At 40.0% G+C, this 253,440-nt stretch overlaps 7 protein-coding genes and 2 long non-coding RNA genes across 18 annotated transcripts; 3 read left to right on the top strand and 6 right to left on the bottom strand.

Moving 5' to 3' along the window:
• Positions 1–3,690: 3,690 nt before the first annotated feature.
• Positions 3,691–9,290, bottom strand: hopx (HOP homeobox). The gene is made up of 2 exons (XM_051420719.1): positions 8,902–9,290; positions 3,691–3,988 (listed from the first exon to the last, which is right to left on the bottom strand). The coding sequence occupies exons 1-2, from the start codon at positions 9,049–9,051 to the stop codon at positions 3,911–3,913; spliced, it is 228 nt and encodes a 75-aa protein (XP_051276679.1). The 5' UTR covers positions 9,052–9,290; the 3' UTR covers positions 3,691–3,910.
• Positions 9,291–23,591: 14,301 nt separating this feature from the next.
• On the bottom strand, positions 23,592–47,709 carry sec24b (SEC24 homolog B, COPII coat complex component). Of its 4 annotated transcripts, none has more exons than XM_051420704.1 (24): positions 47,411–47,709; positions 46,112–46,774; positions 45,449–45,598; positions 43,979–44,110; positions 39,319–39,402; positions 38,703–38,866; positions 37,335–37,519; positions 37,015–37,117; positions 34,739–34,865; positions 34,493–34,602; positions 33,976–34,088; positions 33,703–33,821; positions 33,156–33,211; positions 32,803–33,009; positions 31,569–31,692; positions 30,752–30,910; positions 30,466–30,639; positions 30,179–30,289; positions 29,834–30,009; positions 29,012–29,149; positions 28,635–28,739; positions 27,817–27,909; positions 27,068–27,171; positions 23,592–24,651 (listed from the first exon to the last, which is right to left on the bottom strand). In XM_051420704.1, exons 1-24 carry the CDS (start codon positions 47,502–47,504, stop codon positions 24,537–24,539), a joined length of 3,606 nt encoding a protein of 1,201 aa, XP_051276664.1. In that variant the 5' UTR covers positions 47,505–47,709; the 3' UTR covers positions 23,592–24,536. The 4 variants fall into 4 exon arrangements, with proteins under 4 accessions (XP_051276664.1, XP_051276665.1, XP_051276666.1 ...); XM_051420705.1 differs by having other exon boundaries at positions 34,739–34,862; XM_051420706.1 differs by lacking the exon at positions 47,411–47,709 and adding an exon at positions 47,232–47,381.
• Positions 47,710–48,417: 708 nt separating this feature from the next.
• Positions 48,418–52,535, bottom strand: LOC127374967 (thiosulfate sulfurtransferase/rhodanese-like domain-containing protein 2). Its single transcript, XM_051420711.1, has 9 exons — positions 52,146–52,535; positions 50,984–51,270; positions 50,726–50,834; positions 50,449–50,568; positions 50,167–50,272; positions 49,879–49,994; positions 49,392–49,550; positions 49,049–49,187; positions 48,418–48,938 (listed from the first exon to the last, which is right to left on the bottom strand). The coding sequence occupies exons 1-9, from the start codon at positions 52,281–52,283 to the stop codon at positions 48,709–48,711; spliced, it is 1,404 nt and encodes a 467-aa protein (XP_051276671.1). The 5' UTR covers positions 52,284–52,535; the 3' UTR covers positions 48,418–48,708.
• Positions 52,536–52,605: 70 nt separating this feature from the next.
• On the top strand, positions 52,606–61,190 carry LOC127374963 (nuclear cap-binding protein subunit 1). The gene is made up of 23 exons (XM_051420708.1): positions 52,606–52,780; positions 53,852–53,940; positions 54,192–54,292; positions 54,388–54,544; positions 54,627–54,734; positions 55,043–55,164; positions 55,320–55,389; positions 55,616–55,831; positions 56,132–56,229; positions 56,341–56,404; positions 56,516–56,626; positions 56,759–56,823; positions 56,930–56,992; positions 57,105–57,179; positions 57,308–57,411; positions 57,547–57,669; positions 58,060–58,162; positions 58,893–58,986; positions 59,485–59,588; positions 59,704–59,821; positions 59,928–60,068; positions 60,387–60,500; positions 60,588–61,190. The coding sequence occupies exons 1-23, from the start codon at positions 52,747–52,749 to the stop codon at positions 60,699–60,701; spliced, it is 2,388 nt and encodes a 795-aa protein (XP_051276668.1). The 5' UTR covers positions 52,606–52,746; the 3' UTR covers positions 60,702–61,190.
• A 1,104-nt stretch (positions 61,191–62,294) lies between these two features.
• Positions 62,295–80,683, bottom strand: slc49a3 (solute carrier family 49 member 3). Its single transcript, XM_051420710.1, has 10 exons — positions 80,217–80,683; positions 71,723–71,881; positions 71,347–71,560; positions 69,413–69,489; positions 68,593–68,724; positions 67,268–67,384; positions 66,748–66,900; positions 65,869–66,026; positions 65,397–65,500; positions 62,295–64,712 (listed from the first exon to the last, which is right to left on the bottom strand). The coding sequence occupies exons 1-10, from the start codon at positions 80,382–80,384 to the stop codon at positions 64,546–64,548; spliced, it is 1,449 nt and encodes a 482-aa protein (XP_051276670.1). The 5' UTR covers positions 80,385–80,683; the 3' UTR covers positions 62,295–64,545.
• A 4-nt stretch (positions 80,684–80,687) lies between these two features.
• On the top strand, positions 80,688–82,311 carry LOC127374973 (uncharacterized). Of its 2 annotated transcripts, XR_007887300.1 has the most exons (3): positions 80,688–81,242; positions 81,575–81,662; positions 81,995–82,311. It is a non-coding gene; the product is annotated as an uncharacterized LOC127374973 (long non-coding RNA). The 2 variants fall into 2 exon arrangements; XR_007887299.1 differs by having other exon boundaries at positions 80,688–81,662.
• Positions 82,312–86,433: 4,122 nt separating this feature from the next.
• LOC127374355 (polycomb group RING finger protein 3) lies at positions 86,434–147,546 on the top strand. The gene is made up of 10 exons (XM_051419560.1): positions 86,434–86,551; positions 112,162–112,271; positions 117,284–117,401; positions 121,896–121,992; positions 125,703–125,758; positions 126,397–126,504; positions 132,389–132,477; positions 136,671–136,808; positions 139,440–139,520; positions 140,479–147,546. Exons 2-10 carry the CDS (start codon positions 112,257–112,259, stop codon positions 140,524–140,526), a joined length of 750 nt encoding a protein of 249 aa, XP_051275520.1. The 5' UTR covers positions 86,434–86,551; positions 112,162–112,256; the 3' UTR covers positions 140,527–147,546.
• Positions 147,547–211,597: 64,051 nt separating this feature from the next.
• On the bottom strand, positions 211,598–212,214 carry LOC127374914 (uncharacterized). Its single transcript, XR_007887288.1, has 3 exons — positions 212,173–212,214; positions 211,964–212,044; positions 211,598–211,881 (listed from the first exon to the last, which is right to left on the bottom strand). It is a non-coding gene; the product is annotated as an uncharacterized LOC127374914 (long non-coding RNA).
• A 20,080-nt stretch (positions 212,215–232,294) lies between these two features.
• Positions 232,295–238,182, bottom strand: LOC127374746 (uncharacterized). 6 transcript variants are annotated; one of them, XR_007887258.1, is made up of 8 exons: positions 237,685–238,182; positions 237,126–237,197; positions 236,829–236,909; positions 233,776–233,920; positions 233,410–233,656; positions 233,166–233,300; positions 232,985–233,073; positions 232,295–232,894 (listed from the first exon to the last, which is right to left on the bottom strand). XR_007887258.1 is itself a non-coding variant. In XM_051420307.1 (6 exons), the coding sequence occupies exons 4-6, from the start codon at positions 233,916–233,918 to the stop codon at positions 232,992–232,994; spliced, it is 456 nt and encodes a 151-aa protein (XP_051276267.1). In that variant the 5' UTR covers positions 233,919–233,920; positions 236,829–236,959; positions 237,126–237,197; positions 237,685–238,182; the 3' UTR covers positions 232,902–232,991. The 6 variants fall into 6 exon arrangements, 2 of the variants coding, with proteins under 2 accessions (XP_051276267.1, XP_051276268.1); XR_007887257.1 differs by lacking the exon at positions 232,295–232,894 and having other exon boundaries at positions 232,902–233,073; XR_007887259.1 differs by lacking the exon at positions 232,295–232,894 and having other exon boundaries at positions 232,902–233,073; positions 233,426–233,656.
• Between the last annotated feature and the right edge of the window lie 15,258 nt (positions 238,183–253,440).

Genomic DNA, 253,440 nt, shown 5'->3' with positions numbered 1-253,440 from the left:
CAATGTATATTATATTACATTTATGTGTTCATCACTTTAATGTTGCAGCTGGTAAAGGCTGAGCAAGTTTAATACTGCTATGTATCTTAATCCATAACGATATATCAACATTTCTTTGTTTATTATAATATTTATTAATTATCTGTATCTGCAAAGTGATTAAAGTTATCAGGTAATGTAATAATTATAATAATGTAATGAGTACAGTACAGTATTTGTCTCTGAAATGTAGTATAATATTACTTTACTGTAATATTGTACAGTAAAGTGGCGGAAAATGTAAAGAACCTCAATCTTGTACCTTAGTGCTTGAGTAAATGTAGCTAGTTACACGCCAGAATATCATAATGTTATTACTATAGGAGGCAGTGACAACCTGTCACATCACCCAGGAAATAGCAGTTAACCAACTGACAGCGTGAAGCAATCCATGGAGTCCGCCATGTTTCTACAGTAGCCTAAAACGGACAAACCAAACACTGGCTTTCACCTTTTTTGCCAGTTTCAAAGCCACTATAGTTCCTCCTACACACTTCACAGCCGGTTCTCATTCCCAGGTCATCAAATACAGACGCGAGTGGTATTCAGTTATTTGCAATCTGCAACTTCACTGCTAGATGATGCTAAATATGATGCACTGGTCCTTTAAATGGTGATTTATGAGCGAGTGGAAGAGGGGCAGGGTCTGGGATATAATGTGTGTTTTCAGCTTGAGCAACTATGTTTATGTGTGTGTGTGTGTGTGTGTGTGTGTGTGTGTGTGTGTGTGTGTGTGTGTGCCCACTATAAACAAATACGCTTGTTTTTCAGCTGAACAGAGGAAAACACCCTCAGGCTCAGGAAACAGACACCACTGTGAGTGCGTGCTGTGTGTGTGTGTGTGTGTGTGTTTTTGTTTTGTATTTCTATACTTATGTGAATTCAAATGTCCTCATAAGCAAATAAAATCTTCCAAAGTGAAGGATTTTTGCAGAATTTTGACCATTAAAACTAAAATTGTAGTTGCAGGAGTAAACAAATAAAATGACAGTAAACATCGGTGCTAATGTGTTCATACTTTATGAATGTGTGTGTGTAGCAGATGCCAGTGTAAACACTCTGTCACAGCAGCCTGTAAAAAGCAGCAGTGTGTTTTATGAGCAGTTGGACTACCTGTTGGCTTAGTGTTGGTTTCTGTCGAGCTCGTTGTGCAGACAGTTCCCACAGTCGGAGTGTTCTCACTCCAGGCTCCTTGGCAGGAAACCTCATCCTCTCTCTCTTTCTCTCCCACCTTCTTCAGGCTCTTCACACACACACACACACACACACACAGGATTTCTTTTCTGTGCTGTAAAATGAGCACCTGTAGCCCTTCTCGCTCTCTCGCTCCACTTTTTCAGCCTGTGCTGTCTGTTTTCAGAACATTTTCATTCCTCTAAAGCACTAATATCTAATAGTCCTTCACATCTTTATCTGGTCATATCAGCCTAATAAGTCAAACTACCTCCAGTTTCCCACAACAATTTTCTTTCCTTGATTTCAAAGAATGAATTTGACCTCATTTAATCTAAACACGTGTCTCGTCTCGTCCGTGCTCCTGTAGGTTTAGGAACTGGCCTTTGTGTTTGCTGTTTGATGGATTTCTTGGCAGCTCAAGAAAGAAGCCCTCACTCTTTGTTTCTGAAGGACTGACGAGTAAACCTGACCTTTACTGTATATTAATGATCAGACTCTGATGTTTACATCAGGGTGTGGATCCTATAATATCAAGTTATAAGTTATATGGTTTCTCCGACAGTACTGTGGGTGGGAAGGATATTACTTTAGAGGGAGAAAAACAAGAGAAAATGTGGAATACAATTCTCTGTGGATTCTCTCTTTCAATAAAGATATATGGCAAAAAAAACATCTCTATATACGGCTCTGTGTCTCTGCACTCACGGCCTGATCCACTCTCCCCTACATGTTCAGTAGGATGGAAGCGTCGGACATCAAATAGGCAAAGATAGACTCCGAAGATGTCTACTGACCAGGTAACGTCTGAGTGAATGCCTGCTAGTGTCTTCCATTGAGGCTGCTTCTTATGTCGCTGATGTATGTCACTTCGCGCCGAAAAGCAATTCGTGATTCTCACGAGATTTGGCGGGACACCACCTTTCCGACGTGCATTGCTGGTTCTGCCCTCTCCTACTTTGCTATAGGGATGATTCGCTATACTATACTGGGGCGGCTGTGGCTCAGAGGCAGAGCTGGTCGTTCCTAAATGGGAAGGTTGTGGGTTCGATCCCCAGCCCCTGGTCGAAGTATCCTTGAGCAAGATACTGAACCCCAAATTGCTCCCGATGCCATGCATCGGTGTGTGAATGTGTATGAATGTTAGTTTCTGTTCGATGGACTTTGCCATCACTGAGTGAATGTGTGTGAAAGGGTGAATGTGAGTGTAAAAGCGCTTTGAGTGGTCGGAAGACTAGAAAGGTGCTATACAAGTACAGGACCATTTATACTACGAGTTCGTTTACAATCGAAATGACTTCAAAGCTGTTATATGAAGGTAAAAATCTTGCATAGTATGCCTTTAAAACCTTAACAAAATACTAATCACTAATCATTTTGTCCTTAGCACATGACCTACCTTACCATGAATTAGTTCATGGTCAAGCTTTACTATTTTAAAACCTCCTGTTAACAAACACACCAACCAACAGGACTAAAATTAAAATCAACCTAAAACTTCCGTATTGTCATCTAACCCCAGGGAAAGACCAAAACCAACAGTATTAATCTGTCTCTTCATACTTCCTGACCTCCCTCTCCTTTTCTGTGGCACTCAGCTCCAAGCACACTGAATCTGAGGAAAGGTCAAGGAACAGTTTGATTTTTTTAAAAGGCTCAGTAATCTCCTGAAACAGCTGGGCGCTGTAGTTTTTAGTAAGCATTATTCAAACAGGAGGCATTTGTTGGGGACTATTTTAAGCTGTGGATGAATCCAGATTTGGCAGCAGGAAGATGTGTGGGAGATTGAGTCAAAATAAACTACTGTGTGTGTGTGTGTGTGTGTGTGTTTATTGTAATGAAAGAACATGTCACCCAGTGCAGTGTGACTCACTGATGTTTTTTTAAGTTTTTGTGCAACAATGGAGCTCTGTGGCGCAGAGGAAGCAGATCTATTAGGCTTTGATGCACAATACTTGTTGGTAGATTCATTCTCTTGGAATTTCTTGAAACATCCAGAATATCTTTTTTTTTTTTAGGCGTAAAGCTCTCACTGGCTGCTGAGATCACGTCCTTCTACATAGAGCGGTCACAAGGAAAAAGGGGACAATGCAATGACATCACCTGTCATTTCTTTAGCCCATGATGCCATTCAGCTCAGTCGGCTCACATGTCCACCCCCCTCCTCCCCCCTCTACTACTGGATATGTTGCAGATTTGTCCCTGGAAGTTCCTGGACAGCGGCAGCTGATTCCAGCGGGATCTATTGTAATCCCAGCGCTTCCTTACATCTTTTATAGTCCCGTGAACAGCTCGGCGTCCAGCTCTGCTCCCTGCTGACAGACATACATGTAAACAAAGCCTGAAAACAAAAGCACACTGTCCCCGAAGCCCCCCCCATCGACCCTTTCTAAGCTTCGTCCCGCCATTGTATAACTCTGCTTCCTCAGGGAATTTGGACCTCAGACGTACAGTAGCCTCAAAAGCACACTCAAGCCATTTTAACTTATACAATATGTTTATTTCTGTAAACATGGCGGTTATATTGGCAACAACATACAAACACCTTCACATTCCGTACAGTAAGTTAAAGTAGCTTCATAGATACAAAAAGAGAGATGTACACATGGGGAAGGAAGTGTATGAGGAAGAGGTGGTAGGGTCAGTTTGTCCAGGAGAAACAAGGTCAGCACAGAGCCCCAGGCCTCCAGCAGATTCTTCAGTCCAACACTGATCCCAGTTCAGCTGGAAGACCCTCCGCCTGCCTCCACTGTGCGTTCCGTAGCTTGAACCATTTCTGCAGGGGACAGAGAGAAAAGGACGGAGGGAGGTGTTAGGAACAGGTAACAGGAGTTTTTTTGTTTGAGGCGCTGCGTTTGGCACAAACTGCTGCAGAGCCTGAAAGACGAGAGCGATGAGGTAACCGGTCCAGCTGTCATGAATATTCCTGAGAAGTAACACAGGTGGAGTTCTTGTATTGTCACGAGTGATTTAAGCAAAATACTGGGTTCTACAAATCCATTGTAATGCGTTCCTCATCCTCAGGCCGCTGGTTATGTTTACATACACAACAATTATTTACCCATCACTCAGAGCTGAGCTCAGCTGTCTATATGATTCTGAACCAGGCAACCTAATAGTCCTGCTTACATGAGCTGCATTCAAGCAAGACACACGAGACACTAAAACAACTATAGTAATTCTAATGAGCAACTTAAAGACCTGTGAAATGTTTCAACTGGTGTCCATTACAATTTGTTTTGATGTAATTTGAGCATTGTAGCCTCTAGCCTGGCTATAGATTTGTAGTCTTGTTCATAATAAAACTACAAATGTGTATTTTCGTAAGGCTGCTATCGGCTTGGATAAATTAATAATTAATTTAGCTTAGCATGTGCTCAATTTCTCAAAATATCAGCAGTGGACTTGCATGCTTCCAGCCTGTTGTAGCATCCCAACTTGACCATGTTAACATGCTGCTGAATTTAATAAGTTATATGACAGAAAATGTAATATGTTGCTTAGCCTAGCTAAGCTTAGCTTGTTATCATATTAACATGAGCATATTAATGTCTAAAGTTAGTTGGGTTTGTTTTGAGTAATGTTTTGGCATCTAAAACATCAACTTAATGCAGAATTAATGTTTTATTCAGGTTAACAATTGAAAAGGTTTTAGGACGGTCTGAGTTGGAGATTAAGGGTCATGGAAATATCTTCATACCATCTATCTTCTTAGTTTTCTTTAAAATCTTTTTTGTTGCTTATTCCTCTGACCTGAGTACAGTCATAAACCCAGAAACCCAAATGTGAAGCCTATAATTAAAAGCGAGTCATTACCTGTAAATGTGTTCCTTTCATTATCTTATAATCACATTACAGTCACATTTCTTGGTGCATGTAAATGTGGTCACTGACTCATACACACACAGCAGTGACCCTAAGGCTAAGTTGTATCAGGGAAACCACAGAAGACGAATGTTTCCATCCAGTTTAACAGGGAATGCAGGCAATGACTGGCAGGCTGTTCCTCTGAATCCATTTCCCTGCAAAAGCTGTCCGCACTCTGACCGCTCCACCAATAACTGCAACACTGAAACTCGGCCAGATGATGACTGTGCCGAGTGCCTCGACACACACCCGTGACCCGGCGCATTGCTGTTTTGCGGTTCATGTTGTCATGGGATTCACAACAATCCTGACATCATCTCGATAACGCCGAGGGGAAAGGGAGGGATTCAGGACGGCGGGCTTAAGACACAAGACCCTGGCTGGCTGCGCGAGACATGCGCCTGGCAGGAGGGACGGTTTCCACATTTTGTAATGAAAACACATGAGATTCCCATTCGGAGTCATCTGGGATTGCATTTATGCAGAGACTAAATCAATTCAAGAATTGGCTGTTCAAACTGCACTCTGTGTTTTGGGATTTAATATTTGCAGCCTATTGAAGGTTTAGTCTTTAAAAATGCTCTCTTGAAGGTTTTGAATGGAAGTCAGTTGTTTTGTACTTTGTTTTGTTTCTGGTCCTTTTACTTTGAATGTCTTCACTCAAATGCCACTTCAGAACAATAATGGTGAGATTTATAATCCCGCTGACCCACACAATGGTGCTTGTGTCATTTTTTCCCCTTTGACTAGCACTGGATTACATAACGAGGCCTTTCAAACTTGACTCTACCTTTCTGTCATTGAGTGAAAACAAATTAAATGGTCTATGAAAGGAGCTCAAACATGCCGCACGGAGGCTGAAGCACGTTGTAAATGTTGTGAAACGGGGAGTGGTAGCCGGGGCGTGTTTCTCCAGCTAAACCTTCTCCAATGAGAGCTTTGTTAGCAAATCCAAAACACTCGACAGTGTTGGTGGGCCGGCAGGAAGAAAAGAAAGCCAGAGAAAAAAGAAAAGAACAAAACCCCACATCAGCTGGAAATGAAGGCAGGTCTTTTGATGAGGGGCCAGACCTTTACCTCACCCTGGACCAGGCTTCCCCGGTCAGGTTGGCCTGGATTCTCCCACCTTTGTATACGATGAATGGAAACAGTCGCTAACGCTGGAAGAGGAATTAGGAAGCAGCGTAGTGTGGCTATGTGAGCATAGTGGGGCAGAAACCTCTGTGGATGGAGCCAAATAATGAAACCCTTCAGCTGTTCTGGTAAAGACAGACTGAAGATGGGGCTTGGCAGTAATAGCAATCAGCTAAATTAAGTGTGTGTGGTTTGTCAGGGTTATACACTCATCTGACATAACAGAGGCTTTAAATCAGTACAGCTCTACCAATACTAAATACATCACCTGATGTACCTGTTTACACGTGATGATCTGCTGCAGACTGCTGTGTGAGAAATGCAGAGGTACTGGTTTGTGGAGTGGAAAAACCAGTGACAAGCAGTGTGTGTGTGTGTGTGTGTGTGTGTGTGTGTGTGTGTGTGTGTGTGACGTACAACGAGTTATTAACTGGTTAAATGTACTGTAAGAGCTAATTATTGAAAAGGACACACACGTTCCAGGCCATGTAAGAGCTCTGTCAATCCGTCTGTCAGCCTCACAAGCGCAAAGACATTTGCCTATGAATCCGATGTTACGTCAACTCAAATGGCAGAATTTACATGTAGGGTTTCACCTCCTCGTGAATACAGCTAAGCAAATGCTCATGTTGTTTGCTTGCCAAATGCTGAAGAAGAATACAAACTAAGACTTTTTATTCCAAAATGAGACATTGATCACTTACAAACACTCGTATTTAATGACAACTGACAGACTGCTTTTGTAATGATATGTCCATCAGAGGAATGCTACTGGAGGCATAACTTGAGTGCACTTTCAACATGTTGGTTGTTATCGGTGTTCTGAAACTTCACATCTGGCTCCTGATGTGACAGTTGCACAGACTTTACAGTAGGCCAAAGACATTCCTCAGATAGAGGGATGGTGGGAGTGTTTACATGTGGGAGAGGGGGGGTGGTAGAGATTAAATACCTAAGTAACACGGCGACCTTTAATAGAATTAGCAGTTTTTCTGCTTCAGTTCATGACATTAACAATAGGTTTAACCATTGCTCTCTGGTGGCTCTTTCCTGTTGGAGTGGGCGTTGTGTGTTAGCGGTTTCTGATTTGACTAATGATGTGTTTGTTAATGAGCTCTGCAATGATCAGTCTCTTAATTGATTAGTTGATGGACAGAAAATCTTTTTTTAAGCTTCTGAATTGGGAAAATGTGCTGCTTTTCTTTGTCTTAACATTATAGTTCATTGAATAGTTGTGGGTTTTGGACTAAACAAGACATTAATGACATCAAATTGATTGTTTTGTCAAACAAAACCAAACTGCCAACTTGCCAAAACTCAGAGATAGATTTAGTTTACAAACTGAAATGCAATAAATGCTCACGTTTGAGAAGCTGTACATTAAAATTCATGCTGCACACACAGCTGTTAACCTCCTCATACATTAAAACCAACTCAGAAAAAAAGTGTTTCCCACATCCGACCAAATATGAAACCAGCATGAACACGAGCAACGGGCTCGTGTTCATGCTACAGAAGCTCAAACTTGTGCCACCCTCACAGTTTGATGAGTTTGATCTTTCCTTCAAGTCACCTCCTGAAGTCACCCTGTGCTGATGAGTCTGTGTGAGACTGAACAACGGTTGTTCCCAGAGCTGGGAAAGAAGCAGCGGGAAACCCGACTCTAACGTGACTTCATCAGGAAAAACAACCTGGATCTGCTCCAGTGGCGATCAATGGGGCGCTGCCGCCTTTGTGGTCACTGTTTACACTCAGATGAGGATCATTTCATCAGACGGTGACGCTTTGACAGAAACTGACACTGTCCACAAACCTGCTCCAGTCACTCAGTGGATCACACATTTTAAAGTCTCATTTTGCTCTTAGAAAAACAGACAAATACAAACATATTGTTTCCTCCTGTAGCACTATATGGTTATTGGTCACCTGACTGAGACACTCATAGTGACACTGACAACACTCATGACTTGTACATTTCATACTAACAAGTACATTTACTGAAGTATGTAGTTCAGAACACTTTTTAGGTACTTTACTCAAATACTTTTTGGTAATATTATACTATATTTCAGAGTGAAACATGGTTCCTCCTCTACTGGTTAGTTCACAGATAAAATGTTATGCATTGCTTTAGATTAGTATCACCTGAATCTGAACATGCATGCGAAATTACACATTAAACAATTTAACACACCAATAGGCAAATTCTTAAGGAACAGACTACTGTTACCCTCCCTGGTAAATTGGGAATTTGTGATTTGTTATTTTAAGTGGGTTATTCGATTAAGTGCAGAGATGGCAGACAGACATGAGACTGACTGCCTGTGGAAATAAATTATATTGTACAAATAAAACTAAAGGACTAAAGAATACCACAAAATCTAGAGATGAAAAAGCACAACTATAAATCAGCACTGATATGCTTAAATCACACAAAAATAAGTGTGATTTGGTAGGAAATCACAATTACAAAACAATCTTATTTTTTCCATAGGAACACAATAATGATCAGTAGATTAGGAGGTTCAGTATATTTCTGAAGATGCTGCTTGAACGGGACATTAACCAACCATAAATAAACTTTATATAACAAAAGGAAAACTTAATTACGCACATTTTCTACTAATTTCTACCAACACACAGACAGCAAGGAGGGAAAAAGGAGTGAAATATTAGGTTACTACTTACTTGTGTGTCCTCCTCCGACAGCCCGCACTCCGCAGCGATCAGCATGAGCGTTGTGCCAGCCGGATGCTTGCTGACTTTTTTGAAACTGTCCTCCAGCAGTTTGATCTGCTCCTCCGACAGATTCATGCGCTCCACCGCTTTAGAAGTCATATTTGTATGTCCTCCTGCTTTCCAGTCTGTTCAAGGATTTAAAAACAGTTCAGCTTCAGCCCTGGTTTGGAGCTCCGGAGCCGGGGCGGGGGGCGATGAGTTGTGCGCACAGCTGGACGCACCGCGGTGCGCAGAGGACGCGGAGAGATGGAGAGGCGCGGAGCGGCGGTGGCTCACTGGCAGCTCGGCGGGAGTGTGTGAGTGAGGTGGAGGCAGTGTGTGTGTGTGTGTGTGTGTGTGTGGTGGGTGTGTGGGTGGTTGTGAGGAGGTTTTACTACTGTCAACAGAGGTGCCTACGTCATGAGGCCGTTCCCACCAGCAGAGCCCTCCCCCAAACACAACTCCCCCAAACAGCTCAGCACTGTCACATTATGAGACTATTACAGCATGATCACAGCAGTAGCTACTGGTTTCACTAGAAAACTATCAGCAACAAAATCACTTTATTGGCCTGTGGTGGTATCACAAGGAAATATCATAAAGTAAAGTAAGGTCACTGAACCAGCTGCGGATACACTACAGGAATATTACAGGAATTAGAAAGTAAATGTGCCTATATAATAATAATAATAATCCAGGAGGAGTTTTATAGCATCTTATGATCAGTGCGACAGTTTCACAGTTGGCACTGCCACTGGGTGTTATAGGGTCTATTTTTATGATGCTATTTAGATAAAAATGAAATAAAAACTACTTTGTAATAGGCTACGTTTGTAAAGAGCTACTAGGCTTCTGAAGTCATAAACCAATATTCAAAGGAGCAGTTCAACAGGCTATTTGCTTTCTTGCCAAAAGTTATAAGAAGAAGAAGATTCACTTTCATGTGTGTGTGTGTGTGTGTGTGTGTGTGTGTGTGTGTGTGTGTGTGTGTGTGTGTGTGTGTGTTAAATACTGCAACCAAGAAAAGCTCACTAATCAACACTTTATATCTCATTTGTTTAATCTGTAGGCCTACACGTAGAGGGGGATAATATATATAGCCTTATTGTTTTGATGATTAATTAATGCTATGCCTGTTCGGCTTTCTGTTTTCACACATTTCATTTGATTTGAAACGGAAACCAACAACCGTCTCTTGCAGATTTAGCTAGCTACATAATTATTTTCACTCCTTGGTTGAAAATGTGGCTAACGCTAACTTTTTGCTAAGATTGAGCTGTTGCTGTTTGGGAGGGTTAGCTAACAGTCAGTAACAACACCTTTCTGTTAGTGTACAGGTTAAACAAACACAATTACTGAGCTTTAGAGATGCTGGTATACTGATTTCTTTAACATTATAGTGTTCCTGTAAAAGCATTATGAGGAAGTTTCCATAATGCTAGTAGCACTTAGCCTAATAAGTAGTATAAATGTCTCTATAAACCGAGCTAAGTTGGTTGAAAATGTCTGTTTCTGTACAGCGTAAATAAATGAGATAAGATGGGTTCATTAGGGAGTTTTAGCTGCTATGCTGATTTTGTGACTTTGGACAAAGCTAGCCGTTTCCTCCTGTTTCCAGTGTTTATTTATGCTAAGCTAAGCTAATCCCTTGCTAGTAACGTTAGCTAGCTCCATGGTTAACGTACAAACACAAGAGTGGTATCAATCTTCTCCTCTGACGCTCAGCAACAAATCAAAGAAGTGTATTTCCAAAAATATTCTAACAGTCTATCTCATTTCTATTCCTTTACCTCACTATAAAAGCATTTTAAGAAAGTAGAAATGCTAGTAAAATCTAGCATTCAATTAAATAAATGTTTTAAAGTAGCATAAAGGTCACTAAACCTACAACTAGATAAGTACACAGGAATATTATGCAACAGAAGACTACAGTGGTTTACTATTAACTCGCTGTAGTATCATACTACTGATTCCTAAGAGCAATTTAAAATATATTTAAGCTACAATCTCATAAACTTCTATGTTAAGGAATATTATAGGACAAATGTACCACAATGCAGACTACAAGTGGCCTAAAAACATGAATCACTTAAATAAATCACTGTTATCAAGTACAGACATTATGTATGTCCCAACAGGAATATTAAACTAGTTGTTAGCCCGCCAAGAAAAAAATAAAAATACTTTCAGCTCAATCTCTCTGTTTATGTTGATAAATCTTATCCGCTCACATTACTGAACATGTTGGCTGACTTTAGGAGAGCATAATGCTTTGGGAGGCACCTGTTCAAGCATGACTACTAAGATAAGATACTCCTTTTTAAATCATAAACCCCCCTCACTCTCTCATACACACACCCTTGAAACGCTTTTCTCCCCAGTGAATGTTATTCTGCAGTTTTCACTGTGCTGCACGGTAATGAGTGGATTATTTACAATGCTCACTGGACTCACTTTGATCAGACAGATAGCGACTGCTGTGGTTATCCTGCTGCAAAGGAAACATCCTGACCGAGCATGTTGAATTTCACATGGTAGAAACTGTAAATAAGGGCTTGATAATGCCCCCGTAGCCTCAATGCGCGTGCACGTGCACACACACACACACACACACACACACACACACACACACACACACACACACACACACACACACACACACACACACACACACACACAGAGCTCCTTTTGATGCTATCTTTGGATTTTGATTAGACCCATAATTATGTGGTACTCTCACTGAAAGCTTGACTTAATCGACTGCAAAGCTTGCTGGGTGATTTCCCCTTGCCTGGATTTTGGTGGCAAATAATAACTCGCCTCCTCAAATCCACACAGAAATCTGATCAACAGCAAGCCAGCTCAGAGTGTTTTATATCCTTTAATGCAGCTATATTTGCTCTATTGTTTTGCATGTAAGCGTTGAAACCTAAGCCCGGTCTTATGTGGGGTGTTTTGAGGCGTGTTTAACAGGCTTGGAACTGCTTATTTACTCTGCAGAAGGAAGTTTGATGGGGAAAAGTGATCTTGTTCAATGATATGTGGCACAAAATAACTATACAAGATGGCAAAAACTCTTCAACAGGACTGGGATGTTGTTTATTGGTAGTGAAAGGAAAAAGGAAATGACCTCCAAAATGCTGAGTTTATGGGTATAAGGAGACGGATGCAGATATCTGATAGTGCCAGATAGTTCCACCAGCATGTGAACACAGAAGTAAATAAATACTTTAGAGCAGATAAGGTGATCATCAAAATCAGATCAGCTGATGCTTTGGCCTACCACCATATGTCCGTATTGTCTCACACAACACAGACATGTGGAAGTTGTCCTTTACAGGATGAGGACGATGAATTGTCGATATTTATCCCAGTCCAATGACACCGCGTATGGTGATTCTGCAGATAACAAGCTGCCACTTTATGACAGACAGACATAACATACAGTTCTGGGGAAAACATACATAACACTGCTGCCCCAGCTGATTGGCTGCTGCCGGTCATTCAGGTTGTATTCGCTGATAAGAAGGGTGAATTCTATCTGGCTGATCCAAAGTTCACTCTGAGGGCCTGATCGTAAATGTGATCAATTGACTTTCATGTATCTGGAAAATATATAAAGTTCCTCTCACTGTTTGCACAAGTCATTAAATGTAACGACTGTTCTTTGCTATTGATTTTACTTTCAGTGTGGCTCACAAGGCGATCAGTTCCACCTGTTGCATCACACCCAACACCCAAGAAACACATGTAGATGTTCATTTTACTACAGGTTGTCTGTTTTGTGTCTGTAGATTTCACCAAACGTTAACATTAGATAATGCCTCATTATTCCCTTTAAGAAACCATTGACTCTAGTATGTCAACCTGGCTTTATCCAATGTTCAGATTTATGTTCTGGCAATGTATGCAAATGAGCACATTTTAATTAGATAATGCCTCATTTGCATTTTTAAATATAACATTTCAGAAAACTTGTGATGCCCTTTTCACCTGTAGAGCCTTAAAAACAAGAGAAAGACAGTATTACTGAGAAGATTGTATATGTTTAAGAAGCGAAGGGTCAGACCTAATATAATAAAATTATTATGTTTCAGTGAGTTTCAAGTGAATTTTATTGAATTATGTAGACTACTTCCATAATAAATAATTTAAAAAACTTTGTAAAGTTGCATACTTTTTTTCCGACAAAAGAATGACAGAAATGCGAGATGTTTTTTGTTGTTATATCACACAGGAGCAGCTTATTTTGGCAACAATCAGCGCCCTTCAGCTACTGAGGGAACTGTATCTTCAGATACACAAACACAGATATCTGACAGATTGCTGACACAGTCAACAGGTTGGTAGTTTTTCTGCTGTTGTGGGATAACAGGACTTATAAGGAGCCTGAAATAGAGAAACACCATGATAACAGTGAGTGGCTGAGAGTCCACAGCGGATATGACAGTAAAAATATCCCAGGTTGTGACCCCTTATTTCCAGCCAGTGCAGGACATACGTAGTACCATACAGTCATCTGTGAGCCGATGTTTAAGTACTGATTAGCAACCTGTACGCTAGAAAAATGTGTCTCAGATTGGTTGCTGAGGGCAGTGAATGAGTCATGAGCCCCTTCCTGAGCGTGTAATGCTGGAATTATGCTTCAATAATGACCTGTAGTGAAGACCTGCGTGTCAAGCAAGTTGACCGGTTGATCCGACTTCCTGCCTGGAAGGTTTTTTTGAGCCCACATCTGAGACTCCTGAACTCCGTTAACAACTGGACAATATTAATATCAAAGGAAGCATGATTCCATAACTGCTAGACTCTTTTCCAAACCACTGAATTTTACCTTTTGGGAAATTCTAAGCAAATCCCCTCCTGACAGTAGCTTTATATTTAACAGATAAATATGAGGGTAAGAAAGCAAATGAGTATATTTCCCAAATTGTTGAAATATTTCTTTAACCCTAACAATGTGTTACATATAGCTAACAGGACTAATTAAATCGACTAATGATTTAATAAGTTGTGATCTTTAATTAATTAATCAGTCACAATCTCCATAATAGAGTCATGGCCACAAAGGGAGCAGAAAAACTGTGTTTTAACAATGAATACAATAAAGACATCTATCTATCTATCTATCTATCTATCTATCTATCTATCTATCTATCTATCTATCTATCTATCTATCTATCTATCTATCTATCTATCTATCTATCTATCTATCTATCCTTTATAGTCTGCTACTTAACAATATATTAGTAACAAAACACTGACAATGACAGGACTAACATGAAACAGGCTAACAGACGTCATCTTGGAGAGAGGGAGAGGGTCACTGAAAACATTTAAATAACTAAATGATTCACTCATGCTGCTATTTATCAGTTCCTTTACATCTGACTTGAATTCACCCCAATGAATCACTGCTGTCAAATTCCTGTCCTTCTGAACAATATTCTAAGTAAAGGAAGGAAGTGCATTTTAAATCTGTTCTGCTGTAGCAGAAACTGCTCATCTTCCCAGACAACCTTTAAAATGCTTTATCTGTAGGACAGTCTGCCCACTACTCCATCTGACACAAGCTATCTGTTGGTGACGGTGTCCCCAGCAAGTCATCTCATTCAGTCTGAAACAGTCTGTACTGTATTTAGAACGGCCCAGTGTCAGATAAGAGACACTCTGTAGGTTGAGTCTGCTTTGTTCTTGTTATCTGCATCTTTTTCTACTTTGTGTAAAAGGCATTTACACTGTCGACACCTCTCCAGCTGTGCCACACTCAACTCGATCACTCTTTGAATTTCCTTTTCTCAGATTTCCTCCATTTTTCCTTTTCCTTAATAGATAAAAGAGTTATTTATGTTAATTCTTATTTCCAAAACAAGTACACTATGACATTTACTATGTAACTCTTTTGGTCTTGGTTTATTATTATTTCCTGATCTTATTGTTTTTCATTGATCAGTGTACAGTGCTCTTTAATCACTGTTTGATAAAACTTAAAACTTAACTGAGAATTAAACTGATTAATGAGATTCAAAAGGGAACACATTACCTTGATACACCAACTTCTACTATAAATGATACATTGGCTATATTGGGACATATATATATCGTTATTCAGTTGATTGACAATTAAGTGGCTGGATATAATCTGGGATTTCGGTTATTGTAACACTGTGATAATGTTTTTGCTACGTTAGACGTGACAACTGGCAACATCTCACACTTTGCTGTATGAAGAAACATTTTAAGCCACATATATAACAATTACCTTATTATTATGAGAGTTTTAAGAAGCAACATTAGCTCAGTATAACCAAGCTTGTATAAAAATATTATCTGGATCAAAAGCAGCCTTCTGATCCCTCAGGATGTGTGTCGGGACTCTGAGGTAATCGCACTCGTGACCCAAGGTCTGAATCATGATGATCCATGTGGCTTTCCTGCAGCGAGACATGGGATCATCTCCTCGCAGTCTGTAGGTGAGATGGTTTATTGCACCATACAGGCATGTAGTAAAGTGTTGTTTTTGTGCATAATTACAGGTATAAGTGTCAAAGTCCCGTCACAAACTCTCATCACAGGAGCTCCTGTGATTTCTCGCTGTCAGGCGACTTGAATACAGATGCTCAGTCACACACACAGCTGTCCACCTCTGAGTCAGAGGCTGATGTCATTATATCAGTAGACTGATACAGGTACATTAGCACATTGGCAGAAGTCCATACAATCTACCCGTTGATGTTCCTGCAAGAATAAAACACTTATCTAAAAGGCTGGATAAATTTGGGCTAATGGACATTTTAATTACAGATTTATCTGTAGATTATTTCGGGATTGATTTCATGATTAATATTTATAAGGACATACAACAGAATTTATAGTTTATGCAAGATAGGCCTAAACAAATATACTTAAATCAACAGGAAAACAAATACACAACATAAAACACAGTGATACAAATACTATGAAACAACAAATACTGTTGATTGTAATTTTTAAAAAATTGCGGAAAATCTCATCCGCAACCCCACATAGAAATCAGTCGGGCTGTTAAAGGCAACCGAGAAAGTCGGGGAAGGCCTAATCTTTTAAACATGCAACATTCACACATAGGCAAAATTGATTAATTATACGTATAATACGTAAAAAGCTTCAGAATATGGAACCTTTAAAGAAACCAAGCAAAAGTCCATGCTAATTACTTTGTACTTCTTAAAAACATCCTCTACCAGATCCAGATTTTCTGGATGGGGTTGAAGGTTAAAGGGTTAAAGGAGTCTTTAAGAAGAAGAAATTAATTTGTTTATAGAGTTAATTATTCAAAAGGTCACTGAAATAGGAATGTATAACATCACAAATTCCTAAATAGATTGCTGTCCCTGTGAAAAAGAGGATGTTTAACCAGCGACCCAACCACTCGGAGGGAGAGGAAAATCCAAGACAAACACTTGGTTTTGTGTTCAGAGACGGAGCCTCATCCTCCTCATGAGACAGTAAATCCATAGAGAATCCAATATGTGCAGTAGGTTACTATTAATAAATCTCAGAGTCCTGTGGGAAACAGGGAAAACATATGACTCGTAGACCTACCAGCCGTGTCCTCCGTCCTCACCGTTTAACCCTCGTAATTCACGGACTTGTTTTCATTTAAGAGAGGCCGCGAGTCAGGACTGACGCCTGGAAGACAGAGTTCATTACTGGCCGAGGTTCATGGTCGGCACATGGCCCTTACATAAGTCTCAGCTCCCAGCTGCCCACCCACTCACCCACTCCATCGTCAAACAGAAACATCTGGGAACGAGAGGCTGCTGCCTTACTGAGTGCTTACTGCTCAGAGAGCCAGACACATGCAGTTTGTGGGGTGTTGGCGGTAAATTATCTTTTTGGCTGAATGAAATCTAAGCACATAGAGCCAAACCAGTATTTCAGATTCTAATTTTTAAGCTTGCAGGGACATTTAGGATCTCTGAAGGTCAGTAGATGGGTCAACTAGCCAAAATTAAAGATCAAAACAGAAGGACCAAAACAAAAACTGCTAAAGTAGCGTTCAGTATGAAAACTGCTGGGATAAAAACCACAAGGGGCGGCATCGATGTGTTGGTAGAAGTGCTGGTGAAAACATATATTAGATTACAAAATCGTTAATGCACCAAATTTTGTCCAAAGGGACATTTTTGGCTCAGTGTCTTCCTCAAAGACACGAACATTAGGACAGAGGTTAGGAATCAGACCATCACCCCTACGATTGACGCTCAACATGCTGTACCACCTGAAGTACAGCAGTGTGCATCATAAAAACTGAGCCAGGTGTGAGGTGCAGCTTATCTGGGGCCAAAACATTGCACAGTGGTTTATTATACTGGGGCACAGGATTTTACTACCATGGAACGATATTTGACACACTGATGTGTCCAAATGAACACAACATAAAGGTCTTAGTATGCTGTAAATGATCTCGATCGTACAACCGGTCGTTAGATCACGTCTAAAGGCAAAGTGTTTACAGCCAGCCTGGGAGTCTCTTCTTGAAGGCATTCATATCCTCGTTTGGACAAGTAGGTGTTCGAAGAATGAAAAAGAGTTTCAAACTATACCTTACTTAGCCTCCTCCATATACCTGGATAAAGTGGGTGTGACTCCTGGATTCTCTTGGTATTGGCTATTCAATGACCAGGTGGAAGGTGTTTTCACATCCAAACTGGTTTTCAACACCATGTGTGTGTTTTTAGCATGGTTTTCCCACTAGGATGGGAACTGTGGTAGTATAGGAGCCATGTTGAACCCATATAGGAACATGGATGGCGACAGAGAGATTTCTATGTAGATATTTTCAGTTTGTTCCTCCCTGACACTCGGGCAGGCCTTCATAGAGGAAGTACTAAAGACATTTCAAACGGCCAAGAAAGGAAGCCAAGACTTAACAGCAGGAAACAACTTCCTGAGTCGGTTTGGGTATCCAACCAATACAGAGGAAGCACAAAGCGTTAAAGGAGCTGTACTTATGCAGCATAAAGGCAGGATCTCTTATGTAACTGGGTGGATTTATAAGTTCCAAGTCAAACACAGGGGGCCCTCAGTAGGTAATTGTCTTCTCTGGGGAAGGGGTTGAGTCTGAAACCCTACTGGTGCTGCTGGCCAAGCACAGCAGTCCAAAGCAACAAATTGAAGATTTGCCACCTTTTTATGGAGGAGTATTAAACCGAACTCCAAAAACAAAGCACTTAAACCAGTGTTTTGTCCATTTATGCAGCACTGAATTGTATTGTACACCTCTGCTTTTTACTCAAGCTCTGCTGTGGGGTTTGTACAGCGTGTAGAAAAAAATGAATACCAGAATAACAGTATTGTTTGAACCGGACACACCACTTGTTGGTGCCTTGTTCAGTTGTTTTTGTGAGTTTTCAAAGGGTCTTGTGAGACCTAGGGTTGTAGAACTATGAGGTTTTTGATGAAGAAACAATTACTTACACGTTTATTATTTAAATAATATCCAGATTAAGCTGTTAACTTTAAACTGCAACCTTTTCTCACTGTTTTAGCCCTCTCAGCTGTTTTTCACCCAGAAAAGATTTACAGAAATACCAGCTGTGTGATTTAGTATGTACAGGAAAATAGTGGTTTTGTGGATCCCATCATGCCAGCAAGTGCCTCCATTTTCGCTTTTGCTAAATGATTTCAGCACTTAAATTAACATCAAAATAAAATCTTGGAGTAATGTGACCGATCATCACTCTGTCTCACATTGAACATGGACCTTGAACATCTCACAAACTGGAATTGTACGGATTTTAAACTGGAACATGTCTATTCATTCCAGTCAGATTAATGTATCATGGAGGAAGTGGAAGTAAAGTTTATGTGAGCCCCACAAGATGAGAGGAAAACTCTGCTTTTACAGAAAATCCCACTGGTTTTAACACAGTGCCGGGGTTTGCGGTGTGTTTTCAGGTCTCTGAAGTCGTTCTGCATATGGTTCAAGTTGAGGACTCCGGCCTGTTTGATGAGGAATGCTCATCAAAATAAACTCAGCTGGGCTTCTTCTTTTCTTCCTCCTGACAGTTGAAAAGCTCCGTCAGGAGGTGGAGGGGTTAGCCTGCAGAGGGCTGGTGTGTTGCTGTGTCAAGCTGCAGGAAAGCTGAACAAACAGCAGTGTTTGTTCGTCACAAAGCGGCGCGGTCATACAGAGAGCTGAAAACATTAATGATGCTCTGACGGACAGGCGTTACATGAAACCGGGCTTTTGTTTGTGCTCAGGGAAACTTCTGGAGTTCAAGTAATGAATCTTCAGGAAAATGCTGCTTCATGAAGGCAAAACATGCAACCACATTTAAGTAAACCGCATTTCTGTGTCTTCCACTGTAAGCACGCTGAAGGAGAAGCAAGGTTGGCTGAACCACAGGGATGAAAACAAGGCACATGAGCTCCTTATCTGGCCCCAGACTCAAATATTTTCCCTCACCAACTACAAAAAGATGTTTTTTCTCTATTTTGACTGCTGCCCACGACTATCTGAAGTATATCCGGTGCAACAATACTCCATTGTTTGCTTACAGGACGAACACAGAAACTGCCTTTGAGTGAAGCCAAGAGTAGACTCCCATAGTAACTCCCAGAGCAGCATATCAGCGGCTGATAACCTCAGAGTGCACAAGACCGGAGCTGCGTATGTGTCTAACAATCTCTCTGGCTTTCGGAAAGGGTAAAAAGGAAGACATGGAGGGGGGGAGGCAGGGAGCTTATCTTCCAACGGCTGGCTCAAATCAAAAGTGAACATACTGTATGCACAAGTCAGTGATGAATGCACCTCCACCCCACTGCTGCTTCCATTTGTCTGTATGCTGGATACACATCTGTTCCATTTAAACACAGAAAGAGATTTGTTACAGAGGCTGACTGTAGTGACATTAACATACAAATCAGTGCGGTTCTGCTACTTTTTAGTCCTAGCCAGGACCTACTGCTTACTGCTGTATGAAGGCTTTTTGATTGGCAACTATTTGCACACTTCTTGCCAAAATTGAGATGATAAATAGAACCAAAAATAACGTTTTCACTGTCTTCTGGAATTTAATTCATCTAATTGTGGTGCCATATTCAGATAGTTCTTGACAAAAGTGTCCAGTGTTTGGTAGTTTCCATTGGTTGTATGACCTAATCTGGACTGCATGCCAGAATATAAAAGGTTATTTGATTTTTAGCCGAGACCAGCAGCTCTGTTGGTCGGCTGACACAAATTTCCCCACCCTTTATTGGCGGCCACAGTTTGTGACCTAGGTGGCTGAAATTTGGCATGGAGGTCAAGTGTTAGTGTGTGTGTGACAAAGTGTGTGTTTGTGTTCATGGCAATTGGATAAAAAGGGGGCATGGGGGGTGGTCTATTGCGAAACCGGGAACAACTTCCAAATGGATTCACCAACTTGCACAAGTCGAAGGACGGCTGATGAACTGTTCACGCAAACTGTGTGTGGGAGTGGTAGCACAATATCTTTATGTGCTTTTGAAATGATTTCATTTAACAAACAGTGAAGAGTCTACTAGTGGCACATAAACTAAAATCAATTCATTAGTAAATCTCTTATTCATCATTTATTTATTTGCATTCTAGTTTGCCATTAGCAAGGAAATTGGGTAGCTGGTGTGAGCAGCAGCAACTGCCACTGTGGCTGACCAGATTGAAAAACTACAAATACATTTAAAGACAAAAAATACAAAAACATCACTGCTAGCTCTGTGTGACTGGAATTAGACATAATTACCTTTCAGGGCAACAGCAGAGTCACAGTTACGACTGGGAAACTCATCTTATGTCAGATTTTGCTGTTAAAAATTCAACCGTCCCTGAAGAGCAAACAAATGAACGCCTCCTCAAGTCAGCGAAATGCAAAGGTAATGACCCATATTCATTGTGCTGTATGGTCAGCTCATTTCCAATCTCTCAAACCTTCCCACATCATGTGAAGCACTATAAACAAAAAAAAAAAAAAAACAGAATAAAGCTGTTATGGATTTTCACTACAGGGTTAGGGGTTATTAATCTACCTCTGCTCTCATTATGGCTTTTAATCTTTCACTCCTTTCAGTTGCTGGTCATTTTGACCGTTACTACAGTACAGGACTCACAGCACAGTGCTGTGCTTGAGGTAAAATGTACAGCCAGATGGGGAAACTGTGACTTCATGATCATGAATTTATCAAAGAAGGCCTGTAGTAAGAAGGAAAGTTGGAGCAGAGCTGTGGCTGAGGTGGGTTGGACTGGGAAGTGGGAGTGTGAAGGGTTGGACCAGTCAAAACTGGAGTTTAAATATAGCTGGCAGAACAGCACTCACTTGTTGTTTGTTGGGTGAAAAAAGAAAGGAGGCTCAAAGGAGAGCTGGTTCAACGTGTTGTTGACTGACTGCACTTGAAAAGCAAAGAAAACCCCTGAGTCTGATTTGTTACGGCCTGTGCACATGTATGAGAGTGTGACAGGAGCAGAGGCACACAGACCCACATCTGGAATCTGGAAGTCAGATCACTTTAGATTTGTATAAAGTGAAAACTACATAAAATACTGCTGCTTTGAAGTGCTTCAAATGACTTTTCAAACGCCCTTTTCCAGCTGGATGCGGCCATTCTTTTTCAACATGTTTACTCATATTTTACACTGTACTATGTTTTTATGTTTTTCAAAAATGTGGGACTTTGTCCATGCCCAACTTTTTGCCTTCTGCCAAGCTGGCACCAAAAGCGTGACGGGATCAAATATTTGGAGGTCCAGGGTGCAGTTTTCCATGAGAACCACAGCAGTCAGACCATGTGGGAGCCAGATATGTTTGCAAATGGAGCAGAGACCAGTTCACTCGCTGTTTGTGTGTTTACTACAGGCGATTAGCTTCAGAGTGCTTTACAGCTCCTTCTTCAGCAGCTCAGTGAAAGAAAACAATCTTAATTCTCAGACAGGGGTCCTCTGCAGGTCTGTGAAGTTCGAAAACTACTGGAGGATGAATTTGATCATTCCCTGCTGTTGAGAAGTTTAAGAAAAACATAGAACGAGTCAGAGCAAGGGAAAGACTTTCAATTATATCCAATAACAACAATATATAACAATCACTCAACTGTAAAATGGTTCAATTTCAATGCATACTTGTAGTGTTTCATACTATATAAGTTTTTCAGATACGTTCCCGTCCATCAAAGGATAACACATTGGAGGAAATCAGAAAGAATGAATTTGTTGGCATTAAAATAGTAAAAATGTAAAGATAGTGAATATCAATCAAACATATCTATATCAGATATATGACTGTAGCGTAACCTGTAACTGTGACTGATGAAATGTAGACAGACGTTCATGCTGCAGCCTTAACATGTGATTTCCATTTGACTGCTGTAAATATACAGACCAGTGCTGTTGCTATGAATGTATTCAACAGATTGGAGCAGAGCTGTAGTGACCATACTGTAACAGTCACATGAAGATTTTTCAAGTTTTTTTTACTCCGTCAGTTGGTTGGAATTAAACAGAGTAGTCACTGAGCATGACTTAAATCAAATATAAGTCTCTTGTGGGTAAAAGTTGAGAGCAAAACAGAAAAGATGTAAAAATGTTCCGCAATTTTTGTAACACCTTTTAATATCTACTTTTTGTCTATTTCTGCAGTAATGCTTTATTTTACACAATGTGGAATTCACTATATTTATGTAGAAAATAGAGTTCTGAGACAGATATCTGACTTTGGTTTTGTTGAGTTTGCAAGCAGTTGTTAATAATCATCATTAATAATGGACATTTCATTTTCCAGATTTGTTGAATTATGTGCTTACCTGTAGACCTAACATTTTTATTTTTCATTGGATATAATTAAGTGGACGTGTAACAATTGAACATTCTTTGGTCTATTTTACCAATAATTAGCTACAAATGCCTTCAAGGAAAATTCAGAAATTACAGACCTATAAAATACAGCAACATTTGTTTCATCTTTTTTAATGAATATCATGCTTATGATTTCCTACAATTTTTATTACCTCGTCCTCCATTTTTTACCTTCAATCTTGCACTTTGTAAAAAGTAGTTATATAACTATAAATGTTCTTCCAGTTGAGGTTGAAGCAGTGTAACAGAAACAACAATTTATCTTAACGTTTCAAAATAAAACCAAATTCTGTGCTCCATTTTTGCAGGTGGACGAGGCGGCCAGCTGGACCCAAATATTTACTGACCTAAAAAGGGTTAATCCTATACTGATAAAAGTTATCAGTAATATATCTCAATAGATCTGTAAAGCAGGCCTATATTTTCACTTATTTTGATGAGTTATATAGACGTGTACATCTCATCTAAAAGTCAAACTTGATACATACAAGTTCTTCCTAGTTGCTTTCTGCTGCTATATAATGTGTGTAGGAGTCATAAGATCCATCGAGATGTGAGGCGGAGGGAGTGACAGATGATGTAAACATGTCGAAACACGAGAGCAATTATGCAAGGTCCTGAAAAGTCACATGATGTCTGAGAATAGTGAGCGAGCGATATTACATCAACCCCGGAATTCAGAGATAAAGGCAGGACGACATCGAATGTTTGTTTGTGGGAAGTGTGGGAAACACACACACATACACACACGTAAAAAAGAAAAGTAGCATAATAAATTCCATTATGGCACCATCACATGAATCAAGCAGAGTTCTGTTTTTGTTTTTTATTTAATAAGCTGGTTCATAAATTATCGCACATAAAAGATTCTTTTCAATAGTTACAAAGTGGATAGCAACTTCAGTTAGCGCCTGGAAAAAATAAAACAGATGAGAAGAAGATTGTTGACAGTGGTGGTGGGTGGGTGGGGGGGTGTGAAGTTTGATCTCCACAAATGAGGAGTTCACACAGCGCAGGAAGGAAGAGCCAACATGGGGGGGGGGATTCAACATCCAACCACTGTCCGATTATATTCCTGTTACACAGACGGTTGACGTCTGTCCTCTGACTAGCAGCAAACAAAAACAGTGACATGCGTTTCTTATTTCAAAGCACATGCCGAAAAACAACAGAAGGAATGCTTGTTTCTGTTCTCCAGTGTATTCAAAATAGTCTTAAAATGAAACTGAGGGAGCGAGGAGGGGAATAAATTATAAAATTAAACAAAAAACAACACTAGCTACATGTGAGGCTTACGAAAACAAATTGAACTAAAAACGTGTTGAAGTGGCATCTTCTTGGCTCGACTTTCCCCTTCTTTTCTCACCGATGGATTTGACGAGAGGCTTAACGGGGGTTCGCCAGTGGTTGAGAGGCAGCGAGGAGACGCTGGAGGAGAGTCTCCAATCATTCATTTTGAAGTGGATCCAATCCCTGTTCTTCATTTCTTCTAATTCTTTACTCTTTTCTACAACTATCCCCTCCTCCCCCTTCTGATGGTCAAATCCCGGCTGACCGATGAGCTTTGAGGGCGGATTTGTTTAATAAGACTGTTTTGGAGGAACGGGAGGTAACCCGCCTCGCTAAAACTGGTCTGAAGGAGGGATGGGTGTCCGTCATTAGCTAACGCTAGTATTCACTCTAAGAGGCCGAAATCCCTTTTTCTTGCTCTGGTCTGAGGATTCTAGCGGCCGCAGTTTCTCTGTGTGACGGGAGCCTACTTGGACATTTGCTGCTGGATGTGCTGCAGGAATTCATAGTAGGAAGAAGCCGACTCAGACCGATCCTCCACCAGGTGCTGGAAGAAAGTCGCTTTAGCTGAAGCGTCGTCCCTGCAGGAGGAAAAATAAAAACAAGAGGGTTAGAGGGGTAGCAGCATTCGGCTTGTGATTTTGATTATTATTTTTTGATTATGTAAGGCTGTGTATGGTTTGCAAAACTCTTTTAAAAAGAAGACAGTAGGGTTTGAGAGAGTACTGAAACAAGTACCGATAATATACTTTATACGATATCTGTTTTCTAACAATAAATATAGCATCTTTTATCTTTAAAAAAGTTATTTTACTCCTATGATCAATAACATTGCTCTGAAGCTCAATTCTGAAGCTGTTCAGTAAACAGTTTTCTAATAAATACAGCAAATTCTGATCAACCCTTATACGGTTTAAGCCCCGCCCATTCCGAGGACAGATATGGATACAGATAATGTAATTAGTTGAACAGATAATGCTGTACTTGCTCATTACTGGAAGACAGACTTATCCATGGTTAACACAAGAAGACAAGAACATCAGGAACTTTGTAAAGAGAAGAACAAATCTGACCACAAATATGGAGCCAATATTTGGCTTTTTGTCCAACTAGACCTATTTTTTCCCTCATAAACACACACATAGGGAGAACACTTTAACATGTGGCAAAAATCAAACCACCATCCTACAATTAATGGTCTACCGCCTCTATCCTCACCAAACTCTGAGCTTTCGGTCAGCACCAAATAAGTATTGGGGTTTGACACACAGCCCTAATTCTACATAATAAATACATGCCGTTTGGTTTTAGAAATTCAGCTGGATCTAGAAAGACTTTAATTAAAAGCAAGGAGGTCAACTCATCAGAAATATAAAGCAAAAATGCCATTCACTGGTTCCAGCTTCTCAAATGTGACAGTTCAATTGTTTTCTTTGTGATGTATGATAATTGCGTGAGGCTCCACTTTCATTCGTGCATCGTGGTGTGCCCCCTAAAATGAGTTTAAATTCTAAGCTCTACAGCACTACCTGCAACCAATAATGTGGCATTATATGAAGTTCAAAGTCACCACTTTTACATATTATTGTATTGGAGAGAAGCTTCTGGTCCAGTTCAAATTGAACTTATGACTGTCTCCCGAAATCTCATCCAACCTGTCACGTGTATTTCTCATCTGTCAGTGTTGCAAACATCCGTTCAGATACCACTCAGTCCATTTGTACTGACATCAGCCGTCCTCCACAACAGCACTGAGATGTAAACATGTGGCTGAGTAACAATGCTGTGCCACAGAGGAGGAGAGAGAGGAAACAGAAAACAATGCGTTCCCTGTGGAAGCCTTTACCACTGCTGTCAATCTGTGACCTCACTGCTTACTATGTGTTTACACTGGAAATATTTCTCTGTCTCCACTTAAACATGAAACTGGCCACACCCTGTTTCTGTGCAGTGATGTGTAGTCGAGAGCAGACTGCTTGCTGGAAATGTATATTTTTCAGAAATCAGACCAAAAAAACATCTGTGGTGCTGCCAGCTCTTTCTACTGAACTATGGGAACTGAGTATGATGTGGCAGTCACTTACTATTGATGGGAATTGGACACTGAGGTACGGCTGCACGATTAGTTTCATACAGATGTATTTGTTGGACACAAACCATTTAAACTATAACCGCAATGTCTCTTTGATTGCAGCCAGGAACCTTTGTTGTCATTCCTGTCTCTCTCCCTCATTTCCTGTCACCACCTCCTCAAAAAAAGATGAATATGAATTTTTTGATTCATATTTTACAGAAGAAGAAAGAATACTTAAAAACATACCAACGTCTTGTTTGGTTCGACCAAAACTCCAAAAACAGAAAAGCAGCAAATCCTTGCATTAGAGATCAGATGAAGACTAACCGTTAATAGATTTTCAGAAATATTATTATTTATTGAGCACTGGCCTACAGCCTTCCTGCCCCAGAGACACTACTACAGGCAGACTATGACCTCTGACCTCAATAGGCTGTGCTTTTGACTATATATATGTATGTGCACATTGTAACCTGACAGAACTTTTTGGTTTTACATTCCTTTTGGGTTGAGTGAAGAACAAAGTGGGCATTGTGTGGCTTCAGTAGTCTAAAAAGAAACAAAAATAAACAACCACCTAGAGGTATTTCATATTTTCTCGTCCACATTTCAGCCCTCGGAAGACATTTTAGTGATTCACACAGGGATCACAGCAGCAGGATTTATAATCTGAGAGATTCTGATGCAGCTGGTAACGTTGGTGGTAGAGGAAGTGAAACGCATATTGCTGTTATGGTAATCTGAGGTCAGTGCTGAGAACTGTTGAAACATTGACTGAAATTGAAAACGTTCAAATAATAAGGACAAACAGCCCCTTTATGACCCTCTCAGACTCCAGCATCTGGATGTTAGAAGATGTGTACGGTCACACTGGACCCAGAGTGTTAGTAAAAGTCAGATGTTAATCCAGATGCAGTGCTTACTTGACGATGTGTATCATGGAGCTGAACGCTCTGTTGTCCTGCAGCCAGTCGAGGAATGCTCGCACTCTCTCAGACAGAGGAGTCTCCAGCTCAGGAATGTGACTCTGGGATTCATAAAGGGAAAGAAAGGAGAACCAAAACGTCAACAACATTGTTGTTTTTTCCACTGCTGTGTGTTTCAGATAGGAGGCGGATAATGCAGATTCACACAGGCATCTCGGTTCCACAGTGTGGTGAACAGAAATATGCCCGTGGTTTGGAATGTGGGGTTTGTAGGTGGCTCTCGGATGCATCGAACCCTTTCTAGACAAATACAATAAGCAGCATAAACATGAGCTGACAGTTGCTGTTTGTTCTGGGTGTTACCATCACGCCCACAGTGTGGTAATGACAGAGCTTTCTAGGTAGCTGCACGGTTTGTTTAAAGGCAGAAAAGCAACACCAGCAGATCTGTTTTGCTGCGTTAGTGGTTTGTTTTTTACAATACTGAAAGAAAAGCTTTTATTGTGAAATAAATCTGTGACTCATTTTCAGGGGAAACATGTACAATGCTGCATTGCATCATCCATGCAGCAACTGGGCTGTAGGGAGTGTCGAGATGTGAAACAATAGGACCATTTCCCCAATCACAGTTATTCTCATTTCCTGATGTGTTGGACATGAGTGAAAGCTCCTTTCATATAATTTTCAGATGGTGGACGTCTCATTTTGAGCTGACAGCTGCCTTTATCTGAGTTTGTATTACTAACCATGTTGGGGGGTATTGAAGCATAGTTAGGGCAGCCCAGAACATCACGGATGAACACCTCACTGCAGCATTTGCCGATCCACAGATAAAACACCTGCGCAGACAGAAACAGAGCAGCGTCAGTACAGATATTGCATCTACCTAAAACACATTGAGGCCCTTGAAAGCTTTGTCTCAATGTATTTTAATATAATACATCAACATATTTGTGACTAAATGAGCAAAAAGCATAAAAGTTAAATAGGCTCAGATAAACATCCCTAGCTATCGTTTATTAAGAGTTGGAGGATGGAATGGATGGAAAAATATTAAGATGTATCGCTCATAATAAGTTGATTGAGAAATTAGGTCTTCAGGGCCTTTAGGAAACAAAATCAATAATTTTAGTAGCTAAATTTCTTGTTTTTGGTGCATTTCATCAGTATGTTTCAGCAGTATCACCACTCAAACACATTAATTTCAAATATCATCTACTGTCCAGGGATAAACTGTTCATAACTGATATTTCAGTGTCTTTAAAATCTTTCTTGTCAAAAAAACTATTCAAAACTGATTCAGTTTCCTAGCAGTTTTTTTTAATCAGGGTGGAAAACCCCTTAAATTATATCATATGACACTAAAACGCAACAAAAACTGGGCTGTAACGCTTTAACCCTTTAACCCAAAGTATATTTAATTATATTAAATTATCTACACAAAAAGACAACCAGACAGATTTGTGGCAAAAGAAGAGAAAAAACGAGGAGAAATACATTTCCTCTCTAAAGCCACACACATTACAGTAGAGTGTGTAATGAATAAATAATACTGAAAGCTTACGTAGCCACAGTCCATGAGGAAAGCTCCATCTCTGCTCAGCCTCTCAGCAGACAGGTGGAGCAGATGAGGTTGGGGAACCACTGTGTCGTTCAGATGGAGCGCCCCCTGCAGATGTGACACAAATAGTGCAATAGATTTGTTTAAGGACATTCAAGTTTGTTACATTTATTTTGGTCCACTCACATACATACTAATACATATGTTAGTATTTGTGAAAAGTTTTCAATTTATTTAATTAAGTCTGCACTAATTATGTAAGTAGCTTAAAAAGTGACTTTACCAAACAGCTCAGCAAGTTCTCCACTCCCACACATTGAATTAGGTTCACTCTGACTAATCTGACAATATAATTCTCGTCTTGTTCAGTCTTGTCCTACCTGGTCAGACATGTTGTCCAGCCGGTACAGGTCAGGATGAACCATCCGCATCAGCTGCTGCAGTGGCTGCGTCTTGAACTCACACATGGCGAAGACACGTTCGTCCAGCCGTGTGCTGGTGCCTGTCCGCAGGGCTTTCTGGAAACATATAGAAATCTTCTTAATGTGTGTTTTGATCTTTATTTTATCTTCTATTTATTTGCACTTTGCTGTTTCCCTGTTGTTCAGTCTGATGCTGGGTCTCAGTCACTTCACACTTAGGAGCTGCTACAACACAGTTTTGTATCAGGTACTGAGCAGCAGATGGAGATAAATTAGACTGCTAGAGAGAGCAAACACTAATTGAACATCATTATATTGTAATAAAGGCAGATTAAACTAAGGCGTTGTCTAACAGACCTTTTGGGGTATTTGTCTCAGATGACGCAAAGGTCATGGGAGTGTCTGAAAGTGGACACACCCTGGATGTATGAATGAACAAGTCCTGGCTGGACGAATACAGTCATTGAACATATATGGAGTCTGTATGACTGTAAACTCAGCTTTTGTTACAGCCTGTGTGTGTAGAGGGAGGCGCAGTCATGAAATAAAAGCAGTTCATATTTTAAGATGTGCAGTATTGATGGAAGGGTGGATTATTGGGTGTTAATATGGAATGTGTGAGTCAGAGTTCCCACTCTTTTTAAGAAATCATTTTCAATTCAGGACAGCACTTGCTCAGAAACAGTCATCTAATTTACCGATAGGTCAAGTTTGTAATGGTAAGTCTGTAATTAACCAATATGACGTCAGATTATGCTGATGCCTGTCGAGCAGCCCCACCTGTTTGAGCAGAGAGAGGATGTAAACGGGGAAGAGGCGCATGGCAGCGGGGACGACGAGGCCAGACTGCTGCAGGTTTGACACGTTGCTCTTGTAGGCGCTCACCAAATCCACGACCGCGTTCACCAGGGCGTCACGAGCGTCTGACAGGCTGGATGATATCGACCGGTCTATAGCTGAAATACGAATGTGGAAAACATTAAGTGGACAATGAAATGCATCTCATGCAACAAACTATTTTATGTTTCTACGAAGTTAAATAACAACAACATTAAGCCGTTGCTTTCTATTATAAGGATATATTAAAAAAAGACTGAGAGCTCAGGGTTTATGCTACAGACTCACCCATGTTGGCTAGCAGACAAGTGACGGCCTGAACATCAGCTCCAGCATACACGTCACTCAGTTGGTTGACCACCGGCAAACACAGCGTATGGACCCGGATTCGCCTTTTTCCTGCAGTGACAGACGGATGACACTCAGGAGTGCACACAGTAACACCTCTTCACATGTTGAAATGTCGGAATCACCCAATAAAACCACAAGCTCCTACTGTTGGGAGCAGATGAGGTTTTAAGGGTCAAAAGTATCAGCGTGTGTGTGTGTGTGTGTGTGTGTGTGTGTGTGTGTACCTTTACTGGAGGTGTATAGCAGAGCAGCCTGGAAGCAGGCCAGAGAAGAGTCCGCCAGAGAGTCTTCAATAGACATCTGGACAGCGAAGGCAGAGTCTGGGTTCACATTGGCCAGGGACAGCAGGTCGGTGGAGCGCACAAAGAAGTTACCGTGGAACGTGTGGATGGATAAACCTGAGGGCGAGAAGACAATAAAATCTAAATCTAAAAAAAGCCTTTTCTTTTCCTCTCAGTTTTGTCCTTCTGTCCACTACAGTGTTTTTCCATGCCTGTTATCGCCAGTTACCTTTAGTGCATCGTATTCTCATGACTGCCTCAAAGCCGATCTTCCTGGTGAAGTAGCGCTCCAGATCTCTCTGGAACTTCTCCAGTTGAGCCGGGTTGTGGATGTAATGGAAGGAAGGGTAGTAAAAGATGCTGCCCGCTGAATACTTGGAGATACATGCTGAAGAAGAGGAGGAAGAGGAAAGGGAATATTTTAATATACAATTCAATTTCTCATTATTACAGAGATAAAAACATCCCTAGTGGTTCTAAAAACTTTTTTCTGCTGCAGCCTATTACTGTTAGCATTTAGCTTAAACAAATACTATATGATAAATCTGAATTTTGAAAAAGGTGGCTCTGAAAAGTTTCTAGTTTTCTGTCATTGAGTACAGCAGCCCTAGTATTTTGGATTAACAGCAGCAATGCATTTCAATTATGACCCATAACTACTGAACAAGGGGATCTACAATGGATAAGAGGATAATGTTGCAGGAGCCGTCTGAAAAGTTTCACCAGATGTTTAATGCTTTTTGTCCCAGAATTCTGAACCTCTATTAGAAGCCACTGTTACTGCTGTGAATATAAACTGACTGCAGCTGCTGTACTGTGTGAAGCCTAGTCACTGTTTGATACTCAAAAGATTTTCAGTAGAGTATTCCTTTACGGTCCACCTGAGGTTCATTCAGTCATTATTCAGGAAATTCTGACCCAGTAATCTGTCCAACAGTTGTTAGGATATTACACTCAGATAAACAAACGGACTGACACAACTGAGATCCACGGCCCGTTTATGGCTACAGAGACAGACACTGAGGTTGAATGTTGGGTCTTCTTACATAGCGAGGCGAGATCAGCGTACTGGGAGCTGAGCAGGAAAAGATCCACTCCAATTTGTTGGCCTGAGCAGTCCAGTGCGAGTTTCTTATAGAAGTCTGTGGCTGGGCCGAGGTGCTGAACTCCCTGGAAAGATACAGACTTATTACTTTTTCAGGGAGTTTTACTTTCTTTAAAGCCTCCTGAGCTATTAGATACACTCGTATCATATTTTTATGATTTAAGTGTTCATTAAATTATGTATGATATGGAAAGGACGCAGGTTGAGTGCATGTAATTTGTGTGCATGTTGGCTGATGAAGAGTAGGATTTATTCATTGTTGAGTTTATTTTCCTTTATTTCCATGTTTTTTTCTCAGCCCAAAATCCTCTTGAAAGCACAGAAGCCAAAGAACAGAAAATCACTTTCCCTGAAAAGAAAGCACATCTGTTCTGCGTTCCTTTAATTCGGGATTTTTGGACATTATTACTGTAACTTTTTGGCAGTTTATTCGGATCAAAAATAGAACACAGATGATGAAGATCAATAAATCACAGTCCTGGGATGACAAAAACACAGACTTTGGCTCAGCACTCTTCATAGATGCTCTAAACTGAAACATTAGATACAATTATGACGTTGTAGCAGGTGATAAAAGTAAGCTGTGGCTTAATACTGAGAATGGCAGGACAATACATATAAATCCACGAGGGGCATGTGGAAAAGTCATTTTCTTGTTATATTTCATATCTTAGGTTTCATAGCCGGAATAGAGGACTGAAGGAGGGAGAAATGACACTACCCACGCCACCCACAGCCTGTTCACCCTGCTGCCATCTGGGAAGAGGTACAGAAGCTTCCGCTGCTGTACCACCAGACTTAGACAGCTTCATCCCTTAGGCTGAGAGACTGTTACACCCTTACTCAACGATACATCATATAAATTAGTTTTTGATTGGATTTTTATGACTCTTTAATCAATTTTACTTTGTTTTTTAACAGTAGCATAAAAGGGAACTATATCTAAATTTCATTCTACAACCTTGCATTGTAAACGTTTAAGTAACCTAGAATGTAATACGTTCTATTAGAAAAATGTGGGTGGCAAAAATGTTAAAAAGACAGAAAGGAAGAAAAAACATTGCTGAACAAGAACAACTGGAGCGACCACGCAACCTCCATCAGCTGTACATTCAAAAAGAAAGCCATTATTATTGTCATCAACAGCTCACACTACCATAAACTGTCACTCATACCTTTGTGCTCGAGCGTTGGTTGGGGTCTTCCCTTGACTGCAGCGCACCAGCACCCAGTGTCGGCAGCTGGGTCTGAAAGACTGTGACACGGCCACCGGTGGGCGACATGAGCTTGAAGGCAGCTTGTAGCGCCGGGCCGAGGGCACTGTGGGTCTCTCTGCTCTGGCTGAACATGGCCGGCAGCGATGTCAGCAGGTCCTTCACCAGCTGGAGGAGAGGAGGGAAGGACGGAGAAATTAAATTGAGAAGGGGTTGAGGAAATAATGAAGGAATAATGAAGGAATGGGAAGAAAGAGTGTGACTATATAAAGCGTTGTGGTAGCTGTTCATGTCCAGAAAAGCAAATGATGTACCTCTTTGCTTTCCTTCAGGTTCACCATTAGACTGTCATGAGACGGTATGAAGACGTCTGTGGAAAAACAAAGAAAAAAAAACATCTGGATCACAGCAGAAAGATTTATGACAATTTCTATAAGACTTCAAGAATATTTTAAAATAATCAAAATCAATGAAAGACATTGATAGTGTCTTGAATTAAATTAAAGATATTAAAATAATTAAAGAAATCATTATATGTGGGATCAATCATAAAAAAATCTTTTTTGTGATTAATCCTTTCTGTAAATTAGTCAACAACAAAAAAATGAGTACAAATCTCTTTTTTCTCTGCAGTCAAAACATTTCCTGACATGATTTACTCTTACATAGCAAGCTCCAAATGAACAGGCTGTATCCCTGTAATAGGGAATGGGTTATCCAGAACATTAAATAAAGAACAAATCCATTTAGTTCTTGGCACATGTGCCAACAGGTTTATTTTTAGACAATGCTGCCATCTAGTGCTATTGGTAAAAAACAAAGCTCCTCTTAGGAGTATACAATTTCAGTGAACGGACGTACCGTCTATGTCTGATACCACCAGCATCTGCGGCTGGGACAGTCCCTCCTGCAGGTTGTAGAAGTGGATGGTGTTGTCGAAGGTGAGAAAGCCCACCCTGGTGCGTGTATCCCCGGGCAACCTGAGGCACATAACAACCCTCTGTCAGAAAATGTATCTCTCAGCTGTTCATAACCAGCTGATTTGATAAATTGATCAGTGCTTGTGTTTAAGCAAAGAATCTTAGAAAGCAGCTACATTTATATTTTATTGTACTGATTATCAACTGCACTCACTTATCCAGGTTGTCCAGTAGTAGTTCACAGAAGTACTTAAGGTAGCCCGCTTCCACAGCATTGTGAGACACATCGAGAACGAACAGGTAGGCCGCTGGCTGAGGAGGCCGCAACTGAACACACAAGAAGTCAAACAAACACTCATGACTGGTGGGGAAGTTGATACAGTCTTAAAACAGCTGACAGAATGTGAAAATGTATGGATTCTTACATGTCTATTTTATTTTTATTTTTTGGGGGGCTGGGGGCTTTTGCCCGTATTTGTCAACATGGGGTACATGGGGTGCCAGCTCCACCAGGCGAGCCACCGGGGCACTCTCTTACATGTTTATTTTTAAGTCTGTAAGTTAAGTGTTACCTCACACGTATGTACTCTCTTTTTCTTTTGTTTTGGAGGAACTTGCCTCCAGATGATGTAGAACAATGGCCAGACTGTCCTCTAGTGGACAAACACTCATACTACATGAAAACTCCACAGGAGCAGCCAAAAGGTTTAGGGACAGAACACACAACTTACCATGTAGTCTGAGGAGGCAATGAACTCCACAGTGGAATTTTGGACCTCTGGTCTCTTATGCGGCTCGCCATACGACCTGGTGACCGGGTTGTACATAAACTCATCTGGAACTGAACAAGAAGAAAAAAAAGAGAGCAGGTATGACATGTAGAACGCACAATGGTGAAATATTAAAACGATTATAGGACTGGACTGGATCAATAGTATTACTCTCTGACCCAGAATAACTCATGATCGGACTCGTACCATCATTGACACGATAACAGAGGTTGCACTTCCACCTGCGCTGGTCCAGGAAGGTGACAAATGGATTGATGTAGGTGCGACAGGAGCGACAGCGCACTATCGTGTTCGACGTGATCACGGGTAGCTGCTGCAGAGAGAGGAAGAAAGAAAAAAGGGAGTGGGGAGAGAAAATGGAGTAAATACTGAGGGAAAGTACAAATGTGTCTTGTGAGCTGAATATTTTACATTTCATGTTTCTTTTCAAGTTGTCTCAATTGTGACCTTTTCCAAACATTCCTCTATTCACGCCTCAGCCGACGGCTAAAAAGAAGCTTTGTTTCCGTTTCTGGGGGAATGTGGTCGGACGAAACGTTGGAGCTGTAGTCTTTGTTTGACCAACTTTTCTGTCTCTGTCTCTAATGTTTCTATGACTGTGGCTGTTCTCTGTACCAGGGTCACCTGAACATTTTCTACACTTTTTTCTTCAAATATTGGCTATTTTTTCTCTAGTACACCTGACTAATGCACTGTATATTGTTCTACAACATGAAAAAACCACACAACCAAAACAATAAATAAACTGGACTCTTGGGCTTTGCTAACAAAAATTATACTTGAAGGAGCGGCTTTAAATAAATATTAAACATTTGGCACAGGGGTAGGCTATAGTCATTTATTACTGAACAGGCAATATTGTAATGGTCCGGAAATCCCTGCTGTTTATTCTGGCATCATGTTGGTTAAAATTCTTATGTAAACAAATATGCATGTAAACACAATTGGCAATATCAAGGTCAGCAAAAATGGTCGACGTGTCCATATACATTAAGTTGATAACAGGGATGTAACGATACAATCAACTCGTGATTCGATATCTTACAATTGTTTTTTTTGTACAAAATGAGATTGAAGACAATTTATGAGTAAAAAAAGATATACAAAATATATTTTCAGATTTAAGAATACATTTTATTTTATGTTTGATGTAGGGTATAAACTGTGCAAAACAATGCTTATTTCCTTTTCTTTTTAAAGTTAAACTGAGGTCTTTCCACATTGATAGTTACTGACATGAGTCACTCAGAAAGCAAAGTCAAAAGTAGATAGCAGCCTCTGCTGTTTAAAAAGAATATCACGATTCATTTTTCATCTCACCAATTTGAAACTTCACATATTTGTATTGATATGTAACTGCCTTATGATATGTGTTTGCATTCTCAGTCAATATTGTAATTAGTGTGACTGGCAATAATTGCATATGGTATATATTGTACAATGATTAATGTAATTATTGTGACAGGCCTATGCCATACATTTAAAAAAACACTCGATTACAATTTCTGTTGAGGCTCCAAAACGGACATTAAGAGGCTTTACGATCTGTACAGCCTACGGCCCACCTATCCTTAGACTCCCGCCAAAAAACAATGGCAACAAAAGCCACAACTTGAAAATGAGGTTGTCTAACACAGATTAAGATGTGGTAGTAAACAAAGCACATTAGCTTTCAGAACTAAAGCAAAGCATATTCATAGCTGTTTGTGTTTTTTAATTAGCCATCAGTGGTGCCAGGATTTAGAGGAGACTGGTAGAACTGCGGAGGAGAAGGAATGTCTGTTTCATAATTCAAAATCACAAATTAACACAAGCGCAGAGTTGGGTAATGTGACATTGGCGAGTGGTGTAGTGTGAAGCACATGGTGAGTGTGAAACCTCCATCCACAGGGTTACAGTCATCTACTATGAAAGCAGTAGGAACTGAGCTCTGACAACTGTTTCAGAGTCTCAATGTGCCTTTGCCGCCAAAAAGTCCATTGGAAACTGAAGATGCACTTGGCAGTTTCAAGGTTGTTAATTTTTACAGTGTGAATATAAATCAAAGCTAAATCCAATTTATTCAGTTAGTAAACGGACTTAAAATGTAAACGACCCTCTCACATCTTTTTGCGGCCTGCTGCTGTTAGAACACAAAGAACAGCCAACTACGTCTATGTTGCTGTTTAAGTGAACAAAATTACAGCCACTTATTAACTGATACAACCATTTGCCTGGTGTCTTGGTAGTGATATCAGTGCATCATTGCTCTCTGTCAGTTCATACCTTTTAACACAACAAAGCTAACACCTCTATAAATAAAACCATCTTCCTGCACGTCATCATTACTCTCCTCTTCCCGCCTGTCCTGTTGTCTTTTACATACAGAAAAATCTTGCAAGGGACATGAGACAAAGAAAGGCTTGTGACTGGATATTCCACTGTATATTGGTTTTTGGAGGGGTGTAGGCATCAGATCATACCTGTAAATCTCTGAAGGGATGGAGGAGGAGGCCCAGAGGGAGCCTGGCCTTATTGAGTAAAGCCTGGGTCTGGGGGATGCTGGTCAGGGTACACCTGAATGTACTGATGAGCAAAGAAACACACAAGAAGAGAGAGCATATTAGATAACACACTCACAGATAAGACAATGGCAGAGAGAGAGAGAGAGAGAGAGAGAGAGAGAGAGAGAGAGAGAGAGAGAGAGAGAGAGAGAGAGATTTGGTGTGTGTATGTGAGAGAAAGATTATTTGGTGATAAAATAGTGGAATACATCCTCAAACCGCCCCAACATTTTACTTACTGTGGACTACAGTTGACCTTCTTGAGGTCAGGGCTGAGGTTGGGTTCAGGGGCTTCAAGGGGCCTGGGGGGCAGCAGGTTCCTCTCCTGCAGCAGGTTGACCGGCCTCAGGGCCTCCACCTCCAGCTCTGGCACCCCGCTGAGCCCCCCCAGGGCCGCAGACAGCTGGGACAGGTTTGGGAATGGCTGCAGAAGAGGGAGAGAGACAATAAATAGTTTTTACTCTTGTGATAAATCATGACTGGTGTGTCAGTGCAGCAAGACCACCACAGCTGCTACAACAGAAGTTGAGAAATTAGTCTAGGAGTCAAAGTGACAGTCAGACTGTAATAAAAAGATCAGTGTTGAGTTTCTATAGCAAATTTATCAGTAGTTGTTAAAAAGATAAAACTAGCATTATTTTGACCACTCTTAATAAAGATCCTTGTTCTATTTAAGTGGCTTTGCAAGTTTGACATGCTGAGAGGGACAAACTACACTCATCATATTGAGTAAAATTTAAAAAATATGTAACTTAATGCAACAGCATCTCTCCTTCACATCTTTTTAATCCTTTCTGGACAACAACGGAGTTCTATGGCAAGCAACAGCGACACAGGCAATACTTGTAAAAAGGATTAAGTCATTGCTAGTTTTCATTTCTACAGTAAATTGGTGTTTATAAGAGGCTAAAATACTACTAGCTTTATCCTTATCCTTAAACCTGCAATAATGGAGTTTTTGGCCACAGAGTGCAGCAGAAACAAGTTGTGAACACAACATTTACATCACCTTTTGAGTTGATATGGGGACCTTGTAAGCTAACAGTTGCTCATTTCATTGTGTTTGTGTCCACCTGGTAAATGGAATATTATGGAATTATTATTATCTCTTTCAGCTCTCTTTTTGGTCTCTACCACCTCCTGAGGGAAATGTCTGTCTCTTTTGCTGCTAAATGCTCTACTATGTTCACTAGCTGGTCAATAACTACGTCTGAAAGAAATCAAAATAGAACTGCAGACTAGCTGGGCACTACGACCAAAAGTTAGTGTCACTGTATTTTTTAATATTGTGGCACTTTCACAGCATATATAGTATGTTAATTTGACTGGTCCTTTATGTAGGTTTACAGTGGCTTATTCTACTGTAAGAAGTACAAAGAATAAAAACAGATTTAACATTATCATCATGTATGCTTTTCTTGGCCCAACAAAAAGATACAAAAGAAAGGAATCAAAATGTAAACCCATTTAATTGTGTAAACTGCAACGTAGTAAAAGATTTTCAAAATAAAAAGGATGCAAGGTGCATCCGGTTGCAAATAAGAAATATTCGCATTGACAATAACATAAAACTACAAAACAACTGAGCTGTGGCGCTGTGGCCTAACCTGGGAGTACTGCTGGTAACTTGACTGGCTGTACAGGTCATGAGAGGGAGAAGAGTCTGTGTGGGAGGCCGGTCCCTGCTGATAGGCTGGCTCCATGCTGGGGTAACCATAGCTACCATAGGGTGCAGCCTGATTGGTCATGTCGTTGGAAGGCGGCATTGAATCTGGGCAAGAGAGAGTTTTAAAGCATTAAATAAATCTGATGCATGTGGGGAAGACAGGTGGTTTTCAATGTTTTAACATGATTACGACATTGAAAAGATCAGTGAGGCTGCTAGGTGCATTCTGGAAATATGATATTTAGGTGGGAAGTGTGTGTGTGTGTTTGTGTGTGTGTGTGTGTTTGTGTCATCAAAAGCTTTTACATAATTTGAGAAGTGCATCTCATCATCCTTTCACTGCCTTCTCTTTAAAATCGACTTGTTAAACTTGCTCCAACATGTTTTTATTTTGAAGTAGAAAAACATTATTGGTCATAAGTCTAGATATAATTAGTTTGTTATGTTCTGCATTGTTTATTTTAGCCCCCCACTTCCCATCAACCCGTTAACTTCAGCTGACTATGCTGGGGGCTTCTATAATCATGGACTAAAATACAACATGTGATCAAAGATACCTGGATAGTTTCCCCCTTCCAGGGAATCATAGCTGTTGGGCACCGGAGAGGCACTGCCAGTAGAGGAAGAAGAAGTGTCACCACCTGGGAAAGGCAGAGAGAAGGGGTGAAACACAGAAAGAATTAAAAACTGAAATAAATAAAAAAGTAAAGACTAATTGAGAGTAGAGGGAGTAAGTAAAAATGGCAATAATATGGTAACAAAGACCCAATGGGATGGCAAAATAACAAGCACAACAAAGGACAAAAGAACAAAGTACAACAAAAAAGGCAAAACAGGAAAAAAGAAAGAAAGGAGCAAATAAAAGGTTAGAAGATAAAATGGGAAGATTAAAAAGAGGGAAGGCCTAAGAGACTGAAGGACAGCGACTGTAAATACAGTCCTTAAAAACGAACGAAGGAGGATCAAGATAGAAACACGAGAGAAGAGGAAATAGAGGGAAAGAACAAAACATTAAAGGGGATGAAGAGTAGCTTGTTTTCATATGAAGAGTGAAGAGTGTGGTCTTTGGACTCCCTCAGGCCAGAGAGAGAAAGAGAGATGAGTGAATACAGGCAAGAGAACATGATGAAAGGATGCACTTAAGTCTTGAAAAAGCTAGCATACAAATGTTTGGTGGAGAGCACAGACCTCTGAGGACAGAAAACACAGCAGGAACAGAGGGCAAATATGGAGGATAGAAACATGAAAATAGCAAAAGATAACAAAGATTATATGATGGGTACAGAATGGCTGTTATTATATTATCACACACACACACACACACACTTTCTTATTTTCTTATATTTATAACTTTCTTATAAAAATGCCACCAAATGTAGCAATTATCCAGCAAAAGGAAGACAACGTCTAGTCGAGGTAAACAATGAAGGTTCTTAAATTATTTAAAGAAAACAACTTTTGTTTATGAGCAAGAAAATGTTATTCTTTTTACCTGCGTTCCCTCAACGTGATTCATAATTTTTACCTCTAGTTACTGATTTCATTCATTTATGTGAAGGCCCAACAACCCACAGGAATATAAGGGGCAAACAATTGATGAGTCACATCTATCAGTGTATAAACAGTACTAAAACAGGTCTTTTAGATGGAGCATCATGGTGGCCAATTTGTCTAAGATACCATGTACCCACAACATCCTGGTTTGTCCTCCCACTCTCTCTCTATGGTCACACTTCCAGTCTGATTCTCTACTGTACTATCAAATGAAGGCAAAAACTAATCTTAACAAAAGTCTTGGCAGATGCATCGCATTATGGTCCACTGCAGCCACTGTTTTTCCTCTTATGTCCAATAATAAATGGGTTTTCCCAAAGGATTACAAGGGCAGAATATTTGAATGAACACATTAATCCATGTGGGCAGAAAGGAGGGATCAACAGCAGCAAACCAAGACACGAGAGGCCTCTGGCAGAGAGCTCATTGGACGGGACGGGATCCAATTATCTCCGACTAAAATCGGACCAGCAGACTACTGGATTATCTGCTGTGGAGGAGGAGGACACCAGAACAGCTTAGCCCTCTTCCTCCTTCCTCTTCCAAGATTCTTCTGACACCTCTTCTCCTCTGTTCTCTCAGCTCATCAGTTAATAAAGGGGACGCTATCCAGGGGTTGTAAGTGCAAAACAAAACAGTAGATTATTCAGAATGGTTTTCTTTTTCCTTTCTAACACCACTAAGACTTTTAGTCACAAGTCCACTGTACTGTCCCCTCAGGCTGTTGCCTAATTAAAAGGTCTGACATACTGTGGTCAACAGTGTCCCCCTTGTTATCTGTTTGTTACAACTGACACTGATCACATTACCTACAATCAGTGTTAACAGAGGGGGAAAGCTACATGTCCTCATACATACAACACACCACAGTGTGTGCTACAAGATGCAACATGTGCTTCACTGAGATGATGTGATTGCTACAGCACTGCCATGACAACAAGTACATCTTGAGATGATGCTCATCATTTTGACACTAGTGGCAAGGTGACTCAGCAGGTTTGGAAAAGAGGACACAAGAACACAAAGCAAAAAAGAAACAAAGCAAAATAAAGTGTGTGACTTGAATGAAACAGAACTATTCTAATTATATTAAGCATTTTTACTAGCAAAGATGCCATACATTTGAAGGTTCAATGATTTTCTGCTTCCTGTGTATTATTATGATCTCTTTGGGTTTGGGACAGCTGGTCAGACAAAACCTGAAAAAGTTGCCTTGGAAACTTTGACAGGTATTTTTCACTATTTTCTGATTTAATTTCTGATATATTAATAATTGTTATTTGAAATAGACATATTTATAACCAATGTTAAATATCAATTTATGTAACCTATGTTTATTTTGTTACCAATATGGGGTTCCTCTTCCTTGTTTTTTTCACTTGATTTTAGTAACTCAAATCTAGGAAGAAAGATTTCATATATTCTGAATCCTAAAGGACTGAACTGCCTAAAATGTAATTTAACGAAAACAGTATTAACTCAAGGCCCACTTACTAGCTTCACATTAACCTCTGATTGTTGCCCATTAAAAGGACCAATGTGTAGGATTTAGAGGCCTCCAGCAGTGAAGCTGCAGATTGCAACTAACTGAACACTGCTCGGGTCTGTATTTGATGATGTGGGAGTGAAAACAGGCTATGAAGTGTGCAGCAGAAACTATGGTGGCTGTACACTCTCAAAAAAACGCAAAAAGACCCGATCTAAAGCCAGTGTTTCTGGGTTAACATGGTAGTTCAACATGGTGGACTCCATGGAAGGCCACCTGCAGCCTCTGTAAAAAAAACAACAACAAACAAACAAACAAACAAAAAAAAAACGTCTCATTCTAAGGTTTAGATTACACACCAATGAAAATACCTATGGATGTTATATTCCATTTCTGCCTATAGATTCTCCTAAATGTTACACTCTGGATCTTTAAGGGCGACAATATGAACTTATCATTAATAGACTTACATTATTGCTCAGATCTTTTTTGTTGTGATTTTACCATTATAATTTAAATGTGGCCCATATCAGATTCCAGTGTGAACAGGTTACTTTCCTAAAGTGACCTGCATGATGAATGTCAGTCTAGTGACATCAAAGTCACACAAATTCTGATGCGACTCTTCACACTGCAAAAAAATATAAAAAAAATAATATATAATAATAATCAGACCTGTATCTTGTTTGGACCACAAATGAAAGTGCCTCGAATCAGAATTAAAAAGATCTGATTCAATGGGATTTGTGCTGCTCAGTCAAGAAATAATTTCAGTCACTTTGGCTTTAGACGAGTATTTCTAAAGTGATTATTTATTTTATTTAACTTATTAGATACATTTGCCATAGAGTTATATGTATCAACTTGGGCAAATGTTCTTATTAAGATCACAATTCTGATTCAGCTACCAGGCATCCAGAAATCAACAACTGGGTATTTTGTTGCAGCAGACAACCTGTGAGACAGTCTGGGGGGAATTAGACTGGGGAAAAGCTGAAAGCTAAAACAAGCTTCTGCTTTTATAAAGAGATGTGTAAATAAGTGCTAACTGTACAGACAAAAAGCATATTCTCTCATGAGGAGCAAGCAAGTTAGCAAACACATACACAGAGAGCCTGGACCTGCTGGCAGGGGAATGGCTATATTTAAAAACTTGTTAACCTCTGGCTGATGACACAGCTCCTAAAGGGATAGTCATCAGCAGAACACCTGAGTGGTACATAACACACATATGCATGAGACTGTTTGAGCTCAGTACAGTGTAGTGTTATGTGGTCCAAATATTTAAGAATTAACTTTTCCCACAAAGAACACTTAGAGCTCTCTTAATCATAGCAAAGAATGAAGTTTATCCTTAAAGATTGTATCTACTCAGGGGAAGAATCACCTGAATATGAGCTCAGAATCATCTAATAACACCTAATGCGTCATATCCACGGCCATGAGGTGCACTACTTCCCAAGCTCTAGAGCTGTAAGCCAAACAGAAGTCACTTATTGATTTTTCTTTCCATCAGCAACCACAGTAGGACTGCCTGCTGGTAATTGGAGGTGCACTACAGACGGATCTTCATATCCCAAAGGCTACTGAGTGAAAGAGAGGTAGACAGCATGCAAGGATGACTCCTTCCACTGCATGACAATGAAGACAAGCAGAACCTGGCAGACGCTTTAAGAGATAAACCGAAATGCTAACCCACTTACCTTTCACCTTCCTCAGAGACAAAATTTCATGTCAGTTTTCGGTGATGGGAGCAACAGAGCAGAGTATACACTGATTTTAAAGATGATTCGGTGCCAGTACTGATGAGTGTGAGGGAGAAAGATAGTGAGCATTGGGTGAACTTTGGAAAGCTGATGAGGAGGCAGCGGGAAGGAGAGGAAAAAATCTGATTAGCTTATTAGAAAGGGGAAGGTACGAATGATAAGCGGCAAACTGATTAAGCAGGTTGTTACTGTAGGTGGAGCAGAAGTGACAGATGGCCATCAGACACAAAGGAGGAAGATGTATAGGTAGGGGATGGAAACGCACCAATGGTAAAAATGATGGGTGAAGTTTTCTTTTAAAGGGTTACAAAACGTGGGTGTGGGAAGGTTTAGGACAGAGATGAAGGAGTTTATGGGGATGGAAGAAGGGGTATTAAAAGAGGTTATGGGGAGGAAAATGCTAAAGCAGACCTGCTTCCTCATCCTCCTCCTCATCATCATCATCATCCTCAGAGCTGGATGACAAGGGGGCTGCGGCCGGGCCAGAGGTGGTGGCAGAGGCAGAGCTAGCGCCACTATTAGCAACATATCCATACTGCACGCCTGTTGGAAGGGGGGAGTGGGAAAGGTACAAAAGAAAATGGTCACGACTGGGTGACTGACAGAAGACAGGGCAGTGGCCAGGAAGTAAACTCCACGTGGTGTGTGTGTGTGTGTGTGTGAGTGTGTGTGTGTGTGATCTTTGCTTCATCTTTAGAGAGTTAGAGACCCTCCAGCAATACTGAAAGAGGCGCTGAGAGATGGTGACATTCACAACTTGTTTTGCAACACGGTAACTCTATATCGACGTCTACATATGAAACCAGAAACATTTTAGAGGCCACTAACAACTTAAAACTTACACGTGCACACAATTTAAGTGTGGTGTGTCAAACTTAATGGAGCACCTTCAGATATGTTAATGCCCAAAGTTGTTTTCACAGGTATCAATGGAGTGTGTCACAATATCACAACATATTTGAATTAAATCACAATAACTGGCCACAACAACCACAATCATCACCGTTACAGCTAAAAACAATCAAATTACTTTATTTAAAACAGATTAACCCTTTTAAATGCTTGCAACAACACACCATGCCTTTTAATAGAAGCCTATAAGAGAGGTGTGTCCTTTGTTGGTGCTGTTTTTCTCTTGCTGTTGTGTAACATGTTTTCTCTTGCCTGAGGCTAATATAGAACTGCGACAGAGGAAAATGATTTAAGCACACATTTTACCAGCCAGAGTGTGAAAAATCTAGAAAAATGTTGTGGTTATTGGCCCTCAATGAGATGTGCTTTTTTTTTTGTAGTGAAACTATGCAAAGCTTCCAAGTCAATTGGTTTTTGCAACTCATAGTATGATTAAATGCAGGTGCAAGAGTCCTTTGGTCTTAACCTGCTAAGCTGTCAGTGGAAAAATTCACAGGTCACAGGCAAAATGAACCAGCAGTTCCAAACTGAAACCCTCAAATTTGTATAGATACTCACACCTGCACATTTGACAGTGTGTGTTTGTGAAACAGATTACGTGTGGTAAATTTCCAAAGTGCAGCTGTGAACATGTAAACCATTCACATACACTTCTTGCACTGTAAATTTAGAGCAGGATTTCAAACATTCAGACTCTAAACATAGGCTCGTTGAAGAATTTGCACCAGAATAGACAAAAACCAGACCACAGCTAAAGCACGAGCTGTCATTTCTCCTATAATGATCTTATGTTAAAACACCAAAGTAAAGCAGGGAAACAACATGTTGAAACATTTATAACCTAACTTTACATGCTGCCTTTCATCACCACAAGCAGCACTGAAGAGCAGTGACAATTCTGATTTATCTTTTTGTGTGTTTTGGTCAGAGTTTTGAATAAAATAATGCAAATGATAATCTCTGTGTTACCTTGGTGGTGGCCTGGCGAGGAATGGACAGAAGTGGAGGGCGTTCCTGAGGGCGGTCGGTCTGCGTCTGCGCCACCACTGCTGTGAGTGACCCTGCCGTAGGAGTCATAGCTCAGAGAAGCCTGGTGGCTTTGGTCATAGTGTTGGTGGACTGTGATTTGGAAAGAAAAACAACGAACAAACAGGAGAATGAAAGTCTGCGTAAGCAAAGATCTGACTACAAGAACTACAAACAGCAGTAAAAGTAGTCAAAGACTTTTGACTGCTGGCAGTCTTCTCAACTCTACAACTAACTTTCTATGAATACTGAATGGTTCGTTTGGGGTTTTTCGTGTGTACCAGTGTGTTTTTGATGATTTTTCATACCTATACTAGCTCATACAAACTCCTCTCTTGTCCTTAGGGTTGTGTAACAGTTTACACCTTTTAAACGTGCCTTTTTAAAAAGGTATTTGACAGAGAAGACTATGACACAAAAATCTGAAAGCTACAAGTGACACGAAAAACAAACACAAAGTTCAAAACCATCCAAGAGTTGGCAGCAAAGTATTCGACTGATACTTTTACAGTGGATATTGACCAATACAGCTAGTATACATGCCTCTGCAACAGCAGCTGACCAGCCTCAACATAAATCAACAATAAATCAACTGTTCACACATACCTGTGCTTCCTTGACCATTAACTGTCGGCCCAAGCTGACTAGTTGGAGCCACACTGTACCCAGGCTGCACCGCTGTTGTGGGGGCTGGCCGAGAGGTGCTGTACTGATGTAGAGGTGCACCCATCTGGGTGGGTGGGACCCCAGGTGCAGAGGTGCTCTGGGAGGAACTGAGGGTGCCGTACTGACTACTTCCAGGTGCAGACGGGTACGAAACAATTGGGTAGAGAGGAGCTCCAGGGCCGCCAGCTGGCGCAGGCACCAAATTGGGCTGCTGCTGCTGCTGCTGTTGTTGAGAGTGGTATGACTGCTGTCCATAGTAGGATCCTGGGGTAGCATACGGTGGATGCTGCTGCTGGTTGTACTGGGCATTTGATGGTGGTGGTACTGAAGAGTGGAGGGTGGGATGTGGCTGAGAAGGAGGCACAGAGCTTGAGGGAGCACTGTATTGGGAGGGTGCTACATGATGCTGAGGGAGTTGATGATGGTGCTGCTGTTGCTGATGGTTGCTCTGGTAGTAGTTAGCACTGTGGGCACTGTTCGTAATGGGTGCTTTGTGGGGAGCAGGAGTGGAGTGGGCAGGGATGGTGGGGTAGCTCTGTTGTTGAGGTGGGGCTCCATAGCAGCCTGTAGGTGGATACATGGATTGGTATGTCTGTGCTGGACCTGGAAAGAGGGTGGGGGTGGTAAAGTGCATGTTCAATGAGCTTAGTGTCAAAAATGTCTATTCTACTTCTACCGACAAGGCAGCAGGAGAAAGCTCCCAGATAAAGTTAGTGTAAAGAGGTAATCATTAGCTGCAAACAACAAGCTTCTTCAGCAGTCAGGGTTAATACCTCGTTAGCTCTCAGCTGAATATACATCCCTGACAGCACAGCAGAAGCCAACAATAAAAAGTTCATTATTTCTGTGTGAATTTCATCGGCTGCTTGTTTGTCAGAACTTCAATATAAAGCGGACATTATAAAATGTTGTTGCGCAGTCTGTTACACAGCTATTATATTGCTAACACTTAGCTATCGCTTTACGTTAGCTTAACTGCTAACGTTAAATGTTAGCCGTTATCTCCTTGTGTCCTCAGTGTCTACGTTAGCTCTTAAGTTAGCTTGTGTTAGCAGCTTACCTTTAGCTGAAACACTCGAACCCTAATTCATACTTAATACTGCTATTATAATTAACACCAGAGGACAGTGGTACACAACAATAGGAAACAATCCACGGCTGACAAACTAACTGACACAACAGATGGTTAGCGTGCTAACGCTATCGAGCCGGCTAATCGCATCCTCCGGCCTGCTGTACCATTCTGGAAGGGGGGCGCAGCTCCACCGTTCGGCGTCGAGTTCTGGCTGTAGCTGACGGAGCTGTTCAGGTTTGTAAAACCCGGCGAAGACATCGCTCGGTCCTCCCGTCCTTATGCCCACAGTCACACGGGCGGGTAAATACACATGAGCTGCACTGACCCAAAGCCTGGTTTCACAACAGAAATGCGGCAGAGAGGCTGCTGCTGGTCAGTGAAGACCCGGGCAGCCTGGCCAGGTCCGCTCGGCTGTGAGCTGAAGCTTCCAGTCGGGATGTTGAGGAGCTTAACGGACTCCTGGCTGTGGTCCTGTCACTCCCTCTAGTGGATGTTCTATGCAAGTTCATTTACTGAATGTACCAATTGTATATTTCATTGAAAACAGGCTCTGTATTTATTTATACAACTCTCTATATATGTTATATTCAATACAGATTTTATTACATACACTAGAGATACCTAAATGTCTATACACCAAGTCTCATTACAACCTATTCTCTTTGTTTTCTGCACATATGTATTCGCAAAGATATTTGTACAATGCTCAAATAACGTCTGTGGCCTTAAGATATTGTAAAGTATATGCTATATAACAGTTCTTTTCTACCTCTGTAGCCTGTTGCCTGATATCAATATGGCTATTTTATTTTTTATTCTTATTTTTACCTGTTTAAATTATTTGCCCCAGTGGTTAATTTTGCAATATGTTTAACAGTTTTATGGTTAGTATTTATTTTTACTGATGGGGGTAGTTTATTCTCTTTTATTTTACCTCACTTATATATGATTTCAACTCTTTTTATTTCTCCGTAGTGCGTCCTGAAATGTTTTAATTCTGGTTCGAGCCATGTAAGGCAACTTAGTTCAATTTAAAGTTGTCTGTGAAACCATTACCATTTGGGACTAATAAAAAATGAACAACAATCATTTCCAAAGCATTTCAAAAACGATTTGGAAACAAAGATAAAATCCCATTTTTTACACAAACAAGCACACACTCAAGTTCATATCTCGTGGGAACTGAGCTTTCATTACTGATGAGGCATTACAGTTTCACAACATTATAAAATATAATAAAACTCATGCATTCTGATATATTCTTACATTTTGTCAATAAAAGATGAATAAACCGTTTTATCCGATTCATTAATGATCCTCTCTTAAGAATACAGTAAATCTGACTTAATCCTCAACAATCATATAAAAAGATTAATGACTTTAAAATATACTGGACACCTTCCACAAATTCAGTTTTTTTCTGATTAATATCCCAGAACAGGCAGCATTAACCTCTCTGTCACTAAACATCCTGAGGGATTCTGGGACGTCCACCAGTACACTCGCACTCCTCTTTGTGATGTGGAACGGCGGGGGAAGCCTCGCTGTGAGCCTGTCCTTTGCTTTGGCAGGTTGGGCAGCAGGCGGTGTGTCCGTCCTGTCTGCAGCTGGGACAGGACAGAACCAGCTGACAGCAGAACTGGGTGGAACAGAGCTCATACTGATCCCAGGGACAGCGGCAGTACCTGCAGTCTGAACAGACACACAATTATATAATGTTTAGACAACTAAATCTTAGTGTTTATTCATGTTTTCCTTATATTATTCAACCTACTGATTACGTGCTTTGTGCACACACTAACCTGAGATGATGTCGTCGTTGGAGGAGATGGCGTAGCGCTCATCAAACACAAAAAGTTTCCCTCGATAGAAGCCCTCTGGGAATCGCTCCAGATACTTGTGGATTCCACCTTTGAGCTGGTAAACCTCTTTACACACATCCTACAGGTGGGGCAGGCAAAATAAAATAATGTTGCACTTTCATTAACAATTTGCTTTCAGTAACAGTTGGGGCGAGGACACAAGCAGACAATAACTAAACAGTTCCCCCTTGTGGGTTACTGCAGGACAAAGCCAGTTCCATAAGCTGCTTAACACTCAATAAGAGTCCATTCTTTAGTTAACGTCCGAGACATGTCAACTTGCTTTAGAGCGGAGGTAGGCGGAGCCGCGCTCACAGCGGATCCCTCCTGTGCAGTACATCAAGACCTTCTTGTCCCTGAACAGTTCAAGGTTCTGGTCCACGTAGTCCGGGAAGTAGCTGAACTTACGGATGTTTGGGGCCAGACAGCGAGTAAATTGCCCCTGAAGGAAAAAGATAATCACAATCAAATATTGCAACGTGGCTTTTGTCTTGTCTGATTATGATTAATATGTGGAAACTGACGGTATAAAAAAAAGAAAAAACACCAGTGAATCTAGCAGGAATTCAACAGCTTCCTCAAGGACATTTAAATGAACAGTTCAACAGAAAATACTATCATCTTCTACTTAATACAAAGATGATCAAAACTCCACTTCAGTACCAGTGGTACTTCTGTTGTGGTTCTAAAGGCAGCTGGTGTAACACAAATAGTGTAAAATAAACAAAGGATTTAATATAGCCTTTAGAATCTGTCCATACAGTACTTACAATTTTACTCTCATAAAAATTACGACAGTCCAGGAGGATGGTGTCGTTGCACAAATCCCCTTCAGCCAAAAGAGCCTCCACTTCTTTATGAAACTCCTCTGGCTCCAGATGAACTCCTGCGAGCAAAGAACTGATGTAACTAACATGACCAACTCAGCTGTTTACACAACAGAACTTCTTACAGGAAACATATCAAAATAAATGAATGATGAAATGAATTTACAAACAAAAATATGCAGTTATAGGCAATAGCGTTGCTGGTAGTATTGTTGTTTACACAAACTATACCTGCCAGTCGGTAGGAGATGACATCAGGATCCACGCCCATTGGGACGATTTCCTTATAGACCCCGACCCTCAGGTCTGTAAAACACTCTGCGCCGCCATCACTTAACTAACCACACACAAATACAGGGACAAAACTCTTTAATAGGCACTAGTGCAATAAATTATTTAATTATTTTTGACATTATGTCAGTTGTTTCTCAGAAAACATAGGCTTTAAACTCAGGCTGTGGCCAACCAGTGGAACACTGAGCCTGTATATATCAACCAACGTGAGATGCTGACCTTAAAATCCTCCTTGTCCATCTTGAAGAGAGGATGTGAACACATTGCCTCGATGTAAACGTCAGTGGCCATGTTGGTGCCACCCACTGTCCCATTGATGCCCTCAGTCGCCACCCTCACCTGAAGAAGATGATTGTGATATACTTTAAGGGGACAGGTAAACTGAGTCAGACATTCCTTCCTTTTTTACAATTTTAGAACCATGTTTCAAAGTCTGTCCCTAATGTGAACATTCTGCAGTCTCTCAGTTGAAGGCAGGATAAGATAATTTATTTACCTTGCCAGTTAAGTGGAGCTTCTCACACAAAGCTTTCTGCCAAGCACAGATGGCATGTGGATCCTCCACTTGACAGTAGTGATAATATAGGAGAACCTTCCCTGGACCCCTGAAAAGAAGAATTAGAGATCATTTAGAGACATCAGTGTATATTAAAAAATCTGAAATAAAAATTAATGTTTTACAAATTCCAAGCTCAAATACGTGGATGGCAAGAAAACTGAACTTGGAAGGGGAGAATCAAAGTTTGACCATTACTTCTGAAGTTGTTCCTCAGAGATGTGACCAGTCTCAGGTATCCATGCAGAAATGTCCACTGGCTCTGCCTCGCGCCCATTCGGCTGCGTTTCGGGTTCCTCTTCCAGCTGGCTTAACAAATGCTCATATGTGACCTGTGTGAGCTGCCGTATTTCAGTATCATGAGACCTGGCCACATGTTTGTGAACGGTAGAGTGTTCCTTGAAGGTCTGGCCACAGCAGCACCAAGATGAGCCTCCTTCCTCCTGACAGCCGTCCCTCTTGGACGCCACAAAGGCCCCAAAGGACTGTGGAGAAGAATAAGCATGAAGTGCTTTTAATAAGGCAAAGTCAAAATCAAATCAAATCGTTTTTCAAATAAAAAAAATGTATTGTCAAATGTGTTCAAACAATAAAAACAGATTACATAATAGTTCTTATCCTTTGTTGTTTATGACTCCTAATAGAAAGCCATGTTTACTTGCGACCCTCATCAAAAGGTTATTTGTCAGTTCAATCAATGACTGATGTTGCCTTCTTCGATTGTTTTTTACTTAAATAATTTCATTAGGAATGAAAATGTCATAAATCTAAGTAGGAATTCACAGGAAAACAAAGCAAAGATTTGTGAAACATCTGAAAAATAAACATAGTTTTGGGTAGCAGAATTTTTTTTCTTGTTTATAACTCTAGTAGTCACTTAGATACCCAGGTTGGGAACCACTGAGCTTAGATAAACTATATGCAACAGTAAAGGTCATTAATTGTAATATAGGCCCTACAGATACTGATGTTTTTGACAACATAATATTGATATTTGAGTTTTTAAAAAATCCAATGACAATATACCAGCAGATATCTTTACATAATGCAATTACATACACAAACATTTTATTTAACAGTCCCTTAAATTTTAGTTTAAAGGATTTGCCACCTACATATAAGTTAATGTCTACTATTCTTATTCTTAACATGACACTACTACATTCAGCATAATTTATAGACATACATGTTACAAAAACTAATGAATACTAACTGAATTCCAGTAAGTTTGACTTGAGCTATTACTGACTAATATATATATATATAAAATGTGCATTAACATAACATATAACATTACATGCAGTATAATATGGCCACATAACATCATACATCGAGATGCTGAGTGTTTGTTGTCACTCACCTTCCTCCTGCAGAAGCTGTAGTACCTTCTCTGTGAGGCAGACAGTTGTTTCTCCTGTTTTAGGCCGTTCATGTTAGATGTCGAAGAGTTAAGTTCCCAGTCCATGAACTCCGAGCAAGGTGTATTATCCTCTGCCATCTTTTTTTAAACAGCTTTTAAAATATATTTAACTGAGTTAGCAGGGAACCAGTCTTAAGCTAAGTTGAACAATTCTTAAAATTTAGAAGGAGCTTCTTCCGCTTTGTGGTTTGAACATGTATGAGTAATACATCGTTAGGACATTCACTGTTGACCTAATCTTGGAAAACATTAAATATATAGTCTTAAACGTAATAATGTATACATTTTACATATCCAACTATCACCAAACGTGCAGCAGAAACCCCCAGCAGTAAACATCGGGAGAAAAGGGAGGGAGCACCTTCCGGTTGACCCCCGACTGCCCCGGATGTGCCTCACTTGAATCCGACCGCTATTATTTTTCTGCACTAGTAGCGGCCAAGCTGAATGATCTAGAAGCTTGTGTAGCCGACTTATTATTTAGTTTCATATTCATTTCCTCGTCCAATTACCTTACCTTACCTTACATAGCGAGTGAAACATGTCCAGGAGACGACACAGCGACGAGAATGACGGTAAGTGCCCGTTGAGGAGTAACGTTAGTTCAGACGTTAGGCTGACGAGCGGTGGCCCAGCTAACGTTAGCGTGTTTGTGGTTACGGTAATCTTGAGCATGATGCTGATTGATAACGTTACATTGTTTAACGAGGACGGGGGTTAGTCTCGTCAATGTTCTCCAAAACGTGCAGAACACTTTTATTATGAACTGAGGTTTGTTTTCGGAATCGTGGTTTGGAAGCGAGGAGGTGGAGCAGACTGTCCAAGTAACGGAAGAATGAACCGGTACGCGGTTACCGCTAGCTGCTGGGTTAGCTACCGTTATCCGTGTAGCTGGTCGCTATGGGGGCGGTAACCGAGTGATTCTCAGAATACGGTAACGTTGATTGTGATCCACGGTGGTAAGGCTGGTTAAAAGTTTACTTATTGATTAGGACTTAAAGCGGAACTCCACCGTAAGACCGAATGTAGCCACATTGAGCTAACCACGTTAGCTACAGTTATAGTCTGATAATGACTCTGAGGTTTTATTTTAATTGTAATGGGTTGTTGAGACACATTTATAAGTTACATGTGCCGGTAAAGTCATTCACTCACAGTCTGCTGTATGAACTGTTACACTATTCACTGTCTATGCAGCTTCTCAAGGGTGAACTATATATCTAAAGAGCATCATCACCACACTGGTTATTTCATTTAAAGGGATATTCCAACATTTTAGGATTGTACTTCCAGAAATTGTCTCAAAAGAGACAGATTAAAAAAACAAAAACAATATTCAAAATCAAGATAATACGACAATCTATAAGATATCCTGACTTTGAGTTCCCAGTATGTGTCAAGCTCCAAAAACTACAGATTGAACATTGCCTTTGATGTAGGGTTAGCTCAATAGTAGTTCTCTTTCTCTTTACTCTTCATATGTAAGTATGATGGAGAGACTGATTTAAAATGACAAAGTTGGGCTACCAATATACAAATGCCATGTGTTGATTCTGTTTTAGGGTGGATTTTCCCATCAAGGCTGCCCTTGCGTTAATGTTTCTCATTCCACTCTGATTATTTTTTTCCCTCGTTTACTCTTCCAGGAGGTCAGGCACACAAAAGGAGGAGAACATCGGAGCCCATTGAAATTGAAGACCGCCTGGAGTCGCTGATATGTCGTGTGGGGGAGAAGGTAAAGAGTTCATTTCTTCTGTCTCACTCTGATCCAAATAGCATCCGTCTCTACCTCTATAGGCATTCACCAGGAGCTTTTTTTCTAAGGTGTTCAGTATAGCAACAACAAAAAAGCAAAGCATGGCATCACTGACTTAACAGCAAAGTGCTTTACATTAACTTGTTATGCTAATTCTACATGGCACCCTACCCTCAGTGCAGACTGTTTTTAGTTGAATCAGTTTCCAATAGCTTCCTTATTGATTACAGAGTACATCGTCCCTGGAGAGCAACCTGGAGGGCCTCGCAGGCGTGTTGGAGGCCGACCTTCCAAACTACAAAAACAAAATCCTGCGTATTTTATGTGCTGTGTAAGTTCATACGAGTTCTCCCTCTTTTACCGTTGACCCGATCACTGCCTTTGCGGCGACGTTTTTTTCACACTTTCACGTCTTTGTGTCGACAGCGCCCGCCTCCTGCCTGAGAAGCTGACCGTGTATACGACTTTAGTCGGCCTCCTGAATGCCAGGAACTACAATTTTGGGGGCGAGTTTGTGGAGGCCATGATCAGACAACTGAAGGAGACGTTGAAAAACAACTTGTACAATGAAGCTGTTTACTTGGTAGGCTAATTCCTTCATTAGCAGCTAAAATTCTGCTTACAACTTTCTTTCTTTTTAACACCATGTCCTCTCCTTTTTGTAGGTGCGTTTTCTGTCTGACTTGGTCAACTGCCATGTGATCGCCGCTCCTTCAATGGTGGCCATGTTCGAAAACTTTGTCAGTGTTACTCAAGAGGAAGACGTACCACAGGTAGGTGGAAGGCTGAGGCGGAGTGATCTCTTTGTTTACTATGCTAAAGTCATAAAGGGATCCATGAACTTGAGTAAAATGTGCAAAAAATAAAATTATAAAATAAATAATAAAAGCTAACGAGGCCAACTGCAATAAAACTAGAAAGTTTTGTTTTCAACACAGAAATATGTTTCACTTCCTAAATCCTCTAAATGTTGATTAGAGTTGAAAATGAGTTTAGTGTAAAATGCAGATGTGCAAGACAAACCTTAACTTCAGCTAACTTTACATTTGGGTGAAAATGAAAAACTTGTTTGTGTGCTCAGGTTCGGTCGGACTGGTTTGTGTACGTGGTGTTATCCTGCCTGCCCTGGGTCGGTAAGGAGCTTTACGAGAAGAAGGATGTTGAGATGGACCGACTTCTCAGCCAGATCGAAGGATACCTCAAGTAAGATGTCTGACTTGTTTTCCGGCTCATTTGTCTCAGCACCTGTCTTTAACTGTTTCTCTTTTTGCTAACATTCTTGTTATTTGTTCAATGTTTCAGTCGCCCCTGTCAGCTGTTTGTTTTTTAATCAGTCCGCTCTTCTCCATTATTTCCAGGGGGCGAGTAAAGACACACGTCCCCATGCTGCAGGTGTGGACAGCGGAGAAGCCCCACCCACAAGAGGAGGTGAGGGCTACATTGTTGAAGTGGTCTTCATTGTCTGTGGTCTTGCATACCTGAATAGCTTGTTGGTACCTTGCAAGATATTAAAATGTAAAGACTTTGCAAGAACCCACCCTTTTATGCATAATTAGCTTTGACCTAGCTGATTGCAAAAGACTTGTGATGGCCTTTACAGACGCTTTCAGTGTGTTTAAAAATCTGACTCCCTCTCTCCCCGTCCTTCACTTAGTACCTGGACTGCCTTTGGGCCCAGATTCAGAAGCTAAAGAAAGACCGCTGGCAGGAGCGCCACATCCTTCGCCCATACATCGCCTTTGACAGCGTGCTCTGCGAGGCCCTGCAGCACAACCTGCCCCCCTTCACCCCACCGGGCCACATGCCCGACGCCCAGTACCCCATGCCCCGGGTCGTCTTCCGCATGTTTGACTACACCGATGCCCCAGAGGTACATTACGGCTTGTCTTTGAAAAGCACTTCAATATGTTACTGATCTGCACTCTGTTTTTGTAAACATTCATGGTTTAGGTGTGAAACGTATAATCTAATGTAGAGACAATGTTGATATTGAAAACCTATTAACCCTGTGGAGTGGAGACAGCCCATAGTCAACTAGAGCTTTATTCAAAGCTCAATAGTCCACATAGGCATCTTAAAATGATGAAATAAATAATTTTTTGCGTTGCGTTTTCCCCCTGTTATTTCCTGTTGTGCGGTGTCCACAAACTTTTGTCCTCTTTATCCTCAGGGTCCCGTTATGCCCGGCAGCCATTCCGTGGAGAGATTTGTCATAGAAGAAAACCTGCACTGTATCATTCAGACTCACTGGAAAGAGAGGAAAACATGGTGGGTCACTAACACTTTTTTTTAATCTTTTTTTGTGTGTGAACCCTGACTTAAATGTTTAAACGTTTCTGATTTTTCTTCTCTCTTTTTTTTTTTTTTAAACCTTTTTAGTGCTGCCCAGTTACTTAGCTATCCAGGGAAAAACAAGATTCCACTCAACTATCACATCGTGGAGGTATACATGTTTTTGACAAGCCAAATGATGAGAAATAAGAATTAATTAATAATTTAATTTAAAGGCTGGGTAAAAATATTTATCTACCTTTCTTATTTTCTTTTTTTCCAGGTGATCTTTGGAGAGCTCTTCCAGCTGCCCTCTCCGCCTCACATCGACGTCATGTACACCACGTTGCTCATTGAACTCTGCAAACTGCAGCCGGGCTCCTTGCCGCAAGTGGTATCCTTTATTGAGTGTGTCGATGCAGAACCTGGTTTTGAGGGTTTGTGGTGTTATGCTGCCGTGTTTAAACAAAAAGAGGAGAAATGTCTCCACTTTCAAAGACACTTTGCCTTAACAGCTGCCTGTTAGCTGGCCCAAGCCACAGAGATGCTGTACATGAGACTGGACACCATGAACACCACCTGCATAGACAGGTACTTTAACTGCACATGAACTTTTACTCCATGAGTGAAAAACTTAAGTTATTCCTGTCTGTGATCTAACACTGTCATCCTGTCTCCACTTCCTTTTTATTTCCAGACTAATCAACTGGTTTTCTCACCATCTGAGCAACTTCCAGTTTCGATGGAGCTGGGACGACTGGTGAGTGAATCTGTGATGGACGGAGGGGCTTTAATAGCAGCTATTTGTTGTTTTAAGTTGCCAGAAAGAAACTGCACAGTTCAGACCGTTTGATTGTGTGTCCTCTATAAAGGTCTGACTGCCTGGCTGTGGATCTAGATAAACCCAAGCCCAAGTTTGTCAAAGAGGTTCTGGAGAAGTGCATGAGGTATTTAATACATTTCCCCTTGAGGAAGTTGAATATCACTTTGGGTTTTTCCATCGTTTCTCCCTGAAAATATGTTTTCTGTGATCCTTTTAATCTGGAAAGTCGTCTGTTTGCTCCTTTCCCTGCAGACTTTCGTACCACCAGCGGATAGTGGACATTGTCCCTCCAACCTTCTCAGCACTCATCCCAGCTGAACCCATCTTTGTCTACAAATATGCAGATGAGAGCTCTTGTAAGCAAAGCTATAATGCATGTTTATATCAGTCATCCTCCGCTGTCAGCCTCCAATGGTTCCACGGATCTTTCTGTACCCGGCACATACGTTTAGACAAGAGTTCCTAACACAGTGTCTCTCCCGCCATCACAGCTTCGTTACCGGGTTACCCAGTATCCATAACTGTCGGAAACGCCATCAAGAACCGAGCTTCCAACGAGGAGATCCTGACCATCCTCAAAGAAGTGCCCAATCCCAACCAAGAGGATGATGATGGTTAGATGTTTTTCAGTTTTTTTTTTTCTTTCTTGTAGGAACCAATCACCGCTTTGTTCCCGACAAAATACAAAAATCTAATTTAGCATTATGTATGAAAGTAGGTCAACAATCAGAGAGGAAGAGTTGACAGCCATTCGTTTGGCTGAGAGTCCTTCGATTATCATGTTTGATATGAAATTGTGTTGCAGTCATTACCTCTCACTGCTCCAACCTCTGTCAGTTCACCTTAAAAACTGCAGCTCTCTGCTTTTCAATGAGAATGACATTCAGCTGTTATCAGCAAGGTTTTTTTTTTTTTTTAGACTTACCCAAACATCATTTCAGACTGTTTATTAAAACATTTTCACTCTGCTCACTTTGTTCTCTTTTACTCCTTTTTCCTTGCAGACGAGGGCGAGAGCTTCAACCCCCTGAAGATCGACGTGTTCCTGCAGACTCTGCTCCATCTGGCTGCCAAATCCTTCAGCCACTCCTTCAGTGCCCTCGGCAAGTAAGTCCCCCCCCCATGAAATCTTTTTTCAGATGTCTCTCCCACAAAACAAAATGCAATTGGCCTAAATACACTGCTGCTGCTTCCTGGTCTGTAGTCCAGAAATGTAGAGCTGTTATTATATATAATATATAATAAAGTCCAGACAATACTGTCTGAAATAAAAAAGGAAAATGTTCATTTGCAAATGTATTCAGAGAAGAAAGAACATATAAATATAAACCTTATTATTTTGTAATATTCTAAGTTATTTTTTTGTTCACAAGGTATAATTTTTCCATCCTGTCACGATTTACACTCAACCTGTTCAATCAGACGCTTCATTCCAAACAATAAGCTGCTTTTAGGCCCCCCACACTCACAGTGATGCACCTGCATGGCTAAATGGTACATTCAAGTGAAAAAATAATTATAAAGGTAAAAAATTCAAAGATGATAAATCATAAATGTATGTTTAAATGTACAATTGTAAAGCAAGATACAGAATAGCAAATGTGCAGGTTGTTTCAGTTTCCATCAGTATACTCGCCTTTGTAGCACAATCAAGAAAATAAATTCCCCTCAATGAAAAATCTTATTCAGAGATAAGCTAAACACTAACCTCAGCTAAATAAAATCAGTATTTAATGCTAAATGAATATAAAATAATTGTCAACCAGTACAAACACAATCTAGTTCTGTATCAAATGACTCCAGACCTGCTGAACTCACCTGCATCCAATTCCTCCAGGTTCCACGAGATCCTGAAGAACCTGACAGACACCGACGAGGGGAAGCTGCACATCCTCAAGGTGGTTTATGAAGCGTGGAAGAATCACCCGCAGGTACAGACAACAACTAATAAGATTAACTGAGTTTCTGGATCTGTCGTTGTATCCTGACTGTTGTACATGAGACAGAAAATCTGTGGCTTGTTCTAGTGCTCCTAATGACATCTGCATAAATCCCCAACCAATCAGAGCCAAGGAAGATAGTTGATTTCCCAGGTCGTCAAATACCGACGCTTTGGGACCTGAGAATGAGACTCGACAATCAATCGTTCTCGGCTCTGATTGGTTGTTTTGGTTCAGGTCCGGTGGATTCTTGCAAATTCCATTAGGAGCACTAGAACGAGCCAGAGGAACCTGATTGTTTCACAGATTATCTGTCTCACGTACTACTGTCAGGATGTAGTGACACTTTCAGCAAATGGGACAAAAAATGTGAAGAAGTTAAAGCCTGAGAAAAACATTTGTCATTCATTGATGGAGAGTTGTGGATGTTTATATATAAAATATATTTTATTTTGAGTTTTAACATAACGTGTCTTCACTGCGTTACAGATGATCGCAGTGTTGGTGGACAAAATGGTCCGGACACAGGTCGTGGACTGCGCCGCTGTTGCTAACTGGCTCTTCTCTCAGGACATGGCTCATGAGTTCACCAGGTGGGGTGTGGAATACCAACACATTAAACATGGGCAGATGAGGAAGATGGCGTAAATGGATGTTTTCTCTCTGCCTGCCTCTGTCGAATAAAAAATATCTCCTTTCCTCATCTAGACTTTTCATCTGGGAGATTCTGCACTCGACCATAAGAAAGATGGACAAACACGTCCAGAAGATCCAGCAGGAGTTGGAGGAGGCCAAGGACAAACTGGAGAAACAGCAGCATAAGAGGGTAAGTTTATCCACCACATTATAAATGATTTGTTGAAAGCACCTGACGTGATCAGCAGATGGATTCAGCTGGTCGGGGGTTAATGTGTGCGTTTGTTGACCATCAGAGGGACAGCGGTGACGACGAGGACATGGACAAGGCCAGCGAGGACGAGGAGGGTCAGTTGGAGGAGCAGATCGAGAGGCTACAGGAGAAGGTGGAGTCCGCTCAGAGCGAACAGAAGAACCTCTTCCTTGTCATCTTCCAGGTACTGAAGGCCGTCAGGGCGGGGAGTCCTAAATCTCACACAAGCACGCCGGGATTTTTAGATGTTTACGGCTCAGTTACCCAAAGCGGTCGAGCTAATCTTGCAGGGACGTCCCTCAGCCGTTGTCCGAGCCCAGCTCGTCCAGTGAAGGCTGTGGTGGTTCTGAGCAGATCCTCTCTCACACTCTCTCCCGAAAAATGTGTCTTAACTTTAATATTCATGCTAATAAGATGGAGACATCACTACATATATGAGCCCTGTTTAGTGCAGCTTTAACATTTGTCTGCACTGCTTTAAATGCCCTTTTCCCTCCCGCAGCGTTTCATCATGTTGCTGACGGAGCACCTGGTTCGCTGTGAGACGGGCAGCGTGGACATCAGCACGCCCTGGTACAAGAACTGCATCGAGCGGCTGCAGCAGATCTTCCTCATGGTAAAACGCTCAAACGCACACACTGCAGTAGCACGTTTGACCCGCGAGTTCTCTCGATGACCCAATGTCTCTCCTCGTTCTCCGCAGCACCACGTGACCATCCAGCAGTACATGGGAACCCTGGAGAACCTGCTGTTCACAGCGGAGCTCGACCACCACATCCTGGCCGTGTACCAGCAGTTCTGTGCCCTCCAGCTCTGAGGCGCGCACACGCTGACACGCTGAATTAACAAATGAAATGTGTACTTGTGTTCACACAGTACCTGTGCTAAACCTACACATTAGAAACTACCAGCTCTTGCATCAAGAATCTCCTCATTACAGTTTTGTTTTTATTTACCTCTGTTTGTGTCTGGTGCCATTCGAAGTTTTGTGCAACCACAGCTGAGGGAGTCTTTCAGAGTAGGAATTCAAACAATAGTCTGTGCTGTAGTGTTCCTTTTTTTTGTCTTTTTTTTTTTGCTTGAGTTTCACTTTTGTTCATTTTTACATCCTGCTCGTATTCTTATGAATGGGTCTTTTTAAAACCGTGTGAACTGTCTGAGTCCAGACGGAGCACAGGAGTGAAAGGATCATAGGAGAGGAGATTTTAGGTTGGCTCGGATTGATTCTGAATCTAGAGAGCGCTCTACTTTTTTATATTTGTTTTATGTGGAATTGGGAAAGAATTAAAACTCTGCAGAGTCTTTATCCGCCTGCTCGTTTGTGTCACGTCTTTTCTTCTCCTCCTCCACCACCCTATTTCTCATTTACTTAAAGCAGCAACGAGGAACTGTTGATTCTGGCGGCCCCTGTGGACAAAAGTGGTAGCGTTTTATTGATTTCAAGGGCAGTCCAACCCAATGGCAGGCATTAAGAATAACTACATAGAAATAACTTCTCTTCTTGCTGATGGTCTTGTTTGTTAATGTAGGTCATACAGAGGCATCAGCGTTAAATTGAGATTGTTTCATAACCAGTTTAAAACTCCTCGTGGTACGTTTTAAGTATTGTGAGTAAGCATTTTAATATAGTAGCTGGTGGAGATGGAAATACTAAGTACTTATTACACCTATTATATTTTAGTGAATGGTAATGCATCATACGAGTAGCTATTAAAGCCCTGCACACCTACAGTCCACCCACACAGGCCACACACATATTGCCCTATTAGTGCTGTGCTTGAATTAGAGCTTTTATTCTGTCCCGAACCCAATTGAACCCAACGTGGCCCAACAGAGGACCAAATCTCCTACCGGAGGTCGGGCTCAGACTAAATTAGATTTTTTTTTGTACATATATATTTGATATTTCCTTACAAAGCTCTAGCTTGATTGACCCTCATGTTGATGTACATGCTGGGGAGAACTGTGTGTAGGTGCAGAGCCTTGAAAGTACAATATTTCCCCCTGAAGTACAAAGTAGCATGGACATTCTCAAGTACTAAGTTCTAATACACCAGAGCATACAGTTTTATCTACATGTATGTAGTTTGACTAAATAATGAATGCTTAGGAATGTGTGAATTATGTCTGTGTGTATTTAAAGAGGTGCAGTGTTTCACACAGGGTTCTTGCTGTGGGCCTTTTTCTCAGCAGATGTGTAGATTTAGATCATCTGTAGTAATTCCAGCTGGAAAAGCAAAGGTGCCACAATGTCTTCATTAAGTTTAGGTGTTTGAGCATTAAATATGATGGTTAAATGCCAGGATGTACTGCTGGAACAGAGTTACACCTGTGCTTTTCCATCTGCCTTAATAAGCAGCTGTTTAAAGACTCCCCCCCCCGACAAAAATCAGACTCAGGGAAAAGGAACTGAATACTTGAGGTAACATTTTATTGACGTTAAGGCATTAAAACAGAAAACTTTACAAAATAAAAAATCATTATCACACTCAACTGAGGAAGAACTTAAAATGGACACCTCCTGTTCCAGATGTGTGTCACATGATCAGAGCACTGGAGGTGAGGTCAGACACGTCCGCCATTGTCCGTATTTACATCATTCAAGCGCTGCCATTTTCTCCTCCTTTTACCACTTTTGAAAAATAAAACTATTATTGGTCCTGACGAGTGGAAGAAGTCACATTTGATTAGACTTGTGAAAACAAATGAACTGATTTGGTGGCTTTAATATGCAAAACACCTCAGTGTTCCCCTAATTGCACTAATTAATTACGTCATTAAATGCTGTTATTAGGGGTATTTTTCCCATATCAGTGGTACAACAGTTATTACTCACAGTTGTTGACAAACAGGAAACTGTTTAGTTTCAATTACAGGTATTTGGTCTGAAATCGACAATGTAGTTTTCAAAGACCACATATTAACACGTAAGGTTAATACAGTTTATTCAGAGTAGGTTAGTGAACAGTCTGTTTTATAGTGGTTTTAGTTCAACAGGATGAGCACGATTCCCACGTCCTGGAAAAATATTAAATAAATCCATTTTATTTTATTCACTCGGATCGTCCACATATTTAGTTTTTTCCTGTCTTGAACAGAATTCTCACAAAATCCCAGTGTAAAAAAATCTTGTGCTCGATAAATACCTGTACAGCAATGTAAACTGTATGTGCAACCGAGACTTTCTACTTCTTCAAAGGAAAAATAAAATCAACTTAATTTCAACTCATGGGCTGTGGCCAAACTAATGTTATGGTGGGAGGAAAACTGTAGTTAACAGTCAATTCCCTGGAGAGAATGCAGCGGAAAAATCTGAAAATGAATGCAGTGTCTCATTTATTAATAGAAAAAGGAGGAATACAACCGGAGTTAAATGTGCCAACACTAGGCTTACTGCTAAACTATATGAGCCCCTGTTAGCAAGTGCTGCCCTGAATTGTCAAGAAATCTCCTGGATAATGATTTCTCAAAAAGAGTGGGAATCCTGACGAGGTGTGACAAAACTGCCCTACAAATCCAAAATGCAGAAAGTACAAATGTAATCAAAATACTCAACACCAGATCTGACTTTTTTTTAACATAATAGTTTAAGGCCACAGATCATTCCACAGAGAACATATTGTATCCAAACAGTCAAAGCAAGAGAGTCAAGTCCAGTTAGTAAGCTTGTGAGGTCGACACAGCTAGCTGATAAAGCTAAATTTACCTTTTTCCCCCTTACCTGTATTCAATATCTGTCAGTTTTACTGAACATCAACACTTAGACCTGCTTAAAGGTAACTAGCCTACCTTAGCTGCCACCTTTGCTTTTGACAGTTTTTAGGTCTTACCTGTGGTCTATGTTAATGTTTTGTTCCAGAGTAATCAGTTTGAAAGCATTAAATGAAGGCATTACATCCTGTCCGACTGTTCCATAGTTCACCCAGCCAGCCTTTCTTCACCTCCTCTGCCTTTGTAGGGCAGAATACACAGAGTGTTTTCAGACAGCACCAGCAGAGTCTGATGGCAGCAACTGTTTCAGTGATCTGAAGCATCAACAGTAAACATCATGTTTGTTCTTGGTCCCTGAGAGGAAAGGATCCACAGTTCTGCACAGTGGCAAGAAATAGACAAGAATGTGACGCAGCTCAGAGGCCTGCTGTGTTTTGAGTCGTACAACAGTTGATGCTTTTGCTTTGGTGACTGCTGAGGGAAACCCTGGGGACTGCTACAAAACACTGGAACACAAGTGGATTTGGTGTCTTGAAGGAATGTGGTTACACCAACTCCTCTGTCACATGATGAAACAGCTTCTGTGTCTGGGCTCTCTTCATTTTCTCTCCCATTACTTCAATCCAAGGTAAGCGAAGGGAAAAATGAACTGTCTCAAGACCAGAGAGAATCTAACCATCATTTCAATACACATGATCAGTGAATGTTCAGAGGACTACTGCCCAGCAAACTGGGACTATTTGTACGAGTGGCAAAAAAAAACTATTTACAAAATAACCAGATTTCTCCCAACAAACTACTTTTTTGTGTAAAATTATTAATTATTTCACACACAGTTACAGCTATATATGGTCTTCATTAAAACAAACCAACATTTGAGGTCACTAAAGCAAACTGTGTGCTTGTACCCATAATTCCCTCTGTCTCTCTCTCATCACGAGCCTCTCAGCTCACTCCTCCACACTCGGAGCTTTCTCAGTGGTCGTCGTGCCGTTGCTTTGTTTGGTCCCGTAAGTCGCCTGTTGCTCGGCCTCCAGTCGTCTGTATCGTGTGTGGAAGAAGATTATGAAGCAGCACGTGAACAAAGTGGTTAGTCCCGCCATCAGCATCATGGGCACTGAGGGAGAAATAGAACATAACAGACCCTCAGAGAAACTAATAATAATGTTGTTATTAAACAACTGCTGCTACATCTTTTAGTTCTCCATTTGTTTTATACATTTGCACTGAATGGCTAAGGACGACAAAGAGCCCAAATCCAAACCAAACCAAACAGCTCTGAAGGTTTGGTGGCAACTTGACAGCACACTTGCAGCACCAGTGTTAAAATTAAAGTCAGGTCCATGATGGACAGGCCAACATTCACACAACGTCCACCGGTTGTTGCACTATGTAACTCTGAGCTGCAGGTTGTGAAGCGTAAGGCTTTATGGCAGTAATCCTACACCACCAACTCTGACAGTGAGTTTGGTTTGCCGGATCATATTCTATGCAGAAAATGTTGATGTTCTGGTTTCCCTGGGATGTCCTCTGGCTGCTCTGCTTCCACTCTGAGATTTACAGAGTTACCTAATAGACTGTAGAGGCTATTAGCTAGTCAGTAATATTAGCTGGCTGGTTGTGGTGTCTTGTCTTGTTGCAAAATCATCAAATTGCAATGAATACCAAATCCTACATAATGTTGCTTTAAAATAGTTTGTACATCAATACCCAGAAATCTCTGAGTTAACAGTGTGAGTCAGGTTCTCACTGAGGCTGCCTCTGTTAGACGCTCACAGTGGTCTAACATTGTGTGACCTACCCTTCCAGCTCAGGACTGCACTCCCGCAGGTCGACAGAGGAGAGTCTGCGATCCGTTTGGTTAAAGCCTGAAAGACTATCATGAGGAGAACGGACTGGACCTGTCTGCAAAAGATCACAAGGAACCAGTCAGACCAACATGTATTTCACATACATAGGTACAGTCTGCAGCACAAACAGCATTTACGGTTTCATTTACTTTTAGAGAAATCCACAGCTCATTTGCATTTTCCTAGTACTTATTAAACTTTCTATTACATTAAACATATTCTGAGCTGTGCTAGTTGAAATATAGGACATAATTTCAATGCAAACTGCTGTAAACAGTTTCCTTTCCGCAGAAACACCAACATGTGGGGATAACATCTGGGTTCAAATGTGTTTTTGTCAACTCCTGCCTGTTCAGTCTATGTCATAACAATGCGCCATAATGTATACTGTGTGTGCTGTATGTTGCGCTCAGAGAGTAGTACCCCATTATGAAGATGAGTCCGGCTACTGTAGCTTCTCCAACGGGATACGAGCACTCCACAGCTAGCTCCAGGGCCACGGGGTAAATGGAGAAACCGAAAAAGCCAAAAACAGAGCAGATGATGACCACGGCGACTTTCTGGTCCCGTATCAGAGCCACCTGAGAGGAGGAGAGGAGGAGAGCAGAGAGGAGAAAAGCTCTGGATATCAACAGGGCTGACCACTGTCATTTAAATCTGGTTACTACAGAACACGATCCAGTAACTGCCTAACCTTTCGGCATTGTGTACACATTAAACTGGTTTCGGGTACTATGCAACTTTTAAATTAAATTAAGTGCCAACTTGGACTTGAGTGTTGCACCCCATTTGATATTCTAAAGCTTTATAATCTGATGTTTTCTGTGATTCTTTCACCCGTTTTTATGAATTCCCTATTTATGATATGACTTAAGGTTGTGTTCCATTCAGCTCAGACAGAGTCAGGGTGCTGTTGTTGTGCATGTTGGCTCACTGGAAGGGCTCTGCTACATTAAATGGACTCTTCATTAGTAGCATTTGTAACACCTGTGATTACCCTACCATCGCATGTCAAAATGGCCGCTGTGAAAAAGGTCTATGTGTATAGTCCTGATACATGTCTGGAGGGGATCTTTCAGGTAATGGGACAGTATTAAGTTACTTTAAATTAATACAAACATTTAATTAAATAGTAAGTAGAAGTTTGCAGTTAATAAACTAATAACCTTTTGTACCTCCTGTGGTTCTCCTGCTCTGTCAGCCATCACAACCTTGATTAATCACTCAGTAGTGGAGCCAGTGTGTCCACTCTCCTTTAAACAAACTAAAAACACCATCGGGTGCTGAGCTTTATGTTCTCACCAATGAGAAGGCGATGCATGCGAGAGTGGCGAAGGTCATGTTGATCTTGATGGCTTCCATGAACTTCTTGGTCTTGTCGACGTAGAGACCCAGAGCCGCTGCGCCAATGATGCCGAACACGATGAAGAGAGCGCCACAGAGCCCAGCGAAGCTCTGCGGCAAAGACATTTTATAGATCGTTCAGTATCGGTCAGTCTGCTTCCAGCATGTAAAAGACCAGGCTTTGTTTTCTTTCCTTTTGTTCCATCAGTTACTACGTATCATTTTATACTGTCAAAACTAATATTTGCCCACTTGTGAAATAAATAATCAATCTATATATTGATCCATGGTCTTTATTCCCAATATCCCCACTGATACAGTTTACTACTGCATCATTTATCACTGTGTAACGGTACACTGTGAATCCACAAACTATCAAATAGGCTTTCTCTGTTACATTTGATACTAATTGGTCCAATTAACACCTTACTGTTCTCTGTGGAATTCAATGTGCTGTCTTATCCTGCAGTGTACTTACATTGTCGTATCCTTGCACACACAGGATCTGCTGCAGCAGTGAGGAGAAGCAGGTGAGAACAGCAATGCCCAAACCGAAGCACATCATTAGGACGAGGTAGGCTTTATTCTTCAGTAACTGCAGAGGAAACACGTAAAAAGGATTTGTGAGAGAATCCTCACGGGGGAGATAAGGTCAGCTGCAGCAAGGGGAACCAAAGTTCACACACAGAGAACATAAAATGAGCAATAAAAGTGAAAATAAAGTGAGAATAAGTAATTATGCTGCAAATTTAAAAAAGTAAAGACCGTAAGAGAGGGGCTGTATATACACAAGAGAACAGCTGTTACATACAAAAAACACATGAGAAGCACATTTCCCTCCCTCATCAACTCGAGGCAGCCTCAGACCACCAGAGGAGACCCTGTAGCTTCTGGTTGTTGTAAACGTTGCTGGAAAAGATGCATGCTCAGTCAGTACCAGTGAGGATGATTAGATGTACCCAGGTTATACTGTCACTCAGTGTAGGTTGTATTTTATTTGAGCCTGTGTGCTGGGTTCAAGCATGGTTTACATACGTATTTCTAATATATCTTATGTTCATGTGTGGTGTGTTCTGTGTCTCACCTCGCTGGCTGACACATTCCCCCCCCCTGGTGACAATCATGTTAAAGTTAAAGCAGACATTAAACCAGTAGAGATGCAGTCCGTGAAGCTCAGAATGTGAGTTGTGTCTGACAGTCGTGTTTTCTTCAGTTAACATTAAGATCAGAGTTTGTGGTGCGGTGTGAAAGTATGTCAAACTCAGATGTACTGCTGAGGAACTTAGGAGGTGCCATTTGTCAACAAGGATTAGTTACTTCTGACTGAACTATAGGACACTTTGCACTGGGATCTGTGGATATTTTGAATATTCAAAAAGTTTTAAATTTTAAGCAGGGACGTTGTTTTAAAGCATGTGAAAAATTTATTTTGGAGTGTTTTTGCCTTTGCCATTTTTAAAGGTCCTCAAAAGATATTTGAAGTTGAGGTCCTTACCAGTTCATTTAGATGCATTTCTTTCCATCCATCCAATATCTATAATGGCTTATCCTTTACAGGGTTGTGGGTCTGGTACTTCGGTAAAAGAGGGGCATGTAATGTTCCTCCTCTGTTTGTTTATGGTTTGGACTAAATAAATAAATGGATAAATGCAACTGCAGCTTCAAGTTAGATTCTGAGTTAGAGGTTTAACAGAATGTCCAACCAGAGTCTGCCTCACAAACGTAGGTAGAATCTATCATTGATGCCTGTACTATGTTGCCTCTTCCTGCAGCTTTGTATGCTCTACCCTCCTGGGTCCTTACCAGTTTGAGCCCCTGTAAGAACGGCTCAGAGGTCTCAGCACTCGCCGACGGCGGCGTGGGGGGGGAACTGCTCCGTATTCCCACTGTTGCTAGGAAACAGATGATGCACGTTGGGGCCGCATAGACAAGCAGCTGGAGGAGGGAAGACACACATAATTTGATGATAAATGGATGTTAGCACCTTAAATCAAAGACAATTTATCATCATTAGCAGGTGTGGTGGCCGCAGCCATAGACGCACACAGTTCAGCTGTTGCAGTATTCTGTATTAGCAGCTGCAATCCCACAATGCCCTGTGGAAATCCTTTCATTCTAGGCCAAGTGATTTAGTTTTTTTAGACAGTTTTGCCTTTATTGGACAGTTCACAGTAGACAGAGAGAAAATAAAAATGTGCTGCACATGTTGACATTTTTGCATTAATTGTTCAGCAGCAGTTGGTCACTGGAAGAATTGACTCTGTTAACTACTTGAGGGCAGAAAAACATTGTCCTAATATATATTTTCAACTTCTAGAGCCCAACCAATATCAGACTTCTGAGGCCAATAACAGTTTTAGAGGGGATACATTCACAGATTACCGATATGGCGGCCGATAGAATACATTTCTAAATTGAAAATAGACTGATAATATTTCCTGATAATATTGCCTGACCGATATATCGGCTCTACTTGTTAGTTGGTTAGTAACAGTTGCCTATTTAACAGGAGCAACAACAGCATTATTTTTAGTGGGGTTTGTGTCCAATATTCCCTCTTCCTTTAGCTCTGGTTCATCCTTTTTTTTAAACACAGATTTTCTTTTTTCTGATTCCAACTCACCAGGACTGGGATTTGTGCAGGTGTTTTAGCCACCAGGGGAGAGATCAGGTTATCGAGGAGGAGTCCCAGAGGATTGGCTGAGGAGGGAAAAGAGTTAAAAAGTGTTATTCAGGGTTATTGTGGTTTCTGTTCTATGTTAAGAATCAATGCAGTCTAAGTACACTTCCTGTTTTTTAGTGGCGACAACATGGAATATATGAAAACTGTATCTTCAAGAAATCATATCATATTAATCTATCTGTAAGTATAAAAATGTCAATTAAAAGAAATAGTTTTACACTGGTTATTTATCTGTGGACACCTCCTCCTTCATTTTACTGTGTACACATTAAAAGTTTGCTGACATGTAAAAACACACTTTACAGCACACACTGCAACTGACCCACTTCCTACTTACATTTGTTACAAAGCGCAAAAACTGGGCCAGCGTGACATAAGGCACCAGCTCTGACACAGAACATAATTAAACATGTGAAAATAAATAAAAAGAACCTTTTTTTGAATGAAAGTTATTATTTTTATAGTTATTAAAGTTAATTGGTATTGTGTGTTGTGACAATGTGAACATTGAAATCCAACGTTACAAGCATATCTTCTTTTCTCTGCAAGGGCTGAATAATAGGAATAATAAAACATTTCAAGCACATTCCTTTTTTCTTTTTGACAAAAGCATTCAGTCTACACGGTGTTTGGGTGTATTTCTACTTGTCATAATTCCACTTGCCAAATATATTGTTTCATAAAAGGGAAGGACTTCTGATCATGGACATGCCACAAAAAGATTTTTTATCTTCAACTAGATATTTAAAACAGCTTCCGACCTTCAAAGGACAGCTCACCACCTGCTAATATAGATGACAGATTAGACACATTTACCAGCTATGGTCAGAATGCACAGGCATTTGGCCGACAGCTGGTCCATAATTATAAGGTTGTTACTTTCATCTAATTGCTCTGCGCTCTAAAGATGTTGCTGATGGAATCATCAGAGATGTACCTGGAGGTTGAAATAAAGGTGATAATTAATTTATTTGTCATTTAACTTTATTAAACTTTAACTATTTGTTTGGGAATTCTAAATCCAAACATATTTACACATTGTACAGTTAAATTTGGTCAGAGTATTATTCATTAAATAATGACTGGGGGGCAAAATAATTGTATGTAAGAAACCCACAGTCCTTACATATATAGTATATAGTATATAGTAAAGCAGGTGTCCATTAATGGCCACCTTGAAGGGCATTATCCCACTAATACCATGGTCACTTCTCAAAGAAGAGAAATTAAGTTGAGTATTTCACCAAGCCATAACTCGTTTCCCTGGCAACACCTGAGGTCCTTTCATTACCATCCCATAAGGTTCTCATGCAACAGAAACGTTGTTCAGTACTTCAGTAAATAGGACCAACCTTAGATACGACTTGGACCAGGAGATATTTCTAGATCCCTCCACTCTCAGCTACGAGACAGAGAGCTAACGTTAGGCTTGCAACATTCAAAGTCAATAAGACTGTGTATGGGACGGGATGTGTGAGGATAGCTTCTACAAAGTAGGAGTAAGTTCAGAGGGGCAGTGTGGGGGTTGTGTGTTACAATCAGAGGATGAGCCACTGAAGGACTGCACTCACTGCTGTAACATTTATTTATATAGGAGATATTCAGAATTTGTTTTCAATCAGTTTATTTCAGAGCATTCATTTAGAACGGTAAACACGGGAACTACGAGCTAGGTGTCCTACATCAGGAATTAATGGATACCTAGCAGCCAATCAGAATGGAGTATTCACCCAGACGGTGTAACAATATACAAAGTTGTTTTGGTCGAAACAACATATGATCAATACCCAGTAGAAAGCCTTTCAGACTGTATGCTTGCATTGGTAACTTCTAATTCACATCCAGCTCTCAGTAATAAACAGTAAATCACTCACACATTGAGGCGATCATGTTAGCTGTGGCGCGCTGGTGGTCAGGAAACCAGAGAGCTGCCAGCTTGGTGGGGGTGAAAAAGATGAGTGGCTGAGCCAGGGCACCAAGGGTCTGGCCCAGCATCACTACAGGGTACACTGCAGATTCCTGGCTAAGCATCGACCCACCGAAGCGCACCAGGGCTCCAAACATGTTCAGCCAGGATCCCAGAATCAGCTGCAACGTCAAGACAGCAGGAGGGTGAAAGGTCAAAAGGCTGTAACAGATTCCAGAAGTAATCTATACTCTACCCCTCTATTATCCCATCAACTCATTTCCTGCAAAACGTAGGTGCATTATATTGTATCAAGTGCAACGGTTTCAGAGTGAGGTTTGTACCGAGGTCCGTAGGCCGATGGTGTCCACCATCCACGTGGTCACAAAGCTGAACGGTATGGCCACCACCATGAAGACCAGTGACAACCAGTTTACTTCCGACAGAGATACCTTCAGAAACTTGGCAGACTTGTCCGCTACTGGTGCAAAGGTCAGCCATATCTGAGAAGACACACAAAGAGATTTATTCAACATGATGAGGGACATTCATTTATGAAGATAAAGCTCATGATCAAATATTGCTAAAGTTAATCTTCAGTCCTGAGAAATAAACCTTGAGGACTGGATCAGTTCCCAAAGCCTGAGACAGAAGACTGTATACAACACCAATTTTCTATAACAATTAACTACTATTATTTGGGAAGGCAGCTTTAGATATGAAATACATGACACTTTTAACTTGCTTTAGCTTCATCAGCATCCTGCAGGAAGCTCAGTCTAGGAAGTCCTACAATGTGCTTTATATATAGACATAAAAGACAATAAATATCTCAAAAGGAAAAGTGAACTACCAACCCTGTGACTAGTGGACAACACGTTCTACCTACTGAGCCACAGCCGCCTTAAAAGGGTCTGCACTGTAGCTACTGGTCAGATCTGCCTGTGCTTTGAACATAAATGGTCAGATCTTAAAATCTGTGGATTGTTCAACACATGGTCGCTCTGTCTGACACAGTTTTAAAATGTTTTTATTTATTTATGTAACGTTTATTTTGCAGGGACAATGCCCAATATATGACAGAGGCCACTAGTGATGCACACAGGTTACAGAGATAGAAGATCAGTAGGCAATCAGAACCCTTTGGCATCAGTATCAATGATTACAGCCCTGACTGTCCTCCCAACCATGTTTTCACACTGCATTTAAAATGTTTAAAAGTACTGCACTGTCTGATACTCCACATCCCAGCTGCATTGACTGAACCCAAACCAGTGTCCCACAACTGTCCTGGATTCTGCTTTCATCTGTCCCACACTATAAAACCATTGTCCCATTGAAGGTGTTTTTATTCTACATAATGAATATACTTTAATAACTCTTTTTCATCACTTCATTGACTCACTCGGGTTCGCCATAGAAGTCCTGCTGGTTGTTCCGCACACTTATATTTGAATAAAAAATTGAAATCATCAGTTGTTTGGCCACAATCAGTTTTCATTATTCCTTCAGTCAGAGCTGGATGATGTGGCCTACAGACAAAATCCCACCATATCCGATTTCTTTCTTATAAACAAACTACCACAGACACCATACCTTTGGTGATGTGAAACACCCCCACATTTTGTGAGTGACTTGAGTGGATTGTTGCTTGTTTACAGCAGTCATCAGCAGCTGTTTATGCCCACATTACAACATGCAGAGTTTAAAGCTGCAGTGTGTAACATTTAGTTGGCTCTATTGGCAGAAATGGAATATAATATTCATAGGTATGTTTTCATTAGTGTATAATCACCTGAAAATAAGCATTGTTGTGTTTTTGATACCGTAGAATGAACCGTTTTTTATCTACTGAGAGAGCGTTTTAAAACAAACATTTGAATTCATTGATTCATCGCACAGCTCTACTGCTAGTCACTGGTTGCATTACTGTAACTTGTTTATTGTTTATCCAGAGATACAGAGAGAAAGAGCAAGAGAGAAGATCAAACAAACTATTTAAATGTTTACATATTTACAAACCATAAAGGAACACCCTTAATCCAGAGATCCGGAGAGAAAGAGTGAGAGAGAAGGTCAAACGTGCCCCACACACCACACCTACTGGCTGCCTGTGCACAATGCAAGAAGAGAGGAGAAAATAAAGTAGAAATAAAGTCGCTAAGAGGGTCTAGAGAGGGTCACCAAGTTGGCAACACTGGTCTTTCTCTATAACTGATTCTGTGTGTGTAGAGCTCGTGCCAGAGTCACCTCACACTTTCCATTATGAACATAAAAACAACAATTTAACATTAAAATGATATATATTCCATGACGAATCAATGTAATCACAAGTTTCTACTGTCCCAAAACTGTCCCTGACACTGTATCTTTTTGTCCCGGGTGCTATTTTTATTGTCTCCGGGACATCCTTAATTTTGACCCAACCAGAAAGGACGGCTTCCTGAATGTCCTTTTATTATCTGCAGTGTGTAAAGGTTCCAGTTGAGCCCAGTCAGCATTTTCAGTTGTCCTAACCCGACTCTGCATAAAAATGTCAAACTTACAGAATTAGCTAATTATTTGATGTGATTTGTGCCACAGATGTTCATTTATTGGATCAAATAATGTATTACAGGATCGTCTCAGCAGCAATGAGCATACCTCATGGTGTTAAATTAGTCTGCTCCACTTTTTGGACATGTACTGTCATTTTAAGATTCCTCATATTGAGTATGTTAACATGTGATAAAAGAGTGGTCAGTCCTTCAAACCCAGTTTCCCTATGCATTTTAATGATCAGATTTCCACACACATCTTATAGTCATGTGATCCTGACACATGAAAAAAGACTTGCTCAGCTCATGTGAGCAAGAAATGGTTCCTGTATCCCGTCTCGTTCTGCTCTCATATGACACCACTTAACACACACACACTGTTCTGCCAGTGAAGGTACAACAGGACATTTTCATGCAGTATTTTCACTTTATGATACTTAATACTTCCATTTCACTAGATTTTAAAAGGAATTACTGTACCTTTTACTAGACATTTATTTCACAGCTATTGTTACTCACTACATTTCAGATTAGGATTCGATTCATAAAACATATGATCAGTTTATTATCATTGTTATAGATTAAACTACCCGGATTCAGATTCAGAATAACCACACAGCATTAGGATTGGTTTCAAGGTTGCAAGGTGACAGCATCTCTCATGCACTCTCCGTGTGCTGTCCAGACTTCCCCCAGCTACCCAGAATGTGAACTGACAACAAATCCATTTTTGTTCTTCTTTTAGGGGTCTCGGGAGGTGCAGCCTTTCCCAGCATGCAATGGATGATATGAATGTGGTCTTTCACATGGGGGAACAGCCACAAAAGTAAGCAAGCAAGTAACCAGGTTACCCTGCTTGCCACTGTAACTTTATCTCTTTAACATCAACAAACAAGAAGCTTGGTTTCTGTTATTGGGTCAGAGTGGAGGAACAAGTTAACACGGCTACATTCCTGCAGGGAAAACCTCATTTCTTGGCCATGTATACACATAACTGGGTGTCTTAACTTTTTTTAACGTGTGCATGTGCATGAGAAAAAGATCAAATGAGAAAAGTATCTGTATGACAGCAGTGCACAGTCATAAAAGGACACATTATTAGTAGCAGTGAATCCTTGTATCCAAAGTCTAACTAAGACTGAGACTTAGAGCTGCAGAAGGTAACTTTATAAAACTATCTTTTTGCAATATTTGCTGAAATGTTCACTGTGATCTGACAATAGTACATGAAACAGATCCAAACAGTGAAAATAGGGGGGAAATGCAGGATGCAGCACTGAAGCACAGAGCGACTGAATCAACTGAATGGATCTGACCTGTAAAGCTAACAATGAGACCACAAAGGCAGCACCAGTACAAAACCTAAGTCAAGGCAGCTGCTTGATGTACAGTACCCTGGTCAGCTCATCTGGACACAATGTCAGTCCTGTCCCCTATATGGGAAAATGCTTGTGAGACAGGAATCTTACATTTTCACACATTCCTCCTTTTCTTGTTATAACACCTGTTCTGTTTGCAAAGGATAAGTTTAACTGTCAACAGGAGGAGGTTGTCTGACTGTCCAGTGACCACACCTCGGGTCTGCTTTTGTCAAAACATGAATGCATCTTGGCTTGCAACTTTACAATATTGTTTCGTTACAATACCACAATGTCTCAAGTTCCCACTGTTGGAGTTTGACATTGCACTCAAACTATAATGCTTCCTGCAGACGCAGACACCTTTAAGCAGTTCCAAAACGCACAGATTACTTCAATTCATATGAACAAAACATCCGTTTATTTTGCCATATTGCAGATATGTTTTGCATGCCTGTAAAATACAGACTGCATCAGTCTAGTCAAGTGAATCCCTGTAAATATCATATACATAATATTAGCTCATTGCAGATATATTGGTATCGGTGTATATGTCAGCAGACAGAGAGCAAGAAATGGCAGTTGAGATGTGCCAGACTAGGTTTGAGATCATTTAGAAACATTGTCACTGTGATGGAAAACTTGGACGAAGAAGAATCACTCATACTCAAAGAAGATTTCAGGTTATCTATTAGCTGTCAAGGGATATTTAACACAAATCCAGACCCACAAGAACTACTAGAGCGCCAAATATGGTCATAACTTACGCAGTGTGCAAAGACCTAACTGGGCAGGGTTCAAGACCAGTTCTACACTTACCTAACTCATTCTAAATCACTACTTGTAAAAGCAGAGACAGCCTGACACTGGGTCATAATTCTACCGTGTCGGCATAAACAATAATCCCAGAAACCCAGAATTCAACCCGATTGTGGCCCCTAGAGGACCTGACTGTCTACCATATGTGACCTCTTAGACTCGGTCATCCCTGTATGCATGTGTGTTCCTGTATGCATCTGTTCTGAAGTTAGAAAATTCCTTCACAGTCACCACTGCATCCACCGCAGCCCTGACAGGCCTATTTTTACACTGTAAAAAGAAGGGATCTTAGTCACGATTTGTTAAAAAAAAACAAATCTTCATAAAACAAATCAACACTAAAACAATACAAAATAATCTGGATCATTTTGATTTGTGGTTATTTTCATTTGTAGCTAATAAGCATATTGTGGGCCCCTCCCATCTCTTCTTTTAAAGTTTACGAAACAGAGTAAAGATGCTATTTGCAACGAATGCTCAGTGTTGGTCATTCCTTCAACATTACACATGTTATTACCCATATTAAGAGCTGTCCTCAGATCATACTGACAAATTTGTGAAGAGAATGAGAAACCGGCACCAGCGAAAAACACCTGTCAGCGGCCTCTTCCCAAGTCCATAAACAAAGTCAAACAATATGACCGCAACCACCCCGGGGGCCAGAGGCGTCAATCACAAACTGACTGAGTGTATTGCTCAGGACAACCAGCTGTTTTCCTTTGTTGAAGATGTCTGGATTTGTCAACTATGTTGAGCCACACGCAACATGATGCCCAGTCGCAGGTATTGTTCATGTGTGGTCTTACCTGAGATGCAAGCTGTCATTCTATGTATGAATTCATTTATTCTGTTTATATATTATTGAGTTAAAGCAACAGTCTGTAAAGCAAGTAGCCTGCAACAGTGTGAAGAGAGTACACTATGTCTAACAGTTTTCTTTTAGTTGGCATTAATTGCTGTACAGTAAAATGCTCTTACTTTCACAGGATCCCTGTGGACAGAGATTACATTTACTTGTTTTGCAACTTGTGAAATAGGTTCAATTAGCTGGTTGTCTCAGGGAGTCCAAGCCTGTTAAAGTAGGCTGAATACAGAACAGTTTAAATGTGAATGTGTGCGTTTATTTTTCTGCATCTGCCAGTGGGCCATAATGACAAGAGCCGGCATAGTAATATGTTAACTCCTGTACAAGATATACTTGATGCTCTCTGCAATTAGATTCAGAAAATATGTGCATATATCGGCGTCGACAATCAGCCCAAATCCAATATTGTGCATTCCTAAACAAATAAAAAATAAAGCCAAACTTCTTATCACAAAGTAACCACGCAATAACTGTGTATAAATGAAATACAGTCTAAAATGAGTAAGATTGTTATTAAAATCAGAAAATAAGCAATCAAGCATCTAATGCCAGCTTTTAGAAGTTTTGATACTCAAAAAGTATTGATCATGTTGGATACCTAACCCTGATAGGAAGTAGCTCGATTGGCATTCTGCACCTCAAGAATTGTATTTTTATTACTTCCATATAAAAATCTGCTGTTTCATGTTGTCAATGCAGTTTTATAAGACACTTTCTGTGGTTGAACACTAGTACGGTTATCAAATTTCATCCTAAATCAATTTACAAGGCAACACCACAGGTTTTTGGTAAATCACGCCCTGATCCCTGAGTAGTGCCGCTAATGTCAGGCAGATTGATGTCTAACAGGCTCATCAGCTGCTATTTGCCACATCATGAATGACTCTCCGCCAGCTGAGCATCCTTTGTGAGTGGGAACACCAGCCACATGGAAACAATAGCTCGCATAGAGAGAACGAGTCCCGTGAGAGCAGGGAATGGGTGAGGGGAGGGGCTCAGCTTGCTTGACTGAGACAGGCACACTTGCCTCCAGGCACACTCTGCTTTACAATGACCACAGCCCTGGGGAATTATATCAAGTTCCAGCAAACATAAAAGGGGCACCACATGTCCTTCACCCGCAATGTTCACAACCACATCTGCTTTTTAACACGAGAAAAAGGTCAAAGAATTTCACATATCCAAAAAAAAAAGAACAACAAGCTGTCAGTTAAAGGGAGAAATTAAAATTACAGCTAATGTTTCTGCTGTAAAATGTGGCATCAGTGTGCCTAGTGCATCAAGAGATAAAGGTGTGACTCCATTATCTGACTATTAATGATTTATTTGTTGTACTGATAAATACTCTTTCAAATGCTATAAGCATACAATGGTGTGTGCAGTGGGTCAACCGCACTGTAGTATGGAAGCCCTTTTTAGTCAGAAAAAGCAAAAAGGGAAATTAAAATAAAATGTCATGGATTACAAAAGTGAAAATATTAATGGTTGGTCAAAATCAAAAGATACTAAATCTAAAAAGATTTCACTCAGTAAGTCAAAATGATGTGACACAAGGTCAAAATCTAATCATAATTTTGCCCTAGCTCAGAGTAACAATAATTTTGTCCTCAGAAATGATCACTGTGTCCGTTGATGATACAATAATACTTACAATGATACCAATACAATAATACTTGCTGTGACCAGGCAGATTACACCTTGGACCATTTCACTTGGCCCTGTTCACAGCTGTGAAGAGCACTTTGTGCTTCCGTGAACACGTTGTGGAAGTTGTCCAACTACAGTACCTATTTTGTAAGGGTGACTGTAACATTATTCAAAATTAGCATTTATTTCAAACTGCAGTGCAACTGCAAACTGTTGGTGTACAGCAATCGAAATTTACAGACAAACACTTTTAGAATTTTATTATTTAGCCAAGTAATCACAAACAAAAATATCGAATGTCAAATATTTTGTTATGTGATATTGTATTGATTCTCAAAATCAGTATATTGATTTTTGTGTTTAAACCCCCGATAGATAGCAGTGTTGTAAATATAAAATGAGGGTTATAATGTTGGATCTTACTGATAAACACAAATTCAGTTCAGTATCATAATATATTGGATACACAGCCCTAAGTGACGTCGTATATTTTAAGTAAATATGTTTTTAAAAATCTACAAAGGGAGGGAGAAGATCACACCAACTATTTACATATAAGCTAAACTATAGGAACACTCTAATCCAGAGATCCTGAGAGAGAAAAAGTGAGAGAGTGAGAGAAGGTCAAACTAACTAATTACATATTTACAAACTAAAGAGAGAGAGAGAGAAGCTGAAAGGAGGTGAGGGACAGACCCTGGCGCTGTATGCAGAAGACCCCTGGACTGTGATTACTCTGATCAGCGTTGGGAATTACTATTTATACTAATATAATATATTTGAATATATTTCTTGCCTTTTCCATGGTTGTCTGAATAAATCACTAAATTTATCACTAGTTGCTTTTTAGAAATAACCAAGAGGGTCTGAAAAGTCACTTAATGTAGTAAGGAAGTTGCCAAGTTGGAAACTGTGTCTCTCAGCAATGATGTTTTAGTCTGGATTAAGCAACCTGGCTGTATGTAAACTGACTGTAATCAGCAGCACCTTTACAAGCTGCAACATCAGTGATGCTTACACATTAATGCATCTCTGATTATAATGCACTGGTAATAATAGGTCATTTTTCACAGCCGCCATTTTTGGCATGAAATCCTCAGGTAAACACAGGTTTCCAATGATACTAAATAAGGTTTAATTCCATTCAGGGTGCTGATGTTGTGCATTTTTCTGTAACTCTAATTGACTAACGTTAGCTACCTTTATTGTATCCTAGTTACATGTAATCCATTACTACCCACGCCTGCTTATATGTACTGTAAGGTTGTGAATGCAGGATGTTTCACTGGTAACAGTGATTTTACACTCGTACTGTTACTAAAGTAAAGGATGTGAGTACTTACCATCACTGTATAGTTATTTTATTTATTTATTTATTTATTTGTTGGGCACAAATGAGCTTCCGTACTATAAAGTTCTTGTGTTTCCTATCTTCTGTTTCGAGGTGTTTTTTTTAGAGAAAGATTATTATATTTAACTTCCATTAAAGCATCTGATTTTTATGACCACAGCAAGTTGCTCTCACAGGAATGAGGAAAGCTGTGTGGACCTGAGGAGAGTAACGTTACTTCGTTACTCTCCTCAGGTAACGTTAGACACTGCGGTAACTTACCATGGCGTTGGAGCAGTTCAACAGACACAGCACCAGCAGTATAAACCATCTCCTCTTGTAAACTTTAAAGTCCAGCAGTTTCTTCAGCTCTGTGTTCGGTGTGGCCGGAGCATCAACGTTAGAGCAGACGGTGGGAACCTGGTGGCGGGCTCCTCCACCCTCCTCCATGAGTATCACTGATGTTCACCGGTTTACCGCCGCTCGGTTCAGCTACTTAGTTCAGCTAGTGACGTTAGCTAACGCTGTGCAACTGTTCGGTGCATTGCAAAGTTTATGTCCGCGGTCGCTGGGTCGGTGAAAACATTACAACATTAAAATACAAAACAGTAACGTTAAATCCATTGTGTCGTCTTTAGGTTAATTGTTAAGTCGTTGAAGGTCATAAATGGACGCCGGGAAAGATGTTTTACTGCTGGAATAAATGAGTAAACACGCCTTCATGTTGCTGTCAGTGGTTTCGGCTGAGCCGGGAGTGTACTGTACAAAGATCTTCATCTAGACTAGAGAGGAGGAACCACTCCGTCTTTGAAATAAACGGCCCTGGATACAATTCAATTCAATTCAATTCAAAGAGGCTTTATTGGTGTGGGAACCAGAGGTTTACATTGTCAAACCAAGTGTAAGATATATGTATATACAGATGTCGTTGTCTACAATTATTAACAGTCAAACCTTTTAACATTGGCCAAATTGACAAACTATCAATGCTGACACAATGTACCTAGATGTAAACAGTCTAGGCAACTATTTGACTTCATATGACCAACACACTAGTAAAATAAATACCTAAATTGTCATCACTTCAAGTCAAACTGCAAAAATAAAATAAATGTCATTGTTTTAACAACATCTCATCAGCTTATGCGTCAGTGCCAGAAGAGTGTGAACAGTTTCTGGTCCAGTATGTCCACCTGGGAGATCAAAGACAGACATACAGACAATATCTCACTCTGACTGAAAGGATTTATTAAGCTGCAGATAGTTTGTGCAGCTGGACAGTCTGCTAACAGTGATACAACCAGGCAGGTATGTAACCCCCTTATGCCACATTGTTGTGCTTTATCACAATATTCCACAGTTATGCAGCAGAAGTAAAACAGTCAGTTACTATGATACAGACTTACTGTTTGGCTTACTGTTCACTCTGTGGCTCTGAAAAGATTTTGTGGGGGAAAAGATCTTAAGTGGAGTGAAGCAAATGAATCAGAAAAGAAAAGGAAGAAGCAACCCATTCCCTTCACCGTCCTGCATGAGATGCTGTATTGATCCTCACCATTTTGTCAAGATAGTCCCTCTAAATATATTATCCATCTACAGGGTCAAACTTGTAAAGTTGCTTTTTGTGTTTTTATGATTAGATTTGCGATCTGCAACTACACCGCCAGATGCCACTAAGTCCTACACACTGGACCTTTAAAACATGGGTATTAAGCACAATATCCCAGAGTGAGTAGTGTGCTGTGACTCAAAAATCATTCTGCACAGATTATTGTGGCAAATAATCCCTGCTATACTGACTTTATGTGCCTCAGAGTGCTCTTCCATAATTTATCTGAAATGTTATTAATTCTCCCAGGTGGTTTTGATCATCTCTAGTGGTTACAAATGTCTAAAAGCATTTTATATATTAGTATAAAAATAAACTTGTAACTGTTATGCCTAATGTGCCTGGACCTGGCAAAATATTTGTGTTGATCTGGTGTGTTTCTTCTTGTTCTTCAGTATAAAGCTTAAGATTGCTTTTTCCTCCTTTTGGTGGTTTTTCTTTCTTGTAACAGGTAATATGAACAGAGTGAGAGATCTTCACTTCTTCAACACAGCCTCCACCCTTTGTGACAGCCTCCTAATCAGTCTTCTGTATAGTTTTGCTTCTCAAGGAAGAAGAAAAGAAAGTGATACAAATTGAAATCGCCACAGCTGAATCCCGGCTCCACTTTATGCTTACTTATCAAAATCTACAAACAGTTTATGTGATTACCTGTGTAAGTTCTTTTGTGTATGTTTAAAGCTTTCGTCTTAAAGGCATACACAAAATGTTGTAGTTTTGCTACTCACCTCTGATGCAATATTTAATAATAAAAATGTACCCAAATCACTTGGTTTTACACAAACTTCCTGCAGTTCTTGTGTTCACTGTTTGGGTTCATTGTACAGTTTATCTGTTGTCCTCTACTGTTATTGTTATGCAGTGAATATAATATGACATAGCCATAAAGTAAGTCATGTAGTCAGGGGTCATCGGTTTACTCAATGATAGAAAAGAGGTCACTTAAGGAAAAAGGATGGGAACCACTGATGTACAAAAAGTCCATTCCTGTTTATATTGGGGCCAGGAAGTGTTAATTCTGGTTAGTTTCGGATGTACAACTTCTACAGTGTGATGCCGAAACTTGAACTTAATGAAGTAGGAGACATCTTGTGTCCGGCAGGAAAACTTAAGGAATTAACTAAATCTGCATATTCATAGATTCTGTCGTTTTTAATGAGGTAGAATGAGGTAGAAGGAGTAGATGTTTTCAATGTGGAATTTTTTTTTTTTTTTTTTCACATACAAACACAAGACACACATTATTGTTTGAAGCAGACTCAGTGCTTACAATGCTCTGACCCAGTTGTCTAACCATCACAATTTGGCTCCTTGTCAAAGTCGCTCAAACCCTCACGCTGCCCATTTTTCCTGCTCCTAACATCAACTCTGAGGACAAAATGTTCACTTGCTGCCTGATATATCCCACCCACTGACAGGAGCCATGATAACCAGATAATCAGTGTTATTCACGTCACCTGTCAGTGCTCACAATGTTATGACTATTTTGTATAAGACTGCAGCTAATGACTATTTTCATTATGGATTCATCTGATTATTTTCTTAATTAATCGATCGATTGTTTGGTTTGTAAAAATTCTAAAAATAGTGACAAATGCCGTCACAATTACCCAGAACCCAAAGGGACACCTTCACAATGCTTGTTTCATCCAACCAACAGTCCAAACCACAGAATGATTACAAATACATTCAAAATGAATTCATTTGTGTAAAGGAAAAGAAGCAAATCCTCAAAATACTCACATGAAGTACAAGTACCTTACACCACCACAGGCTGGTTATCACACAGCTCACAAACATTCCCTCAGTTCATAGGGAACCCACAGATATTTATTGCTCAAAGGATCAACTTTAACTTCGAAACTCTGGTTTGGAAAGGTGCTTTATAAATAAAGTTTATTATTACTATTATAATATATCCTTACATATAACTTTAACTTCTGTAAGATTTTTAAGAAAATATCCCAAATAGCATATCTGATATAGTCAACATTACTATTGAGGGAAATATCTGAAACGCTTCAGTATATCGAAGCATGCTACCATTTGATACCCTGACTGAGAGGTAGTTTTAAATGAAGCTGTGCTGATTAATGTGTTGTGTCGGAGGCATTTTATAGGCTGATCAGTGCACTTTAAAATCACTTATCTAAAAGTCACTTGTAGCTTCTTCATACTAAGCTTACCGGCTTCTTGCAAGGGACTCTGACTTGATTAAATCAGTGTTGACCACAGCCCCGGAAGGTTTTAATTGAGTTACTCTACATCCTGTACAAATACGTGGCTGCCTGTTTGAATCACAGATGGGACTGTTACAGATTTAAAACCTCTGGGGGTTAGCAGATGTCGGCCTGTGGTCGTGCTAAAAACATGGATTTTGGTAAATGTGTTTCTCCATCATTATTTCCAGTCAGCGTGCCATATGTCATGACAATAGTTCAACTACATGTCCCTAATGTCCCACCGCAGTTCTGGGCAGAGACCAGAATCCCACCCACACTCTCACCCTAACCATAACCACACCAAATCCTTACCTAACCCCAGCCATCCCTGATCTTAACCATAGCCATTTTCAACTTCATTCCCTATACTTAAACATAATCAATTCAATGCTTCTTCCAAATATAACATTTCTGGCCATCAGCCTGGTGGGATCCGTTACTTTTGTATCGTCTACAAGTAGAAATCACACTGCTGGTGCTTACAGCTCCTTCCATTGGTGAAAAATGCTGTAGAAAGTAAGTTCAAAGTTCGCAGGGGACGTTTGAAGTCGTGATTTTTAGGTTTATGATTTGAAATCAACTATATTTAAAGGACAATGTGCTATTTTCTATCCAATACTGGGTTGGATGGTGGCAACTTATGTCGGTGTGCAAATTTTCATGTCTTTCTTTTGTACCATTTCACAATGCAACAAATTACAAATGAAGCTCATTTAAAAGTGTCAAATATAGAACATCTAGAATAACAGTGACTGTAATATTGCATCTGCATCTGAGTTTAAATGTATTTTGCTATTGATTTTATTGGTTCTTTTGCATGCCTCCTGTTATTGTTATTAGTAGTACTTTGCATGCCTCCTTAAATTTTAAACTTGGGGGATGAATAAAGTATCTATCTATCTATCTATCTATCTATCTATCTATCTATCTATCTATCTATCTATCTATATATTTATCTATCTATCTAAATATTTTCTACACATGGTGGAAAACATACCAGCAATATCTAAGGCTTTAACGCAGTCTAATATGACCTTTTTCAACATTTGTTATGTTTATCAAAGTGTTGTTTCAACACCACAACGTCGACCACTTTTGTCCAGACTGGAATATCTCAACATCATCGTCACAAGGTGCTTTTTTTTCACATTAGATTGACTTTTGACTTTGGTGATCCTCCGTCCTTTCCTGCAGCAGTTTTGTAACACAGATGCAACGTTCTCTATGGCTTTTTTAATCGCTTGCAATTTATAAATAATAACTGGTTATTGCTCTGTCATTGATGTGTCGCCACCTTCCCACCCTTTGTTCCGCATTTAAACTTATTTTTTCTGTGTTCATTGTATTTCATTATATTTGATAGATAGGTTCCTGTTTCTTTTAGTATTTTATAATGTATTCAGAGCAGCTTCCAGAATCAGAATCAGAACTGGGTTTATTGCCAAGTAGGTTTTCACATAAAAGGAATTTGCCTTGGTCAATTGGCACATGAATAATATATTGACATGACAGTGTCACCACAAGGTCCATTGACATTTAATAAGTGTTCTGGAGCTTTTGATCATATGACATGAGCTTCCTCAGCAGATAGAGTTTGCTCAGTTTACAAGTGTTTAAATCTGAGCGCTTTAAAGACTCCATGTGGGGATAAAGGACCAGTGTGTATGATTTAGTGGCAGCTAGCAACCAACTGAATACAGCTCAGTCTTCCAAATGTGTGGGAGAAAATACAGTGGCTGCAACACTGGTGAATCTCGCCAATAGATCCTCCGTTAAAGGTCATAAATATAATACATTATATATAATATATTAAATATAATATTCATAGGTATGTTTTCATGAGTATACAATCACCTGAAATAAAAATTGTTGGGTTTTTGTTACTGAGCAGTTTTTATCTACAGAGGCCGCGGGTCACATTCAGCAGAGGCCGCCATTTTACACCGCCATGTTTCTACAGCAGCCCAGAACAGACAAACCAAGCACTGGCTCTTAGTAGGGCTAGCTGCGTTTTTAAATTTGAGCATTTCATGGCCACCGTAGTTTCCCCCTCCCCCAGCGCTTGGAAGGGGAGGGTGAAGCTAGTGAGCTGCAGTCTGCAACTACACCACTAGATGCCGCTAAATCCTACAGATCGGACCTTTAAAGTTTGAGATTGAAGGTTCATTCTCGACCGCGGACACAAAATAAAACTCTCAGTATGTATTGTAATATTATATCTTGGTTCAAAGTGAAAAATCTCAACAACCGTTGAATGGATTGCTATTACATTTGGCACAGACATTCATGTTTTAATAAGTAAGAGTCACAATTATAATCACTGTAGGAATTGTCTCCTCTAAACATTCCTGTGAATTCATTTTGGTTGTCATATAGACTTTACTAATTAATGATGGTCTGTTTATTACTTGTTTAGACAGAGGGACTAACAGCTTTAATCTTTGCAGCATGTAATGTGGACTCTTGTGTCCCACACACAGTGAAAAACAGCCACCGGCTCGGTCCACTTCCTTAAAATGAATAATGAATGACACACTCAGCGGATCAATTTTAAAAATTAGTTGCACTCTCACACCCCATCCCCCTTCGCTCGTCCACTTCCCCCCAAAAAAAACCACACACCTCCTCCTCCTCCTCCGCTTTTTCCCGCACATGCGCACCGCTCCAGGAGTGCTGTTTCGGCTTGTTCCGCGGCCGCTCGGTCATTTTCGCCTCTTTGTTTTACTGATAGTGGATTTAACTCGGATTCAGCCCAATATCCAGCGGACCTTGCTCCTCCCAAACAGGTTAGTTCGCCTAACTAGACTTGTCCTCTTTATGTCCCGTCCTCGGTGGGTCTACCGCCGGTTTACGGCCCCAGTTTGCGCCCCCTCCTCCTCATTTTTCGCATGTCTCTTTCCGCTTGGTGCTACGGGGCATGCTATACGTGTTGTTTTATGTGTCTATGTGCTGGTGTATGGCGGCGCCGGGCCCTGCAGTTGCACACCGGGGATGGGTTTTTTTAAGGGGAAACGTGCATCGTAGAGGCGGCTTTGCACACGGTTAGCCGTACCGGAGAGGAGGCTCTGGCAGCCGCCTCTCCGCCTGTCTCGTCCTGTTTAAATGCTGTTGTTCCTCTCAACCAAACACCAATTCTTCTTTCCCATTGAGCTGGAATGTTCTTGAAAAAAAGCCCTCCTGGTCCACCATTAGACTAACCTCTCCCCCTGCCGTCCAAAGTTCACTGTGCGTGCGTGTGTGTGTGTTTGTGTGTGTGTTTGTGTGGAGGATCTACATGAGGTTTAGATTAAATCAAGTTGGTGCAATTTTTTTTCTCCAGGGTAGATGTCGCCCCTCGCCAGACTGCTGCTGCAGCAAGCCCTGTGTGACATTGTGGGGGGGGGAAAGGCATGCAGAGAGCAGCCAACAAGTCTGTGCAGTTTTCTTAGGGGGGTGGAAGATGCAGCTAAAATATCCCCATCACATCACACAGTGACTAACACGTCCCTGTGTGATGGACAGACCAGAACACAACCAGGCTCTGGAGTCTGGGGTTTCCTCAACTTTTTCTCTCACAAGGGATTCCTGCAGCACAGGAAGCATGGTGGGGGTGATTGGCAGGTCAAAAGATGTAGGTGTCTGGGTTTAAACAGGGCTAAATGTCGTAGAGAAGCCGGCTCTCTGTATATAAGCATCGCCTCAACCACATCCTAAGGGCTACGCTGTCTTGTCAACTCATTTCTGTCTGTAATTAAGTCCTTAAAGTCTCCCTTCACTTTGACACTAGAAGGCTGTTTTCACGTTCATCCGCTGAAGAGGGAAGGTTTCGCTGTGCTCTCACTTAACCCGAGTTTTGTGACAGCCCGGCTAAGTTTGAAAGTCAACTGTGGTCCCAATATGTAATGTGTGATGTGATGTGTGAAGCCCCCAGTGCACAAACACTGAGAATGGAAACCTCTCGTGTCCAGCTGTAGAACTTTTTGAAATGACATGTATCTGCATATTCATAGAATCGGGATTGTTTTCACTGAGGGGGAAGGAGTAGATGGAATTTGAATAATGTTTAACAAGGTAATTGAGCTGCTGAGCCATCAGACACAAATTGTCATTCAAAGCATCTGTATCTGAAGGCATGTGTGGATCCCTGTTAGGGATGTTTGGGATCTTACAAGTTTCATTTTCTTTAAACATGTTTTTATTCTTCCTTTTATAAGATACAAATTGTCAGCTGAGATATTCTTTCAGAACTATTTCCCCCTGTTTTAATGAAACAGGGTGTAAAAGACAGAAATGACTTTACAGGGTGCAGAGTTTGCATTCAGTAAATGTCAGGGTGTCTGTGGGGTCTCGAAAAATCCAATAATCAGAATTTTAGGCTTTAAATGTCTTAAATATGATTTTGACTAGTCTTAAAAGTGGAGTGGATTAATGAAGTTAACGTTACATGCATGAAGTTGCATTTTTAAGCCTCTTTTGGATGTGTTTTGGGGAGTTTTTACTGATCATGCTGTAACCATTCCTAAACTAAACCGACATGGAAACAATACAGATTTTCCTATCCTTGGTATTTTTAAATTTTTTTTGCCAGTGTGGGTGTAAAATAGGTCTAAAATTACTTTCATAATGGTCATAAAAACTCTTAAATTGAACCTGTTGAAACCCACAGAAACCTTTCATATTTAAATACAGTCATTGAAACACGTAACCTAGACGTCTAAAATCTGACTTTTCACCTAAATTTAGCCCAGTTGTAGTATAGCCGTCTAGACATCTTATAGTGTGCACATCACCAAACCCATGCATGCGCTGTAAACCACAGACCTTCACACTGAGCAGGCTTCTGGTGCAATGCAAACCAGAGAGTATTAATCATCTTGGTGTTGAGTTCATGCCGGGGCAGTGACTGTACATTGACGTGAAAGTTGCCCTTTAGGTTTCGTCACCATGTGTACGTTGGCAGCAACCTTAAGCTGCAGTCGAGGGTTAACTGCAAAAATGGGAACCTCCATAACCTCACTAACAGGGTGTCTGTTGAAAGCACTTGTCTCGCATGTTGCCTGCTAATTAATTAATTTGTGATTTTGAAAGTGCGCACACTGAGCGAGTGTTTTCTCCGCTGTTGTGAGCTTCAATAGCTTCAAATCCGGTAACACACTGCTGTTAAACTGCACCCAGTGTGCTTGTGTTTTAACTGCAGAGACGCTCTCTGATGCTTTATACCATCAGAGAGAAAAGAGATCTAACGTAGGCTTTTCCTTCCGATGGGGCTTTCACTCACTCTTTTAGCTTTTTATTTATTTTGTTTGGAAACGTGTACATGCTTGACACCGCACTGTGTAATTTTAAGCTGATAAAATGTTGTATTTTCACATGAAGATGTTGCTTCATGTAGCTGTAAGGTGAGCCTCATTTTGCCGGGCTCCTCTCACACCCCACTGAAGGACCTCACTGACCTGAATGATGGTTTTTAGCCAGCTGAACGTTACTTGGCCTGTACTCAAAGATACTATATGATATGGCTGTTGCATAAGACTGCACATGCCTGCCAAGCATCGACTTTCATGTAAGGGTTCAGCTTGCTTCCCCAAATTACCCGCAGCCTTTCTGGACAGCTGACCTCTGACCTGAAGTTTAATAACATCTAATGAGTTTTTTTTTTTTAATGCTACGACAAGATTTCTAGTGCATAATGACTACAACTGATCTAAAGGACATTTATTTTGACCCATTACCCCTAAACATGCGTCCGCTCTCTGTTTAAAGAATGTTAATGGTCCCACTGGGCACTCAGATAAAACTGTCGGCCCTACAAGACAGGCGAGCAGGATACAGGCTCTTTTAGAGCTAGGACTGCTTGATAATGAAAAAAGCCAGTAGTGGCCTAAGCACCAGAAGATGCATTTGTCTTTTTCTTGGACAGGAAATTATCTCAGGCAGCTTCCTAAATGAGCGGCTGAACCACTGTGGAGAATCCCTCGCCCACAGATCAACCTGCAGTCTGGAGAAGCTGTTTCAAATCCTCAACACTGGCCTCACTTTCTCCTCCGCGGTATGGTGTCTTTGAACATTTGATAAGGACAGAAAAATGAATTCTGTAGAAAAAGTACGTCAGATGTACAGTTGCAGTATTCAGCAGCATTGTGAAGCCAAAATGGAATGAGACAGGACAGTGTGATTTCTATCCTTTTAGATTCAGATTCACTTTTGGTTATCTACACTTGATAAACCAGACAGAAACATGTTCCATTCAGACCAATAAGGAGGTATTCGGACAGCTTTAGAAAGAGGCAGGGAGCTGCATCGTTGGGGGGCCTGGGAGGTCCAGTTTGAATGAATCCTCCATGAGTTTGAAGGCTTATCAGATGACAAAACAGTGCACAGCAGTTTACGCTACTATGAGACAGGATTTTACAACTCTCTAAAGTTATCACAACAGTCTTTTCATCCTCTGTGTTGGTAATTGCACAGTGAACAGAAGTTCATATTACAAAGGAACGTAGCAGGACTGGTGCGCTTGCATGTGTGTGACTGGGCAGTGTGGTGCCGGAGCCCTGTGCTTATTGAAGAGAATGAGGGGACTGTCTTCCTTTCATGCGGCATCATTGTTTGTCTAAACGCAAAAAAGTGTGATCCTCGAGTTTGCCATTATGGTCGGCGCCATGACAGTGTGTTGGAGCCAGTGGAGGTGACGTACTGCAAGTTGAGCTGCTTGCTTGGTCACACACAATCTCGTATTACAGATAAACAGTACACTAAAATATGTTTTTAATGACTTTAGGCGAGAAACAGCAGCGCAGGAACTGAATCTTGATTCAGATTTGATCAGTAGTGCCTAGTTCGACAGTTTAATCTGAGTTTGGTGGCACACCCTAAAGCATACCCTGCTTGAAAGATTTGAAACTAGCGATTGAGGCCATAAACTCATTTGGAAATTGTTTACTGAGTTAATAAGTAATAAGTGAGGTGGGTTACTGCAGCTAATGAAGCTCCTCCTGGTGGCCATTACATAGAGTTGGGCGATATGGCTTAAAAATAAAATCTCAGATTTTTTCACACCAAACCCGATTTTATGATTTTAATCGATTTTTTTGTAGATTGTTTTTTAGCGGGTGTTTGTGGGTGTCCTGTATATCTCGCAGAGAGAAACATTTCTCCCACTCGGCTGCATGCCTCTGCTTGAGGTGCTGGAATAAATTGGTCGTACTGCTACCTTTGGTTGCAACAGCTTTCAAACAAACTTTGCAGTGGGTCGTGGTTTGTTCGCTGTCAGACGCCACAAAACCAAACCAGTTCCAAACAACTGACGACACTGTGCCTTTTTTGGGGACGAGCTCATCCTGGCTTGCTGCCATGTTGTGTTAATCTGTGGAGAGGCGGGGGGAGGGGTCAGCACACTCTGATCTACGGGAGCCCAAAGGGAGCGCCGGTGTTGTGGAAGAGAAAACCGATTTTAACTAAAAATAAATCAATAAATAAAACTATGAATTCTAATTAATCGATAAAATCGACTTATCGCCCAGCCCTACCATTACATAGAATTCCGCTTTGGCTTCACTTCACAGACCCAGTACCTCTGTCCACTATATATACTGTCAATGGTCCATTTAAACCATTTAAACCAGTGAAACTTTGGGACAAAATCAATCCATTTAAAACAGAGAGGTTGCCTTTGTTTACACCAACTCCTACTTTGTTTAAAGCCCTAAAAGGGACTTTCATTTTGTATTAAGTCTGGCGGCCCCTGTGGACAAAAGCGGTAGTGTTTCTACACCCTCGTTTCATTGATTTCAAGGGGAATCCGACCTGCTGGCAGGCCGTAAGAATAACTATATAGAAGTTGCCAATCTTCTCTGTGATGGTCTTGTTTGTTAATGTAGGTCACATAGAGGCATTCGTATTAAATTGCCTTGCATTAACCAGTTAAACTCCTTGTAGTACTTTTAACTTTGACATGAAAATTCGTGCCATGGAACAGTAGCAAGCGGTCCTAATGGTGCTGACCTTTGAGGGAATTCAGAGCCGGAGCGTTTTTTTCCCTTCTTTTAATAAGTCCTTATTGAAAGGGTGTACCATCCTTGAGACAAAATGAGAGAATACATGGCACAGTATAGAGGAAATAAAAAAGAAGCTTGGAGTGCCATTGTGAATGAAACCACAGATGAAAGGATGAATTTTGCTGTGCCGCTTCCTGACGTGACCTTAAGACATGAAACTAACTGTGATAAAATACAGTGTGGCAGAATTTGGAGAATGGGACACAGCATCTTTTCATTCCCTTGAAATTCTCTTTAGCAGGGAACAATAACCCTTTTTTACCCGTAGCTAGCAGTACATTTTTTTTCCCAAAGCAGACTTATTAGCTGAGGGATGCAACCTGAGGCAGTTTTAAGTCTACAGTGAAGAGAACTCTTGGGTGGACGCAGGTGTAATGAAACTCTCAAACATAATTTATAAGATTGGACACCAAAATTCCCAAATGAATCCGACAGTGATGATTCATTTTCCTGAGTTACCACTTAGTCTAGAGGACACACAAATCCCTCATGGGAGGCAACGGTAACAAAAAAAAAAAGCAAAATGCTGCAGCTAGATTTATCTGAAGCAGTGTTAGGACCAGAGGACACAGATGACTATCCTTCAATCAGGTGGGGCAACGGCGGCTGTTCACACTCTGGAGATCAGATTCATGGCCGTGCTGGTGCTTTCACAGATCAGATCTTTTTTTTTTTTTTAAGCCGGCGTCTTGAGTAATTGGTCATCAGCAACAGGTCGCGTGAACTGAAACGGGTTGACTTTCCGTTGTGTTGACATTAAAAACAGCAGCTGACAGACACAGAGCCAGAGTTAGGTGGAGAAAACGGAACGGTCAGCGAGCCCCTGTTCCAGAAGGATTCTCTTTTTCTGTTTTTAAGTTTAATTTCCTGTCTGCTTTACTCTTGAGGTCTTTATATTCAAGGAGCACAAGTTGTTTCTTACACACTGATGACTGCATCTAACACATTAGTTGGTATTTAGCATAATTTGTAAAGTCACTCTTGGTGCTCCATGGCACATTTTGAGCTTTTCTGTTATGTCATGTGGTGACGGGCTGATAAAGAGGAGCTGGGTGGCTTCCAGACTCACTTAATGAAGTGGCTGTAGACTGAGTGTATGGAGGGCGGGAAGCTGCTCTACAAGAGTTTCCTCTTTAGCTTTCTGGTGATGTAACCTTTCCCTAGGCAGCCATATTGGAGTGTTTTTCAAAAATTGTCAATTAATTCATTGTCCTCTATTAACCTGCTTGCGAGCCGTTTATCACGATATTGGAAATTGATCAATAAATGTATTGTGATGTTTTTTTATTGCGATAATATTATACATAGTCCCATCCCTAGTTGCAACCTGTGACACGTCTATCTCTACAGCACCAGTTACACATTTGGACTTTCTGTACTAGTAACTGATAATTCTGATTTCTGATGAAAAAAGACTGTCTATGATTGATTTTGTATTGAGCTTCCTGTAAACCCATTTGATTTCTATATTGGCTTGTTGTATAAATCTAGTTTATGGCTGGTACAAGATGCTTTCTTGCCAAAATCAAGCAGGATGTTGCTGAATGCATTAGACACCATTACAACATTGGGTTTCTGTCACATTTCTCCTATTGTTTTATAGACCATTTGTCTTAATATTTAGCCATTATTTCACCCACAGCTTGTTCTGCTGGTGCTGGGAAGTTTGTGATTTAACTGCCAAGCCTGTAAATTCTATCACTTTCCTGTCTGAATATTATTGTGGCCATTTATTCCTCGGCTTATCTTTACGCCTCCAGGTAAAAGACAATTACTTGCATTTTTGACACGTGGTTTTTCAGTCGTAAAACAAAATTTTCTGTGTTTTACGCGCCGAACATTTTCTTGCCTCCTTAGTGCAGATATAATTGTAGACGGAGCAGTTAAATATTGTGCTTTTAAGATATGTTTTAACACTAACTACAGGAGGCCTGCTGCCCACTCAGCTTTCAGTTGAATGATTCAGAGAGTGTTTAACTTCCTCTCACTGGCATTGAATAAGACCTGAGAAAGAGGTAGATGATGCATAGAACTGATTGAAGATTGAAGATTTGTCAGGATGATTATTTCACTGTGGTGTGGCAACATTTCCACACTTTCACCTGCTCCTCTCGTATTAAACTGCAGCACTCTTCTTTACGGAAGCCTCAGACAATATAACAGGTCAGCTTTTATTTAGTGGTCTGTCAGCTGTTGGATGAAACGTGCTCAGGGGTCAGCGAAGGTCCGCGCTTGCACCAACTTCTCCTGAAATCCTGTAACAGAGCGACGCACAAGTGACAACGCCATTTAGCATCTCTGTCAGTTTAACGAGCCCGGAAAGCCTTTGTAAATGAACGTCGGCGGGCCAAATGAGGAATTAATTACTTGCTTGCCTTGTACTTCGGCCTGGCTCGTACAGTAAATGGGTAATAACTGTCATCTCTGGGTCTGTGTGCGACTCAGCCTGTCTTCGCCTGCGGCCTGGAGCCCACAGTTTGTGGTTAAAACTGGAAAAGCAAGAGAGCACTGCACTGCTACGAGCCTGTTAACCAACAAACCCACGTAATGGCTCATTGCATCCTCCTTGTTGCAGCAAGGCTCTGCTCCACCGCAGATTGAATGGTGCATTTGAATATGTTTACTCTGAGAAATGGAAAGAGAGAAAGCGTTTCCATTTGTCATTCTAAAAAAATTGATAGTTTGGTTGACAGATGGGCTATTTGTAAACAATTTTCTCATCTGGACTGCAGTGTACATCTAACACCGACCACAGATTTAGTGTTTAGCGTTGAAATGATAATTTCATTAATGGATTACCTGATCATTCAGAACATGAGCTGACAACTGATGATCATTTAAGTCCTTAATGAAGGAGGAATGGTAAGTATTTACTGGGTTAAGCTTCTGAAAAGTGAATATTTTTGTCATCTTTTATTGCTTTTCTCTGTTTTATATTGTTGTCAATGAAATATGTTTTGGTTGGGACTGTTGCTTGCACAAAAGAAACATATTTTTTTTTACTATATTCTGACATTCTGTAGACTAAATTAATAATTGGTCAATCAGAAAAACTATCAGCAGGTTTATCAGAGCGTAAATAACTTTTTACACATAGTTGGGTTCAGCTATTTTCATGGCCAGCTGGTGTAATACCCAGCGAGCTTTACCTTCCATCTTTTCCTTATGTTTCTACGTCCTCCTCTGCCTGCTGCTGTGATTTAAAGTAACGTGACCTCCAGTGACCTCCTCTCCTGGCAGAGCTGGTATAGGGTTGTGCCATCCCCTCCCCCAAATCCTCTCTTCCCCCTGCGGTCTCTGGTGTCATTATCCTGGAGGTCAGTGGGCCAAGAGCTTCAGAGGAGGTCCACTTTGACCTGAGCAGTTTTCTCTTAGCGGTGTGTGTGTTGCATCACTGACAGGTGTAAGCCTGAAGTGACGGTTTTAGATTTCAGAAATGGTTGATAAAGTCTGTATAACAAACATCAGTATTACAGTATTAGGACAATATCTCCAGTTAATGAAAGCTTTGACCTTGTTTGAACACCTGGTATATTTTTCTCTGGTGCACAGGAAGGGGGGGGGGGGGTTTCTTGTCTGCTTTTAAATAAATAGAAGAAGTGGGCTAGCACGATGACTGAAACCCACCCTGGTTGAACGGACAAAAAGAGAAATGTCAGATACAGAAACTCATACTCAGACAGAGGTTGCATTGCTTTACGGCACAAAATGAAAAGCAGTTTCACACACCAGTTCCAGTTGTAATACACAGATTCTTTCCTGGTCTTTGACTGCTTTACCTAGGCCTTAAAAGCCTAAAATACAGTAATCAGTTAACATTTTAGGCCTTTAAATGTCTTAAATATGATTTTGGGAGGCCTTAAAAATGGATTGACTGGATTAATGAAGTTAATGTATAAAGTTGCATTCTTTAGTCTCTTTTAAATGTGTTTGGGGAAATCCTTTTCTTGATTATGCCGTAACAACTACAAAACAAAACCAACATGGAACCATTTTCCTTAATATCCTTTGTACTTTTTCAGCAGTATGGATGTAAACCGTGTCTTAAATTGCATTCATAATAGTCTTTTAAAGTTTTTATATTTAACCTGATCAGAAACGCTATAGTAATAAAACCAATTTTCCCCTGTCATTTGTCGAGATCAGTACTTGAGGCTTAATCCGCTGTATTTCGGATTCACTGTGCTGGTATTGTAGGGAAATCATTCACATTCATGGTTCCAACTTCTAAAATGTGAGAGTTTCCTGCTTTTCTTTATCATATGTGTTAGTAAATTACATATCTTTGGGTTTTGCAATGTTGGCTGGCAATAAAAGTAATTTAAATCATTAAATTTAAAGTTTTTATTTATTATCTGGCATTTCATAGAAAAAATAACCAAGTAAATAATCAGGAGATTTAAAAATGAAAGTAATAGTTGTAGTCTTATTTTACTTCATCCCATTCGTACTTATCTTACTGCATAGTGGTAATTTCACATTATCTCCATCATGAGCTGTCATCACATCCTTTCCTTGATGCTGTAAAACCAATAGTGCAACACAAGTGAGGGAAATGAGGGGCAACATCCTCTTTACAACAGGAAGTAAAGGGCTTAAGGGAAATGAGGCATTCATTTGAAATACATAGAATACTGCATGAAGGGGCTTTGGCTTAAATGGTTGATTCCAACCTTTCATACTTGTTGCATGAATGTCTTCTCCAGCTGAGAAAACAAAAAAAGGACGCGCACCCTCGACCTCCGTGCTACCTGCTACTGCTCATGTGGTTTTAAGCAAAGCACAAAACTCCCATTCGCACCAGTGGAGCTGCTAAGTTGCAAATCGAAGGTGACTGTGGTTTTACTGGGTGTAACTAAGAATGTAAAGCAGAGCGGTGCTGAAAGAAAATACATGCTCAGCAAACCCTCCCTGGGTAAATAAAGGTTTAAAATGCAGCGTGTCACGAAGGCATTGTCAGGACAAGTGGCTGGTAGCGGACTCCTGCACGCTGTCAGCCCCAAGTTCATTTAAGAAGTGACATCTGTGACAGGGACCTTCTGACAGACAGGGTAAGTGAAGTGAATTTTGACACTGAAGTCCTTCAGGAAACTCTGTCACTATAACCAAAGCAGAACACGGAGGATAATTGGGGAGAAAATGTGTATCACAATTTGAACTTTCACAATAAAATCACAGCCTGAAGCATTATGGTAGAAGCATATTTAATGAGCGCATACATGTCTCAACATTGTGTACGTTCATTATTCTACTGTAAATGAATACAGTTACTGCAAACTATTTAAAATAATCTGGTGTATTGCTGTCATACCGTAAATGTCTAGCATTAACCTAATACTGCTTTATAATATAATTGGTTTATAGTTCGCTGCCAGCAGTTCAAATCACACGTAGCACAACAGTATAATAGCTTAACCTACGATGATGTCATAATAATCAGCATTAAGTCACAAAGTTACAGCCTTTGCTCTTTGTTGAAACTATATCCAGACTCTCTTTTATCTGATAAAAGCTAATGGTTTGATTTTCCTCCACCAGACAAATGCTTGTTTCAGTTCTAATCATGCTTTTACACAGATTATTTTAAGCGGGGGGGCTCTGAGCCTCAGGACATAGTCACAGAAAGAGAACACGCTGTAAAAATCAAACTTTGTGGCAGACAGTTAATTTAAGCGAGTGTATTTGTGAGGCTGGGAAGATGTACCCAGCTAATGCTGTCTGAGTTAATGCCACCGCTGTGATGAGCTTCATGGTGAATCAATCTTTGCAGCCATTATCACAAACAAAATCTCTATTTGTTGTGTCTCTGGGTGTCATTGGCCGACTCCTCATCCTGACTCACAGATCAGAGTCAGCCGTAGAAACCGCGAGCAGGAAGCTGTTCAGCGTCCTGCTTAGATGCACTAAAATAAGGAGAGTTTTCACACGGGTCCCAGTGCTCTGATCGGTACTGGGTAAAGTGTGTCCAGCTGGTGATCATCAAACCAAGTTCAGCCCGGTGTCTGACCTACAGTGCAGCACAGAGATTAGTCCTCACACATCATCCTGAGTGGGCTGTTGTAAAATCCTGCCCTACATAACGATGCGTTGCTCTGATAAATTGCCTGAGGTACAGTGTGATTGATCCGTCAGTCCGCCGCTGTGCCGAGTCTCAGCACATCTCGTTTCCTTGCTGCTCCAAGTGCAAGCGCATCTTGTTTTTGTCTGACGAAGTTCAAAATGTCTGAAAGCTGTTGCACGGTTGAGAAGTTCACAACGAGGTGGCCGTTGTGCCGAGCTTAGTTCCCTCAGTTTCCTACATTACAAACAGTCAAAGCCACACAGTGTACTGTATAATGTTAAGGCTCAATTTGTCACTACTTCTTTTTCTGTGAGAATTTTTTGAAACGTTTTTAAAACACACAGGCAGTGGCGGTGACTACCCCTTGGCTGCGCTAGCTCTAGCTCTATGGTTTGCCTCTTCAGACTGAGCTGACTGAAAAATATTGATCCAGACATTTTTATGTAGGTCTAAAGCCCTTGCCAGCTCCCTCTTTTTCTTCTCCTTTCTTTTTTTGGCATCCAGATTCATATGCAGGTCCCGGCATACCAAGGAAATTCCCTCCAACATTAGCTAGAGGTTAGTTTAGATCAGTAAATATCTCAGGAGAGGGCCTTTTCATCATGAAACAGGCTACTTTCTACTGAAGCACCACTAAAAATGTATATTTTAGTTGCTTTAATAAGTCATTTTGAGTATTTTTGTTTACAAATAATATTTAGGATAAACATAATTATTGTTGGCCTCCATGGGGCCCCCTAGCTGCTCTGCCCCAGAAAGCTTTTCCCCCCTTGGTGGTGTATGTAAATTGGATGTAACTTATGCTTGTATATATTATTTACTCTTTCATATATGTCAGTGTTTTAGTGTTAGTGCAGTAGTTACTCAGACTGAGTTCACTACTCATCACACAGAGTTACAGAACTTTAATATGCACATTTTTTCTGCTTACACAAGTACATTATTTTAAATGTATATTAACTATTTACAAGCATCTGCCAGAAGAGCACAGTGTATCCATATATTCATCTGCCAGAATATTTCAACAGTCAAGAAGCTTTTTAGAACAGAAAAGAGGCCACTTGGTTCCCCTCCAGTGTGACTGGTGAACTACACATGGCTAATGCAGCAGCCACCGCCAAAATAAAGCACCATTTGGCTGGCCGCTGGTGGTCCCGAGGATGATTATCCGGGATAGAGAAGAGCTGCTTTGCATCTTGACAACATGCAGCCAAGATTACACTGTTGCACCAGAGCTTAGCTCACCGCTGAGAGTTGAAATAAGAAAGGAGGAATTTGACATTTCTGTGAGGAAACAACAGGCACATTCAGTCTTCTGACAGCCTTTCATTTAATCCACTCATCACAATCGGCTGTCTAGAGGTCGATGATGTAGCTGACTCAGGTTCATTTATGTTTTTCAAGCTGCAATCAGCCATCTGCTATGCTAAGATAAATACCAAAGCGTAACACAGGAAATCCATAATAACCCTGCCATACTGCATTGTAATGGAGTACAGTGTTATCTGGCTGCCTTAATATGTCATACTAAATATTCTGGAGTATTACACAGCCTTGTATTTTGGGGAAAAAAAGCTAATTCAAGCTTAATTTAAGTATTTGACAATTGAAAATAGAAAATGTTCAGTCCCATTGCCAACACAGAATTCCTATGAATAGAATCATTTCAACTTTCACAGCTGCTTTACTTGTTATCCCCTTGTTTGCCTTCGGTTTGGGAGCAGCAGTCAGCAGCGCTCATTACTTGTATTTTAATGACTTAATTAAAACTGACTCTTTATTGGTGTCAGTACTGTCTGGTGGATTGCTTTTACGCCAAATTGACCGCTGAGTAATAATGAAGCCGAGCAGTGCTAATCAGAGTTCTTGGAGTTGATCAATCGCTTCCTTGATGTCGTGGATGGAACACTTGCATCGGCATCATAAACCCCAAACCTCTGGGGCAGAGGGCAGTTGAGTTCAGGAGGGGTTATCTGTGTTTGCAGTTTGGAATGGCTGCAGCTAATAGGTGTGGTTGATCAAGCTGTTGTCCAGAGCTTAACAGAGCTGTGAACCCTAATGATCAACACGTAGATGGTTTGGAAAACTTAACATTAGGGATCGTCAGACTCCCATACTAGGCCTTTCTGTCTTCTATGAAGCGCTTTGCTTGCAGTATGCCCATATTAATAATTTCAAGCTCTTCCTTCCTCAGCCCCAAAATGATAATCTTAGGTTCTATGGGCATTTGTGCATCAACCATTTTTTATTGGAGAAGTTTCAGGCTAGTATTTGCTGCTTGTACCTGGGCTTTTGTACAAGCCTCACCCCACCCCTCAGCCGATATCACTACATTTATGTCCCCCCTTCAAAACCTCAAGGGTTGATTCGGAGGCTGCTGTGGAACCTGATGCAAGCCAACATGTAGATCCTTTTGTATTTGAGGAAAACTGTGTCACAATGTAACAGTGTTCAGTGTAACACAGCAGGTTCACAGGAGCCTTTTCATTTGCTGTGTAAACACCCCCGGCATGTATACATCTTACCCAGTCCCTTAGGACATGATTCATTTTATGTTTCCACTAACAACACTTGTTTGTTTGGAGTAATCTGAAGAGGAGCTGTGTGTAGTGTTGCAAAGTATAGAAAATCCGAGGGTGAAAATTGCACTAACCACAGTTAAATTGACAATAATATCTGAAAAGGGCACAGCAGAAACAACACCGCTTACTCAAACCTAAACCGAAGGTTCCCTCAACAAGCATTTAGTGAATTTTCCGTGTGGGATCAGTAAAGTCTATTTTCAAGTTACAAGGAGCAAGCTAAATGCTCTATGTTCACCAGCTAGTCGTCTGCAGTTTATTGCTGGACGGGTAGCATACAGTGCTAAAGTGATGAGAGAAAAAACGGTGACACTAAATCTGGAATTGTATATTTGCAGGCTGTAAAACCAAAACAATGAGCTCAAAGGAGCTAAAAAAAACTCTGTAGAGCTGAGGGGTAACGGCAAAATCTGACTCACTGTTCATATGAAAACATTGATTAGTGGAGCTTTAATCAAACCATATTAAACCCCACATAGATTAACAACCAGGTTGCACAGTTGACACAAAATTCTAGGTTGTTAAAGCAGCTATAATCCGTATTTTTATAACAATATATGAAATGACAATGTGAAAGTTAATGAAAGTGATGAACCTACGGGGAATTATCATCTGAAGCAGCAGCTCCCCTCGGCTTTACACAGCTTTGCTCATTGTTTAGCCTGATATTTGTCCTGCAACGTTACCGCTTTGGTTCACATCCACTGCTCTAATGGCGTAGATTATAGCTGCAGCAGACAGCTGTTTTCAGGGAAAAAGCTCTAAAACCCCACTGTGCACTACCTGCTCAGCAGCAAACAGCAGACAGAAACAGTTAGGGATTAGTTGGTGAACATAGTGGAGCATTTAGCAGCTGAAGGGCCAGATATTTCCCTCAGGAGTTGGTGGAGACCAAAAACAGAGTTGAAAGAGAGACAACATTGGACTTAGTATCACCAGGTAGACACAAACGCCACCCAAAATGATTATGTATAATGTTTCTCTGTAACTGCTTGTAAGTCCCTCCAAGGTTTGGGATTGTTGCAGCCTAAAATGGCCGATTTCACTGCAGCATTTCCAAAACATTGAGGTGCATGTAGCCATGTTTTTAGGCGTTTTTTTAATTGTGGGAGAAAGGGAAAAATACAGAAAAAATGTTTTTTGTATAATTCATTAAAAATCAAAGGCAAATTGTTCCAGTGAGAACTAAATCGCACTGTTTGAAGAGTAAATGTGTGATGTTTGCACCTTCACAACTAGAAACAAGGAAGTGAGTTTGGTGATGTATGACTGAATGTTTTGTGCAGGAAACTGCAATGATTGGTCAAAATTGCAAGGTTGCACGGATTGAGTGGTTTTGCAATTTGCATTAATTATTGATTTGATTGATTAATATTGTAACATTACAACTTCCTGGAGGGACTTGCTAGAGGTGTAAATAAGCAACTGTTTGCTAACACGTTTGTCTAACTTAAAAAGGTTAGTGGTTTCTCTGCCACTATGTGGCCAAAAAATGGATCCAAATGATAGTTCAGTGAAGTCTAGTGATTTGAATAAGCCAATATAAGAAGCAATAATTATCAGGACTCGAATGCATTGTAGCAGATGGGTACAGAGAGAAGATGAGATGGCACAACATGTTTCAGCAGATTTCTTCAGAGCCTCTGTTCCTCATTTGAAGCTTATCTCTTTTGTCTTCCTGCCGTCGGGGTGGCCAACGTGTCCTGAGCCTCTGGGTGTTAAGACTGTTTACTCTTAGATATCTTCTGCTATGTTAAGGCTGCGTTTGTCTCTGTGTCTGTCTGCACAGTAGGACCACCCCATGCTGCATAATAGAGCCTGTGTTTAATAACTCAGAGGAGCTGGGTAACAAGGAGCCCATTTGGCGACGCTAATGGCATATGCCATTTAATGGAAAGATTTATCCAAAGCTCCTTACAGTGTCATGAGTGTGCGCGTTTTTGTGCTGGTGGCTCCGGGTGGGGATCCCTAACCCTTTTATCACGAGTGCCGTCTACTGCTGCGGAGCTAGTAACAGAAAGAAACCACTAACTCAGATAGTGTTACTGCTGTAATCTCCCCATTTTCCCCTCTAGGATCAGTTTCATCCCATCTGGAGCTACACATGACTAAAACTGATGTACAAAATGAAATCCACCACTGGTCCACACAGTTTTATCTCCACACACAGGATACACACACAGCTCCTGGTAAATCTTTCATAAACACGTTTCAAGCACTTCAAGCAACCCAATAACATGTTTTAACACAGATACTGCATTTGCTTCACAGAGGTTGTTTTTTGACAATCTAATCTCGCGCTGTATTGAATTTGTTGAAACCTTTAAGGTCCTGCAAGTAGGTAAACAGGAGATTGTTTTGGTTGCTCTCTCATCAGAGGGCATCAGGTCCTGCGATCAATAACAGGATCGGTCTGGCCTTCATAGATAGTCCCTCAAGCAAAAACAGATTTGGCGTGCGTCATCGCTGCAACCTTGGATGCGTCACATAAACACATAGGTTGCTTTTATGAGCTTTTATAAGGTAAAGAAATAACATGTGAAAACTTTGTGGAGTCTTTGTATCCAGTGCATTTGAAGCGGAAAGACCTGGTAGAAATTGGTGTGAATGGGTCATGACTGGTTTCATAACTCTGCCCCTGACCTGACTTTACCTCTGCTCTCATCAAAGTGACTTAACTTTGGTATGAATGAGGCCATTTGTAATTCATGGAAAGCTACAGAATTACAAAAGTAAACCTGCCTTTTTTGATTACAGTGACTACTATCCTTGTGAGCCACCCAGCTCTCATCTAAGTGTATAGTTTGCAAATGATGCAGTGATGTGTATGGAGCTACATTTTTGCAGAATGAGATTGTGTGTGAACAGCTCTGACTGTACCGCTGTATGAATGTTCAAAAATGGTTGTGTGCATTGTGTCATATCCAGGGTTTGTGTGTGAAAGTGGGAGTTTAGGGCTGCATCTAACAATCCCTGTTTTCTTGACCAAAGTGTTGTCTATAAAATGAAAAAATATTGAAAATCAATCCTCAGAGCCCCAGGTGACATATTGGAATTGCTTGTCTTGTCCAAAACCCAGAGACATTTAGTTTAGGAACACATGATGAAGGAAAGCAGCTTTAGCTCATAAAATCACTAAATGATTACCCAAATAGCTCTTGTGACTATTGATAAATAGGTACTCTGGTAAGGAACAAACCTTTATCCATTCTGCTCCATAGAACACATCTACTTCAGGATAGTTCTGCTTTTAGTTCTTTATGAGCAAAGGTGGAAAATAAACTTTCCCCCAACTTCAGTGAGTGAATTTAAAAATGTGTGTATGGATGGTGGGTTTCAACCACTTGTTTTCTGTCACGTGAATGTGCCTCCAATCGATGGTGGGTTACCTGGCTGAGTGAGTGAAGTAAACAACTTTCTGTAAGTTTTTGTCTGGTGGGTTAGTTCTCTGACTCAGTGTGATCAGATGGGAGATGTGTGCTTCTGCTGCCTCTGGGAGAGACTTGCTGACATGAAGAAGTACTCTATGTACCATCTCTTCTTCCTCACCGCTCCCTCTGATAAGAAAATATCCAACCCTGGCTGCCAGTTCGGTATCGTACAGTGCATGAAAAATTTGTCCGAATGATTGTGTTGCTGGTGTCTATCCTTGAGCTCCCCAAATACTCAAATGTGTAATTTGATGGTTGCCACATGTTAAGACTCTGCAATTATCTGTGTTTAAGATGATGTGAACACCAGGAGCTTCAGTTTTCCGGTCTGTTCATTCTGTGTATGTGTCTGACCTGCGAGGCGTTCTTACACATTAGCTTCACTAACTTCACTCCTGGCCTTCACAACCTAAACTCAAAGCTCAATTATTCAAGTGTTGCTGCTTCTTGGCAGCTCGTACGGCCTCCTGGCCGGCTGCAGTCTGCTTCTCTTTGGATCGCGTCTATTGTCTGCCTGATTTCCCCAGGCACCGAATCCTGGCTGGAGGATTGAGGGCCATCAAACAGAATTAAGAGGAGACAATAACTGTGTGTGTGACGGTGGACGTGCGTGCTGGTGCGTGTGTGAATACTTTCAGTTGGGCGGGAGCATGTTTAAATTGATGTGTAGTTTGTGTGCATTTTTGTCTGCCTGTTAGAGTGTGTGTGTGTGTGTGTGTGTGTGTGTGTGTGTGTGTGTGTGTGTGTGTGTGTGTGTGTGTGTGTGTGTGTGTGTGTGTGTGTGTGTTTTGAAGTGAAGCCAAAGCTTCCACAACAAGAAGAGGCCTCTCCTCCTGGCTCCGTCCACTGATGCAGGCCTTCAGTGTCCGTCGCTCCAGCTGGCAGCCAATTTATACCGAGGCCAAACACTCCAATACCCACAGGCAGGCCAACAGGGGCTCTTTGTGATGCCAGAGTGTGTGTGTATATGTGTTTGTGTGTGTCTCTGTGTGTACTTATCAGCTACTGGGACAGTTGTTCAGCTCATGATTGACTGCAAATGTTGTTAATCTTCAGCCTTAGCTGCATCCAGAGGACTTCTATCTGCGTGTTTGCATTGGTTAAGACATGAATTACATTATATTAGTGGTTCAGAGTTAATGAGCGCACTGGAAGCTTGAATGGCTCCTGTGTGGCAGGAGCTCAGTCTTGTCTTATTTCCCAACTGTAGACTCTGATATCGGTATGTAGATATGTAAACAACAGACTACAGCAGATTTGCCAGATGTGGGGCAAAACATGTAACATGTAACCTGATGGTGGTGTGGAGGAAAGAGAGGAAAGGTCGCACTTTATTTGAATGTGTTTCTCCTCTGTAAGAATGATGTGGGTGGTCACCATCTGTAGTTGACTGCCTGGCAATGGGAACTATGGTGGCAGCGAAACTGGCAAAAAATGCAAAAGTCTACAGCCAGTGTTTTGTTTGTCCATTCTGTGCTACTGTAGAAACATGGCGGCTTACTTGGCTAACGCTGTGAAATGGTGAGGTTTTTTGCACAAAAAATAGTTTGCTCGAATTAGGAAAAGATTGTAAGTTAGTACATGAATAAAACTTAACTTACTATGTTATGTAAGTTAACTTATGTAGGAGTCTCTTGGGTTAAAGTCCTCTGTTTGAGCCATCTATCCACCCCACTACCTCCATATAGAGTTACTCCAATACTGATACAGATATTGGTGAGTACGCTTGTCTTTGCACCTATTAGATACTACGTGATTTATTAGACTAGAAACCGGACCCTGTCGCTTCCCGGCAGTGTCTCTAATGCCTTTTTTTCCCCCAATAATATCGAAATCTCACTCTGAGTCTGACAAAGGGTTTAACCTGAGCCAGGCCATACAACAAGAGCAACCACACAGGCTTAGTAGTATGCAGTTATTAAATAATAAACAGTACATATTTTTTTATGCACATGCATTTGATCAGTACTTGACATCGGCTGATATGCAAAGTTCAGGTTTTGGAATCGGTATCAAGAAGGAAAAAATGCTATTGGAAAACCTCTCTCACATTAGAGAAAGTCGACATTAAATCACAGTTGTTTGGAACTCCTACACACTATCCCAAGCTGCTAAAATACTGAACACGGACTGTCAATTGGCTTATTGACAGAAATGCGTTTCCGTTCCAGATCTCTAGGATTTTGGACTTCCATTTGATGGTTTAGGTTGTTGCTTTGGGGCTCCTCGTGATTGCAGTCACAGTTTACAGCAATCCGTGCACAGAATTCAGTCTGCCCGGCACTGAAATGCTGCCAACTGGATTTTATGTACTGTTGGTTATCTAAATCTGGCATTTTAAACATCGCTATAGGCGCACGTCCTCAAATTCTGCTCAAATTGGCTGTGATAGCCGGTCATTGCATCATAGCTGAAAGATAGAGATCTTCTTCTGCACTAAATGAATATGGGACTTTTTATTTCCCATTCATAGTTACACTGTTTACCCTCATTCCATTTATATATTTAGCCCTTTTGAAATTAAAGTTGTCAGATAAAATGATAGCACATGTATTATTACAAGGTATGAAATTGTGCTTGGCAGACTGTAACTAGGAACTAACTACTGTGAAATGTCATTTGATATGCACAGTGGGCACTTCTCAGGGATCAAACAGGGTAACAGACCTCTCACCCTGAAACAGTTAGACCACTGAAGTCCTCATCCGTCATCTGCGCTGCTATTTCTGCCCGTCTGAGAGGCAGCTACACTCGGCTCTGCTGTCAGATTGTTACGTAACGGCACCAAAAATGAAATCAACCTTCAAAATGTTTAATTTTAAAATTTAAGGCATCTAGCTGATCCTCTGAACTGAAGTGACTGGTGCAACAATTTTCCATTCACCAGCATTATGAGCAGCCATTCTAAAGGAGTGGATTTGAGTGACAGTTTCTGCTTTGACCTAGACTAGAAACACATTTCAGTGGATCAGTGGATTTAAGAAATGTATTTCGACATTAATTGGACCAGGTCAAACCAATTGTAGTGATCACTGCAGTGTTTTGACGGTATAGTCCCACTCACAGGCACCAGTAATATCAGGTATCCTCTTCAGCCTATTGGGACTATTTGTTGGGATTAGTGGTAGGTGTATGAAGTCTATAGAGTGCAACATTTCTCTGTAAGAAATCTTTGCAGTTGTTTGGATTTCTTTAAACCGATGTTTTCCTATCGGGAAACCGCTCAAATTATTTCAAATTTGACCTTGGTTTGAAAAGCACAAAGATAACAGCTGTGATGTAGCCAGAAGCGACAGATGCAAGCAGGGGAAGTAGAGAGTGATGGAAGAAAAAGTCACACCCTGTGTTTCAAAGTTCCCCAAACTGTGTAACACAACATTAAAAAACGTAAGCTGATCTTGCCAGGAACAATAATGCATGGTGCAATATCAGCAGCCAGATTGGGCTACTGTTTAGATTATGAATTTAGCTAAATCCAATGTTAAAGTTACCTTAACATTTTTAATGACCTATATACCTGCGCTTTGCTCTGCCTCTGGTCACTGCAAGTTCAGTGACCTATATCACAGTGACCATAGAGCAAATTTCCTATCATCTGAAGGCAGCTTAAAAGAGCCAAAGAGTGGGGGGACAATCTCGCATATAGTATCTGTAATGTCACCCACAGGTCTCTCAACCTTTTGGGTCGTGAATAGGATTGGGTCCTGAACTAGATACTTTTAAGGGTACTGACCGAATGAACACACAAATATACACAAAATATATCTAAAAGCTGAGTGTAACGTTACCGTGTTTGATAGCCCACAGCTAATGTGAAACTTTAAGTCCTCTTCATCATCGACATCTTCAGGTAATGAATTATGATGGATAAGTTGTTGCTGGGTTTACAGGGTTTTCTCACTGTCTTGGTTGGCGTCTCTGTCGCTCTGAAACTTTATCATAATTACCGAGAGGTTATTATTAGGTTAATAAGCCTGTGAAAAATCCTGAATGTAATTGGGAAGATACCCTGGTTAGGTTTGCTCTCCTGATTGGATTCTCCTGGAGGTTGGCAAGTGTGCTGATCAACATGATTATTGATTTTTATGTAGCATTATGTGAGATTTTTTGTCAGAAACCTTATTATGAAACCTATAGTATCTGTATTGCATACTGTTTGCAGAAGAATACTACAGGATACAAGCACTGCGGTTGTAAGTTTACACATATGTTTTCCAACTGAAATGACATTTTTGTTATTACAGAGTGAGCATAAAGTACAGAGAAAAAGGTACCATTGGGTACCAGCACCGGCACAACCCCAGTTGTCAGCCCTTAAAATGAAGCCATGTCTACCTGTGACTCCCTCATCATCACTCGTGAGCAATTCAGTTACAAAGTGATTTGTTCCTCCTCCTCCTATTTGTCTTTTTGAAGGATTTTTAGAGGTCCAAAGAGAGGAAACTATCCACTATTTCAACAGAATTAAAGCAAACATGAGAGAAAACTAAAACAAAATGAACAATTTGTGGAACAGGCTGTTCTTTCTGATCCTTAAGACTTTTTTATTATAATTTTGTCATTAACATTTAACTTAAATTTTTAAGAGCACATCTCTGGTGTTTCTTAAAGAATACTTCATGGGACCCTCAGCATTATCATTTATCTCCAGTCACTGCCTGCTTGTATTTATCCACAGACCTCAAGTAACACGTCTTTAGTGGTGTTGCTTTCATCAGCCACAATATGAACCATACGCAGCATCACACGAGGAAATGAAGCAGCTGGGATATATTGGCGGTGGTTGTTGTTGGTTGTAAAACCTGATTGATAAAACCAGAGCGACTGGTTTCTGAACGTGCTGGTGTTGTGACTGCAGAGTGTGTGCCAGTGGGTTTGTGGCAAACAGTTGCTGCTTTACAGGTTTCAGTGGGAGGGTGCGTGACGATGAACCCACAGTCTCATAGTGAATCACTGCTGTGAGACAACAGTCATACCATCAGATACTTTCATCTGCAGCTCTTAATACCAACAGATATGGTTTCTCAATGTAGATTAATGTTTAAATTGTTCCCCTGTCGATTGATTTCGAAGCATTATGTTTGAATATATATATATATGTGTGTGTGTGTGTGTGTGTATTGAGTTACAACAATTAGTCAATTTAGTAATCAATTCAAAGAAAAATAAACCACTTGTTGCAGCCTCTTTACTGTGAATATTTGTTGTAAATTGAATATTCGGACAAAACAAGACAGCTGAAGGTCTCACCTCAGACTTTTTCAATGCTTTCTAATCTATTAGAGACCAAATGATTAAGCAGTTACTCAAAATAATCAACAAATTCATCAATAATGACAATTAGCTGCATACCTAATGGTTTGTATTACTGTAAAAGCCTTAATATAGTCTCACTTCACACCTTTAATTACTTTGGTAGCTGTGGTACAATGTGTCTGTGCTGCTGCCACCAATATGAATATCTGACATCCTGCTGAAATGTACACGCAGTCATTTAACAGGGAACAGAGAGCAGAAGTTGGGTGGTGCAACAAACGCAGTATTGAGGGTTAATTTCACATTTGTCTCAAGAAGATGACCTGGCAAACCTCTTTAAACTCTACTATCTGCTGGAAATAATGTGGAAATAATGTAAATATAGAGTGTAAATAAGCTTCTGGTTGGCAAGCTGTCTCAGAATTTCAGGAACCTATCCACAGGAGGATGTGAGAGACAGCAGACGTTATTGCCCCCTTCCTGACGAAATGAAGAAACAGATAATATTTGTGTGGTTGTATATCTGCAAACTATAAGTTTTCAGGATAACTTGTACAGTCGCACAGCTTTACAGTTTAGGACTGCAACTAATGGTTATTTACATTACTGATGAATCATTTTCTCAATTTGTTGTTTGGTCCCTAAAATATCCCAAAGATATTCAGTCCACTGTCAAAGAGGACTAAAGAAACCAGAAAACATTGACATTTGAGAAGCTGAAATCAGAGAATTTGAACATTTTCTCTCAGAATAACTCAAAATGATTAATCCATTATCAATATAGTTACTGATTAGTTTAATAGTTGATAACCTATTAATTAGTCACTAATTGTTGCGGCTCTGTTACAGTTTTCTTTACCTATCCTGTTCTGGTATAATGAGGCAGGTTTGCCTTCATTGGACTGCAGTTGAGACAGACAGGAAGTGAAGGGGGTATGACAGGCAACAAAGATCCTTGGCCAGAACTGAACCTGATACGTTGCAGTTAAATGGTTTGCCTCTTAACCTCTGGTCATAAGGACGTCCCTAATTACTGACTGTTAACAGAGATAACTGTGTTTCCAATATGATGTTGAAAGCAGGCCATCTATTGTGGTGGATGTTGGCTGTGTGTTTAATCTATGTTCCCAGCTTTCTAACAGTGTAACTGGTATCCTTAAAGGACCCTGAATGCAGCAGCCTCAGTTCTGAACTGAACTCAGAGGAGGTTTGTTATATATCTCTATTGCCTCCAGTGTTATCCCTCTAGTCATCCAGCAGTGGTTCAAGAACACTGTCACCACTGCTGCAGAGGACTGAACAAATATCTTTTCAAAAGCAAACATCTGCAGTCTGAATGTCTAAAGGTGTTTTATTTTGACACAGCCCAAATAACATAATGAGTGCTTTTATTTCTGTAACCAGAGCAACATATTGATAATGAATGCAGATGTGGCGCCTGAGGTGCGGGTGAAATGCCGACTAATGTTGACTGTCATGTTTTTATATATGGTTTATTTAGAGTTACACTGGGATTCAGAAGTAGCCAAAAGTATGTGGACGTCCCTGCCTTTTATTAGTTTCAAGGGGCATCTTGATGCTACAGCATACAAGAGCTACGACAATGACTGTATCAATTGATCAGCCAGTTGACAGAAAATGAATGAATAACTACTTTGTTAACTGATGAATTGTTTTAGATAATTCCAGATGTTCAGTGATTCCAGCTTGTGATTTTCTTTGTAATATATGACAGTAAAGTGCTTCAGACGTGCTCCGTGTGAACATGACCTCAGCTCAACCCCACAAATAAAACATTACATCACAGAGGAGTCGCCGGGCGTCATGTGACGATAACATCTGTGTGAAGCTCATCGGCGCGTGACGGCTGTCTAATAGGCAGCGGTACAGTGTGTGTCCTCAGCAGCCCCCCGCCACATTTCATCTCTGTCGACTAACTGGGCTAATTTCACGGTCTGCTGAGCAGACAGAGGGGGGCTGGCAGACTTACTGTTGTCACCGGAGACTTTAAAGTCAGTTTTATTTTTTTTAAAACTGTGTACGTCTGTTTGGAGGAGGATGAAGTGGTGGTGGGTGTTTGCCCGGCTTTCCCTCTCCCATCGTGACTGGAGTGGTCGGACTCCTACAATTAAGCAATGAATCACGCAGTGATGGCAGCACTAGTCACTGCTGCTTGGCTGGAGGACAGAAATCTGTTGCCCTTTGTGGAGGACAACTGCAACTTTCAGGAACAGTGTACAGTATTAAACTTGTGTGGTGGAGTGGTAATACGTTCTGTCTGTTAGATCTCTCTTGCCAAGCACTCATCGCTGTGGTATTTGGCTTGTCAGTCTGAACAGTGTGGGTGGTACGGTGAAGTGTTTCCATTGCAGTTTGACTCGCTGTAGGTAGCTTTCTTTTTCTTTTTTGGTTGCTCAGAAAACCAAATTTAGAGCATTTAGTTAGTGAAAGGAATTGTTCGAATATAAATATGAAATATGCTTGTTTACTTCCTTGCGGAGGGATTAGAAGTGTGATCACCTCATGTCTCTATGGAAAACATGAACAATGGACTGGAAATGGGGGAAACAACCAGCCTGGCTCTGACCTCTACAGCTCACAGATTTTAAGTACTACATCTTGTTTTGATTGAATTTGTACAAAAACTGTAAACAGTGTTTTCCGATAGCCTTGCACCTAAGTGATGTGCATATGATTAATCTCCTTCTACAAAAACTGTAAAAACATAAATTGTATTTGGAAACTGCTCCTCTTCCTCTTGTAAACCGACATATTGTCATTTTTGTACTGATCAAACAAACTAGATCTAACGTATTTCAACTTGGAGGTGCTGGTTGGTGGATTGTACACAGAACCAGGCAAGAAGCGTCTTTCCCAGAATGTTTAAATCTGCTGAAGGGATTATAGATAGTATTCTTTTGTCTGCAAGAATACTATTTTTGGATCTTGCCAAGCCCCAACATTTTGATTGTAACGACGTCAGTGAGATTTCAGAATGAATCTTCCTAACGCTCGCTGCTTCCTCTGTTACAGGCTCCAATGAGAGGCTCTCCATGATGAGGAGTTAACACTGTCGGCCGCACAACCGCAGGAACAGACGTGGCCGCTGCACCATCCACAGTCGACGCATGGCGGTATTAGGGGTAAGAGCCACACCTTGTGCTGTACTCTGACTCCTCATCAGGACTGAAACCCCCTGAGAACTCCTGTGGTTTGTTTCTCACTGGCTGTTAGAAGAAGTCATTTCCTGTTTATGTGCCTCCCAAATGTTGATGCTGCAGCATACCAACGTGTTACTTATTACAAGTATTGGGCTGAGTAGGCCTTATTAGTGAGAAACAAACTTTTAACGTTTGTTAAATACTGGTATTGAATGATTCCAGTGTTGTTTTTAACTTTTAACTAGCAATTATGTTCATTATTATTAATCTGCTGATTATTTTATCAAATAACTGTTTATTGTTTATTACATTGAGTCAGAAACAGTAAAAAATATTCAGAAAATAGTGAATAGCACTTAGATATTCATTTTACTGTCATAAGAGACTAAAGAGAAGTAGCAAAACTTCGGTTTCAATTGTGAAGGTAGAACTTTGGAATATTTGACATTTCTGCCAAAAAAACTTAAACAAATAATTGATTATCCAAAGAGATCATTTTTTCAACTAATAGATAATTTGACTAGTCTCATCAGCTTTAACTCTGACATATTGAGTCCATGAAGTCCTCTTGAAAAGTCACCAGATGATCAAACTGCACCATCATCAATGGAAAAGTTCCTTTCAGTTGTTAAAAAGCTGAGAGTTGGCGAGACAACGATTCTATAACACCTCTGTTTGTCTAGTGTCTTTTATCTTACTCGTGTCCATCTCAGCGTCCAGACGCTTTCACTGTTCTAACAGTCAGCGAGAATTTCAGAACAGGTTGGAGCCTCTAAATGATGGATGTGAGCTGTCTCAGTGTCTAACTCTCCAGGCACAAGCAGCCATTATCTGAGTGCTAGCTGGGTGTAATTAGTGTGCACAGGCACTACTGTTATTCCTCATATTTCACGTCTGATGATTCGGCTGCAGCTGTCTGCTGTTGTAGTCAGTTACCGTGTTTCTACTCTGCAAATAACCTGGATCAGAAATATAGTAGCAGTTGTACATTAATTGCATTTTATCCTAGTTTTAAGAGGATAGTTGTTGTTTTTTTAAGTGGGGTTGTGTGAGGTACTTACATTTAGTATTTTACTTATAGCAGCGGCTGCAACCCCTAAAAAAAAAAAAATCAAAATCAATATCAGTTTAAGTGCTCACTATATTTAGAATATTTTCACCGCTTTATATTGCCGTCACACAGCCCTTTCCTATGGGAAACTGAAGCAGTTATCTTCATCTACGCTCTTTTCAAAGTCACCAGACTCCTTTGACAAAAGCAGTAATTTTACCTCACAGAACTTGAGAGTTGCTGGCCCACCGCTGCCTCAATAGGTTCCTTTGTTTGTGCTATTGTGTGACTTTGGTGTTTTTAAAGAGTTAGTTTGAATCCGAAGTGTCACAATAAAACAAATAAACTAACTGATCAAGGCAGCGGTGAACCAGCAACCTCCGTGTTATTTGTGGTAAACTTGTTGTGATATTGTTGCTAAGGTCAGAAGTAAGAGGAACATCACTAACAAAGCTGCTCTTAAATCCCAGGAGAAACAAACTGTTGGTAGTAGAGTTGATTTGACGGATGGGGGAGACAGAAGCAGAAGGTAGGGTTGACAAAAACATCCAGTGAGATTAATGTATGGGTTGACACACTGATGTCTTTAATGCAAAAATGACTCGGGGTGAGCCCAGTGGAGAGTAAGACCACGCGGAGCCAGACAGCCGAGCCGTCTCCTCAGGGCGTCTCTCTGTACTGGAGCCGATACCGGAGGGCCGTCTCGTTTCATCAAAAGAAAACTTCTTTTAAAACTCAGCTCAGACATTCTCTTTGAGTTTGTTATTTTAAAAGTTATCCCTGCAAGTGATGATTTTCTATTCACTGTATGATCCATCTAAAAGAAAAGTATAAAATATATATATTTATATTTAAAATATATTTCATTAAAAAAAGATTTAAATTATTTGATATTTAATCCACAAAGGATGATTTTTACAGAGAGACGCAAGCAGTGGTTGTGCTTATTTATTTATTTTTTTACCTTTTTTATTGAACTTCAGGTATATTCAGTGAAAAACTTAGGTGAAAGTTAGCTGACGGCTAATTGGTGGAAAAGTGTGTGTTGTCTTTGGAGTTGTATCCATATCTTTAATAGAAGCCACAATGTTTTCATTACAAATGTATGTTGTCAGCTTTGAATCAAAATATAAATTCAGATTTTTCTCTCCAAGAACACTCACCGGAGGGCTTTTTTTAAACCCCGAGTAGAGTTTTAGTATCATGCTGTGTCATCAGATGGGGTGTGGTCTGTAAGTAGCATGGGAGGCGTAACCCAGGGCGAAAGCGCATACTTTTGGTCTTGGAGCTGGGAACACACGGCAACAATATGGGTTTTTGATAAGTGTGTGGGGCGTTATCCCACCCACTCCCAGTTAAAATAACACCCTGGGGTTTTCAGTGCCATTTTAGTCATTTCTCTTGTTAATTTCATTTTTTAAAATTTGCAGTCACGTTTGTTGGCGAATGTCTGGATTCATATGTATGAGTTAGTCTAATTGAAGTCACTTATATAAGCATGACAGAGAACTTTGGTAACATTTTGGCATTTTTTTATTTGCTATAATAAATCCGGGAGTATATCATTCACAAAACAAATCACATTGGTGGCGAGTGAAATAAAGACACACAGAAACCATATGTGCACCAGCTGAGAATCCCTGGTTGCTCAGCTCTGTCAGAACAGAGAGGACTCCTACTGCCTTGCTGATGATGTTACTCACAGAGTGAAACCACAGTTAGTCATTCAGTTACTTGCTTCTGTATAGCAAATCACTGCTTTCAACATCATTGTCATGTACATCTTCTTTTTATAGTGTGAATCACCAGCTGTGAGCTCCCTGTCGCTGCCTGTTAGTCCTGCTTGTCCGATTGGGATCTTGCTGGTACATGTTGAACTGAAGGCTCCGTGTAGTGACGCTGATCCTGGTTCACTGTCTTCACTGTGGTTTGAAATAAGCAATAAGATAAGATGTCTGAGTGTTAAAGTGAACCTATACCTGACAGTGTCTCTCTGACTGCGGCGAGAGTACAGAAGTGTTAGAAAAGCAAGATCAAACAGGCCACTAGTGCAGCAAGACTCTTAAAAGTTCTCTTCAAAAAGACACATGGAGTAGATGAAAACACAGGAGATACAGTAGCTGTGGCTGGTGGGAAAGCAGGAGTGATAGCTAACTGGCTCCTTGGGTACAATACGACGTGGCATAGAGAACATTAAAGGCTGCAGTGATATCCAGCAAAGTGTTCTTTGTTGTGATTATGGGTATATTACTAGCTGTGTTGTACTGCAATGGCACCTCATGAAACTGGCTCATCTTCCCGTACTCAGAGGCATTATTCTAGGTGTTTGGAGGAATTCTATTAGTGCTGCTGTGTGTTCGATTAACCTCCCATATAATTGAGGATTTTTCTTGCCTTTGTCTTTGTCCTTGTGTGTACGTGGATTCCCTGTTTTACCAAAATGTGATACAATGATCACAAAAAGATGGCATTTGCTCTCTTTGCCACTCTGTGTTTTCAGGGAGGCTTACAACTTCCTTTATTTGAGCATCTGTGCTGTTATGCAACTTAGCTATTGAGCAATAATTGTATAGCAGCACACAATGTGTGAACAGGAAGTGGCACTGTTGCCCACAGATTAGTGGTCGCAGAGATTGAACCTAAACCTCTTGGTGAAGGGATATCTGCAGGGCTGTCTGCTGCACTGTTAGAGTGAAACAGACTGAACCTGAGAGCATCCCTTCTAAAGTACGGTCAGAAAAGACATAAGTTTCTCATTTACTTTAGTTTATTGACCTTTCATCATATCACAAGTCCATAAAGACATAAAAACACAGAATTATTTTGCTATTACAATAAAGCATCAATACTGAATAGACCACATCATTTAAAACAAAGTTAAAATTACCAATTATCTAAGCTGAAAACCAATATCTCATATCACAAATTTCAAATCCTATTTATTGACTAACAACAAATGAACAAAGAAAAAGTTGCAGTTTCACTGTAAAAAAAAAAAGTTCAAATACTCACAATAATACAAATATTTTTCCCCCTTTCCACACAAAATACAATCAGGGCTTACAGACATGCAAATGTGGAGAGATGGTGGAGAGATTAGCTGCCACGCGCTCCCCAAGCAGTTAGGGGTTCGGTGCCTTGCTCAAGGGCACATCTGCAGTGCACAGGAGTTGGAACTGACGCCTGCCAAGTCCCCACAGACTGAGCTACGGCCGCCCCCAAATATGGAAAATATATAATATACCAACAAAACTGATGCTAATCTTTCACAGAGAGAGTGCTCATAATGATTCCGCATGACCTAAAATCATAACAAATAACGCCCTGCAGTGTTGCTTTAGGCAACATAGTCACCTCTTCTGACCCTAACCCTGCTGGATGTTGTTAAGTCAGTTAGTGTGAGTTTAAAGCCCCCCCTCCTTTCTCTTCTAGTTCCTACAGTGTGCTGTCTGAATGATGTCTGTGCAGAGTTTGACTCTAGAAGGATGTTTTCACATTCATCTGCTGAAAGTGGAAAGTTTCTCTGTGCTCATTGAAAACCTGATTTTAAGGGGCGGGGCCTACCAGCATGATTTGTGACATCACATAGTTATAGTGATAGTTATGAAGTCAGTCCTGGTCCAGTATGCAACTTGTACAGTGTGATGTAGAAACTTGAAGCCACCAGTGGACAACCACTGAGAATGGACTTTACAGTGAAGGAGGAGACATCTTGTGTCCAGCAGGAAAACTTTAGAAATTAACAACATTTATATATTCAGAGATTCTGGAGGTTTTAATGAGGTAGAAGGAGGAGATGACTGTTTAAGGATTTTAATGTGGAAATTTAAAAACATTATCATTCCAAGCTTTTTGTATATGTCTTAATAAATGTATGGAGGGGATCTTTTAAGGATTTTTCCTTTAAGCCTCAACCTCATTTTGTTTTGTTCTTCTTCCACAGAACCCCGACATGCTGACGAGGAAGATAAAGCTCTGTCACATCAACGCCCACATCACATGTCGTCTGTGTGAGGGCTACCTGATCGACGCCACCACCGTCACAGAGTGCTTACACACCTGTAGGTCCCTCCTCACACACCAAGTCCCCTTTTCTGTCTTCCTTTGTGACTCAAAATATCCTCACAGTTTCAGTTCTGCTGCTCATCTTTCAGTTTTGTTCCTGTTTTTCTTTCTCGTTGTCAGCTCTTTGTCTCATCAGTTTCTTCTCTCTTGTTTACTTGACACATCGGCTGTGTGCGTCTCTAAGGGGATTTTCCTCGTCTCAGAAGGTGTTGCCTTCAGGATTTATCCCTGATGGGAAGACTCCTGGAGGCAGCAGAGTGATTCCTGTGTGATTCTAGCTGCATTCTGACAACACTGCCTGCAGTCTGTATGGTCTATCACACCACAGGCTATGAAGTGCCTGATCTGTCTGTCTGTTAGTCGAGCTGGCTGTGCACTAAGTAGGAGTTTTAGGCACCCACAACTTGACGTTTCTCTTCATTTGTATTTATGCTATGCACATATAAAACAATTTAAAAACATTTAGTGCCTTAAACCTGAGGTGAACGCACACACAGACTCACAGGATGACAGGAAATGAGATTCTTCCCGTCAGGTAATCTGCACGTTCATTATCCCCCATAAGAAGGTGAGAAGATGGCGTCTCTCATTCACTCAGCGGTACACCATTAGCAATAAAGTAGGATAATGCAGTCCGTTTGTATCTTCAGTTGCAGTCATTACACTGTCGGCTGGCGTTCTACTGAAACATTACTCAAGCCTGAAAGCTGGTTGTAGGTTAGGCTTCTCTTACGAACACAAGAAATGTGTGTTGGCCATAATCACTTCCAAAAGTAATTGAGTTTATGTGTTAATCAAATCTGTTAACTGTTGCACAAACATCCTCAATGGTGTAAAGATTATATTCATGAAGTGTCACGCAAAACCTCCTTTCTCAGTCAGGTTGAATGATTCTTTGTTGTTGATTTTCAGTTATGATTAATTCAGTGTTATTAGTCAGTTTGCATGTTTACTAATGAGCTTAGAACTTGAATAATCAGCTGCAACAGTTATTGTCATGTAGTCACAAAGTCTTGAACGTTAGACATTCGATAGACAGATTTTTATTGGGTTTAATTTGATTCCCTGACAACGTGTTTTAATAGTTCTCCTCATAATGCAGCTCATTGGGACTGTATTGCATTTGGATTTCTACCATTCTGAAAGCATCCTTTTCACTTTTTTTACTTTCTGAAGATTAATTTTGTCAAAAGTTAACACATAACTAATGTTTCTTTAAATCTATGTCCAGATTTAAAGACTGTAGTTACACTTCCAGCTTGTAATTTGAATCAGTAGAGATGCACTATTAAGATTCTGATCAACCTTTTAACAGTTTTCACAGTCATAAAACTCTTATGGTAGATACGCCTGCACACTCTAATGCAGTCCAATACAACGGTTGTGCTATAATATACAGAATGTTTGTTTTTTGTCGTTGTACTTGTTGTTGAAGTGTTAATTAGGTTTTAGCATGGAGATCATAGCTAGTGGTGGGGCTGTACTGGACTGCATTATGTTCATATATGTGTGAAACAATTTATACAAAAATGAGATACACCTCTCAACAAAATGTAGTTTGAGTACAACTCCACCTTTAACTGTGACCTCAGTAATAAACATATGACTCATTTCTGCATTTCCTCTGTTGTATAGGACTGCATTAGATTGTACAGGTGTATCAAATATCTGCTAACAAGCAAATGATAGCACTGTTCTGTGTGTGCAGTCTCTTAGTTCATAACACATCAGTAATACATATATTTAAGCTGATATTCTTTATGAACTGTTGTAAAGAGAAAACAAATCAAACATTCTTCAAAGGAGGAGAGAAATCTAAGCAACGCGCTCACTGTGCCTCAGTTGTAGCAGCTCAAAAATGAAAATAAAACAGCCTTAAGGAGACCACATGGGCCTATTTCTGAAACATTTAATTAACAATATTTGGAATATAAACATAATTAACAATTGAAGTTGTTTCAGTGGGTTTGGGTAGTTTAATCAGCAGCCAACTGTTTCATTTTGATTAGTTTGTAATTGAAGCCTGTTCATTGTGAGTCGTTCTGTGTCCATTCATCTTTAAATTTGACTGAAGTGAGTAAACATTATTTACGTAGCACGTTTGGAAACAGAAGTTACAAAGTGCTTTACAGACGAAAAGGAAAACCGGAAATAAAGGAGATGGACATGACAAGGACACAAACCACAAAATATAAAGAAAAGGCCAAAGAAAACAATGTGCCTCTGATTTAGCTTCAGACTTAGTGGAGGCCGTTCAAAAGAGCAACAAGATCTGAAAAAGGAATATTTGACGTGTGATCTGATTACTTTTTCAGCACAGATTACTTTTTCCAGATGTTTAGGGTTGATGGAAGAGCTTGATTTCCATCGGATTCACATTTACTAAAACAATATCTGACCCAGAAAATCCTGCTTTTTTAACTGTTGAGCTGTAGAAAATGTAAGCTGTAGCATTATAAAATGCAGCTGTAGACCATCTGTGGGCTCTTTGGTACTTTTCATCACTCTTGTGAAACAAGTCTGAAAGCTTCCTCTCCGATCCCTCAACCATCTAGCCAGACTCTTCCTGTACAACCAGAGAGGCCTCATGTATTTTTCAGCTTCAGTATTGCTAAAACCATCACGTGCTCGGTCAGGTCGGACACTGTTGAGCAGCTTTATAGCGCCTCTACAGGTGAAGCATGTTAGCTTGTGTTTTACTGCCTGCTAGAGAGAAAAAGGAAGTAGTGTGACCTTGAATTAGCCATTTTTGTAAGGCCTGGGGGGGGGGGGGGTCTCACTGAGTCGACCTCATCTGCAACCTTAAGTGCCCTTTAATGCTCACCTAATATCTGTGCAGAGCCAACAGCGTTATACAGACATCAGGACCAAAACCGACCGTTTGAGTTGATACTTTGAGGTTCTTGTTGTGAAATCATAATTATCAGGTACTTTAAATAATGACAGGGGTCTGTGGATGTTGGGCTCGAAGGCATTCTCACCCCCACTGTGTTTGGAGCTGTTTAATTGAACTCAACACATTTATTCCCGGTACAGTGTGTTTGGGTCGAACTGGAGTGCGGACCAATCACTGGTTTTTTGGTTCGCCTCGAAGAGATTAAAGTGAAGGCTTTTTTTTTTTTTTTTTTGGTTAAAAGTGAGAAAAAACTCTCAGAACAGTCCATACCCATGATTCTGAGCTCCCTAAGTTGCTAGTGCATCGTTTTAAATGCACAAAACCAAACATCTAACTGAATTTAATACCAAAATGGCAGCGAGAAGATAAAGTACAAATAAAGTATTAGACAAACCCAGACAGTGTGATACCTGGTCTGTCCACCAGAGGGAGCTCCTCCACCACAGATGGGAGCTGTTCAGCCCACGGTAAACATCAGAGACCCGTTGAGAGGCTTTGATTCTCCCTCTCACTTTGGAAAAAGGGGGGCTCCTCGGTTGGAGAGTTGAGACAAAGAGATTCACATCACGTCTCTTTTGCAGCTGTTCTGACAGACTGAGCTCCACCGCAATAAAACTTGTCAGAGGGAGAGATGGATGTGATGGAGGTCTGTGTGCAGAGAGTTACAGTGTTGGTGCTTCAAATGTCCTGTATTATGAACGTGAAGGTTTCCACAGGTGAAAAGTCAAGTAGTTTAGGTTTCAACATCATTTTTGATATTCGATTATTTATCCAAAGTCAGAATGTGGTAACAATGTTAAAACCAGTGCTTTAGTCAAGAGTGTGTTTTTATTGTATCTGTGTGGGCATCTTTATCTGCAGTTCACCCTCCGTTTCTTTCACCCTGTAGGAGATTAATCAGTTATTTTTTGATTGACATAAAATGTATTTATTAAGACAAACATTCCCTCAGATGTGAGGATTTGCTGCTTTTCTCTGACATATGAATTGATTAGTAAAACAGTAGCTGGTTGTAGTTTTGTGGTGAAGTTTCTATGTACAGTTTGGGCTACTTGTAAGACTCTTAACTCTTAACATCACAAATGGAGCTCGACCAGTATTTGTGAATTTTAAAATCGGATGATAAAGTCTTGGCTGACATTTACTTTTTAACACACACACCACACATAGACATTTTTGAACAGGCCTGCTTATAATTGTTTATTAAAGTATTGTGACTAAGATGTGATGGGGACATTTACAATGTAGAAATGGATTTTCTAAATGAATGAATTAAATGTAAAGATTTTCTGAGCTGATATGTCTTGTGACTTATCAGCAGACAATATACGGCATTATGCTGTAGCTCTTCGATGAGCTAAATATCGGTCGGCTGATTTGTCAGTTGGGTTCTAATTATGCGCAATTTATGGTAAAGTTTGCTCAGACTCACAAACATATTTTGAAATAATAAAATAAAATATTTGTCATTTCAAACATCCTTCTGAAAACATACCAAAGACACAGTGTAATTGTTGGCCAATACACTATGCACCTGTAGCTCGGACAGTAACCATGACACTGTGTTTGTTTGTGTGTGTGTGTGCGTCTCCAGTCTGTAGAAGCTGCCTAGTGAAGTATCTGGAAGAAAACAACACGTGCCCCACGTGTAGGATTGTTATTCATCAGAGCCATCCACTGCAGTACATCGGGTGAGTGAGGGAGCCGCCGCAGACACCACACTCTCTCTCTGACACACACACACACACACACACACACACACACACACAGACACATATACACACACAGGTATGTTGTCTTTCATTTTGTCTTTCTTTCTGTTTCCTTCTGCCTTCCACCCTCACAAACATTTAGTACACACACACACACACACACACACACACACACACACACACACACACACACACACACACACACACACACACACACACTCTCTAAGGTTTTGACAGTGCTCCATCAGTGTGCAGGGAGCTGCTCACTGCCGCTGGGAGCATCAGCAGTGCACTGCCAGTAAAGAATAAACTACCAAGGAACAAAGTGCTGCTGGCCTTTCTCCATTTTATTTCTTCTCCTCTGCAGACAGCTGAGGGTTGTGTGTATTTCTGTGAATTTTTGTAGGGTTAGATATGTGAACATAAAAAGGTTCAATTAATAATTCTGCTCCCTAGATGAGAAAATACATACACTATTAGGTGCAATATATAATATATGCAGTTATTCATTAAATGCAAAGTACTATTACATCTTTGAGTGGATTGCCTCATGGATGGCTGAGAGTGTGCAGATTTTCATATTACTCAAACATTAATTAATGTGGTTTTAGTGATTTATTTCTGTGATCGGTGATCCTACTCAAATAGAGGCTGTTACAGTTAATGATTAGTAAATGAATAAACATTAATATCATCATCAGTCGGTGGTATCAGTTGCCCCATGTGAGTCTGTGAAGGCCCCTTGTTCTATTTAGAGTACTCGTCCAGTTTACCATTGCACTCCTCTGAAACTGCCAGGCTTTTAAAAGATTAAAATCAATGACATTTTAGGTTTGTAGTTAGTTATCTCTCTGAACCCCTTCCAGACACCAACATTATGAGAAGTGAACGAGTCTTTCTAAACACAACTTAACGTACGTGAATGTTTCAGTCATATACTCCATATAATATAAATATAATTCATATATTTCACATAATGTTTTGTGAACTATATAATGACATCTTGACCTCTGAAATAAAGAAGTAATTTCCTTTACCGGCAGGGAGTGATAATACCTGCATGAGAGGGGCCTGAGGAGGGGGGTGCTGCAGTTGGACCCTTTTGCCAATTACGCACTGCCTATTATGACATTGCTCTGCTAGTTACGGTGACACATAACAGTCAGCTTGTACATAATGTGGAGTTAGCTAATTGCCCCAAATGTATACAAGATGAACCCTCGGATATCTTTAAACATTTAACAGGAAGAGAAAAGCGAGGGAATTTCATATAAAAATACATACAATATGTATAAAATGATGTACATATTATACAAATGTCTGACATACAAATATAACAGAACTATTTTCACAGGGACACTTGATAAGATCTTGGTAAATGTAGTTTTTATTCAACTGTCTTTAAAAAGGGAAACAGTAAATACATTTTTAAACTTTACATCCTTAAATGTAAAGGTAACAGAACATTGGCTCAAATACCACACAGACAATAGAAGCTATATAATACTGTAGATATAGAGTGGATCTTTGTAATAACAGCATTGACTGTACATTATCATAGATCAGACAGTGCAGTTAATGTAACTACTGACAGCTGCTCACCACTGCTGATAGAGTGGACACAGAGCGTGACTGTTATGAAACTGTAGTGGACCTCAACAAGCACAGCTGGGAAATATTTGAATGCATTTGCCTCAAAAATGACAACAAATTGCACCTTATCTTTAAAATAATAGTACTGAATGAAGTTTTACTCATCAGGTAAAAATAAAGACGTAGACGTCTGCTTCTTATTGTTTTGGGAAGTTCACTCAGACTGAATCCTCCTCACTGAGGGATTTTGTTGTTCGTGCCCCCTCTGAGCGCTCAAGCGTTCACGTCTGATTAATGGGACACACAAACTTAATGTGTAACAGCAATTTAGTCATTACAGTCTAAACTGCGCTGTCTGCAGACTCATTGTTTCGCAGGAAATGCTCCATTTCAAACACATTAGCTCTTCGCACAGCTGTTTTTTGCCTCATTGTTTGCAGGAAATTGGAGTTGATGGGAAACATCACAAGTGATTTGAAGGCAAAAGCGCCCAACAGCTGACGGATAAACCCCATCTGCTCATCAAGAGGATTGATCAAAGTTGATGTTTGAGATTGAACTCACACTGAGACGTCTCCTCACAGAGAATTAGCTCAGCAGAACTAATCCTGCCCCTTGTACTGTCGAGTGTGGCTTTCCTTGATGGTTTTAATCCATTATTTTTTTCACCTTATACTTGAAATGATTCTGGTTATGACAACAAAACCATCACAAAATCATTCTGAACATTAGGTTAAACGGCTGCAAAGAACGCACTTCAAGCATTCTTTAGTGGCACAATGGAAATCCGTTAATGTAGCTGCTGGTTTATATATAAATTTGCCACGTCTTGCCTTTACAGGGCTGATTTTATGTGAAACCTTTATTTACCCTTGTAAAAGTCTCCTTAACAGCACAAGAAATCAATGTTATTGCAAGACAGACAAAATACAGCATATAGGCCAATTAAACGGTAACGGTAGTGAGATTATAGTTTATATACCTGATGCAAATACACATATATACCTACAGACAAAAAAAGGGGAAGCCTGAATAAATGTTGGAGAAACAGGGCTAAATAAATGGTATGTGAATTATATGCTATGGCCTTTACAATCATCAGATCCCAACACATTTTGAGTAATGTTAGACAATGATCTCCACCACCATCAACCCCGAATAATAAAGAAACATCTTTTAAAGAATGACGTTCACCCCTCCAGTAGAGTTACACAGACTTTTAGAATCTATGCTAATTGTCACATTTGTACACAGCAGAGCTCAGTAACAGTCCAAACCTGGTTGCGAGAATGATACTCCCAGCTCTGTCCAGCAGGGGTCAGTGTTCTGCTGCTTTTTGGAGCGAGGCTCAGCATCGAGCAGCTAATTTTGGCCCCAGATACAGTGACTCTCCCAGTGGACAGCAGGGGAGACGAACATGCCACATTTTTCTGTGGTTTTTCCGCCATAACGCCGCAGCAAACTCAACATGTCGTGTCCGTTCGCTGGCTGCCACGGCTGGTTGTCCAAAAGGCACCATCATGGTGATGGCAGACCTGAGCCCACACTGTGCACCTGTGTCGCCGGCACTGACTAACAGTGAAATGCTATTTAACACTCTGACTGACAGAGCATATGCTGCACACTAGCCTCTGAGAGCTGGTGCCATTTGGATTTTTCAGCCTATCATAACATGTTTGCCGTCGATCCATATGTGTCAGTTTTATATTTTCAGGTTTTTATCAGGCAGGGATTTCACAGTTAGCTGTGCCTAGAGTAGTACTGTAGATCAGTGGTTGCCAACCTTTCTTGGCTTGTGACTACTTTAAACAAAGCATGGTCTATCTGTAACTCATTTTGGAGGCCTGGATAGGTGAAGAAATAAACACACATTCTGTAGCATAGATGTATTTCAGATGAAATGATACTGACTCCTTTCTGGATAGGGAACTACTGCTGTAGATTATACAAAACCATTTTAAATCCTAAGCGATACAGTGCTCTGGAATATTTCAGGTGTGTGGCTATCTTTGGATATCAATTTCAAATGCTGTTGGTCCATAATGTTAATTGTCATCAACTAATAAGGTAACTAATCAATTTCTTGTTTTTTTTAGCCATGACAGAACAATGCAAGACATTGTCTACAAGTTGGTACCGGGACTTCAAGAGGGTAAGTGCCATTTACTGTCTTTCCTTATGAAGCCCCCCAGTGAGAGATCCAACTAATAACCTCAAAACTCTAGCTTGTATTTTGCTCTACCGATGTCTGGTATCTTTGTCTCAGGGTTCGTACAAAGTCTTGATTTTCAACATACTCTGGGGTTTCATTAACACAATCACTCATGTGAAACAAAAGTCTTTGGTTATTTGAAATGAAGCGATCCAGTTGTTGTTTGTCATTTGTTTACTGGAAATTAGCAAGCATTAAATCATGATAATGATCAAAACATGCAATCAAAGTTAATATGAACAGATGGTAAAATAAACAAAGTGACAATATGTCTGTGGGTATACAGGAATTCTGTCATTTATAGTAACAATTTAGTGCTTGAAAAGTAAAAAAAACAAACAACTAACTACTACTCGCTGGCTGGCCATCCATGAGTAACAATTTTTAATAAAATATTCTTGCTGTTATTGCTGGCCTGTGAGACCTAATGAAGCAGGTTATAGTGTGTGCACGCACACACACACACACACACACACACATCACACACACCGCTGAATTTGAATTGCCCAGTGACAGCAGTGACCTTGAGAAAAAGACACTGTCATCTCTTATTTTTCTCTCTTCCCCCTCCTATGCAGCGGAGATAAAGAAGCAGAGGGATTTCTATCAGAAGTTGGGGATGGAGGTGCCTGGAGACATTAAAGGAGAGCTTTGCAATATGAAGACTCATCTAGATCAACGCAATGGTACGGCCTTACCCACACATGCTCCTTCGTTTGTTTTTATAAACACTCAGAGGATTCACAGACAGATTTTGTTTTTGGGTCATTCCTTGCAAATACTGTCATGGATGAATTCTTACAACTGGTCAAAAAGGAACCCACCAGTGATTTGTAATGTCTTAAATCGAAAAATTTTAGAATGTATCCCAACCAGACACTTTGGAATCCAACAGTTTCAGTCTTAATTTGGTAATGATACATAATGAAACTTGATAGTTGTTTCTTTCTGATTAAATATGCACATCATTTTTTAGTGATAGCAACCCTATGCCTATGTGAATCCAGTAACTAGCCCTGGTGGCTTTAGTAGCTTGATTTACCAGTTTTTACCAGGTTTTCCCCTGTTCAACATGCCCTTAATATAGTGGAGGCCACAGCATGCCAAAAGGTGTTGCTTACCTCTATCTTGTCTTATGAGTTATGGGTAGAAGTTTGTCCAAATGTCAGTAGGGATCAACATGTCTGAGGTGATCAAACAACCCAACAAAAACAGGGAATGGGAGGGAGGGGAATGTTCCCTCCAAGTAACGGACGATTTACAAAAAAAGAAACACACAGTTTACCACAATGTAGCACACACATCTAAGTATACTAACCACGAGTTTGTATTGTTTGTTTTTGGGCTCATGGAAGCTTGGTTTATACTCGGTGTAAGTGGTTATGGGACAGCTATCTGCAGGGAAGATTTTGATTTTTTTCTGTAATTGTTGCGTTCTTTCATTCACTGCGTGATATTAAGCAATGTTTGAAAAGTTGCCCTGTCTCTAACTGAATAGGAGACTGCCGCCATGCCATCACCATGTGAGTGATGGCCGAGGTTTACAGTGGAGAGGGTTTGCTACATGTTTGTTACTGGACAGAGCAGATAAGTGATTGGACTTTGGCATGGGCACTTTTGGCCGTGCCGATTCAGACCATACAGCAATTATTTGCATTTCCATTACTAGTTTAAACATGCCGAGTTGTGCTGGAGATGGTCTCTCTCCAGAGTGGGGTCAAAGCGCATCTCATCCACAGTAACATCAGATGGGCTCTGAATGGTGTTAACAAATTGTGGCTTCCTCTTCTAAATCAATTTCGTCTCCGTTTTTTAAGCAGTAAGTGGTAGATGCCAAGCAAAATTGTAAATCCATGATTGTGTGTGGTGTCTGGTTCTTCTCATTGTACTATATAAGGTATGAAGCCACCAACTTGTAATGAGTAACATTAGAAGCAAGACCACATGTAACACCGGAAGCCATTAAGCAGTAGAGATGAAGGCAATTTAGCCAATCAGAATGAGTCCCTGGACCGCTTGTTGTGCTCAACGGCTTTTCCGTACCAGCTCACTTCCAAGGGCTGGTGTAAATGTGTGCCCAGAGGGTTGTCATGCTGGCAGGCCTAATCGCTCGCTTAATCCCCCTCTCTGATTTTGGTAATTAAGGCTCAAATGGAAGTGGAACTGCTCTTCGGCTTCCTGTGCATCGTCGCTTGAAGACAGGTCTAGCTACAGCACGCACACACACACACACACACACACACACACACACACACCCCAAATACACATACATGTTCATACACAAACACATTTTAAGGATCATTTGCGCAGACGCCAATAGAAATACCCGGGGACTCCTCGATTGCATTTCACCATCATTTCAATTCGGCTAAAACACAAACAAATACAATGTCTTTAGCCTTGGGTAGGGATAAAAATATTTTTTGACTTTTAACACACATAAAAAACTGTAGAAAGTCAAATGTGCATATCGTTTGGAGGCTCATTGACCAGGATGTTTTTCACTCTTGGGTCAATAAAGAGTTGTTTTTATGCATTAGAAGACATTCTCTGTGTATTGATATCTGACTTCTGTGTGTGAATTGTGAAAGCTGCTGTCGAACTTGAGTGCAGATGAGAAAATAAATAGATCATCCAGTCCACCTCAAAGCTGGTCTGAGGGTTGGCTCCCAGCTCCCAGCTCCCAGCTCCACGCACCAAAAGCTAAATCACTTGTTAGGTTGAAAATGTCACATTACTATCATCTGTACTTACAGTACAAATACAGTATATTTTAGTCGAAACATTATAAAAACACTGTAATATGACATGATACTGCCCACTCAGACATCATTGGATTTCTTTGGGTTTATCATGGTAGATGGACCGAGGTAGCAACATTTAGATAATGAGAGATAACTTTGTCTGTGATGTCTGCTGTGATTAAATAAATGTCTGTGGCACACAGATTGAAGGATAGGTTAAGTCCAATTTTCCCTCCTCTTCATACTGACCCTACAGTCCGCTCTAAGAAATGGGGGTCAAATTCAGCAATTCTTGGTGTGAGCTAAAACATGTTCCACAGTTCAGCCAAAGCTAATGTTGTACCATAGTTTTAGTACATTCGTCTTCTTAATTGCAAAGACTACGACTGTTTAAAAGTGCCAGCTGACACAATACTGCATATTCTCCTACACAGAACGGAGTAGGACAGCAGTCTTACAGTCTAAATGCCCAGCAGGTGACCTTTAGAGGCTATGCTGTCCCTTACAATCAAACAAAACCAGCTGACACTGTGGTTTTTAGAGCCAGGTGGCTTCACTAACAAGGCCAAAAACATCTCTTCGACTATTTCAGACAAGCTATAGTGAGAATTTTAACATCCAGCATCACCACAGGGATTTTAAAATGGCTTTTTGCTGTAAAACACACAGCCTGACTCTGGCTTGTTTACTTCCACTCTTTACTCTCCAGTCAGAGAAAATGGATGCTCCTCATTAGTTCTTATTTAAGAATGGCAAACCAAAGTTAACACATGGTAAAGCAGAGATCACACAACACTAACTTCAGGCAACAGTGGGCACTCTGTTAATGTTGCCCCTGCCAGCCGAGCTGAACCACATTACACTTAATTAAAGGCTCATTTATCCAGAATCCCTCAGAAAGAGAAACTTTCTCTGGGGTCCTCTCTAACCAGCTGAGTTAAATAAATTCTTCTGGCACATTGCTGACAACAGGACAGGGTAGCACCCCCCCAATTCCTTAGAGCTGAATTCAGGGCCAGAAATGTTAATGCTGGTAACATTATGTCCAATACATTTACTACAGTCGGTCTTGGTGACTTTGGTGCAGAGAAATGCCAACATCTGTTTTCAAGAACAGAAAATCCCATAAGACCATGTAAACCTTCAGTACAAGTCTCTAACCTTTTTAAAAAGGTATTTTTTGGACATTGTATGCCTTTATTAGACAGACAGCCACAGAGTGAAGACTAGAAATTAGGGAAGATGGGGAAGTTGTTTGTATTCTGAAGTTGTTCAAGGTTGCTGCCTTAATCACGAGCCCAGGGCAGCCCAATTCCCTAATAAACAGCAACAATTAATCAGATTATCCTGAGAAGCTGGGGTTTTTGGGGCCTCTGGGGGCTCAGGGTTGTCTGTTTTGCCTGGTAATCCATGTAAATCTATGTAAAAATGCACACTGATGAGGTACTATTGTGGACTGATGCTCATCAACTCATCGGGAATCACAACTGTCTAACTATTTCCCAGCACTGACGTGTTACAATTTTTTACAAACGCAGACTCAGCACATTCTGCCTACTTAACTGTACCTTTACTCCTTCCTCTGTATGTATGACACGCACAAAGTGTGCTATGGGTGTCGACTGGCATGAGATGATGCTGTGTGACGTGGCAGAAGTGTGTTGCACTGCAAAACCTTTAATTGTTTGGAGCTTAAATTCTAGGAGTCTTAAGGTGTTACAGAGACACAGAAAAACACACAATATGCACCATGGACCCAAATGTTAACGTATTATGGCACTGTGACATTAACAGGTAAGTGCGTACACAGTGAGTTTTCTTCCAAGCAAAACTCGACACAGGCAGAACAAAAACTTGGTTTCCACCAGCACACAACAGACTCATTTCTCTAAATTGCCTGGTTTCCTGTGCACTTAACGCAAGAAAATAGAGGGACAGGGTGCCATGATGAGTCTGCTGAGTGCACTTTTCTCTTTCATGACAATATAAACTCCCACACACGGCTAGTTTACTCACTTGATATCGTCATTGTACATGGCTTTGTGATTTAATTGTATGTGAGAGATCGCAAATGAGCGAGTGAGTGGGACAGAAAAAAACTCTTTTAATAGAGAGGCTGCTCAGTTTTTTAAAATCCCCAGACACAAGCAATCATCCCATTACCTGAAACACAAACAGCGTTTTTATGTCTGTTTAGAGTCACTGAGGTACTCCAGGGTTGCTTGAAGGTGAGACACAACAATAAGAGCAAGGCCCTCTTCATAAGCAATCAGTGAGGCCAGCTCTGGAGACAATCACCACAGAGACATCAGGGCAAGCTAAGACCTTTCCCAGTTATACTCAGTGGAATTGGTGACAGTTAGCCTGAACGGAAAATGGTCACAGAGGGGTGAATGCAATCCCATCTGCAGTCTGAGCTGACGTGTACACACACACACACACACACACACACACACACACACACACACACACACACACACACACACACACACACACACACACACACACACACACACACACACACACACCATGTTATTATATCCACTGAATCCAGGAAGAATAGACAGAATTTCTTTTGTTTTTAAAGGTTACAGAAAAGCAATACCTATCTGTGCAGCAATTTTGTCACAGCACCGCAACTTTGACTTTGATAACTAAGTTTCAGGTCTTAAAAATTCAATATTACTACAGTATCACAGCCAACAAGAAGAAAAATATAACCACACCTGTCTTGGACAACTTTGTAGCCGCTGCTTCACAGGGCTTTTAAAAGTAGGTGTGTGTCCTCCACTGTGTTCATGTGCACACAAGAAACCATATCAAAGTAGGAAGGCTATATAAAGTCTCTGTAGTGAGACAGCAGACAAAACAAGCAATTTGAGGACATGTTTCATGAGCATTTTTCACATTGATTCATCAAGAAAGTAATTGTCAGATTAACTGATGATAGTTGAAGCCCTGCAGATCGGTATTTTATACGATCTGTCCATCCACATTTAATTTCAAGTATTACTCTCCAGAGGGAATTAAAGGTACTTTCAGATTGCAGGACACATTTAGTGAATTAACGTTCATAAAATGTATAAAACTTCAAATCATATTCCCTCCAACGTAAGCTTTTCACATAAACTCTTTAAATATAGTTGACTCGAGGTGTACTGTGTGATTCAGGCCTCTTACAGCTCCAAACCATAAGCTCTGTGTGGTGTATTATTAAACAGCACCTTGCCTTTCTTGCAGCACTGTGAACTCATTTCTGAGACACACGGAGTGTGTGAACTCTCTTCCTTCCTATTTTACCATTCATTCACCAAAGACTGCCGCTTACTGATGCCAGCCCTCATGTAGGCTAATCAGTATGGAGAATGACCGAGTTTTCCTTCTTGTTAGAAGTTTTCCTGTATTAGAGACGTGCCCAGACAGCGGATAAGTCGTATAAAGGATGCTTTGACACCCTCCGACGTGTAATTGCCTTATAAATGGACCTCTGCAGGAGGTGTTTTTACGCTCCACCGGCTGCAGGCTGTTTAAATACTGCACAGAGACAAACAAACCCGTTTCCTGTTTTCAACAGGGCCACCATGGACGACAATTAAGCTCAAGCCTCTTGACTTAAGTTAATGAGCATGGTGAGAGAAAAAACAATGCTTCTCCATAACCGGATTGACTGCAGCAAAAACAGAAGCAGATGCAGTTTGAGACAATGAGGTGTCCATGATGTATATGTGCATGTTTAGATCTGTTTCTGTGCTCTGCTCTGGTCAGCAAATGTTTATTCAGAAACTCGACAGCTCAATGCTCTTCCTCCTTTTGGTTTTCTGCACAGGCGATGCAAAATCAGAAGACACGGCCAATAAGGAGGCAGGAGAGGAGAAACCAGAAGAGGACAACGACTATCACCGTAGCGACGAGCAGGTAAGCCCTCACTTACACACGGACAGCAATTTATGCTTCTGATTTCTTCTCAAGGACTCTTAAAAATAACAGCCTCTCATTTAGTCAGTTAAAGGTTTGATTTGTCAAACATAGAAAGAATAATCACTTCACCTGATGACCATGAAGATAGTTTTGATTTTGTCTGTCCAGGTTTTGAGAAATCTGCTTCTTTTCCAGTACAATGTGGGTAAATTTAATTCTGTTCCATTATATATAAAGAATTGAACAGCACAGTTTCCAGTCTTTGGTCCAGTTTTCCAAGTCCCTGTTACCCTGAATAATCCTCAGACTGTCAATAGTTTTTAAACTCAAACTACTTTCTACCCCAAAAAAGGTCCCTATGAACCCTAAATTGTTTTCAAACCAACATTAGCACTTCAGAGTATTGGTAATCAGAGTAACAGGGACATTGTTTCTGGAAATAGAATTGTTGAGATGTAAATGTTTAATGCTGTGAGCACCACAAACATAATCCCATCCTTAATGTTAGCAGTATGGAGGCAGACATATCAGAGTCAGATATCTAAGAACATGGGTAAATAAAATCAAAACTATCTGCATGGATAGATGCCACTAGAGGTAAGTAAGAACCAGTTTTTATGTCATTTTGTTAAACAAGCCCTTTTTTAAATCATATAATATAATATACAAGGAATTTTGGGAAGCACTACACATTGGTTTGTCTTTTAGCAGTGATTACAAGAAGCAAATTGGATAAAATAATTGTGGGTTACAAAGCAGTAACAAAAGCACAAAGGGAAAAAAAATGCTGTTGGCGATAATTGTGGGTACAATTGCCTTAAAAGCCTGCACATCAATTATTGCCTTTACAAAAGTGGCCCCCATGTGATTTACCAGGCTGTTTTACAATTACTGCATTCTTTTGTCTTTGGTTTTTCGCCTGTTTGATTTGTGTAGATCCACAGACACCACAGAGCCACACCACTGCCATCAAAATGGAAATGGGCTTCACTTGATTTCATTTATATTCTGGCACATTCTCAAGCTCTGCAAAATGACATTAATAATGCAAAGAGAGCGCAGTTATTGTTGTGCTGGACAGAGGTTATCAGAAACACAAAGCGTCTCCCCCCGCAGTGTTGCACGGGCTGAGGAAAATTGTTTTTATACCATCTTAGTCGTCGTTTTTAAGAGCACAAAAACCCAACAGGCAGATTTTAAAAAAGCAAACCGGTCGTCTCCAATCAGGCAGCTCTTCACCGCCATGTGGGGAAAACAGGCTGCCCCGATGAGGGTGAAGTTCCTGCCCTTTGGATATTCGGCAGCGGTGCAGGATGCGTTCAGAATAGCTAATACGGCAGACTGTGTGAGCTGAATGCAGGCGTGTCAAATGTCACAGAGAGAGAGAGGGAGAGAGAGCAGAGGAATGACTGATGAAAATGAGAGATTTGCAGGATCGAGAGAGAAAAAGATCGGCTCATGAAAACAAGTCATTATGCAGGGTGAAAATTATAGAACATAATTCCTGTTGGAAGGGGTGGGGGGTCGTGAGAGTTATGAGTAAGAGGTGAGTCTTGTCAGAACGTAAAGGCAGTGGCTGAAATGAGAGGAACATAAAGAGAGAAAACTGATGGAATAAGATGTTAGAGATATGTGCTAAGTAAGGGGTCTTTGAGATCTAAGGGGAGACCAGAAAACCCCCCATAGGTTTCTCATTTATTACTTTGAAAACACTGACAGAAATTGCAGGGCATAGGATTGCTGCTGTGAGATAAAAAAAGGAGTGCTACTGTGATAACCTCACTGAGTTGTAAAATCCTGTCGTTAACCTCTCATTCTGTGCAAGAATAAGAGGTTTGTGTAAATGCTACCGGCTCACAGGACCTGGTCTATAGACTTTCTCCAGGGAACCTTCTACATTTCTTTGTGTGTGCAGACTACGTAAAGATTATCAATAGATTTTGCGAGTGCAGAGGTCTCACATTTTACTGTTTCCACTCTAAACAGCTTATCTGCAGAACAAAGTAGTTGTTTGGAAGAATCGAGTACTATCGGGTAACAAGAAGGGCCGCCTGATAAAAACAATACATTTAGATGTACTTGCCCACTCCTGATAAGTTTCTTGAAGGACCACTTTTGTGTTTGCTTGTACTAACTTAGAGTGAGTTGTAAAACAGTCAAGAGACATTTGAGGACAGAAAACTTCATGCTGTAAAGGTCCTTGGAAGCCCTTTCATTTTCCAGAAATGCAGCAACCAGCCCAGATTGTAGAAAGCAGAGGGTGTCACAATGAAAGATGAAGTGCATTAGAAAACCAAAGAGTTGTGAAGAGAGAACATTGGAAAATGCAAAACAAGATGCCTCATCTCAAAGGGTTTATAGTCATATGTGATCAAGAGGTCCGGAGGATTGATAGCAGCAGTTGCCATCAAGAAGAATGAAGATGAGGGACGAAAGAGTCCCAGAAAGCTGCCCGCCCCCCCATCACGATGTCACTGGAGATGTAGAAGCCACTAGGATGTAGGAACCGGCAGGCAAACCGGCACGCATGGCCAACTTCCAGAACACTTCCCCGCTGTCTTCTGGACGACCTTTCAGAGTGTAACCTTGGGGTGTGAGGCAGTGCCAGAGAAAGCTAACGAAAGCAAAGACGGCAAACAAAAACAGTAAACAAGGATTACAACAGAGCCTCAATGAATCAGAGAAAACCCTACATTATGAGCATGAAGTAGCATTGTTTCAGATGAGGTATAGAGGTAAGGGTAAGATCTCTATGGGGTGAGGAAAAAATAAGAAAAAGCTATAAACTTAATGAATTAGTTATTTTGAGCTTAAAGAGTGTACTTCGAAGAAACTGGACAACGCAGCACTGCTCTGAATTATTAATTGAGCCTTGAATTCTCAAAGCCTGATTTATCGGTGGTCCACATCAATTCTCACACAGAGAGACCCAAGCTTTTCTTTTACACACAGCTACACACACACACACACAGATTTTATGAAAAACAATACCAGTAGACGTATTGCCTCAGACCTCTGCAAGCATTCAGGCTTCAGTAATGAGCCCGTAAAATAATGTTAAGCTTTCTCTGCATGATATTTTCTTGATATGCCTCACTATTGCATCAGTCACGTCTGTGAGTGTGTAGAGCTGTAGCAGGACTCTTTGGCTCCACACCGACGCCACTAATGCACTGTAATGTAATGAAACTGCCATGGAGCCGCTGTGGAGTCCAGATCACCACCGAGGCTTTTATTTCACATTATGAGCCTCGCTCATCGCCAACGCCACTGGAAAGCAGATATATTACGGTGTTGCTCTTTGCTTATAGAAGGTGCACTGAAGCGCTGCCAGTGTTTATTTGAGGAGAGAGATGATTTCAGCGTTTAAGCAGAAACCACGGTTATGTTGCTTTTTCCTGTCTCAATAGAGATGGATTAAAAGAGACAGACAGAGGGAGAGTGTGACAGAAAGGACACCCACAATGAAGAAATATATGGCTTCGGTCCTTCTCTTCTGTCTTTTGATACGTGGGGGCAGGAGCTCAGTGGCAGTAATGCATTCTGACTCCTGCAACCATCGACTGCCAAAACCACCTACCGTTTCACCTCGGGGGGGCAAGTGCACAGGCCAACGGCTGACGCTCGGTTGCATGAAAGAATACAATAAGCAAAACAGACCATTCTGGTTCAGCGAGATGGGTGGTACAAGCAGACTTGGAAATCAGCACCAGTGTCAGACTGAATTAAACAGCTATCACATTGTCCTTTTCTAATCCTTAAGCCTGTTCTCATGAAAGATCGGGCGAAACGAGTAACTCTGGGGTCAGTAGGGAATGAGAATATGCTAAATACTTAGCATCTCTCATGTTTAGCTGCAAGCCCAGACGCAGGTTTCAGAAACAGCACTGCTCCTGTTGTTTTCCCACTTTTTGATATCAAACAAGGCTGTGGTATCCAAGGCAACAATTTGAATTGCACAACAGAAGATAGAATAGTTAAATAGTTGAAAAATGGAGAGAACTGCAAATATATCCTGAAACACTTCTGGGGGAAAAAATGTCAAGTTTGGTTTGAAGGTAGCGCCAGAGGAATGGTCATTTTTTTTAACCAAAGCAAGAGTTTGCCTCTTTTGTACTGCCGCCATTTTATGAATGCCTTATAAACAGTCTTTATTGATGTTTTTATATGTTTGTGTTTCCTCTTAACAGGTCAGCATCTGCTTGGAGTGCAACAGCAGCAAGCTTCGAGGTCTGAAGCGCAAGTGGATCCGCTGTTCAGCACAAGCCACAGTCCTCCACCTCAAGAAGTTCATCGCCAAAAAGCTTAACCTGACATCATTTAATGAGGTACAGAAAAATAACACGCTCCATCAGCCCAGAAAGAAGTGCACTGAGAGGGGACCATTGTAATTCTGTCACAAGCTAAATGTGCTTCTAGTGAAGGGATAAGACTGTGAAACTACAGAGATCACAGGATAAACAAACAAATGCAAGCGAGGGATCTTTTTTTCCCCCGCTTTATGCGAGTTCTCTACATGTTAACCTTTCAACTAACATTTGGCACCAGTCAGATTGTTCCATTGCTTAAAGCTAGATTTAACCTGCAGGTCACACCTCCTACCATTCTGAAAAGGTCTGCAGTGCATTTTCAAATTTTACATTAGTCTGCTCCACAAAGGGAAGAAATATGAAACGTATTAAATATTAGAAAATCACTTCAGCTCACGAATGGTTCTTAATTAAAGGATCTTGACTGGGTGGAGGGACAAGAGGAGAGTGGGCGAGGTGACATATTAGTTTTTATTTCAATTAATTAAATTTAGGATATTCATTTTACAGCATTTTGTGACACGATGAGATCAACTATGGCTTACTGTTCTCAGTCATCTAACAAATAATGTCGATACCATCAGTGTAGTGGAGCAATTTGGATCAAATCTTTTTCATTCTTGGCGTTTGTTTACCTTTTTTTGAAGCACCAGCTGGGCAGAGTGGGCCATGTGTAACAGAAAGTTTAGTTAATCACAAGAACTTACATAAAGGACACTTTATTATACTTCGATGCACTGACTCATACAAGGCCTTTGTGTTTGTTATATTTAGCAGGAAACGAGCTCTTATGATATCTAGATGTGGTAATTTTTCTATTTTTTGTCTTTACCACCCCGTTCAGAGCAGCAGGAGGGGACGGTGGGCGATCATTTGACAGATGGATTTTTAGAATGTCGTGAATAATCATCACAGACGCCTTTGTGTCCTCTATTTATTTATTTATTTATTTATTTATTTTCCGTCTCTTTTTTTACTGGCTGTCACAGAGATGAGTGGGTTGGCTCCATCATATCGTCGGCCTCCATTGCACAACTTTGGCGAGGCAGCCGCTCTCCCCACCAGCCATTGTTGTCCTTTCTATTGACTATCAAAAGCTGTTGTTCGAAGCAATTCTGTTTTCAGCGGCGGGCCAAGCGCAGAGCGTTACAACACTTGGCTTTGTCAGAGAACAGTGCGCCATTTACTCATTCCTCGTGTTTGTAAACCCACCGTTGTGGTCCTGTCACCCATCTAAATGTGTCTGCAGGAACGCCTGAATAAAGGAATAGGAGAAACTTACCAACCTCTTTAAAAAGATTTATTTAATCCTCCAAAGGGACTGCATATCTTAAAGTCAAGTGTGGGATATTAACTCAAAATCACCATATTTGTGCTTGGTTTCATTGGATAGCTACAATATGTCAAAGACTAATGTTCCCTTCTTTGATTGATTAATTGTATACTGTGAAGGGTCCTGATGAGGCTAAACTCTCTAATATAATCTCTAATATGTCAAAAGAAAGAAGCAAAAAATCATCTTGTGGCCCCCTCAGGTTCACCTTGTGAGTGCTTAGGGGGTCCTAAACCCCAATTTGGAAACTACCATTTTAAACAATGCTCATGTCTCTATCTTAATATAATGTGTAATAATCTCTTTGTCTTTAGGCCTGCAACTACTGATTATTTATTTTATTTGTTGATCTGCTTTCTCCACTAACAGAATCTAAATACTCAATAAGGCTGTTTTGTGCCACTGACTGTCAAAAACCTTCAATTTGCTATTGTAGAAGACAAACCAGCAAATACTCACATTTGAGACGCTTAAACATTTGTTTTTTAGTTTTTGTTTTTCTTAAACATTGACTTGAATGCAGAAGTCTCATTACCCTTCTCTGCAGGTTCCTTTTGATGAGGATTAGAAGCAATCTATTCAAAGCTGTGATTCAGTTTTCTGGTTCGTACAAGAAAATCAAGGAGGATCTGGGATGGTCTTTTTTGTAGTTGAAATGTATTTTATTTTGAAACAAAAGCCCTCATTGGCTTTCATGATGAAATCACAGCTCTCCAGCCGTCCCTCTGGATTATTTTTGGTCTCTGGACAGTTTCCACGGCTCTGTCTGTGCTGATAAAGGCCGGCTGGTGTTTATCTATCAGAGCGTCCTTCCAGTCAGAGCCAGCAGGTGGCGCTGTGGCAGTGTTTGTTTCCAGCCTCTCTCTCTCTCTCTCTCTCTCTCTCTCTCCCTCCCTCCCCCCCTCCCTCTGTGTCTCACAGTATTGACTGGCAGATGCAGATGCGAGGCGCTGCTCAGCAGAATATCAATGTTGACTTCACAGGAGGAGCGGTAGATTTGGCGAACCAGCCTCGTGTTCACTATTGAACTGTGTTTTCCCAAAAAGCCCCGCTGCTGCACGGGAGCCAGGGGCCACTCCATGTCAGAATAAGCTTCCTCTCCAAGAAACAGTGATGTTATAACTGAAAATGGGAGCGGAGGGAAATGGGTGGTGGTTTTCACACTTTTCAGACACAGCCTTAAAAAACAAAAAGCAGAGGCGTCTAACCAGTCTAGTCATGTTGTTAACCTCTCCGTAGGGAAATGGAGACTTATGTTCAAACACTCTAAGGTCAGAAATGGTTCACTGATTTGCTCTTTTGTTGACTTTTCACAGCTGGATATTTTATGCAACGAGGAAATCTTGGGAAAGGACCACACTTTGAAATTTGTTGTTGTGACAAGATGGAGATTTAAGGTGAGTTGTGCTTCAGAAAGACGAACATTGTGGCATAACGTGGTGATATGACATCTCAGCTTTGTTGATTTGTAGGCCTAATATGATTGTATTGAAGGTCTAGTGTGTAACATTAGGGAGGATCTGCTGGCAGAAATGAAACATAATATTCATTAGTGTATTAGTGTATAATCTGTGTGTATAGCTACACACGCTTCAGGCTGCCTTCCATCAAAGCTGCCATGTTGAACCGCTATGTTTCTAGCCCAGAAGAGACAAACCTCCTTTTGTGTTTGGAAGGAGAGGGTGAAGCAACAGAGCTGTGATCTGCAGCTACACCACTAGATGTCACTAAATACACACTGGACCTTTAATTCTTGACAAATTAAGACGCTCTTAAAGTCACTCTTAAGTCTGAGTGTATCAAACTGAAATCAGTATAATTCAGTTTTGGCTGATAAAATATTGTTTAAATATCTTAATGATTGAACTAAACTGCATTATTGGTAGGCATCCTCACCTACTGACTGGTTGTCAAACACTGCCCCCTTAGTTACTGTTGCTACGTAGCACCTACTAGCGCAGTGGCCGATTTACCAAATCAACATTTGTGGTCATTTTTGAGACAATTTGGTCCTTCATTTAAATTCTATACATTTATACATTTTAGCTAATGCCTGCTAACGTCGACCGAAGCTCTGATATAGAAGCATCCAGAGTTAGAGCTCCTCTGTAGTGGACGTGGCTAACTTTACAGATTAACACTATGTTTCCTATGTTGTAAGCTAGTTAGCCAGAGATGCTACCGACAGTAACATCGATTCCTTACACTTTTCCACACGTATTTTTACTTTTGGAAGGTTGAATAAAAGACAAGCTTGCGTAGGTACAGTTGATAAGCTAATTGCTGCCAACGCCGTATTAGGGGCTTTAACAGAACCTGCTCATACTGAAGTTATGCTTTTGTTTTTCCCTCCAGAAATCCCCCCTCCTGCTCCATTACAGACCCAAGATGGATCTGCTGTAGCGAAAACGGACACAACGGTTGTTTTTTTGTTTTTGTTGTTTTTTTTGGGGGGGGGGTTTTTGGCCCAGTGGCCGCAGACTGTGCCGAAACCTTTTTATTTATGCAAAGACGATCAACCAACACCAAGCAAACACCCGACGGTCAAAGTCAACACAAGCCAGCAAATCGGGAACTAAAGAGGGCGGGCGGGGAGGGCAAATACAACAAAAACTGGCAACCTCCAGCACAGATACTGCAACACTGGTGTGTTTTTAGGAACTAAAACAACCATTTTTTTGTCCGCTACATCCTAGATATGTGAACAAAAAGAAAAAAAGAACAAAAAAAATGGAGAGAAAGCATATATTTATACTTTTGTACAGAAGAGACACATGGAACCAAGACACTACTGGTGCTCTGTTTACACGCAAACAAGATGTCGGGAATCACGTGACTGTCTTTTTGAGCATCGTGCAGATTTCATCCTCCTGAGACAATGACTGAGAGGAGAGGGGGGCATTTTTTATAACAGGTGTTTTTTCTTTCCTCTTTTCACAATACACTCGACACATCTTGGGAGCACAGAAAGTATATGGAAAAAGTTATATAACAGGCATCAATTTTAAGCTGTTTATCAAGTAAATTGTCTCTGAATCTTTTTTTTTTATTTTCATTTTGTTGGCTTTGTCTAATTTGCTATTGGGTTCTTGATGATTGTCAATTGTGAATAGGCTAAAATGTTTTGTGTAGTAATTTATGTTCTATATACCAATATTGTACATAAAATGTCATTACAGAGAGAGATTGAAGAGAGTAAGAGAGACTTTAGACTGTTAAAAAAAAGAGTGGATCCCAGAAGTGCTATCTATATTTTGGGGGGCGATAAGTGTCCGGAGGCGATAAATTAGGATTTTTAAAAGACAGACTCATTATCAGTATCAAAATATATAAATGCATCTTTATGTTGTCTAAGAAAGACACAAAACAGATATATCAAATCCTCTGCCATTTGTGTGTGTGTGGGGTCTAAGTATGTTACTTTGCTCTCATAGCATTACTTTAGGGCAGATAAGAAGAAAGCTTCAACCACCCCCTCCCAACTCCATGCTCCTCGTCTGACCTGGAATACAGCTATCCTTGTCTTTTTTTTTTTTGGACGTCATTATCAACCAATTCTGTCTTAACAATAATGCTACACAAAAACACTCATGTTCAGAAATGCCTGCAGGACATAACAATGCAATATTTGGGCAGAGAACTTGTTCATTTGTATTGATTTTAATCTTGTTTTCACACCATGCAGTCCTTAATATCCATCCTTGTGTTTCTGCAGCAGCACCAGGCAGGCAAATACTGATACACCCACATGTTTACAGCTCTTGGGTCGCGCTGCTAGCAGCAGATGTTGCTGGCACTATTATACACATTGCATTTCAGTTTGCTCACATTTCAGTGGAAAACTCAGAGCTGTAATAGACATGATTTTTGCAACACACCAGTCTCACTTGTCTTAACAGCGGGGATGCAACAGAGTAGAGTACCTTATCCTGAATCTCTCATTTAAGAGCAAAATATAAAGCGTCTGGTAGATTGTAAGCTTTCTCTTCAGAGCAGGACTTCGTCAGTAAGAACCACCACAGGCAGGCCGGTTTGATGAGCATGAGTACAGATTACTGACGTCACATTGTTGTGTTTGTGGGGTATTTTTCAGTTTCTTCTCACTGCCAGTTGGAGTTGCAAATGTGCAGAGCTGCACAGTGTTTAAGAGAGTCAATTTAAGAACATTTCTGAAAGTCGAGTGAATATTGCTTTTTTCACAAAATCTGTATAAAACTTGGAATTTTTTGCAGGATAGCTAGTGTTCAATATTGTTGACTTCACAAGACACAAATTTTTGAGAAATAACTCTTAAATTCAGGTTTTCTCACAGGCTTTTTGAACATTTTGATAATGTAATTCTGGATAAAATGACTACTGATTGGTCATTTGGTGCTTACAAATGTGTGTTTTAATCTTGAGGAGGATTGTTCCTCAGGAACATGCTGTTCTTACTGTAACTGTGTGACACAGCAAACCAATGTTCTGTTTAACAAAGAAATGTCTTAACTCGCAACATTCAAAGCTAAACTGTCTTTAACCTTCCCACAACTGGACCCCTAAACGCCGTGTCAGACCTCAAGTAGTATTACCTCACTGACCTGTCTCATCAGTAATTAAAGGACAGTTATTTACCCTTTGCATTGTACCTGCCCACAACAAGCTGTTTTGTCTGTATGTTCACATGCAGGGTTCCTATCCATCGGTAGGTTCCACCAGTCTGAAAGCTCTGAAAACACAAACTCTGGTCCATCTATGATATACACATATGTTGGAACTGCTCTGATCATTCCCAGTATTGTGGAAAGTGCAGTTTTGGATAGTCTCGAGGCAAAGTCAGTTAGTTCATCTATTGTAATCGATAGATACACAATGCTGGATCATAGATGTTGATCATTTGGGATTTGGAAATGGAAAAATGTATAGGAACCCTGCCACATAAGGACCTATGACTTGTGTATTAAACGTTTTTATAGCCTACAGGTCTGTACCTAACCAGCTCAACCAAAACTCCTCCTGCAGTCTTTAATGTCACTTCTCATAGTGACTTTTATGTTTCAAGGACCTTCATCCAGTCACATATGTAAATTGTTCATTGTTTTTGGTTTTTAGTTTTCGTACCAATTCTCCTACCTAATATCCTAACAGACTGTATGGGTTTTAATAAAAGGTTAAAAGGCAGATGGCCTCCTGTTTGCCTGGAGCCAGTACGCGATTGGTTCGACCTGCACCAGGTGCTTGGACCCTGGTGTACCTGTTTCAAGGCTGGGTGAAAATCTGGTTATTAAATTATAAACCGGCAAAAACATAATGCATTTTTTTTGCCATTTATTTTTCAGTTACTACTCCCCATTTCTCTCTTCCCTTAACATTCTGTAAACACTCATTGTAAACTCTTGCTACAACTTTTTGATGAAACAAAACAGATTCAGATTAAAATGATTTAAAAACCAAAAACAATGAGCCTTACCAGCTTGTCAGCTCATGAAAGAGTACTGTGTTAGAAAATCCCCACAGGAATCATGTAATAATTGTCTCCATTATCTCTGCAAGTGCAGACTTGGTGTGTTAAAGGCGTATACACAGGCTGTTTTATAGAAATGAGGCTCATGTCAAGTAATTCTCCAGTGTTCAGAGACATCAGTGATCTGGTTTGCATGTTGATGTTGGGAAATCCTGTTAAACACCTGGGATGGCGGATACCATGTTCCATGTTATTTTGTAACTTCTGTAAAGTCTCTGCTCCTCACGTCACCCAGAGTCGTCGTCATGTTCAAAGTGTTGCCACCTCCTGCTTCTCCTGTAAGAATTCAGTCTGTTTATGATAAATGTGCATAAGCTTTTTCCTCAGGTGATAAAGCTGTAACCCCCACCACGAAGGTGCTACTGTAATGGTGACTACAAACAGAAATAGTTTTTATCAACACACTCATTTCTGTATATGCAGAACACTGCGTACACTGCTCTGTACTGTTTAGAAGGACTGGCATTGAAACAAAGGTTTCATCTGTTCATTTTTGTAAACTTTTTTTTGTTTGATGTGGTTGCGTTCACACTGCAGCTTTGTGCTACTGTTTCCCCCTCACATCAGATGAAAACATTTTGTCTTGACCACGTTTATCTTTAGTACAGTATCACAGGAGGGGTCTCACACGTTCGAAGGAACAGATCCACACGTAACAGCTAGTGTTTTACTCGCTCTGAACGCAACTCGAAGCAAATTTTACACCTCAGTTTTATGCGCACAACTACAGTGATGGTGTAATAGGTCCCAGGTGCTACACAATGCGGGCGACCTACACTCAGTTCTGGGCCTGAATGCATCCTATGTAGAGCACTGAAGCTGCTTCCGCTCTGTAGATGGACTACTTTCACAGCGCTGGCTGTGTAGACACAAGGCTTGCGAGTTCATTGACCGTTGTAATCTCAAACCGTCACCTATGGAAACTGTCTCGATTTGTCATAACAGTGTCACCATGTAGGACAAAAACACAACACAGTGGAAATGAGACCAAACAGAATCTCATGTGCAAGGTCTAAAACTAGTAACTGATGACAGCATGAATGTTTTACCTACATGGTGATGTTCTGTGGAACTGTTGTCTATTTTACAGCTTGCAGGTTCCTGTGTTCTTGTTAAATCACACAATAGACAAATATACACAAAAATCTAATGTGTGGATTTCAACATAAAAGGCTGCAGTGTGAACAAAGCCTTTCACTTTGTCCCTGTGTACTGAGTATTGTTCCAAGAGCCCTGTGATCTATGTGACGGATGGGGAACCTGATGGAACTGTTGGGGTCTTTGCCACAGTGATGGTCAGAGATGCTCTGTCTCCGCTGTGCTCTCTATGGTGCTAACAACTCCTTGTTTCAAACTTCAGACGTTTTCAAGAAAGATTCAGTCAGAGACAGAAAAGCACTGTGCTGCGAAGTTCTCCTGTCGGCCTGTTTCCCCAAACGACCTTGCACTGTACGTGTACGTGCTCGAGTCCTCTGGTTGTCTACTCTTGTCGGAGCTGTCTCGCTGTGCAGATAAAGAAGGTGCTGGCTTTTTCTGTTTCTTTTTCATTGGTTTGTTGGCTGGGCTTGCTCTGGAAAGCAAATTTAAATAAATCATAGACTGTGACGGGGCTGATGCTGTGAAAAATAAAAGAAAACTGGTGAGAAATTGGGTGTGCCAGCTGCAATTTCCTGCCTCAAAGAGAAACTCACACTTATTATAGGCTTCTCTGGTGAGATGTGTGGGCCTCCATCTCTAACAGTGTATGACTTACAGTTGATTTTTGTTTTAGTATTCCCAAAGTTCTCTCAAGCTCTAGGGAGTTTGACCTTCTGTGTGTGTGTGTGTGTGTGTGTGTGTGTGTGTGTGTGTGTGTGTGTGTGTGTGTGTGTGTGTGTGTGTGTGTGTGTGTGTGTGTGTGTGTGTGTGTGTGTGTGTGTGTGTGTGTGTGTGTGTGTGTGTGTGTGTGTGTGTTGCATCTGCCACCTCCTCTGCACCAGAATGGATCGATGTTCATGCTTTTTATCGGCACCAACATTGAGACATCAGTGCCGCTATGCTTGACAGGCGAGCTAAGAGGCTTACAGGAGGCTCGACTCTGCCTGGCTGCAGATAGGGCTCCGTATCGGTTCCAAAAGGTCTCCGGCATGGAGGGGAGGCCCGTGATCTGTCAGAGCTACAGCTCTCGGGCTCATCTTCTCGGCTTCAACCTTGAACGCCTGTCAGGCTGCTTGTTAACTCCCGCTAGGATCTGTGGGTGAGAGGGGGTGGGGGATTTCCATTCGGGGTGGTTTCACAGCTTCACGTGGACTCTGCTTACCAGTACCTACCACCATGATGTGAAGACGAATAAACAATTTATTCGGGCTGCTTTGTATGCCCTTTCTGAGCTCGTCTCAGAAGCTCTACATTCATTTCTAGCTTATTGGCAGCAGAATCATTCCTGGCAACTTAAAATATCTCTTCTTTGTTCACTCCACTGTACTAAGTGTCCACTCCGGGAGTGTGATAGCTTTCTTTGTTGCCCAGCTCACTGTTTCTCCCTCATTTCTGAGTCCTCTCTAAAACTCAGTAATCTCACAGGCAGGCTTTGTGTGTGACAGCGAGGGAGACCTCAAGGGTCACTCAGATGACTGCACGGACACACTCCAAAAAAAATAATATATATATATATATATATATATATATATATATATATTGTCTGGCCGGAGTGGCCATGCACTGCTGCAGTTGCTGCCTGCTCTAAAAGGCTGCTCCACTCTGAAAAGCGCCACGCTCAAGTGCACTGAATCACGTCGCCATGGGTGGTGCGGTTTGAAAAGCAAAAGACTGGTTAAATTATGGATTGTTTTACCACTTCAGGGTCGTGGCTGTTGCTTTTGGAGATTGTTCACTGGTGGCGGGATCAGCAAAGTCCTCTTTTCAAAGACGCAGTAGTTGAAAAAGACTCCCCTTGACGTTTATGTATGAGTGTCAGATTGAGACTGCTGGTTTCAGTAATTCCCAAATAAAGTGGGAAATCGGTCCACAGCTATCAACCTCACAGTGGCATGCCCCCATGAGCCATAGCAGATGTCATCAATAAATCTGTCCAGTTTTTTTTTATTATTTATTTATGCTGAAAAAGTGACTTCTGCAGTAGTTTCTTGGTTATTGAATTTTTTGAGAAGAGATTTGCTCTCCTTTTTTTGCTCACAAATTTTGTATTTCTCTTTTTTTGTGAAACCTATATTGAACTCATGCATAAAATGGCTTAAATTATGAATTTTGCAATTGAATTCCCCTTTTTTGTATTATTCCAAGTGAGTTAATGTCTACGCAATGCTCTGTCTGTGTATAACAAACACATAGGTGTCTTCTTTTTTAGGTCAAGCAAAAAAAACAACAAAAAAACAAGAGAAGTAAATTGTGTGAATCTGGCAATGTGGTTATTGTATTTGCAAGGAAAATGTGCAATATACGGTTCTCAGATGGTTCCAGGTTTCAGCATAGAACTCCAATATTTAATTTTTAAACTGTTTTTTCTTTTTTCCAGTCAGTTCCTCAGGTCACTAAATGCCTTCTGGTCCTGAGGGTGACCAGGAAATCTCAGAACATACACTAATGCACCCGAAATACAAAACGACTGGATTATATTTTAGTCTTGTCTCTCTCTCTTTTCTTTCCTCCCCGTTTTTGTCTGTGACAGTTTTCTCAGACTTTGGTTGTTTTGTTTTGTTTTGTTTTCAGGTTAACACAGGCACTTGTTCAGGTGTCCTTTTCCTTGCCTCCTTTTGTATTATTGTTATTTATTGCACATGTAATGAACTGGTTTCCATTGCCACATTAAATTCAAGGAGTTTTGGGTCTAGAATGGGGCTGGAATTTCTTACGTACAAAACTACAGAAGCTTTTGTCAAAACCTAAGTGTGTATTTCATCAATAAATGCCTTTTAAAAGTGCTCCTGTGCTGTGGTGACTCATTTGTTAAACCCAACTGTCAGTGTGGCACATGTCCGCAACCCTGATGGTGCCTTTCAAAGCTCCATTAATCAACATTATGTATGTACTAATCAATCAGATAAACCATGTGCACTGGTACCAGAATAGGGGAGACAACAAGACTTTTTGTCCCCCCCACTTTCAGGTGTAACCTCTTCAACTCTGTGCCGACAAACGTCTGTGGCTAGAATTACTGTCTTACAGAGGCGGTAGGCTCAGTCTTAAAGCTAGAGTTAATATACTATACTATATAAAACTATTAGACCTACCATGTCATGCTTGCTTGTCGGGAAGGGTTAAATAACACTCGAAAGTTAGGCTAAATTTGGTGATGAAAAAACTGGCATGGCTATTGTCAAAGGAGTCCCTTGACCTCTGACCTCAAGATATCTGAATGAAAATGGTTTCTATGTGTATCCATGAGTGTCTTCTTTACCGACATGCTCACTTTATGCTAATCCCATACAGTTTTTTGTATGTAGTATAAATGTTATTTTTTCTTAGTATACTTGAATATTTCTACATACTGTGGATTTTAAACAAACTGGCAGTTTTCCTTACGATACTGATCACCACGTTAGTTTTTTAGTGAGGAGTGACCATATTATAAGAACTAATACATTAATACCTTAACACATCATGAATTGCAGTTTAATTCCAGTGATGAAAATCCTAAAAATGAAAAGTTGAGATCGATTGATGTTTACATTGGTGTTAATAGCTGATTGCAGTTGTTGCTGATTGTTGGTGTTATGGTTAGATTTACTGTCAGATAGAAAAGCTTGAGAGGGCAGTCTCTCAATAGAAAGATGTATGGTAATATAAACGCAGTTTTGGAGATATTCTAAAAGTCTTTCTGAAAGGGTTGGTTGCTGCAGTCTGCAAAAGCACCATCATCCTGAATGAGGACTTAAACCTGATCTGCAGAGATCTCTTACGTTCACATTTGTTGGAGTAGTTAAGGTCACGTTGGTCAAGAAATTGGAAAAAAGAATTGCAGTATCCTGTGAAGATGTGCAATAGTGCTGTTTGTCTGTGGCTTGTGGTGCCCTCTTGTGCAGTTTGGTAATTTATATAGTGTGGCAGACAAAGATGAGTGGGCTAGAAAAGGTGTGTTCTTGTAGGAACATGTTATTTTTTCCTATTAATCATCGATCAATCATGTTTCCCTTATCTACTGCATGGTGAAACCCCAAAGTTAGAAAAGTCCAATCCAAGTGGGCACAGAGTTCCCTTTTTGATGGTGATTACTTTGTCACTTATCTATACACTAGTTATATCTCATTGAAAATAACATGTTTTTCTTATTAATACATTTGTGTAAATGGTATTGGACACTGCTTATACTGTACTGCAGATTGTTAAAAGTGATGAAGTGAGCATAATGGGAGATGTCAGAGGTTTTGTTTCATTTTTTAAGAGAAAATAATTGGTATTTCTTTTCTTTCAATATGAAGACAAATGTATCTGTTATTTATTCTGTCTATAGCTGGGGCAGCAGTTTATTGTTGAATTCTTTCATTTCCATCAACCGTTTCTAATGCAATACTTACAGAATGCTAGTAAAAATGTGTAAATGTGTTGATGGAAACATGGCTACAGTTAGCAACTACAGCTGGTAAACATCGTGGAGCATTTAGCAGCTAAAGAGTCAGATATTTTTTCTCAGGAGCTGAAAGCCAAACCACAGCTCAGTGAGAGTGAATGTTGCTCTATATCTTGTGGATGTGTAAATAAGCTACATTTTATCCAAAGCAACCTCAGAAGGAGATATGTCAGGTCAGTGGGTCTGTCAGACTGCGGTTCCACAGCAGTCAAATATAAACTTGTCATTTTGAAACTGAAAAGATGCAGAAGTCAACATATAGTGGGTGAGAGTGGACACAGTTTGGACCTCCTGCAGAGCAGCTGTGAGGGAGAGCAGAGCTATCCGTCTGCCAAGTTAGTCACACTGAGCACACAGCAGCAGAAAACTCCTCAGATTTTTGTGGCATGGACAATGCAGAAGATGCTGTGTGTATCAGTCAAAGGACCATTTGTCACCAACAACTGCCTCACAGCATTGTGGCAGATGTCAAATGTCAGGCAGTCAGTGTCAGGGCCTCAAGTTTCCATCTGCTCACACTGCAGCTCGATTTGATTTGATTTTTCTGACAAATATATAAAACAGTTCATATAGCTGCAGATACATGTAGTATAATCCAAACGAGACAATCAGTAAAAAGATTACCTATTTCTATAAATGTTCTTAATGCCTGCCACCGGGTCAGATTTGGTCGCATTACTCTTGAAATCAATTAAACACTGCATTAGAAACACTATCACTTTTGTCCATAGGAAACAACCCAAAATTCCTTGTTACTGCTTTAAAGGTTTTATATATACGAACCTCCACTTGCTACTGGATGTCACATGCAGAGCACCAGCTACTGAAGTAGGTGCAAAAAATATTTGTCAAAAGGGTTGCAATGACTGCAGTGTAAACTAACATTATTCCTTGGGGACAAAAGCGGCCATCAAAGTATGTCCACTAAAAGGGCTTGTTCTTGCCAGGCTCAGATTGTTATTCTAAGGGTCTGAACATAATAGAACAGAGATAGACCTTTTGTCAGACAAAAGCACTCATTTTAGCTCACATATCATCATAATTTCATAACTTCATTCTTAGTAGGGGTGTAAGACATTTTTTTTAAATATCATATCGCAATATTTTGTTTTGTGATATTGTACTGATTCTCAAAAACACTATTTTTTTCTGTTTAAACCTTTATCTTTATATATAGCTAATAGTTGTTTACAAGAACACAAAAGAAAGTTTCTGTAAAGTAACTAGAGTAAATGTAATTCCATTCTTCTACCCCTGTGAACAACGAAGACTTCACTCCTTTTTTTCCTTTGACATCTGATGCACTTGAAGCTGTAGGGAATCCTGCCAATCTGTTACTCCAAACAGATTAAAATAATTGATTATTTTTCAAACACAATTTCACACATAACCGGTTTCGAGCGTGACAGTTGTGGCTTCACAGCTCGTATTAGCTTTTGGTATTTGGAGCTGAAGCTGATAGAGAGCTCTGCATTGCTATTAGTTGGGGGAAACCAAATGAGGTTTTGAATGTATAGGGGATGGACACGGCTTCATAAAAGCTTGTGCAATACTCAGCAAAGCTTAGAATGTTCAGTTTTTGTTGAGACTGTCTGAAGCAGCAGTATTCTTTACTGTGATTATATGCATGAAACATAAATGGACAGCTTTAATCACCCCCACTGTGCCACTGATACTTGATTATTGGTTTGAAATGACAAATATATGACTTCATTTTGTATCAATGGCCCCCCTGTGGTGCAGTGACGGAGTCAAGGCTTTATTCGCTGCTCGCAGTTTGAGGAATTACTCTCAGAAGACAACAGGATGCGATGAGTTGTTTGTTTTCTCAGGACCATTAGATGGCAGCTATTTCAGTCAGTATCTGTGGGCGGAGTGCTCAGATGTGTGAAATGAGAAGAGGAAAACCATATTATTGACTCATTAACCAAGCCGTGGTGCGGAGGCTGCAGATCTTTCTTTTATTTTCCCTCACTGGTGCTTCAGCACATTGCGCTGTTATTACACCAGCAGGGGCATCGGGTGTCACATTCAGGGCAGTTAATCAGGATGAGAGTGTTTCGGTGATGTAATGCTGTGGTTTACAATCTTTTTACGTTGTGACTGCATAAAAACAAATCAATGGCTAGCAGACTCTTCGTAATAGGTTCATAATAGGTGCCAAAACTTCTGCACTTTTACCTGAATAACATTTTCTCTTGCAATACAGTACTTTTGTACTTTGGAGGTATTTAACGAAAAAGATCTGGATACCTCTTCCACCACTGCACCAGTTATAGTTTTCTCTTGGGAGAGTGCTAAAGTTGCCTTGCTCAGCTTTAAAACTATACACTTTTTAGGGAGATCCTAATTGCTATGTCCTTAAAACAGCCCCTTCCACATCATCTGCACATGCTGACAGCTGTGGGGTTCCAGCAGATCAGGGAAGTCTGAGCCAGCACCGTGGATGAACATGAGTTCCCCTCGTACTGGGTGACCCGCTGGATGCGGTTCGATGCTTGAAGGATGTAAGTGCAGGGATCGGCAAGTGTCACCAGGTTATCCTTCAGTGCTCCAGCGCCCAATTCTCTTGATGTGTCTAGACAGCCATGGGTGGAATGACAGCGAGAGCAGCCCTGTGCTGCGTGATATCCTCAGTGCTGCTGGGTTTGACAGCAGCCTCCCCGTCCGTCTCCCCTCTCGCCTCGACTGAAAAATCAAAGCCTGCTATCTACGGTTAGCATGGTTGGTGTAAATCAGTTTAGTACTTAACCTTGTCAGTGTGTCAGCTCTGTGAAAGACTGGACCTCAGAGTTTGGTCAGTAACATTAAATCACAATTAGTTTGAACATTGCTGTGAATATGTGGCTGTCTCAAATTGCATTCAGCCACAAAATGTAACCTTTAGAGACAATTTCTCCTCAGGGATGAAAAAACCTTGCAGAAGTTTTACACTTCTAGCTATCTATAAATTCATTTTTTTCTTATTTATTTCTTTTCATTTACTTTCAATTCTTTCCCTTTATGGGTTTGGCAATATTGTTGCTTCAGGTTATTACTGCTCTGTGTGATACAGGGTGAGGCCAGTGGAGTAAGGAAAGGTCAATAATTCATCAAAGGTGGCAACACAAAAAACATCTTTCAGCTCCAGAGGGAAACACTTATGGAGGCCACAGAACAAAACTAAATCTTTTGAGGTATTTTATATTTGTGTACTGTAATATTATTTATTGTCTTGAGGTTCTACTAATTCCAACTTTGAAAATCAAAGAATTGATTCATAACCACATATGTTTCTCATAATTAGAAGACAACATGCAATGTTCATTCAACATTTCAACTGATGCAGATTTACCAATTGAAAACCATTCTTTTTTAAAAATAATGTTTGGGCTTTTATTGCCTTTATTAGCTAGTAGCAGCTGAGGATAGACAGGAAATAATCAACCACCAGGTGAGCTTCTGGAGCTCTACAAAGTAATTTTTAAAACTTTGTTTGACTTTTTGATTTAACCTTTTGACAGCTGTCAATTGAGCTGACAAAATGTATAGACATCAGCAAATACAAAACCTGCTTCTATCACCACAGATGTCTATCACCGTCTGTCACGCGCAATCACTTCAATGGACATTATAACGTAGTCAAACTCTTACTGGAACCAGTCGGGAAAGAGCAAAAACATCTTTTCCATTATGGAAGAAATGTTCTCCAGTTCTGCCAGTACTTCCTCAAAAGATGCTGATTGGTCTGATACTGCGTAGATTGGCCACAAACACATAGACTGAAGCTTGGCAAAATGGATTCTCGCATGACCTTCAGCTGCCTCACAAGGTTAGCACCTCCCTTCACTTTTAACAAGAAATGTAAATATCAAATAGCAAGAATTGTTTTAAAATCCTGCTTGAGAATAGAAACATTTCTATGATAGAGACATATGGCCTCAGGAAATCAAAGAGAAGTGTGTGTGTGTGTGTGTGTGTGTGTGTGTGTGTGTGTGTGTGTGTGTGTGTGTGTGTGTGATGGTGATTTAAGAACTACAGAGCTGACTGTGATCCATGTTGACTGGATGTAAGGCTACAGATGGTGTCAACACTCATGGACTGGGTGTAATGACACTCAGAGGAACATCTCCCAAAGCCCTGGTATTAACTCTCCCCATGGCAACTGCAGACACACACACACACACACACACGCACACACACACAAACTCAAACTCTTACATGCAGACAAAGTCATACACACCCACAAAGCATGGAGGGCACATTCATGGCTGTACCAATTAGCAGCATCACAGAGTCATTCACAATAGGTAAACTGTGGTGTAAACACTGCAACCTCCCCTGAGACTAATGTAGACTGTATGTATACATGGGTGCTGTTTGACTGGAGATACAGAGAGGCTTATTGCTCTACAAAGCTAATCAGTACCCAGAAAAATGAATCACTGCAGGCCGGCGTCCCGACACGCCGTGCAGAAAGTCTGTGTTAATATTTGCGGGCACTGGTAGATATGTTTTAGTTTTCTATAATACATTTGTTTTATGTATCAGAAAGAGCTTAAAGGTATGTTTGTGTGGAAATGGGAATGGGATGGAAAATTACAGACTTTGTCGGGCTGGGGCCGGGCTGGGGCTGGAGTTTTTGGGCCGGTTCAGGGTTTTACTAACATCCACAGCTTATTCAGTACTTAACTTACACAGCAAACAGCCCTTTTAGAAACAGGCTAAAAATTGACAAATATAAGCAAATTTTCTTGTATTGAGCAAGAAAATCTGCCAATCGGTTAAGCCAAGATTTTTGAATTAGCATAAAAATCTAACCACTGAAGACTGTAATGGGCCTTAAAACTAAAATGCCAAATTAGGTAAAGTAAGGTGTGCTTATTACAAGCAATGACAAGTATCTATATTTAATTAAGAGATTTTCTTGGAATAAGTATTTTGGTCACTTTATTGAACAGAATTTAATCCAAGATTAATAATTAACAAAAATAAATCTTACAACAAGACACAATTTCTTCAAACAGCATAATAAAAATAAGAGACTTTGTCACAAATTTAAGCACCAAAACTAAACAACTATACAGCTGCTTCATTTCCAACACTATGACTACCTTCTCCTAAACTGAGAAGTTGTGCGAGTGGAAATAAGGAATAAGGAACATAATCTAGTTCCTCTGCTGGGATATTATGATATGTTACAGGTTATATCTAGCTTCAGCTGTAATATCTTATTAAGACAAAGATAAACTTTCTTAAAACCAGATTACTTGTCTAATGCAAAACATGCTTGACAAGATTATTTTTCTTTTTAGGCAAAAGATCTAATTTCCCAGACAGAAGACTTTTTTACAGTCTTGAGATCCTATATTGCAGTGTCTACCTGAATAGTAGAAGTTTGAAGTTTTACCTCTACAAACATTATTTTTTGCATCAGATCTGTTCCTGGTGGCAGGAATAACAACAATGTTGCCAATATTTTAAACCTAATGCACACACAGACACACAGAAGAATGCCACACTGGAGTTCAGCATGAGACTTTCTGACCTTGGACATAGCTTGACAAAAGATTTCAACTTAAGGCCCTCACTATCTGTAGAGCTTTCAACCACATATCATGGTCTTCATCAGTGGATGACATTTGCTCCGTTGCCAAAAGCAACGCATTCTAAGGCAATAAAAACACAATGATTCCTATATTCAGGTGATTATACACTAATGAAAATTAGTGCTGTCAAACGATTAAAATATTTAATCGCGATTAATCGCATTAATGTCATAGTCAACTCGCAATTAATCGCACATTTTTATCCATTCTAAATGTCCCTTGAATTCTTTTTGTCCCATTATTTTTTCTCACTTTAATGCTCTTATCAACATGGAAAAGTGGATCGCCTTGCTTTGTGCAAATGTTGTTTTTATTGAAAAATCCTCCATTGTCGCCTGGCTTTGACGAGGGGGAGGAGAATTCACATCAGCTGTGTGCTTGGCCATCAAGTGGTATTTCAGACTGGACGTGCTGCGATGATAGCTCAGTTCACAACGACAAAACACACAGATCACTTTGGTCTTGTCAATGGAACCATTTGGCAACTTTTTAAAAGTAAACTTTCCATTCAGAATATTATTGGCATCCATTTCGGCGTCTCGCACTGGCCATCCACTCAAAACGTAACGTCTACTACTCTTAAACAAGTGTGTGCGGCGTGCCTGTTGTTTTGTTTCCGGTCTAGCTAGATCCGGTGTGGTGTTGTAGTTTTTCTAACGTTACTAGTTGTTGCAACAGCATGTGAAAAAAACTACCAAGTGTGCTAGGCCAAAAAGAACGTTAATCTCGGTCTCTAAAAAAATGTATGCTGTTAATAACGCGTTTAATTGACAGCACTAATGAAAACATACCAATGAATATTACAATCCATTTCTGACAATAGATCCAACTAAATGTTACACACTGGAGCCTTAAAATAAGATGTGATTCAAATATGCCATGGACTTTAGCACTGCCCAGAGGAATTTAATCCAACCAGTTAAATTATTTCTGACTGCAGATGTAATGAAACCTCCACAGTGAACAGTGGTTGGTCTGAACAGAGGCCATTTCTCATTCCTGGAGATCTGGGATTTCTCTCTTTAACCTCTCTGTTACTGGTCTATGTCTCGAAGTAACCCCTAGTCTATCATTGCCCCTGGGGACAGATGGGAGGAAAAACTAAGCTTTTGGGTAACACACACACACACACACACACACACACACACACACACACACACACACACACACACACACACACACACACACACACACAAACACTCAACTGGCTTCCATGTGTACTCTTAATTCAACATTTTGCAGGTTTCTCTGCCATCAGTCCTCCTGAGATTTAAAGAAACTCATTTTTTGTCTAAGTGGGCTGGTTAACTCTGTTCCCTGCTCAGCTGTCAGTCTGAGTGTTATAGCAGTGCAGTGACAGCAGATTATATATCACAGTATTACAGTCTTAGTTTTGTAAACTCCGTCAACATGTCATGCACACAACAAACCTTTATTTAAATGTCCAGTGTGTAACATTTAGGAGGATCTATTGGCAGGAATTTAATATAATATTCACCGGTATATGTTTTAACACAGACCTGATTTTATAATTAGGATTATTTCAGAAACACACAAAAGGCCTATTTTATCAAGGAAATGCAGATAGGCCTTAAAAGATGCAAAACTTCCTCATTACATACAGAACAAAGTGACTGGAGGACATATGTAACATATAAAACAGTATTGTTCTGATAAATACAGACATCTTCACATTCTCCCAGCAGTTTCTTGGGAGGAAAAAGACTTTCCGTTTCCCACCAAAGAACACAGTCACCCCCTTTCAACTCATAATCCCCCCTCAGGCCGCCAGCTCAGGTTGTTCGTATAAAGTGAAAGACATCAATGCAAAGAATCAGCTCCTCTACTTCCTCTATTGACTGTGCGATCTTAACAACTCCCCATCGATCTGCCTCTCACTGACCTCATCTGATCTTTTCTTCCCCACCTCCGGTTTAAACCAATTAGGCTCCACCCTCTGAATGTCTTCTGCTCAAGTGGTCAGGCAAAAATAGAAACAAGCAAGGACCAAGGTTATTTATATGACAGTGCGGGACTGATGCTTGGATCATTTTTTAACAACCCACAGTAAGAGTACGTATCAGAAGTAACTTTCCCCCACATTCTTTTTTTAACAAAAAACTTTAAAACAGATTTCTGAGGAGCTGTGATTTAGTGAAATATGTCAGAGAATGACTGCATCCAGGAAGTTACGCTGCCTGATAGCTGGGACTGCGATTTTGATAGCCTTCCATCATATTTCTTCCTCCAGACTATTGTAAATTCAGTCTGAGGTGAGAATTATGACTAAGGCTACACTTACTGGGACATCCCACTGGCTATATTCAAGCCCTACACATCAAACCCTAGATAACATAAAAATATCCCACTGTTTGAACATTTCCGATGAACACTGTTGATCTTGCTTCACTTAAGCAATATTGCCATTCAAATTTAATTAAGACACATTGTATAATTACACAGCATGGAAATATAGATGCATGTCCTTGTCCTTGTAATTCAGCACATCAGTCGGTTGCTCCACCTCACTGGTCCAGACTGGAATATAAAACAAGTACTGGATCAGATCAAAATTCAAATACTTTGATTAATGACCAAATATAATATTAAACACAAATGTTTCTATTTGAGAATCAGTCAATCAAATTTCCATCTGCAGGCCCTTTACATGTCACAATTAAACAAGACCAGATGGAAACCTAGTATATGACTGGACCCTGTATGATCAGTGGTAGACTAAAAATACATCCAGGGCGAGTGGTTTTTCAAACAAGGAACACATCTCTTAGGCCACTGGTTCTCAAATGTTCTCATGTCAAGGACCCCTAAAATAGATACACGTGGACCCCCAATTTGAGAGAATCTCCTCTGGGTCATTCTTTTGTTTTTAGGGTTGAAAATAATAAAGTCTTCATAGTTGATCAATCAAACACGGGTAAATCAAAACGACCATCCCTATTTCTTCCATTGTTGTCCCATTCTATTCCTCCTTTTGCTGCAGACCCCCTACAACCCACTCACGCACAGAGCGGGTTAGGACTACTCCACTGTGAACAACTGCAACAATGTTCTTTCCTCCTTCAGGAGTTACTTTTGTCAGCAGGAGCAGGCTGGTGGTTCCTAGTGTGTGTGAAGAATGATGACTAGAATCCCAAATAAAGAATGAAAGAATCATTGTGGATTAATGTATCTAGCTGCTTACTCAGGTCTATTTTCCTCCCAGCTTTGGCCTTTGTGCCACATCGAGTCAAGACTTTGAGCAAATGGCCTATTTGGAAAGCAGTTGAAACAATTTTCTCCACCCTGCAATTTAGAGAGCGAGATGATGCACAAACAATCTTAGTTGAAGTGGAGAGGAAAATAAGGAAATCTCGCCCTTGCTGTGATTTCGAGCACGCACACTGAATGCAGGGACATGTCCCCTCCTCTTTAGTGCCGAGTTGAACAAGAGTCTGTAACTGGAGGGTTTTTCTTCTCAAAGGCCCCCTGCTCCGCTCAACACTGAAGTCACCTGAGGCTCCATTAAGCTATTGTTTAATCGCCCAGGTGCAGAGAAAAATGAAGAAGCTGCCTGTTGGGATTTCTAAAAAACAAAAACAAGTCAGGGCACCTCAGAGAGCTGAATGTGTGGTCCTGTGTAGTTTAATATGTGGAGCAAGGCACTGTCATCAGCAGGGTTGAGGGTTCCTTTCCCAGTGGCACTGCCCATACCACAGTGTGCTTTATTTGAAATACTCTTGTCTTTGTTCTGCTTATGGGAAGGAGAGTAATAGAAAAAGACTTGTGACCAAAAGTTGTTGGTTTATTTTTCCACTCAGCAGGTAATCAGGTGGAGAGGGTGAATGAGTAACATTCAGGTTCCTGTTTGTTCCAGAGATAAACACAGTACATCAAAGCTTCAGTATGATTAAAATAATTAAAAGATTAGGAAAAGAAAGATTTCAGTAGGATTTCCATGCCATGATTATATTGGATTTATAAACATTTTAACAACTTGGTTTGGACTTTTTTGGCCACTTGGGACAATCGACAACAAGCTGTTTACTCAAAACTGAAATATTGGCAGAATTCAAAATGTCTATATGTGTAGTGGACTGATCATTTAGTATAAAGAAAAATGTAAGACGAAAACCCTCCCTGGTGCCCTCATGTGGGCAAAAACGCTGTGCCCTCTTGGATGCTCCTATGGTAGATAAAACATGATAAAGTGTCCTCTAGGGTGCTTATCCTAAACCTGACTAAACAGTTTCACCATAAATGCATCACAAGTTAATGTACGCTGGTGTCTCCGCCACTCAAACATCCTAAGTAAAAGTCAGCGACGTAGTTGGTAGTGTGTGACTTATTGCTGTAAATGGACTTGCAGTTATATAGTGGCTTCAGTCTTCTGACCACTCAAAGCTACATGTCACATTCACCCGTTCATACACTGATGGCAGATGTTGCCACACAAGGTGCTCATCAGAAACTAATCCCATTGAATGGAATTCAATTTAGAGATCAGGATCTTGCCCAAGGACACTTCGACATGCAGAGGGAGGAGGCGGGGACGCTTGCGGGGGAATGTGGAAAAGAGGGAATATTAATAAAAAAGAACAACTGTCAAATTACAGCTTCCTGTAACACAAGAGCAGCTATAGTTCAAAAACTGTTTTCAAACTGTTTTTACACAACTCTGAGCCTGTTTTTTATAAACGCAATGTGTTTTAACAATTTAAAAAAATGTTCACTCCTTATGAACCACTGTGCTCTTTATCTTCCCCAATCCAAGACGAAAAACACTCCCAAACCTCATGTCACTTTACAGGGTAAGATCCTTTAATGCCAAATAACTACCTGATGAAAGGTTCCTAAATAAATCATTATTTAAGGTGGAATAGCATTTTATAAGTGGGGCAACTGGTGTAAAAAAACAACAACTAAAAAAACTAAACAAAAACCCTGTAAAAAAAAAAAAAAGACTGTCTGACTGTTCTTGTGTAACAGTTTCATCAGAGTGAGAACCCAGATGCAGAGATGTACACAGAGGCAGATGGATGTTCCACAGCTTTATTCTCGCATGGAGGCATTTTAACACAACCAGGCTCTGGAGACAAACTCAAAGCCTCACCGCAATGTGACAGACTGAATAAAGAGGGGGAAAGATGAATGAAACAAGTGCCTCCTGTCTTTTTGAGTGTAGAAATGACCAAAGAGGGAAAAATTCAAACAGAGGAAGTTCAAGAGCCAGAACACACAGTGCAAACTATGAGCTATGAGTCATACCAGAGGAAACAATGTTAATGTCCTGTCTTTGGAGGATGGAATGAGCCCATTTAGATTTTTAAGCAATATTTAATCAATTAAGACTTTATTGTCTACTGCGAGTACCCAGTTAAGAAGTTCCCCAACTCACAGTGCAGATGTTTACTGTACTCGCACTGTATTTGTGGAGTCTGTGTTTGACAACTCAGACAGACTGATTTCTTAATTTACTGGAAGCTTCGTTGGTTTCTTCCAGGCTCTCACTTTTGCTTCATTGCCTCTGTGTATAATAAAATGGAGTCATAAAACAACTCAAACCTGCAATGTTTTGTTCAGGATAAAACATTTCACACATCTTTGTCTCAATGTGTGCCGCATTTACTTTGATCATTGTTCGTCTTCATTCCTGCCTCTGTTAAATTTGTTGAACAGTCTTCAAAAGTGGGATTCTTTTACAGAACACTTTAAGCAAAGTAGTGGAAACTGTTTACTCAAATATTTGAGATTGCACAATTTCCATGTGCTCCTCAAGGAAGCGATGGATTGGCACACTGGGCACATGTTCATGTCCTCAAGCAGTCAGGGACCTTAAAACAGCGTTAAAGGGCTAAAAGTTATTCCCACACATTTTGAAACCAAGGACCTCATCATAATTCTATTTCTCTTATGGCAATTATACGCATACTTCTTGTGGTATAACTGTGTATTTTAACACAGGTCTTTATTTTAATAATTCTGCTTAATTTCTTATAATTTCTGGAGAGGTTTCCTGGAGGAAACTATTTCATCTGGCACTAATTATGGTTAAATAGAGACAATTAGTACAATTCTATTAAACTAATTCCTTTTAAACACAACCTATTTTTATACAGACAAACATATAATTCAACATATATGAAGAATAACAGATTCATTAATTATGTATAATAAACATTAATCTTGACTGTATCTTTATTTTCACTATACATAAATAAAATTAGTTCTTTTTGTAAAACACTAAAGCAATTATAGGAAATAAGAGACCTGTAAATGTTAGAGGTTTTAAGGTTTTTAATATGAATGATTCTGATGTTAATGTCTTTGATTTTGATATTTAAAAAAAATACAATACCCAAAATATCTGCCTAATTTTAAACCTGTGATAAAAAAGCCCAATTATCTCCTAACCTGTCCATGGCTCTTGGTAGTTTCCTGATTCCTACACCTGCCACTGTACACAAAGAGCTTAAGGTGTTCAATAGCTTGACTCCTTGTAGTGTACTGATTAAGCGACAGCTGTACTTTAAAGAACATTGACCTTTAACCAATTAGCTGAAATGTCACTGAAGTCCTCAAGAAAAGCACCAGATTAAACCGACTGCTTCCTCAGGCCCTGGTGGGCTTCAGTGGATCGAGCTCTCTAGTGTGTCTGGTGTACTTTCTACTACAGCCTCTTTATTTGCTGTATGCATACAGTCCTCACAAACACAGTTCACCCCAGAGCGCTTAGCTCCATTTCCACTGTGAGTGCTATCTTTGCCTCGTCGCCCTGCAGTGCTATCGCCTCTGGGGAGCTTTTTTTTATTCTCTTTCCATGCAGGAATGCAGCTTCTCTTTTCACAAACAGACTCGATATATATGCAGGAAGCCAGAGCGGAGCATGGAGTGCCAGCACGAGGGAAGGAAATGGATTGTAATTGAAGGATTGGCAGCAGAGAGAATGGCTGCCTTGTTGTCGTCAATTGAGAGCAATTCATTTGCACCTGTGGGCACTCATAGACTCTAAAACAGGAGATTCATTTTACTGGTTTTATTCAGGGGAATGTACAGTCAATTTACACGCACACATAATGAAGTGAATGTGAACCACTCTTGGATAGAATTAGATGTTGCAGATCATGTGTTTAGGTACTGTATGCTACATGGCTTGTGCTTTCACATCAGTCCACGATGCCCTCCACAAGTGCTTTCCACAATGACCCAAATAACTGCACATGTTTTAGATCTGGTTAAGTTAACTATTGAGCTAAGGTTAAGGAAAGATCAGTCATTAAAAGAAAGCTAAATTTGTGCCAATGTAGATTAGCTAGCTAGTTAGCTAGCATTTTGTGACTATGTATGTGGTCGTCTTTTTAACATAACGAGCTTAGCACATAGCATATCTAAGCACAAGAAGGGGGAAAGTTGACCAAGGCTTGCTCAACTGTTATTGGAGCACAGAGCAAAAAGGGCGGGACTTTATAGGAAGGGTCAATTGCACCTGTGCTCCTAATGCTGACTGTCACAATGTCTCCTGTGTCAAAGGTCTACTGCAGGGGCCACCACTGGCTACTGCTCCATTTGTGGCAAAAAGGCTGTGAAGAGGAAAGCTCTCTGGGGTTGCTTTATCTTCAGCAAAGGGATGGTATAAAATTGGATAGTGTTCCGTAAAAGGTCAAAAACCAGTTGTTTGCTGATTTGCAAACTACTGCAGCTGGCAAGCTACCTGCTAACATGTTAGCCAGCTGGGAACATTTCTATTCAGACATCAATATAATTAACTCTGTCACTGATGGAAAAATAAGGTCACACTGAAGATTTGCATCACTGACTCTTCTCTACAAATGCTGTTTATACTCACCCACTAAATTACAGTGGATTGTGCTACAGGGCTAATAAGCTAAAGAAAATATTTTTCCTATCATTACTCAAAATTCATCATGAGAATACTCCATTTACGGTATTCACAAATTATCACAAATGTAAAGAAATCTAGCACAGCCTCAAAGCGCTCGCCGTGACTCATTTGACCTCTCCACCTTGGCATGAAAAAACACAGGAAAGACAGGAAATGGGTTGTGAACAGCCTCAAAGCTATAGCAGTCCTGTTGTTATCAATGGAATGCATTCATTAGCACCTGTGGGTATTCATAGCCACTTCAAAACAGACTCATCACTGCATTTCATTTATTTCATGTGCTGTACCGCATATTTGCATATCCAGTAATGAACCATACAGCCTCTAAAGGCGTAATGAAAGTGCTTCAAATTAAACTAATTAAATGTCTTCACTCCGGTCATGGATTGATAAGGAACACCTCTTGAGTTGTTACATCCATCCACATACTGTAGAGAGAGTTTTGTAGATCAAGACTTCTGTAGAGTTTGTGTTGTTTTGCTTGGAGGCAGGCAGGCAGGTGGTGGCTTATGCGTCAACTTGTCATTTGGATTAAAAGAAAAGTTAAAAGATGGATGGAAGTCAAAGGGAAATTCCATTAAAACGTCCACTTTGATTTATTTGAATGACGCCTCCACCTAGACTCTTAATGTAATTATATGCAGATAAGTTTCAGATTTGTGGAGTGCTGATGTGAATGTCATCTTTTATTGTATGAATATCACTCTAAAGCTGAGCTACTTGAATTTCTACCTTGATTCATGTGTACGGTGATTATAACTTCATGAGTTTTCAACTTTCTGTGAAGCTTTTTACGGTTTGAATTTCACTCTAAAAGCATGAACAAATTATGACAGACGTGGAGCTTTTAGCTGATAACTAATTCTCTTGAGATCCCGAGATGTTTACCGCAGACCCTCCAGCAAATAAATAGGACATGACACAGTATTTGAAGCTCCCGGTGTATGGAATGAAGCTTTCAGCTGCTTTTGGCTCTGCATGTTATTTCAGACTTATCATTGCGAAGACAGAATAAAGCTTGTTTACTTTGGGTCTTCAGGCGCCCGATCATGTAGTTGCATAGCAACCACTTGGAATGGAAAATGAGTTGACCTGTGCATCATGAGCACCAGCCAGCACCGACTCCCACAATTCCATTGGTAATGGGCGCTGATTTAGGAAAACACTGAAAGCCAATGGGTAGGATGCTACATGTTATATAATGAGTTTGGAGAGAGGTAATGTAAAATAAGGTTCACTTTATTGATCCTTATGGTTAAAGTTACGCCAGTGAAGCATAAAAAGTAAAAACGTGATTGGAATGTGAATTTGAAACACAACAAACAATAGTATTAAAAACCATTACTGCAATAAGGTGAGGTTATGTAAACCAGCTGCTGGGGCTCCCAGATAGCTCACCTGGTAGAGCTGGCTAGGCCGAGTCCTGGGTTTAAATCCCAAATGTGTGGCCCTTTGCTGCATGTCATCCCCTCTCTCTCTACACGGAATATATAGCCTAATATAGATTATTTACTGACATGAATTGATTGAGTGTGTCACCATTACACTGTGTGTTCTGTGGTGGGTCATGCGCCATACATACTCTGAACTGAGTAAGGTTGAAGTGCTAAAATCAATTAACTTAAAAACCTCAAGATTTAGGGTCCACTGCTATAGCAACAGAATGTTCAACTGAAACCAGGATTCTTACAATATTTCAGCTGGGATAAGGGTAGGGATATTCTGACTTCATTTCTAATGTGATAGTGAGGAAGAAAGTCAGAGCACTGTTAACATGCTGTATTTTTTATCACCTGAAGTGTGATGCATATTGGAGGCTCCACTGTCATCTGAACACCTTTGGAAGTGTTTGAACATGTATGAGAGAAATCCAGCACAGCTCCGGGGGATGTGGGCGGTCTTTGCTGCTCTGAATCACATTCTGTCACAAATCAAATCTTGCAAATAACACCACCTTTGCTCATGTTTGTGGCTTCTTCCATAAATAGGACGGCACCATCTAGAGATGTATCTAAGCAGCAAGGAAACAATTTTTTACATTCAAATAACTTTCACCTCATATATTATTTTGCACATTGAATGTTTGGCCCATTAAGGCAGTTGTGTTTGTGGACTAGTCAGTTCAGGACTAGTCGGGCCTCCTAATCATTGCCAATGAGATGAGGTTTGGCAGCTAGGTGTACAATTGCAAGCGACAATGTCAATGCCCGATCTAGATGGATTTTGAATTAAACTAATAATGATTTTTTAAGCCAAAATGCTTCATCTGTGGTTTTGTTTTGAACAAGGAAGTTACTTCAGAAAAAAACAACATATATTGCTGGACTGAGGCCATCTAGAATATTAAAGTCCAAGACAAGTCTGAGACAATAGAATATACATCTCAAGGCCCAAGACAGGACTTAACTACTAGAGCACTGTCACTTGGGACTTTTTCACCCAGAGTTAAGCCCCCAAGGCAAACCTTACTCTCAAGCAGCTAACAAATCCTCTCTCGTCCGCTTCAACCATGACTTTAACCCTAAACCTTCACAACCTAAAGCATTTGATTGGTTTAGGTTATCAAGGTAAGTGCATAGCTGGGGAAGAAACCCTCCTGGGACACCATTGAGGTTCCATCTTTCTTTGCAGTGAGCTGGTTGAGGCTAAAACATTGAGGTCACAAACAAGGGGAGTAATGACGACAACAGCAACGGAGAAGAGAAGCAAAGAATTATGATCCAGTGAAGAGAATACAGCAGTGAAGGTGCAATCAAAAACCTTTTGAATCTTGTCCCTAATAATAACAGGATGCCAAGAGCTTTGACATGTTCATGTGAACCAAAAGCAGATTGCAGGTTCCTGCATATCATCGTCAAACCACTTTAATTCCAATTGAATGAGTGTGACCTTCAGAGGCGGTGAGGTAGGTAACACATCCAGAATCCTCCACTCAACTGATTTGGTGTAATGTATTACTGTAATTATCTCATCCATGTCTCCTCTCAGAACAGATCACTGCTCAGCTACATCTAATGCAACACTTAGAGCCGGCTGACACTATATATATACTGTCACAAAAATGGACAATTAAGCTGTTCTCAAGACCAGAAAGGGATTTCTGTATGCAACTTCTCTGACATGAAATTTTGTTTTAAATCCTAATCTTTGCATGTGTGCATCTCTTTCCCTTTTGGAGTTGAGATTTACAATGTACAATGTGTAGAATTTAAAAATGTCCCATATTTGTTTCCTCCTGGTAGTAAATGCTGGTAGTGTAAGAAAACAGAAACTGTGATTGTGAGCTTTTCTACAAACACACTCTGATTCTAGAGTTTTATCAAGACTAGAAGATTAGACAAGAAGATTTTATCAATTTGCTGTGGAAACTGTCAATACACGTGGCTGCACATGAGATTTACTCTGGTATTATTGAAATTGAAGTTGTTCTGAATCCAGTGGTACCAAGTATTTATTATAACGTCTTATACTTTTTGAGTACTATATTTAGTTGTTAGTCACTGTGGGTTACTCATTTCATCCTGAATACTACAAACAATGTCCCTTAGGTCTGCACAGTGGCAATACTGGACCAAAATAAAATATATATATATATAAAATTCAAAAGATTTTAAATGCCCAACCTTTTTTAGATAAAAAAAAAGCAACCCACTGTGATTAGCGACTAAAAGAAACGAATATTAAGAAAAATGTCAATGGATTTGTGCTTGGCTTGGCTAGTATTTTATGTGCTATAAAGGAAATGATAAAGGAAAGGAAATTCCACTGCAGACATTAATAGGTTAATATCTCAGGGTGTACTAGACTATTCAGGGCAATGCTGCAGAAAAATTGGTCAGAGTTTTTTATTGTAAAAGTGGATTTTTATATGCTCATACGCATCAGTTCAATTCAGTTATTAATTTACCAGATAAACCAAAAACAGACATTTCAGTCTAATTATCTTATCCATTATTAGTTAAAATAAATAGAATTTCCAGAAAAGGCACTATATCATTATATATTTGGATATGGTGCAAAAAATTATATAACACACTAAAAACTGGTTTTCAGTTGTCTTAAGAGGGTCTGATAGAACAGATAAGCTTTTGAATCAATACAGCTGTCTACACGCTCACGCTTTACTCCCCTTTATGCACATAGCTGAGATCTGAGGTGTATTTCTGTGCTTCAAGTGTATTTTCTTCCATTATACAGTATATGTGTGTATATCATTTGACTTCATATTGGGGGTGCGAGCTCTGCTAAAATGCTTCTAGTGCCCAGCAGCAGCTTGTTTGCTGAATGTATCAAGTGTAACCACTGACGGAAACTGCTGCTGTGCTGCTTTCACTCTGTTGCTGGTGTAGACATTCACTTTACACCCACATACACAAACACACACACACACACACACACACACACACACACACACACACACACACACACACACATATACATGTAAATGGAATGTATTGTGCAGGGGAGGGAGGGAAAAAGCAATTAGAGCAGAAATTACTTTTCTGTGTCCAAAGGGATCTTTAGGGATTGCTAGACTTAATACTTGATCCCTGATCAAGTATTCAGTTTAACAGTATTTTCACAGTGATCAATGATTCCTGTCTCTCAAAACTCATATTTTTTTGGTGACGTGACAATTTTTTGTCTTTTCAGAAAATGAAATGAAATGAAAGAAGTAGCAATTGATGAAAATTAACAATAGCTTGAAGGGTGAAAATAACTTTTAAAGCAAGCACCAAAAACAGTAATTTGATATAGGAATCAAGCTCTCTCTAATCAGTGGGATAACATTTCCTGGTTATTAGTCAGCAGCAGTTCTACTAAACTAGTTTGGATTGTGCTTCATGGGATTTTCATTTGCAATAAATCAATATCAAGTATAGTGAGTAGAAGATGAATACAGACAGCCAGAAATGTCATTATTTACCATCTTTTAAATAATTCTTCCAGAGGAGGTAAGAAACATTTTACCCCAATTTCTTCTTTCTATGGTTATTCTTTTTTTCAGTTGTACTTTCTTGTTTGTCTTTTTTAGGCCAATTTCTAAACTTATCTGAAGTTTTAGAGAAAGTGGTTTCAACCCAACTTTTAGCTTTTATGTGTCATAATAACATCTTTCACAAATTGCAGTCAGGTTTTAGAGCTTTACAGAAATTGCACTCCTCAAGGTAACCAGTGACTACCTTTTCGCAGCTGACATGGGAGAGAGCGCAAATGCCATTTTAACTGATGGTCTTAAAACCTGGGTTGGCATCAGGGACACAACACTTAGTTGGTTTTATTCTTACCTTTTATAGAGAACCTTCTTGTTACTCGTTTTCTACAACTCATATTACCTGTGGTGTACCGCAAGGCAAAATTCTAGGCTAATTTTCTTTTCCATCTGCTTCCACTTGGCCTAATCATGCAACAAAATCTCTTTTCATTGACGACACACAGATTTACCTTCCCCTGAAACTTGGTGACCCCAAGTCTAGCTCCTGTTTGAGATTGTCTTAGTAATGTCAATTGTTGCAAGGATGCAGCAGAGGAATTTCACTGGTGGCTTTTATTCTTTTTTTGTATTTATATATATTGAAATGTTTTAAAGCTATATATCTAAATTTTGTTTGGCCGTAGTTTCTGGCTCTCTGTTCTTATATTGCCTTTTGAGTATGCAGCTTTTTCTTTGCATGTCAAAGCACTTAAACTCGTAAACTCTGAGTTGTTATTTCTACAACTTTTATTAAAACAGGGATCTTAGAATTTTGGAAAACAAGTAAACAGTATGTATTTCAGTGGGTGTTTTCAAGACGGTAAAAAATCTCTAGAAAGAAAAATAACAGAAAACATGAGGGAAATGTGATTGTGTGACTTTCACAGATAATAACCACCCTTAATGAATGGCATGGGAAGTCTGAGTTGCCAGCCAGGATAGAGCATATATTATAAAACACTTTCAAATCCTTCCTGTTTACCCATAGCAGATACAGAAAACAGATAGTGTAACATTTCACCAAGATTAGCAAATGACAGAAGCCTTGGGGAGCAATTATTTCATGGGAGGTACTTCAGAAGTCAATAGCACATGTGGCGCAGCTTCAATAAGTCAATATCATTGCATCATCTCCTTCAAGTGACTGGTGTGGCTTGAAAACTGTCTCTTCACACATCAATTTTTGATCAGTAGCTACCTAGATTTTAAATAAACCAGGTCACTCCTCCTGGTTTGTTTGTTTTTTCACATTGAGATTCCTTTCTTTTTTACCTCCCAGGAACATGGCTGCGTTGTCCAAATAGTTACATCATCATGCTCGTATCTTCCCCTGTGCATTCTTTGATTTTCTCTGCGTGTGTCTTGTGTTGGAAATGTAAAACCCTGCATGATGATTTGCATAAGATGTAGGATTGGAGCAGTGCATGCATGTTAAGCCTTTGATGTTCTGGTTGTCCCCTCCCACCATAAATATCTGCCTCCATGATCATTATTTGTGCTCACACATTTGATGTGATTGCAATACAGCTTCAAAAATAGACACATTTTTGAACACACATGTTGTTGAATATTTTATAATATTAATATTTACATATATTGGTTGAAAGTGGTTAAACCTTATAGTTCTGTACTGTTTTCACTACTTCTATCCACATAGGTGAGCAATAAAAAAAACATGTCCTTGAGACAAATAATGCAGATTGGTGCAAATTTATTCCCCTTATGCTATACATTAAGTATATGCAGTATACTGCTTTACTTTGCATCCTTGAGGCTAGGTTGCATCTGTGCCATTGTAGGTGGCCGTGCCGCAGGAAGAGGAAGGTTTTTATCTTTGTCTAAAAGAGACTTCATGCTCAGCTACCTGGTTACTGCTTAAAGGACAGTTCAACCAAATCACAAAATAAATAAATAAATAATCATCGCTTAACCTCCAATGGCATCTCAGCATGCATACAGCTTTTATTTTAAAGAATTTATACATAGTAGCCATAGATTTCTGCCCCACACAGCTGAGGTGAATTGAATTTAGTTTGTCGTATTCTGCCGTCCAGCATACTGTATGTGGAACAAAGTGGAGTGACGTCCTAAGTCAAGGCCACAGACTGTAAAATTATAAATGGATGTAGTCTCAGTGACATCACCCATAGGTTCTGTAGAGCCGTTGTGAAGCACAGGTCAGCTCTGACCGTCACCATCTTAGCTGTCCTGACTCCAATACAAAAAGGGGCAGAGAGGAGGTGCAGCTGAGATGGGCTGAATGAAGAGTGGTTACTGAGAACGGCCGCCTGGTAATGTACCCACCTGTCATTCAAAGCAGCCATGCCCTTAATTATGCATAACCTTAAGCCTTTTAGCCAGCTGTAAACATGTTTATTTCTGCTGTAAAATTTTCATTTTAATCTGGGGTCTTGTGGAAAATGACTCAAGTGGCCTCAAGTGGCTGTTTGAGGAACTGCAGTTTTTGGTACTTCCTCTTTGGCTACATTTGCCAGCCATGGAAGTTGTCACAACAACTTGGACTCATGTCAAGTCTTAGAGAAATCATTATAAGCCTGTAACCAAACCAATGCGATTTTAATTTTCTAAACAGGGTAAGATTTGTATTTATTACTTTAAAATAAACATTACAGCATTTAAAAGCTACATTATCAGGTGAGCCTTGGCGTGTGATTCTTCTGACACAATTACAATCATTTGCAGTTTTTTGTAATACAATGACAAAGGTTTGGCAGGAACAAGTAAAAATGTAATTTCCTAATAAAAACAAGAGGCATAATAAACTGTCTTTTGTCTTTATAATATTGTCTGATATATTACAAACTGTGGTTACATTTATTTGACATGCACGCTATATAATCTTTATGCAGCAGCTTTCAGTCCAAATCCCATTTTCCCTTCAGGATAAGACATTCAGCATCATTGTAACAAAGCAAAATGCATAAAATGTATAGCTAATGATAAAATAGTGGATTTGTGGTTCAGTGAGAGCTTAAGTAGAACTTTACTGGTAAAACACGTAGGCCACAGCCCTCTCAGGGCCTCTTAGGATGGGAGAATTTGCCATGCATCAGGATGATTTGTCACAAGCTGAGCAGGGTGTAGGCGGATTATGTCTTTTAGGATTCGTATGCAAGAGATGTGAGAGGAGAATATAGAGTGGGTTTGTTCTGGAGTGGAAAGAATGGAGATTCCACTTGTTGTGAAATTAAATAGTTCTGCAAAATCCTTGACTTTTTGCATGTTTATGGAAATGTCTGGTTCACCTTTAAGTGGTTTCATTTCCATGTGCATACAGAAAGGAATATCTTTATATAGCTTAAAAGAATAAAATACATATTTAATGGAAAACATCCATTGTGTGGTATGAAAGAACAGTCTCTCAGCAGATGTCACTTTGATTGAGTGGCAGAATATGCCTTCATCACCTGTCAGACGGATACTTTGGGGCAGAAACTCTGTACTATATTTAGCTAAAAGGTGACAGCCCGGAATGAATGAGTTGTGGAATTGGACTGTCACTGTCAGAGCTGTGCACCTTTGCCAGTCTGACAGGTTTTACATTTAAAATGGTAATTTCACACCAAGCAAAGTGAGAATAAAAGATTATGTAGCCATGATTGTCTGAGTGAATGGACCTGTATCCTGTTACAGATGTTATGTGTATGGGGACTGATGTGGACAATTACTTGAAATGGACCTTTGATTGGCTTCGAGCTGACAGATCTTATCTATCTATCAGTATCTTCATTCAGAGAACCATGGTTATATATGTAACCACTCTTGGCATGAACCTAAATAATGTAAACTGACATGTTTTCTTCATGTCAGTTTGATGTGTTTGAACATATTGATTTCTGAGGCCCAAAAGGCAATAATAATAACAAATATATCACTAGGTTACTTTATATAATGTATACATTATTTCAAGATTAAATTTCCAATTACTGATAATAATAATAATAATATTTATTACTATATGTGTTGCATTCTTACAATATTATATACATGTATATATTTGCTTTTTACAAAAAGAAAAACATACTAATTATGCCAAGGTGTTATTATAAATTATGACAATGGCTGCGCATAGATGCAGCGGCTGGTAGCTCCTTCAAACGGCATAGTCACCCCAGGAGTAGAGTTAGAGAGCCAGGATAGGAGTCATGCAGGCCCAGCTTGGACTTAATGCGGCTTCTGGCTAATGTCCAGTCTGGGAAAAAATGGGCCTCAATGGAAAATCAGAGACTGTTGTGCCCACATCCTATATGTGTAGCATGAAGGAACAGCAAATAAATACATTTTGAGGTACAACCTTGTATTGTTAACTGATAAATAAATTATCCTTGATCCTTAATAATACTTGAATTTTATAAAAGAATATGAATTAAATAATATTGAGATACAAGTTATACATGTTTTCTTTATATTTAAGAGAGATGAAAGAGATTTAAGAGATACCGGGTTTTTAAAGTTTATGTGATTTACATATTTCTATTTGTATTTAATGGCTTATTTAACAAGGAAAGTACACATTATATGGATAAAAGTAACTGTAAATGTGTCCAATCTCTAAACTGATGTTACATAGTCCCCCCCTGAAATCGTACATTCAATTAAAAAACAGTTCAGTTCTTAAAGCAGTATAGAAACGTATAACACATTTACAGAGTGGAAGTCTGAGTGAAAGAGAGGCTTTTCTGTTTACTGAAGTCAATTTTGTGTCTCCACTTCACTTTTTCAGTGGTACGGAGAAACTTGGGGATAAACAGAAATCACGTATGTCAGAGTGAGATATCAATCCATTCCTGTTATTTACACCTACTTGTAACCTGTGACTTCGCTCCCAGAAACAAAGAAAAAGCCCACATGGTCCCTCACAGGCCGATGAGATAGCTAAGTCAGAATGAACAGAAACAACTCGACATTTATTGGTGGTGGCGTCCAATTGATCTGGAATAAGGCTGGGTAATTGCACTTTCCTTTCATGTTGGGTCTGTTTGGATTCTGAGACCAAGGAGGATTACTCCGCCTCCAGCAGACGCCCACGCTTGGAAGGCTCACTCGCTGTGTAAAAAAAATAAAAAAATCATCCAATACATCAAACACTGCTGTGACTTGGACCGTAAGTGCTTCAGAAAAAAAGGAAGGTGGGAGGATTTACCCTGCGTTATTACTAATATCAGTGCTAAAGAGTCTCAAATCAAAAGTAAAAGTTTACATCACGATTATAGCTCTATCTCCATCTTCTGTTTGTGACATAAAGGATGTAGGTTCAATCTCTGCACATCTGGCTAAGATCCCTTTGTATGATTGTGGACATCCATCAGTGGTTTAGTGTCTGGACATTTGGTTAAGACACATGTTGGTGGTCCGTGGGCGTACAAGAAAAGGTAAGATAAAGATGTCATGCCATTTTGGGAGATTGACAGATGTGCAAGCTCAAAATGTGAATATCTTTGAAAGTCTGCAAGCATTTCAATTAGGTTTGCTGTCATAATGCCTTGGGACAGCTGTATTTGGGAGTATAAATATGACCAAAATAGGTTTAGTGTCTAGATGTTTTTCTTGGAAGGTCTAAAGGTGTCCACAACAGGCTTAATATCTGACAAGAACCTATATAAGTAGTTTCCATCCATGTTTTTATGCACTTTTTAGATTTGCTGAAAAAAAAAAATTGGTGCATTGGAAACAATGTATGTGACGGACCATTAGATCTCTGTGGGTACATAGCACACGACTAGAGAATTATAAATTAATTAGCATTTTCTTTGGCATATTTTCTGAAAGTTAAAATGTATGCTACATTTGGATGGAAACCTGACTAAAGTGTCTTGGACATGTCCTTGCTCAAGGGGAAAGAAAATGTATGGCTGTTTGGGGTCTATTATTCATGATCCACTATGAAGACCATATCTAACAGTTTACAAACCTGATTCAGACCCAGTTACATACTAAATCTGATTATTTTTCCAGATGTGATGGTAGTTCAGAAGGCCTTGTTCAAATGATGCAATCATGTTAAAGTGCTAGTGATTTTTTACATTAAAAAGACCCAACATCTCTAGTGGCAAAATCTACCCAGATACAAAGTCTACATTTGCACTGCAACTGTTCAATTCAGATTTATTGCTCAGATCTGACTGTTTGGCTGTTGACTATTATGAAAAAAACAAATGTAGAATATCAGATCTAAGCATATTATGAATACAGTATCTAGTACTCAGAAGCATATTATGCTCGTTAGAGGGCAGTGGGGCGCCAGTCATTGTATACCCCCTTGGTAGTGCCCTTGGTGAGAAGTGAGAAAGTCCAACATGGCTGCCTCTCTGTCAGCTGCACACTGCTCCAGGAACTAGAAAAGGGAAGGTTAAAGAGCTGTTTTGCCTTCAGACAGTGCAACACAATCATTCTAAAATAATCCAGGGAGTTACAGACTGAGGTGAAGCAAAATATATAAACAAAACAGTCTGAGAAGAGGTCTCAGAGGGCAAAACAGCAGCAGGTATCCTGGCGCTTCAGTATATAAATCAATACCCAGCAAACTGCAGGAGCCTCGGCCACAACATGAGCTCCTTCACACTAAAACCTGTAGCTTGTGCTCCTCTCAAAATGAGTTTGACCTGCCCAAAGTCTGAACCTCACACTGCTGCAAAGAAAAATCCATACACTGACATTGCTGCTGAAGCAGGAAATTGGCTGAAAAAAAAATCACAACTTTTGTATCAATAACTACAGCCTCTTTAGCCTGGACTCCTAGGCCCATATACTGAATCGTTACTTGCCATCTTCATGGTAGCTTAAACACCAAAATATTATGCTGGAATGGCCACATGTGATAAATATCCCTTCCCTGCTGCTGTATGCAGTTATAACCTCAGGTGTTCCTCTGTAAAGACACGCTCCCATATCACTGCTTGAACATAAAAATGGTAAGTGGATTATCACTTAATATTCCTAGTAAGTGATGCATTTCCCCCCAAAAAACCCATCGACCTTAATCCATACAGTATTCCTAATTAAACCATTTTTGAAAAATACTCATTGCCTGATCAGGACACATTCTTATTCTAGGGTGTAACCACGCATTCTGACTGAAAAACTACCAGTCTGTTCTCAGCAATATACAGTAGAAAATACGTTAAATATGTCCTCCTTTTTTGAGTGCTGGTTCTATTTCTGTTTCTTTTGAAAAACTTTAAGTGTGTGACTTGGTTCTGCCCAGTATGGTTCAGTGTTGCCCGCTTGGTGACTTATAATGTAATTTTTCCCCATTGGAAGCTATCCTATTCAGTGCAGGGGCAGAATGTTGCTTTAAATGTGAATTCAAATGTCAATATAGTCCTCAAAACTATGTCTATACCATGGTTAAGCCCTTGTCCTTATTTGTAGCGAATGGCTCACCTGATGCGAGTTAGCCATCGGTAATGAGTATAAGAATGTTACTACTTAACGATACAGAATGACTGAGACAATTTATAGCAACATAGTTACACTGTGGTAATAAACTTTAGGGATATAACAACAGTTTAACGACCTAGAACTCAGCCTTATTCAAAAGCTCAGATTCTCATTTTTCCCATGCCGCTACAATGACTCTTCCAGCTGAATTAATCCTTGAAACCTGTGCGTTGACTGGAAATAGGCTGCAGGTTTCTGTCATCCCTGCACATCTGAACAGCAGCTATTGTCATGTGGCTTCTCACTTCCTTCAGTCCTTGCAGATCAGTCGAGTGGCTTTTCAAGGAGCACAAGCTTTCTTGGGAGGGCCAGATGGTGCGATCAGCTGGCCTCCTCAGAGCTCGGCATGGATGTGGCTTGTCCTCACTCAGATCCCTTTGTCTTCTAATGCCTGCTTGGATCTCAGTCAACCTGTGCCAGGCCGGCCGGATCAAAGAGAATATTTACAAGGCGCCACTGTGTAGGTCCGGCTTCGAAAAGAATCGGGAGGTTTCTCCCTCTGTTGCACGAACGGTGGGAGAGCTGGAGGCTGACCTTGCACTGCTCGGTTAACATTCGAAATGGAAGAGGATGTGACAGCACTGCGGATGTATGGAGCCTTGATCTTGGCATTGTGTCTTACTGTGACATGGCTGATTAGCAGCTTGTGAATCGTCGCTTTACATCGAGGCCCCTGGTGGGAGCTGACAGCAGTGAGTTTTTCCCCACATAGGCTTATTGCATTATAAATAGGTTATTGAGCTCCTCAGTTACGTTGGTATTCAGTGTGTGAGGAGCACCATCAACACAACACTGCAGACCTGTTAAAGGCCCAATTTATGATATTACTAACCACAAACGTTTGGTGTATATAGACATACTTTAGTTTGACTTTAGAAGTTTGTGGCAAACAGATGGCATTAAAGGTCCAGTGGGTAACATTTAGGAGGATCTATTGCCAGAAATGGAATATAATATTCATAGGTATGTTTTCATTAGTGTATCACCTGAATGTATGAATGATTCTGTTTTTGTTACCTTAGAATGAGTCCTTTTTCCTCTACAGACATTGGGTGGCCTGCACTGGAGGCCATGTTTCTACAGTAGCCCAGAAGGAACAAACCAAACACTGGCTCTAGATAGGGTCAATCTGCAACTACACCACTAGATGCTACTAAATCCTACACACTGAACCTTTAATATAGAAGTTTTTAACAAAAGATCAGCATCTTGCTCAAAGACACTTTGACATGTGGACATGAGGAGCCAGTGATTGAACCACCAACCCTACAGTTAATGGATGATCCTCTCTACATCCTGAGCAACCAATACCAATGAATCATATGAACTGTTGAAGTACAATGTCTGAAAAAAAAACCCAACTGATTTTAACAGTATCAGAATACATTCTTTACATTGATGTAGTGGTTTTCTTGTATGTCAAAATGCTTGCCAATCAAAGTGATTAGAGGTCACTTCCTTTGACACAAGTTATAATGGAAGTTATAACTTATTGAAGAAAAGTAACAATGGACAGATGAAACACCACACCAGGGTCCTGACTACTTAAATTGATGACAGGAGTTTTCTTTACACCTAACCAGGTATTCCTAATACACAACTACATAACATATTTTGATGCAGCAGTTAACTCACAGAAGTATGAGGGGATGATGATAACTCTAAACAGAAAGGCCACAGGTGGTTTTGAATAAGCGCTAAACCACAGCGTTGTTATTTTTTTTTCTTTCACAGCACAACACAGCATTATGCACAGATCCTAATGTTAACCCTTCTCGCCTTATACCATTTAATATGAAAGTCAACTGTATTATTTTTAATATTTTCTATTTACATTGGTTCCCAAACTTCCTCAAGGCATCTAAAATATTTAAGTACTCCGTTCATCTTTACTATCTAATCTCATCTATAGGGGAGGACGGCTGAAAAAGGAATAATTAGCAACTCCTTGTCAGCCTGCTTTGAGAAAAGCCAGGGGGACTTCCTGGACTGGTTGCCAGTCGATCCAACTGCTAATACACACAACAACATTCACATATAGGGACAATGTGGAAGCTTCTTTGTAGCTTCTATGTGTCTGGGAAGAAACCCATACAGAAATGCACAATGTCTAACCAGAAAAGGTTAAAAACCAGAACCTCCTTCATAAGGACATGGTGTGAACTAATAAGCTGCCACGTGCCTCTGTACTTTCACCACAAGAACACTTTAATTAATAAAAGGCTGTTTTTTTTATTACATGACACATTAAAGCTGTGAGAAAGAATTTGGCATTTAGGAGCAAAAGCTGATTGCACAGCTCCTCCTCTTAATTTGATTTCTTTGTAATTAATTTACAGGTATTATACTCCTATTGTTGTTGTTAGAGTTCTTTATTAAAACCAACAGGTCTTTCCACCAAGATCAAAGTTTAGATTTTACACAAACACTGATACTTTTGATGTGGTGTCCTACTTATGCCCAGAGTTTTTGTCTTGTGCCTATGAGAAGAAGAAACCAGAAGAAATCAGATACTTTAATCGACTTTGTGACTGCATCTTGGCTCATTTTTGGTAACACTCCTTCATCCAAAACACTAATGAACCTCTGATGTGAACAAAGGTTTATTTTTAGTTAAGAATCAGACTTATTATGGCCTGAGTTTTCATGTCTTTGCTGGTCAAGACTGAGTCAATACTGATCCCAAACTTGTTTTTCGCTTTCCCCAGCCAGATTTACCTGCCAGTCCGGGGAAAACAGTGAACCTGGCACCACAATCCCCCTTCTCTTACCACTGCAGCCCTTTAAAGTCAGCATTTTTCTGCTGCAGTAAAGAGAGGCTTCAGTTTGCTGCAGTAAATGTGGTATGTGCTGATGTTTGATTATTAAACACCATTTACAAGTTCAATTAATAAATTAGTATTTGTAACGACTGAGATATCTCATTAAGGAAAAATTGGGTTAAGGAATAATACACAGCATCATACAAGAAATGAATCTGTTGATGTGTCCACATAAAGCCACTTCCTGTTTCCCAAGTAATATATCTTCCTCTGTCGCTCTCGGCAGCCTCACAGGAACACGAGCAAGGCGGCACCAGGAACATCATGGTATCAACATCAAGGACATGAAAATATTCAGTGGTTAGAATGTTCTACATTTAAATATTCAGGCTTGAATATGCAAAGATATGCATAGGCATAATTCTCACCTGCAGGTTGAATGTTGAGCTCTGAGTAATCACTGGAACGGAGTCTAATCTTGTGACAAAAGGGAGAAATTCCCTTCTGAGAAAGCCATGATACAATGATGTTTAAGACAGCCACAATAGTGCAGCTGTTAATAGAAGACATCTCCAGAGTCTGACTAGTGATCACAAAGTCATTAAAAGCACCTTGTGTACGCTTTAGTTGGTTGTTTTCATCCATTTAAAAAATCTGCAAGAAAGACATACTACACAGTGGGTTTAATTTGATTTATTAACCAGTGTAATATACTGAATATGTAAACACGTTTTCTGCAGCTGGTTAAAATTTAGTCACATTTAATGATAAAATGCATTTCATTCATGTGCAATAAGAGAAACAATTTTCACACAAAATAAAGGAACTGTAAGGCTTTTGATAAGTAAGAGATGGAACTGATTTACTGACTCAGATGTTCTGATGCCAGGAGTTGTGATGTTGTACCTATCTTGTCTATCGTCATTAGAAGAACAGTGTATTTTGTGTCTTTACCCTCAGTTCAAGCCATCTAACATAAATCAGTGTTCCTTGTGCTGGAATTATAGCTCTGTAAAGATAGACATTAACCCATTCTTATCCCACTACCTACAAAAAAAACATGTTTACACTTTCAAGTTATGTGCAATGTGGACAAAGGCACATTTTCTGTGTAGCTGATAAGTGTAGAGCTCCCATTAGCACCTTTGTCTTATTTGCATGTGGCTGTTTCAACCTTGCTTGAGTGTTGTGAAAAAGGCTTAGGGCTTCAGAAAATTGATGAGACGTTGTTTACAACTTTGTACGTGAGTAAATGTCCTGGCAGATCTATGCAGAGAATGGTGTTAGGGGCATGAGCTCACACCTCCCAAATCTCACCAACATAAACAGCCTGGCACACATTCATACAAGCATAAAAGAACAGAAGTTACAAGATTGGACAAAATGTAGCCCAATCAACCACACACACACACACACACACACACACACACACACACACACACACACACACACACACCTTTATATATACATACACATGTACTGTTTTATTGGTATAATTAGATTTAAAAATTTAAAATAATTATTTAAAAAAGTACCATGAAATAATTTAGAGTTCTTTAGAAAATGTTAAAAGGTTTCATTCATATAAACAGATGTTAGCTTTAACAATAATTCAAAAAGGTGTCACCATTTGGGTGATTTTGACATTTGTCATAACCACCCAAATGTATAAAAAGGAGCTCAAATTATCATAACCCACCAACAAAAGTTGCCCAATTTGGTGGAAAACACTGGACAGTGATGAAAACTTGTCCGAATGACCCCGCGTCGCATTAGCCTGCATGAAGCTGAGCTGTTTATTGCCTTTAGCAATGACTTGTTGCTAGTCTCCAAAAGCTGTGTGGTCCTTTAGGATGTGTTCAGACTGAAGGTCAGTGTGTAGGATTTAGTGGTATCTAGCAGTGAAGTTGCAGATTGCAATTAAGTGAAAACGCCTGCCTCTGTATTTGAGAAATTACGGTGGCTATGATACTAATGAAAAATACTAAAGGCCCTATCTATAGCCAGTATTTGGTTTGTCCGTTCTGGGCTCTTGTAGAAACATTTCAACATGGAAACCTGCAGCGTCCGTAGATAAAAAACACTGATTCTAAGGTAACGACAAACACAGCAATTCTTATATTCAGGTGATTATACACTAATGAAAACACACCTTTGAATATTATATTCAATTTCTGCCAATAGATCCTCCTAAATGTTACACACTGGACCTTTAAAATGTGCACTGTAGTGAAGATAAGCATATTACTGAGAATCCAAATACATGAAGACTCACAGATTAACACTTCAAACCTGCAGTTAAATTATTGATCTCTGGTGAGTGCTTATTACCTGCCTTCCAATTACGGCATAGAAGTTTATATTAAAAAGTTTAAATTAATTTTGTCAGCTCAATTTCATGTAACATTCTGAAACTTTTAAACCAATTTAAACCCGTTGCTCCCTGTGTTATCAAATCCTTTTTCACTGAGGAATAACATTCAAAAGGCAGATGTCTTGTTCGGGAATGAACTCTTCACGCCCTCAGTGAATAACCTTTTACTTCTGCTCCCCGCTTCCATCAAGAAGACGTCCTCCACAGTCTCTCGGACTTCTCAGACCAGGACTGCGGACAGCTATGGAGGGCGGGATAATGACTTTTGTGATATGAATAAATGACAGTGGGCTCTTTCTTCTTCCTCATCTCTGGAGGAATTGAGTCCTGTCACAATCCTTGTCCTGGAGCACAGTCCAGGCTGTAATGAGTAGGCTACCAGCCACTGGTGACGATGTTATCGCTCAGCTCCAGGGGAGATGGCAGAGGAGTAAAAACATCTAGGTGTGTGCACCTCCTGCCCTCTTTCATCCTTGCTGATGACTAATTAGGCCCCACAGGCAAAGGAATTACCAGGCATCTTAGGAGAAAGCAGGCGTTGCTGGAGAACCTGAGGATATCCATCTAGCTGCGTCTCCTTTTTGACCTTTTGCAGTTGTTGTTTTGAGTTACACACCATCTAGGCAGCTAATTTGTCGGTAAATGGGAGAGTCATGTATTTTTCACATGTGGCGTGCTTCCCTCTCATTATCTGTGCTCTTGCAAACCCTAATTAGCTTGCAGAAGGTCAGCTCACCTCTGTGGTGTGAAACAATGCAAGGATACACTTCATTGGTTCTGCCTTAACACACCCACACACACTCTTACATAAGCATATATAAATATATGCACTCACACATAAACACACACACTGAGTGAGTGAGGTGCTAAAAGACACAAAATAAATAGTCCTGACTGCGCTCTTAGGAGGTACCGAATATGAGATCATGAAACTTGAATGTTGTTTTGATGATTTAAACACTAAGTAAAATCAGTTTAGTCAGACACAAGTAAATCAAAGAACTGACCATTTATACTGTTAAACGTTCAGCAAATAGGAGGATGTTTGTGTGGTAAGGGCAGCTGCAACAGAAAACTGCATTGGCAGGGTAATGGTTATAAAGGCTGCTGTGGCTACCTGCATGGATATAATTGGATGTTCAGCTGCTAGCCAAGATTGAGAATAAGCCACTGATGGTGAAGCATGAATGAAAACAGCTGATAATGCAGGTGAAATTCTATATATAATTTAATAATATTATATCATTATTACTATTAATTAAATATAATAATTTTTGAAATGCTAATATACAAAGTATCTCATCATAAGTATCTTCACTCACTTGGTTGGACTTTACAGTCGATGATACAGCCTAACATTGACATCAGGAGGACACCAACCACACATTTTAGGAAATATTTTAAAAAGAAGTAAAATTAGATGAGGATTGTTGATCTATAGTAAGTGCATTTCAGTATAGAGATAGTCCTGTAGTACTTTAGTCACTGTTTTAAGCTAGGCCAAATATTTCCTGGACCAAGTGTATCGTGTAAATCAATGTGGGATGGACAATTTGAATGGTCTGAGAAACAATGTATGAAATAGTTTGCTTCTGCTGCTGAATGAATGAATTCATAAATGAACAAACAGTTACATGTAGCCTCTACCAAAAGACAAAAACTGAAACTGTGACAATCTCATGGTGGACCAGCGTGCATATTACACACTTTGGTGTGATATTGGGTTGAAATAGGTTTAAACCTGTTTAGTGAAGTTATCAATGAATTGTGACCTAAGATAACTGCTCGCTAAAACACCCCTCTTTAAAGCTTTTGGCACATTTTAAATACACAAAGATTTGGTTTACCTGTGTACCACTAACATCTCATTTTCGTCCTGTAGACGTTTGCTCCGGGAATGATTCCTCACCCATTAGTTTTCCTAGCATCTCCATTTTGTTGAATTTCTGATCTAATGATCCACTAGAGAGAAACATATCTTGCTGTAACAAATCAGCTGGGCACATTACGACAGTGTCCTGGGAAAGAAAACATTATTGCCAGACCGCAGCACCATCCTTGCTGCTGTCTTTCCCTCAGGTGTATTACTGTCAAAACCAAAAGGGGTTCACTAGATATCATACTTCCTCGTCCCTATGGGTCTTCTTTACAACTGAGAACCTCTTAATTGCGTTAAGATTTCTGTGTGGCAGGGAGAAACACTGGGAACCCTTTAGTTACACCAGCAATATCAGTTACGGGCTGAAGGGACACATGGGAACTTGAACAGAAAATTTAAATAGCTGGCCATTTTAATGAAAACCTCATGGAACACAGTCTTATAGTTGCTATCCTGTATGTCCTTGTCATATGGGACAGCTGTATTTATGGCAGCAGTTGAACCAGAGAGCAAAGAACCACAGTCCTTGTTAAAACCTTTTTGTTTCATTTCTTCCCGCTGACCAACACGAGGAGTGGCAAATTAAATTAGAGTGCTCATTCTACTCTGCAGGGAGTTTGTAAAGATAAGAAATACATGTGGTTCCTACTTTAATGAGTAACACTTGGATGGAGCACAGGCAGCAGGATGATGAATGGTGATATATAACACCACCTTATCGTGTATGTGGGTTTGTGTTGAAAACATTATGTGCCTTTTATGACTTTGGTCTGTGTGCGCTTCAAAGTATGAGGATGAAAAGATGTGATACATCATGTTAGTTGCAAAAGTGAATGAAAGAATAATCACCATAGGCAGAAACAAAGATTTACTTGTGTACTCGTTGTTTCCTTATACACATACACACATAGATATACATCATAGAGACCTTTCATCTTTTGAAGTTCTACTTATTTGCAGTAACAAATATAATTTATCATCATAATGATGTTTTTAATAAACAACTATTTGCAAATACACAAAATGTTAATGTATTGGCATATTGAAACATATTTCATTTGTTTCTCCGGACATTCTCTCTAGCACCACAAGCAGGTTGACATTTTTGGAATTTAATTAATATCCTGGCAAATATTTGAAGGATTGTCATGAACTTTGGTGCAGATATTTATGGTGCCCAGAGGATGAACCCAAGCGACTTTGGTGAACCCCCGACTTTTCATTTAGCACTGTCATCAGGTCAACATTTTCATTTGTCATGCAAAATTAGTGACATTCCCATCAGTCTCAGTTGTACTTTGTGTTTTGTACAAATGCTAACATGGTGAACATTACACCTGCTAAACATCAGCGTGTTAGCACTGTCACAGTGAATTTCTCATTGAAATCAGATGAAATGAGATGGAAACACTTGCTCTTTTGTTCACAGGCCACTAGAATCAACACAAAATGAAAGTTTCTTATAGCTCCTTTAAATATTGAAAGTCAACTCTTGATTTGAAGACTCTGATTCATTAGACAGGAATGTCAACTTTTTAAATAACTAACCAAAACCATGATGTTTTCCTAAGCTTAACCAAAGAGCTTTTGTTGCCTGGACCTACAGTACCACCGCAGGTCTGGTGTCAAAGCCCTTTGTACACAGTAAAAATACTATGATTCCTTTAAAACATATTTGATAAAATAATTGAATACTATGTAAACAACAGTTTCAGCAGACAGGGTTGTAAAATCATCAGGGAAGCTTAAACACAATTCTGGTCACCAGTTCATTAAACTGCTGGTAACCATGGCAATAACACTAATGCATTATGTTATTAGTTATCTCTCCACTGAAAATAACAGCCTATTGTCCATGGTATAAACAGTTATACAAAATGGGAAATTAAATAAATGTATTTGCTGGGCTGCTTATCCATGTGAATTTGTGGGGCTGAGAGAGATATAGCCTACTCTATAAGAATGATAAAAATGAGCCTGCATGTTACAGAAACCTTTATAGGTACCAAGTATGAAACAAAGGAACATCTAGGATAAGATGTTGCTTCAGCAAATTGTGATCGGCTCGGTACATCTCATTTGTTGGCAGTCAGCTTCCAACAAGGAAATCCTCAGGGAGTGAGCACTGTAAATTAATGGTGTTTTCCTAAGATAGCGACTCACATGTGGTGCATTGATTTTCCAGGCAATTATGACAAAATGTGATGTATTTCCCCTCAACTTTAATGATATGTAAAGGACTGGTGTCACTGCATGTACTGAATATAATCCCTAAATCCTCTTAATGTTTTCTCTTTGAAAGGAAATATAACAAGAAATGTGGGCCTATACTGGGAGTATTTCTCTGCAATGAAAATTTTAATATGAAACCATTAGTAATATGGATGCTCGATATTGGCTTTTCTGCCAATATCCGACATTCCGATATTGTCCAACTCTCAATTTCCGATACCGATATATGCAGGCTTTTTACACCCAAACTGTTAGGTAACACCATAACATACCTCCTATTGTGGAATTAACACATTATGCCTCATTTTATTGTGATGCCCCACTGGATGCATACATAAATGCAACATGGCTTTCCAAATGTAAACACTGTCTGTGCAAAATAAGAGAACAACTTCAACTTTCATTGTATTAATACTGAAAAGAGCTCTAACGCTAATCGCTAGCTAAGCGAACTAAGCTAAGCCAATTGTTAGTTTGGTTAAGGAACAGCTCATAGCAGGGTAAAATATTTAAGGTGCATTGCACTTATTTTGTGTTAATATTAAAATTATTCAGCTTTAAATTGTTTGCTTGTTAGCCACGGTTAGCAACCAACCAGTCTAGCATGTAGTTGTTGTTGTTATACGTCATCTAGCGCGCTGTTAAACGTCCCATGCTGCGTTCATGCAGGCTCGGAAATGCTGAAGCCTACAGAACAAACATCGGTATAAAAACCCGATACCGATAATTCCCGATATTACATTTTTTAGTGAATATCAGCCGATAATATCGGAGGGCCGATATGATTGGACATCCCTAATAAGTAACCACTGGTGACTGTAAGATTCTGTTTTCTTTCGCCTTTTACTCATGATATCCAGGCTTGTTATAAATGATACCATAATTTGATATTTTTTCAGCCTGGACTCCCCCAAGGACACACACATAGTTAGCCTCTATAAACCGCTAGTTTAGCTAATGTTACAACACAGGCAACACACAGACAACTTTTACAAAGGGCCATGAATGTGCTTCTAGTGACTGTAAAAGCTCCAGCAGACTCTGTGTTTCTAGCACGGACTTGGAGTGTCTGATAGCAGCTGATAATGGTTGGTTATTTCAGTTAGCCTGACCCCTAAACTCACCCCCTATAGTGATTGTCTTCTGCTGCATTTTTAAATTTTTGCTATTTTTGCAATACTTTGGTTTATGACCAAATACTTGCAAAACCAAGGTCAGCTGTAGGCCTACTCTGTGTTTACTGCATGCTAACATGCTAAACTAAGATGTTGAACATGGTAAATGTGACATCTGCTAAACATCAGCATGTAAAAATAGTCCATATGAATATTATAATGCTGATGTTGCTGCTGATGCATTTAACTCAAAGCATCACTCTGCCCAATCACCTCCTCATTGAGCCTGGAGAGTCTTATTCATGCTTCCAATGGTTTGTATTGCTTATGATGAGTCATACTTTTTCACATTGTCATGAGCTGCATTAGGTTTCAATTAAATATGTTGGATTAGCAAGCCTGAAGAAATGCCAGAATGTTTAACAGCTCAACTTTCTAATCATAAGCTTCTTAGAAACTTGGTGTAGGAAAAGGTTGTTTTTTTATTTGTACTTGTGTTTTTTTCAGATAAAGAACAAACTTTGACAAAGTTGACATCCATTATGTCTGCATAATAAATGCTGTATGTTTTCTGACGGGTGCTGTTAGTTACAGAGAGCAATTTTAGTACCCTGGCAACCTATCTTTATGATAAAGCAGCAATTACAGCATACCATGATGAAGAGGGCAAAAGGTGGACAAAGTGCATGTGCAGCTATGCTTTGCTACTTCGCAACAACGTTGATCTATGAGGTCACCAAGCTTGGCAATCACACATTGCACAGATTCTCAGATTCACAGCCGCTGAAGCAGAACAATGCTGCAGTTATGTTGCCATGAGCAGCATTGAGATGATAATGTGACAGGAAAAATACAGGCTTCCAGAGTTTGTGTGAAGCAGCTGTGACCTTTAGCTCCGTCATGTAATGCACCTGTAGGAGCTGAATCTGTAATTAACAAGTCGCCTCTTCAGCTCTGCGTACAGATATTATTATGAACAACAAGAGACTATGATGGCATGTTGGCTATTATCAGAACTCCCTTTAAAACAAGAATAGAAACTGATTTTCACTTTTCTTAACAGAGTTAGATTATGCTGTATACAGAGTTAATTTAAGTCAGGCAGTGACTAAAGAAATTAGTTAAATTGTGTGATTGAATTGAATTGCTACAATGAAGCTAGGTTAGCTGTTCCCTGTTGTCAAACTAAAAATAATCCAACTTCCTCAATGTCAAAATTTTGTTTAGTAATGTAAAATAAGTATAATAATACTACTGAATGAAGCAGATGCACATTTTGGTTAACATCCATGAGTCCTAGCTTCAGCAGTAACCCATATGTGATTTCAAGGATAATAAGTTATACTCCAGATACTAAATTTTAAGTTACTTGTTGTTCCCTTCTCTCTAGCCACATTTTCTGTCAGCCTTCATTTTCAACTGTCCAGTAAAGAGAAACTAATACCTTAAAAATAATCTTTGATTGGACGATTTTACAGTGCATGATGTCTAGTACCAATGCAAAGTGTGTCACAGACCTGCAATCTTTTATCCAAAACCACGTTTTAAGTTATCCACACTGTATTTACCATGCACATACAGTATATTGTTAAAAAAAACAGGTTGGCACTGAGTAAAGCAGGACTTTGCAAAATGGTCCAATATCAATATTCTGTCTGATAATATGATTCCTCAGGACAAAATACTGAACACTCCAAAATAGCACATAAAACTGAGGAAGAACACTTTTGTGCTCTGTTTCAGTTAAAGGCAGTGACAGCACTGACTAACAGTTACTGCTGCAATGCAGTTGTGATTTTTTTGGTTGCAAAGTGTGAGATCCCAATGGCACATTGAGGTAATCTATTGCACATTTACAGATATGACATATGGGTTGACAGCTTTCCACACACTTTGCTGTGATTTACTGCAGCTGCAATCTTTTCTTAAAAATAGCAGAAAACTCACTGAAACAAAGAGCAGCATCAGCAGTGTCAGTGTGAGTTTGTATGTGCCACTTAAAAGGTGCCAATATTGTGTGTTGATTGGTTCACATGTCATCTTAGAGAAAATAAAAAAGTAATTAAATGAAAACATCTAGATTTTAACTTATGAGTCCAACTCCTACAATCTTTCAATAAGTGGGTCAAAAATTACCTGTAGTAGAATTAAAGATTTTTGTTCTTAATAAGTATATGCTATTTTTTTTTCTAACTTTGCTTTAAATAATGATTTGATGATTTGTAATGTTAATATTCAATATTAAATGATCAAACATATAGATAATAGTCATAATGCACTAAATGTAATGTCACTTTAACAATTAAACGAACAAAACAAAATTATCTTTGTTTTTTTCCAACTGGCAATCACTAACAAGTCTTTTTAGAGTTTTTTCAAGTCGAGTCATTCAATTTGTGACTTGAGTCTGACTCAAGTCCAAGTCATATGATTCGAGTACACCTCAACATAAAAATATAAGTGTTAACAAAATAAAAAAATAAAAATTATGGATATCAACTTTAGTGCGATAAAAAATATAGATACATTAACTGTGGTCCAAAGTAAATATAACTGTATGACAAAAGATACAAAAGCAATTAACGAGGATTCCATATACATTTTATGGGTACATTTTTGATTAACATATTGAAAATTATACTTATAAGAAGTCTAAATGGTGCATTTACAGGAATGTTTAATTAATGTCACTGTCCCTTAAAATAAACCAAAAAAAAAAAAAAAACAGACCAGCTGGGCCAATTCTGACCTACTTGTGCATCTAAGAGTGAAGTTTATTTTTATTTGAAAGTTTAACACTGTGCAGCTGTGCAGCTACTGCCGCCCACACTGTCTGAAAAGTGATCTCTGGAAAGGGAGACACACTGTAGCACTAAACATATCGCAAAATCCAAAACTACTGTGCATCATCACCAACTGCTATTTAACTTATCAAGCAGCTGCATGTGAAGATCTTAACTGAGAAAAAGCTCTTTGTTACAAACAGCAGCAACAGACAATATGGCTTGATGAGTGAGTCAGCAGCTTGTGTGCTGACAAAGTACCCTGCAATAAAGGCCATAATCAAGTCCCAAGTAACTTTGCTGTGAATTTGGCAGGTTGTCCTGACTCCAGGGAGGGAACAAGGGCGCCTGGTTTGATCCATCTGTCTCTGGATTGGGTCATCCAAAAAATCTGAGGGAAAGATGGTGGATGAGCTGACAGGAAAGGAGGCATGGGGGCCTTTTACTGGCTGCCAACTTGGCTAAACACAGCAGCACTAGAGAGAAACACATCTGTGTATCCATGTGGTCATTTTTTTTAATGCCTTACTGACATGGCAAGAGGAGGATAATCAACAGTGTATAGGGTTTAACTTCTCCAGTCTGGCTGAGTTCTTGGAAGTAGAAAAACCCAATTTTGTTGCGCTGCATCAGAAATTAGCAAAGCATTTTGGATATTAAATATAGGTGAGATGATTAATGCATATGCTTGCTGTTTCTGAGCGAAGCCTCCATTAATTAACCCCCACCCCCGTTAGCGAGTGTATTGGCTGCTGGTGGGTGTTGAATTGCAGATGGCAGGGCAGCCTTCGGGAATTCGATGCCAGCTATTTGGAGCTGCTGCGTCGGCGAGGTTACACTTCCACTGTGCTCCCAGGTCTTCATGAGAGCTGTACGTTTTCACAGGAAACCAATAAACAGGTGCTAAATATAAGAGCAAGCGAGGCTCAAAAAGTTTCTATAGGAACTGAAGAATGTTTATTTGGTGTCAAGTAGCGAGATTTATGAGAATGGATTCATGTAGCTATCATGGAGGACCTTTTCTTTTCCAAATGAAGCTGACACTGTCCAAAGGTCCAGATGGCTTTGAACCACAGTGTTTGCCAGGGAATCTATCTGTTGAACAGAGATCTAGAAGCCGGTTTTGGAGTTGGTGTGTGACTGGTAAACGCTAACCTGACAAACAAACACAAAAAAAATTTGAAAAGATGGTGTGTTACACAGAACCATCTGGGAAGTCGTTGTTGGAAACTTTTTGGGAAAGGGCAGGCACTTTCAAGAAATGCGTAGCATGTGACTAAATGAACTGGATGAACTTCAGATCAGACCAACAAACCATAAAATGTAGTCAAACCCCTACTGAAGCCAGTCGGCAGAAGAAAACATCTTTTCCAAACGCATAGCTTGAAGGCTGGCAAGATGGGTGCTCACGTGGTCTTGTGATTTTGTGTTCTTGCTTAGGTTAGGTAAGGTTAGGTAAATGCTCTCAATGATGTGAAATGCTTGAAAAGTAACCACTGTCAAGAAGTACAGTACAGTAGAAGTACATGGCATCTACATTTAGTTTGTACTAAATGCCATTAAGGTAAAAACATGTTTTGTTGTATGAGAAACTGCAGCCCTTGACAAATGTTGCACAGAGTTTGTATGTACAGTAATACTCTCCAGTCATGGTTTTGTATTCAGTCTCTTTCAACTGCTGGTCCAATTAACAGTTTCTTTTTTTAGCTTTTGCAGTGGCTCTTCACCCTTTTTTTTTTCCAACTGAAGAAATCCCCATGACACAAACGCATAGAGAGCAGGAGGTTAAAACACGTTTGGAAAAGAAGAGTACTGTGCTTCAAATGAGAGCAACTATACCAATGGTCAGCAGCTCATACATCTCTCAAGTACCTGGAACTAAGAAAGAGGTTTCCACTCATTTCCAGGCTTGTTGTACATCAGTGGTTCTGTCACCAGAGCAGTGCTCTATAGTAATGTTTCCACTTCTAAAACTCCCACAGAGACTTCAGCTTTAAATATGACGGGCTACATTTACAGAGCCAATATTACTGATTTTGCTTCAATTTTTTCCTCAACATTACGTTTTCATTTTATATTGTTTTGTCTCATAATTGCACAGTAATTCTCTTCAAATGGTTATATAAAATAGGATAAGTAAAGCATTTATCTTTACGTATTATTGAGCACACAGTCAGACAATCCTGATTTGCATGACAGTAGTATTACTGGAAAGCATCCAGTGATGGTGAATAATTTGTTTTGTTGATTTCCTCAGGATTCACATTGATGTTTTGTGGTGGGATTGTAAATCTTAATGTGTGGCCACTGACGTTCCTGCACCTGGGAACTGGTCAGCAGGTCAGTGCAGGTCGGGCTTTGACCCTCTGTGTATTGACTCCACAAAGCCCTATCAACTCAAAGATCTATAAGGGCCATTCTGTCATGAGCTTTAACCTGCTTGAGTTTGATCCAGCACTGTTAGCTATCACATGGCGGTGATGTTCTTTGATTTGTACCGACTGCTTTATTGTCTGTTTCAACACAGCCTGACGGTCCAGTACGCCATTGAGGCTGTCTAACACAAGCTGTGCATAACATCCTCAGGGACTCCTCTCACCCCGGCCATAGACAGTTAGCCTTCCTCCCCTCTGGGAGGTGCTTCAGGAATCTCCATTCTGGGACCAGCCCCTCAGCTGTCATCTTGGTGAACTGTGCACCTTGGTAATAGCCCCCACCCCCAGATATCCCTCATCCCCCTGGATATATTCCAGCCCCCCCACACCTTCCTCCAGTGACTGAACATTAGCATAATGACTGTCTCTGCCTCATTGCATAGACCTCACACCAAGCGCCCACCCCATAGCTGCCAGTACTTCCTCAAAGGAAGCTGATTGGTCTGGTACCACTGTATTTTGGCCACAAACACATAGACTGAAGCCTAGCAAGATGGATTCCTACATGTTTTGTGAGTCCAGCTGCCTCGCAAGGTGACACTAGAGGAAAAGTCACTATTTATCCACTGGGGACTGTGAATGTCCATACAAACGTAATTGCAATACATCCAATGGGTGTTCAGTTGTGTATTGACAATACATCATTGGCTTCCTGGATGGCGATGTCAGTCTAAGTTTGCCAATCTAAACATTATTTTAGGTGACAGGATTGGAGTTAATGTCAAACTTTCTTTGGAGTTAAGTTGCTTGTGGCAACTTGTCACAAACACCACTATTTATCCAAAATGATCTTTTACTGTGTCTCCAACAGTGTACAGATCAAGCCTCTATTGTTCTGTTCCTGTAGTCGTCTGTGAGAAGCCAAATCTTCACAGCAACTGTGGAAAAGAGCCATGATTTACAAGCTGGGTGGTCTGACAAAATGAAGGGAAACATCTCCCAGCATTGTGTTGCCGGGCAGAATGCAATTAGAGACAAGGATGCTGAACATAATTGGGTGTGACACATGTTAATAGCCTTTCATTTAGACAAATTTGGATCTACAGTCTAAAGCTGGACGGGAGGGCAGAAATCGGAGTGGATGCTCTTGGAAAACAACAAGTCATTATGTTGCAGCGCGAGCGCCGGCTGCCAAACGTGTGTGAAGTCACCGCCAAAGGAGCTCGCAGCCTGATTGCTCCCTCACAAACATATGAACCAGACGTTTAACGGTGCACCTGCATCTCTGTCAGGGCTTGGAAATTGCATTTGTTCAAAATTTGAAGGGAACACTCACTATGAATTGCTCCTATTCTTTGTTGCAATAAAACCAACAGAGGTTTGACGAACGAGGCATGGCTTTTAGGATAAACGAGGCATTTAGAGAGTCAACCCAAAGAGGAAATTATCTCAGTGTTGAAAAGCTTTTCAATCGAGCGGTACAGCAAATGGGAAAAGAGGACAGATCATTTTAAAGGGCCGATGAGCCTTCGCCCAGCAACAGAAAGAGTTGAGCAAGCAAAACAAAGTAATCTGTAAAATATTCAAAAAGAAAAATACAGAAGAAAAAAATTTGAAGAGAATTCCTACATTGAGAAAAGGTTTAAGGAATGGAAAACTACTGATACAAGCAAAAAACTCTTGGAGAGAACACAGAGCTGAAAGAGTGCAACCTGCTTTAAGATTCATGCTGTAGCAGTGATTCATCTCAACTCACGCTGTGCTGGAAAATTATGTGTCTGACCCAGTGAAGCTCCCTGCATGGGAAGCAACAGTAAAGGCAGTCGTGCCTCTCTGCTGACTTTGTCCATGGGGGGAACATTGATCTTTATACAGACATTTCCCCATGCTCTTATCTCTTGGATTTCATAGATATTAAGCTTGTTACTCCAACAGAGAAGATGTCACTTAAGCCAGATGTATGGTTAGGATTCCACAGGAGTAAAGCCGATTTGGTGAGATAAAATAGGAGCTGAGTTTGTGGAAGTGGACATGAAGTAAGATGCAAGCAGGAGTTGGAGTTAAAAAATATAGAGGAAGTAGATTGGGATGAACACACGCTTAGACAGTTTCATACTGTTGTTCACCTTTTCGATTGATATGTTTATTCGACCAGACTTATTCTGTCTAAAGTTAGAATTAAATGCCATGGTAACGCTGAAGAAAACAAAAACAAATTCATGTAGGAAAATTTAGTTTCTTCTTCTTTACTGACTCATCTCACAGTCCCCCTGATTAGTTTTGTGACCCACTGGAGGGGACTTGACCCACAGGTTGGGAACCACAGGGCTAAACTACCTAACTATATAGTATAGTGCAAGAGCTGTGACAGTAAAATGCTACTTATGCCTCAATATTAACAATCCAATCAGGTAATATGTGATAATGTATCACCAACAACAACTGTACTACATAAGTAGGATTTTTAATGCATGTAATTAATTATTTTTATATTGCTGTACAAGCACCTTTATCTAAAGTGTACTAAAGGATCTGAGTACTTGTTCCACCACTGGTTAGCAAACATTCATTAACTGTGTAAAAGGGTTAGGCGATATTTTCTAATTTTCAGTCAGTCCAACAATCAGTGATTGCAGATATATTTGCCCATGTGTGTGTGCTGCAACAAGCTCTAACACCTTTAATAAACAAAATCAACTCACCAAATGTCAAGAAAGGAAAAGAAAAATACCTATTTTCCTCATTAAACAGAAAAATACAACCATACACTTTCTACTTTTAAGTTTCTTATACTGAACTAAGACCTTGTTTAGCGATCTTAAAACACACTTCATTCAAACTCAACAGAAACAATATAAGACTCACCAAACTGTCTTTATTATTTTTTACACTGTTCCACCAACTCTGCTATTCTGGCTCTACGTGCTGTCGCTGCCTCTCTAAAGCCCCCAACTTCCCTGTCACTTCTCTATCCGCTTCATCCCTCTCCTGTCCTGGGATGTCCTTCCCTGCTGTGTCCTCATCTTCCCCAGAGTAAGAGTCTTGTTTGGAGCCTCTGCAAATCACCTTATAACTGTATTACCGCTTGTCAAACTAGTCAAAATAAACCCTTAATTGACCGCAGTTAGATGTGAAAATACACACACTCTACAGCTGTTATTCGTCCAATTGTCCAACCCTGTGTGCACAGTAGTTATGACTACTTCATTGAAGGAGTTACAGTTGTGTACAGGTATATTAATTAAAACTTTAAATGTTTTGTCCCATTATGGTCCTCTATGGAAAGGGCAAGATTATATGCTTTAAGACCAGGTAAGACAGGTAGAATATATAAAAAAAAATAGCAAGCAAATGTGACAACCTTTATTTAAAGCAACATTATGTAAAATATAATTTATGGAGTTTCTAGGATAGATAGTGGTTTCTTTAGCAAGAAGCACACATGAGCACGGAGAAGGCTGGAAAAAAGCGTTGCACACTTCTTTGTACCTGCTCAACCCAACTTACATAGTGCAAGATCAGGCCTTTTAAAAGTCAACGTACCATCAAATGCCTTTTAGCTAATATTTTAAGATTGAATTGTTGCATAGTGTTTGTTTTTGAACTATTAATGAATAAAACAATTATTTTTTTCCATTGGAGCCATTACATGTGAAATGGAATAAGACACCTCCTCTACATCTATGGTTATCTCTGATGTGACCAAAATAGTTGGATAAGTAAACAGAAACTGCATTATTTATAGTTTTGTAAGTGAGTCGTGACCAATTATGTCTGTTTACTTTCACATAAAAGTTTTGGGGTATTTTGAAAGGATAATTAGTAGATGTCAAAGCAAAAAATATGTGTGAATTAATTCTCTTTTTCTGGAGAAATGTATGGTCCTCACCCTCCACAGCTTGAACACATCTCCACACATTTGTGGGGCACTGCCCCAATAGTGCTAATGTGCTGCCATGATCAAGTTTTCACCATTAGTCCTCTGTGTATGATTTGGAGAAGGAGGCCAAACACTTTTTTCTCGTCACATGAAAAATTGAGCCGAATTTGTATTGCCGTATATCACAGTGTGTCTAAGACAATTGCACACAACACCTGCTGTTTCTAACCTATGGGAAAGTTCTCTTTGGTTTTGAATCTATGGTACAACGCTCCTGAGCTCTGTGAAATAAAATAAAAAAGGTACAATATATTCACATAAACCTGCACCTGTGGGCCAGGTGCAGAGATTCAAGTCAAAGCTACTTTCTGCTCTGGTTTGGAAAGAGAGTGTCCCATTTTCTGGTCTAATAAGCCTACCAGCTGCATGTAATAGACAATAGTAATATTTATTTATATGCACCAATCAAGAAACCAATCAATAAAGACACAACACAACTGGCTGAAAGAAGTGGGACAGAGCAGAAAAAAAAAGATAATGAATTATTTATAAAAAAAAAACATGGGTAGGAAGCTAGCTTAAAACAAGTCCTTTTTTTCAATTGTGGCTTTTTTTATAGCAAAACACACATATATTTCCTTTAGTTAAGGTCAAAACACTATTATCAAACACAAATATAAAAAAAGAAAGATCAGGAAAACATGACATTAATAAAAGCTATTTTGTTAAAACATTTTTTTTTTAAATGCCTTAAATGTTACTGAATCTGAAAGCCTGTTTCTAAAACAGGTGGTTTCCAGAGCTGAAAAGCACCGGCAGCAAAAGCTCAGAGGCACAACTCATACTGCTCAGCATTACGCCAACTGTACAGCCAAACCTTGAAGTGCCTTTGTTACAACAGAGAATGGTGGTAACAAAACGATTCAGGCCAAAAAGCCTTATTCACAAGCCAAAAAACAATAAAAAACTGTTTTGCTATTCCAGTATTTAACATTTCCTCATACTCGCTAAACGTTTCTGTTGCATCTCTGCTTATTAGCTGTCTCATTTGTGTAGGAGACTATTCTGTTGTTCTAATGATGCTGTGGTAATTCCTGCTGGTCCAGTAGAGATCACAGATCACTTGAAGCCCCTCTAAGACGGCACCCATACTGTATTTACAGCAGCAGCCTGGGGAATAACGAATAATGAAGCAAACACACAGACACATGTGTCGGGGTTCGCCACAGAGCTGCTCCTTTAAACTGTCTGGGAATTACTGGATGAAGCACACATTAAACACATTTGTTTCTTTCATGCTGGTTGCTCTGTATTTAAAATTATTACAAACTGCGACAAAGTGCGAGGTTTGCCGGGCAGGCACACTGCTCAGCGCTTCATGCACATATATTAAATTCATTCCCCGGGGGCAGCCCAGCACCAGTCCTGTATTGATTTAAATCTGAAAACATTTAGCCTGCAACAATAATTTAAATGTGATATTTAAAATGTTCGGTTTTACTTCCTTCACTTCCTTATTGAAAAAAGATATTCACACCTCATCCCTTCAACTCAAATCTATTCCCTACTGAATTCCCTCTATTGAACATTTTCACTGCAGCTCCACTGTGGCTGCATGTTGATTTTAAAGCACATCTAATCAATATTTTTAAATTAACAATGGATTAGAGCATTATCACCCGCAGTTCCCCTCAGCGCTATCTCTGGCCTCTCTGCCTACTGTTAGTCCGCCCCGGAAGTTTATGGCTTTAATTTAGTCTTACTGCTCTCATTAGTGTTGTTTTCAGCCACAGCTCTAAAAACCCACTGTACACGAGCAGGCCAGCACCAAGCAACAGACACAGTTAGAGACCAGCAACTAGTGACAGTGGAACATTTAGCAGCTAAAGAGCCAGATGTCTTCCTCAGGAGTTTGTGGAGACTAAAACTAAAAGGAGGGTTAATATTAGATTTATAATCACCAGGTGGACGAAATAAGCAACGTGAATGTGATAATAACAATGTTTAAGGAGGAAAATATTTCATTATCTTATCTCTTGCTAAATGTCTATAAAGAGAGAACAGAATGGCACATACTAACTGTGAAGATGGAAAAAAAGAAAAACCTTTCCTGACATACATATTGGACACAAATCAAGATTGTCATACGAGCCCCATGAGCCACTTGGATGGGCGCCATTTTGTAGTCCACTATCAAATTCTCATAATACATCCATGATAATAGTTTTAGTTCAGTGGAAACAGTTACTCATATTCAAAAAGCACCTGGCAAAAGTAAATGTGTGGACACTAAAACAGTTCTGAACACAGATGCGTGGACTAAAAAGCAATACTCAAACAAAGGGGGGGAGGGGAAAACCTATGTACACCTGTAGGTAATTAGTAATGCTATGGATTGATTCAGGTCCAAATCTTGACATTTTAGCACAAAGTATTGGAATTCTACATATTGTGTTAGAAATATGCATATCAACCTCTCTCTATAGGTTGAAACTTGGCTATTGCAATGGAATTTCACTATTTGCTGAGCTGGAGGCAGTGACGTATGTGGCAGCAGCTTCTGTACGACTCTACAGACTGTGGCCTGCTACTTCGCTGTAGCCTGACACTGACACAGTTGAATGAGCCTCTTTGAGCTGGTGGCTTGGCTAACGTTAAAACACAGGTACTACACAGAACATTTTACAAATGGCCATAAATGTGGTTCTAGCCAATGTGAACGCTTCAGTGGAAAATATTTCAAGCAGAATCTCAAAAGAGCTGCTCTTGGCTGGTTAGCTTGGCCTTTCTGAGATGCTAACTTAGCTAATGTCACAACACATACCACACCGAAACATTTACAAACAGCTGTGAATGTGCTTGTCAGGGCCGGCTCTAGGCGTAGGCGATATAGGCGGTCGCCTAGAGCGCCATCTGCTGGAGGTGCGCCGCCAGTCACCCTCGAGGGAGAAAAAACAAAAAAACCAAATAATTTTCGATGCCCATTGGCGCCCTCCCTTCGTGTTCTGTCTTGAAAATAATAAATATTAACAAATTAAAGAAACTGATAAACAATGACATGTTTCTCACTTGTGGTGCTGAGTCACGTGACGTGTGGTCACCTTTAGTGGGGCGAAGGCAAAGCCAGAGTCTGTGATGTACTACAACAACTTGTACAGTAATAAGTGAATCTACTCTATATCTGCCTAGATGCGCTCAAAAATATTTCCAGACGCTCCTAACAGCTGCTGGAGAGGGGCCTGCTGATGCAACATCCACACCACTCTCTGAAGCATGTAAGTTTAGCCAATTGTTTGGTGTCTCTTACGCACTGCTATGTTGTTGTTGTTGTTGTTGTTGTTATGATTATTATTATCATTATTGTTGTTGTTGTGACTGAAAGGTACAAGCTTGTTAGCAATTACAGTAAATTTAGGTTTTAGGCAAATAAAATGAAGTTTATTTGTACAGTATCTACTTTATATCAAACCTTAACTAATTTATTTAATGAAGTAGAATGACACAACAAACTTAACAGTATGGATGTACTTTTGTCTGAATACAGCTACAAGTGAGGCGCTACCACATCAACCACCTCTGAAAGTCAGTTTGAAGCAGGTGAGTTATGTAATTGCATGTTACAGCTGCAGTCAAATTACTGAACAATACTATGGTTATTCATAATTTATGCTTCAGATGTGTTTATTGCCTGATGTGCTGTTATTTGTAAATCAATGTGTGACCTTACTGAAGGATTAATATCTATATTTGCATATGTGTTTGATTTGCTCGCAGGTGAAGGAACAAGCACAGCATGCACTGTTCAACAGTCTGATGACACCCAGTCAACACATCCTGAAGGACACAAGGCAGCACCTTTGGACCCTGCTGACTGGCCATCCCTGTCTGATAAGGTGAGGGTAGAGTTAGTCAGAGCCATATCAGCTAACATCAGACTTTGAATTTCTAAAAAGAGAAGATGGGAGAAGTTGCCATCACCACTACTTCTACAGACAATTAATCAGTGGAGAAAGGATCGAGAGAAGCTGGATGGTATATTCCATCAAAAACAACAGTTTATACTGCTTCTGTTGCAAGCTGTTCTCACAGAAAACTTAGACTCATCAATGATGGACTCGATGACTGGAAAAACTGCAGCGACATACTAAAAAGTCATGGATCATTGTAAGCACATGACCTCATGGAAAGAACTTGAGCTTCGTCTTGACAAGGGCCAAACAATAGATCTGAAATGCTGAAATGGCACTAATAGAGGCTGAAAGGAGGAGGTGGCGTGATGTCCTGACCAGGTTGGTGGCCATCATACAGTCATTGGCAGAGTGAAATATTGGTCTCAGGGGAAGCACAGACACACTTCATGAACCAAAAAATGGCAACTTCCTAAAAGAAGTAGAGCTCATGGCCAAATTTGATCCTGTATTGAAGCAGCATGTTGCTGATGTGGAACAAGTTAAGTGTACATCCTACTTAGGAAAAAATATTCAAAATTAACTTATTGATTGCATTGGTGGAAAGCTCCTGGAAGCTATAGTCAAAGAAATTCAACAAAACAAATACTTCTCAATCATTTTGGATTGCACCCCTGATTTAAGCCATAAAGAGCAACTGTCGGTCATCATTCGACTTGTTGCAGTTGAGGACACCCCACAAATAAAAGAACATTTTATGGGGTTCCCTGAGGCAGAAGAGTCCACTGGAGAAAACCTTTCAACCCTCATCCTAAGGAGACTTGAAGAGCTCAGCATCCCATTTGAAGACTGCAGAGGGCAGTCTTATGACAATGGTGCCAATGTGAAAGGGAAGAGGAAAGGTGTCCAAGCCAGACTTCTTGAAAAAAATCCCAGAGCTTTATTTGTGCCATGCAGAGCACACACAGTGAATCTGGTGGTAGCTGATGCAGCAAAAAGCTCTGCAAATGCCACCAGGTCTATCTTAAAAAAACATGTGACCACAACCCTGAAATCCTGGTCAGATACTAGATGGGAGAGTCGTATCAACAGTGTAGAGGCTGTGAGATACAAGGCTGCAGAAGTCAGGGATGCACTTATGGAGGTGAGGGACGACGCCACATATCCAGCCATAAAAATCGAGGCACAATCTTTGGCTGAAGAGGTTGGATCTTATCGCTTCTCAATCTGTACTGTGGTATGGCATGACATCCTGACTAAAATTCAGCATGTCAGCAAATTATTACAATCGGAGACAATGCAGATGGATGTTGCAGTCAATCTTCTGAGGAAAACTGAAGCCTCTCTTATCAGCTACAGAGACACTGGATTTGCTTCTGCCCAAGTGTCAGCTAAAGAAATGTGTGAGAAGATGAATGTGGAAGCTGTTCTTAAGCAGAAGAGGTTGAGAACAGCAAAGAGACAGTTCTCCTTTGAGGCTCCTGACTAGGAAATAACAGATGCACCGAGGAAAATGGAAATTTCCTTTTTCAATGTGGTGGTGGACGTCTCCATTGTGTCACTGCAGGAAAGATTTAAGACTTTGGGTGAAGTTGAGAAGAACTTTGGTGTACTTGTCAACTTCCCTGACCTGCCCAAGGAAGAGATAAGAAAACAGTGTAAAACACTCAGCAACACCCTAAGCTGTAATGGGCAGTCAGACCTGGACTGGAAGGAACTGGCACAGGAACTGCAGAGTTTCCCAGAATTGCCAAAAGGTAAAATGACCACCTTTGAACTTTTCAGCTTCTTACAGGAGAGGAAACTGAAGGAAATGTATCCAAATGTGTGGGTGGCCCTGAGGATTGCTGTCACCATTCCAGTGAAAGTTGCTGCTGCAGAGAGGAGCTTCTCCAAATTGAAGCTCATACCTGAGATCCACCATGTCTCAGGAGCGTTTAAATGGACTTGCACTGATGAGCATAAACCGTGAGGTGTCTAGGCAGGTGTCATTTAATGACACAATAGATGCCTTTGCTGCAAGGAAGTCCAGGCGTGTGGAATTTACTTGAAATTTAGTTGAAACATGCTGGAAAGAGTGACTTGAAAATTCATTGTTGTTGTTCAAATAAACTGTTGTGAGTGTTCAGATGGTTCAGAGGTTGTCATTCAATTGTATGATGGTATTCTTTTTTTTTTTTTTGGGGGGTAATCTCACCTAGGGCACCAAATGGGCTAGAGCTGGCCCTGGTGCTTGTAGTGACTGTGAAAGCTTCATTGAACTCTGTGTTTACAGCACAGACACAGAGTGACAGCAGCTGCTTACGTCTCTAGGTGTAAGTTCTACCTCATTGACAGGACTTTCTCTGTTGGTATTGGAGAATCCAAGTTTTCAACCTCTATGCTGCATTGTGGGGTTCTTCAGGGTTCTGTGCTTCGCCCGATTTTATTTATCATTTGCTGCCATTAGGATACCAAATAAGATCACACAAAATAATATCCGTTTTCATGCAGATGACACCCAGATGTACCCCAATAACTTAAATTAAATTCATTCACTTGTAAACTTTCTCAAGGACCTCCATAAATGGATGACCCTGGACTTCCTCTAACTACACTCAAAAAAGACTTTTTGGTACTGACTCATCCAACACTGAAATAAGAAACTCCAGTTTCATTACTTCACAGCAACCTCTCCTTGAGCAGCCACATTAAATCTGTCACACAGTCATGGTTCTTTCAACTAAGGAAAATCTGCAAGATTAAGCCATTTCTCTCAACCAAAAATCTTGTTTAGATTATTGCAACTCCCTTTTCTCCTTCTGCAGCAGTCTCTCTCCTCCTTACAGCTGATTCAAAATGCAAGTACCGGAAAAAGAGAGCACATTACACCTATCCTTTCTTCTCTGCACTGGCTGCCTGTCAGTTTTAGAATACATTCTTTATCTCTTTAATTATCACTTTTAAGGCACGTAATGGGCTGGCCCCAAGCTAGATCTCTGACCTTTTAATCCCCCACGTGCCTCCACGGCCCCTGAGGTCCTCAAATGCAGCTCTCCTGGTGGTTTCCAAATTAAGATAAAAAAACAAAGGTGACAGAGCGTTTGCCATCAGAGCTCCCAAACTGTGTATCAGCCTCCCAGAGGATATCAGGAATTCTATTACCTCTTTTAAGTCTCTTCTTAAAGTAAAAGAAAGTAAAAACACACTTTGATAGTCTTGCCGTCCTGTGACCCTTTTAACCTTTTATTCACTGTGGTTATCTTTCAATTGTGTTGTCTTTTTATTTACTGCTATGTTTTAAAATGTTTACTGTTTTATTCTATATATTGGTACTGATGCTGCTATGGTCCTTAGTGTTCTGTTCTGTGTTGCTTTTACCCTGTAAAAGCACTTTGTAAACCCGTTTTTGAAAGGTGATACATAAATAAAGAGAAGATGGGGGAAATAGGGTGGTATATATATAATAAGTGACCAAGTGTGTTTCCACCATTTATGCCAACAGCCAGCTGCACACTGCTCCTCATTCCCTCCTGAGCATAGCTACAGGACATCAGGCTCTGCAAGATAGGTTAGCTACGGCCAGAATGTGCAAGATTAGCTGATCTGAAGCAGCTGAGTTGACACGCTCATGACTCTAGACTTCACATTTACAAATTTAAACATGATCAGTTGATCTTGACCTGATTTTTTTGCCGGGTTTCAGATGTCAAAAACTATAAGAATAAAACCTCTTATGTTTTAAAACAAAACAGATCTGACCGCCGTGTCTCAGACTAGCAGTGTCCGTTTCATCTTAAAATCATCGACACATCAAATCGACACATCCTTCTGTAAAATTGTTTGTCTATGCTGTTTCTTCTCAGTGTTCATGTCTGTCTCCCCCCTCTGTTTTTACATTCCCTTTCATCCTCTTCTACTGGATTCATTCATTAATGGTTTTAAAGCACTTTGGAAAAGTGCCATATGAATGTGCAGCTTTTACTTCATGTGTTTTCAATTCAGACACCTGTTCAAAGGGTTGTGTATGTCAGAATCTGAAACTTAATCCAGAGAAAATGTTGCAGTATCGCCCACACTGTTTGACTGACAAGTGATCTTCATAAAGCGCGGAAGCACCACAGAAATAACCACATCCAGATAAGTTAAATATATCAAGAACTATATAGACACATTGCCTCATATTACAGCAGCAAAGCCTTTCTAAAATGGTGAATAGAAAAGGAAAAAAAAGAGGTCTGAAGGAAGAAGCGAGACACAGAGTGATAAACAAGCTTGAGTCTTCTTGCTCGGCCAATCTTTTTGATTCCAGAGAGCTCGCTTTATGTGAAACAGGAAAATGGATCCTCTAATTATCAGTGAACACAGTGGGACCGCTTTCTTCATGCTGGTTGACATTTTGATTTGAGAGGAAATAATGAAAGCAATCAGAAGCTCACCCTGGCTCTCCCACTGGGCTCACAACCCATTTGTGACATGTTTACCCTCGGCTTTGAACACCTCCATGTTTCTGTTTGGCTTTTTGTCCGCTCTCGGCTCTGTCACCATCATTATGATAAAGGCTGCCAACTACGTGTGAAAGGTCATATTAACCATGACTCTGCATGTGTCTGTTGCTAGTGTTGTTAACAGTGTTAAACGATGTCTCAATAGGACATCAGATTGAGTCAAGAACATACCATGTTAGACCAGTTATTAACCTGTTAAACTGATAATTATTTAATTCATTATTGTATTGTCTATTGGCAGTTCTTTCCATTTTTATTTTAATACCTTATTCTTCTGCGGGTAGTCAGTTTTTTAACAGAGAGGAGAGCTATGATTTTTCTTTTGTTCTTTGATCCAATGGATAAATAAACCACAAGTGAAAAACACATTGCTGTATGAACTATTTTTCCTGTGCAGTGTAGCCCAAAGGAGCGTCATTGGCCTTTTGATTTCAACTTTGTTTGAACTGGACTATGGACAAATAGCCACTACAGTTAATGACACTACATTTATTTTATGTTGGACTGAGCATCTTTTCTCTTGCAAATTCTTTTTATTATGTCTGCTTGTTCTCAGTGGGCAGCTAGCTGCATGATGAGTCTGATTTTGTCATGCTGCAAGCCAAACTGTTCATGCAGGACAATGAAGACCGAACAGACCTGAATTTGCCAGCTGACGTCATTATCAGAGGGTTGGAAATAATTGGAAATAATTTGTTATAATGATACCTCCGGGATGGACCCTGCACTATGGTGTCCCACCTTCACATTGCCTTTTCTCTTTACCTCTTTTCTGTCAATGACCATCCACATTACAAACATATCTCACCCATTGTTACAGTTCATGTTGCACTTGTCAATTCAACATCCCGTCCACCCTATAAGCTGTATATTTCTGTACTTGTAATGTCTTAAATGTCCTAATGTCTAAGTATGTTTTAATCCCCTCCAGCTGTCTTATGACATTATATTGCACCAACTGTCCACTGTAAATCCTAACATGTTTTAAAAGAAGTAAGCTAACATCATTCTGAGTCACTCATTCCTATGAATTAGACCCAACTCAAAAATAAATTGTTGTAATTCAGTTGCTAAAGTGCAGTATTTTATATATTGGTATCATAATTCCAGTTTCTTCCATTAACTCGTTTCTTTCTTGCGGAAGCAGAGAACGGCCATGGATTTTTCTTTTTTTTAATGCTGTTGTTTACTGTTATCTCGTGATAATGACTTATTATCTCGTTATCTCGATATAACAAAGACTGTTTTCTCGTGATAACAAATTAATTAATAATGTGTTCGTATTGATTTCAACCTACAAGAGCTGCCACAAACAGCTTTACGTTAGTTTGTTTACTTGACTGGGTTTGTTTAGGGGCTACCGGTTAGCAGATGAGAGGCTGACAAACTCCTATTTATCCTGCTGCTTCAGCTAAGGTAACGTAAATGTAGGCTAACGTACGTAATTATTTAGTTATCACGAGATAACAGTGCATAAAAAAAAGAAAAATCCATGGCCGTTCTCGGCTTCCGTACCTTCCTTACTCAGATAAAACAGAAAGTGTATTATACTTACGTGTTTAAAGTTCAATTTACTGAATGAAATTGGTGTAATTAAGTTAATATACCCAAGTTATGTAAACAATAAATGCTTATAAATACTAAATTTACAGTTTAAGGCAATCAAACCCAAGCAATTTGAGTTGAACTAACTCATCAGGTGTATGTTGCTCAAAAGGTAGAGCGGGTCATCCACTAACCGGATGATTGGTGGTTCGATTCCCGGCTCTTCCCTGCAAGTATCCTTGAGCAAATTGCTCCCGATGCTTCGTCATTGGTGTGTGAATGTGAATGAATGAGTTACTTTCTGTTCAATGGGCCTTGCCATCACTGTGTGAATGTGTATAAAAGGGTGAATGTGGCATGTAGTGTAAAAGCGCTTTGAGTGGTTGGAAGACTAGAAGGGTGCTATACAAATACGAGTCCATCTAGCATGTCTTTAACTTCCTGCAATGTAACTTTGGACTAATAATATTATCAATAATAAAAAGCAATTTAGAAATTGATATACACAGTGGCTCACCAGCTAGATGGGGTGGAGCACCAGTGCAGACAGTCATGATGTATTTACAGTTAAACAGTTTCAAACCCTGGTTAAGATTAAAATTGTTTTATTATGTGACTGAGATTTAAAGCATAAATACAACACCTTGGCACGTAGAGGCCAACTAATCTTCTAGTATATTGCAGCCTGTATGGCACTGCATCACACTTTCTCCACTGGAAGGGCACTTTGGGGGCGCTTTATCACATTGTCTTGCACAGTGGGTCACCATAGAGGGCACTTTATCATGTACTTCCATTGAGCTCTGACAGCTGCATGAGAATAAAATTTACATTAAAAATATCCTTGCAGGTCTATGACCACCAATGGTAGTTTCATACAGCAGCCAGCACCTTCACTCCACGTTTGCCACCATCTAATTCTTTTTGAAAGTATATTTTTTGGGGCTTTTATTGCCTTTATTACAGTGACAGCTGAAGACAGACAGACAGGAAAGGGGGGCAGAGAGAGGGGATGACGCGCAGCAAAGGGCCGCAGGTCGGATTCGAACCCTAGGCCACTGCAGCACCACTCTACCCACTGAGCTATCCGGGCGCCCCAACCATCATGTCATTCTGATCCCCCCAAAAATTTTGCTTTGGAAATATGTATTTTTTTCATCAAATGGTCTGAAAATAACAGGGGTTGTTCAATACTATGCTCTTCATCATTACAATAATTGACTTATGGGTGTTTTATTGAATTTAATTACGTCTGTTGTCCTCTGGGGTCAAAATTGCCCCGCAGCACAAAGTGGTGCAATGGGGCATATTGTCACACCGTACTGTCACGTATATTTCAAAACACTGTCGTAAAAAAAACTCACTTGTGGCACCCTCCTCCCCCTTTCTACCGCTGCTGATGTGCATTTGTTGCCGGGCAACCTTTTCGTGTGGAGCAATGTCTACCGAGGTGGGTAATACATTAAACACAGTATCATAGAACACTGACATGTACATTTTGTATTGTGTTATCAACCATAAGCTGTAACAGGGGGTGGGAGGATGAAGCTAGCAAACGTTACCGCTTATTCTTATCTTAGTTATAGCCTAACCTACCCCCAATGGAACTGTGATTGCCAAGTTTAGCTTGTCATCGTGCAGACAAAGCTCACGTTGCATTCTTTTATAATGTAGACGGGACAAATTATAGGTTACAATGACTGTGTTTTACCTTTTATTATTGAATAATTGTAGGTCAGAAAGGAGTGAGTCGACCTAAGTATAAACAATGTACGCCCATTCATTTTCCTTGACTACATCATTAAACGTTAGCGTAATAAATTAGCTCCTGACGGTAGATTACACGAGATGCTGACAATGTTTCAACAAATGATAACATTACAGGATTCAACTTCGAATTCGGCCTCGTCCGAGTTCACCCCTCAGGCGATAGGAAGTGCTAAAGCTAAACCTCCAAAGCCAAGGGGACCGAGGAGGGGCACAAGACAGAAGGACCTCGAACCTGATGTCCAGAGCAGGTTGAGGGAACCGCGGGAGAAAAGGACAGCTGAGATAAAGGTTTGTTTATAATCAGACAACATAAATCTTACTGTTAGCTTTTGGCTGAATATATATGTATCTAATAAAACAAATAATGTGTTATAGGAGAAAATTCATTCTCTGGAGCCTGGCCAGAAGGACGTACTCCTTGAGAAAGTACTCAGTAGACTATCAGGATTTATGTTTGACATCTTATCCTTAATGGAAGGGAGGCCCAGCAACCGGACCAAGAAGGACTTCACTGGTGCGTGTGGCCATTGTCGGGATATGGCAACAGACATCGAGAAGGTCTGCTGTCGCCAAACCCCCGAGAACTGCATCAGTGAGATGGCATACATGGCTTATTATATATAAGACGAGGGGGTGTTGCGCCTGGCCCGTAGAGCTTGGAATGACATTTTTGCCATAAATGATAACCAGGAGCCAGGGGAGGAGCAGCGACAGTATAGACAGTCAGCCTACCGCCAGTTTGTGCTGTGGCTGCATGGCCGCCTTGGAATAGGGAACAGGGTGGTTATCCAAAGCTGTGGTGTTTAGAGACTCCTTTCCTGACCCAAGGGGTCAGTACACGGGATATAGGGTGACCCATCCTGTTTGAATGTGCAGAATTTAACATCTTTTATTGTTAATAGTTACTTCAACCTTTTTGTTTGTTTTTGTATACTTTAATAGAGACACAATTGTTTCTTTGACTGTGTGTTGTGTATTTGTACAATAAAATATATAATTTTCAAGAACATTTTTCCATAATTTATACTTTTTACACATTGAAACTTGTAAGAGGTAATAGTGTCAGTCCTCTAGGGGTTTGTGGTTGCAGTGTCCCCTCCTGACACATGTCTTTGGATGAGCTCCGACGTTGGCAGTGGTGGCTCTGCAGAGGAAAGCAAACCAAGTCGCCTGGGATCATCTGGCCTTGCGGGGAAGGCCGGTCCCACTCTTCAGCCTCCTATCAAGAATGGCCTTCTGGAGCTCAGGGATGTACTCTTATTCCTTTTTCTCCTTGATTGTATACACGGCCCAGTTTGGGGATTTTTTTTTTGTACGATTTTTTGCACCTGGAGAGTAAGGGCAGTTAGTAATATACTCAGTTACAAACGTTTGCACAAAATATATAACATGGCACGGTCTTACAAAAAACCAAACACTTTATTCTTATAGTAAGTACTTGCATTTTGTGGCCATCCTTGTTTCATGCTGGCATGCGTTGATTGTGCAATCACAGCCAGCAGTGTCCTGGTTTTGTAGACAAATGGAGTGTACGACATGCGCTTCGCTGCATAGAGCAAAATATGATTTTGGAAACTCTCCAAATCCGACGTGGTCCTGTGAGTGTGTTTGGGGCAAAATAGATGAAGTTAGAATATCTCTGCTCTCACCACACGTCTACAAATCTGCTGTAATCCTTTCCTTATGTCCAAATGAAAAAAGGACCTCAGCTCAGTATGTCAAATATTTAATTTGATAAGGAAATAAATGAGTATTGCTTGAGTGCACAATTAAAAACATGGCAAATGCTAAAGTGAGAGCAGATGATTACGAATGATTATGAACTTTTTCACCTGGTTCCACCATCTCTTATCGAATACAATTGCAGCCAGGGCCTGGCGAGCTGCTGAACCTGTAAACACATCATATGAGTGAAATGAGTGCAGTCATGTAGTGAATTCATTTGTGCAGTTTTATTTCTTATATGGTCACCATGCTCCATCCAAGGCTTATCTTGGCTGCCTTCCTCCAGCGGCTCATGCTGACAGCAAGCTGTTGCCCAAAATTTTTTGTTGTGGACATGATGCATCACAAGAAAAAAAAAATATCACCTGTACAATACATACAACTAAAAACCAATCTGTTACAAACTGAGTTTCTTACACTACACATACTCTACTCTCAAACATACCTTGATTGCTCCTCAGGTGGAAGCCCGGGCCCAGACCTGAATTGGATTCTGGCCTCTCACTTCTCCAGCCTGATTAAGATGCACATCAATAGCAGTGTCAATACACACCTATAAACAATCTCTTCTGTTGCCATGATGTTACAGGTAAAATGTTGGTCCATATGGCATTGTTGAGAGTACCCTGGCAGTATGATAGTGTGGCTGGAAACATACCTTTCGAAACCTTTTGCTAAGACTTTTAGCAGCATGCCAAATGTCAAGTGAATGCTGTAAACCCCATGCTTTATTTTGTCCACATTCAGGATCTGTAAATAACAAAAAACTTTATGACACAACTACAATATAAAAGTCATGACTTTAAATAATACAGCACATAAGTTCTGCCTTCTCAGTAATGCAGTGATCTGTGGGTGAGCATCAGTAACCACTTCTTTTATTGTGACATCTGGGAGCAGAGCATACATGGTGCGAATGAAGCACTCCTCCATTATCACTGAGGTGCGACGATGTGGACGATATCTCGAGAGTCTTGCTCAATTGTAGTATACGTGCCATTCTGAGCACAGTGTCCTGAAACATAAGCACAGCTGTCAGCATATGAACTAAGTCCTTAAGCATACAAAATAAACATATGCACTCAGAACTTACCAGGAGAGTCCATTTGGCCATCCCCTACAGCCAGCAGACATTAGAAGAAAAGGTGTTAGAATCAAAAGTCTCAGATTGAATATAAGTCTTGGCTAAACATAGATTTCTACGTAATTGATGTTGACAAAGACACTAAAGTATGCCTCACCTAGGACAACAATATGGTCCTTTTGGCGCATACGCTCCATGACTTCTGCCCTGATGTTGTCCCAGAAATCTTGGACAGGCTCTATGCAGTATGCATCTTGGATACAGTAGTATGTTGATTCTGTAACCATCCCCATGGCCATTAACTTGAAAAGCAGAGCTACTTTTCTGTAGTTGTTGCCAGACAGGAGTATATTTTTGGTCAGTATGAAGTCCCCACCCTGCATGCCAAACTTCAACGTTGGCTGTGAGTTCCACTTCCACTGGCTGTGTCCGAAGGGGCATAACTAATGTAAGGGGGGGCATCAAGACCAATCAACCAAAACAAAACATGTATCTAACAGCTATGTGCGACCAAATGTGCCATTTCTATGCAAGCCTTCCCACATGTAATGGCCACAATCAGCAGACCCTGAAAGTCACCCTCCCCCATGCCTTTTTATTTAGATGTGAGTTTGGGGGGTTGGGATTACATGTACATTCACATTGTCCACCACCATCTTACCCATTCCGAAACTGCTCCAGTCCCACGAGGTTTGAGGGTCACCTGAAATGGTGGCAAACCAGGACATGGAACACCAGACAGTCTGTCCACGTGTTTGCAGTTCTTGATGGATAGTTTCAGGTGCCGAGTGAGTAGAAGGAGATTATCATTGTAGGTAATGTTGGCACATTTACCAACCAGGTATTCCTCTGTAGTTACTCTCTATTGGTCCGAAACAGATTCTGATTCCTCTACAGGGGGATCAGCTACTACAAAATCAAACACAGCTTCGTCCACACTGATTTCATGAAGCATGTCTGTTTTGGCACCAACATTGCTGTGTAAAGAGACTAAATATGTATGCACTGATCACCACATCAAATTCCTATGACATATTACATAATCAGTCAATTCATCAGTGGAACGAGCAGGCCACTATCAAGTTTACTACTGTGGCGAAACAAGGGTGGAATTATTACTAAGTTATCAGACGATCTTTACTAGTTTATTTGTTACCGACAATGCCACCTTGGGTTAGGGCCCAAGGACCCGTACTAAAGGTCAATTATCACCTCTTACAAAAGGACACTCAGGTTCGTTCACTCAGGGAGGGCAGGAGACAGAGGTCAATGATCACATACAAAATTTTATTGTGTAAATGAACACAAAGTTTGGCACAAACGAATAATAGGAGACTGGAGCCCAACTAGGGAAGGGAAGGGGTACCGGCTGAGGCTTACCAGCTGGAGGAGGGGTCGGCAGGGGAAAGTGACGTCCAAAAAAGAAAGGAGAGCACCCCACTCACACAGCAAAAACGTGACGTGCACACAAAGAAAATCTTGAACGAGGCTCACGCACACACAAGGGATCACCACCACCCAGGGGAACCACCACCGCCACTGTCGGCCTTCAGCTCTAGGAGAAGATAAGAGGCACAGTTAAGAGGGCTCACAGTTAAAACAAACAATATCTCTTGACATAAACAAACTAATGAATAAATAAGGAACTGAAGAGTATTGATTTACATTAATCAAAATTCAATCAAACCAAAAGAAGAAAATTAAAGAGTCTCTGGCCAGAGATATCAACTCAATAGTTAACCATAATTAACCCACTTTGAGCTCAAATAAAAGAAGGCTCAAATTGATTAGTTCCCCTCCCAAATAGAAATTAAATAATTACAGTAAACTCCTAAAATAAACAAAATTACCCGAACAAAACAATAAGCAACCAAAAGTTACTAAAAAAGAAATTATACCGCTACTGAGAAAATAAATAAACATTTACACCACACATTGGCAGATTACCCTTAAAACACACACACACAGTCCAAACGAGTGGCTGAGAGTCCCAGCGGAACTCGCAATGGCCTACCCAAGCAGCAACCATACACACACACCCACAATCCCACGCACAGCAGCGGGAAACAGGGTCAGCAGCAGGAAGCAAACCGACCAGAGACAGCCGACAGGACTTCGAACCAAGCCAACGAAGCAACAATAGCAACAAAGTAGTAGTGGCAGCCGAAGTAGCAGCGGCGACAGCGAAGCAATAGCAACGAAGCATAAACTCCAGTTCCCAGTCCGGTTAATTTGCGTCCCGTCCAAAGAGGGAGAGGGGTGAAGAGGGTCGGCGTAGCAGGGGAGACACGTATCATGCGACCAGCAGACTGTTAGAGGGAGAGGAGCGGAAAGGGGGCTCAGCACCTGGCTAACAGCAATTAACAATTGAAGCTCACCATGACTCACCTATGCTCCGGTCGACGGTGGTAGACAACCCCAAATAAAATATCGCCTCGACCGCGATGGAGATATCGGATCTATTAAAAGGAGTTACTGTTTGAGTTAAATGAAACGCTGACAAATGTACACCAACAGCACGCTAAGGTGCGCCTACCTGTGCTGAGGCGAGCGGAGCACGCAACGGCCCGGGAGTAGGTGGACCGAAAAGGCAGGAAGCGAGAGATCAGGAGGAGGGACACGGCCTACTTTTATCCCTCGACATGAACAATGATTGGCTAATAAGCCAGAGAGGGCGCGGTGAAGCAGAAGACCGTGTTCCACATGGCAGTGGTGCCTCGTACCACTACACTACCAACAAGGACATTTACCTCAAATTAAGAGATGGGACAAAATCCTCATCGGAGCTGTCCTCATCTTCCAAGCCCAAATTATTCGGATGAGCCCAAAAATCATCCATGGCAATTCTGTGAATGAAACATGTATAAACACCTTAGAATGGTTGTATAAATCAGGGGATCTAAATGAAACACAATGTACATTACTAACTAGATATTCCTCAAATCATTCACTGCCTCTTCATCTGGTGAATCTGGGTTTTCGTCCTTACTGATATCCAGGGAGGGCATGCTGCAAGCATAACAATAAGCACATGACCAACTAAATAAACAGGTGGAAAGTAAACAGAAAAGAAACATATATACCCAAATCAAATCAACATACACTACAACACAGTGTGAGGTGCAAGGCAAGCTCACATGGATTCCAAAACCTCTATCTCTCCCTCTCCAACCAGTGGTTGAACACCAAGATCAGGAGCTTGCACTTCTCTGATTGAAAAGATGAACAGTCCATTAATCACTTTCTGCAATATTGTCAATATCTGAAGTAGTAGTAGTAGTAGTGCTGTGGGAGGAAAAAAAAAACGTACAGGTCACGATCCGACTCCTCGCCAATACTCGACACCCCTGGTTGTGGTGGTCTGGACTGACCCTTGCGTGGCGTGGACGTTGTCACTTGCCAGCGCTTGTAGCTACAACAAAATCGAAAGGACAGGCATCACCTTTACACAATCTGTAACCTTTCTACACAATGTACAACCGAACAGACATTGATGACTATTGCTAATCCATGACGAAATCTGATGCTTCGAGATAGTTTAGTTAGCAGACACGTATTTTTGACCTAGGCTAAAACACGAATGCAGAGACACATCTAGGATCAGGGTTAACAGCCTAGGTTATTATGTAACAGTAACACTGTAAGGCCCATGCAACATGCAAGTCTGCCTATATTCTTCCAATATAAGGGACATACAGTCAACGAATACGTAAACCTCGGTTGTCTGGCAAGTTTGGCACATAGATAGCAGCAACCCCATGCAACAGCAATCTACCGCACTCAACTTCTTTTTCAATAATGCAGGGTTCATGATGAAGTGTCTCAGGTTTATTACACGTAGGTAGTCAATGTTTTATGTGGGACACTCCACGTTAGGTCGCTTTTGTGGTGCACTTGGCTGTTATCACTACAGACGATTTTTCAGCTTGGGTCTCTAGGCAAATTGACTAGTTTACCTTCTTCCTTTCACCATAACACTCTGGCCACAGCCCAAAAGTAACAGTCCAAATCAAGCAGAAAATTTGGCTGTGAATGAAGAAGTAAAATACAACTAAATATTTCCAGGATTTTGGGTCATTTTAATCAAATTCCACGTGTTTGCATGACTGGAAAAAAAGTCTCTAAATTTCCAGGACATGTTGGAACCCTGCTCAAATTTACAATTCAACTAAAAACTAAAAAGAATCCTATGGTGCACATTATGTCTTCTTGGGGTCTTTTGAATGCATTTTATCCTTCGTAAAACATTTGCAAGGTAAATGTTCTTAAACCTGCATTGCTTAGATCTATGTATACAATGGCTAGTAGTCTTTCTTCCCCACTTTTTGCTACATACCCCCTGCTGACTTGCAGAATCCCTGGACAATATTTTGCACATTCCTGTACAGCTCTTCACTCATCTATTTAAGTATTCGGCCATATTGTCTCTATTGTATTTTATATTTGTATATATTATCTCTGCAAACATACAACTATGTGACTGACTGAGCTGTGTTATACACAAAAGGTCAAAAGAAGAAGTGTTCCTATAACTAATTCCAAATCCTTGATAACCCTGAGTGCTGAACAGGCAGCCGCCCAGGTAGCTTTTCACAGACTGCAGATGATACATGTTGGCCTCAATAGCAGCACAGTGGCTGATCAATCACATGTATGTGGATCTTAGAGAGGCATTCACGGCACTGGCACATGTGTGAATGCAGAAGCAAGAAAATAAATATATAAATAAAACACTAATGGGAATTTTCTTGTGCGTTCAAAGCGACACACGGATACCTGCGGGGCTGTCCGGATGAAGAAGAAACCAATCACTCTGAGCTAGATAACATGTCAGATAGGACAGTCATGGCTGTGATTGTTTTCACTGGAGACGCTCAGCTTGTGTTAAGGGATTCATCTGCTGATAAGGAATATTGTTTGAGAGGAGCTTGATGTTGTTGATGGTGCTTGTCTGTTTGGCATCAATGTGGAGATATGACATATGGGAAATCCAGGTCTTTCCGATACCTGTTGTAATGCAGATAACATAAAATAGATTTCTAGGTTAATTTATTTTATGGACAGGTAGATAACTGGATTCTGATTGGTTGGGGGCAATCTTCACCCCTGTATAAAAGCGCACCTACAGCAGAACTGCCTTATCACAACCACTCTCTAAAATCCTAATCAAGAAGAGGATCATTTTCAATTCCAATAAGGATTAAATGTTCAAATTATTACGTGCTGGGTTAGTCACTGCTGTAATTACACCATATTTCTATGTGTGTTCAGGCACAGAAAGCCTTGGAGTACAGCCCACACATCAGACAATGTGGTTCTTCACCGAATCCACGATCGCAAGCAGGGCCAGCAGGGAAGACTTGAAAGGGCTCTCAAGAGCTCAATGTTTGGGGGGGGAAACGAGAGAGAATGAACCTGTCGAGTAGAACTAAGCTCCCAAAACATGATACATTGACACGTCTGGAATCTTGTGAATTCAAGCCAATTCAATTATGATTAAGAAGCCAGCGTCATTAGTTTACATCAGAGTGGGAGCAGATGATTAATGTGCAGCCATGTTTGGGTTGATTTTTTGTTTATCCTGGGTTGCACATTCAGTGGGAGTGCCTACAGACACAGCACACACATTAATATGAGGATATTATTGGTGTAATCTACTTAAAGCACAATATAATAGTCTAGTGAGTCTTGGAATTTAAGGCTTGTGGAGTGGTGGATACAGGGGACATAACAGGCTGCTCTCCAAAGTTAAAGCAAGAACGTCTGTTTCAAAATAAAGCATCTTTTACTCATACCTTGGCTAAAATGACAATTCTCCTAATCTTGGATTACAGCGACTTAATCACCAGGTTTAACTCTAAAAGTCTTCAATAAATTGGACATCATCTACCATACAGTTATCCACTTTGTCTTTGGTGCCCCTTTCAGCACGGATCACTGTAACCTGTATTGTCCATTCAACTGGCCATCACGCCACAGTACTACTGTGTCAAATCCACTGATACCAGTTATTATCATTGGCAAAAAAAAAAAAATCTCTGCTAACTACAATAATATGTCCATATACATACAATACAGTCACCACAAATTATGTTCTACTTTGAACACTTCTAGAGTTTGTACCGCCTTCGGCCATCACTCATTTCAGTTTGCCGCTCCCAGTGATGGGAACAAGTTGCAAAAGCTAAGCTAAAACTGTACACCTTCAGTCTGTTAGCCTGCTTTACTAACTCATTACACGTGATTCGTTTCTGATCACTACACCTGCTTTTGAATTTGCCTCTCTGTAACACAGTACTTAAAATATCTGTTGTATATATATTGTCTTGTTTTATGGCAGTGCTGCAAAATGTTCAACAATGGCAGGTCTAGTATTTCAGACAATATTGCTTAATGTGAACCATTTTGATTTGTCTTTTGTCATTTTATTTAAAAATCAGTATACCATCAATCGTGTTCTATATTAAAGTCTACAGACATTTATCTCACTGAGCACAACAATAGTCTACACAAGTCAGCACTCTTTCCTTCAAATTAGACATTGGAACTCATTTTGCAAATACAGAAGATGGAGGCACAGGTGTAGAAATTAAAATCAGTAGGGAGGGGTGAGTTTGATTAACTATGCACAGGTGTAGAGATTTAATGCATGGGGATCAGGGAGGGTAGTCTATATTTCGATTTACATGTCACATCTTTGTAGGTTTACGAGTAGGTTGGACAGCGATTAGATAGTGATAGTAAGATATAGTTGACTGAGTGTTAATTGTGACAGTGGGAGAGTAATTGAGGTGTGTTTCTGTGGGAGACTGGTATTCCTGTTTAACTCTGGCAGTGTGGTTTGTGTGTGCATTTTGTTTGTGTGTGATGAGGTGAATCTAAGTGCAGTATGTAGAAAGTGGTAGGCGAAGATTAGACAGGTGAAAAATGGATTCCAGAATTGTTCAAGAGGTGCTGGATCTGAAGCGCAACAACTGGTTAAATGGAGAAATATGTCATTAAGAGAGGAGCTGTCACCTTTTGGATAAAGGGTAAGGATGTGTGCTATATGGACTATATAATAATATTAAATCTGATATTATGACACCTGGGGTCTAATTTATAAAACAGACTTACCAATTTTGATGTTAAGTTCTCACTATAATCTGGTTGTTGGATCAGATAATCACCAAATTAAACACCAACAAATACACTAATGGCCACAGATGGTGATTTAACAAACCCCTTTGTGCAAGTGCTATATAAGAGTAAATTGCTATGGCAGGTGCAGTTCATTTTAAGTTAGAGATTTATAGATGACAAGTGCACAAGTTACAAATGGGCTTATAAGAATCTGCATAAGCAAGGCTTTTTATTCACACTTTGATAAATCAAATTTAAACCCTCAGAAATTATCTTAAGACTGTGTAAGTATAAATTTAAGAATATTTTTATAAATGAGGCCCCAGATGGACTACATCTGCAGATGGTCTGATATTTCTGTTAAACAGAAAAATCCATCACACTCTCAGATTGTAAATGCATTCCTGTACATTGTGGGACAAAAAAATAGGTGCATGCATAATCAATACCTACACAATGACTTCAGACTGGCAGGTCTGACAAACGTTTTAGAAGGGTGAGCAAAATGTTTTACCTTTCCAATATGGTGATATCACAAACTGAGGTGTGTCTACACACACACACACCGATGTAAGCAGCAGATCCTTTAAATCCTGTAAATTGTGAGGTGAGGCTTCCATTGATCAGACTCATTTGTCCAGCATATCCCACAGACGCTGGATTGGATTGACATCTGGATAATTGTTCAACTCCTCGACCTTGTTGTGTTCCTCAAACTATTTCTGAATAATTTCTGCTTTGTGGCATGGTGCATTATCCTGAAATAATAATAATAATACTGTTTCCTCGAAAGAGTGTACATGGTCTTCAGTGATGCATACCTAGGTGGTATGTGTTAGTAAGTAAGTAATAGCCACATGAATGGCAGGTTCCAAGGTTTCCCAGCTGGAGTTTCACTGGAGTGGAAAAAACCCACAGTGCTAGAAACAGCCAGTATTTGAATGGAATGGAGGAGAACATTCGCAAGTGGGTGAGTTGGAATATACTAAATGTTGAGGTGGAATACACATTCGGCGACGTACAGAGGCTGTTATATGAGTTGTTCCAACACTGATAACATTGTATATTCCTCCGATACTGCCTAAAATGTGGTATCAGCCATCAAGCTTCAAAACTCTGCCATATAATTCTCATGTCTTTTACCATCAGCTAACAGACCCTCTCGAACTTGTTGTTGGATCTGGTGGGTAAACAAATATATGTGCATATGTGTGTCATAGTTGATTATTTCACCAAATTGTTTGTGTTGGCCTTTGCCATCACTGTATGAATGTGTGTAAACATGTAGTGTAAAAGCGCTTTGAGTGATTGGAAGACTACAAAAGCTCTATACAAGTACAGTCCATTTCCCATAACCAAATAGGCAAAAGCCTACCCACTAAAGAGCAAAACAGCAGTTGAGGTGACAAATTGTATCCTTGATTTCTTTTACAAATTTGGTGCACATCAGACCGAGGGCTCACTTTTGCAAAGAAGCTGGGCATTGAGAGACGCCTCTGCATCAACACTATGAATGAACACATATGGAATTATGTAGTAAACAAAAAAGTTTGAAATAACTCAAAACATGTTTTATATTTTAGATTCTTCAAAATAGCCACCCTTTGCTTTGATAACTGCTTTGCACACCCCTGGGATTCTCTCGATGAGCTTCATGAGGTAGTCACCTGAAATGGTTTTCCAACAGCCTTGAAGGAGTTCCTAGAGATCCTGAGCACTTGTTGGCCCTTTTGCCTTCACTCTGCGGTCCATCTCATCCCAAACCATCTTGATTGGGTTTAGGTCAGGTGACTGTGGAGGCCAGATCATCTGGCGCAGCACTCCATCACTCTCCTTCTTGGTCAAATAGCCCTTACACAGCCTGGAGGTGTGTTTGGGGTCATTGTCCTGTTGAAAAATAAATAAATGGTCCAACTAAACACAAACCGGATGGGATGGCATGATGCTGCAGGATGCTGTGGTAGCCATGCTGGTTCAGTGCGCCTTCAATTTTGAATAAATCCCCAACAGTGTCACCAGCAAAGCACCCCCACACCATCACACCTCCTCCTCCATGCTTCACAGTGGGAACCATGCATGTAGAGACCATCCGTTCACCTTTTCTGCATCGCACAAAGACACAGCAGGTGGAACCAAAGATCTGAAATCAGACCAAAGCACAGAATTCCACTGGTCTAATGTCCATTCCTTGTGTTCCTTGGCCCAAACAAACAAGAATCTCTTCTGCTTGTTGCTTTTCCTTAGTAGTGGTTTTTTAGCAGCTATTTGACCATAAAGGCCTGATTCACGCAGTCTCCTCTGAACAGTTGATGTAGAGATGTGTCTGCTACTAGAACTCTGTGTGGCATTCATCTGGGCTCTAATCTGAGGTGCCGTTAACTTGCGATTTCTGAGGCTGGTGACTCGGATGAAGTTATCCTTAGCAGCAGAGGTGACTCTTGGTCTTCCTTTCCTGGGGCGACCCTAATGTGAGCCAGTTTCGTCGTAGCGCTTGATGGTTTTTGCGACTGCACTTGGGGACACATTCAAAGCTTTTGCAATTTTCCGGACTGACTGACCTTCAGTTCTTAAAGTAATGATGGACTGTCGTTTTGTTTTTACTTAGCTCATTGGTTCTTGCCATAATATGAATTCTAAAAGTTGTCAAATAGGGCTGTCAGCTGTGTATCAACCTGACTTCTGCACAACACAACTGATGATCCTAACCCCATTAATAAGGCAAGAAATTCCACAAATGAACCCTGACAAGGCACACCTGTGAAGTGAAAACCATTTCAGGGGACTACATCATGAAAGTCATTGAGAGAAGGCCAAGGGTTTGCAGCGCTGTCTACAAAGCAAAGGGTGGCTACTTTGAGGAATCTAATTTATTTCACACTTCTTTTTTTACTACATAATTCCATGTGTTCATTCATAGTTATGATGCCTTCAGTGAGAATCTACAATGTAGTCATGAAAATAAAGAAAAACCTTTAAAAGAGAAGGCGTGTCCAAACTTTTGTACATATTTACATTTATGTCTAATGTACTTTCTAACTGTGATTTCTGAAAAAAAAAGCAAAGTCAGATGCCTGCTACTTAGACAGGAGACATCTGAAGGCCTACAAAACCAGGACTTGAAGAAGAAGAAACAAGCTAGAGGCCTGGAGGACAGTTTTCAAGTACAGGATCTTGTCCTCCAAATAAATGTCAGACAGGAACAAAGAAAATGGGGCAAGTTGGAGGTAGACATGCAGGAAGTCTTAAAAACTGTTAGAAAAACAGAGGATCACACTGTGGGAAGGAGAGTGGGCGCATGCACAATCAATGCCTACACAATAACTCAAGACAGCAGGTCTTAAACGTTTTAAAAGAGTGAGTAGTATATTTTACCTTTCTGATGATGATGATGTTTCGTTTTTAGCTTGACCTTTTAAAGCATGATGTGGCACCTTGGGCAGTATGTCACCACAGACACCGGACACTTAGTAAGTAATCTCAAATGCTAACAGATTTAGATAAAAACCAAGAGACCATCTGGTGTATGAAGGGGTTGACTGTAATTTTCATTGCATTTCCATAGATTATGTATCTTCAGAGGAGTCCTTGTACATGGAGCCATTCGGAGCCAAAGAATGACAAATATTTCACTGTAATGTAACAAGATGCGTAAAGTATCAGCTTTAGTACTCATGCACTTTGGATAATATTGAGGGAGCAACTAAAGCATATTAGATCATTTTCCTTGTGATTGTTTTTATAGAAAGATTTTATAGGCTTTGCAGGCTTTAAACATATATTTTGCAACCTATTGTAAATGTCTAGGGGAACCCAATGAGTAACAGCTAGAGCTGTCAAAATTGGACAAAAAGATTTGATTATTCTTAACCCTGTAACACCCCTTGTTGTAAAATTACAACGTTACCTTTAGCCATCCTAAAAAACAATCTGTTATATTTTATCTTATGTTTTACCACATTTACATAGTCATTGGGTCCTATCGTTCAGTCTCACAATGCTTTTGGATGGTACATTTGTTTATAAGTCCCGCCTTATGGCCATGAACTCACTCAACCTCTCAAGGTTTCCTTCAAACAACATCTCTTTGTTTCATTGGACTAGATTCATCAGATTCAAGTAAGTAAAATGTCTTTTACATTTTTTCTGGTTGTTACTACATATGTAGTTATTGTGGCATAGATTCATCAAATTTCATTTAGAGCTTGTTATATATTTGTTGCAATTCTACAACACTGGGTAAGTGTGGTAGTCAAAATAGCAGGCTTGTTGCAGTGGGCCCAAACAGGTTGCATTCCCTCCACTACACCACTGCCTGAAACAGAGTATTTTCTTTATACATGGACAGTATACATTCTACCCTTGTGTTGTGTTCTGGTCAAATTTGACTGATTTAAAAGTTTTATCTCTAAAAAATGTAGTTAATTTGACCAGACTGACCTAAAATTCCATGACTTTGTCCACAAAGAGGATATCAACAGACAATTCAGTTCTGGGAAAGGTGAAAATGTTCCTGAATGTGGGGTGTGGATATAAGTGGGGGTATGCATGTTTTCCTTTTAGTATGATAATTAGAGAGCACAAAATGCAGTATTGTTATGTCAAGGCAGTATTGTTTGACTAAATGGCTGGTGATTGGGATGCATATTTCTTTTAGCATGATAAGTAGAGAGCATAACAAGCTGTCAAGGCAGTATGAAAGTATCCTATCAAGGGGAAATTCAGCAGCATCAAGCAATATATGCAAGGCAAGCCAAACCCATGGGGATTCAAAGTGTGGGTGAGAACTGGAATCTCTGGCATGATGTGTGACGTCTACCAAGGCAATGTCAACGGAAAACGAGCCAAATCTGAACTTGGATTGTCAGGTGATGTTGTGATGAAGCTTGTTTCCACACATCCAGAAGGTCAAAACTACAAAATGTATGCAGACAACTACTTCACCTGTGTTCCATTATTAGTGAAACTCCTTGATCGGGGAATTCATTACGTGGGAACAGCCAGGCAGGTGCGCCTACCCAACTGTAACCTTGAAGGCGAGAAGAGCTTGAAGAAAAAGGGGAGATGAAGCTATGACGTCAGAGTGGAGGGGAATCACAACATCTGTGCTGTCAAATGGTATGACAACAGGGCCGTCACACATCCTTTGCTAGACCGGAACCTGTGCAGAAGATTCAACGCTGGGACAAAGCCACCAGAACCTACATTGAAGTTGAGAGGCCTTACATTGTTGGTGCCTACAAGAAGTACATGGGAGGTATGGATTTGTTGGACTCATTTACAGCCAAATATAAGTTCCCCATCAAATGCCATCGCTGGTACATGTACATCTTCTGGCACACCATCATCCTTGCTGTGGTCAATGCCTGGCTCCTCTACAAGCGGGACTGCAAAGCTCTCAAGATGTCTAGCAAAGAGACAATGAACAGGAGACAGTTTCAGGCACAGCTAGCATCCTCTCTCATCCTGGTAAACATAACACTTCAAACTCCAAAGAGAGGACGACCATCTTCAGGCAAAGGGAGCCCAGCATCACAGACAGTGACATCAGAAAGCCCTCTGAATGCTCAGAAGAGACCATCCAAGAGATGTACACGCCTCCCATTGGATGTACGCAAGGACCTAGTTGCACATTTCCCAGTGAAGACAGAGAGGGACGCTGCAGACACTGCAATAAAGGATACACCAACACGCAATGCAGCAAGTGTGATGTTCGCCTTTGCTTTTCAGAGGACAAGAACAGTTTTTGGGACTTTCACTAACAATGAAAGTCAGTCATGAAAAGAAAAAAAGGAATGAAGAAGTTGCTAGAAAAAGCTAGAGTTTTATCCTGTTTAATAGTTTTTTTAATAAATGACTTCATAAAAATATGACTAATGTGTGATTATTATTAATGTTATATACCTTTATGGGGCTAAGTAAGCAATCAACCCTGCAAATTAACCCTTAGTTGTTCTGAATTGTTCAGACAACGTGAGTACAAATACAGAAATTCTGCTCCCAACTAAGCCCAATGTTGCAATATTACAACATTTCTCTATAAACTTACATAAACATTTTTTTAAAAAAAACTCTTTAATTTCTGCATCAAAGGCCTCCTACAACAACATCTGAAAGGTAAAGGTTTTTCTATATTTGGGTCTTAAAAAACAACACAACAATTACTAAACCTATTTGTTCTGTTTTTGCACATTGTGTCCATAAACCAATAAAGAACATAAAAATGTGCCCCAGTCTGATGTGCTGCAGTCAATGTATCATTTCCAGTTGAGCGCGTCTGTGTTGCTGGTATTTTTACTGCTTGAGCTCAACCCAGTTAATTGTGTTATATTCTTCATTACATTGGATCATTTCTAGCTATACATTTAAACATACACTGCACTGCTCAAGCACTCAAAGCCTTCTCATTTAAGCGACTTTGTCTCTAATCCCACAGTTGTTTTCGTGCTTAAGCTTAGAGTTTAGTTAGTGATGGCTTCTGTTTCTCTCCCTCTGCTCTCTGTTAAATGTTTGGCTATTCCTACTTCTTATAGCGACGGTACATGTCGTTTATTTCCTGTGCTGGATGGGAGGCTAGAATTGGAAGTGCAGCTCCGCACCATGAAAGCTAAACCGTTAGCTGCTGTTAGGATTTGCCTCCCAAATGGGGCTTTATGATTGCTGTGTGTGCAAGTCACCCTCTCTGTGGGCAAGTTGGGTTGTGACTGTCCCTTAGTTTTGCAAATTGGTTATATATGGACATACCCTAGTCACAACCTTGCAAGATGGGACCTGACTAGTGATGTGTCTGTCGCAACGAGCTCTTTTAAGTGAATGAACCGCAAGCGTTTTTTTTATTTTTAAATATAAAGCAGAATGAAATGATCTCTGCTACGGGTGCTCCATGCATGCAGCTTGTTTTATTTGTCCAGATGTCAGTGGTGGGCATTAACAAAGCACATTTACACGAGTCCTGTATTTAATTTACTTTTTTCCCCAGTACTTTGCTTGTTTTGTTAGGGGTGTGTGAAAATGTTGGAAAAAAAAAAAAGTAAAATGTCAATAGTTGGTTTTATTTATTTCTATGCTTAGGTTTCTATCTGCTGATTGGTTCAACAAACAAGTTAGTGCATTCATTGGGTGGTTTTAGGGAGTATCAAGGGTCTGTAAATGGAACGGAATCAGTTGGCTACAACAATTTATTAATATTATAAAATGTAATTTTTACTTTTGAATACTTCAGTACAAAGGATGTATTGAATCATTTAAGCGATATATGTGTACACATACAGGCCATAAGTCAGAACAGCGCTAAATTTGGCTGAATTATAAAAGGTATAAGTGGTAAAATAAAAAGCTGTTTGGGAGCTGAAAGAGCCGGCTCTTCTTGGTGAGCTGAGCCAAATGATCTGGTTCACTAAAAAGAACCGTAATTCCCCTCACTAGACCAGACCATGAAGAAAAGCCTTCTGAAACACTTAGTAAAAAATAAACAGCAACAGAGCATTAACAAACGACTGTCAGTAGCTCAGTGCCAAGAAGGGAGAAGCAGTTTGAGGGTTGAAATACAGCTCCCCTGATGAGCACATTGACTTCAGCTGTTGGTGATCAGGCACTCAGAGAGGGCCGTGGTAGACCTAAAACCCACAGAGAGAGAAAGAGGGCTCTGATTCAAAGATTATCTTTGATCAGGATCTGGCCTTTAATACAAGTAAGTGCAGTGGACAATCATCTGGCTTGGTGAATTGTAAAAAGCAGGTTCTGTTATTGACATAATGTCAAAACTTTATCAAAACTAAAATCCCCCAAATACTTAGGAACCGATCACTTTTTCAGATAGACATTACTATTCTACCCAGCACCCCGAGGGCTGTTTTTCTTTTGCCTCCATGTTGAACTAGTTTAATAAAGTTTATTAGCAAGTGATGGTGTTTGGTGGAGTTCTAATTTTGGAAAGTTTTAACAAAAATATAAGATTCCATTTGTTTACATAAGGATTAGTGTAGAAAATTATGATTTTCAGTTTGATTTGTTATTTAGCTATTCTTGATGACATGGATGAAAAGAGCTAGTCAGTCTCACGTTCAGTTGGGATTTAGTGGATGGGTTACAGAGGGATTTCTCACTTATGCAAGAGATTCAATTATTTTATAGAGAAATTTAATGTATGAGACAGGTTTTGTATGTGTTAGTAATTGGGTTACGTATTGAGTCTTGCTGTGAGTATCAATTATCACGAACTAGCTCAGGGAATGTGACAAGTACTGTAGGCAGTCCTCACAAGATTTACTTAAAAACTAAAGTAATTTATTAAACTAAAGTTAACCCAAATCATGAGACAAAGCAGAAGACAGTGATTTAGAGTGAATAGCACCAGTAGGGAGGGAGAGGGTGAGTGAACACATGGGCCAGCTAAACCATGGTCCGACAAGAAGAGGTGGTCTGGATCAAACTGAACCATGGTTTGGTTCGTTTCTAGAGTGAAAACATTTTCTTTTGGATGGTTTGGACAGACCAATTCCAGGAAGCTATTATCAGAACCACGAAGGAAAACACAACAAAAGGCACTTGTATATTTCTGTTAAAATGACTCATGTTCATTAGCCTGTCAATCTAACTTCAAGTATTGAAAAAAATAAAATAAAACCACAAAACCATAGGCTGTCTAAGTGTTGCCCTCTCTGCATTTAGTGCCTTGTGCACATGCGTGTGACGCCCACGAAAGTAATCACAACAGGACGCAGGTATGTCTCATTATCTCACTCATGATTGCAGTGTGAAAGCAAAACAACTGGATTGAATGCATACAATGTAACAAAAATATGAACCTTGGTTCGGACTTTCAAGTGTTAAAAGACTCTCAGTATTGTAAAGAAATACGAATGGGGAACCCCAGGAAGAGTAGTCACTGTCCTTGCAGGTTGGATTACTGCAATTCCTGGCTATCAAGGTGCTCCAATAAGCCCCCTCAGACTCAACAGCTGATCCAGAGCGCTGTGGCTTGTGAACTGACAGGGACAAAAAAAAAAAAAAGCTCTTATTTCTCCTGTATTAGCTTGTCTGCCCCGGCTCCTTGTAAAATTCAGAATAGTATCACCTGTCTAGTCTTGAGTTCCTTTATTCCATTACGAGTTCATCCTGGTGAACTGATGTTTTGTTTTCTTTTGCTCCCAGAATGCAGGGTTGTGGTTCCCATAGTCTCCAAGAGTAGAACGGGAGCAAGAGCATTCTGCTTCCAAGCTGCATCCTGAATGGAAGTCAGATCAGATAACGCTCTTATGGGTAGGCCTGATTTGACTGACTTTCACTGGTTGAGTGTGAAGCACCCACTCACTCTACACACCAGGGATCTGTTCAAACAATACAGTGTGTTGGACCTTGTACTACAGGATCAGGCAGATAAATGTAATCAAGTCTGAAAGACTGAATGAGAAAAAATGCTACTCCACAGGACCCAGGCAACAATATGATATTAAGATAATTTAGCAATGTCTTTGTTTCAGCTGCACGACAACAGCTGTTCAGGTGCAGCTGCACAGTGGCCGACAGCAGACTGGTGTTGTGTACTGGGGTCAGCTCCATGTGAATGACTTTAATTATAGGAATGTACAGCGGGGCTAATAAAGAGCTGAAAAGAGCACGCTCAGCAAACCTCCCCTTGTAACAAATAATGGCTGGAAAAAGAATAATAACAGTTTGTAATAATGTTTAATGCAGAGCAGCTAGCATGAAAGAAACAAATGTGTTTAATGTGCTTTTCTCCCATTTATTCCCCATGGGTTTAAAGGAGCTGCTCAGCACAAAACTACACAACATACACACCACCAGCAGCTCCTTCCCCATGCTGCTGCTGAGCTCTGTTGTAAAATCAGGGTTGACTGAGTTTTCGCAAACCAATGGGAATTATAGCATCGGCAACACCTCTTCCTACTTAAGCTTTGGTTTTGCATTTTCTTAACATAATGTGCCAGATTAGAAAATTATAGGTTACTGGCCTGAGAGATGAAAAGAAGACAAAAATCACCTCCTCTAACATGCAAAAACTATTCTACTGCATATAGAAACAGGAAAAAAATTACATTTCTTTGCAATTTTTGCAGTTCAGCTCAACTTTTTGCAACCTTACAGCAAGAAGCACCACACAAATCCTTTGTAAATTAACTTCACACACTCAAGGCAAAGAGTTAACTGATTTGGAAAGCCACAAACAGATTATTAACAGATATTACCTCATTCTGCTGATGAACACATCTAATATGGTCAAAAGCTCCAGAACAAGCGAGTGCATAGACCATCAGTTGAGATTGTTCTGTCTACTGCTCTTTCTAAGACCAAGACTCATGTCAAGCTCACTATTTCCCTTCCTGCTAAACAAACACACACGCTAAGCGATCACTGCAGTGCACGGTCTCCATCCAAGAGCATGCATGGAAATTGAGGCCATTTGTTAGCATTCCCATCACGCCAAGGAGTGGGATAATTACCAGCTATAATTCAGGAACAATGAGCTGGACTCCAGCTGCCTGTGATGGCCTCCAGACACCGGGCAGGACGAGATGAACGGCTGCGTTCATTGGCTCCACACAGTCAACAGCACCCATGGGTGACGTTGACTGCCCCCCTTGTGACAGATTCCGTTTGTTATGAAGTGGCAGCCAGTTACGGGCTCCCAGTCCTGTGAACAGATCCCAGCAAATCGTTACTCATCAGGTAAAGGGTGGTAACTAATAAATATGCTGTGACATTAATCATTGTGGAATGAAGTGCACTTTCTATGCTAATTGAATGGAGAAACCATTGGTCACTGAAGTGGTGTAAAACTCCGAAACATAACCAAATAACTCTAATGAAATTAAATTTTGCATTACGTACAGTAAACAGACAGACTAATATTGTTACATTAATCCAACTTGACTCCTTGACTTCTCTACCTTTCCATTTTGTGTTCCTTTGTGCTAGTACTAGTTGATATTACATCACAGAATGACAAGATACTGTGACCTTTGATTCTTTTTAAATGGTAGAGTCACCCCTAAAAACAAGGTTTTTTTTAAATTTTTTATTTAGTGTCCAAGAATGCACATCAATTTGGTTTAATCTGCAATTGGCTTTGCAATAGAATATTTAACACTATTACCATGGGGATTAATCTGCTGCTATAACAACACCCACTGTATTCAAGGTTTCCTGGTGTTTTTGACCTCTAGTGGAGCTATGGAGGTGTTCTTCTATGAGTGGGGGACCCTGTTTATCTATCTCTATTGTTTGATACTAGTCCACTGATCTGTAGGTGGTGCCAAGATAAGCTGCAATACGAAGGCAGAGAAGAACAAGACTGCAAGCTAGTAAACAATGCTGGATTTAAAATACTTTAAAAATCCAAAAGGAATATCCACTGAACACATTTGTTAAAGCCACATACAGTTCTATCTCTGAAATTCTTGCTTTAAACTATTCTAATTATTATAAATACTAAAAATGTTCTATTAACAGTCTTTGAGAGAGTTTTCACATCTCCTAGCAACAATAGTTTTGATAAACAAGCATAGTGCACAACTTCATTTCTTTTCCTACATACACTGATACACCCACAGACACATTATGATTGAAGCAGCTTGCAGTGCCTTGCTCAAAGGGACTGACGTGTCAGCTCGGTGATGTGCTGAAGTTGAAGTCACACTGTCACATGTCACTACTTCCACTGTGACAAATAAATAAAAATACTGCTGCGTCGCCCCCCCCGAGATAAACACAAAGAGCTGAAGGGCTGCCTGAGTGATGACTGACAACACCTGTGAGCGACACAAAGGTGCTCAAAAAGATCACTGCAATCTGCTGCAGCCTAGAATAAAGGTAGGAATAAAGTTGAGCAACTGCAGCTATCTACCCTTTCAACCAGTGTCTGAACTAGGTTTTGAACAGGACCATTTTTGTGAATTGAATTCACAAACATAAATAATAGGAAACCCTGGCTCACTGCTTTATTGTTTATATTTTTTCTCTAAGTAAGTTGGAGAATTGAGGATGTTTGACAATCAGCACTTAAACCTGTCTGTGTGCTGCAGTACAATATGCAATTTAAATTAAGGTGTCAAAGTTGAGCATAAAACAGTATTTTCTGGATCACCAATGAAACCAAATGGCTTGGTTTCTACTGTTTTCAATTTGAAAACAAAGTGGAGAAAAATATTTGTCATGAACATTTATCTTGTTGACTGCAGAGAGGGTGTCTGAACAGCAATGTCAGTGCTGACCTGTCATTTTCAATTAAGAGGTTATCACTTATTCATAGTCAATTAAATCGACGCAGAGCTGTCACCAGGCAGCAGGCTGCTGCACTGGCTGCCAGCCAGCTAACCCTTAAAGCCACCATCACTGGAAAACAATGTTCACAGGGACACAACAGCACACAGGGTAACCGACGAGCCCAGTGGGCATTGACATGAGCAGACCTGTGCAGGAGGTTTGAGTCTGGGTCAGACCACAGGAGTTTAGCACAAATTCTGTTTTGCCTGTTTTGCACCTGGCTTGGTGACTGTTTATGCAAACAAAATATGCATATAGGGTTAAAGCTGCAGCTGGTAATTTTTATGAAACTAACTTTTGGTCATATGTTCTGATATGTTTACTATATTCTGACAGTTGTACATAAGACAGAAAAACTGTAAAAAAAAAAATCAGGTTCTTCTGACTCCTCCTAGTGCTACTAATGACATTTACAAGAATCCACCGGGCACAAACGAAAACAACCAATCAGAGCCGAGAAAGATAGAAAGATGCTTTGTGTTGGTGGCTTGAATATAGTTGATTGTCGAGTCTCATTCCCAGAAATGATATTTGACAATCTGGAAATGAGACTCAACAATCCACTCTTTCTTGGCTCTGATAGGATGTTTTTATCATGGCTTTAAGTATTCTTTAGTTTTTTTCATAATTCAAATCTGCCTAACAAGTTTCTATTCTATCTGTTATTCAATTAACAAAACTTGATTTTAGAGCTTTATGACTAGAACCATAATCATTATGTCAGGCAACCTTCCTGCTATGAACCTTCCTTTGATACTGATGTTATTTACAGAGACCCAATAAATCCCATGACGAGAAAGCATTTGGCGACAGTGGCAAGGAAAGACTTCCTTTTTAAAGGGGACATATTATGAAAAAACAACTTTTTAATCATTTGATTATGTACATTTGGGACTCTGGAGGGCCTATCAGCAAGCAACTCAGTCATGTTTTTGTGGGCTGCCTTAGTCAAAATACAGGAGATAAAACACGCAATGTAGACTTTGCACGAATTGTGACGTCACAGTCTGTGTTTGCGACCTTTCACCGCGAATGTTGCCACCCTACCAGGAAGTTTACTTCCTTGTTGTCTAGCGGAGCTCCGCCGTTGTCCCTATAAAAGAGCAAGCTAGCAGAGAACAAGCAAGCCTGCCAGCCTAATGTCTGGGCAAAGGCTTCAGCAGGCAAACTGTTCAGTTATTGGCTGCACAGCCCAACACTAATTTACATATGTATGAGCACAGTGCATTTATTTTTATTTTTGAAGGCAATGTCCGTTGTGTCCGGAGGAAATTAGGTCATTAGTTTGGTAGGATTGTAGCTTTGATTAGCACACAGCAAATTACTGTAAGCAACACATTACTGTATCACATTCAAACTTTATTATGTTGGAAGATAAATTACATCATGATATATAATATAAATGCTACAGTAATATAAATGATACAATATTCAGTATATAAACAGAATATTGTATCTGAATGGGGTTAAAACATAATTGCAGCTTTTACAAATATCTGAAGGTTAACTTTGGTAACAATACTTTTAAGTTAAAAAATCAGACTATGAAATACGGATACAGTACAGTTTACAGTTGGTTACTTAGCAGTTTTTAAACCACAAAACAAGTTACTTTATTAGATGAGTAATTGCTTCAGTTATGTTGACATGTTGTACAGGATAAAGTATTCCAGGTTTCTGTTTCCATGGTCTCAGTAAACTAATGTGTATAAAGAATATAACAGATGGGAGGTTACAGTAATCATTATACTATTACTCTGATTACTTTGGTACATTTACTGGCTGTTTCTTCACTAGAAACAACTGCTTGACTAATGTTGTTAATATTATGTAATATATAATATGTTTAACTTCACTGGGCTGTGTAGACTGTAGGTCACTGCTCACTGCTGTACCTGGAAAGACAAGCATAAAACACAGTGTTGGTTCTCATAGTTAAGGTATAAACACTAACATTATGTGATAGATAGAGGTTTATATATATAATTAATACCTTGAGCAGCGCTAGACACCAAAAAACAGCTGAAATATTGAGCAGCAGTGTCAGTGGAGATGGAGGTGCTTGGTTTTAACATGGCAACTCTGAAATGGCACACAGGCTCATTGTGCAGAGAGAAGGAACAAACAGACTGATGTAGTGGAGGCTGTTCCTCACCTCGCAGGACGAGTTCACCGGCAGTCTACTTTATTTAGAAACAAACAGACGTCTGCCCTCCTGGAGGCCTCAGTTTCCCACAGAAAGCCCATATGTAATATATGCTAATGTGATCATGCACTCCTTCCGGCTCTCAAAACCCAGTGCTACGCCCTCAAGACTTTTCTGAACTATTTAAACTTCTCATTTGTATAACTCCCCCCGCCCCCAAACCACTTTAATAACTCCAAACAATACCCTTCTTATTGCTGAGTCTCTTTTGAATTTGAAGCCATTATAAGCACACTATTTACATGCAGATTTGTCCGCTTTAACGCATAGTCAAACATTACAAAGCTGTTTTGTCAGCAGCACAGATTTGGAACATGCAGGACTGGTTCCGACTCACAGCACCGCAACAGCTATGAATCATTAAAGGGAGGTTTCGCTTTGATGTTCATCTGCGATAGTCTGATGACTCCCCCTGCACATTCCCCACAGGGACGGAGAACCTCTCCTCAACCAGATGTGGCTGTAACCTGGCCAGACCCACCGCTTTAATGTGCTTGTAGCCAACAGATTGGGACATGACCGCAGTTTGGGACCCTCTGCTACTATACCACCAGACTACAGAGCAGCTTCTCTCCCCAGGCTGTAAGACTCCACAACTCATTCTCTGTACTCCACCATAAAAAATAGTTCATTTTTATGACTTATTATTTATTCATCCATTTGTGTAATGTTTGTGTTGTGAGTAGCATATAGGGACTACAGCTTATATTTCGTTATACAACTCTGCATTGTAGAATGATAAATAGATGAAACTTAAGACATAAGGGTCGGGCTGGCTCTGAGAAGATGAAAATGAAGAGATGAATTTTAAAACATACAGTCCATTGCACAAAAAGAAGTTCCTCTTTGACATTTTTACTTCAATGTTGAAAAGATTCATCCCAATTCAATAAAGATGATAACCCGACTGAAGGATTATAGTGTAAGTGATTGTGAACCCTTTATAAATGACACCATTACTAAATCATTAAAAAGGAGTTATGGATTCTCACTTTCTACTATTCCATTAGGTTTGCAGTGATGATGCTGTAGGTGCCCCTTTAGTGTAATGTTTTGATGTGCTGTTAAAGTCCGGTAATGCAGTAAAAGGAGCAGTAAACTCTGTGTTTGGAGGTGGTTGGGGTGCTTTCACCCAGGAGACTTCTGTTGGTGTCTCATGTCAAACCAAAAGTCAACGTTGACCTATTTTTACTTAAGTCACGTACTTATTTGAATCTAAACCAATTATTTTCTAAACCTAACCTGGTATTTGTGTCTAAACCCAACCATCTTGAACATTTGTCATGTTTATGTAAACAATCTGCAGAAATTGGAAATGAACCCACATGGAAGAGACTGAAACACGTATCAACTATATGAGCACATTTTAGAATATTATATTGTTTACAGATGCAGATATTGTGAAAACCACTGCAAGTTCATGTTTGCTCTAGGAGAAATATGATTTTATGCAATTTTATTTCATATTTGGCTTCATTAAAAATGTAGATTAAATTAAGATTATCATTAGGGATGGAAATTGATAAGTATTTAACAATTCCGATGCCATTATCGATATTGCTTATCGATCCGATTCCTTATCGATTCTCTTATTGATTCTCATTGGGTGAGGAAATAAGTACAAATTTGTTTGTTTGTATTAACTCGCTTTAATAGACACAGCACAGAGCATTGGTTATTGGTCCAGACAAAAAAATAAATGTTTTGGCTTTTTAAGCCCAGCTGCCATTATGTGACATAAAAATTAAAAACACAGACTGAAAACAGTCAAGGAAGAGCTTGTGCCTTTTGGAATATTAACAATGCTCATTTGGAATCAACTTGAAACAAAATTCAACTGACATAAAAAAATACAAAGAAGTCTTCTGTAAAGATAAGACCACAACTATCAATTAACAATTTTTGTGCAGAAAAATTATCATGTTTACCCTCTCAGGAAGGATACGAGATCTTTCTGGACTTAGGGTGTCTCCAGCAGTGGAGAACACCCTTTCAGAAGGGGTGGAGGACGCTTGGACACAGAGATACTTCTCAGCTAGAGCTGACAACACTGGCAATGTGTCACTCTTCTTCCACCACCAGAAACTGGCACTGTCTTTGGTTGGAATGGGAGGAAGGCTTCTATAAAGCTGGATTTCTTGATCCACTGTGGAGACCGGGGGCTGCTGCTGCATGGAAAGCAGCTGGCTGTCCTCTTCTTCAAAAAGTTCCTCTAGGGCTGTCCTCTTTTTCTGCTTTACAGGTGGCGTCTGAAATTATGACATAACCACAAGGTTTAGTTTTAAATTAAATAGAGTAATAATCCCTGCCATCTATCATCATTCATCACAATTAGCTACAATCAACTTATGTAGTCCTCCTCTTCTTCTTCTTCTTCTTCTCCATCCTCTTCTTCTGCCTGCCCCTGTGTCTCTCTTGGCTCTGACAGCTTGAGAAGAAATTTACAGTGTAAGAACCACAGAGCAAGAAGAAAAGGTCTCACAACAGAAATATGCTAAAGGCATTGTCAAATTCAAATACCTTCTCAACTGCCTCTGTGTTTGCTGCCACTGCTGATACCCTGACCCTGTCCTAGATTTCATCCCTGTCCATTTTAGATTTAAATCTGGGATCTAACACATTGGCTTCCCCCAGAAATGCCTGGATATCATCATCCTTAAGTTTAAAATGGAGGACAAACAAAACAAATTTAGGAGAAAATGTGACTGACAATAAATAACCATTAGTGTATTTGATTAATTGTCATATAGTAATTCATCATTACATGTCAGTGACTGTACCGGTAACGTTTGGAAAGATCATTCCAGATGTTCTCCTTAACGCTCCTGACGAATGCAGAGTCGTCTGCCTGCACTGTGTAATGTTTGCGCAGTTTCTGAAGGATGGGCAATATCTGGCCACAGGTTGGACTTTTTTCGCTGGAGACAGCAAGTGTGGATGTGTAATGCATCTTCATCAGCAGCACAAACTCCTCTGCTTTCCTCAGGTCCTTTTTGCCCATTCTGGCCAGTCTGCAACATAAACAAAACAAAAAATATATATTGCATAAACAACAAACATAACCCTTTTAATGGCTATAGTCAACCAGGTTTTATATAAGTAATTTTAATTTTTTTCAAACATTAGTTACTTCTCTTTCTCCATGGGCTTTCTAAGCTGTTGGTCTATAGCTGCAGCATAGATAGCAGGAAACTGTTCACAAAATCTCTTCATCATCAAATACAGAGAGTTCCATCTCGTCCTCACATCTAAAAGGAGCATGTGCTGGGCCATCTCTGCAGGCACACACACACACACACACACACACACACACACACACACACACACACACAAGATTATGAGATTACATTATATATATATATTAATATTACCATTACTTTATCGTTTTTAAATTGATCCTAATCTGTTCATTTATATGTTACAATTTGTATGTCGTTAGCTTGCAATTAAAGTATTTAAACAGTAGGCATATTATTTACTGAGGAGTTGTTTCCTTCAGGACTACTTTAGCCATGTGGGATCTCTTCATCCATACGATCACAGAACGAATCCTTGCTGCCCAGTTGGAAACTGTATTGCAGCTGTACAGCTTCTGAGCTCCATGGTTAAGTGTGTGCGCAAAACATGGAAACTTGATGATGTTTAACTTTTTCACAGCTACATCCATGTTTGCTGCGTTATCCACAGTTGCTGCCACCACCTACTCTTTCACTCCAAACTCCTCCATGATCCCCTCAATCTCCTCGGCCACAGCTGTCCCTGTTTGAGCTTCGTACACTGCTTTGGTTGTGAGGACTTTTTCTTTACTCTGACCTTCCCTGACATAGTGCAATGTTACGGTGAGGTAGTGGTCTTGACTGAAACTAGTCTAACCATCTGCTGTGATGGCTGCAAGTGTGACATGTTTCAGGTCTGTGATCAGATTGCTCTTTTCATACCCATACCAAGTAGGAATCAGATGATTTGTTAAACTGTCTCTGTTTGGGGCATTGTATTTTGGGTTGAGAGTCTTTATCATCTCCCTACAGAAAATATATGGTAGGACTGGAAATAAACAAAACAGAACTATACTGACATAAAACATGCAACTTTTGTACATGTATTTGTTACTTTCATTTGAAAAGACATGCTGGACAAAATACAGCAAATTAACCTACCGAAATTCCGAGGCATCTGCTGTGGCAAACGGGTGCAAACCCTTTACCACAAACTTAGTCGGTGACATTCGTTTATCCTTGCCTCGGTCATTTTATTCTTCCCTGCCTCTGTGAACGGAGTAGCTAGAGAGATGCATGAGAGCTACTCGCTGCAGCCTCTGAGCCAGTGTGAGAGCCAGCCTCTGAGCCCCCTGACTCCCTTGTGTCGCTAAGCAGTGTATCAAACACGCGACAGTCCTGCAAATTAATTGCATGCTGTGTGGCCAAATGTTTGTGCATATTGAAGGTAGTTCCCCACTCTGCCGAAATGGACACTTTACAATTGTTGCAACTGACCGTGTTGATGTCTTTTCGCGTGAAATACAACCATACTTTAGAGTGCTTCTGCCTCAACACCATGTTCGCTGCGTACTGAACCAAAACAACGCAGCGCGTGTGACGTCATGACGCATTTGCAACGAGCGGAACCGATAAGTGGAATCGTTAAGCAGGCACGCTAACGGTTCCAAGGAATCGATTCACTGGGCACCGGTTCTGAAGAAGAACCGGTTCGCAATTCCCATCCCTAATTATCATTGGTGTGCTCTATTTGTTGCCTATTGGCTGAATTATGTCAGGAAGTGTTGTTAAAATTCTTACAAATGATTTAGTCTGGCTGCAAAATGACATTAAAGCCATTATCCCTCAGCTGTTCTGTCTTTTCCCACTCAAATGCATTTCTATGGAGCAAAAGAACAGTTAAATGCCATTTTGGAGGACTATTCATTCAGTGCCACTTGGCCGAGGTAAGCATGTGACAATAGGCTTACGCGCACACACACATTCCTGTATGAGCACCACAGTGAGGACCTAGTCCATTCACAGAGGGAGTGAGGACCACCCTTTCTGCTCTACTCAGAGACAAACACATGCTATATTTCAACAGTAGGTGGCTCCCTGATCCCAGTTTCCACCTCAGTTTCTTTAAAAAAGAAAAAGAAAAATCTAATTATTTTAGACAAGTTTACTACCAGGGTGAGGACATTTTCATGGGGCACTGTTGGGTCCATTTCACAATAGACACATTTTCTGTTTTTGGCATGCAGTTATTGTTTACTGCCATTTTATGTTTTAGTAAAGAAAGAAATAATATATAATAATAAATAATTCTGAAAGTGTCCGAAAAGAGTTGTACAGTATGAGATTCATAGATAATAAGAATGCCTAAAATTAATGTTGTGACCATAAATTATATTGCAGTACAAAAATAAAGATGCACTTTTACAATACGATTAATGCTTTACCAAAGTGACCAAACATTAGCAATAAACATCAGTATCCTACATACTCCAACAAAGCTGCAATGAATGCCATCTCTAGTGTACAGAACTGGATTTATTTTAGTTTGTGAACTGAGACAAAAGTCCTGATGTGCACAAACCAACAATGGTAAAAGAACTATTCAGATCTTTTAATTGGGAAAATGTACTAATACCACATAATGAAAATACTTCACTATAAGTCCTACATTCAAAACTGGTTGTAAAAGAAAAAAATTACAATCTGCAAAGTAATTGAAGCTATCAGAAAAATGTAGTGAAGTTAGAAGTACAATATTTGCTTCTGAAATGTGTAATTACAATGTGTATATACAAACACAAATAAAGTACACATACCTTAAACTAGTTAAATTTAGATTAAATTATATTACACTACTTGAGCATATGTGCTTAGTTACATTCCACCACTTTTAACCAATCGCCATTAGAACAATAACATGCACACCTATTGGCTCAACCAGAGATTATAAGTAGAAAAGTAGAAGTAGACTTTTGATCCAAGGATTTCTCTTGTGATATGCATTAGACACAGTCCTCTTTACCTGGAACTCGGCGCTGTACTATGAACCTGTTTATTGACAGCAGTCCTCTCTGCTTCATTTCATGGCCTCTTTAACTTTGGGCGCCTCTACAAACAAAGAAGACCATCTAGATTCTGTAACATTAAATACATACAAACCTTTTTTGCCCAATTTGAAAGAACTTACATGTTTATTTCATTGCTGCCTTCTTTTGTCCACTTTTCTTCTGTGGGAGCCCTTCAGCCAGGTTTGTTTCTGGGCTCTCATCTACAACAGTAAAAGACAAACATTATCCACACAGGGGTCAGAACCTCCATCTGAAAAACAAAAATAAAAGCAAAGGAGTGACAAAGTGACACCTCATATTATACAGTGGAGCAAAGCACACTGTAAGCAGCTGTATTTTTATTTGATAGCATCAACTGTACAAGTGTTAATATAGACTGGTTAAAAGGGCATGCACTCTTCATTTTAAAAACTTACCATCATCCACCTCACTGCCTTGTTTCTCTCTCCTCTGTGGGGCAGGGGTGTCAATCCTGGAGGGACTTTTAACTGCAAAAGATGACAAAAGTCAAAAATATTAAAATTAATTGTATTAAAATCCTCAAATACAAAGACCACTGTTGTTTAAAAAGAGCACCATAGGGGTTTCCATGATGACAGAAAAGCATATGGATTTGTCCAGGTGTCCAAGTTACAAATTATAATTTATGCTCATTGAGGAGCCTCAAAATCACACCAAAACCACAATTCAAACAAAAAAGAGGTGCGAAGACAAAAGTAATTAATGTTGATTTTTACCTATGTGCTCTTTTTGCTCTTTTTGAGTCAAAAACACCTCCAGTGTATCTGTGAGTGGATGGAATATTCACCATTTAAATAAGTTTGCCTTTTTTTAAAAAAGTTTGCCTATTTTTGATATACTGGGGTAGGATATTGATACTGATAAGTCAAGAAAAGGTTCCAAAGACAAACTTAAAAATTAAATAGCCTTCCTAACCCAATAATGTCTGTACAGTCCATAACTCATCTTCCATACCTGAGCCCCCATCCTCATCCCTCTGGTCAAGTCTGTTTTCTGGGAAGGAGTCCAAGCCTTCATCTGAAAAAACAAAAACTGAGAAAACAGGAAGTGGCACCTCATACTATGCAGTATTGGAAAGGAAGACATAATGAAAGTGTGTAATTATATCTGCGAATTCAAAGTAGAGGGTTTACAATTATATATATAGTTATCCAATCTAATACAGTTACCAAGTCCCCATAAAGACTTCGATAAAGCCTATAGTGTTTGTCCCATGCTCGTTTGCTGTCCTCCATTTTAGTATAACATTTTTATGGTCATAGTTTTTTGTCTTTGATCTTGTGTTTGTGAATGATACACTTGCCTGTTTGCTATCTCTGGACAATTTCTCACAAGCTGAAGCTTTGTCTGAGCTTCTTAAAGCTTCCTCATTAATGGACGATGCATTCTAAGTTGGATCTGGGTCTGATCCTGTAGAGCTGGATAATTCAGATTCAGGGGATTCACTCCCCGGCTCCCACTGAGTCCCACTGTAAGCAAAAAATCATCATGATAAAAAGTAATCACAATCATATCCAACTTTAAAGAGTCACTTTATTATCATTATCTGATAGATGGACTATCTCACTCAAACTAAGTGAAGTTAATGTTCTATTGTAACAGAACAGTCTGATCCAGTTTTTGTTACGTGGACATGGCAATCATGTTGGTGCATATGAGTGGTGATAAGAGGAGGAATCGAACCATTTCACAATTTAGTGCTACAATTTGTTTATATATTAATTTCCATACTTTTACTTTATGTTAAGACTGCATTTATAATAACCTAATCATTTATATCCATATAATATTACAGTATTAACTCTTTCCATTTGACTTATTAATACAACAAAGTACACAAACTGGCTCTGACAAAGTTTTATATCTATAACTAATTAAGGCTTAAAACTGTTTGATTTAATCAGCTACTATTTGAGTGCACAACCAACACACACTGATTGCAGTCGACTGCAAAGTACCTATTTTTAATTTCCCCCCAGGGATCAATAAAGTATCTATCAAATGTTTCACACTCAAAAACAAAAACATGTTAACCTATGTTGTTGTTGACATGTGTTACATACCATTCAGTCAGCTCTCTGTCCCAGCCCCATAGAATCTAACTTTTTCACTTTTACATAGAAAAAAATCAAAGGAAGATGCAATGTGCAAACAATGAGGGACTAAGTGCTGAAAACACATTTCACTATATTTATGAAGTTTCAGTCTATTTGCCATTGATCCATACCTGATGAAGGTTGTATAGAATGACACATAATTATAATACAAGATTTTGTAAAGGCACATACCTGTGAAGGATACAAAGCCAACGCTTCCTGGACCTAACAACAAAGATGAAATATTTTATAGTTGTATAATACAGTGAACAGTGATGCTTTAGTGCTGTATTCATCTTTTCACATGTGAGAGAAGACATTTTATAAATTACTTATATACTACATTTAAATAGACATTCATTTATTTGATATAAAATGACAATGTTAAAAATTGCATTGGGTATAACATAAGTATACAGTCATACTCTGCAGTCTGCATATTTAGTAAGTTTGTCTGGATGATTAACATGCATTCAGAAATCTCATCACCTGGCAATGTATCTGTTTCTAGATACTGATATATCCTCATCGGCCACTTTATTACAGTCAAATGCAGTTCAGCACAACAACTCCATAAGCTCTACCTTTACAAACTCATAATTAAAGTTTTCCATGTTATAGTGTGAAATGTGTAAATTAAATTCTTGTTTATCACTGAGGTCATAGTTAAAGGTGGTTATACTGTACTGCTTTATATTGGCTGCTTCTCGTAAAGCTACTTTATATATTTTTGCCCTCCCTATTACTGACATGAAGAGGTTAAACTTTTAAAACTCACAAAGCTGTCAAGTACAAGAAAAAAACTAGTTATGGCATCACAAAAGTAGATTTTATGGTAGTACAGTTGTACTGTATGTTTACCCAATAAAGTGTAAAGTAGCTTCTTTAAGTTACTTTGTGAAATAGATTACAGGCGGCAGGAAAAATTTAGCTAATTTCAGAGCAAAGTTAATCAGCACAGAAATATCCTGAAAGATGACCTAGATGTTCTTCTAGGTCAGGTTGATCAACTGTTTCTTATGGTGGCAACTGTCAGTCATCTCTCTGTGCTAGTTTCCCTTTAAAATATCCTGTCAACTGTGTTGACTGAGTGGACAGTCACAGAGGTTGAAATAAAGGAAATAGGAATGGTACTAAATCTATTCAACAATAGCTCATAAATGATTAATTATACATGCAGCAAGCCATGAGAGTACAGCTGATTTTGGATCAATAATAAACAGTTTTGCATTTATTTCAGTGACTGTCCTCAGATGTTCACCTATACAGAGCTATTGGTGTCTTTAAACTGCATTTTAACTCTATTTAGTTCACAGTTGAGGCTAAACTTCACTGTCACAGTAGCCATATTATAGCGCTCTTTTCCCACAGTTATCAATTACATTACTTAGTGAGATTTCACACACATAATACAAAATTAGAGCATGCTACCTGATACTAATTAGGACACAACATTAAACACCATAAGCAAAAATAATGTACCGCAGGCATTTGAAAACATTTCCTGAGAAATGGTAAGGTAGAGCCTACGTTTAAAAATGCTTAAAGCAGTAAGCTTTAAACAAAGGTTATAACTAACATTTGGTCGCTTGTGTATTTTTCACAATAGCTGTTGGTCACTAAATTGCAGTCTGTCACTAAAGTTGAAGTTTGAATTATGTTCACATACAAAAATACACAAATTTCAAATTCAAATTTACTTTAACATAACTTAATTTTTTAATTTACCTAAAAGGAGACTGGAGACAAACAGGTCAGTGACTGGCTGTCCAAAGTGATGCCAAAGTTAACTGTCCAAATACAGGTGGAATTGGTATTTACCCCAGTGCCCCCCAAACATCAGACCCATTAAAAAGTTATTCTGTACCACTGGACTGTATCCCTGTCCTGTAGCTGCTTAGAGAAGTACAGTTGCACATTCTTTCATCATTCAGCATTGTATGTATGTGTTTAAATAAATAATGAAGCACTGTCCAAAGCAAGTCTGTGTAAGTAAATATATTTTGCTCTGTCAGATCACACTTGTAGATAATGTGAGTAGGACAAGCAAATAGTTGGGAGGCAACTGAGGTGACTTAAAAATACGGAAATATACATAATTTAGGAGGTCATAATTTTCTCATACTTTTTAAATAGCTTAACCCAGCTACCAATCTATGGTCTTACAAAGTTGTGTCTTTCTCACACTTCCATAATATCAAAATACAGTAGATGTTAAATTTCAAATTATTTGTGTCACTGAACACAGAATAATTACCACAGGATTACTTAGATAGATTTTACCTTAATTTTACTTTAATTTAATTTATTTTAAAGGCATTGAGCAGAAACCAGAAATCCAGTAAGCACAAAAAAAAACTCAAAAGATGTAATAAACCTATTTTAAATGTTTGAACCTGCATGCACAACTCACAGACAGACATGATAAGTAAAAGTTTACATTTACTTGTGGTCAAAAATATGCAAAAGTCAAAGCCAAGCAGGCAGATGAAAACAAGCAAAATGTATCCAAAAAGAGCTCAGGCTGAGGGGCAAAGGTACATTGGGCAGACAGGGGATCATGCAGGCAGGCAAAACAGATTGCTGGAAAGCTAAGGTGGAAGCACAATAGACAATGTGGAAAAGAATGAATGGGAAAGGGCTTTACAGTATATACACTGCAAGACTGGGGAAGTGGGAACAGGGGTACAAGTAGATGGGGGGGTCAGGTGATAGGGATCAGATCCAGGTGTCTGGATCTGAAATTACAAGACAGTATATGGTAGGGAAAAACAAAGCAGACATGAGGGTGTGCGACTGTTAGCTACGACGCAAGCTAACAAAAGTTAAAGAAAAGGCAAGTGTGAGCAGCAGGTGGTCATCAGTTATCAGTATCTTGTCATCATCACTATTCATTCATATGTAAAGCTTCATGTACTTTAGTGCATTGGTATGTCACGTGAAAAAAGTTTGAACTATAGTCATCATACTGCAGTTGAATTCTGAGAAATATGCACTAAACACAAAGTAAGGCCTGTGCCGTTATTATTACTTGTACATTGTAATTGAACAGATGTAGATATATACCAAAAACTAATTTAAAATATGACTTGCATATAGCGCTAGATGAAAAGTCAGATGATCACTAAAGTTCTTCTGGAGGGGAATATGAATGTTTGAACCTTATTTAATTACAATCTATTCACTGCCATCCCTAAAGCCACACTGCTATTGTAATAGAAAATATAGCAAAAAGAGACTTTGCATGTGTAAAATTGACAATCTAACCTTCTAATACCTAGTTTCATCTGACAAAAATCAGTAATTATCTGCTATTGGAATTTAAACCATCCATAAATACTGTATGTATATGTCAACATATTATTGGATTAGAGTGATGTTAAAATATGAAGTACATACAGTCCTTTTACTGAAGTACCCCAAGATCACACAGTGTATTGCTGACCATCATAAATATTTTTGTTGTACATTGACTAAATGCTGAGAAGAGACTGAAACGTCTTTAATATATGGTCTGACATGGTCTAACAGATATTACTCACTAGCAGGCTGTACATGAAAAAGATCATTTGGAATAGTGGAGTAGTTTACATTTAAAGTAGATTGGATCTGAGAACCATTTCCACTGTATATTTAAGTGAGTGAATAAAAAAAATTATTAAATATCTTGGTATAACAGACATACATAATAAATTATAGTATAGTATTATAGAGTGGAATTTTATATAATTTCATTATAACTGTCTCTTTCATGTTTAAAATCGCTCCGGTACAATAAATCCGAAATACCTATTCCAAAGTACACACGTGAAAATACACACACGATCTCAGTTTGGCACTTTTCTGAGGACTTTGAGAGAAGCACATAAACAGCCTCTGGAGGCCTTTACAGTGAAAAAGAGTAAGGACCAGCCTAATTGTCCTCACTTTGTAAAATGGTCCTCACTCCAAAGGTAATAACTTGGGGTGGTCCTCACAAAGATACACACACACACACACACACACACACACATACACACATATTTGCAACTCTCAAGTTTTGACCTGCACATAATCTTGTAACAGTAATATAAAGACATCATCAAACCATTAATTTTCAAATAATATGCCTATGCATTGGTCTCAGTTGCGTATAAACATTGACAGTCGCAACTTTTAGGCCAAGATGGTTCTCAAATGGTCTGTCCTTAAACACAAATACAATATCATCATGACCTGCATTCAGAGGGTGCTGTTGGATCCGAATGCCTTGGATACTCCTACACACATCGAAACATAAACACACACTGCCAAGCTTGGTATTACAAACACAGAGCAGTTGTACGGCTAGTAAGCACACATACACAATGTCATCTTTTTTTTGCATAAAATATACACATATTTTCATCCCTGCAATCAGAGCCCATCATTCTAATATTAAACTGAGTATGAACATCACAACTGCATCCTGCTGATTCTTATGAATATGAATGAAATTAACATAACTGCATAACTGTGTTTACCCACAGAATACGGCCTCCTAACGAGCTGTTTTCACTGAAAAGACATTTGTGGAAGCTTTTCTGTCAAAAAAATCAGACAGTTAACCATTTGAAATATAGATATATATAGTTTTTTACCACACATTGAGAACGACCTAACAGTTTGATGGCAACTGGACTGACTGAAAGCTCCTGGACAGGTACTTCATGGATCGGAATGGATTGTTTGTTGACTTGCATCTTGATTGGCCTGACTTCAGACTCGATGTGGACTATATAGGAAATATTATAGGATACAATATTTAAGGAAAGCACTCAGAAAAATCAACAAAAACACAGATTTTCCTCTCACTGGTCCACAGCACAATAACTACAATAATTGAGGTGGGCTACATGGCGATACAGGTCAGAGATTACCTATAACCATATGCAGATGTAATTCTGCATAGAACAGGGGATTACTGCCGTACTCATTTTCTGTTTCAGAGCTTACTTGAAAGATTCAAATTAGGCTCTTTGGCTGTTCCACCTAAATTTGATAAAAACCCACTGCAACAACTGTTGTTCTAATGGAGGATGGAAAAGTGATGGAAGACTTACACAATGGCTGCCAGGAGTACAATAAAGTGGTCGTTTACGCTGGTCTAAAGGCTGAAATATCCTTTGTGTTTTCATTAAAAGCTGACAAACAGCAATAAAATTATTGTTTTGGAACACTTTGCTGCATACATATATGTGCTGTGAAAACTGGAGGCAATGAGGCTGCAAACAATCTGCTGTATATGAATGGGCATGTGTGGAGAGAAAGCTGGCACACATTCCAGATGAGGATGTTCACTGGTGGGGGTTTAGTTACAAATCACCAGATATCAGATTTGTAGCTTTCTTCTCATCAGTTAATCAGTTTTTTCTCACAGGAAAATGTTTTAGATGTCAGAGTGATTGGTTATAGTGCTTTGAATTCATGCCACCAGGCATTTTATAAGGGAAGATATCCCTTCCCAGAGTGGAGCGCTCATTTACAATGAATGAACCACATAAGCTGATGACACCTCTGGGTCTTCATCGTGAAATTCATCCAGTGACGAGAGACACAGGTGCATCATGACTGCTCTATGTACCCCCCTCCCCCTCAATCATTGGCTCTGCCTCTGTGTGCCCGTCTGTGAGCTGGCCGCCAGAAAACATGGCAGCAGAGTGAGATGGCAGAAATTAAACAGGAAAAATAAAATGGGGTTTAACGTGGCACCGTGCCCCGCTTTGACAGTTCAATCGGAAAGCGTTTTTGGATGGAGCCTCTGATGGGTTACACAGCCTCCGTGTTTATCTGTCCCTTTGTAAATGTCAAAGACAAAGTAGAAATGCCAGGCTTTGTGTTTTCCTGGCTGTCTCGTGTCCTGCAGCAGAACAAAAGGCAATATTTCCATAAACACTGTGCTGATGTCCGTCATGCATGTGACTTGGCAGCTTTAAGCCTCATGCAGGAAGGACCACATGTGTCACATTATGGCTTTGTTATGGTTTTAAAGGCAGATCTGTGCCACTTAACAAATGAAATCTCTGTCATCACGTGTTAGTCAACACGTGCTGTCTAGGTGTCTGTTACAGTGTACTGGTTCTTTACTGCACTGTTCACATAGCAACGTCTGATCAACCCATATCAATTTCAGATTCAAATGAAGAACTATGGGGTAGCACTTCCCAGTTCAGATTTAAGTCCCGTCAGATTTAAGATAATGCTGTACTTGCTATTAAATGTTAATTCAAAAATCTTACGTCTCAAACCACTACTGACTTTTTTGTAATGCTGTAGTAATAAGTATCAATAAAAGTGGATAGTATTGCAAGATTGCCTATATACTCAATATGACCTACATAAACAAACGAGCATCAACAAGAATTTTAGTTATTTCTATATAATCATTCTTAATGCCTGCCACTGAGTCGGATTTGGTCATAAATGAGATGAAACAAGGTAGTAGAAACACTACCGCTTTTGTCCTCAAAATCAAAACAAAATGTAGCAGCTTTAATGAACAGTATTTCCTTTTTATGTATATAGAAAACGCATTATATTTTTCCTCAAAATACACTTGCTGTTGCAAGTCAGTTGAATATAACCATAACTTCTGCTTTGAAATGATCAGCTGATGGCATACAGAGACAGGAAGAAAAAGGTACAAAAAAAACCCAACACAAAATGACTAGTGCTGTTTGACTGGTATGTACTGGAACATCTACATCCAAGAGAATAGATCAAAATTTCTGTTCAATGTAGTCACTGGGTGCGATGTACAGTATAAGCAAAGCATGCAGCTAATGATGGCTGTGCATTAGGGACTCTTGTTCTGGTGAGGAGGTAAATTGATCGAGGTATTCAAGAGTTTGATTAACAACTGGCAGCAGGCTATGGTGTAAATACATGAGTATAAAACAGATTTCTGCTGCTTTTGTAGACTGGGAGTTCCTTTATGAATCCCTCTAGTGTATTTAAGCTTTTGACTGCAAGGCAGCTTGTTCTCCCAAGGTTGATGAAACCGTGAACAAGTTCATGTTCCCTGGCAGCTTCTTGTTATGCTTCGAGGAACAGACTGTTCAGGAGATGATGGAGCCTCATGCAGTCTTTCATAGTGCTGAAAGAATTGATTATCCACAGCCAATGTGTAAGAGGCCACCTTGGAGGAAACTGCACTTGTTGGAAACGTTTCCCTACATCAAACAAATTAATCCTTCAGATGGAGGAACAATGCAAGCGCCACAGTTTGAGTTGAGTGAGGTTGAGAAATCACTGAAATGTTGCACAGTTATTTCTAATATTGAACAGTCTATGTGCACTGAACAAATTAAAATAATCAAGGTTGAGTATTTGTACAGGTTGCTGAAACCCAGGAATGGAAATGTCTTCTTCTCTCTCCTACACATGGATTGAGTCAGTCAGAACTGAAAATATTCATGGTCAAAAGCAGATAACATTTACACTGCATGTTGATGTGAACTGTATATGTGGAAGTGCAACGCTGGTTCAAAAACATACAAGCAATTTAAACAACATAAGCAATTTATCTCAATTTATCTGCATTGATTTTGAAAATCTGCTGAACAACAGCATTTCTTACTTCTTAATGACTGCCACAGAGAATGTGAATTTAAGAAAATGGTTGATCTCTATTCAGAGGGTTTTAAACACTAAATGCACAGCTGTCTCCAGAGTCTGTTTGCTGCCAATAAACCAATCTGTATTCAAGTGTGAATGGTTGTATTAGTCTCTAGAATAACAAAGGGACAGTCCACGTGTTCTTTTTCCTGCTGGGTGCTGTGTAATGGATGTGCACCCTTGTGCAACAGCACGTGTAAACCCTTACTGGTGATTTGCCCTCATTAGCCCTCAGTGGTGACCATGGCAAATGATAGGCTATACCACCTGATCAAGCAACACACATTGTATTGATACAGTGCATTCTCAAGCCCTAAAGGCCTCAGTGTGTCTATGACAAAGTGCTTGTTGGATTTTCTAATCTTAAAGTAGGTTTCACTTTCAGTAACTCCCACCACTACTATGTTCCGTATTGATTTTAAAATTCTACTGATCACTTTTAAAGCATTAGATAGTATATCTACGAATTACATCAAGGACTTATTGACACCATATGTGCCTGGCGTATCCTCAAATTGGTGGACAAGGCTCTCCTGTTTATTCCTATCTGGGCTTGTGACCAACGGTTTGCTGTTGGAGCTGGAACTCTGCCTCTTGTGATCAGACAGGCTACATCATTAGTGTCTTTTAAAGCCCTTCTTAAAACGTTTTACAGGAAAGTGTTTCTGAATATTTTATTTCATCTTTCAAATATTAAATCTTTTTGGGGCTTTTATTGCCTTTAATTGATAGTGACACCTGAGGAGTGACAAGAAAGAGGGGGAGAGGGGGGTTGACACACAGCAAAGGACTTTATAACCTTGTTAAGAATACTGCTATAAATAAATAACCTTTACAGTGTAATTCATTATTATTTATGCAGTGACTGATGTCACAGAGGTGAGCAAATAATGTTTTTAACTTCTCTCTCTTTACTTCCCTACTTTTGCCACTCCTTGTGTGTATGCCTGAGGACACACTGTCCGAAAATGCACAGTGTTAACCCCATAGCTCGGATTGATTGGAAAACTTACCCGAACCCAACCTGCAAAGATTGATTTTCAAAAACAAATCAATAAGTGAATGAATAAATAAATTAAGACCGTATTTGAAGGGGATAGAGGACTGTCCAATCCCATCCAAATAGGCCTGAAGATAATTAGACTGAAGACAGGGTCAGTGTCTGCAGTGTATTCAACATTGTTTGTGTCTATTTGTGTGAATTCAGCTGCACAGAGACGTAAAGCGATTAAACAGTTATGCATATAATCTACACAGGTACCACTCAACTACATGCAGCTCCAGCAAATATTTACATATAGAGCCTGAGGGGTCAACATATGTTCTGTTTTTAGTTTGCACATGTGTTGGTGTCAGTACAAGAGCTCATTCATTTAATTTAGGCTTTAGGTTGTTGGGCTGACAGCAGGAAATTGATTGCTGCTGTGTTATATTAAGAAGAAGCTTACTACAGTTACATCTGCATGCTGTATTAGAAACAAGCATGTAAGCACAGACTGCCAAAGGGTTTGGCATACATAAACACGTAGTAGATATTTTTTCAGAGGAGCTCTGCTTTATATAGCCTCAATATCTACATACAATGCATACATCTTTTGAAATTGTAGGGGGTGATTGTGTTGGTTCCTTTTCACATTTGTTTGAGATATATCCAATTAATGGGTCAAAAGTTATGACTTTACACTGCAGCTTCAGCTCAGATTTTGGTGTTCCCCTGAGTGCTTCAGTTGAAACATCATATTTTACTGAGCCACACATTACATCAAAGGAAAAAGGAGGGAAATACTGCCACGTTCTTATTATTGAGAAATGTTCATCATCTCGCTAACATGTTAACATCCAATTAGAAATGATGAGTACCTTGCCTGTTTGTTCAAATGCTTAAAACATGTTTATTTCTTTCTGAAAAGTAATTTTGTCTGGCTGTCCAAATAATGACAGCCACACAACATGATATTGACTTCAGTTTGTATCCCATCTCCTACCAACAGTCAGTGTTTCATAATGTCAATCTATAAACTAAATGACTAAATGGTAAATTAACTGCATTTATATAGTACTTTTCTACTTTAATGGCTAAGAAACACTCTGTTTTGCCATTTAGATACATCAACTTGTGATGATTTGAATCATCAGATTTTATGGCAGAACACTGCAGAAATGGAAGCGGAAATAAGCTGAATTAACTAAACTAAAAAAGTAACTAACTAAAAGTACTTACTAAAACGTGTGAACACTTACAAGTAATAATCGCGGTAATTCTTCCGACCACGACCTGCCGTCTCACCTGACATGAATATTTCATCAGCCCCTTTGTTTCCTGCTGGAAAACATCAAATTTCACATCATTCTGTTTCAATATTATTAACTCTCTCTGTTCTTAAAAAGTAAGTGGAGCAATTACTCACCTTCTCATAGACACTTGATGATGGACTTTAAACTTTACAAAGTTTAATCAAACTGATGAGGAACCTTCCAGTTGGTGAGCTATTCTCTTACCTTGGTTTACCTGCACAGATGTGTGCTCTATGAACTAAAGCAAAAACCAAAATGTGACAGCAGTTCCTCCCTTCAGCCAATATCCCACATGGTGAGAAAGTCAAAAGTTCAAATGTTTCAGTAAGACCCAGCGTGTCTTTCATCTCCCTCCTCATACTCTGTCCTTGAAGTGGCGATGGGGGACTTTTTCTTTCGAAAAGCTCAGAAGGCAGCCCGCTTGTCTTTGATGTTATTCTCTCTGTCTGACATCTGAGGGACCTCAGGCTCAGAGAAAATGGCTGGAGAGCTGACAGATGAGCTACATGAAAAGACAAGTCAAGAGTCCTGTCAATAGGATAAGACTGCATTTAAGAAATTAAATTAACTTTTAAATGAGTCTTACCCTACAAGTATATACTACATTGCTCTGTGTTTGGGTCACATATACCATTCCATATGCAAAACCCAATGTTTAATTTTTTTTTTTTTTTTTTGGAAATATTGGATTTGAACACTGGTTTTACCCTGGGCAAAGACATTAGATTGAATAGATAGATTAGATCAGTAGACAGATGATACAATTTGCTCCATCTTCAATCATGACACCGGTTCCCTTGTCTCCAAGTCAGTGGGTTTTTTAAATGCATATTTGGTTTGATGGCTGAAATATGGTCTGTATCATTTTCCCGCTTTGTTCTACAACATGAAATATGGCAATAGATATATACATTTTTAAGCTTTTGTGTGTCTTAAAAAAGGTAGTTGCTAACAAGTGGCTAAAAGAGACTACAAAGGGTTGTCAGTGACAATTCAGTAGTCCGAACACAGAGACTTACCTACTCACTCGTCCTCCTTTATAGCCTTGTTATGTTTATACTCACGCTCTGCCAAACTATTCTAACTGAACTGAACTTATAGATTTAATTACAAGTCATAGGTTTTGTGGTGGTGATGTTGATGTGACTGTGGTGTAAGTTGTTTATAGCCTAACGTTAACTTTTTACTTCTGGCAAAAAAAAAAAATAGTTTATAGAAACTACTAGTAAGTAACTTGTAACACAAAATAACAAATCTCATCTTTGCAAATTTAAGATTTTAAATTCCAGCAAGCACAGAAGTGTTTGCAGTGACAGCATAACATAAAAACCTCCAGCCATCATCATCCATCAGTGTTTTAAATAACATCACCATTTCCAGCCTCCAGTTGAGGTGAGTCCCTGCAATACAATAAATAAACAGTAACAGTACACACACACACACACACACACACACACACACACACACACACACACACAAACACTCACTCTTCCCATTCATCATCATTGTTTTTGATTCCTCAGTGAATTCATAACTATAAACAGCTGATCCATCATGTCTTCTATTCAGCTCAAGTCTCCTGAGAAACCTGCAGCATTGTTCATCTCTCTTCCTGCTTGTGTGTGTGTGTGTGTGTGTGTGTGTGTGTGTGTTACTGCATTGGCGAAGACGTGCAGCAACACGTGCAAATTGAATGTGATCTATTACCAAATGAATATGAATTCATTTAAGCAGTTTGTGCGTGTTTGTGTGGAAGGTCTCATTGTCCCTAGTCTTTTGTCTGTGATAATGAGCCCTTTTGTTCTCAGTGTTTTTGTCATCACTCATCCATCAGCCGTGTCTCTGTTCATCTCCCCGCAATTCATCATTGTAAAGAAATCCCTCCTAATAATTCATATTTGGTGTCGTTTCCATCAAACAACTGACAGCGATGCATATTGATCTGTGAGTGTTCACATTACAAACATCACACACTGAGGTTTCTTGAGACTTAAAAATTTTCCCAAAATCTCACACATTTAAATGTGTTTATTAATTTATTAGGGAGAGTTTTGGTTTTTATCAGATTAGTGGCAGCAACTCATTTCTTACCTCATCCAGAAATAGTGACAGAAAAATAGGTGTAGCCTACTATTAGGGGTTTAGGGTGAAGTAAAAATGACCTTTTCAAACCTTTTTCTAAATTATTGATAAATTGATTATTTTCATAAAATAAATTATAAATTCCATAAAGCCATCTTTTCATCCTGCTTTTAAATCACACCAGTGTTCCTGATGAAATTCAAAAGTACCACCCCAAATAAATTTTCACCTTCTCTGAGACAGGTTATTGTGCAGAAAAATCAGCCATGTCTGCATTGAGGGCAAAAGAAGGCAGCTCTGCGGTGTAGAACACTCTCAGCACGGAGGTGGCAGAAGGGCAGGGCACTGTTTGGCAAGAACATAACATCTCTGGGAGCGCTTCATAGTCCTCTGCTACCAGCGGAACAGTTCTGGGTTGAGTGGGACAGATGAGAAGATTTTTTAGATCTGTTTTTCCCTGCATACATAGCACATTAAGCGAGGTAAGTTTATTTGAATCACACCTTCATACAACAGGGCAACTGAAAGTGCTTTACATAAAAAATAAAAAGGCATTTAGACAAGATATAAAAGAGACACAAGGTAATATAGAAGGACCTATTAATTCGCATTTCCACAAAAGCTTTTCAATGCTTTAAATCACTAAAGCAATGTATGTCTAAGTTGAATTACTGTAATTCTGTCCAGGAAACAACAGTTATTATTGCTTTTATTAAAGGATGCCAGAGATTGCAAAGCCACAGTGGCAGCTCCATATTGGCACCTGCAGATGGTGTCATCACTCCTTGACAATTTATTTTCATATTACATAATGACACCAAGGACTGGACTGTTTTCGCTTTTCTTACAGCAACGCTGATTTTCTGTGTGTCTAGCCAAAAACTGTAAGTGGTTGGCAGATGACATCCAGTGTTTTCCGTTGTTGACTACTGAAGAAACATGGCGTTTCAACATGGCAGACTGCATGGAAGGCGACCCACGGCATCTGTTTTTGCGGTTTTCAGGTGGACTGATAATGATGGTTATGAATCATAGCTGTATTGAAATAAGAGTGTTACCCTTTATAGGCTTTAAACAACTGAAATGATTAGCCACTCTTAAGAAAAAAAAGATACATAAAAAAACATAAACATTAACATCTGTTACATTCACACTGCTGATTAAAACTATCACCGGCAGGTAAATATCTTGCTATTGCACTGGAGCAGCAGTATTGACATTGATGGTTTTACATCAACCAGCAATGTCAGCGTTTTAAACCAAAAAGAGAGATTTTTGTTGAAGTAAGGACTCATAAAGATAAGCACTGACTGTACGTATAATATGCTTCGGTGGAAATTCTTGTGTTTTTTGTGTAATTATTCTCACTGCCAGAGGGGGAGACAAAGTTCAAATGAGACCTTAGGACAGCCGACTAAAGATGGTAGCTGTAACCTCTAAAATCAAAGGAGTAAAGGAACCCATGTTGTGTGATTTTTAGATAACGTTACCTATTTTAAGTCATTCTGAATATAGAATTTGCTCAGTGCCATAAATGTAAATGCACATACATAATTAGACGTTGCAACTCAAATCCAACACAGAATATACAGACTTTAGGTATGATTTAAGTTAATTTATAACATTATAGTTAATGTGGTTTCTATGTGTAAATGTGTGGCACCACACTGTCTGCTCCTCTGAAGCTCCCTCTCTGCACTGTTATCTCTTTCTAGGGGCACACTGTTTGTCATTCAGGGTTTCGTCAATGTATAATGAATGTATTTCCCCCCGAACAATCACTTTTATCTGTATACACACGCTCAGTGCAGACAGCATACCCCAGTCACTGTTCTTCTTCTGCTTCTGCTTTTTGCTGCTGCTACGTTTACTTGCTCTCCTCCCACTCTGCCTCTTTTTTTCTCTGCAGAGGGGAAGCTGTAAAAGCAGCCGCGACTTCAAACGCCACATTCAGTCTCGGGGAAAAATAGGACGGCAGTTAAAAAGAAAGAACACAGTGCTCTTTAGTCGCAGGAAAATAAATTGAGAATGTATGTGACTAAGTATCAACCAAAGCGGTTGTAGCCTATCAACGCTGTCACCACCTGAGACTGTTATCACTTTAAACTGCTAAATAGGGTTCAAACAGAGGGCCTTAAAAAGAAGAAAGGTTATTTCAAAAATCTGAGTCACACAACAAAAAAAAGACCTTTGAAATAATATTTTGTGCACTTAAATCTTTATTCAATGGGTGAAAGACTGCCAGCTCTTTGGGGCCCGAAAACTGCAATAAAGAGGTAAATACTAAAAATAGAGATGTATGGCAGCTCTGTCAAAGCTTGGCAGCAAACAAAAGACATGGACGCATGCTCAAACACCTAACAGCATACGGCAAGTGGTGCTAAATGGCTAGAGCGCTGTACAATAACAGCATTTGACATGCTGCAGGGCTCGGGTGCTCGACCGAGGGTAATGGCATACAGAATGTGGAGGTGCCGTTGCTGGTAATCCCGTCGTAAAATGGGGCCATTATGGAGATGTAGTCGGCAGCGCCCTTGGCCAGCTCTGCAATATGGCGAGTGACCTCTAAGCGCAGGCAAGGCAATTAACAGCAAATGAAATC

This window comes from Dicentrarchus labrax, unplaced genomic scaffold (assembly GCF_905237075.1).
Source record: "Dicentrarchus labrax unplaced genomic scaffold, dlabrax2021, whole genome shotgun sequence".
Classification (NCBI taxonomy): Eukaryota; Metazoa; Chordata; class Actinopteri; family Moronidae; genus Dicentrarchus; species Dicentrarchus labrax.
This window is presented reverse-complemented; position numbering and strand designations above follow the sequence as displayed.

Coding starts and splice junctions, on each gene's coding strand:
- LOC127374355 (XM_051419560.1), top strand. Junction 117,402..121,895: donor CACAGAGTGCTTACACACCT/GTAGGTCCCTCC, acceptor GTGCGTCTCCAG/TCTGTAGAAGCTGCCTAGTG. Junction 136,809..139,439: donor ACCTGACATCATTTAATGAG/GTACAGAAAAAT, acceptor GACTTTTCACAG/CTGGATATTTTATGCAACGA.
- slc49a3 (XM_051420710.1), bottom strand. CDS start 80,384: ATGGAGGAGGGTGGAGGAGCCCGCCACCAGGTTCCCACCGTCTGCTCT. Junction 66,901..67,267: donor GTGTGCAAGGATACGACAAT/GTAAGTACACTG, acceptor TCTTTGCCGCAG/AGCTTCGCTGGGCTCTGTGG. Junction 66,027..66,747: donor CATGCATCGCCTTCTCATTG/GTGAGAACATAA, acceptor TCCTCCTCTCAG/GTGGCTCTGATACGGGACCA.
- LOC127374967 (XM_051420711.1), bottom strand. CDS start 52,283: ATGGCAGAGGATAATACACCTTGCTCGGAGTTCATGGACTGGGAACTT. Junction 51,271..52,145: donor ACAGCTTCTGCAGGAGGAAG/GTGAGTGACAAC, acceptor TCTTCTCCACAG/TCCTTTGGGGCCTTTGTGGC. Junction 50,835..50,983: donor TCTGAGGAACAACTTCAGAA/GTAATGGTCAAA, acceptor TCTTCTTTTCAG/GGGTCCAGGGAAGGTTCTCC.
- LOC127374963 (XM_051420708.1), top strand. CDS start 52,747: ATGTCCAGGAGACGACACAGCGACGAGAATGACG. Junction 56,627..56,758: donor CGGGCTCCTTGCCGCAAGTG/GTATCCTTTATT, acceptor GCTGCCTGTTAG/CTGGCCCAAGCCACAGAGAT. Junction 58,987..59,484: donor CGTGGAAGAATCACCCGCAG/GTACAGACAACA, acceptor ACTGCGTTACAG/ATGATCGCAGTGTTGGTGGA.
- sec24b (XM_051420704.1), bottom strand. CDS start 47,504: ATGTCTTCGCCGGGTTTTACAAACCTGAACAGCTCCGTCAGCTACAGC. Junction 39,403..43,978: donor GGAGGAGGATGAGGAAGCAG/GTCTGCTTTAGC, acceptor TGCCTTTCCCAG/GTGGTGACACTTCTTCTTCC. Junction 38,867..39,318: donor GGAAGGGGGAAACTATCCAG/GTATCTTTGATC, acceptor TCTCTTGCCCAG/ATTCAATGCCGCCTTCCAAC.
- LOC127374746 (XM_051420307.1), bottom strand. CDS start 233,918: ATGGCCCAGCACATGCTCCTTTTAGATGTGAGGACGAGATGGAACTCT. Junction 233,657..233,775: donor AAGCCCATGGAGAAAGAGAA/GTAACTAATGTT, acceptor TTTATGTTGCAG/ACTGGCCAGAATGGGCAAAA. Junction 233,074..233,425: donor GATCTTTCCAAACGTTACCG/GTACAGTCACTG, acceptor TTTCTTCTCAAG/CTGTCAGAGCCAAGAGAGAC.
- hopx (XM_051420719.1), bottom strand. CDS start 9,051: ATGACTTCTAAAGCGGTGGAGCGCATGAATCTGTCGGAGGAGCAGATC. Junction 3,989..8,901: donor TGTCGGAGGAGGACACACAA/GTAAGTAGTAAC, acceptor TGTCCCCTGCAG/AAATGGTTCAAGCTACGGAA.